Source organism: Pseudorca crassidens, chromosome 11 (genome assembly GCF_039906515.1).
Source record: "Pseudorca crassidens isolate mPseCra1 chromosome 11, mPseCra1.hap1, whole genome shotgun sequence".
NCBI lineage: Eukaryota > Metazoa > Chordata > Mammalia > Artiodactyla > Delphinidae > Pseudorca > Pseudorca crassidens.
The window spans coordinates 58792867-59049271 of NC_090306.1; the positions used below are offsets into that span (position 1 = coordinate 58792867).

Below are 256405 nucleotides of genomic sequence, written 5' to 3' on the forward strand. Positions count from 1 at the left end.
GCTCTCCCTGTTATAAATCTAATTCACAGCTGCACAGTCTCAAAAACTTAGAATTTCTCATTCTGTCAGAACTTTTTCAACATCTGTAATTAAAACTGGCCTGTGCACACAGACTCACACTTAAGTAATGAGAGGGAACCGTTGTAGGAGCTTAAATCTGTCTCTAGAATTTGCCCAGAACCCCTCCATCCACCCCCTGCCTACCTTGATGGGTACTTTTTGCTCTTTTTTTCTCCCATGGCTGCTTGAAACCTCCTTCACTGGGAGTTAGTGTTTCAGCTTCTCCTCTCAGCCCAGCGCACCTGATCACCTCGGGACTCACTTGCTGGTTTTGACCTCAGCAGCCCTCCACAACATGGCTCTTGGCATCTGTGCCCCGATTTTTCTGGGGTCTTGAGTAGGACCCCACCCCTGCCAAGCTACCTGAGGTCCTACCCCTCCTGTGATGGTTAATTTTATGTGTCAACTTGATTGGGCTAAGGGATGCCCTGATAGATGGTGTGTCCGCAAAGGTGTTTCTGAAATATATTAGCATTTGAAGAAGTGAACACAGTAAAGCAGATTGCCCTCCGCAGTGTGGGTGGTCAGCATCCAATCCATTGAGGGTGCCAAATAGAACAAAAAAGGTAGAGAATGGATAAATTAGCTCTCTCTGCTTGAGCTGAGACATCCATTTTCTGCCCTTGGACATTGGTACTCCTGCTTCTTAGGCTTTTGAACTCAGATCAGGACTCACACCACTAACTCCCTAATTCTTAGGTCTTTGGACTCAGACTGAATTACACCACCAGCATTCCTGTTTCTCAAGCTTGCAGACAGCAGATCATGGGACTTCTCAGCCTTCATCACTTCATGAGCCAGTCCTTATAATAAATCTTTTATGTCTATCTTTCTATCTATACTGTTGGTTCTGTTTCTCTGGGGAGTCTGGATTAGACTCTGAGATTCTCAAACGTGGGTGTTGGGGAAGAAGACATCTTTCTCTACCCTTCTAGGTTCTTTTGGCTGGCCTAAGAATTAAATGGCATGAGACAAATTAACAGGAGAAAATCAAACAAAGTTTAATAAAATGTATACATGAGAGAGACCCAGAAAAAATGAGTAACTCATCAAAATGGCCGAGTTTTACATACCTTCTTCAGCTAAGGACAAAAGAGGATATTGAGGGTGGGGAGAGTCAGTTTGGGAGGTTACCAAGAAAAGCACAGTAAACAAGGGTGAGATTGTGATGCAGATTTAAGTCTTTGCTTTCACCATTGATAAGTTTCTTGAGTACTGGTCACCCTACTCTTCCTGGTACAGTGAAGAGGACATCCTTACAAATGGAGATTTCCCTTTATATATGTAAATATTTCTTACAAAAGGGTAACTCCTATTCAGTTTTCAGAGTGTTTTCCATGTCTGCTGTTCCTCAAAAAATAACCAGCTTAAAATAATTCATATGCCAAAGAGACATATTTTGGGATGACAAATTCTGCTTCCCTACATGGGAGAATTCACTAACACTAATTGATCCCACTGTGATGGGCTTATGTGCTGTGCTAAAGTGGATGGATTTTATTGGGTAGATAATTGGAAGTTGATATTGTTACTAAACTGAACTTGAATCTGCTCACCCACCGCACAGCAAAGCCAATTTACTGACACCAGGTTGTGGTGAAGGAAAGTACAGTGTTTACTGCAGGGTGCCAAACAAGGAGAATGGGCAGTTCATGCTCAAAAGACCAAAATTTCCAGGTGGCTTTCAGGGAAGGGTTTCTAAAGGCAATATTTAGGGTGAGGGTTGTAGCTCACAGACTTTCTTCTGATTGGTTGGTTGTGAGGTAACATGGTGATATTTCAGGAATCTTAATCATAAACCTTCTTGTTCCAACCAGTCTGGGGTCAGCATGTAGTCACCATTCTCTACCTGGGTGGGGGGGTCTTACTTTCTGCATAACAACCCGAAGATATGCATCAGATTGTTATGTATATCCCTTGAGTAGGAACTAAAACTGTTTTACTGCTGAACTTGCTTGTGACTGCTTTTCCTTTGTTTCTACATTTCCTCACTTCCCTAATTAGTAACTGTTTGAGTCTGCTCTTTGGAACTCAAGGGAGTCTTAGGGGACCAAAGCCTTTTTCTACAAAGAAGAAATGGGACACAGGGGCTTTTGTACCCAGAAGGGTCCCACAGGTTTCTGCTTGTTATATATATATAAATACACACACACACACACACACACACACACACACACACACACACACACATTTTTCTGGCTATAGATTTATTTAACATAAAACAATCTCCTCCAACTTTACTGAGGTAGCTGACCATATCCACAACGAAATTCACCTCTAAACTGGAATCTGGTTGCTGACCCGGCCCCAGCCTTGATTTTCTTGTCCACACCAGGGGGCACAGAACTTCTCTGTAGGTGTCTCTGTAGGCATCCCCTCAGGTGAGTCTTGCAGGTCACTCTCTCTCCAGACCCTTGGGCCTTGACCTGCCAGTCTCAAGACAGCTGTGGCTCAGGGGGCAGGTGGAAGTTATCACAGAGATACTGGACACCCTCCTTGGTAAGGTAGCAATAGAAATGTCTTCAGGCAAACTGTTCTTTCACATAGCCTTGTCATTTGAGAGAGTGAATGGCCTTCATAATGTGAAGATTGGGCACATTCTTATCTGCCAGCTCCAGGCTATAGGGGAGTAGAATTTGCCACCCCAAAATATGTCTCTTTGGCATGTTAATTATTTTGAGGTGGTTATTTTCTGAGAAACAGCAGACATGGGAAGGGCTCTGAAAACCTAGTAGGAGTTGCCATTTTGTAAGGGACATCTCCATTTGTAAGGGTTGTAAGGCCAACTGGCCCGAGGCAGGGGAACACAATCAGATTCACAGGTTGCATCAGACAGAAATTCTCCGGACCACCCAGTTCCAGAAACTGCCCTGGAGACATTCCGGACCACCCAGTTCCAGGAACTGACCTAGGGACTTTGAACCCAGCCCAGCCTTCCCGCCTTTTGAGGGGCGGGACTAACGGTCCCCCAGGATACCCGAAAAGACCACCAAATAAGGAATACCCTGCACCCTCCCAGATTCACCACACCCCTTTCCCTTCTTCCCCTATAAAATCTTGCCCAACCCTCGCCCGGGTGCGACTTCTCTGGCCCCTTTCTCTCGGACCAGTGAACCTCGCCCGGGAGCGCTCCCTAATAAAGCTCACTTGAAGCTTTCCCCTGTTTCGTGGTGCAGTTTGTTAAGATCTGACCTTACAAGGGTGTCTCCCTCCTTGCTGGAAGAGGAGGATGACCATGATCCCTGGAAACACTTATCAATGGAGAAGGCAATGACTTAAATCTGCATCACACTCACCCTTGTTTACTTACTTTTCCTGATAACCTTCCATCACTGACTCTCCCCACCCTCAACATCCTCTTTTGTCTTTAGCTGATAGTGGTATTCAAGATGAGGGCTTTGGCCATTTTGGTGAGTTACTCAGTTTTCCTGGGTTTCTCCCATGTATACATGTTACCAAACTTTGATTTTCTCCTGTTAATTTGTCTCATGTCAGTTTAATCCCTAGACCAGTCAAGAGAACCTAGAAGGGTAGAGGAAAATGTCTTCCTCCCCAACAGGGTGTTTAGGTGTGTGGATATCATTCTTGGCCACCATCAGTCCCTCCTTAAAAATGAGTCAAGAGGCAATCTGGTTCTCCTTGGGCATCAAGATCTTGATTCTGTACCCTCCAGGGCTGGAGCTGGAAAACACTCAGGTCTATATTTGAGCAAGATTATTTGGGTAGTGAAACCTAGCAGGACCCTGGGGCTCCTGGGCACAGAAGTCTTTCCGTGTTCCCTGTTTCTTGTTTGTAGGGAATAGACTCTAGCCTCCATGACCTTCCCTGAGTTCCAAAGGGCAGATTTGAACAGTTGCTAATCAGGGAAGGGAGGGGATGCAGAGACAAGGGAGGAGCAGCCAAGAAACAATAAGTGCAGCCTTGAAACAAACAAGTACAGCCTTGGGGCAAGGTCCTGGTTCCCCTTGAAGGGATACACATAACAATATCTTTGAGCTCTTTACAGAACTAAAACCCCCAACAAATGGAAGATGTTAGCATTCTTCATTCCAGAGAAGATCACAGTTTGATAACCTAGAGAAGATTATCAGGAGACCACCTGAGACCAGATTAAAAGAGTGCAGGCCCTGCACACACCCTGATTTTTAATCAGCAACTCCTCTGCCCTTGAACCATTGCTATCAAACTCATCAAATCCTCCCAGGTTGGGACAAACAATTTTTCAGGGTATGAGCCCACTGTGTCCCCCTTTGCCTGCCAAAGCAATAAAGCTATTCTTTTCTACTTCACCCAAAACTCTCTGAGATTTGATTCAGTACTGTTGCACAGAGGCCAAGTTTTCAGCATTAGTAGTACGATGATGGAAAGATTGAAAAGAGAGAATTCTTGTGAGTAAACACCTGATGTTTTAGTTGCCTGCAATCTTAATTATGAGCCAACCATATATTGGGATTCTGTGGCTACCCAACAATCTCACATCAACCTTAGACATTACAGAAATTTAGCATTCATATCAAGAAAGTACAGAACCCTTCTAGACCATGCACTGATCAGATCATGTCTGTGTTACATTTTTCAGTTTCAGCACTCACATTTTATTTTATTTTATTTATTTTTGGCCACTGTGCAGCTTGTGGGATCTTAGTTCCCTGACAAGGGATCGAACCCAGGCCCTACCCATGGGACCACCAGGGAATTCCTGCAGCACCCACATTTTAAAACAGGCAATACTGTAACAAAGATTCTCTCCCTGACCAAACTTAGGCTCCTCTAAGACCTATTTTCAACTAGGTCTTGACCTTGGCCCATGTCTTATCTTCAGCCTACCTAGCCCAGTTGTAGCAAGAATCCTGCTAAGTCAGTTTACTTAGACTCCTTCTACCCTTGATGTTGCCTCCTAGTAATTTTCCATCCACTGACTCCTCACTCAGCTCACTGGCTATAAATCCCCAACTATCTTGGTTGTATTTGGAGATGAGCTGAATCTTTCTCCCCTATTACAGTACTTTGACTGCAATAGACTTTTTTTTTTTTTAATTTTTGTCTGCATTTGGTCTTCGTTGCTGCACATGGGCTTTCTCTAGTTGCGGCGAGCAGGGGCTACTTTTCGATGTGGTTTGGGGGCTTCTCGTTGTGGTGGCTTCTCTTGTTGCAGAGCACAGGATCTAGGCACACGGGCTTCAGTAGTTGTGGGATGTAGGCTCAGTAGTTGTGGCTCATGGGGTCTAGAGCACAGACTCAGTAGCTGTGGCGCACGGGCTTAGTTGCTCTGCGGCATGTGGGATCTTCCTGGACCGGGGATCAAACCCGTGTCCCTGCATTGGCAGGCGGACTCAACCACTGCGCCACCAGGGAAGCCCTCCGATAGTCTTGAATAAAGTCTTCCTTAACATTTTAACAAAGGTACGAATAATTTTTTAAACAATTGACACATTATAAAGTGTCCTGAGAGGATGACCCAAGAACTAAAGGGTCTTGAAATCACATTACTTGGGGTACAGTTAAAGGGTCTAGGGCTTAGTTACCGAGATGTGATTTTAAAAATAGCATAGTTTTTGCTCTGCCTGTATTTCAGTTACTGTGCAGCAGGGGTTCCATCTTGAGCGTCTAAGGACTCAGGAGTGGGGTGTGTCTAGAGGTTTGGTAGGAACTTCTGTCCAGGAAAGGATCAAAGGAAGAACAAAGGAGGCCTCTGGGGGAAGTGAAGTCAGGCAGAGAGAGCCATGTTATCAGCCCAGAGGAAAGCAGGGTCTGGGAGGAAGAAATATTCCTCTACCCTTCTAGATTCTTCTGGTTTAAGAACTAAAATTGACATAAGACAGATTAACAGGAGAAAATGAAACAAAGTTTAATAACATGTATACATGGCAGAAACACAGAAAATCCAAGTAACTTGCTAATATGATCCAAGCTTTTACCTTAAATACCAATCTCAGCTAAAGACAAAAGAGGGGTTGATGGTAGGGAGAGTCAGTTATGGGAGATTACCAGGAAAAGCACAGTAAGACAAGGGTGATTGTGATGCAGGTTAAAGTCTTTGCCTTCTCCACTGATAACTGTTTCTAGAGATTTTATCATCCTCTTCTTCCAGGCACAGAGAGGGAGACACCCTTACAGATGAAGATTTTCTTTACAAATGTAAAAGTTTCCTACAAAAGCAACTCCTACTTGGTTTCCAGAGCTCTTCCCAAGTTTGCTGTTTCTCAGAAAATAACAGCTTAGAACAATTAATATGCCAAAGAGACATGTTTCACAGTGGTAATTTCTGCTCCCCTACAGTGGGGACTGTGTTGTTCGCCATGGTCTCCTCATCAGGACTGTTGAAAGAGTCCTGAGGAGAGGAGAGATGAAAACAGAAACAGTTCTGTTAGCAACTCTATAAGCTGTTGGAGGAGAATGGCTGTTCTACTGTGGTTCCTCCTCACAGATGAAGCCTCACTGTATTCACTCCAGTGAGACATTCATGTGGGGATTCTCATGCTCTTGTCTGGACCTAATCCCAGTAGAAAGATAGATGGTACAGGGAAAGTGTCTAGAAAGCAACTAGACCCAGGAAGAAGGATTGGAGACCTCATCTGGTGTCAATGAAACAAGAGGGAAGGGAGCACAGCACAACCTTTAAAAGAATGACATAGCCATAGGACATGACAAAAACTGGTTAGAACCAACTAGGTCCAAAATGGCAGAAGATTTGACTTCCAGTAGACCTTGAGCCTCATTATATGCTCATTGTAATACGTTAGCATATGATAAATGACACACCCACCAGTGCCATGACAGTTCTAAGGCCAACCATAAAAGGTCAAAAAGTGGACAGTGACCCAATTCCTGGACATCTCTGTCCCTTCCCCCCAAATAGTTGGAATAATCCTCCCACTCACTAGCCTATGCAATTACTCAGCCCATAAAAACTAACCATGACATATTTCAGGCCTCTCACCTTCTGAGATGGCCCACACTCTATCTGTGGAGTATGTTTCTCTCTAAATAAATCCACTTCTTACCTATCACTTTGTCTCTCACTGAATTCTTTCTGCAACAAGACATCAAGAACCTGAGCTTCATTAAGTCCTGAGACCAGGTGTGTGATCTCAATTAAAAGACCGTGGGTTCAAGTCCCAGTCTGAGTTGCATGGTTTTGGTTTCATCAGCTCTACTTTTGCCAGCAAGAGTGGTACTACATGCCAGGATGAGAGGACGCATCGGCCAGCAAAGGTGACACACTGACTTTAATGGAATTTGAGAAGACTTGGGGTCCCTATGATCAGATAGGTTGGGCAGAACCTAAGAAATACAGCTCTAGGACTGTACTTTTGACAATTTTTATCCCCAGACTGGTGTCACCAAGGAAAACATGATTACCTTTGTAAAGATATGGATAATGATTTCTAGGAGCATAGTACCCACCTTCCTAATCCTAAAAGTTCCTACCTAGTGCAGTGCCTGGCATAGACATATAGGGGCTCAGACATTTGTTGATTTCCGAAAACATTACAGGACAGTCATTTATCTTTAAATCCAATTCAACACAATAATAACAACAACAGCAGCTAATGTTTGCCAAGCATCTAGGTGTTTTCTGAGCACTGTCTCATTTAATACTCCAGGCAACCCTGCCTAGTAATTATCAGCTTCATTTGACAGAAGAGAAAACAGTACCCCTGAGAATTGCATAGCTAGGTGGTAAGCTCCTCTGTAATCCTAGTGTGTTTGTGTGCATAGATATATGCAGATGCTCCATAGATAGCGGACCTCAATTGAAAGGGGGAAGCTGAGATTTGGGGCCAAGTCTAACTGACCATGAAGTGTACACAGTTTCCAACACTCTTTTCAAGACTGAAAACATTTTGTGCTTCCTCGGACATGCCAAGTCCTACCTGGTAGAGGAAAGAGGGAGAGAGGTTTCCTTCTCTAGAGGCCCACAGAATGGACCAAAAAGAGAGGAAAATCCATGCACAGTGTCATAGAGGATAACTTTGGCATAATAGAGGCCACGCAGAGTTCTTGTTCATTTACTCAGCACCATCTGTGTGTCAGGTGCTACTTAATGTACTGGGAACACAGCTACATCGCCTGGCTTTGGGTCCAGATCCTTAGTTCTTTATTTTTGCACCTCTGATAAGTGTTTTTAGGATTATTTGATGTGCTTCTGGTCCCTAGACAAGTCAATCTGACTTGCATGCTTCTCACGCATGATTTCCTTACAGTTTGGTGGATCGTTGAGGAACCATGAAAAAATACAAAATGTGAGGATGCTATGTATGATGTATCTTTTTAAAAAATTATTTTTGTAATAAATTGGAAAATGATGAAAGTGAACCATTAAAATGAGCTGTAATCCTATCACTGGCAATGTCTACCATAAATGCCAGTGTCTTCTTATACACACACAATTTTTTCTTTTCTTTTTTTTAAATAAAACTGGGATTGCTGTCTCATAACTTTTTCTTTCTTGTTTTTAAATAAAAATAGCTTCCCCCCACCTATAAACAAAATCCGTGCATATTGTATGGAGACCAGAAACCATAGCAATGTATAATAAGGAAATATTCCTGTTTTGTCTGTGAGTCTAAAGGGACAGTTCTAAAGGACTGCCTTATTTTGTAGGGTTGAGGGAGGGAAGAAGGAATGAAAGAGAAAACTTCATTTCTCTTTTTACTCACAACACTTATGACATCAAACCAGTGGGTTTTCCACACCAAGCTGTTCTCCAATTCTCTGCAGATACCAACTGGTGTCTTATAATTCAAATCAATTCTGACACTATCTGCCTGGAGGTAGCATGAGAACCCACAGGGTAAGGGCTCAGTCCCAGAAGATGTCCCCAGTTCAGATGCCGATCCCAAGCAGTAGGTCCATAGGTTACCCACAACTCATGTCCTACTTGGCAACAAACTGGAGGTGTCCATGACTCTTTCCTCGGGTTCAATAATTTGCTAAAACAGCTTACAGAACTCGGGGAAACATATTTATTACTTTATTCTAAAAGATACAACTCACATAAAGAACAAAATCTTACTGTATAGCACAGGGAATTCCCCGGTGGTCCAGTGGTTAAGACTCAGTGCTTTCGCTGCCGAGGGCAGGGGTTCAATCCCTGGTCGGGGAACTAAGATCCCACAAGCTGTGTGGTGTGCCCCACCCCCCAAAAACGGGGCTGTTGTGAGCTGGATGTTCTAAGCAGGACTAAGGAGGACAATTTAGTTGTGTCCCCTGCATTAAGCAGCACACAGTAGGTGCTCAGTAAACAGTGAAGAAAAATGTAGAGGTGGGACATAAAAGTCAAGGTGGTTGGCAAAGTTGACGTTAACTTTACAAGTCAATATCTTGTAATAAACTATAATGGAAAAGAATCTGTGAAAGAACTGAATCACTTTGCTGTATACCTGAAAGTAAAAAAAGCATTGTAAATCAACTATTAAAAAAATAAAAAAGATACAACCCAGGAACCTCCAAATGGAAGAGCTGCACAAGGCAAGGTGTGTAGGAAGGGGCAGAGAGCTTCCAAGCCTTCTCCAGGCATGCCACCCTCCCAGCATGTGGATGGGTTCACCAACCTGGATGCTCTCCAAATCCCTTTGGAGGCACGATTAGGTAGGCACGATTGACTAAATCATTGGCCACTAGTGATTAACTCAATCTCCAGCTCCTCTCCCCTCCCTCAAGCTGGGGAGGTGGGGCTGAAAGTTCCAACCCTCTAATCACATGGTGGGTTTCCCTGGCAAAAAGCCCCCATCCTTAGGGACTTTTCAAAAATCACTTCATTCACATAAACTTTTTTCTGGTTGGAAGGGGCTTGTTATGAATAACAAAATATACTCCTTCCACCTTTATTGTTCTAGAGCTATTTCAGAAACTAGGGACAAAAACTAAATACTATAACAAAAGATGTTCCTTTCAGCTCTTATCACTTAGGAAATTGCAAGGATTTTAGGAGCTCTGTACCAGAAACTGGGGAGGAAGACCAAATATATATTTCTTATTATATCACAATATCACAAGGACACAGTTGGAGGAAGACATCTTTTGGGATGTGCACAGCTGGAGCGCTAGTTCAGGAAGGACTTCCTTCCTCTCAGGGTGTGTGCAGCATCCTGGTAATCCTTGGACCAGAAAGAGGAACTTGGTGGGCAGTCCAGTCAGGACACTACTTATAAACAGAAAAAGTGGAAAAGGCAGCCAGGAGGAGAGGTGAGACTGACAGGCTTCAGATGGCAGTGTGAAAATTAATGAATAGAAACTTCATTTAAAATGGAGTTGGAAGACCAGAAAGGGGAGATCTCACGCTCTAGCATTTGACCCCAATTGCAGACCCAGCAGGAAAAGATATTCCTTGCAACTCCAACAGGAAGAAGGGTACTATTTTACTCCCCAGCAGGAGGAAGGAAGAATTTCTCCTTGCCTGGCAACAGCTCAATCAATGAGAAATTATCACAACTTAGCAAATGAAAAGCTACTGCATGTTGAACTCTCAGTTTCCTCTGATGGATTCTTTGTTATAACAGCTCCTCCCAAGTATCCTTTCTCCTCACTATTATATCCTGGTGAAAGGAGGACATATTGGTAAAGAATCTGTATTAGTTCCCTATTGCTGCTGTAACAAACTACCACAAACTTAGTGACTTAAAATAACACATATTTACTATCTTCTGAAGGTCTGAGGTCTGAAAAGGGGTAAAATAAAGGGGCTGCATTCATTCTGGAAGCTCTAGGAGCAAATACACTTATTTGCCTTTTCCAGCTTCTAGAGGCCACCTGTGTTCCTTGGCTTGCAGCCCTTTACCATGTCTCCAAAGCCAGCAGTGTAGCCTCTTCAAATTTCTTTCTCTCTCACCTTTGATTTAGCTCAAAATAGTCAAATAGACATATAAACAAACATAAAAAAACGAACACATGTCTACAGATCTTTATAATCCAATAATCCCTTTACAGAAATTACTAAATAGTCAGACCATAAATCGAATTCCCAGTCATTGCTCTCACCAGTGGGGAAACACTAATTGGCCATAAACAAATCAGAACACAAAATTAGTAGAGATACAATTAAAATTAGAAAAACAGAGAGTAAGCGAAGTTCAACCAGCTCTGTCAGGTGAATCCATTGGGCATCTCATGAAGACCTTCAAAACTGTTAAGAGGATAATTTTCAAAATGGTAAAATCCTGACTTTCACTCAGATATCAAATGAATACATGGTAAAGATTTTATTTAACTCATTATTTACTGATGGAACCGGGCAGATGTTACAACCGGTTCAAAAGGAGAATCCAGAGAATAGACATATGTATGGATCAGGAATACTGAAATGAACTTACAAGTGTATACAAAACTGACTTTTTCATAGTGGGGTAGTGCTGCTTCTCCACCAGATAGAATTTATTTGCATGCCTATAGTCAAGAATTATTTACATTGCTATTGCTTTGCTACAACATACAGAGTTGTAAAATAGCCTAGTCACAGTCTTGGAGACTCCTGCATTCCGCTGAAAAACTATCCAGTAGTCTTTTTTGCTTATCTCAAAGTCTTCAATGTTTCCTTATAGTCTTATTGACTCAGTTCTTCAACACCAGCACATTTTTACAAAATGAGAGACATGTTAAATGTGCAGGCTACAGAGTCACACCACCTGGATCTAATGCTGGGGTCCACCGTTTTAGCTGTGTGGCCTTGGGAAAGTGACTAAGCCAGCCATCAGCAAACAGTGGCTTAATGGTCAAATCCAACCAACTGCCTGTTTTTGTACAGCCCTTGAGCTCAGAATGGCTTTTATATTTTTAAGTGATTAAAAAATCCAAAGAAGAATAATAGTTCATGACACATGAAAATTATAAAAAATTTAAATTTTGCTGCCCATAAAAGAAGTTTTATTAAAATACCACTATATTCATTTGTTTACATATTGTCTACCCCTGCTTTCACATTTTAAAAAGAAAACCACAGGCCCAAAATGGAGTCACTTATGCTAGGCCACACATTAACCCACACTTTAATACCTAATCTAAGTGAAGCTTTGACTTCCCCCAGAAATGTAGTCTTAACCAGGTCTGTCAGGAATTTGCTGGTCAGCACCAATAAGGTAAACTTTCTCATGGTATCCCTCTCTATCCCCCAAAGGAAGATGAGCTAACTCAACTACTAAGACTCTTTTTTTCCCAAAGGGAAGATAACCTAACCTGAAATAATTCTTTTTTCTGTTTATGACTTCCTTGTCCTGCCATTAAAAATCCTTCCTTTTCCATAGCCCTTTGGAGGTCCCCTTTACTTGCTAGGTGGAATGCTGCCTGATTCATGAATATTCAACAAAGCCATTTAGATCTTTAAAGTTTACTTGGTTTAGTTTTTAAAACAGATTTGGTGGCACCAATGGGATTTGAAGTGAACTTCTGATGACATTTGGGGACAAAAAACCCCACAAGCATGGTACCCATGAACCCCGCTTTTTTTTTTTTTGCGGTACGCGGGCCTCTCACTGTTGTGGCCTCTCCCGTTGCGGAGCAACAGGCTCCGGACGCGCAGGCTCAGCGGCCATGGCTCACGGGCACAGCCGCTCCGCGGTATGTGAGATCTTCCCGGACCGGGACACGAACTCGGGTCCCTTGCATCGGCAGGCGGACTCTCAACCGCTGCGCCACCAGGGAAGCCCCCCATGAACCCCTTTTTGAGTTCACTATCCTTCTCACCATTTCCAAAGGCTGTGGGTAAGTTTCTCTTGATTCTGAACTCTGCTCTCTTTGTGTGGAGCTCCCAATCTAATTGGCTTTCCAGCCCATTCCCTATTTGTCTAGAATCACTAGTTTCACGATGGGAGCTGTTGGTAGTTTGAGCCACAATTCCCCATTTGCTTGGAAACCCCCAGCCCTTGGTTCTGTTCCCAGATTCCACTTTGGGAACTGCTGGCAGTTTGGTCTGCTGTTCCCCATTTGTTTAGAATCCTTCCCCAGATTCCACTTTGGGAACCGCTGGTGGCAGCTGCGATTCCCCATTTATCTGAAATCAGTCTGCAGCTTTCATTTGAGGTCTGCTTGTTCGATCCTTTCTTCCAGTCCCAAGTTCCACATTGGGAATTGGTGGCGGTGCGCACAGAGCCTTTTTCTTGGCCAAGCTGCAGTAATTTGTTACTGCTGGAGTGTTAAAGTGCACATATTTGTTTGTCTCGTTTTGTGTAGATAAAGGCCAGCTAAAAGAGGTTGGATCTTTAGTTTCTAAAGAACCAAGCGTGATAGCTTCCAGCACACCTGCTTATTTTATGTCCAAGAACTATAATCCTGGAAACTGTAAATATCTACAAAAATATTACTAAAACAACCTAGAGTTACAATGGCCATTATGTGGAATGTTCCAATTAGACAAAATAATTCCTTTAGGAAGTGCATTTGAAAGTAAGGCTTCCTGAATTAAACAGAATGGGATACCTATTTTAATTGGGATGCAGAAACTTCCAAAAGCCTTCACATTCCAAAATACCTTCATTAAAAGACTCGTTATAAAAGGCTAATAAAAAATTAAAAATACAAGAAGTACCTAAAGCAAAAGACAATAGGACTGACGTGACACTGCTCCCCTCTATCCTTCTTTACCTCACGTTTTACTGATTCTCTGTGTGGTGTCCTTCCACTTTGAAGAGACTACTAAACAGTTACTTTTTCTCTTTTTTAAGAAGATGTTGGGGGCAGGAGTTTATTAATTAATTAATTATTTTTTGCTGTGTTGGGCCTTCGTTTCTGTGCGAGGGCTTTCTCTAGTTGTGGCAAGTGGGGGCCACTCTTCATCATGGTGTGCGGGCCTCTCACTATGGCGGCCTCTCTTTTTGCGGAGCACAGGCTCCAGACGCGCAGGCTCAGTAGTTGTGGCTCACGGGCCTAGTTGCTCCGTGGCATGTGGGATCTTCCCAGACCAGGGCTCGAACCCGTGTCCCCTGCATTGGCAGGCAGATTCTCAACCACTGCGCCACCAGGGAAGCCCCCCTAAACGGTTACTTTTTAACATAAGAATACCTGAGTTTGCAGACAACCTCCTCAGGTATCTTTCACCCCTTTGTCAAAGACTGACATAGTTAAGAAATTTCCTAAACTATGGAGGACTCCCCCAATTTTGGGGGAAAACTTTAGAGTTATTATTGGGGCCTATGATCCCGGGGTGCCAGAACTTTATTAACTTGTGCACGTGTTCATAGGACCTGGTGAAGACCAAAAATGGATGCAGGAAGCAAAATAGCAAAGCCCTGTGAATAATATTCGAGATCTTTGACCAGAAGAAGCTCCCAAAATAGCAACTGACCTTTTATAAGCCATTCCTAGAGTCTCCCCTGTCTGCACTGATTGGTCAATTATTCAATCATGCAAACAAAAGAAAGTTGAATCTTTGGCAGATTTTAAGGCCCACTAAGAAGCCCTCTTCCTGTGGCATTCTAGGTTCCAGATAAGTAGGGTCACCCAACATGCTCTAGCTACCCTATTTGTAAATGGTTATCTCCTGAGATTAGTGGATTGATAAAAAGGCAGAAAATAGGATGGGGGGCGGGGTGAGGCAACAACCTGAGTTCATGACCACAGCTGAGCATTTTTAAAGGATCTTAGAGTAAGACCACAAGCAAAAATCTGCCAACCTGCTGGCCTTACAGCTATAACAACTCCAAGACCAGAGACCTAAAATAATACCTCTCAGCCTCTCATATTACACCCTCCTAGGGGTCCACCACCAAAATGCTGGCCTAAGGACCTTTGTCTCATTTGAAATCAACTGAGACACTGGAAAAAAGATTGTCCTCCAAGGTCCTATGCAAATTCTTCAACTCGAGTGCCCCTATGTCTACTCCCAAGGGAGGGCCCTTATGGCTTGTTCCCAGAGTTGACAGGACTCCAAGGGATTCTCCAGTAAACTATTATCAGTAATTTCCTTAAATGACTGAGGGGAAACTGAAATTAAAATTAATGAGAAACCTTGTCAAATTCTAGTTGATATCGGAGCTACTCTTTCTACCTTAAACCATTCTACTTTAAACCATTCTCATAGGCCAACAAATCCCTCAGAGGTTTCCATAGTGGGGGTAGCTAATAAAGTTCAGAGAGAATTTCTATCTCAACCAGTATAAATGACTCCAGAATCTTTTACTGAAAAGCATTCTTTTTTTGCTATTTGACACAACTCCAGTCAATCTATTAGGCAGAGATCTTATTTCTAGATTAAAAGGACTAATACGTTTTGCTTCCAATGGAGACCTCACTTTAGAATTTCTTGACCAACCTGAACCTGATCTTCCATGTTCATGCAATCTGTTCATGATACAGAAGAGGAAGAATTCCAACAAAAGTCCCCTAAATTAATCGAGATGTCCAAAAATCTGTGGGCAATTTCTAGTGCTGACATTGGGAGAATAACAAGTGCAGAGCCTATAAAGATACAGGTAGATATTACTAAACATCTTCCTAAATTACCTCAATACCCACTGAATCCTGAGGCGATATAGGGCCTCACACTCATATCAGAAGATGTAATTACCCAAAGGTTAGTCATTCCCTGTACCAGCCCCTGCTACACACAGAACCTGCCAGTTTGAAAACGTAATGGATGGGGATGGTGATTTGTCTAGGAGTTAAGAGCTATTAACAAGATAGTTTTCCCAGTTTCTCAATTGTCTCAAACCCAAATACCCTTTTGTCACAAGTCCCACCAGACTCAAAATGGTTTACTGTTGTAGACCTTTGTTCAGCATTTTGCAGCATTCATAGACCCCAATAACCAACAACTATTTTCCTTTATTTGGAACAATTGTTACCGAACGGAACTCAGGTCCACTTGCTCGTGAGCAGCAAAGCCAAGCTACTAACACCAGGTTGTGGTGAAGGAAAGCACAGCGCTTACTGCAGGCAACAAGCAAAGAGAACAGGTGGCTCATTCTCAAAAGACTCAACTCCCCAGTAGCTTTCAGGGGAGGGTTTTTAAAGGCAGCATTTGGGGTGAGGGTTGCAGCTCATGGACTTTCTTCTGATTGGTTAGTGGTGAGGTAACAGGATGATGTTTTGGGAATCTTAATCATCAACCTTCTGTTTCCAACCAGTCTGGGGTCTACGTGCTTGTGGTCAGCATGAGTCACCATCCTCCACCTGGGCGGGCGTCTTAGTTTCTACAGAACAACTCAGAGGTATGCATCCGATTAGTATATAATTGGATATAGTAATCCGATTGGTATATGGATTGAGGAACTAGGACTCTGTTTTCACTGAACTCTTGCCTAGGCTATCATTACTTTTCTTGTTAGACTGCTTTTCCTTTGTTTCTGCATTTCCTCACTTCCTTAATTAGTAACTGCTTGAGTCTGCTCTTTGGAACTCAGGGAAGGCCTAGGAGACTAAAGCCTTTTTCTACAAATAAGAACCAGGGGACATGAAGGGGCTTTTGTACCTGGGAAGTGTCTGACTAATTTTCGATCCCCCTTTTCTCTGATACTCCTCAATCCTGAGGGAAACAGGGGCAGGACAAGAAAGGCAATAAAGTACCATAAAAAAGAATGAAATAATGCCGTTTGCAGCAACATGGATGGACCTAGAGATTATCATATTAAGTGAAGTAAGTCACAGAGAAAGACAAACATCATATGATATCGCTTATATGTGGAGTCTAAAAAAATGATACAAATGAACTTATGTACAAATCAGAATAGACCCACAGAAATAGAAAACAAACTTATGGTTACCAAAGGGGAAAGGGGAGGGGGAGGGATAAATTAGGAGTTTGGGATTAACATATACACACTACCCTATATAAAATAATCAACAAGGACCTACTATATAGCATAGGGAACTATACTCAATATTTTGTAATAACCTAAAGGGAAAAGAATCTGAAAAAGAATAGATATGGATATGGAGAGATATTATATATCTCTCCATATCCATATCTATTCTTTTTATATATCCATATATATATAACTGATTCACTTTGCTGTATTTTTAAAAAAAAGAAAGGGAACAAAGTAACTCAGCAGGGTAACTCGAAGTCGGGGACTCAGTTTCACAGTCAGTAATATACTTGGACAGTCGTGCCTCAGGGGTTCACTGAGGCCCCTTCTTATTTCTCCCAAGTACTCTCCCAAGTTCTCCCCCAAGATGTAATCTCCCTTCAGTTCCCTGGAAATCAATCCTTTTACGATATGTAGATGACCTTTTATGTGCTCATTTACCAAAGAGGCATCCATAAAAGATTAGCCGAAAAGGGACATAAATTCACTAAGGAAAAATTACAATTATCTCTAGATACCACTCATTATCTAGGTCATAACCTAAGCACTGAAGAAATCCAGCTATCTCGAAAAAGGTTTAAGCTAATTTAAGAATTTCCTAGATCTGCAACTATGCGAGAGTTTCATGGATTAATAAGCTTGGCTGGTTATTGCAGGCTATGGGTTTCGAATTCTTCTCTGTTAGTTTCCCCACTCTAGGAACTTACTAAACTTTCAGTCCTTGAACCCCTTCTTTGGGAAGATAAACATGAGCAGGCTTTTATAAGACAAACAAACTCTGCAAGAACCACTGCCCTAGGGCTGCCTAATGATTCAAAACATTTCACCTCGTTTTGTGCATGAGAGAGAAGCAGGCTCTGGAAATGCTCATGCAAGGACACGGTAATAAACACAGACCTGTTGCCTATTGTAGCAGGCAACTCGATTCAGTTGCTCCTGCCTGTTAGTGGAAGTTTGTGGAAGCCTCAGCCGACCTAACCCTAGGAAATAATGTTTATTTACAATCTCCTCATGTAGTCCAGAGTTGTCTTAACTCTGAACTGACACAACATTTCTCTGCAAGCAGGCTAACATCCTATGAGATTCTTCTGCTTCCACCTCCTAATCTCCATCTTAAATGTTGCAACATTTTTAATCCTGCTACTTTACTTCTTCTACCCGATGAAGGTGAGCCCCATGACTATGAGATAAGAATATCTCATTTTGTAACACTGTGTCCTGATTTATAAGGTACCCCTTTTAACCAATCCTGAGTTAATCCTGTTTGTTGACGGGTTATACTGTAGAAATGGCAATGGAAATTTCCAAGCTGTTTATGCTATTACAACCCAACATGAATGACTTGAAAGAGAAAACCTCCCACAAACTAAATCAGCTCAATTAGCAGATGCCCTTATCAGATCACAGCAGTTATCTGGGGACAAACTGTTAACATTTACACTTACTGCTGGTATGTCTTGAAGTCATCCATGATTTGGGGATATTATGGAAACAGAAGAGTTTTCCTACAGCTGCTGGGACCCCAATCCACAGTGGGCAACAAGTATTATAGATGATCTTCTTACTGCTATTTTCTTCCCTTCTGAAATTGCTGTCTTCAAAATTGAGGCTCACACTAAAAGGACTGAACCTGAGTGAGTATCAGGGGAATGCCCTAGCTGACTTTCATGTGAGGGCAGCAGCAACAAAGTCTATAAAAATTATGGCTCTTGTGAATGAAGTCCATTCTGCCTCTGCAGAATGACCCCTTGTTGCCAGATTTTTGTCATCCTGATGTCCTTGTAACATGGCAACAGTCTGCTCCTGAATCAGAGAAATTAAGATAGGCAAACAATGGTTGTAGATTAAACGAACAGTCAGGGCTATGGGAAACCCAAGACAGCCACTTGGTTCTTCCCGACTGCCTGGCAAACCCCATTTTTCAGCTTTTGCATTCCTTCACCCATCCTAGTGCATTTAAAATGACTCAATCTATGAACAGACATTGGTGGGGAGACTTTGATAAAACTGCAAAAATAGTAATGTCTGACGTGCCAGGTCCATAATCCTGAAAATACTATTTAGGCCTCAGACCTCCTCCCTCTGGACCCTTTGAACACCTGTAGCTGGACTTTATTTGATTGCCACTTAACATGTGTGATCAATATGTTGTTATTGTATAGATGTTTTCCAGATGGGTTGAAACCTTCCTTTGCCACAAGGCTGATGCCCTTACGGTGGCAAAGAAACTATTAGAAAATGTGTTTTCCACCTGGGATAGACATTCCCTTATCTCCAGTGATTGAGGCACCCAGTTCACAGGACAAATCATACAAGCCTTAATGAAAACCTGTAAACTTCTTGGAATTACACTGTCTCTATCACATTTAATCATCGGGCAAGGTCAAGAGAAAACTACTGGACTCCCTTGGCCTAAGGTAATGCCTCTGGCTTTGCTGACTCTATGCAGTACTCCCTTTGGAAAACAAAAGTCATATCTCCACCTGAGACAGTCACCAGTAGAACAGTGTCCATTAGTACGCAACTTTCTGCTGATCCCTTGAGCTGATCCCATGATCCCTTGAGCTGATCCCATGAGACATACAAGCATGTCTCATGCTTGTATGACCAGCTACTGTAAGTCTTATGCTAAAGTCTATCATCAACAGGTTGAAGAAGTTTTCCCAGATCTCAATTCTGTTGGTCACAGTCTGGAGCCTGGTGACTGGGTATTCTGGAAACATCATCAGAAGAAGACAGGCCTCAAGCCCCATTAGAAGGGACCTTACCAAATGCTCTGACCACTGACACTGCTACAAAACTAGAAGGCATGGAGCCTTGGGTACACATTTCTCTCATGGCTAAAAACGTCTCCACCTGACACCTGGTCCTGAGACCAGACACTGGAGACCTCCAAATCAAATTGACGAGAAAGAGGATAGCTCATTTCGAAGTAGACTGCTTCTACCTAAGATGCTGGATTGAGACTTCATACTTTAACTAAACATGAAACCCTTCCTCCTTCTTTTTCTTCTCTTTACTCTGGGGTTGGCCTGGAAAGGTAACACCCTTATCCGTATCTCCCAGGTTTCATAGCTAAGGGGGGTAAACTTCCAGATGGCTGGATTTGTCATCAAAGATTTTGATCTATCCATGATGCCAGAGATTTCCTGATCCTCCCTGTGACCAATTTCTCTTCTATTCCCAATGTCACTGCAAACTACAGTCAACCCTCCCAGCCCACCCCAAAGTCTCCTACAGAGTTCAACTTTTATGGCCAGGACTTGTGCCTTGTTTTTTCCTGTCTCTGATCATACCTGTATGTACTCAATTAGACACAATTACCTACGTAAATCTTAGTACATCTGCACCTCTACATTCCCATGATTATCTGGATCAGATTTGGCCCCATCCACTAGGAGATCTCAATCCCTGAGAATGAATCCATTAAAAGTACCTCCTTAATGAAAATGACTGTGCCCCAACGGGGTTTGTCTTTTTCTGTGCTGGTTATCATTCTTCTTGCGCCAAGAATGCCTAGATGGCTGGCACACAGCCGGGCAATGCCTCAGGTTATCCAACAGTGCCTCTACATTTTCACAAGCAAACTGAGAGCTCATTGGTTGATTCCCCTGGATCTACATCATTGAGTTAGAAAGGACCTAGCAGGATTTACAATAGCCAGGTCATGGAAGCAACCTAAATGCCCATCAACAGGCGAATGGATAAAGAAGATGTGGTACATATATACAATAGAATATTACCCAGCCATAAAAAGGAACGAAATTGGGTCATTTGTAGAGGCATGGATGCATCTAGAGACTGTCATACAGAGAGTGAAGTAAGTCAGAAAGAGAAAAACAAATATCATATATTAATGCATATATGTGGAACCTAGAAAAATGGTACAAATGAACCGGTTTGCAAGGCAGAAATAGAGACACAGATGTAGAGAACACACGTATGGATACCAAGCGGGGAAAAGGGGGCAGGGGTGGTGGTGGGATGAATTGGGAGATTGGGAGTGACGTATATACACTAATATGTATAAAATGGATAACTAATAAGAACCTGTTGTATAAAAAAAATAAATAAAATTCAAAAATTCAAAAAAAAAGAAAGGACCTAGCAGGAAGCACTTATGACTCAGGATCTTCCTCCTTTGGCAGGGCCATACTTACCTAGCTAGGAGTAAATACAAATGAGGACATGATCAGAAGTTTCTCCTTAACTCTCGAAAATATTGCAGATTCCATCATTAAGACAATAGCTGCCCAACAAAGATCCTTAGACTCTCTGGCCAAAGTTGCTCTCGGCAATAGGATAACCCTTGATTATCTTTTAGCTAAGCGAGGAGTCTATGCTGTGATCAATGCCACCCGTGCACTTTTGGGAAAGTTGAAACTCAATTACACAAGATCACTGAGCAAGCCGCTTGGCTTAAAAAGGTGACTCCTTCAACGGCCCTTTTCTTTGACTTACTTGATTTTGATTGGTTTGCGTGTCCAGACATTGGGAATTATCGTGCTTATTAGAATCATTATAATCTCCCCGGTGTGTTGTATTTTCTCAAAAGCTTTAAATACAAGTCCGTAGGCACTAACCACCAAGCAAATGATCTCCGTAAGATTGGACCAGCAGAAAGGAAAGGAAGAGGATGACTGACTGAAAATTGTGAGCCTGAAGCTGTGACCTTTGTATGTCACAGGGATTAAGCAAAAATGTCATAATTTATGGATACCACACAAAGGAACAACAAAAACTGAAAATTTCAGAGCAGTAGATAAGCGTAGTGCTAATGTCTTAAATTTTGATCACCTCTTTCAGTTAAGCTGAGAGGGAATTGTTTAAAAAAAAAAAATAAAAGTCACAGACCCAATATGGAGTCACTTATGCTAGGCCATACCACCAAATCGGGGCTTAATACCTAACCTATGAAGCTTCAACCTCCCCTAGACATGTAGTCTTAACTGGTCAGCCAGGAATTTTCTGGTCATCACCAATGAGGTAATCTGTCACATGGGTCCTCTGCATCCTCCAAAGGAAGATGAGGTAACCCACCTAATAAGACAATTTTTTCCCAAAAGGGAAATGACCTAATCTGAAATAATCCTTTTTTTCTATTTATGACTTTCTTGTCTTGTCTTTCAGTAGCCCTTTGGAGCACTTGCTAGATGGGATATTGCCCAAATCGTGAATTGTTCAGTGAAGCCAATTAGACCCGTAAGATGTACTCAGTTGAATTTTGTTTTTTTAACACACACTACAATACAGAGTTGAGTAGTTGGGTTGCCAACCTCTGTGTCCTTCTGTACTAAACTTTTCTAAGCCTTGGTTTGCTTGTCTGTAAAATGAGGATAAAAATGGCACCTATATCATAGTTGTGGTGAAAATTCATTGAGATAATGCATGGAAACTTACTATGGTGCCTGTCATAGAGTAAACTCTCAGTAAGTCTTAGCTAATCAGAATCCTTGCTCGAAATTGTGTATGCTGAGAAGTTGTTATAGACGCTGGGATACAAATGCTCCCCTTTTCATTTGGGGTCACTAAATTAGGATGTTATAAGTCTAGAATTGTCTACAGTCATACCTCTCTCCCTGCTTCCTCCATTAAAAACAAAAACAAACTAATATAGCTTACATTTATTGAGCACATTTTATGTGTCAGACACCGTGGTGAGTTCCTTACATATATTATCTCATTTAATCTTTACAACAACTTGATAAGGTAAATATTATTATTGTCCCCATTTTACAGATATGGAAACTGAGACTCAAAATAGTTAAGTAACTTATTTTAGGTTAAGGTGTGGAGTCACATTCAAGCCTTGGCAGTCTTACTGAGAGCCATCAACCTATCCTGCCCTCCTGCAGGAAGGATACCTAACCACAGTAGAGGGAATGAGGCCACTTTACCTGAAGAGGGCAGACTCATGAGATAGAGGAAAGGAAGAGAGCCCCGCTGAGAGCCTACCTCTGTTGGCCAGACATTCTGTTCTGTTTTGTTTGACTTAAACTAATTTGAGTTCATTTTCTGCTGTCAGAGATGGAAATAGACTGAGGAAAATAAAAGATGAAAAAGACATGAGCATTTTCTTCCAATAGCCCAGAAGGTGTAGGGAGAGATAGACAAACAAACAAACAAAATCACAATGCACTGGGGGCTAAGGCATGTTTTGAATACTATGAGGGCACAAAGGGAGGGGATTTTTAACAGCATCAATTCAGGAAATCCTCGCTGTGTGCCTTCCACATGTCAGGCACTGAGCTGGATGCCCTCTGGTCGATTTCTTTACAGTTCAAGCATGATGCAAATCATTGGATTCGGCTTTTGGGTCTTTTATCTGTACCTTTTCTGTGTTGGCTATAGAATACCTATGTGTTCTGGATAACATCCATGATTGGTCCATCTGTGATGTGGCATTTCTTTACAGTTTTATGATGATTGTACTGTGCCAATGATGCTGCAGCGAGGCCCACAAACAGACTAGGGAAAGCACTTGTTAAAATATAAAAGTGTAATTTAAAAAAAAGTCACAGGTGTCTTTCCACTAATCAAATTATACACTTGCTCAGATTTAAAACACAAACTTATTAAAAGAGGGCCCCAATTATATCTCCCTTTCACAATGCAGGTAGCTCTTTAGTCACAATTATCTGTTGTTACAAAATTGCCCACACAAATAATTGCGCTCACAATTGTGTAATTGTAGGCTGAAAATGCAGGGCAAGCAGTTAATTATTTCTCAGATGTCTGATACTGCTTGTCACTAGCTGGTTGTGGCACAAGTAATTGCATAGGTTGCTCTTTGCCTAAGTGACACCGTCCACTGGGCGTGAACTTCAAGAGCAAAACCCTCTTCTTACCTCTGCCACAGTATGCTTTTCTCTGAAGAGACCTTTTATTTTCCCTATCGACCTTACATGTGGCACTAGCTTACTGACTTTCTGTGCCTTGCTTCTTCATCTGTTCTAATTTCTTCAAGAATCATCTTGTCAACTTTTAGGATGTGTATGTGCTTTTTACTTTAATTCCATTTTAAATTACTTTCTTCATTTCGCTCTCTCAACTTTTCTCATGTGGAGTAGGACTGGAAAATTTTCCTTTTTATGGGAGAGGTGAACATGGACAGAAGTATTACGTCTCAATAGGACCAGTGTGTTCAAATTAGGAAGAAAAAGTGGAAATCTCTAATAATAGAGAGACATATCCTGTAGGAAAAGAAACAGGGGTCTGAAAATCATGCACATTCCTGAAGCAGAGTTCGAGTAAGGAGTTCTGTTTCTGTGGTGATGTCACTATTACTCACCCACATGACTGTGTGGGAAAATGGAGAGCGGGCATAAATAACAGTAAAACCAGCATCCTAATTTGAGCACTTTGTTTTATCAAGAGTGTAATCATCAACTGGAAGAAAAGGGAGCAGCTCTGAATGAGGTGATTTACTCAGCATCTAAGTGGAAAAACTGAGATTAAAATTCTGAATTATTACCTCTAGGTCTAGAGCATTCCCTCTTTCCCTATATGCTCACCTCCATCACCTCCAAGGTGTAATTTCCATGATAAAAAATCACTTCCATGATAAACAATCTTATCTTCTGAATTACTCTCAGGATTTCTGCTCTACAAAGTTAAAGTCCTGAAACTTAATTTTCTTTCTTCTCAGAAACATCTCTTTTTCTTTCAGTTGCAATGAAATCAAAGTGTCTGGGAGTGAAGTTCCTACAATTATGTGTACTATTTTAATTATGGTTTCTCACTCAGAGTCTTATTTTTTGCATCTAAATTTTGCATCTATTCCTTTGATAATCTCTATTATATCCCCTTATGATTTATAAATTTCATTAAATCAGTTTTAGAGATATTGGAAGGTTATGGGCAATAAAAGTTGGTAGAAAAGACATGATTAGAATTAAGATTTTCTCAGAAAACACTACTCTATCTTTTGAGGAAATATTACTGAGTATAATATAATTGTCTTTACTGAATATATCAGTCAGGGTTCTAGGTTGCAGACAACAGAGGTTACTCTAACTGTTGAAGTAGGAAGAGATTTATTAAAGGAACATCAGGCAACTCACAGATTCTCCAAAGTGAACAGAGAACTAGGATTTGATGCTACACAGTCAGGAACAAAGAGGCCAGAAAAAGCACAGTCAGAAAAATGCCCTGACATACCACAGAACCTTTCCAGTGGGACATCACTTGCAGCCACCTTCAGCCATTCAGCACTGATGATATAAACAATCAGATGCCAGAACCCTCCAACAACCTCAGTGGAAGAACTGGATGACCCACTACTTTACTTACCAGGGAATTTGATCTCCCCACATGTGGCTGCCTCTTGTGAGTCACTTCCACATGCAAATCTGTATGCATAAATCTGATTTGTGGAAACTGGGTCACTTGCCTACCACCTAGCTGTGAGAGAGTCTGAGAAATACATCTTACAGCTCTTTATCCTCTATCTATAGCAGAGGTTGGCAAACATTTTCTTTAAAGAGCCAGATAGTAAATATTTGCAGGATTTGCAGGAATATGGACTCTGTCACAACTATTCAACGTTGCAGCTATAATGCAAAAGCAGCCATAGATGATACAGAAACAAATGAGCCAGGATATATTGCAATAAAACATTCTTTATGGACACTGAAATTTGAATCTCATAAAATCTTCACATGTCACAAAATACTTTTCTTTTGATTTTTTTCCAAACATTTAAAAATATGAATTGCCCAGAAAGGAACACTTACATATATGATCGACTTTTTTCAATAAGGTTACCAAGACCATTTGATGGGGAAAGGATAGTCTTTTCAACAAATTGTGCTGGAAGAAAGATATCCATATGCAAAGGAATGAAGCTGGACCCTTAACTTACACTGCATACAAAAATTAACTCAAAATGGATAAAAACTTTAAACATAAGAACTAAAACCATAAAGCTCTTAGAAGAAAACATAACGGAAAGTCTTCAAGCATTGGGTTTGGCAATGATTTTCTTGGATATGACACCAAAAGTACAAGCAACAAAAGTAAAAATAGATGAATTGAACTTCATCAAAATTAAGAATGATTGTGCAAAAGGACATTGTGAATAGAGTAAAAGGGCAACCCACAGAATAGTAGAAAACTTTACAAATCACGTATATCATAAGAGATTAATACCCAGAGTATATAAAGAATTCCTAAAACTCAAGAGCAAACAACCCAATTCAAAAATGGACACAGGTTGTGAAAAGACATTTCTCCAAAGAAAATATATAAATAGCCAATAAGCACATCACTAGCCATTGGGGAAATACAAATCAAAACCACAATGAGCGATCATCTCATACCTATTAGGATGGCTACTATAAAAAACAAAAACAAAAAACGGAAAATAATAAGTGCTGGTGAGAATGTGGAGAGGTTAGAACACTTGTGCATTGCGGAGAAAGGAAAACAGTACAGCTGCTATGGAAAATGGTATGGCAGTTCCTCAAAAAGTTAAAAATAGAACTAATTTATGACCCAGCAATCCTACTTTTGGGTATATACTCAAAAGAATTAAAAGCAGGGTCTAGAACAGATATTTGTACATCCATATCTATAGCAGTATTATTCACAACAGCCAAAAGGTGGGAGCAACCCAAGTGTCCATTGACAGATGAATGGATAAGCAAAATGTAGTATACACAGACAATGAAATATTATTCAGCCTTAAAAAGGAAGGAAATTCTGAGAAATGCAACAACATGGATGAACCTCAAGGACTTTATTCTAAGTCAGTCACAAAGAATAAAAACTGTATAATTCCACTTATATGAGATATTGTACTATTGTGATTTATAATAAAAATATATATATATATATTTGGTCTTCATCTTCATTTCTGGCACAGAGCTCCTAAAACCCTTGGAATTTCCTAAGTGATGAGAATTATCAAGGTATTTTTGTTATGTTAATGAGGTTACTTCTGGAACACACCTAAGGAGGGGGTAATTGTTGCCAGGAGAACCTATCACGTAATTAGAGGTTGGAACTTTTAGTCTTGCCTCCCTGACCTCTGGGAAAGGGAGAAGGGCTGGAGGTTGAATCAATTGTCAGTGGCCAGTGATTTAATCAATCGTGCGTATGCAGTGAAGCCTCCATAAAAACCCAAAAGAACTGGATTCAGAGAGCTTCCAGGTTGGTGAACACATGGAGATTCGGGCAGACTGGTGCACTTGGAGAGGGCATAGAAACTCCTGCCCTTTCCCCATATCTTGCCCTATGCACCTCTTCCATCAGGCTGTTCCTGAGTTATATATTCTTTTATAATAAACCAGTAATCTACTAAATCAAGTGTTTCTCTGAGTTCCGAGCCACTCTAGCAAATTACTCGAAACCAAAAAGGAGTCTTTGGAACCTCCCATCTATAGCTGGTCGGTCAGAAGCACAACAGATGATGGCCTGAGCTTGCAACTGGTGTCTGAAGGAGGTTGTCAGACTTGTAGAACTGAACACTTACCCTGGGGGATCTGATGCTATCTCCATGCAGATGGTGTCAGAATTGCGTTGAACTGTAGGACCCCCAACTGAGGTCTGAGAATTGCTTGGATGTGTGTGGAACAACCACACACACAGTGGAATTGGGGATCAGACCACTTTAGGAACATAGAGTAGTCAAATTCATAGAGATGGAACATAGAGTGGTGGTTGCCAGGGGTTGGGGGAAGATGGGAATGGGGAGTTATTGTTGAATAGGTACGATGTTTCCATTTTTTAAGATGAAAAGAGCTCTGAAGGTGAAGGATGGTGATGGTTGCACAACATGTGAATGTACTTAATGCCACTGAAATGTATGCTTAAAAATGGTTAAAATGGTAAATTTTATGTTATGTAGATCTTACCACAATTTATAAGTGTGAAAACCATTCCTAGCTCACAGGCTGTAGAAAAACAGGCAGAAGTGAAACTGAGCAGAACCCTATGGGGCCCTCCTTGTACAAGCCCCTTCATGTCCCCTGCTTCTTGTTTGTAGAAAAAGCTTTAGTGTCCTAGGCCTTCCCTGAGTTCCAAAGAGCAGACTCGAGCACTTGATTAGAGTAGAGAGATAATGCAGAAACAAAGGAAAGCAGCCAAGCAAGAAAATTAACAGTAGGTTGAACAATAGTTCAACAATGAAACAGAGTCACAGGACTCCTAGTTCCTCCTCAAGGGCTATACATAACAATCCGACAAGCATCCTTGAGTCATTTTTCAGAAACCAGGACCCCCCACTGAATGGAAACTGCTGACCACTAACACGTAGACCCCAGACTGGTTGGAACCAGAAGACTGTTGATTTGAGATTCCCCAGACATCACCCTGTGACCTCACCACCAACCAATCAGAACCACAAGCTGATTATGCACCCTGCAACCCTCACCCCTAATGTTGCCTTTAAAAACCCTTGCCTAAAAGCCATCAGGGAGCTTGAGTCTTTTGAGCACGCACTGCCAGTTCTCCTTGCTTGGTGCCTAGGAAATAAACACTGTACTTTCTTTCACCAGAATCCAGTGTCAGTAGATTGGCTTTGCTGTGCGATGGGTGAATGAACCCGAGTTCAGTTTGGGGACAGTAGGCTAAATTTGACCTGTAGGCTGTATGTGGCTTGCCAACTACTGTTCTGTAGTATAAGAAGATCAGCTAGCCAAGCACTCAAATGAGTGTGCAGACTCATCGTATCTACCACAATGGGTAAAGGAATATGCTTCCTACTAGTCTGTTATATTTATTTGCTCTTCTGGAAATTACAATTTCCCTGCACTTTAAATTTTAAGAACTTCAACTTCCCAGTCCTCAACCTTTCTCTATATTCTTATCTATGATCCTGTTTCCTTTCACCCCAGGCAGAATATCCTTTTGTAAGACTCACCCTAGGTCTTTTTCTCTTGATTCCATCTCCTCCCATCCTTCTCTTAGATTCTTGCTTCATTAATCTTCTCTTCCTCTCCAATGCCTTCTTTCTCTTAGCAACAAATCTGCCCTACTTCCTTGAACAGAAAAGAGCTTTCATTCAACCTTGCATGCCCCTCAAGCTACTATTTATCGCTTTCATTCTCTAACACTAATTTCTAAAAGCATAGCTTCCACTAGAGTTACTAAGCTAAACTAAAGAGAGAAATATCTTCCCTTCATTCTTTAATTTACTGCGGACTGATTTCCTGTGAACTGAAACATCTTTCTAAGGTATTTCCTGACTATGAATCAAACAGACTCTCCTTAGTACTCCCCCATTCGACTTTTCTGCTGCATCCAGTGTATTACATGCTGCTTCTCAGATCCCTTTCAAATCCATCCACATTTACTGGGCACGTACCACGTGCCAGGCGTGGTGGTGGGTGCTGGGACACATTCTCCACCCTCTCTGTATCTCCATATTTCCAAGGTTCCCCTGAGGCCCGTCTGTTCTTGCTCTCTATTCCTTCCCCAGGTAATTTATGACTCCCTTGGTGTTGAGAGCTTACTCTACACCAAGCCTAGTTCTAAGTGCTTTACATGTATGAGCTCATTTGATCCTCAAAACCATCCCATGAAATAGGGGCTATTAACACCCCCATTTTACAGATGAGAAAATCGAGGTACAGAAAGATAGCCCACAGTTCTACAGCTAGTAATTTGCTGATCAGGGATTCAAATCAGGAAGTCTGAATGTAGGGCTTGCCCTCTTTACCCTTGACTGCCTCTCCCTCAGCTTCAAATATCCCCTCCACGCTGACTGCCAAACCCATAGCTCCAGCTTTGACATATCTCCTGGCTAGGTCATCCCCTAACATTGGTGGGGCCCTGACAAAAGAACAAAATTGAGGCCCACGTTCCAAATGCCTGAAACTTTTAAAGTTATAAACGAAGCTATCGACTGTTGAATAAATGCATTCTATCAACCTGCTTTGACAAATACCCCTTCTTCACAATCTGTCAAATTTTGAATTCTTGGGCTCTATGGAGTTCAGGCTAGAACGTGGTGGCACTGAGTGAGCCGGCTCTTAGCCCCTGGCCTACCCGCTTCGTTTCCTTACCATACTGTGCACACACAGCCTGCACATGCTAGCTCTGCCCATAACCCCCCAAACACTCAGGGTCTAGGGCTTCACCCACTGGCAGCTCCGTTCACCCTCAGCTATGTGTTCCCAGGGAAGAAGCTTGCTTGGGTCCTGGACACAGGCTCAGGGCCTGTGGGGCTGGGATTCTTTGGGTCCTAGGACTGTGCAGTCTGGGTAAGCAGGTTGCCTCTGAGCCATGGATCCCTTATGCCAGACCGGCTCTCTAAAGCAGCCTTGCTCAATCTGTCGAGAAGGATCTAACCCCCTTTTTTCCACTTCCAATCTGTTACAGATCAATACTTCTTTTAATACAATGAAAGTAAGTTACTAGAGAATAAAACAAAAAGGAAGCAGACTCAAGGATACAGAGAACAAGTTAGTTACCAGTGGGAAAAGGGAAGGGGGAGGGGCAATACTGGGGTAGGAGGAGAAAAAGGGTTATTACCGGAATTACATGAAATCATGTGTGTGAAACTGCTGAAAACTGTAAAGCACTATAGAATTTAAAGAATCTTTCATTCAATTAAAAAAATGAATTACTAGAAAAGTGAGATAAAAATACACACAATAGGGCTTCCCTGGTGGCGCAGTGGTTGAGAGTCCGCCTGCCGATGCACGGGACACGGGCTCGTGCCCCTGTCCGGGAAGATCCCACATGCTGCGGAGCGGCTGGGCCCGTGAGCCATGGCCGCTGAGCCTGCGCGTCCGGAGCCTGTGCTCCGCAACGGGAGAGGCCGCAGCAGTGAGAGACCCGCGTACCGCAAAAAAAAAAAAAAAAAAAAAAAAATACACACAATATTCGAGTGTACATTTTTTATTATTAGCTTCATTTATTTATAGATTCTTAGACATAAAATTATATTTCAATAAATATAATCAGAACAAATGTAGAAGATGGGAAAAAGTATAAAAATTGAGCATATTGTTCTTGAAAGTGTGTGTATAAATGATTGCCCTAGGCAATCACTACTACTTTTATAACTCTTGGTTATTCCATGGTCATAAACAAAAATTTATGAATGAAATGATTCCCCCTGTTAGATGCTATATGCCCACTTTAAGTAGCACCACTAATATAAACATTTAAGGGTTTTAATAAAACAAGTGAGCTTGCTTACTAACTCTGCAGTCTTGTTGGGTTGATGATCACACGCCACTTGTAGGGAACAAGGTACATCTAACGGGTTTCCACGCTTTGTTTTAATAATACTCAGAGTAGGGAACCTAGTCTCACAGGGTTATTTGGACAAAACAGAAGAAGATATTTCAGAGTAACTTGATCAAACTTAGGTTTCTCATTTAAAGTTTTTATACAAAATAGAGCAAAATTCATCCTTAGTCCTCCATCAATAGCCAGTTCTAATGACTTATCCTCTGAAATCATAATGAAATTTAAATTATCTTCCTATGAAAGATTTTAGATCCACACATTTTCTACTTAGTTCAGCTGACTTTTGTAGTGAAACTTTTGAAGGAAGCAGTACATTGATTTACATTCTGGCACCAGTTCCTTAAACGGGTAACTAACCCAGAATGCTTTCCAGTCATCGCAGCTGTGCCATCAGAATATAATCCTACACAAAAGCCTAACCCAGACACATATATGGACAATGTAATCCTTTATAGTTTTATACAGTTCACAGTTGTGTTTATTAGGCATGAAGTGAGAAAACAGAAGGACTATTTCTTCCTATCATGGTCATGTTTAAATCATACTTACACTAAAGGATGGCCATTTTAATAGTGCTTGTGCATTCATCTAGTTTCAATGAAAGATACTTTGCTAGTTTCACTTTTTTTTTTTCTGTGAATTAGCCTTCCATATCATTAATCAGTTCCCAAATATGCTGAACTATAGTTTCACTGGAAGATGGCCTTTGAGCTACCTCCTTTGCCCCCATATCACCCAACATTTCTAAGGCAACGTCTTTGTTAGACTTGCATTCATGTCTTGGCAGCTGTATGTATGCCTGGTCTTAGCAACCCCAAACACTACTTTATAAGAAGACTGCAAAGCTGCTTATATGTGAAATAGTTAACATCATCCTCTATTTTTTAATGTAATACTCTTTCTTTCAAATAATTCTCTTTTCACTTATTGCTTACATTTGATATGCAAAAGCCACCTACGTTTTGATGGTTTCATTGCTTCATTAGTCAGTACATTTCTACAGATAATATACAGTAGTTTTAGGACTTCATCATCAATTATGGCTACAAACTGAGCTCAGTAACAAGGGCTCATATTTCTGAGTAAAACTGGTATGAATTCTTTTGGTATTCATTCTTTCAGAATCACTTCTATTGTTATCATTCGGTTTACTAGTACTAACATTTTGAAATGTGTCTTTTCTTGAAAAAGAAGTCTGTAAAACTTGTTTCTTAGGGACTTCCTTGGTGGTCCAGTGGTTAAGAATCTGCCTTCCAATGCAGGGGATGTGGGTTAGATCCCTGGTTGGGGAACTAAGATCCCACATGCTGCGGGGCAACTAAGCCCTCCCACCGCAACTAGAGAGAAGCCTGCATGGGATGTAGAACCCACACACCACAACAAAGACCCAATGCAGCCAAAAATAAATAAATGTAAAAAAAAAAAAAAAAAACCCAAAAAACTTGTTCCCTAATCAGTAAATTAGGGTTAAAAAATAAATGATATAAAGTTTACTTCCTTAGAATTAATATGTTAAAGTGCCCATACTCCCCAAAGCAATCTACAGATTTAATGTGATTCCTATCAAGTTACCCATGACATTTTCTCCAGAATTAGAACAAATAATCCTAAAATTTATATGGAACATAAAAGACACAGAAGTGTCAAAGCAATTCTGAAGAAAAAGAACAAAGCAGGAGGCATAACCCTCCCAAACTTCAGACAATACTACAAAACTACAGTAATCAAAACAGCATGGTATTGGCACAAAAACAGACATATGGATCAATGGAGCAGAATAGAGAACCAGAGATAAACCCACACACCTATGGTCAATTAATCTTTAAAAAGGGAGGCAAGAATATACAATGGGAGAAAGATAGTCTCTTCAGCAAGTGGTGTAGGGAAAGTTGGACAGCTGCATGTAAATCAATGAAGTTAGAACATACTCTCTCACCATAAACAAAAATAAACTCAAAATGGCTTAAAGACTTAAACATAAGACATGACACCATAAAACTCCTAGAAGAGATAATAGTCAAAACATTCTCTAACATAAATCATAGCAATGTTTTCTTAGGTCTGTTTTCCAAGGCAATAGAAATAAAAGCAAACATAAACAAATGGGACCTAATCAAACTTACAAGCTTTTGCACAGCAAAGGAAACCAAAACAAACAAACAAACCCAAAATGAAAAGACAACCTACAGATTGGAAGAAAATATTTGCAAACACTGTGACCTACAGGGCTTAATTTCCAAAATATACAAACAGCTCATACAACTCAACAACAAAAAAACAAACAACCCAATTGAAAAATGGGCAGAAGACCTAAATAGACACTTCTCCAAAGAAGACGTACAAATGGCCAAGAGACACATGAAAAGATGCTCAGCATTGCTAATTATTAGAAAAATGCAAATCAAAACTGCAGTGAAGTACCACCTCACAAGAGTGAGAATGGCCACATTAAAAACTCTACAAATAACAAATGCTGGAGAGGATGTGGAAAAAAGGGAACCCTCCTACCCTGTTGGTGGGAATGTAAGTTGGTACAGCCACTGTGGAAAACAGTATGGAGGTTCCTCAGAAAACTAAAAATAGAATTACCATATGATCCAGCAATCCCATTCATGGGCATACATCCAAACAAAACTCTAATCCAAAAAGATATATGCACCCCAATGTTCATAGCAGCACTACTTACAATAGCCAAGATATGGAAACAAATTAAATGTCCATCAACAGATGAATGGATAAAGAAGATGCGGTACATATATAAAATGGAATACTACTCAGCCATAAAAAGAAAAAATAATGCCAATTGTAGCAACATGGATGCAACTAGAGATTGTCATACTAAGTGAAGTAAGTCAGAAAGAGAAAGACAAATACCGTATGATATCACTTATATGTGGAATCTAAAATACGACACAAATGAAACTATCTACGAAACAGAAACAGACTCACAGACATAGAGAACAGGCTTGTGGTTGCCAAAGGGCAGGGGGTTAGGGAAGGGATGGAGTGGGAAGTTGGGGTCAGCAGACATAAGCTATTATATATGGAATGGATAAACAACAAGGTCCTACTCTATAGCACAGAGAACTATTCAGTATCCTATGATAAATCATAATGGAAAAGAATATTAAGAAAAAAAGGTATATATATGTATAACTGAATCACTATGCTGTACAGCAGAAATTAACACAACATTGTAAATCAACTATAATTAAATTTTAAAAAAGTTTATATCCTTACTTTAGCTGTTGGGTTAAAAATATACTTTTTAATTTTAAAATATTTAAATATATTATAGCATATTATTATGTATTATGTATTTATATAAATAAAACAGATTTGATTAAAATGAAAATGATAAAAATAACATAAAAATAAAGAAATGCTTTCATTTACTTATATTTTACTCACTTTTGGGTTATAGGTGACTAATCTTAAAATATCATATGTTGAAACTAGTGAATATAACAAAAAAGAAGCAGACTCAACTGAGATAGAAAGCAAACTAGTGGTTACCAGTGGGGAGAGGGAAGAGGGGAGGGGCAATAAAGGGGTAGGGGAGTAAGTGGAACAAAGAATTAGGTATAGAAGTGAGAGAGTGGCATGGACATATATACACTACCAAATGTAAAATAGATAGCTAGTGGGAAGCAGCCGCATAGCACAGAGAGATCAGCTCCGTGCTCTGTGACCACCTAGAGGGGTGGGATAGGGAGGGTGGGAGGGAGACGCAAGAGGGAGGAGATATGGGAATATATGTATACGTATAGCTGATTCACTTTGTTATACAGCAGAAACTAACACAACATTGTAAAGCAATTATACTCCAATAAAGACGTTAAAAAAATGTATTGGGGGCTTCCCTGGTGGCACAATGGTTGAGAGTCTGCCTGCCGATGCAGGGGACAGGGGTTCGTGCCCCGGTCCGGGAAGATCCCACATGCCGCGGAGCGGCTGGGCCCGGGAGCCATGGCCGCTGAGCCTGCACGTCCGAAGCCTGTGCTCCGCAACGGGAGAGGCCACAACAGTGAGAGGCCTGCGTACCACCAAAAAAAAAAAACAAACAAAACTGTAGTTAGGTATAAAATAAGCTATAAGGATATACTCTACAACCTGGGGAATATAGCCAATATTTTATAATAACTATAAATGGAGTATAACCCTTAAAAATGGTAAATCACTATATTGTACACCTGTAACTTACACAATATTTTACAACTATACTTCAATAAAAATTTTTTTAAAATATATGTTGAAAAGTGGTCCTGCTGTCCTTGATGTCTGCAGTCTACACCACATGTGACTCACCACTCAATTTCAAACTGGTCTATACCCTGTTTAATGATATGATGCACCGATATCACATTGGTTCAGAAGTTTCTAAATGCTTTCTCTCAATTTCCGTACTTATCCCATGTGGCCCAGTAGCAGTTTGTGGACTGACTAGTCCCTGGACCACCACATGAATAGCCCTGCTCTGAAACACAGGCCCAGGACAGGCCCCCTCTTGCCTGGATCTCAGGGGTGCACTACTCCTGAATTAAAAGCTTGAATTTTTAGCTGTCTCCTGAATATATTTGTATGGGTAATGATAATAGTAAAGTATTATTAAGCTATCATTAAAACTACCTAGTATGGAAAACTTAGCATGTGCCAGGAATATGATAGTAAGGAAGAGGTTTCTAGCTTCACCGACTTTAAATTCTAGTGAGAGAAATGGATATTTAATTCTCACATCTCTTTGAACGGTTGTCTTATCCTCATTTTACAGATAAGGAAATTGAAGCTTATAGAGGTTAGTTAATATGTCCAAGGTCTCGGAGCTAATGAGAGGTTCATCAGGGACTCAGAACCATGTCTTACTGGCCATGGGTTTGATGTGCAGTGTCGCTGGCAGTAGCCTCCATGTCTCCAGTCTCTTACTTCCTGAGGCTCCACCCAGCTAAGAGTTTATTCCTAAAACATGAGTCATGGTAAATTATCTCCCTTCTTAGTAAACTTGTACTTCATAAAATGGATCATAATATAAAGACGAGCTCTCACCAAGTAGTCACTGTGATCTGGTAGCATTTTCTATTTGGAAAGTTGACCATAAATGTCTCCTTTAGAAAAAAACAAAACAAAACAAAAACCAAGCACTTATTTGACAAGCATCTATCTCAGAGCTGTAGTTTCTACTTGTAGAAAGTTGTGCAAATGTGGTGCATAAGAAGTTAAGTGATACAAGAGTATGACCACCAGTACTTTTCCTGCTGTGGTATGAGCATGCATGATAAAATTATACCAGTTTAGTGTCATCCTCATCAATTTGTATTCTGATTATAATTTCATCTGATTGATTTAACTACTACTGAATGCAACATTAAACATTAATCTAGAGCGATGACGTAATGTAGCAGAGACTGGCTAGTTGTTCACCGTGCTCCTTCTGTTTTCCTCCTGGGTCCAGCAGATGCTCTTTCAAGGAGGTGAGGCCATGCGGCTAAGTTCTATCCAATAGGAAGCAGGCAGAAATCAGGATGCCCGCTTCTAGGTGTAGCCCATAATACCTTTCCCAGAATTCTCCATGCTCTCTTCCTGCCCCCTTCTGCTGGCCAGAACACAGAGGATTCAACCAAGGACTCTGGATGTAAGAAACTCGGGTCCTCGAGTGACAGTGAGGAAGAGAAACCCAACCCCGCCCCAACCTACACTGGACTATGCTGTGACACGATTGCAGATTAAACTTATACTGTATTAAGCTACTGATTGTTCTGGGTAAAAATAGTAACGAACCTGCATAAATAAGTAGATGAATAAAATGAATGGGTACATTAAATACATAAAATGTGCACTTGCTAATGAAATCAGTCTGTGGCGAAAAAACAGAACTTCTGTACTCTAAACAGTGACCTGGATTTTCTAATAACAGCCTAGAGGACTTTCCTGTTTAGATTTAGCCAGGCTCAGGTAACAGGTTTATAAATTTATGCGGCTAAATATTTAGCAGTGTTGACAAAAATGTGTTTCTGGTAATAGATTGTGCATTAGAATTAAACATTGTTTCTTCCTTACTCTTTAGTTCCATGTTTACAGTTCTGATAGATGATACACCTTGGTTAAGTGGTCTTAATTAGTGACCATTTAACTAGCGTTTCAGTCATTTCCTTTATCTGTAATTGCGTTATGTCCCCAAAACTATTTGGGCTTAGACCATCTCCATAAAATTGTATTTAATTCCACAGTTTCACTGATATGGCTTTTTGTTTCACTATTTTCAGTCCTCTAAAAGTTTTCTTTTTGTCTTTGCTTTTTGTTATTAGCACGATTTTATTTGTGACCAATAGAATGACCCTCAAGATGAGTCGAATTAAATTAAATGACATTTATATCTTAGGAGAACCAAAGAAATGCATAGTTATAATTTTAGTGGAGTTACAGACTTCTGATCATTGAGGGAAGAATTAGGTTAAGATACGATTTAAACTCAGGAACAGGCTCTAACACCCGCTCTTTTTGAAAGTTATGGAACCATGTTACGACCACTATTAGGGTGCAGACTCCATGTGACCCACAGGTTTAAGAAAAAGAATAAGTCCTGTGATCTGGAAAGAAGTTTTCTTGGGGCAATAGGAAAGGTCAGTGCACTAGGACAAAACACCACTGTGGTTTGAGCTGACATAATTATTTCCTCATTGGAAATGATAAAGTAAATAAAACCCAAATTATTTATACTCTAATGTTTAGAATAATCTGTATATATTTGGTATTTTAAGTATTACTTGGAGACTTTAAGAATTTGGTATATTAAGATATCTGGCAAGTTGTGATTCCAATTTAGAAAAAGTTAATTGACTTAATTGATTTAGACCTCAGAGGGATAAGATAAATTTTCTTGGATTATAAGCAATAATTGGAAAATTAAAAGAACTTAATTTTAATCATTTTTGTAAATTTAATTTAGTAGACATATAAGAATTAAATAAGATAGGATAATGTTTGTTTGATAACCAGTTAAAGCACAAAAATTAAATATATTTAAATTATAGATACAATTTTAAATGCTTAATATATTATTTAATTAAGTTGTATAAACTCTATTAAAAGTGATACTATTAAAAGTGATTATTGAGCTCTTCTGGATTTGTAAATGCAATAAGATTTATAAGTTGAAATCTTAAGAAAGAACAAACCTTTTTAGATTGTAATTCAAAATTTAAAGGAAAACAGAAAAGGCCGTGAACAATCTTTTCAGGGCATGAAAGTCACCTCTAAGAATACTGTAAAACTGCCCTGAACATTTTTCTTTTTTTCTATTGTCATGCAGCTGCCCTTGGCACCAATATCTTCTTTTTCTTCTCCTAGTATGAAAATACTATGCCTTTTAAAATTAAATGCAAAGGTGATACTAAGTAATAATTTGTAAAATGTTTTGTAAATTGAAAATGAAATTTTGCTTTTTTCTAAAATCTCTTGTGTGGTCATTTACTGGTCTTATGGACGTTTGCCTATACACATGCAGAAGCCGCCTTCTCATGCCATAAAGGTAACAGCAGTAGCAGTGATCCACGAAAATAGCACTAAAAGTGCATAGCATCCACTCTTCTGCATGAGAGGGGCAGAAGAACAATAAACATGTGGATGACTGATTCTTTTTAATCCTTGGATCCTTGAGGTTGTTTTGTCCTTGAGATAATGGTGTTTAATCTCTTTTATAAACTTTGCAAGTGACAGAAGATCATCTTTCCTAATCCAAGCGTCCTTGACATTGAAATGTCTAATGTGAGGTTTCTGAGTCCATCTGGAGAAGTGAGGCTCTAACAGGTCTCTGCAAGCCCTCAAGATTCCAACAACCCTCTGAGAGGATAGCCTGGGGCTCCCTTCTTCAGCTGGAGCCGCTTCACTTCTATTTCTTTTACATACTGGGAGTCTGGTCAGATTTCATTTGGAGAGTGGCTTCCACCGCTTTGCGGGTTTTGAAAATCGCTAGGCTACAGTGTGCTTTTTCCATAAGCAGTGGGAGCACTGTGTAAATGAGCACACATTATCCTAAAGATGGCAAGGCCCAGCAGGAAAAATATAAGTTGCACAAGGAGATGGTTGTGGGACCGTTGATCTGTTTTTCTAAAAAGTGAAGAACTTCACAAACACTGACTTGGGGAGGTTACTAGACCTTTAGCCAAACTGTGGGGCAACCACCTTACCGTTAACTTATTTCATTTGGAAATGGGATGGTTTTTGTTTGCTTGTTTAATTTAAGACTCTCCCATGCTTCTAATTCAGAAATCTCTCATTTTACTTGGCACTGAGGATGCACTCTACGACCGTGAACCTGTGGGTTAGTAGAGGTTACTAACGTGGCAGAACAAGTCTTTTCATGCCTTCTGTTCTAGGACTCAGCTACTCCTGAGGCTAAAAGCTTTTAAAAATTTAACTCAAGACTGGTAAGGAGCCAGAAACTCAGAATAAGATACTGGCAAACTACTAGCAGGAGGTTTTTGTTTTGCTTGTGTTCTTACAGTGCAAAAGTTCTGGTTGCTTTTTAGATATCTTATTCTGTGGCCCTGCAGTCAGATGACCATGGGGGTCTCTGATACCATCCTGCTCTACCCTCAAAGGTATGAAGGACCTCCCACCCCCCCTACCCCGCACTGCACCTTACCCATAGGTGGAGCCTGTAATGACTGAGAGTGACCTGCAGCTCAAGCCGGAAGTTGGATATAAAAGGAGGCAAGGCAGGGAGTGAAATAGAAAAGGTTAAAGATGACTAAGGGCAGGTGTTTAGTGGGGAAGAAGACATAATGGAGAGGGTCATGGGGTACTATGTGGTGATCTGAGTCATGGGACATTCCTAGACCTCTAGGACCATGACCCTGTTCTTGTGGCTAAGAATTTCCAGAACCCCCTCCTCCTTAACTGGAACAAGGTTTGACCCTTCAGCAAGGAATTGCGTGAACGTTCTTCAGGATTCCAAGTGTGCGCTTGACTTACTGCTTAACAGTCAAATGGTATTTTGGGGGGAATTTGAACCATTATCTTAAGATCTGGCAGAAATGCAGGCATGATTCCGCTCTCTGGACTCTTATTTCATTTTTTTAAAAATCACAACAACATGGATGTTTAGGGACACTAAGAGTCCAGCTGAAAGGATTTTATGGTCTCTTATTTTCCTTTTGAAATTCGAGGCTAAGAAATATTCAACTCTTACCCCCACTGCTTGCAGCCCTGGCCTGATAATGGGACTTTTCACTTGACTAAATTGATCTGGGCTTTAAGCTGACACCACCCTCTAGAGCAGCGTGCTCCAAGAGAACTTTCTGTAATGATGGAAATATTGCATATTTGCACTCTCCCATATGGTAGCCACTAGACACATATGGCTATTGGACACTAGAAATGTGGCTAGTGCAACTAAGGAACTGAATTTTTAATTTTGTTCAACCAACTTAAGTGTAAATGTAAATGCCTTGTGTTCTAGTAGTCAATGTCTAGATTCCTAGCAGACAAGACAGGGAGAACTCATGCATTACAGGTGAGCCCAGTGGGCCTGGTGGGCTACAATTCCTAAGGGGGAGGTATTCTGAACATTTTAATACTTTCTTTAAGGGAATAAATTACAGGCCCTTAGCGACAGTCACACATAATTTTCCTATCTCATTTGGGACACTGAAAGGCAAGTTTCAACATAACTCTAATAGAAATGTCAAACAGCAAGCAGGCATTATCTCTAAGAAGACTTTGAACAACTTGGAGACTGTCTCTGGGAAGGGGCACCCAGAGAACTTAATGCTTTGCTTAAGAACCACACTAATAGTCCAGTCTCTTATTTCTACCTGCTTCCTATGAGAAGGAAACATTGTCACCTGGTGATATCCTATGTTTCAGAACCTGTAGGGGAGAATTTCCTGAGGTCCTCTATCAAAACTGCCTCTCGCTGTAATGTTGAGAACTGCTGCTGGAGAAAACGATAACCTTCTCTGGCTAGGAGAGCACTCCATTAGCATCCAGTCATTGGACAGTATAACTGTGATTTCTGAGCACAGAATTTATCGGTCATCTCTTATGTGTCAAGTACAAGAATTATCTCCTATAATCTTTACAATAACGAGATAAATACCATTATCCTCCAACTATAACTGAGGAAACTGAGGTTTAGAAAGGTTGATTAACTTGCCCAAGGTTAAAGTGAGCGGTACAGCAGGCAGGTAAAGCCATGTACATCTGAGGTCACTGCCCATGCTCAAATTGCCTGCTAATAATCATCTTCCTGGTATATATGTAGTTGGAAAACATGGCCTTTCTGCTGCACTTCTTTCTTTTTTACATCTTTGAGTATAATTGCTTTACAGTGTTATGTTAGTTTCTGCTGTATAACAAAGTGAATCAGCTATACATATACATACATCCCCATATCTCCTCCCTCTTGCATCTCCCTCCCACCCTCCCTATCCCACCCCTCTAGGTGGTCGCAAAGCACCGAGCTGATCTCCCTGTGCTACGCAGCTGCTTCCCACTAGCTATCTATTTTACATTTGGTAGTGTATATATGTCCATGAGGCACTTATTTCTTACTTTGTTCATGAACTCTTATTTCCTTCCCCTTTTCCTAAGTAAGTGTCATGGGAAATGAAGCATAAAGCATCTGAACAGCCAGGAAAAGGCAATATCCAGGGTTCAATTCCAGAATATCTGCCCCTTCCAGACCCACACTCCCTCAAGTAGGCCGTGCTTGCTCGGCTTATGGGCCTCCGCCATCCAGCTTCCCAGACCCCGAAGAGAGCCTCCATTCCATCACTGAGCACCTGTACCGAGCCGACGGTGGGTAGCTGCTGTCAGCACCCGTATCCATTGCTTGGTATTCGTTCCAAACGGCACCTCACTTCTGGCAAAACCCATACCGCCTGACCATATGTCTGGGTGTCTTGATGGGAAACATATTTTTTTAAACGAAGACGTGAGCAGCGTTTTGTTTTCTTTCATTAGCTGTCTTATGTTGCAGTCATAGCAGGTGGCATAATGGTGGCATCTAGTTCAAAAATAATGCTGTTGTCTTTTTTTCTCTTTGAGGTTGTTGTGTATTTACCTTGATGGTGACTTGCTAAGGAGGGTATTGTTGAAAAACAAAGACCTTCAAGTCAGGCAGACATGGCTCTGAATTCCAGCTTTATCATTCACTCATTCAAAAATACTCATGAAGGCTCCACTATGTGCCAGGAACTGTTTTAAGTGCTGGGATAAAGCAGTGAATAAAACAAGGATCCCTGCCCTCACAGAGCTTATGTTCAAGGGGTATGAGATAGACGTTAAAGAAGATAAATGAGAAGAAAACACAGTATGTTAGCCGGTAAAAAGTGCTAAGGAGACAAAGCAGGGGAGGGGGTAGAAAATGTTAAAACTAACTAGTGGTGGGTGGGGGAGGGATGGATTGGGAGTTTGGGATTAGCAAATGCAATCTATTATATACATGTATGACTGAATCACTTTGCTGTACACCAGAAACTAACAGTGTAAATCAACCATACGTCAATAAAATAAATTTTTAAAAAACTGGCTAGTCAGGTAAGGTCTATCTGAGAAAATGTCATTTGAGATGAGATTTGAAGGAGGTGAAGCATTGGACGTGCATGCATTAGTTTATGTGATATTAGGTAAAAGTTACCTAAACTTCTAGGTACTTGATTTTCTCAACTCTGAAATGGGAACAAAAGCCACCCTGCTGATTTGTTCTGAGAATCTGGCCCAGGCATTGAATAGGAGCATGACAACAGCTATTATTACTGTGTTCATCATCACCATCACCAGTAAGAGCAGCACGGCCATTATAAATAGCTGCTTGCTGGAACTGGAGATAGGTTATTTATACATTTATTATCCCCAAATAACCCTGTTAAGGAAACTCAGGTAATAGCTTAACTCTGAAGACTGAATGAAGTACTCTAGCCTTGGAAGAAGGTCATGTGGCTTAAATATTTCTATCAATGGAGGCTTGGCAGGAAACAAAAGCCCCCTTAAAGTGGGTAATTTGAGGGCAAGAGAGCCCGGGAATTGCATTGGGCCAGCCTCCCAGGGAACATAGCAGGTGGAGAAGGGTGAGGGGGGAGCGGGAGAGGCCACAGAAGATCCCCAGGATAAGACTGAAGGGAAAGTTAATCCTAATTCCCAGGTTCCACTGGGAGCCACGTGGTCACTATCCTCCTCTGTACTGAGAGAGAGCAACCTGAGTTCCTTCCGTCTTCAGATGTCCCTTTAGTCACATTTGTTGTTCTCCTCCTACTTCTTGTAAAGTCCAAGATTTGGTTGGGGATTTTGAAAGAAAACCAAATTAAATTGAAAATAAAACCCAGTTGTGTGTAAAGCTGGAGACCATAAGGCAACCCAGCCAATCTCTACCCAGGGTGTGGCACTGCTGACAAGGATGAAACACTCAGCTAGTCACTCACCAACATGAAAAAGGCCAAACCAGAGGGGTACTGACCAAGAGCACAGCAGTGTCACCATTTTATCTTTTAAATGAACTTTAAGCTATGACATTAAGTAGGAAAGTCAGATATGAAACCATATACATAATACAATGTCAGCCACGTAAAAAATATGCATATGCATTGAAACAAGACTAAGAAGAAAGAAACTATTTCCACTATCTTTGAACTATAGATTATGGTGATTTTTTCCTTGACCTTTTCCATATTTTTCTAAGTTTCATTAATGAACATGTATTCCTTTTAAAAGAAAAAGAAATCAATGAGTTACTTTTTTAAGGAAAAACTGGTTCCTATGATTCATATCTCTGTTTAAAACTACAGTAATAGTTATAACTTTCATTTTTGGAAAACTTTAATCTGGGACCATTTAAAAAAGACTCACTAGACTGATTATTTTCCATTTTTAAGAAAATTATTTTACAGATAATTTTTAAAAAGAGAATGCTAGACAACTTAAAGGATATTGGCTTACTTTCGATTCATGCTTAAATCTAACATTAAAGGTATGCTTTGAGAGCTTCCATCCATGGGTGTCAAATTCATTCTCATCAACTATGAAAATTCTTAGACTGGAAATAGATAATTATAAAACATTAAATATAATTTAATTAATTAACAATCATTTTCTTATATTGCATTAACCACAAAGTGGATCCAGATAGATCACTGGTTCAATTTTTTTTCTTCATTTCAGACTAAGGCTAATTCTGTTCGGGTCAACAAACTGTTTCTGAGCACACGGCAATGTGCCTGGCACCAGGTTAGGTGCTGGGGATACAGAGAAGAATGAGACAAGCCGCTTGCCCTTAAAGAGACGTAGCAGCAGAGACAGACATGCGAGGAGATGATTTCAATCCAGTACGGTAAGTGCAAATAAAGCTAACCGTAGGTGGCTGGGAAAGCCCAAACAAGGGGCTTAAAGGAAGAGCTACTCAATTTGAAACCCCCAAAATGAAAAACCTACTTGCCACTGAGCTGGCTGACTCTTTCATAACGGGAACTCTTTGTTTTTGATTTTTTTACTGGGCTGATCAGGATGGAGGCCACTGCAACCAGGCTTGTGGTGATGAGTGACATCTCAGCAGGCTTGATTCTGCTCAGCTGTCCCCACCTGCCATTACTCTCTGATAAGTGGGGACAGCCACATACATCAAAAAATGGAAGCAATGATTCACTGAGGCCAGATGTTGTTCAAGACAACATCTGTTATGTGGATCCGTGCTCTGCCTGCTAAGGGGATCACGTTCTCGTGAGTTGCCAAGAAGTTGCAAGTTGCCTTTGGTAGTGGAACGGAGAAGGTAGACAGCAAAGGATAAGACTATCCTAAAGAATCTGGGTTACATTTTGGAAAATGTGGAATACTCTGGATGGCGGACTGTTTTGGTGCAGGCTGAGGAACCACTGCAGGTGATGAGCAAGAGCTGGTGCATGGGATGCAGGTGGAGCTGGTACTCAGGTGGGACGTACTGGTTCAGCCACAAGGCAGATCATAGTGGGATCTGCTCTACTTGGTGGGAGCTTGTGCGTACCAGTTATTACGTATTTTTACTATCATCCCTTCAGGGAAGATTTATGTACCCTGAATGTGAGGGGACAGATAACTTTTTCAGTTTTCTCTTAAAAAGGTTTGTGTTTAGGCAGTGAGGCATAAATTCTTATCATAATGGAATAATGTCATAATTTTTAGTCCAGATATGACTTACTTTTGTGGCTTAATATGACTCAGTTTAGATTTGGGATATATGATTGTACTAGAATAGTTCAACATGTAGACCATCTTTTTTCAAATAGTCTTCTGGAAAATTTTGGTAAAGTTTACCTGGATTGTATAACTTAATTTTAATGTTTCTGACACAATTAAATCATTCTCCCTAAACCTGTAAATTCTTTTAAAAACTTTAATCTTTTATAATTATATGAAGCTTGCCTTAAGAGGCCTTTTATCATTGCTTGTAATTAGAGTCCCTAAATATTTTAAAAGCTTCTTTGTCGGGTAAAATGGAAAGTCAGGATTCCAAGCCTATGAAAACTCTGCCATGCTGTCCAGCTGTCCCGGCCACTCTTTTAGCTAAAATCCTAAAAGCTGTCCGCGATCTGGAGGAGATCTAGAACAACTGGGGCGCAAGTGCCGTGGAAATCACAGATTGGCCACACCTGACTCTAGTTTCATCCTGTCACAATTACTCTAAACCATCTATTTCAGCCCAAGGCTAAAGTCTCAGCTGACTTACCACAGACGCAAACCGTCCCAAGTTAATAAGTGAGAAATTTTCGGGCCCCTGGGGTAGTATTTTCTACTTAGGAGTGAAAACGGCTTTTTATATGCCACCTCTGCCTTGCCTTTTCCCCCTCCTCATTCCTCTCTCCCTGGAACAAAGATTTAGACCACCAGGATTGCAATACTAGTTAAAATATCAATACTGATAAGAAACTTAATTAGCAGAAGGAAAAATGTAGTAGCAAAGATGAAAGGAAAGAACTCCATGCTTTGGAAATGTTTAGGTAATAGCTAATATTTGTAAAACCATCTACAGTTCACTCAGCTGTTTGACGTACATAACCACCTTATTTAATCCTTGCACCAGTCCTGACAGGTGGTTGCTTGTCTCATCTTTACAGGTGGGGTGAAATTGAGCAGGTAAATCCAGCCAATGGAAGTCGTTTGTCCTCTCAGACCCAGCTCCCTTGATGACACACTTTATGTGGAACCACAACTGCCTCATGGACCATGGGCATCATGAGGAAGCTGACGCAGCTTCAGCCAAAGGAGGAAAGTCTGACCAGACAGGTAGAGCATGGAATGTGCTGTGAAGAGGTGGGAGAGCGTGTGGGCTGATGGGGTCTGGAAATGCTCACCATCACTGAAGTCTGTGTCCTGGCAGCTGACACACAGAACACTCATTAACCAGTACCCTTATTAGGGTTAAGCATGGTGATGCATTCTGTGACTAGTATTAGTCGGAAGCCACTGATACTATGGGCCCTGAAGGGACAAGAGGAGGAGCAGTTATCAGACCCTAGTGAGAGCTGTGGCTGGCAGATTGGGGCCACCTAACAGGGCCTCTGATTCGGGTACTGGCATTCATGAAACCATACCCTGTACTTTAAACACCCAAGGCCCATAAGGTAGAAACAAAACAGAAACAAAATGATACATCAAGAACACCAAGCTTGTTTTGCAGAGTTCCAGGGAAACCACAGACATGGAAACAACTTGCTGGCAGCCCGACAGAAGCAGGCAGATTGAGGGGCTAGGACAACTGATAGTTAACCTTAGACACCACAGGTCGAATTATCCATCCCATGTTACATACGGACCCTCTTCAGATTTGCACATGCTACCCATGAAGAGGCATGAAGAACAGTCACACCTCTGCAGAGAACTCTTGAAACTTACAAATTACTTTCCAGCAATCACTTTCCAGCCCATCTCTCTCTTCCAACATAAAAATCCCACTCAACAGCTGATGGGGAGACAAATCTGAGTATTGCCTCCTGTCTCCTTGCTTGGCTACCCTGCAATAAAGCCTTTTTCTCTCTGCAAAACACCTTTGCCTTGGCATTTGGTCTTTCTGTTGTGCAGCAGGCAACGAGCCCACTTGCCCAGTTACGTTAGATAGAGAAAGTAGTAGCTATAGCTGAACCACAGAAGAAGCCTGGGGGACAAATAATCTGACACCCTCTCCTTGCCAAAGCCTAACCAGAAGTCAGAGGGCACAAGAACTCAGGTGGAGCCATCTCTAGAGGTCAGCTTCCCATGGCACACAGCAGCGTGGCATGAGTGGAAAGTGGACCTGAGAGCAGACAGGAGAAATGGACAATATCTAAGACAGAGGCCGTTTTAAGACTCACGTCATATTATCCTGCCCTTGAAGACTCCATTTCCTGGTGGGGACTTGAAAGAGGTGTGTGGGACTTCATGATTCTTCTCTCTTCTTTTCCTCACTAAACCCCCTTCCTTATCTCAAACAATTGACTCCCTGGAAATTGCTAGATGCTTTGGGAGTTGGGACAAAAAAGTAGATGCAAATTGCTAGTAGTCCAGTAGAAGAAATACACATTATGATGATATTGTAGACTGGCATTCAAATCCACCCCACTTATTTTCAAGTGTGCCTTTTTATACTACAAAGCCTGGAAAGTTAAACAAATAAAAGCAAAAGCAAAAACTGCATTTCCCAGATTCTATTGCTGCTACACTCTGGATGTGAACCTAACCTATGTTCTTAGGTTCAACCACGCATATGCACTTGAGGGAAATTAAGAAAACACAAGCAAACTAGAAGCCATAACATCTTCTCCTTCTGCTCTTTCTGCCCGTGACCAGGTCACTGAGTTTTCGGTTGTGGGTGTTCAGAGATGGAGTTCATGGCATCTATTCTGCTGGTGCAGATTGCAGCCAAAATGGTGTGTTTCTGGGGCTGGCATAACCACCAGATTGTGGTGGCTTCCCAATCATGGTGGCTTCCTGATCATGGCAGTGGTGATATAATTGAATAGTCAGTGGTTTTTTGATCACAGAGGAGGCAGCAGCAAACTTAGTGGCTTGGCTCTGCTGTGTGGTTCAGTCTAAATTCTTTTTCTTTCATCCTCCCAACAATTTGGCAAGTCACTTAATATCCTACAAAAGACTTCTTCCTACTTAAACTACATTCTGTCTTTGCAATTAAACTGTGATTGCTATAGAAATAAACTAAAATGCAAAGTAGAAGGGGGTAAGCCCTGCTAGAGATATAGATTAGGTACTATGCAAATCTTGAAATAACTAGATATTAGGCGTATGTTATAGGAGATATAGAGAAAAATTCCCCTTCATGGAATCTGAGACCTCTTGACAGTCTCACGTAATGAGTTTTCCTTTTCCAGGGAAGCAGATGGGATTAACAGACACTGTGACTATTGTCTATTGTATTTAAGAAAGCACACAAGTCTGTGTATCTATTCCCGGAGATGGGCTCCAAGTCTGTAATGAGGAAAGAGAAATACTACATTTGCAAATCTCCTGGCAATACTTCCTTTTAATTTTAGAAATCCTACTTGCTTGCTTTTTAAGTTTCCGTTAAAAAATTAATGAAAAATGTGTCTATCAGCAACTTCAGTAATGCTGTAGAAATTCAGTTTCTTCCCTGAGGAAAACAATAAAAGGAATCAGGGCATTTCATTGTCTACCTCTGTTGCCGTTACCTATTGTTGCATGAAAAACTACCCCCAAACTTAGTGACTTAAAGTAACAATCATTCCATTACATATCATGATTATATTGGTCATAAATTTGAACTGGGCTCAGCTAGGTGATTTTTCTGTTCAAATCACATTGATGGAGGTGACTTGGTAATATTCGGCTGGTGGAATGATTGGTTTAGAGGGTACAAAACGGCACCTGGTAGGGATAACTGGAGGGCTGAGCTGTCTACTGGAGCACCTATACTTGGCTCAAAGTAGTCAAAATTCTTACATAGTGGCTTAGGGCTCCAAGAGCAGTTTTCCAGTGAATAAGGGGAAGCTGCATGGCCTTTAATGGTCTAGCCTCAGAAGTTACACAGCAACAGTTCTGTCATACTTTATCGCTCAAAGTAGTCACATACCCACCCATATTCAAAGACTGGGGACCGATATGCCACTTTTAGATGGGGGAAATGTCAAAACATTTGCAGCAATGCTTTAGAAACGTCCCAGTGCCCGTACACCACACGCCTTTACCTGTGTCTGGGTAAAGCCCCTATTGCTAAGTGAGCCATGACAGGAACGGTTTAGCCACTTGAAGAAGCTCACCTTTAAGTCAAGGACTAGAAGCAAAACAGGTATGGGTGCTCTTAACATCATGCTTAATAGGGAATTAAGAGTGACATTTTTTGGCCAGCTTCTTGATGTCTTGCAATTTTCATTGCATTAAGAAAGAGAAGAATCTCACTTTTCATAGTCCTTGGGACAGCATGTAACAAAACAGAAACTTGGTCACACGAGAGTAAAGTGGATGTAGTGATGAGTTGAGGGTATGTTCCCAAGATCAAGACCAAAACCCAGGTCCTATAACTAGGCCGTAATTTCAAAGCAAATTGAGACTCAGTACCCCTTTGATTCTGTGTTACCTGAGTAAGATTATCTTCATTCCCTCCTGGGTAACTGTGGTTGGTCTCAGAACCCAACCAGGCTAAGCCTGGAGCTGAGTGTTAAGTTATGGGTCAGGAAAGGGGGTCGTTCAGCAAGCTGTTGATTCTCAATAACTAACGCTGATGAACATGCATTGGTTGAGTAGCTATTTTGTGCCGGGCATTGTTGGGCCCAAGGCAGATGTAGAAAATGAGATATTGTCTTTGCCCTGCAAGAGCTCAAGTCTAATGAAGGAGACAGATGAGTAAACAAAAAACCACAATACCATGTGATAAAAGAGTATAATTTAATTAAGTGCTAACTGTTTTAGGAGCACAAAGGAGGGAGTGACCGGTTTTAAAGGTGACCTCTGAGATCAGATTTTCTAGGTTGAGAAGGTAGGAAGAGCCCCTTGGATAGAAGAAACACCCTGTCAGCAGTGTGGGCTGTTATTTACAGGGAATGGTGGGTAGTCCTGTGAGATTGGAGTGTAGATCCTAGAGATGCGGGGGGAGGGCAGCGGGACATAAAGCTGGAAGGAGAGTTCTGGCTGGATTGTCAAGGTCTTTGTGTTTCAGGCTAAGGAGTTGGAGGTTTTACCCATAGAAAATAGTAGAGGATGCGAAAGGGTAGAAAATGTGGAAAGACACAAATGCTATGCTAGCTGTCTTTAATCAGGGAAGCCAAAATTTGTTCCACTCCTCAGAGTTTTGTCATCTTTGATATTTTGGCAAATCTCCACTAGAACCAGACTCCAAATGCAAATTTTAGACTTTCTCTTGTGTTTCTATGTTTTGTTTTTAAGTGTAAAATTTTATAGTGCTGCTTTGTTCCATCGATTTAAGACAAGATTACCTACCAAAAATCATCTGAAAGGCAAAGAGCATGGCTTAGCCAGTTTCCCTGTCATGTCCTTCACTTCAAAGTAAAGGGTAGGTCAACAAACACACAAAATGCTTTTTGTTCTGGGCAGAAGAATTAATGGTCAGCTTTGTGTGTGTTGATGGAATTGTTTTTTCTACATGTGGTACAAACCATCTCCCAGAGGCAAATTATTTAAATCACCTCTTGAAACCACACGTACATATTTATGCAGCCAGAAGTGGGAGGTGTAGGTGGCAGGGGATTACAGGTGACTCAGTATGTCTGGCATCTGGATCAGAAATTTCTCTCAACTGATGGCAGAGTTTTTGTCTCCATAATAGGCGTAGCACGTGAACTGCCGCCAAATCATCATGTGTGCTGTGTGCCGTGTGAGGCAATTACAGATCTGTTTTGAGGTGAGTCAACCTGTAAGATGATGCAAGTTTTTAAATTTTTTCCAGCTCATTTAGCTAGGATGGCCTCCAGGACTTGTTCTCCTGTTAGCTTCTTAGATGTCCGACTCCTGGTTAGTTATAGTAAGTCTATCTTGGAGTTTAGATCTTCCCAATATTGACATAAACCACTGCATGCTTTGAAATTTTTAAGTAGTTCAACCACATGCGTAGCAAGATACCCAATGAGGGAGAACATTAATTTTCCTTCCCCACCCCGTTTAAGTGAAACTGCCATGCAGATGTAAACAATGGGCACTATTTTAATGAATATTGTGTCTTTCTAGCTGGGGCTATATTCAGTTGCCTTGCACAGGTCTTCTTTTTCTGGGGAAGCTCTACCTGCTTGGCCCCTATTAGTAAGGGACTCAGATATTGCTGGGAACAAATGGACAAACTGGCATAAGGGCCAAGAAAATTCAAAAGATAGGGATAGGAACACCAATCCCCTTGCCTTAATGTTAGTATTACACCTCTATGGGGGCTTCCCTGGTGGCGCAGTGGTTGAGAGACCGCCTGCCGATGCAGGGGACACGGGTTCGTGCCCCGGTCCGGGAAGATCCCACATGCCGCGGAGTGCCTGGGCCCGTGAGCCATGGCCGCTGAGCCTGTGCGTCCGGAGCCTGTGCTCCACAATGGGAGAGACCACAACAGTGAGAGGCCCGTGTACCGCAAAAAAAAAAAAAAAAAATTACACCTCTATGGGATTAAACTGGTCACATTTCAAGGCCACCAAGCAGGAGGGCACTCAACCCTAAAGAGAAGCTTACCAGTGGAGAGGGCAGATGATCTAGTGGTTCAGTTTTTCCCCAGGGCTTGGATTGTCATGGGAGAAAGTTCCACCTGTGGCTGAGGTTGGAGACCCTCCTCTCCCAGCCACTCTGTCACTGTTGGTGGCCTTGGGGAAATGACAGAGAATGTGTGCAAGCTGAAAGAGTTATGTAACTAAAAGCTATAATATGGAAATCAGGCCCGTTCTTCATTTTGCATTCATCTCCCGGCTCCCTTCAAAGAAACTACTACCTATGCCTTTATCATCAAAGCAGAGGCTCTGGGCATAGTACTGGACCACTTCTTTTTCTTGGGGGTGGGGGGATGCGGGCTTTATTATTTATTTATCTACCTACCTACCTACCTATGTCTTTATTTATTTTTCAGTACTCTTACAAAGATCTTTATCATATATGTTCTTAAACACTTCTCTACATGCATTACAGAGTGGCCATCACACTGGACCACCTCTTTTTGTAGGAACCTCAGCAATAGCCGTAGAGAATGTGGAACTCCAGTGCACCAAGCAGATTCTCTGTGAGGCAACAGAATAGGTATGAGACTGAATAACCCCTGGGGGCTTTTGGCTTATAAAGGAAAAACTCTACAAGGAAAGAAATCATTCCTGTAATAGGTGAGGCTTTGAGTTATTAATCTGAAGAATACACTTTTTTTTTTGCAGTATGCGGGCCTCTCACTGTTGTGGCCTCTCCCGTTGCGGAGCACAGGCTCCGGACGTGCAGGCTCAGCGGCCATGGCTCACGGGCCCAGCCGCTCCCCGGCATGTGGGATCTTCCCGGACCGGGGCACGAACCCGTGTCCCCTGCATCGGCAGGTGGTCTCTCAACCACTGCGCCACCAGGGAAGCCCCCTGAAGAGTACACTCTTATGATGGTGATAGCAAGATGCATTGGTTATTATATAAACTACTTAAAACAAACCATAAGAAACATTGTAGGATTCATGTTCCAGAGAGCGCTGTTCTCAGCTCTGAATTCCTCCTTAGTGAGAATCTGCCTGCATAACTTTCATCCTTTCCCTTTCTCCTCCATGAAGTATTGGGTGTGGTGAGGGAGAAAAAGGGAAAAGTCTATGAATACATGTGTTATTAATTTTTTTCCTATTACATTTATCCAAACTAATAAAGAATAATAATAAATGACCTTTATGATGCCTTGTGTTAAAAAGAAAAAAAAAGAAAGAAACATTGTAGGATTCAAATGAAGTGAGATTATTGGAACAAAGATTGTGAAACTCCATGTTCTTGAGGGCAGAGGTCTTAAGCATGGATTCTTTCTAAGGTGTTGAACAGTTCAAATTCAGGAGTTGTATGGATGGTCTGTTCTCTAAGGATTGTATATTTTTATATATTATCCTTTACCTCTTAGACTAATCAGTGGATTTTCCCTGCTGGTGGGCCAAGGGGAGGAAGATGGCTTTCAACAGGGTGATTACCTCATATATACTTAACAACCTCATGGAGATCAAAGGGACTAAATTTATCTCAAATATTTATTAATGTGTTAAATCCAACTGAGATGCTCAAATCCACTTCTTTTTCTTCATGTAAGTGAAAGGATGTCTAATAATAAACACTAGAATTTATTTAGCACTTACTATATGTCCAGCACTATGCTCAGGACTTTTCATGGGCTATCTCACTTAGTCCTTTGTTAGATTTGACTTTCTAGACATAAAAAGTTAGTCCCCTAATAGATCAGTTGTTGTCAATTTTTTTAAAAAGTGAAACAATAACAAAAAAATCCACCAGTCTCCTGAATTATAGAAAGGTCTTTACAAATGCAACAGGATTTTAAAATGGAACTATTTCAGACTCATTTTTTGGCTGAGGTCCCATAATTATGGGTACCAAATACTCCCCCATTTTGAAGTGAGACTCCAGCCTAGTTATGCAGGACTTGCAAAGGAGTTGCCCCAGAATTGGGTGTTGATGTGGCCAGAAACCTGGAAATTAGAAGGATTCTTTCAGAAAGAGGATTTAAGTGTGAGTCCCACAGCCCCCCTCTCCCCTCACTGGGAGGTATTGACAGAGAGGGGCTTCACGGAGAGATTGATGTTTGGGGCACATAATGGACCAGGGTCTGTTTCCCACTTGAGGAATATTGAGGGCAATAGGTTCACCCAGGTAGCACCTGGAAGTAGAATAGGGGCTATTGTGTAAGTAGTGATTGTATTCCTGGGACAGAGGGTCCTAGTGGACCACGAGGAAGAGCCAGAGAGCGGCTGTGTTACATTCTGCCATGAAGTGCTGAAGAGACACTGCTTAGCAGAGAGATCCTGAAGATATACTATCCACAGCTACAGGCCAAGTGAAGAGTCCTATGTAGCCAGCTGGCAAGTACAGTGCCCATAGCTAGAAACCACACATGAGAGATCCCTGGTGATTGGGGGTGGAGGTGGGTCTCTGAAGAACCCGTGAAAGTACTCACAAGAGAGCCAGCTTTAAATACCATTCAAGGCTGACAAAACCCAGCCTCGTATGGGTGCCATTCAAGTAAATATTCCCTGACCCATCTCCTGTTTCCCCACTGGCAGAGTTGACTAATGGGCAAGGTGGAGTCACAGAGAGTAAGGAGGGAAGCCACCTACCAGCCCCCTTTCCATGGATCTTCCTGCCTGCAGCAGGTCTAGCTGGGGGGAAGGAGAGCCTTTAGATTTAATTGATGCTTGGAGGGTTTTGTTTGTCTGTTGACTGACTTGCTTTAAGCACAATGACCTAGTACAGTAATACTAACTTAACAAACAGAGGCTGTTTTTGATGGAAATGAAGAGTACTATTAATTAAGAATAACCAGGAAAGTTATACATCCTGTCCTAGATTTTATCCAAGGGGTAAGGTAAGCTAACCCACAGGTTTGCAGGGGCAGTAATAATAATCTTTAGTTTATTAGAGTGGGTAAGTCCCCCCTTTTTACCCAATAGTTACACACATAATAGGTATTGATATTTACAACTAAAGTCTATAATAGTTTGTTTCTTTCAGGTTGCAAGGAGGAGGCCTGCTGAGATACCCTTAGGTAACTGGACTTATTGTAACAGTATACGTAGAATTGAGGAAGCCCATGGAACTATCTGAGCAGGCATATACTCATTTAAAACTGCAACATTAGAATGTAGCACAGGCTCAAGGAATCAGAAATAGTGGCTTCTAATTGTTTGGGACAGAGTGGTAACTCCAGATATCCCAGGCACCGTGTCTCGCTCTAGGATTGACTGTCTGGCACTCTTCTCTTCTCTGTGGGCATCTTGCGTCTGATAGGCTACGTGTGCTACCATTCAATTATGGGGCACCCCAGTGGGCATTGTTTCCTAGGCACTTTACCTAACCTTCCCTTGCTCAAGAACTAACCCTTTGTCCAAACATTTGGGACTAGAGTAGAGAATTCTGCGGCACAGGCATGGCAGATACATGAAGACAGAACTGCTTGTAAGTCACTTCATGAGATGCGGTCTGCGAGCATAGCGGGTTTCATTGACTATCTGATGGAGTTTCTCACTAGACACCTTCTCCCCTTAACCAAATTCCCACAAACAGTAGTTGGATGGCAAAACAATTATTCTTTTGTACACTTTCCTAATTGTTTTTTTTTAATGCTGTCGTGTGTGCTACCATTTCTGTGCACCAATTTTTTTTTTTTTTTTTTTTTGCAGTACGCGGGCCTCTCACTGTTGCGGCCTCTCACGTTGAGGAGCACAGGCTCCGGACGCGCAGGCTCAGCAGCCATGGCTCACAGGCCCAGCCGCTCTGCGGCATGTGGGATCTTCCCGGACCAGGGCATGAACCCGTGTCCCCTGCATCGGCAGGCGGACTCTCAACCACTGCGCCACCAGGGAAGCCCTGTGCCCCAATTTTTATCAATAAACATTTATTGAGCATCAATTATATACGTCATTATTACCCTAGAATCTTTTTCTTTGAGATTCTTTGTTCTTTTTCTCTCGCCTTTCCTTTGTATAAGGTCCTGCAAACAAAACTGGGACTGCAGATGCCTTCAATATTCCTGGCCACATAATTCCAAAAACCTTTTGTTCTGGTGCGTTCAGGGCCGGAGTGTGTCTCTATCTCTTTCCCACAATACTTCCTGGATCTTTTCTGCTGCAGAACTCTTTATGAGCCTTCATCTTTGATTTGCCATATAAAGTTCTTTATAGGAGGGCTATAATTTTGTTCTAATCCTCATTAGTCACCTGTAGAATCCAGTGTTTTATTTTATTGCTTGATGGTTGAATTCTTTTGAATTACTAAAATAGCTCCTTTCATTTTAGCTGTTTCCATTTACTCAGGCATCTATAGATTCAGACAGTATCTGACATCTTTAGATTCAGAACAATTATGAGTTTTTCTTATTGAAAAGATCCTTCAAATACTTCAGGATAATAATTTCCAAATTCTAATTTAAAAGCATACCTAGTCAACTGCCTTCATTTTTTTATATGTAGGGAAATTACATGTAAGGAATTGGAAAAGATATCTGATTTTTTTCAACAAACATTTGTAGAAAGCCTTGCATGTGTCAGGCCTCTATCCTGTCCTAGGATTAAGTGATTATAATCGTGTCATTGCCTTTCTCAAAAACTTTCAGTGCTGAGCCAATATCTAAAAAATTAAACATCCCAACTGGATATTCAAGGCCCAAATACCAGGCTCCAAACTGCTCTTCCAGATTTTCCCCCAGCATTATTGAGATATAATTGACATATAACATTGTGTAAGTTTAAGGTGTACAATGCGATATTTGATACACTTATGTATTGTGAAATGATACCACAGTAAGCTTAGTTAACGCCTTCCTCACGTCACATAATTACCACTTCTTTCATTTTTTTTTTCTTTTTGGTGAGAATATTTGAGTTCTACTCTCTAAGCAACATTTATGTAATACAATGTTGTTAACTATAGTTACCGGGCTATACATTAGATCTCCAGAACTCTGATTGGTGGGGACTGGATCACATGATTGCACCCAGGATCACATGACAGGCCATGGCTGCAAGGGATGCTGGGAAACCAGTGTGTGGTTTCCACGTTGGGACGGTGAGACTCACAGTGAGGAAAATGTCCACATAGTTAGGGAGTACACAAAGACAGTCAGAGAATGCAAGATGTCCGGGGCAGCTTCTTCCGGAGCCTGAACACTGGCCAACCAGACCCACGGGGCCCTCTCTCTGCACCTCATCATGCACAGTTCCCTCCTCAGCCCAGCCACACCAGTGCCTTCTGTCCTCTCACACACCAGACCCACTCCCACCTCAGGATCTGGAACATTCTCCTCCCACTTCTCCAGCCAGGCTTCAGCCTAAATGCAACCCCCTAAGGTGACACCTCCCACCCCCAGTCTTTCTACCACCCCCAAACCCAAGACCCAAAGCACCGAGAACCCTACAAAGATGATTCACCACTGCCCTTACCCTGCCTAAATACAATACACGATTATAAACTTCTTTCCAGGTTCAGCAGGGCAACTATTCACTTACCCAGATGCCGTGACTCCAGTGGATCCCAGCCGTGGGTGCTCCAAGGCATCTTCCACAGACACAGGGCTCCTCCCTGAAGGAATATTCTGGGGTACAACTGACCACTTTGTTGGATATATCTGTGGCGTGTAAGCCACTGTGTGGGCTGTCTGTGCAGCTCCTTCAGAGAGTCTTTCTCTCACAGCCTGGCCAGAGTTCTCCTGGACCTCAGCATTTAAAAAGCATCAGGGCTTCCCTGGTGGCGCAGTGGTTAAGAATCCGCCTGCCAATGCAGGAGACACATGCAGGAGACACGGGTTCGATCCCTGGTCCAGGAAGATCCCACATGCCGTGGAGCAACTAAGCCCGTGCACCACAACTACTGAGCCTGCGCTCTAGAGCCCGCGGGCCACAACTACTGAGCCTGTGTGCCTAGAGCCCGTGCTCTGCAACAAGAGAAGCCACCGTAATGAGAAGCCCATGCACAGCAAAGAGTAGCTCGCGCTCGCCGCAACTGGAGAAAGCCCACGCACAGCAACGAAGACCCAACGTAACCAAAAATAAATAAAATTTTAAAAATAAACAAGTAAAAACATCAGATGTCGATAGTACAACGCTGAATTTTACAGGCATTTTTAAAGGGCCTGACCCTCGACCAACTTGGATGCTGGTAGCAATGCCGATGCCAAGTGTGGGGAGGACACCCCAGGACTGAGATATCTGCCTGTCTCTCTTGGCTTAGACACCTTCTGGGTGAACTCTGAGGAGAGGCCTGCAGAAAGGTGAAGAAAGTGCCGTTCCACATTTTCGCAGTGAATCATTTCCCCACACTCAAGAACTGAGCCCAGCTCTTCAGGGAAGGGAGGTAGATACCAGCCCCCTTGAATGCGTACAGCCCCTCAGCTGCAGTGTGTTGTCTGAGTACCCGTGGTGCTCACAGGATGGGCACTTGGGACGCCAGTGCCATAGCCTCTCTCAGGAACAGTAGAGCCATCCCCTGAAGTCTCCTGGGTGAACTGGCCACGGTCTAGCCGGTCTGTCCCTAGTAAGGGCACTGTGGCTCTGGCAGGACGTATCCAGTGGGCATGGAGGCCTCCCTTCCTGTGTGTGAGAGGAGTGGACTAGACGTGAAGAGTGTGGAGAATGGAACCTGGGGCGCAGGGAACACCTGGGGCAGTGCCCACGGCCAAGGGGCTCCCCAGCGCTCCCTGCATTTATCCACTCCACTGCTTGCTCCCTCACTGGGGATGTTTAAAGTGGGCCGTGTCTCAGGAACATGGAGGGTGGAACAGGTTGGGGTGGTGAGAGAGAAGAGTGAGCCCACAGTCTCACCCAGGTGAATGGAAAGTAAGATTGGCATCAGGTGGGAGCACAGGCAATGGAAGCCAGGGAGGGAGGAAAGGGAGGTGAGGGCAGAGCTGTCAGGATGATGGAGTCAGAGGTCAACCAGTGTTGAGCTTGAGGGGGGTGAGCATCAAAGCATAAAAGAAAAATCTTGGGCTTTCCTGGTGGCACAGTAGTTAAGAATCTGCCTGCCAATGCAGGGGACACAGGTTCGAGCCCTGGTCCTGGAAGATCCCACATGCCGCAGAGCAACTAAGCCCGTGCACCGCAACTACTGAGCCTGTGTTCTAGAGCCCGTGAGCCACAACTACTGAAGCCCGTGCGCCTAGAGCCCGTGCTTCACAACAAGAGAAGGCACAGCAATGAGAAGCCTGCACGCAGCAACGAAGACCCAACGCAGCCAAAAAAAAAAAAAAAAAAAAAAAACTCAGCTCCCAAAAGTGAGGCTTTCTTTCTCTTTTCTGCCTATGAGTTTCATACTGATTGGTTGATCAACTGAATAAAGTTAGGTAAAGTGGGGAATCATGATAAAAATAAGACCCATAACTTTCGAAAATATTATTTCAACATAAAGCATGTAAATATACAATTGTTTGCTAATACTTTGAATACAGATTTGACAACTGAGATTCACTTATTTTCCATTACGTCTACCATAGCCATAGTATAGTTCTTAGAAGTTATAGTTTCAGGGGTTTGGGGTGGTTGTTTCTTGTTTGTTTTTCAATAAAACAACTAAACCTACAATCAATTTCAGTACAAAATCCTTCAGGGTTTTTACCCAGTTCTCTACAGTTGCTTCAACCACACTTGTTTAGAAAGAACTATTTTTTAACATCTCTATTACGTGAACCTCAGGCTTTCAAGTCAAGTTTCATAGAAAGAACAACCCTATTTTGCCCTCATGTCTCATTGACTTATGATGATTTATTAAAGCAGCAAAATTCAATAACAGGTACAAATAGCATGAGCAGGTTTGGGCACAGACATGCTGATTCCTGGCACCCCACTCCCAGCAGAGCAGATGTGGCTGGGACAGGAGAGTGGCCGACCCAGCACGTGGTCAGCACATGCAGAGGGAACAGGAAGTCAAAGCGGGGAGTTCACTATGAGGGTACTGATCAAAGATCCTTCTTCTAAGTTATGATATGGTACACAGTGGGATCCTGGCTCACACTTATCTAAGTATTAGATCCAGATATGTACACTCAGCACCAGGGAGAGGGAGAAGGAGGGGGAGAGGGAGAACTATTTAAACTATTTGCATAATTCCTGTTAAGGAGTCCAAGCCCAAATGTAGAGGAGTGGGGTGGGGGGCAGGATGGGGATCCGCTGTCCCCTCATCTGTCTTCCAGGTGTAACCATCTGGAAAAAAAAAGCGGAGCAGTGTTCCCCCACCACACAGCCCTCCTTGGCAACTACCATTCTACTCTCTCTATGAGCTCAGCTTTTTTAGATTCCACATGGAAGTGATACATTATTTGTCTTATTGTTCTCTAACTTATTCCACTTAGCATAATGCCTTCAAGGTCTTTCCATGTTGTGACAAACAGCAAGAGGCAGGATTTTCTTCTTTCTCATGGCTGAATAATAATTCCACTATATACATATAGTCTCACATCTTCTCCTCTATCCATTCATCTGTTGACAAATATTTGTTTGTTTCCATCTTTGCTATCGTGAACAATGCTGCAATGAACATGGTGAGTGCAGGTATCTCTTTGAGATGCTGTTCTCATTCCCTATGGATATATACCCAGAAATGGGAATTGCTGGATCATATGGTGGTTCTATTTTTAGTTTTTTGAGGAACAAGCATACTGTTTTCCATAATGGCTGTACCATTTTACATGCCCATCAACAGTGTATACATATTCCCTTTTCTCCCTATCTTCCCCAACACTTGTTATCTCGTTTTTTTGACAAGTGTCATTCTAACAGGAATGAGGTGATATCTCATTGCGACTTTGATGAGCATCTTTTCATATACCCATTAGCCATTTGTATGTCCTCTTCGGAAAACTGTCTATTTGGTTCCTGTGCCCATTTACTAATTGGATTGTTTGGGGGTTATTTTACTATTGAGTTGCATGAATCCCTTATATATTTTGGATATTTACTCCTTATCAGATACATGGTTTGCAAATATTTTCTCCAATGCTCTAGGTTCCTTATTCATTTTGTTGTGCAGAAGACTTTTTCTTTTTTTTACTCATTGTGTGCAGAAACCTTTCAGTCTGACATAGTTCCATTCATTTTTATTTGCTTTTGTTGCTTGGGCTTTTGGTGTCATATCCAAAAAAGTTATTTCCAAGACCAATGTCGAGGAGCTTTTTCTCCATGTTTTCTTCCAGGAATTTTATGTTTTCAGGCCTTTTGCTTAAGTCTTTAATCCATTTTTAGTTAATTTTTGTGAATGGTATAAGACAGGGGTACAATTTTGTCCTTCTTGTGGTTATCTAGATTTCCCAGCATTTACTGAAGAGACTATCCTTTTCCCATGAGTAGCCTTGGACCCTCTGTCACATACTAGTTGACTGTCCATGGGAGGGTTCATTTCTGAGCTCTAAATTCTGCTCCATCTGTCTATATGTCTATTTTTAGACATATAGTCTAAAACACTACATAAAAAGTACATGTCAGTACTTAACTGTTTAATTATAGTTTTGTACAGTCTGAAATCAGAAAGTGTGATGCCTCCAGCTTTATTCTTTTCCCTCAAGATGACTTTGGCATCTCTTGTAGTTCCGTATGAATTTTAAGATTGTTTCTCCTATTTCTGTGAAAAAATGTCGTAGAAATTTTGATAGGGATTGCATTGAATCTATATGTGGCTTTGGGTAGTAGGGACATTTTAACAATATTAATTTTTCTGATGAATGAACATGGAATATATCTTATTTGTTTGCTTCAATTTCTTTCATCAGTGTCTTAAAGTTTTCAATGTACAGATTTTTCACCTCCTTGGTTAAATTTATTCGTAAGTATTTTATTGTTTTGGTGCAATATGAGTGGGATCATTTTCTTGATTTCTTTGTCAAATATTTCATTTTTAGCATATAGAAAAAACTTATTTCTGTCTGTTGATTCTGTATTCTGTAGCTTTATTGAATTTGTTGATTAGTTCTAACAGTTTTTTTTCTGGAGTCTATAGGAATATATATATATTCATATACATAGACATACATATATGATAACATCATCTGCAGAGAGAGACAATTTTACTTTATCTTTTTCAATTTATTTATTTATTTATTATTATTATTTCTTTTTAACTTACATTCACCAGTTTATTGTAAAAAGATGATAAAGGATACAGATGAACACCCTGATAGAAGAGATATGTAGGGCAAAGTATGTGAGAAGAGGTGTGGAGCTTCCATGCCCTCTCCGGGTGCACCGCTCTCCTCAGATGTCCATGTGTTTAACAACCCAGAAGCTCTCAGAAGCCTATCTTCTTGGGCTTCTATGGAGGTTTCATTACATAGGCATGATTGATTAAATCATTGGCCATTGGTGACAGATTCAATCTCCAGTCCCTCTTCCCCCGTGAGGGTGGGTGTTGGAACGGAAGGTTCCAACCCTCCAATCACATGGTTGGTTCTCCTGGCAAAGCCCCCATCCTTAGGTGTGGTCCAAAGTCACCTCATTAACATAACAAGAGACTCCTTTGTCTCTTCAGCACCTAGGAAATTCCAAAGGTTTTATTTTTATTTTTTCTAATTTATTTAGTTTTTCACTATCAAATTTTTTTTAATTAGTCATCCGTTTTATACACATCAGTGTATACATGTCAATCCCAATCTCCCAGTTCATCACACCAATGCCCACACCCTGCCGCTTTCCTGCCTCGGTGTCCATATGTTTTTTCTCTACTTCTGTGTCTCAATTTCTGCTCGGCAAACCAGTTTATCTGTACCATTTCTAGGTTCCACATATATGCGTTAATATATGATATTTGTTTTTCTCTTTCTGACTTACTTCACTCTGTATGACAGTCTCTAGATCCATCCATGTCTCTACAAATGACCCAATTTCATTCCTTTTTATGGCTGAGTAATATTCCACTGTATATATGTACCACATCTTCTTTATCCATTCGTCTGTTGATGGGCATTTAGGTTGCTTCCATGACCTGGCTATTGTAAATAGTGCTGCAATGAACACTGGGGTGCGTGTGCCTTTTTGAATTACGGTTTCCTCTGGGTATATGCCCAGTAGTGGGATTGCTGGGTCATATGTTAATTCTATTTTTAGTTCTTTAAGGAACCTCCATACTATTCTCCATAATGGCTGTATCAGTTTACATTCCCACCAACAGTGCAAGAGGGTTCCCTTTTCTCCACACCATCTCCAGCATTTGTTGTTTGTAGAATTTCTGATGATGCCCATTCTAACTGGTGTGAGGTGATACCTCATTGTAGTTTTGATTTGCATTTCTCTAATAATTAGTGATGTTGAGCAGCTTTTCATGTGCTTCTTGGCCATCTCTATGTCTTCTGTGGAGAAATATCTATTTAGGTCTTCTGCCCATTTTTGGATTGGGTTGTTTGTTTTTTTACTATTGAGCTGCATGAGCTGTTTATATATTTTGGAGGTTAATCCTTTGTCTGATGATTCATTTGCAAATATTTTCTCCCATTCTAAGGGTTGTCTTTTTGTCTTGTTTATGGTTTCCTTTGCTGTGCAAAAGCTTTTAAGTTTCATTAGGTCCCATTTGTTTATTTTTGTTTTTATTTCCATTACTCTAGGAGGTGGATCAAATAAGATCTTGCTGTGATTTATGTCTAAGAGTGTTCTTCTTATGTTTTCCTCTAAGAGTTTTATAGTGCCTGGTCTTACATTTACGTCTCTAATGCATTTTGAGTTTATTTTTGTGTATGGTGTTAGGGAGTGTTCTAATTTCATTCTTTTACATGTAGCTGTCCAGTTTTCCCATCACCACTTATTGAAGAGACTGTCTTTTCTCCATTGTATATCCTTGCCTCCTTTGTCATAGATTAGTTGACCATAGGTGCATGGGTTTATCTCTGGGCTTTCTATCCTGTTCCATTGATCTATATTTCTGTTTTTGTGCCAGTACCATATTGTCTTGATTACTGTAGCTTTGTAGTATAGTCTGAAGTCAGGGAGTCTGATTCCTCCAGCTCCCTTTTTTTCCCTCAAGACTGCTTTGGCTATTCGGGTCCTTTGTGTTTCCATACAAATTTTAAGACATTTTGTTCTAGCTCTGTAAAAAATGCCATTGGTAATTTTATAGGGATTGCATTGAATCTGTAGATTGTTTTGAGTAGTATATTTCACAATATTGATTCTTCCAATCCAAGAACATGGTATGTCTCTCCATCTGTTTGTATCATCTTTAATTTCTTTCATCAGTGTCATAGTTTTCTGTATACAGGTCTTTTGTCTCCCTAGGTAGGTTTATTCCTAGGTATTTTATTCTTTTTGTCTCAATGGTAAATGGGAGAGTTTCCTTAATTTCTCTTACAGATTTTTCATCATTAGTGTATAGGAATGCAAGAGATTTCTGTGCATTAATTCTGTATCCTGCAGCATTACCAAATTCATTGATTAGCTCTAGTAGTTTTCTGGTAGCATCTTTAGGATTCTCTGTGTATAGTATCATGTCACCTGCAAACAGTGACAGTTTTACTTCTTCTTTTCTGATTTGGATTCCTTTTATTTCTTTTTCTTCTCTGATTGCTGTGGCCAGGACTTCCAAAACTATTTTGAATAATAGTGGTGAGAGTGGACATCCTTGTCTTGTTCCTGATCTTAGAGGAAATGCTTTCAGTTTTTCACCATTGAGAATGATGTTTGCTGTGGGTTTGTCATATATGGCCTTTATTATGTTGAAGTAGGTTCCCTCTATGCCCACTTTCTGGAGAGTTTTTATCATAAATGGGTATTGAATTTGTCAAAATTTAAATGCCTTTTATTTTTCTTACCTAATTGCTCTGGCTAAAATTTCTGGTACTATGTTGAATAGGAGTGGTAGGAGTGGGCACCCTTGTCTTGTTTCTGATCTTAGAGGAAAAGCTTTCAATCTTGCTCTGTTGAGTATTATTTTAGCTGTGGGCTTGTAATATATGGATTCTATTATGTTGAGGTAGTTGCCTTCTCTGCTCAATTGTTTGAGCATTTTTATCATGAAAGGATCTTGTATTTTCTCAAATGCTTTTTCAGCATCAATTGATTATGTGATTTTTATCTTTTATTCTATTAATGTGGTATATCACAGTTACTGATTTGCATATATTTACCACCCTTGAATCCCAGGGATAAACTCCACTTAATCATGTTATGTGACCCTTATAATACGCTGTTGAATTCAGTTTGCTAATATTGTTTGAGAACTTTTACATCTGTATTCATCAGGGATATTGGCCTGTAGTTTTCTTTTCTTGCAGTGTTCTTCTCTGGCTTTGGTATCAGGGTAATGCTGGCCTCATAAAATGACCTTGAGAGTGTTCCCTCCTCTTCAGATTTTTGGAAGAGTTTGTCTATTTCTCCCTTTGGATCTGTTAGTAGTTGCTTAATATATTTAGGTGCTCTGATGTTGCTTCCTTATATATATATATTTATGATTTTTTTAATGAATTGACCTCTTCATCATTATATAATGACCTTGTCTCTTGTTACAGAGTTTGAGTAAATGTTTATTTTGTTTGATATAAGTAGAGCTATTTCTGCTCCCTTTGGTTTCTACATGCATGGAATACATTTTCCCATTCCTTCATTTTGAGCCTATGTGTTGAAGAGTCTTAGTAGGCAGCATTTAAATGGGTCTTGTTTTTTATTCATTCATCTACTCTATGCCTTTTGATTGGAGAATTTAATCCATTTACATTTAGAGTGATTATTGATAGGTAAGAATTTACTAATTTCATCTTATTGTTTTCTGGCTTTTTTGTAGTTCCTTTGTTCCTTTCCTCTTCTCTTTTTTCTGCCTCCATTTGTGAATTAATGAGTTTCTGTACTGGTTGCTTTGATCACTTTATCTTTTGTGTATCTACTGTAACAACTAGTACTTGTAGCAACTCTGTCATTGCTCTACCCAGATCCTTTTGGATCCCTTTTATGGGTTCTGTATACTTCTAGTTCGGCTTCTGCATATCTTTACTACTAAATGACCTGCAACTGTAACTCACTTTGCGAACTGCCCTTGGCTACCAGAGCTGTTTACCCATACACAGTAAAGTGTCTAAGTGCCTAGGAGTTTGTATTTGCCTGGGTGACCAATGGATGATTGATATGGGCTTATGAAAGACCAACTACTGGCCTCCAGTTAGGATGAACTCTGGAGTATAAATTACACTCTTGAGCTGCTTTCCTGCAGGATCAAGCAGGACTTTACCTGCAATTGCACTTTTCTTAGATTCTTCCCTTCCCTGTCCTGCTTCTCTTATCCACTTCATGGCCTTCTTGTGGTGACACTTTCTCAGTACATCACTTGCACATGAATCATCACCTCAGAGTCTATTTCTGGGGAAACTGAACTAAAACCTGTGTTATGTGGAAGGCAACAGAAGGCTAAGCAAGATTTAATCATTGGTCACAACGACCAGAATCACATGGAAATTCTCACCTATGGAGAGTTTGCTTTCCAGGAGGTTCTTTTTGGCTCAAAATCAGAAACATCCAAAGTTCAAAGTGCATGGCCTACATAACTGTACATGCTAAGGACTAAGGTTTTTTTAAGTTTAACATTAATGTAGTATTACATTTCGTTTCATCTGCTGGCTTATTGATTGTCTAAATCCTCAGGTATGAAAGGTGTTTGAGAATACCTGCCACCATGGAGAGTGCCTATCACTTGTTTACTGAGTAACATTTGATTCTGTTTACTTTCCCAAAGTGAAAAAGTCTATCACTGCAGCAAAGGCAGTGTTTGAAGAGCAAAATGTATATGGAAAATATTGGAGACAATTGGCCATTATTTCCTATTTGCCAGCTTCCATGTTCAGAGGCTGGGTGACTAACATTGCCCAATCATAAAGAGATGGGGAAAGGGGGCAGAGAGGGCTGCACTCAAAGGTGCGATGCTCTTTCTGAGTGGTCCCTCTTATGTGATCCTTTGGCACTTAGCACTCACACAATTGCTGTTTAAGTACCCACTTCCCTCTCTTAAGACTATGAGACCTCAGAGGGCAAAAATGTGTATGTTTTATTCATGGCTATATTCCCAGAACCTGGCATTAAGTAAGTGCTCAATAAATATATCCTGACCATACATGGGAGCCCTGTGAATATGAGTTTAGGTCTCTGGAGGGTGATTATGTTAGGTTCAACTTCTCGGGGCTAAATACAGATTAAAGGATTCTGGAGTTTAGGCTGTTCCCACTTCCGGCACAATGGTCACGTACCACAGAAACTGGCTGCTCCAGTTCACTCTTGTGCTGTTTTCACCTGTTCTTCCAGACAAGTGCTGGTAAGAAGCCTCAGGGAGAACCTGAGGGAGGTACAATTTCTTCAGACCTGAGAAGTTTAGGGGAAAACTCATCAGCCAGCCTTAGAGTTTCTTAGCTTAAAAAAAAAAAAGTTCTGAAATCACTGTTCTGAAAACTACAAGATTTTGAATGGTAGGCTAGTTTAGCAGTCTTGTTTTAATAGAGATTAGCCACTGGTCAGGAGAAAGGAGACCAGACTTTGGAAGGAGAAGAGAGAGTTCTAGGAAGTTGTCTCTTCCTTTGATTCATCTTTGCCCTCCAACTGTCCATAAAGTAATTTTATCAAATGTCACTTGAGTTAGATGCCTCTGAGAGCCAGATTTTCTTCTCTCTATGCCCATGACCATGTTTGTGATTCAACCACATTGTTGTGGGGTAGACCAGAAGGACCTGTTTCTTTCTCTGGTACCCAAGGAGGGTTCACAGAACCCTAATGGCAGCTGTCAAAAATAGCAATTCTCCATCAGAGTCAAGTATTTGGAAAATGATGCCAAGAGCAAAAGAAGAAAACTAGAGCTGTCTGTTTTCATTTATGTTTCAAGATAATGGTCTGTGAAAGCTTTGTGAAAAATATTTACTATTTTTAGTATTCTCCCTTACTCCATCTCATACCTTGAAAGTTTAAGCAATCTTTGGCTGACACAGAGTAATTAGAAGCAGTCTGTTTCCTCCACTGCCCAGTTTTCCCAGATGTTGGGAGAGTGGAATGTTGGCTGAAGTGAAGACTGGGCAATATTTTATATTTTAATTTATTGCTACAGAATTGATACATTATTTAACAGGTTCTATAAGTGAATTCTATTCTCTGATTTCTTTTCCAAATGCCTTGAACAGAGCCATAAAATTTTAATCATTCTGTGTTTCTTAGAACTGCTGCCCACCAAACTTCCTTAATATGCTTAATCATTTGTCCAATAACATATAGAGAAAAGCCTGTATTCCTGAGCCAAATTTTGGAGAGAAGCCTGCTTTTAGATTTAGTTTTTTAGTTTGTTTACATTTGGCACCAGAACCACAAAAAATTTACATGAGCCAGTGCTCAAAAAACACTGCCATAAACTTGTCACTAGAAACTGCTTTTGGCCCTAGATTGCCAAGAGGAAAGAAGCCAAACATAGATTTCCTGTTGAGGTCCTTGAGCAATATTATTTTCTGCCAAATGCACATTTTGGGGATTAGCTTTTTTAAACAATAGCCATCAGCTAGAGAATGTTGGGTGTATTTTAAAACAACTGAATATAACAAAGTTATCAGTGAACTTGTCTGTTACCACACTTCATCAGTCCTTGATCCAATAAATATTTATTGAGCACCTATTATCTGCCAGGAACTACATGCTGATTTGAGACAAATTTAAGATAAATTTGAGTTTACTGTTACCTTCCAAACAGTAATTACAGAAACATAAACAAACACTAGGTTTCAAGATAATCACCTCTTTATATTTTTATTCCAATAGTTCTCAAGTTGACTGGTTCTATTAGGAAAAAAAAGATTTTGATTAAGAATTATGCAAAGTCAAGCCTTTCATTTTTAATATTTATATTCTTAAATTTTCTTCCTCAATAATCAATGAAATAGAAAAGAGATGAAAATAAGGAAGTAAGAAGATCTGATAACATACAGCTCTCTGCATTATACACATTCTAAAGAAATTTTACTCAATAGGATATTTTCTGACAGGAAAATAGCAAAACTTCTATAACATAGCAGGGTAGCCTCAAGGGTGGTGGCCATTTAAGAATTGTGAATATCAATATCAATCTCACTTTATATCCTCAAACGTATTCACATCACTCAAGCAGGCATTTCATTTTTGGATAAGGACTTAATGTCCATAAAAACATACATGGGTTCTTATCCCCTCTGTGTTGTAATTCAGTCTGTGGTGCAATGAATACAAGTTTTTTTTCTCCCTCTAAAATATCTATTAAGCATCACAAATATGCATTGTTGTCATCTCATTCAGGAATATTGAGTTAACCCCATCTTTCGCTTTCAGTTTGTTTTTTAGAAGCACAAATGAAGTCATTTAAACTAGGTGTAAAGTAAGAATTTACATAAAAACACTTAAAATTTGTCCACTAACAGTTGAGTAGCCCTGTATTAAAGCACTGTTTGGTGCTGCATTTAATAAAGGTGAATAGGACATTGATTCTGCCTTCCAGGAACTTGCTGTCCAGTGGGGCTGACAAACTCATATAAGAATAACACAATGTACTAAGCAGGTTTGTACAGGGAAGAGAGAATTACCTATGCTTAGGATAGAGGGAAGGAAGGAGGTTAACACACAGGAAGTGACTTCTGGTTCTGGGAAGTTGAGTAAGTCTTAGAAAGATTAGATGAGAGGGAGGTAAAGAAGAAAATCAAGAAGTCATCATAGAAAATATAGATGTGTTTATGTAAAGTTAACTGTGATAATTGTCTGCATTTTTGGATGAGAAATGGGAGTCACTGAGGTTAAGTGACCGGCCAAAGGTCAAAATGCCAGCCTCTGGTGGAGTCAGCCCAAGAATTCCCATCTGTTGGCACATTGCACTGAAGTGATATTTCTCATCAGGACACTCACAGCCATTCGGGCAGAGCCACCTCGACTCCCATGGTTGGGTAACCTCCATGAAGCAGGCCAAGAAAATTTCCAAGGGGTCAGGCCACTGGCAGCTTCCAGGATTGTACTTTGCTGCTGTTCCCAATCACTACTCATGCCATCACACCCGGAAACCAGGCTACTCCAAAGGTATTAGGGCATCTGTCCACTCATCCTTCCCCTTACACCCATCCCCAAGTCCAGCCAGTGGGAAAGAATGAATATCTGTGACCATTATGGGACCCTTTGAGGGAGGAAAATGTGCTTGGCAAGGCAGTATAGCATGAAGCACGTAGGATATGGAATCAGCTTAATGGATTTGATTCTAGGTTCTATTTTCAGGGCAGTAGCTAGCCCATACTATGCCCTTGTTTATACTAGGAAAGGGTGCCCCCTCTGCGTAGGCACTGCCTTGCTGGTGTGTGGCTTACCAAGTGGGTCACAAGGCTAGGTGCAGTGAATGACTTACTCAGCTGTATGTGGGTGCCCCATCCTCCTTTACTATTGGGTGACTTGAGCAAGTTACTTAGCCTTTCAGAGTCTTGATTTCCCCACCTATAAAATAGGCAAAATAATAGTACTTACATCAAAAGTTGTTAGGAAGTTAAATGAGATACAGCTTGTAAACCACCTGGCATGTCCCACAGTCCACAGGCATTAAATAAAATGGTAGTCGTTATTATTAGCTGTTTAAGTTGTGACTTGGCTTTATGAAACAAGAAAAGCCTACCGTTTTTCCTACTCTCTTGAGAAGCTTGATTTGCCTAGAAATGTATTTGGTAAATGGAGGACAGTTATGAAAAGGGGGAGCAAGATTCATAATAGATTATCATTTTAATATAAATATTATTGTTATCATTCTTTCTGGGCACCACCTGCATTTGGCAGATCTGATATGGATTTTCTAATTAAACATTTAGTTCAAGAGAGGGTAATTTATAAGTCCACACCCTGACACACCTACGCCTCTGGAGAATACTTCTCATTCTGTTGGATATCTTGGGCATTGGGACAGACAACCTCATTCAAGTTGTTATTCAGTGAATTCTTGTTCTATGCCTGTGTGGCAGAGTGAGTGATACAAGTGAGTAATTCAGGGGCCAGCACTGAGGAATGTCTCATTTACATAGGCATGGAAATCAGCTTCCTAGGCTAGGCTGAAGAAAGAAAAAAGAGCTGTCGAGCAGTTCCTAGGACAGGTAAGGTCCCAGTACGTCCAGTCAGCAGCTCTGATGTCCACCCCTAGGACCAGATATACATACCATCTTCCTTTATTTAATCACATTTGTTGGAAGAGGACATTTGTAATTTAGCCCTGGGAGCTTAAAAAAAATTCCTGATAACTAATAAATATACTAGTGGTGCTTGTGTGTATCTTACAGTCACTGGAGGGCAGGGATGAATTCTCAGCTTACCTACAAGTAGAACACTTGCCTTTTCTAGACGAACTCGCATTACCTTGCAGGGAGTACATCTTTCATAAGTTAGCATAACTGCTTTGAAAGGAAGTCTGCAATTCTTAAATAACTCAGTGGTTCTCTTTGCTTGGAGTTTTCCTTTCAACCTTTTTTAAGGGATATTTAAAATCAAGTATTTACATTGATTTTAAAACAAACAACTATAAAAATATCACTCAAGAACGCACTTAAGGTTTTGAAATGGGGAGCCCATTTTACTCACAAAACAAAGCAACAATAACAACAAAACCAGCACAATAAAACCTTAACAGAAAGGGGACAATTAAAGACTCAGTGACTCAGTGTTCAAGTGATGGAAAATCAGGTTCTTTCTAATCATTATGGCCCCTTGCTTCCTGTTTCTCAGAATCGAATGAGATGGGAATGAGTCAGGGGATGAGGACGATAACCTGCACGTATTTGTTTGTGGCAGGACACCCTACCTGAGTCTAGAAACTCTTCAGGCTTAACTGTCCACAGGCTGCTGACTTCTACTTGTGGAAGTGAATGCTTGAGAGCATTTATTTCTTTGAGAGGAAGAAGAGACGAATTTTGTGTCTGGCTTGGGTGGGAGGCGGGGGAGGGTTCCTTTGGTTCCCCCCACCCCTCACCCAACACTCACACAGGTCCCACTGGCCAGAGGGGTTGGTCTAGAGCCAGAAACCAAAGGATGTGATTTCCAAGCATGTGGCTCTAGGACCCCAGATGACAAGCACAGCATGGCACTGGTGACAGAGTCAATCTTCCACCTTCACTTTGCTTCAAATCTCAACCCAGCTTTTGCATCCAGACTCAGGGCAGCCTTATGCTAAGCACATTATGCTTAAGAAGCACGTGCACTAAGCAGGCATTATGCTAAGTGAAACAAATCAGACAGAGAAAGACAAATACTGTATGCTCTCGCCTATATGTAGAATCTTAAAAAGCTGAACTCATAGAAACAGTAGAATATTGGTTACCAGAGGCTGGGGGTGAGGGAAATGGGGAGATGTTGGTCAACATTTACAGACTTCCAGTTATAATATGGATAAGGTCTGGGGATCTAATATGTTACATGGTTATTATAATTAATAACAGTTTATTATATACTTGAAAGTTACTAAGGGAGTATATCTTAAATGTTCTCACCACAAAAAAGAAATGGTTTCTGCTTCAGAGGCAAGGAGCCTGACCAGCAGCAGCAGCGTTTGTTTGGCCGAGAGTGGGTTTCCAGGACTCGTCGGGAGCCAAGATGCCATTCCTCACCACGGACCCCTGTGACAGCAGCTGCCCTTTCCATGTAAACTGTGCACTTCAGACAGTGAAGTTTAGACACCTCCTCATCCCCACTGCATACCTCCGCCACACTTTTAAAGTTTTTTTTGACAAACCAGCTGCTTGCGGGATCTTGGTTCCCAGGCTGGAGGTTGCACCCAAGCTCCTGTGGTGGGAGCTCCAAGTGCAAACTGCTGGACTAAGAGAGAACCTCACACCCCAGGGAATATCAGTCGGAGTGAGGCCTCCTGGAGGTCCTCATCTCAGCACCAAGACCCAGCTCTATCCAACTGCCTGCCAACTTCAGTGCTGGACATCTCAGGCCAAACAACCAGTAAGACAGGAATACAGCACCACCCATCAAAAACCAACAAACAAAAAGAAATGACAAAAAAAATATGTTATAGACAAAGGAGTAAGGTAAAAACCTACAAGACTAAAAAATTAGGACGACATAGGCAACCCACTTAAAAAAGAATTCATAGTAATGATAGTAAAGATGATCCAAAATCTTAGAAATAGAATGCAGAAAATACAAGAAATGTTTAACAAGGAACTAGAAGAACTGAAGAGCAAACAAACAATGATGAACAACACAGTGAATGAAATTAAAAATTCTCTACAAGGAATCAATAGCAGAATAACTGAGGCAGAAGATCGGATAGGTGACCTGGAAGATAAAATAGTGGAAATAACTAACACAGAGCAAAATAAGACAAAAGAATGAAAAGAATTGAGGATAGTTTCAGAGACTTCTGGGACAATATTAAACACAGCAAAATTCAAATTATAGGGGTCCCAGAAGAAGAAGAGAAAAAGAAAGAGTCTGAGAAAATATTTGAAGAGTTTATAGTCGAAAACTTCCCTAACAGGGGAAAGGAAATAGTCAATCAAGTCCAGGAAGCACAGAGAGTCCTATACAGGATAAATCCAAGGAGAAACACACCAAGACACATATTAATCGAACAATCAAAAATTAAATACAAAGAAAAAATATTAAAAGCATCAAGGGAAAAGCAACAAATAACATACCAGGGACTCCCCATAAGGTTAACAGCTGATCTTTCAGCAGAAACTCTGCAAGGCAGAAGGGAGTGGCAGGACATATTTAAAGTGATGAAAGGGAAAAACCTACAACAAAGATTACACTACTCAGCAAGGATTTCACATTCAATGGAGAAATTTAAACGTTTACACATAAGCAAAAATTAAGAGATTTCAGCACCACCAAACCAGCCTTACAACACATGCTAAGGGAACTTCTCTAGGCAGGAAACACAAGAGAAGGAAAAGACCTACAATAACAAGTCCAAAACAATTAAGAAAATGGTAATAGGAGCCTACATATTGATAATTACCTTAAATGTAAATGGATTAAATGCTCCAAACAAAGACATAGACTGGCTGAATGGACACAAGAACAAGACCTGTACATATGCTGTCTAAAAGAGACCCACTTCAGACCTAGGGACACATACAGACTGAAAGTGAGGGGATGGAAAAAGATATTCCATGCAAATGGAAATCAAAAGAAAGCTGGAGTAGCAATTATCATATCAGACAAAATAGAGTTTAAAATAAAGACTATTACAAGAGGCAAAGAAGTACACTGCATAATGATCAAGGGATCAATCCAGGAAGAAGAAATAATAATTGTAAGTATTTATGCACCCAAAATAGGAGCACCTCAATACATAAGGCAAATGCTAACAGCCATAAAAGGGGAATTCGACAGTAATACAATCATAGTAGGGGACTTTAACACCCCACTTTCACCAATGGACAGATCATCCAAAATGAAAATAAATAAGGAAACACAAGCGTTAAATGACACATTAAACAAGATGGACTTATTGATATTTATAGGACATTCCATCCAAAAACAACAGAATACACTTTCTTCTCAAATGCTCATGGAACATTCTCCAGGATAGACCATATCTTTGGTCACAAATCAAGCCTTGGTAAATTTAAGAAAATTGAAATCGTATCAAGTATCTTTTCCGACAACAACACTATGAGACTAGATATCAATTACAGGAAAAAAAAACTGTAAAAAAAATACAAACACTTGGAGACTAAACAATACACTACTAAATAACCAAGAGATCACTGAGGAAATCAAAGAGGAAATCAAAAAATAGCTAGAAACAAATGACAGTGAAAACATGATGACCCAAAACTGATGGAATGCAGCAAAAGCAGTTCTAAGAGGGAAGTTTATAGCAAAACAATCCTACCTTAAGAAATAAGAAAAATCTCAAATAAACAACTTAACCTTATACCTAAAGCAATTAGAGAAAGAACAACAAAGAAAATGATTAGCAGAAGCAAAGAAAGATAGTGCAAGGAAAGAAATTAGCAGAAGGAAGGAAATCATAAAGATCAGATGAGAAATAAATCAAAAAGAAATGAAGGAAATAACAGCAAAGATTAATAAAACTAAAAGCTGGTTCTTTGAGAAGATAAACAAAATCATAAACCATTAGCCAGAATCATCAAGAAAAATAGGGGGAAGACTCAAATCAATAGAATTAGAAATGAAAAAGAGTAACAACTGACATTGCAGAAATACAAAGGATCATGAGAGATTACTACAAGCAACTCTATGCCAACAAAATGGACAACCTGGAAGAAATGGACAAATTCTTAGAAAAACACAAACTTCTGAGTCTGAACCAGGAAGAAATAGAACATATAAACATGTCAGTCACAAGCACTGAAAATGAAACTGTGATTAAAAATCTTCCAACAAACAAAAGCCCAGGACCAGATGGCTTCACAGGCAAATTCTATCAAACTTTTAGAGAAGAGCTAACACCTATCCTTCTCAAACTCTTCCAAAATATAGCAGAGGGAAGAACACTCCCAAACTCATTCTATGAGGCCACCATCACCCTGATACCAAAACCAGACAAAGATGTCACAAAAAAAGAAAACTACAGACCAATATCACTGATGAACATAGATGCAAAACTCCTCAACAAAATATTAGCAAACAGAATCCAACAGCACATTAAAAGGATCATACACCATGATCAAGTGGGATTTATCTCAGGGATGCAAGGATTCTTCAATATACGCAAATCAATCAATGTGATACACCATATTAACAAATTGAAGGAGAAAAACCATATGATCATCTCAATAGATGCAGAAAAAGCTTTTGACAAAACTCAACACCCATTTATAATAAAAACTCTCCAGAAAGCAGGCATAGAGGGAACTTACTTCAACATAATAAGGCCATATATTACAAACCCACAGCCAACATCATTCTCAATGGTGAAAAACAGAAATCATTTGCTCTAAGATCAGGAACAAGACAAGGTTGCCCACTCTCACCACTATTATTCAACATAGTTTTGGAAGTTTTAGCCACAGCAATCAGAGAAGAAAAAGAAATAAAAGGAATCCAAATCAGAAAAGAAGAAGTAAAGCTGTCACTGTTTGCAGGTGACATGATACTATATATAGAGAATCCTAAAGATGCTACCAGAAAACTACTAGAGCTAACCAATGAATTTGGTAGAGTAGCAGGATACAAAGTTAATGCACTGAAGTCTCTTGCATTCCTCTACACTAATGATGAAAAATCTGAAAGAGAAATTAAGATAACACTCACACTTACCATTGCAACAATAAGAATAAAATACCTAGGAATAAATCTACCTAAGGAGAGAAAAGACCTGTATGCAGAAAACTATAAGACACTGATGAAAGAAATTAAAGATGATACAAACAGATGGAGAGTTATACCATATTCTTAGATTGGAAGAATCAACATTGTGAAAATGACTATACTACCCAAAGCAATCTACAGATTCAATACAATCCCTATCAAACTACCAATGGCGGGCTTCCCTGGTGGCGCAGTTGTTGAGAGTCTGCCTGCCAATGCAGGGGACACAGGTTCATGCCCCGGTCTGGGAAGATCCCACATGGCACGGAGCGGCTGGGCCCATGAGCCATGGCTGCTAAGCCTGTGTGTCCAGAGCCTGTGCTCCGCAATGGGAGAGGCCACAACAGTGAGAGGCCCGCGTACCACAAAAAAAACCCCACAAATGGCATTTTTCACAGAACTAGAACAAAAAATTGCACAATTTATATGGAAACACAAAAGACCCCGAATAGCAAAAGCAATCTTGAGAAAGAAAAACAGAGCTGGAGGAATCAGGCTCCCGGACTTCAGACTATACTACAAAGCTACAATAATCAAGACAGTATGGTACTGGCACAAAAACAGAAACATACATCAATGGAACAGGATAGAAAGCCCAGAGATAAACCCACACACATATGGTCACCTTATTTTTGATAAAGGAGACAAGAATATACAATGGAGAAAAAACAGCCTCTTTAATAAGTGGTGCTGGGAAAACTAGACAGCTACATGTAAAAGAATGAAATTAGAACACTTCCTAACATCATACACAAAAATAAACTCAAAATGGATTAAAGACTTAGATGTAAGGCCAGACACTATCAAACTCTTAGAGGAAAACATAGGAAGAACACTGTTTGACATAAATCACAGCAAGATCTTTTTTGACCCACCTCCTAGAGAAATGGAAATAAAAACAAAAATAAACAAATGGGACCTAATGAAACTTAAAAGCTTTTGCACAGCAAAGGAAACCACAGAAAAGACAAAAAGACAACCCTCAGAATGGGGGAAAATAGTTGCAAATGAAGCAACTGACAAAGGATTAATCTCCAAAGTATACAAGCAGCTCATGCAGCTCAATATCAAAAAAACAAACAACCCAATCCAAAAATGGGCAGAAGACCTAAACAGACATTTCTCCAAAGAAGAGATTGCCAACAAACACATGAAAAGATGCTCAACATCACTAATTATTAGAGAAACGTAAATCAAAACTACAATGAGGTATCACCTCACACCAGTCAGAATGGCCGTCATCGAAAAATCTACAAATAATAAATGCTGCAGAGGGTGTGGAGAAAAGGGAACCCTCTTGCACTCTTGGTGGGAATGTCAATTGATACTGCCACTATGGAGAACAGTATGGAGGTTCCTTATAAACCTAAAAATAGAACTACCATACGACCCAGCAATCACACTACTGGGCATATACCCTGAGAAAACCATAATTCAAAAAGAGTCACGTACCACAATGCTAATTGCAGCACTACTTACAATAGCCAGGACATAGAAGCAGCCTAAGTGTCCATTGACAGATGAATGGATAAAGAAGATGTGGCACATATATACAATGGAATATTACTCAGCCATATAAAGAAATGAAACTGAGTTATTTGCAGTGAGGTGGATGGACCTAGAGTCTGTCATAAGGAGTGAAGGAAGTCAGAAAGTGAAAAACAAATACCGCATGCTAACACATATATATGGAATCTATAAAAAAAATGGTTTTGATGAACCTAGGGGCAGGACAGGAATAAAGACACAGACGTAGAGAATGGACTTGAGGATATGGGGAGGGGGAAGGGAAAGCTGGGACGAAGTGGAGAGAAACATTGACATTCATACACTACCAAATGTAAAATAGATAGCTAGTGGGAAGCAGCCACATAGCACAGGGAGATCAGCTCGGTGCTTTGCAACCACCTAGAGGGGTGGGATAGGGAGGGTGGGAGGGAGACGCAAGAGGGAGGAGATATGGGGATATATGTATACATATAGCTGATTCACCTTGTTATACAGCAGAAACTAACACAACATTGTAAAGCAATTATACTCCAATAAAGATGTTAAAAAAAAAAAAGAAATGGTAATTATGTGAGGTGATAGAGGTGTGATGGCGGTAATCACTTTATAAGTATATCAAATCAACATGTTGTACATCTTACACAATGTTATATGTCAATTATATCTCAATAAAGCTAGAAAAGAAATAAAACGGGAACCCCTGAAAATCAGAACGTAGGCTATCTCACTAAATTGTTTGGTGGTTCATCTCTGCTTATCTATCAAAATTGCTTGGGAAACATGTTCAAATGGCAGAAGCCCAAGCTCAATCCTATTCCTATAGAATCAGAATCTTTGGGGGTAGACCTCTGTTTAAAGTTTTTTCCCAAGTGATTCTGATGTGTACCAACCTTAAGAATCAGTCAGTGCACGAAACTCGCCGTTGTAGTTAAACCTCAGGGAAACAGAGGCCTATGCAGAAAGCAGGATAATGCCCTCTAGTGGCCAAAGGAGCCATTCTCCATTCTGTTGGGCCCTGGGCCCGTGGCAGAATTAGAGAGATGGAAAGACCATTATAGTCCACTAATTCCACCAATATGTCCCTGAAACTTAAACCATAAGACCCATAATGGCAGGAACCTCTTATTCTTATCTTGCACATGACGGTGCCTAGTATAGAACTTGGTGCAAGCCCTAAAATCAAGGCTTAACATCATATACTACCTTGACACGGGTGGTAGAATCAGGAGGGCCTCAAATGGCCTAATTACAATTTCCTACCCTATTCTGCTCTCGTGGATAAGGTCTCCTAGCCAGACAACCCTCCTTACCAAAGGCACCAGGCACAGTTCTGGCTTATCCCTGACTAGGGTGTTCCCTGCCAGCCCATGGAATCATTCAGATGAGCCAATCACAGTATCCTTCAGGAACCAGAGGGCAGCTCACCCTCTTGAGACCACAAAGCCTGCCTTCACAGCACCTGGTTGTTTCCTCTATTCCTGAGTGAAACCCCTACGTGGCCCTGCCTGCTCTGTGGTGTCCTAGCCCGGGCTGTGACTATATGTGACTAATAACCTGCTCTCAAGCTCCTGTGTCCAGTGATGGGTATTGTGTGGTTGGCCATCTCCATACTCCTAAGGCGAGAATCCCTCCCTCATCAATGGGGTAAAGAGGAGGCAATCAAAACACCCATAAATGATGTTCAGTAAATATTTGTAAAATGAATAAAGGAATGAGATCAAAGTGCTCTTGATGGGTTTAGATATCTTCATTTTATTGATTTATTGCCTATTTGCATAAACTCTGAAAGTGAACATAGGCACAAATGAACAGTTCAGTGAATGTATTTATAGAATGTTAGGGCTGGAAGAGAATTTAGGAATCCTCAGGATTAATCCTCTCATTTTATGTCTGAATGAACTATTGCCCAGGCAAGATCATGAATTCCTCAAGGAAAGGGACTATGTTTTATTTATATTTATATCCCCTCAGCTTGGAACAGAATTGGTGTACAGTTCATGTTTGATCAGTAAGTAAATGAATATACAGTGATTAAGGGAATTTCCTTGGAGCACGTGCTAGTTAATGGCACTGAAAGGACTCAATTCTGGGATTCGATTTAACAGATATTTTATCAAATGTCTTGTATGAGATACAGTATCTGGTCAGGTGCCCTGGGGGTGAAGGCAGGACTTGAAGTGGGGCTATAAAGATGAGAAAGACACAGTCCCTGCCGTCAAAGGGCATAAACTCTTATAATGGTGCTGTCCAATATGGTAGCTGCTAGCCACATGTGGTTATTTAAATTTAAATTAATTAAAATTGAAAATTCAGTTCCTGTCATACTAGCTATGTTTCAAGTGTTTAATAGCTACATAGTGGTTAATGGCTACCATACTGGATTGCACATATATAGAATATTTTGATTAATGCAGAAAGTTCTGTTGGATAGCACTACTACAGAAAGAAAGATGTAATTAAAACTGAAACCATAATATGAAGCAGAAGGTGATAAGAGAGGTAAAAATTAATTGTCATGGGACCAGAGTGGGTGCATTCAGGATCATCTTCCACTAGATTCTAAATCTTCTGAGGACAGGGACTCTTTGACTCCTGGCAGCTAAAATAGTGCCTGACTCATAGAAGAGGCTCAACCCTTGTTTAATGAATGAAGATAAACTACCCACAAAGGTAATGGCTTTTTTCCCCTAACATTTCAAAAATAAGAAAGTATACAAAATGTCAATGTATCCACAGCCCAACACTGTAAAATGTCAACATTTTGGTTTATTTGTTTTAGAGCTTGTATTTGTTTTAGGAAATGAAGTACAGATTTATTTCAAGCTCCTGTATTGTCTACCCAGTTTCTCTGTGTACCCTGAATTTGGTGTTTGCCAATCCCATTCACGTTTTTATACTATATATTGATATATATGATTATAAACAGCACAGATGATTGTTTTGCATGCTTTTACAAGTAATATAAATAGTATCATACTGTACATATCCTTCTGCAACTTGCTTTTTATAACATTATATTTTATAGATGTATCCATGTTGAAACATGCAGAGCTAATGAGTTCATTAATTGTTGTATTCTATTGTGTTAAATACCCCACAATTTATTCTACTTTCTGTGGAAATTTATCCTGTTTCCAATTTTTACAATTACCAATAACACTGTAATGAACATTCTTATAAGTGTTTTCTTACATAAAAATTCATTATTCCTAGAAGTAATTTTGCTAGGTCTGAGGTTATGTATATTTTTAACTATTCTAAATATTGACAAGTTGATTTCCAAGGGAATTGACCAATTTATATTTCCATCAGCATTGCATGAATGTTCTCATTGTTCTACATCCTTGTCAACACTCAGTACTGTCAGGCTTTTATTCTTTGCCAATCTGATAAGGTGAAATCCTGCAGTGTACTGTTTCCTAGGAAGACATACAAACAAGGTAAAAATGCCTACCCTATTATAATCCTGGCATTGGGGTATGAGAAGAATACCAGAGTTATTGGCTTTTCATGTTGTGATGAGAAAACTGGCACTAAGACCAAGCCATGACTGAACTTCAGGATAAGCCTAGTCCTGCAGGAAGATTATAAGACAGTTTTACCATCCTATACCTTTTGCCACTGCTAGGCATAAAGGCCAGGAAACTTTTAAATAAGATTTGGAAATCAGTACGTGTGCAACATGTTTTCAGTATGTTATATTTTCTTCCTAACATAAACAGAATTTATTTTGTCATGTATCTCATTAAATGCATCCCAGCCTTCCTTGACTGCCACTTCTCTTAAGCCAGTTTCTGGTAGAAGAAATTACTGGAAAGTGAGGAGCTGTGTAAAATAGATATCTATTGGTGGGAAATCTTAGCAACCTGAAGGATTGTCAGTTTAAGAAGAGGTGAGATAATGAGTGTAGACCATACCTGGAAATATTTGCTCATGGCTAATTCATATAGATCCTTTAAATGCATAAAGCACAGAAAATAATCCCATAATTTAGGAACACATTACTATTTCATTTTGTAGAGATTTTCCAGTATGACTCTAGCTAATACCTAAGGAACTAAAATGAACCTGTTTAGAAAGGCTTTAGAGCCGGGGGCAGTGGGAAACACCCATGGCTCCATTTCCCCAAAGTGGTTGTTTGATGGAAATAAAGTATTTCTCAGCAACCTTTCATTATGGTTGGCATACTCATGGGAAATTTGAGATAATGCTGATTCTACCTCTGTGAAAACCCTCCCAGCATAATAACTTGAATTTTTTTTGTGTGTGGTACAGGGGCCTCTCACTGTGTGGCCTCTCCCGTTGTGGAGCACAGGCTCCAGACGTGCAGGCTCAGCGGCCATGGCTCATGGGCCCAGCCGCTCCGCGGCATGTGGGATCTTCCCAGAACGGGGCATGAACCTGTGTCCCCTGCATCGGCAGGCGGACTCTCAACCACTGCGCCACCAGGGAAGCCCTAACTTGAATTTAAGTGATACAAGATCTGAGAATTTTTTTCTTACTTCATAATATGACCTAAAGAGTTGTGACAGAGAAAGGGGATCAGACTCTGAGAAGCTAACTTAGATCAGCAGAAAAATATGATATGAAAGCTTGGATGAACCAACTGTGTTCCATTTACCAACTGGAATCCAACACTTGGCTTTCCTTTTCAAAAAGGAAGATTTGTGTCACCTATGGTGTTCTTTCCTAAAACCTATTCATGGACGGCAGCATGTAGAAAAATTTTATCTTCTTAAAATAATCCACCATGCTCATTCAAAAAAGCTGGCTGTCAATTCCCTCCATGATTTTTAGAAGTTGCAGTGAAAAACCTGCTCCACAGTAGAACAGATGACTGTGAAAAGCTAATGGACATTTTTCTTAGGAGATAAAGAGAAAAATTTATCTAAACTATAGCTCCTTTGGAGGAGCATACAACCTAGGCGTTACATGTACAAATTAAAGGCTAAAATGTAGTCTTAAAATTAAGAGTTTAAACTTTAGTTAGACTTATATAGGTTAAATTTTTTTTGGTCCTGCCATGGGATAATTTTATTTATCCTCTCTGTACCCTTATTTCATCATCTGTATAACGGGGAAAAATTGTTCTGAGAACTAAATGAAATTCCTGATTTAACAACCATTTATTAAGTTCCTTCTACTTGCCAGGCATTTGTCCTAGCTGCTGAGAATAGAGGGATAAATAGAGCAATGTCCCTGTCCTCTCAAGCTTTCATTCCTTTGGGGAAAAGGCCCACTGTAACAAATAAATGAACGAGATCACTGTAATTGCCCCGAAAGGGCACTACTTTAAAGGAGAAGCCCTCTCTGAGAAGGGGACACTTGAGCTGAGGTGTGAATGATAAGGAGCCAGTTCTGTGAAGAGTGTGGGGTGGCGGGGGAGTGGGGAAGGTTCAGGCAGAGAGAAGGGCAAGAGCAAGGCCTGAGGTTGGATCCAGCTTGGCAGGTTCAAAAAGAAAGGCCAGTGTGGCTGGAGTGATAGAAGACCAAGAGAGAGGCAACCCAGACCACGGCGAGGAGTTTGGGTTTAGTCTACATGCAGCTACTAGAGTGTTTGTGTTTGAAAAGACCACTCAGGTTGCTGTGAGAATATACATTTCAGGAAGCCAGGAGTCAGCAATACCAGGATGACCGCTGCACTCATCTACCCTTGACAATGCTGGTTTGGGTTAAAGGGTGGCAGTGTCTAGATGGAGAGAAGCAAGCAGATTTAGGAGACATTCTGGAGGTAGAACTTTCAGGATGTGGATACAAGGAACAGAAAGAGGAAACAGTGATCACTCCTAGGCTTTTGGCTTGATCAACCAGGCAGACGGCTGTGATAGTTATGAGATTATTTCTTGTCTTTAGCTCCAAACTTCCCCTTCTCTACTCTGCTTTATGACACTGGGGGCTGGAACTCTGGAAATCACTTTTCTGCTTGGCCAGTTGGCTCTACACTGGGCCCCGACAATTGCAGGTGCTCGGGGAGATGCAAGGCTGAGGAGGAAGAAGGGACTTGCTGCTCCCCTCTGCTTCCTGTTTCTGAATGAGTCATCCTAACAAAGCTTCTTCCACCAGCTGCAGCTCTTCCTTCCAGTAGCAGTGGTTGAATCCAGGTCACAGTTTTTCCAGCTCTTGCAGAACTAACTTCACTGTACCCTCCTTGGAGAGACAGCAACACCAGCCAAGTAGAGCCCCTTCTCAGAAGTCAGACTTTCCGCTCTGCAGGGCGCCCCCTCCTTTACATTTCTAAATGTTAATAATTCCAGGCTCTTCCCTCTGTTTTCAGCCCTCAGGGCCATAGCTATTTCCTGCAGTTGCTATCTCCACCATACCTTCGAGTCCTCTTTTTATCCTTTCAGTTAGCAACCTTTTTTTTTTTTTTTTTGCGGTACGCAGGCCTCCCACTGTTGTGGCCTCTCCCGTTGCGGAGCACAGGCTCCGGACGCGCAGGCTCAGCGGCCATGGCTCACGGGCCCAGCCGCTCCGCGGCATGTGGGATCCTCCTGGACCGGGGCACGAACCCACGTCCCCTGCATCGGCAGGTGGACTCTCAACCACTGCGCCACCAGGGAAGCCCCAGTTAGCAACCTTATACTAACTTTCTAGTTAACAATTTTATACCTAGTTAATTCTCTGTTCAAATAGCAGATGTGATTTTTGTCTTCTGATGGGACCTTGAGTGATCATTTGGGGTGTCACTGAGATTAGGAAGACGGGGGAAGGAAGAGTTGGGAGAGTAAGGGTGAGGAATCCAAAATTCTGCCTTGGTCATAACACTTTGAGATGCCTGCTAGGTGTCACAGCAGACATGCGGACATGGAGGGCCATTAGACAATCTGAAGCTGAGGAAAAATGTCCCATCTGGAGATATAACTTTGGGAAGTATCAGCAAATAGATGATAGATAAATTCACCTAGGGAGAGACCATAGATAGACAGAGAAAAGGGCCTAGGATCAAGCCCTGAGATGCAACATTTAGAGATGAAGGTGAGACAGTGCAGCCAGTGAACAGGAGAAAAATCAGAAGTGTGTGGGATCTTGAAAGATGCAAGAGTTCAGTTTTGCAGGAAAGAGTAGATTACTGAATTCTACTGAAAGATGGAGGAGAATGGGGAAAGAGCAGTGACCACTGGATTTAGCACTGTGGAGCCTGACCTTGTCAAACACCACACTGTGGAATGGGGCGGCTGGAGGCTAGCCTGGCGTGAGTTGAAGTGTTCAAGGGACTTGAGGATTGAAGCCAGGATTTGGGAAGTAAGGAAGTTACTGACAATAATGTACGCAGTGTTGCTGGCATAATGCCGGCAAATAGTAAATGCTCATAAGATATTAGCCACTATTAGTGTTTAAAAAATTATTTTTAAATATGCACTATAGTCCTGCATCTATTAGGTTCCATGAAACAGTGAGATAATTGGTCAGATGCCAATTAAATACTGAATAAACAAATAATGCAGTTATTTCAAGCCACAATTTAGAAGGAAAATTGAACATGTTCGTAAGATATTGTTAAGGAAAGTGGGTGACAAAGAAGGATTAAAAAATAACCTGAGGGCTTCCCTGGTGGCGCAGTGGTTGAGAGTCCGCCTGCCCATGCAGGGGACACGGGTTCGTGCCCCAGCCCGGGAAGATCCCACATGCCGCGGAGCGGCTGGGCCCGTGAGCCATGGCCGCTGAGCCTGCGTGTCTGGAGCCTGTGCTCCGCAACGGGAGAGGCCACAACAGTGAGAGGCCCGCATACCGGAAAAAAAAAAAAGAAGAAAAGAACCTGAGTGCCATCAAGAAGGCCTGTAGTGACTCCTCCACACCCAGCCCCCTCTTGCTGCTCATCTGAGCTGATCGTGTTTCCAGACCCCACACACCACTGGTTGTTCAAGGATAGACAGGCCTCAGCCAATTTTGGCTCATGAGACATGAGGAGAGCCTTCTTGGGATCTTCTGGAAAGAAGCTACATATAATCAATCTCTCTGACCCTGGCTGGCTATGAACAGAGGAGCACAGCAAATTGCTGCTGCAGCCATGAGCAAGGGAAAAACCACTCAAAGAATGAAGCCAACTTTGTGTCGAGTAGCATATAAAAACAGAGAGGACCTGGCGCCTCCATGACATCATCAACCATCTGGACTATAGGTTAGGGGAGTCAAAATTCAGTCATTTCAAGTTGAGATTCTATTACACACACACTTACACAGGGTAGGGGTAGACGCAAATATTCAATGAATATTCCCTATTATTATTTAGTAAAGAATTACAAATAATATATTTTTTAATAGGAGCAATCCCTGTACAGTATGAGTGCCTTTAAATGTCTATACATCCATACAGAAAAAACTGGAAGGCTATATCAAAATATTAACTATGGTAACCTCTGATACCTCCAGATTGCGAGGAGGGGAGAGGATGTCTGGGACAAGAGGAGAAGGTAGGAAAGAGTCCTTTCAGAGAAAAGGAGGGGAAATAGGATTGCCACGTACAACTGAGGGCCCCTTTGAAGTCAAACTTACGGAATTCTAATAGTTCCCCTCTGGATTTAAAATCACTGTGGGAATTCCCTGGTGGTCCAGTAGTTAGGACTCTGCTACTGAGGGCCCGGGTTCAGTCCCTGGTCGGGGAACTAAGACCCCACAAGCCACATGGCGTGGCCATAAATAAATAAATAAATGACCAAGATCACTGGGCTTTCCAATTTCTTGGGTTTACTTTAAAAAAAAAAGTCGTTGTGGAAACAAACCCTAAAAAGTAGTCTGAGCTAGAATGTTTGGGTAAAATTCTTCTGCTGAACTAAAAACAAGACAAAGGGAAATATCTGAATTTAGGTGGTAAAGAAGCAAATGCCAAAGAATATGCAGGAAAATGTGGGAAATGGCCAAATTTACAGTTCTCTTCTAATATGTAGATAACTCCATGAAGTTCAGTGTCAAACCACTGGCCACTCAAGAGTGTCAGCAATAGCACCAGTGGTAGGTTCTTAGAGTGCTGTTTGTCAGACTTGGGGGTTTTTTGCTTGGTTTTGTTTTTTTGTTTTTATTTTTGGCTGTATTGGGTCTTCGTTGCTCTGTGCGGGCTTTCTCTAGTTACAGAGAGCGAGGGCTACTCTTTGTTGCAGTGTGCGGGCTTCTCATTGTGGTGGCTTCTCTTGTTGCGGAGCATGGGCTCTAGGCACACAGGCTTCAGTAGTTGTGGCACGCAGGCTCAGTAGTCGTGGCGCATGGGTCTAGTTGCTCGCCGGCATTTGGGATCTTCCTGGACCAGGGATCAAACCCGTGTCCCCTGCATCGGCAGGCAGATTCTTAACCACTGCACCACCAGGGAAGCCCCAGACTTGTTTTTAACTACAACTGCCAGTGGTGTGCCGGAGCCAGTTTATGTGGGCTCATGAGAGTTGATTATTATATTTTCAGAAACTTTGTAAGCTGGTTATTAAACAGAGTCATTATTTTAAATTATATTAGAGAGGAGCTTCAAGATGGCGGAAGAGTAAGACGTGATCACCTTCCTCCCCACAAATACATCAGAAATACATCTACACGTGGAACAACTCCTACAGAACACCTACTGAACGCTGGCAGAAGACCTCAGACCTCCCAAAACGCAAGAAACCCCCCACGTAACTGGGTAGGGCAAAAGAAAAAAGAAAAAACAGAGACAAAAGAATAGGGACGGGACCTACACCTCTGGGAGGGAGCTGTGAAGGAGGAAAGGTTTCCACACACTAGGAAGCCCCTTCGCGGGCAGAGACTGCGGGTGGCGGAGGGGGAAGCTTCGGGGCTGCAGAGGAGAGCACAGCAACAGGGGTGCGGAGAGCAAAGCGGAGAGATTCCCGCACAGAGGATCAGGGCCGACCAGCACTCACCAGCCCAAGAGGCTTGTCTGCTCACCCGCCGGGGCGGGCGGGGGCTGGGAGCTGAGGCTCGGGCTTCCGTCAGAGCACAGGGAGAGGACTGGGGTTGGCGGCGTGAACAAAGCCTGCAGGGGGTTAGTGCACCACGGCTGGCCGAGAGGGAGTCCGGGAAAAAGTCTGGACCTGCCGAAGAGGCAAGAGACTTTTTCTTCCCTCTTTGTTTCCTGGTGCGCGAGGAGAGGGGATTAAGAGTGCCTGTTAAAGGAGCTCCAGAGACGGGCGCGAGCCGCGGCTATCAGCGCGGACCCCAGAGACGGGCATGAGACGCTAAGGCGGCTGCAGCCACCAAGAAGCCTGTGTGTGAGCACAGGTCACTGTCCACACCTCCCTTCCCAGGAGGCTGTGCAGCCCGCCACTGCCAGGGTCCCGGGATCCAGGGACAACTTCCCCGGGAGAATGCACGGCGTGCCTCAGGCTGGTGCAACATCACACCGGCCTCTGCCGGAGGCTCGCCCCGCACTCCGTGCCCCTCCCTCCGCCCGGCCTGAGTGAGCCAGAGCCCCCGAATCAGCGGCTCCTTTAACCCCGTCCTGTCTGAGCGAAGAACAGACGCCCTCAGGCGACCTACACGCAGAGGCGGGTCCAAATCTAAAGCTGAACCCCTGGAGCTGTACGAACAAAGAAGAGAAAGGGACGTTTCTCACAGCAGCCTCAGGAGCAGCAGATTAAAGCTCTACAATCAACTTGATATGCCCTGCATCTGTGGAATACATGAATAAACAATGAATTATCCCAAATTCAGGAGGTGGACTTTGAGAGCAACGATATATATATTTTTTCCCCTTTTTCTCTTTTTGTGAGTGTGTATGTGTATGCTTCTGTGTGTGATTTTGTCTGTATAGCTTTGCTTTTACCATTTGTCCTAGGGTTCTGTCTGTCCGTTTTTTGTGTTTTCTCGGATCTTTTTTGTATAGTTTTTAGCACTTGTTACCATTGGTGGATTTGTTTTTTGGTTTGGTTGCTCTCTTCTTTTTTTATTACTTAAAAATTTTTAATAATTATTTTTTATTTTAATAACTTATTTTATTTTACTTTATTTTATTTTATCTTCTCTCTCTCTCTCTCCTTCTCTCTCTCTCCCTCTCTTTTCTCCCCTTTATTCTGAGCCATGTGGATAACAGGGGCTTGGTGCTCCAGTCAGGCATCAGGGCTGTGCCTCTGAGGTAGGAGAGCCAAGTTCAGGACACTGGTCCACAAGAGGCCTCCCAGCTCCACATAATATCAAATGGTGAAAATCTCCCAGAGATCTCCATCTCAATGCCAAGACCCAGCTCCACTCAACGACCAGCAAGCTACAGTGCTGGACACCCTATGCCAAACAACCAGCAAGACAGGAACACAACCCCACCCATTAGCAGAGAGGCTGCCTAAAATCATAAAAAGGCCACAGACACCCCAAAACACACCACCAGACATGGACCTGCCCACCAGAAAGACAAGACCCAGCCTCATCCACCAGAACACAGGCACCAGTCCCCTCCACCAGGAAGCCTACACAACCCACTGAACCAACCTTACTCACTGGGGACAGACACCAAAAACAACGGGAACTATGAACCTGCAGCCGGCAAAAAGGAGACCCTAAACACAATAAGTTAAGCAAAATGAGAAGACAGAGAAACACACAGCAGATGAAGGAGCAAGATAAAAACCTACCAGACCTAACAAATGAAGAGGAAATAGGCAGTCTACCTGAAAAACAATCAAGAATAATGATAGTAAAGATGATCCAAAATCTTGGAAATAGAATGGAGAAAATACAAGTTTAACAAGGACATAGAAGAACTAAAGAGCAAACAAACAGTGATGAACAACACAATAAATGAAATTAAAAATTCTCTAGAAGGAATCAATAGCAGAATAACTGAGGCAGAAGAACGGATAAGTGACCTGGAAGATAAAATAGTGGAAATAACTACTGCAGAGCAGAATAAAGAAAAAAGAATGAAAAGAACTGAGGACAGTCTCAGAGACCTCTGGGACAACATTAAACGCACCAACATTCGAATTATAGGGGTCCCAGAAGGAGAAGAGAACAACAAAGGGACTGAGAAAATATTTGAAGAGATTATAGTTGAAAACTTCCCTAATATGGGAAAGGAAATAGTTAATCAAGTCCAGAAAGCAGAGAGAGTCCCATACATGATAAATCCAAGGAGAAACATGCCAAGACACATATTAATCAAACTATCAAAAATTAAATACAAAGAAAAAATAATAAAAGCAGCAAGGGAAAAACAACAAATAACACACAAGGGAATCTGCATAAGGTTAACAGCTGATCTTTCAGCAGAAACTCTGCAAGCCAGAAGGGAGTGGCAGGACATATTTAAAGTGATGAAGGAGAAAAACCTGCAACCAAGATTACTCTACCCAGCAAGGATCTCATTCAGATTTGATGGAGAAATTAAAACCTTTACAGACAAGCAAAAGCTAAGAGAATTCAGCACCACCAAACCAGCTTTACAACAAATGTTAAAGGAACTTCTCTAGGCAGGAAACACAAGAGAAGGAAAAGACCTACAATAACAAACCCAAAACAATTAAGAAAATGGTAATAGGAACCTACATATCAATAATTACCTTATATGTAAATGGATTAAATGCTCCAACCAAAAGACACAGACTGGCTGAATGGATACAAAGATAAGACCCATTTATATGCTGTCTACAAGAGATCCACTTCAGACCTAGGGACACATACAGACCAAAAGTGAGGGGATGGAAAAAGATGTTCCATGCAAATGGAAATCAAAAAAAAGCTGGAATAGCAATTCTCATATCAGATAAAATATACTTTAAAACAAAGACTAATACAGAGACAAAGAAGGGCTCTACATAATGATCAAGGGATCAATCCAAGGAGGAGATATAACAATTGTAAATATTTATGCACCCGACATAGGAGCACCTCAATAAATAAGGCAAATGCTAACAGCCATTAAAGGGGAAATGGACAGTAACACAATCATAGCAGGGAACTTTAACACCCCACTTTCACCAATGGACAGATCATCGAAAATGAAAATAAATAAGGAAACACAAGCTTTAAATGACACATTAAACAAGATGGACTTAATTGATATTTATAGGACATTCCATCCATAAAAACCAGAATACATTTTCTTCTCAAGTGCTCATGGAACATTCTCCAAGATAGATCAATCTTGGATTAAAAATCAAGCCTTGGTAAATTTAATAAAATTGAAATTGTATCTAGTATCTTCTCTGACCACAATGCTGTGAGACTATATATCAATTACAGGAAAAAAAACTGTAAAAAATACAAACACATGGAGGCTAAACAATACACTACTAAATAACCAAGAGATCACTGAAGAAATCAAAGAGGAAATCAAAAAACACCTAGAAACAAATGACAATGAAAACACGACGACCCAAAACCTATGGGATGCAGCAAAAGTAGTTCTGAGAGGGAGGTATATAGCAATACAATCCTACCTCGAGAAACAAGAAAAATCTCAAATAAACAACCTAACCTTAAACCTAAAGCAATTAAAGAAGAACAAAAAAACCCCAAAGTTAACAGAAGGAAAGAAATCATAAAGATCAGATTAGAAATAAATGAAAAAGAAATGAAGGAAACAATAGCAAAGATCACTAAAACTAAAATGTGGTTCTTTGAGAAGATAAACAAAATTGATAAACCATTATCCAGACTCATGAAGAAAAAAAGGGAGAAGACTCAAATCAACAGAATTAGAAATGAAAAAGGAGAAGTAAAAACTGACACTGCAGAAATACAAAGGATCATGAGAGATTACTACAAGCAAGTATATGCCAATAAAATGGACAACCTGGAAGAAATGAACAAAGTCTTAGAAATGCACAACCTTCTTAGACTGAACCAGAAAGAAACAGAAAATATGAACAGACCAATCACTAGCACTGAAATTGAAACTGTGATTTAAAATCTTCCAACAAACAAAAGCCCAGGACCAGGTGGATTCACAGGCAAATTCTATCAAACTTCTAGAGAAGAGCTAACACCTGTCCTTCTCAAACTCTTCCAAAATACAGCAGAGGGAGGAACACTCCCAAACTCATTCTACGAGGCCACCATCACCCTGATACCAAAACCAGACAAAGATGTCACAGAAAAAGAAAACTACAGGCCAATATCACTGATGACATAGATGCAAAACTCCTCAACAAAATACTAGCAAACAGAATCCAACAACACATTAAAAGGGTCATACACCATGATCAAGTGGGGTTTATCCCAGGAATGCAAGGATTCTTCAATATATGCAAATCAATCAATGTGATACACCATATTAACAAATTGAAGGAGAAAATCCATATGATCATCTCAATAGATGCAGAGAAAGCTTTTGACAAAATTCAACACCCATCTATGATAAAAACCCTCCAGAAAGGAGGCATAGAGGGAACTTTCCTCAACATAATAAAGGCCATATATGACAAACCCACAGCCAACACCATCCTCAATGGTGAAAAACTGAAACCATTTCCACTAAGCTCAGGAACAAGACAAGGTTGCCCACTCTCACCACTATTATTCAACATAGTTTTGGAAGTTTTAGTCACAGCAATCAGAGAAGAAAAAGAAATAAAAGGAATCCAAATCAGAAAAGAAGAAGTAAAGCTGTCACTGTTTGCAGGTGACATGATACTATACATAGAGAATCCTAAAGATGCTACCATAAAACTACTAGAGCTAATCAATGAATCTGGTAAAGTAGCAGGATACAAAATTAATAATGCACAGAAATCTCTTGCATTCCTAAACACTAGTGATGAAATATCTTAAAGTGAAATTAAGGAAACAGTCCCATTTACCACTGCAACAGAAAGAATAAAGTATCTAGTAATAAACCTACCTAAGGAGACAAAAGACTGGTAGGCAGAAAATTATTAGACACCGATAAAAGAAATTAAAGGTGATAAAAATAGATGGAGAGATATACCATGTTCTTGGATTGGAAGAATCAACATTGTGAAAATGACTATACTACACAAAGCAATCTACAGATTCAATGCAATCCCTATCAAACTACCACTGGCATTTTTCACAGAACTAGAACAAAAAATTTCACAATTTATATGGAAACACAAAAGACCCTGAATAGCCAAAGCAATCTTGAGGAAGAAAAATGGAGCTGGAGGAATCAGGCTCCCAGACTTCAGACTATACTACAAAGCTACAGTAATCAAGACAGTATGGTACTGGCACAAAAACAGAAATATAGATCAATGGACCAGGCTAGAAAGCCCAGAGATAAACCCATACACATATGGTCACCTTATCTTTGATAAAGGAGGCAAGAATATACAATGGAGAAAAGACAGCCTCTTCAATAAGTGGTGCTGGGAAAACAGGACAGCTACATGTAAAAGAATGAAATTAGAACACTCCCTAACCCATACACAAAAATAAACTCAAAATGGATTAAAGACCTAAATGTAAGGCCAGACACTATCAAACTCTTAGAGGAAAACATAGGCAGAACACTCTATGACATAAATCCCAGCAAGATCCTTTTTGACCCACCTCCTAGAGAAATGGAAATAAAAATAAACAAATGGGACCTAATGAAACTTCAAAGCTTTTTCACAGCAAAGGAAACCATAAACAAGACCAAAAGACAATCCTCAGAATGGGAGAAAATATTTGCAAATGAAGCAACTGACAAAGGATTAATCTCCAAAATTTACAAGCAGCTCAATATTAAAAAAACAAACAACCCAATCCAAAAATGGGCAGAAGACCTAAATAGACATTTCTCCAAGGAAGATATACAGATTGCCAACAAACACATGAAAGAATACTCAACATCACTAATCATTAGATAAATGCAAATCAAAACTACAGTGAGGTATCACCTCACACCAGTCAGAACGGCCATCATCAAAAAATCTACAACAATAAATGCTGGAGAGAGTGTGGAGAAAAGGGAACCCTCTTGCACTGTTGGTGGGAATGTCAATTGATACAGCCACTATGGAGAACAGTATGGAGGTTCCTTAAAAAACTACAAATAGAACTACCATATGACCCAGCAATCCCACTACTGGGCATATACCCTGAGAAAACCATAATTCAAAAAGAGTCATGTACCAAAATGTTCATTGCAGCTCTATTTACGATAGCTAGCACATGGAAGCAACCTAAGTGTCCATCAACAGATGAATGGATAAAGAAGATGTGGCACATATATACAATGGAATATTACTCAGCCATAAAAAGAAACGAAGTTGAGTTATTTGTAGTGAGGTGATGGACCTAAAGTCTGTCATACAGAGTGAAGTAAGTCAGAAAGAGTAAAACAAATACTGTATGCTAACACATATATATGGAATCTAAAAAAAAAAAAAAGATCACGAAGAACCTAGGGGCAAGACGGGAATAAAGACATACACCTACTAGAGAATGGACTTGAGGACACGGGGAGGGGGAAGGGTAAGCTGGGACGAAGTGAGAGCGTGGCATGGACATATATACACTACCAAATATAAAACTGATACCTAGTGGGAAGCAGCCACATAGCACAGGGAGATCAGCTTGGTGCTTTGTGACCACCTACAAGGGTGGGATGGGGGGGTGGGAGGGAAGGAGACACAAGAGGGAAGAGATATGGGGGCATATGTATATGTATAGCTGATTCACTTTGTTATAAAGCAGAAACTAACACACCATTGTAAAGCAATTATACTCCAATAAAGATGTTTAAAAAAAAAAAGATTAAAAAGAGTGATACCAGCCAGTGTCATGGGCATGTGAGAAGCAGGCCTTCTTATACCTGGTGGGTGGGAAAGTCAATTGGAAAATATCCATCAGAACATTAGATGTATCAAATCATCGATTTCACTTGTAGGAATTTACCGTGCAAATGTGCCCATACAATCGTGCAAAAATGTATAGACTTTGTATCATTGTCTAAGATCGCAAAAAACTTGGAAATTACCTTCATGCCCATTCATGGGGACCGGTTAAATACATGATGGATGGGCCACCCACATAGTGCCATCCCAGGGAACCTTCAAGTCACTGAGGTGAGTCCTTGCATGCAAATAGAGAAATATGCCAGCACTAAATAATTAAATTTAAAAAGCTATGTGCAAAATAAAAAAATTATATAAATATGTAGTTAAATAAATTCTATTATAAACAAAGGCAATAAATACTCAAGACTCATCACTTTCTAATTGTTTTACTACATTTTACTATTCTCTCTGCCCATGAGGTTATGTCTCCAGCATGTGTGTGGTAGAAATACCATATAATGATGTGCTAAGTACTTCTTTCTCACTCTGTGTCTTGTGATGTCACTGTGGTGGATTGAGATAGCCATGGTGGGAATACTTACACCACTGAAATTGGCAAACACTGTAAATCATGGCTTGATTTATTGTTTTGTTGACAGTCTACTTATGAAAGTGATAGAGAAAACATTCATTAGGCAGATTAAATTTTAAAGTGTCTGCAGCTGCTACATTGTGAGTAGCACCAAAAATATTGAAGAAATATTTTACAAGTATTTTAAAATTATGATCTGATTTAATAAAGATTTACTCATGCGATCAATGAACTAGTGAAGTTCTGACATACCTTCCTAGTTTCAGTTTCATCTTATTAATGTAAATGAAAATATCAATTAACATTCATGGTAGAAGACACTCATTCGTCAGTAATGTGAGTGACTTCTTTGCTGAATCAGATAGAAATCAAGCATTTATTCATAGCTGATTTTGTCTAATCAGAGTTAAATTGCAACAGTAGGTTGACTGTGGATACAAAAGTTAGGCAAAACTCAATGAAAGCATTCTGTGAAAATCAGCTGGCTACATGAAATTCACAATAAGGAGTATGTATATTATTATTTGTAAATTGCAATTGATACACACTTTATATCAGTAATTTATAATAGATTTATGAACATACACACACACACAGGTTTTCCCAGAGAGCCAGCTGTTAAACATTTATCACACCACCACCAAAACACAGACACATAAATAACTTAAACGAAAATTTCATAAAATTATACTTATACTTACTATATATGATGCCCTCTGATATTTTGTATTCTACTATTTCATTAAAAAATAAATCCATGTTGCAACACTGTAAATTGATTTCATGACCCACTAAAGGTTTCTGAACAGCAGTTTTCCAAGGTTTTAAAGGTTTTTGATTGCAAGTGCTGAAGTTGCGTTTGTTTTTGTTTTTTTTTGCGGTACGCGGGCCTCTCACTGTTGTGGCCTCTCCCGTTGCGGAGCACGGGCTCCAGACGCGCAGGCTCAGCGGCCATGGCTCACGGGCCCAGCCGCTCCGCGGCATGTGGATCTTCCCGGACCGGGGCACAAACCCGTGTTCCCTGCATTGGCAGGCGGACTCTCAACCACTGTGCCACCAGGGAAGCCCTGAAGTTACTTTTTGAAAAGATGTTCATAAGGATGGCAATCAAGTGTCCTTTTTATATTCAGAGTTCAACAACAACAACAAAAACTCAAAAACTATGAAGCAGAAAATTAAAAAACAAAAACAAAAACACATCAAGGCAGAATTGGAAATCTGAAAGCCTACCTTTTACAATGCCTACTCTAAAGACAAATTATATAACTTTGTAATGGCACTAATAGCAGATCCCTCTATTTCAGCTTTTCATATGAAAGGCTTTTTCTATAGTTAAAAGTTGTCAACTTGGGGCTTCCCTGGTGGCGCATTGGTTGAGAGTCCGCCTGCCGATGCAGGGCACACGAGTTCGTGCCCTGGTCTGGGAAGATCCCACATGCCACGGAGCGGCTGGGCCCGTGAGTCATGGCCATTGAGCCTGCGCGTCCGGAGCCTGTGCTCTGCAACGGGGAGAGGCCACGATGCCCACATACTGCAAAAAAAAAAAAAAAAAAAAAGTTGTCAACTCTAATAATACTTACTTCTCCATTATTTATATCCATGGGGGTGAACATTATCGTGGATAATTTTTAAAACGCTGTCCTTCTGCCCAAGTAGGTCAGGGACATTGCTGGCATACTCACTATGTCTGTATTCGGTAAAAGAGAATTCAACATTTATAGAAAATGACAGTTGGAATGAGTTCACCTGACCATACTGCTAAAAATACAACATGTTTATTTTCCATGGATCATAAAAGGGATGAAGTGAACCAACTTTTGCAGTTCACCTACATCAAGTAGACATTCTGTCATTAAATTCAAGTGCAGTGCCTCTGAAAGTGGGCTCACCGAGAGATTTTGACAAGACCTTGGGAGAGAATAAAATTCAGCTTTTCACAGCTGGTAAGTGGCTTTTCTGACAATGTTAACAAGAAGGACCTTTCAGGATTCTTATCACTCTAACAACCAAATGGAAAAGCTGGGTTCGAACACAGATGACTCACTTTTCAGATTGTCCAGGGTAATGGGACAATGCTGACTAAATAGTGAAGACCCATATTGAAGGAAGAGAAGGCAGAATTTCTGAGTTTTTCCTAAATTCCACCTGGAAACCTTGGTAACAACAAGCAAAACCTAACCTTTTGGTGGGATGGAATCATTTGAGAATCTAATGAAAAAAAAAAAATGTGAATTCTCCTGAAATGCTCCTTACCCAATAAATTCTGCCTGCAATTTCAGGAGATCCACAGACCCTCCTGATGCCCATTCTCAGGATAAAAACCTCTGCTTTCAGAGATGACCTTCCTGGTAGAGAATCTAGAAAGAAGAATGGCAAATAAGATAGACCCTTCTGATCCTTCAAAGAACCCTAAATCAAAGAAAATACATCTTGTGAGTGCTGAGTGATCCTGAATTAGCTCTGTCAATGACACCTGTGCACACAGATCACAATTCAATGTCCAGAGCATCAGCTGAGGACAACTGGATATTCTGGGCTGCCTCAAACTATTGGAAATAAGTAGTATACATGTAAATTAAAAATAATGGTAGGGCTTCCCTGGTGGCGCATTGGTTGAGAGTCCGCCTGCCGATGCAGGGGACACGGGTTCGTGCCCCGGTCCAGGAGGATCCCACATGCCGCGGAGCGGCTGGGCCCGTGAGCCATGGCCGCTGAGCCTGCGCGTCCGGAGCCTGTGCTCCACGACGGGAGAGGCCACAACAGTGAGAGGCCCACGTACAGCAAAAAAAAAAAAAAAAAAAAAAAAATGGCAATAGTACTCATGCCTCTCTATGGCTTCACTCATAGGCAAAGCTCATCTAAGACTTCTGGGAGAGAACAGCTGGGAGAAAGTTTGCTATAGAAACCCGGGTAGAGAGAAGAGATGATGGGATTTCCCTCACATTTAGACAGGAAGCAGGAAGCCTTCAAGCTCTCCACTGCCTCTCCCAGAAATCTATCGGTGCCCCAGTCTCTGATATGAACAGCTGACACTTCCAACACTTTACATAAAGTATTAGACAAACACAACTTTGAGACAAACCCTCAGACGACTGGCTTTGAAGCCCCTCCCATATATGCGTATTGGGACTGCCATTGTTACATATTGTAAGCCAAATCCACAACCCTCCGCCATTGGCCTGCGACTTCTCCTGAATACAGGGCATTCTCTACTACCCCTGCCCTCAAAGGAAGAGCTGCAATGAGGCAAGCCAGTGCCCAACTCCCAGCTTCCAGCTAACAAATTCATTCCCAGAGGAAAGAATTGACACAGAGTAAAACACTTTTTCCAGTAGAAACCATTGAGACCTCTCTGGCTCTCTTCACAGAACTCAGAAGAATCTAAACTAACAAGGCTTTCATTCTGGGACCCCAGACCTGCTTAATAAACAAGTCACCTCAATTGGAAAAGGAAGCACAGAAGAGCTGAGAAATGAGAAAATACCCTACAGAAAAGCTACCATCATTATTCTTTGTTTCTGACCTACTGATGCATGGTGGCTCCCATTGTCTCTGGTTTGTCTGAATGCTGTAACATGAAATAACCATTGGGCACTGGGTGAGCTTGACATCTCAAAAACGAAGATCTTTTAGACTTCTAAATAAGTTGCCCTACTGGTTGTAAACCACAGACTACGGTGTGTGATGGCCATCTTCCCTCTCGCTTATTATTTGAAGTGTCAATTTTTGCTTCCCGTCCATGGGCCTCAAGAAAGGTAGGAACATGTGGTAAGTGGATATACCTGGGAAACACTAAGAATAAATGCTAGTTGAAAAATAGATGCCTTTTATCGTGAATTCCTATCTCTGAGGCTCTGCAAGAATATGAAACTCCATGAAACTTTGTTATCCTATAAATAAATCAGCTCTTTACATTTCCAAACAAATTTACCCATAAAAATGGACAGTTTTATGAACATTTTTAATGGTTTTCTTATACCTTCTATCTTTGGGTTTCATTGTAAATGTTAAAGTTCAGTCAATACATTGGAATATGGACAAGGAAATGAAATGGTATCTGGGATTTGCTTTAAAACGCTGCAGAAAAGGAAAGTGTGGATAACTAAAACAAGATTGACAAAGATTGACGGGAGAGGCTACAACAGTGAGAGGCCCGCGTACCGCAAAAAAAAAAAAAAAAAGTAATACAAATGAATCTATTTACAAAACAGAAACAGACTCACAGATATAGGAAAAAAAATTATGATTACCAAAGGAGGAAGGGAGAGGGGAGAGATAAATTAGGGGTATGGGATTAACAGATAAAAAGTACTATATATAAAATAGATAAGCAACAAGGATTGACTATATAGCACAGGAATATATACAAGATATTCAATATCTTGTAACAACCTGCAATGGAAGATAATCTGAAATATATATATATAATCTGAAATATATATATGTGTATATATATATATATATATATAAAAAGCTGAATCACTTTGCCATACACCTGAAACTAACACAATATTGTAAATCAACTATACTTCAATATAAGTAAATAAACAAACAATCAAACCCTCCTTAAACAAACTGGAAGGTACACAAAGTTCATCTAACAAATCTTGCTGGTGAATTTTGGTTAAAATGAAAAACAGATTGTGTGTTTCTCACAAAACATGTCTTGATTTAAATAAATGAAGGTGTCAATGTAAATGGCTCTCAAAACTCTCCGTAGTCAAACTGTGAAAAGGACGCAGAGTAGAGGAGGGGAAATAAAAGAGGTGTGCAGAGTATGGGGTGGTCTGGTCTAGCTCTCCTACGAGAAAAGTGATGCCACAGGAAAGGGTGTTAGGAGATACAACTGATGGGAGAGAATCATTAGCAAAGTTCAGCTTAAAAGTAGGAAGGGTGCCTCAGAGAAAGGACACAGAGGAAATGAGCGAGAAGGCAGAGAGGGTGCAGGGAGTGGCAAACACAAGGCTATCAAAAACAGAGAAGCGAAAACCTTCAACTTCCTCTCAAAGAGATTTCACACAAGCTTCTGCCTGATCCCATTTCAGACATTAAAACAATCCCCACTCTGTGGTGGCTTCCAGTCCTGGGAATGGAACCCAGCACCTTGTCAACTCATATAAGGAAGGTATTATGGAGTTGAGACGAATCCCTCAGAAAGCAGTTCACTCCTTCATTCTCATGGAGCTTAGATAGAGGGGCTCAAGAAGCTTAGTTATTTAACCTGTACTGAGAAACAGGATCCAGATGCTTTGGAGATTAATTAAAAGGGCCCACCCTAAGGTTCACAAAGAAAAGCTAAATCTTGCCAGGGCCTGGAAACTCATAACAAGCGCCTGTCCAGGACATGACATGGCACGGAGGAAGGACCCAGCAGAGGTGGAATGTGAGGGGAGATTATGTACCTCTGGGTGCGCTTAGCTATTGCACAAACTTAGCTCCTTAGGAAAAGGCACTGAAGATGAAGAAGAGTCCTACTGGCCTCCAGGACCCCTTGATTACCTCCTTGCACAAAGCATTCTCCTGTCAAAAACCAGAGGAAGAGAAATGTAGAGATGCCAGTATAGTTCTAGCCAAGACAGGCTCTGAGCTAACTAACATGCCAACTAACTAACGCACCTGCATGCCATGTTGCCAAACACCAAAATACTACTCCCTGCCCAGTCCACTCCTCCAGACAAGACTCAAGGGACAGTTCTACTATTATCTGTTCATTTGCTTTCATCAAGCCAAAATGTTTAGAAGCAGTATTTAGAAGAGCATTGTGGTGTCAGATTGGTATATTTGAGTACTGCAAGGGAAAGGACCAAAATGGTTCTGGTAGCATTCTCTATGGCCCTGGAGAAATCCTACCAAGGTCTTTCTGTATGAAGAGAACAAAATGGATACTTTTTAAAATTTAAGTATAACTTACGTAGAGTAAAAAACAGTTTTAAGGTGTTCAGTCCAATTAATTTTTACAGAAGTCTACACTCAGATCGAGATATAGAATATTTCTGTCACCCCATGAGGTTTCCTCATGCCCTCATCAGTCAACAATCCCTCAAAAGTTACTATTAATCTGACATCTATAATCAATTCTTGAACCTCATATAAATAGAATCATGCACTATGTACTTATAGCATGTACTCTTTTGTCTTAGGCTTCTTTTAATCAAATCTATAACTATGGGCTTCATCCATGTTGCATGTAGCAGAAGTTCATTCCTTTTTATTGCTGTGTAGTATTCCATTTTATAAAATCTCAGTTTATTTATCCATTGTACTGTGGTTAACAGTTGGATTGTTTTATAGTTTGGGGTTATTAAAAATAAAGCTTCTATGGGGAAGCGACTCTCCAGCGTCACAGCTGGAAAGTGGGTCACTGTGTGAGACACTTCTGCACTTCCCTAGTTCCCTTGCTGGTCCTTGAGCCCACAGGTCACCTGCCCCAGCCAACAGCAAACTCTCCACAGCTTGCAGTGGGAGAAATTTCATCAAAGTCTTAGTTGAGTCAGTGGGTGAGTAGAAATGCCGTCAGTCAGCTTATGTGGGGTCTGAGGCTTATACAATTGGGGGAGTCTTCTTTAATAAAAGGAATATAAAATTTCAAATTATAATTAGGTATAAAAGAGAATATATATTTGAGAGAAAGAATGAGAAGGGAAATTATAATAAATAACAAATATTATAAAGTAACAAACATCACAAAATCCAGAATAATAAACATTTTAATTAATTAATTGCCTGACACACCTCTATAATATTTTTGATTGTCTCTTTGTGGGAGACAGAATAATGGCCCCCGAAGATATTCACATCCTAATTCCTGGAATATGTGAATATGTTTCCTTAAATGGCAAAAGGGTCTTTGCAGATATGATTAAGGGTACAAGATGGGGAGATTACCCAGAATTGCCCAAGTGAGCTCAATCTAATCACAGGAATCCTTAAAAATCAGAGAAACTTTCCTGGGTTTGGTCAGAGAAACAGATGTGATGTTGGAAAGAAGTCAGATGCTACATTGTTGGCTTTGAAGCTGGAAGAAGTTGGTCCCATGAGCCAAAGAATGCAAGTGGCAGCTAGAAGCTGGAAAAAGTAAGGAAGCTGAATTTCCCCTAGAGCCTACTGGAGGAACTAGCCTGGCAACACTTTGATTTTAATGCAGTGATACTGATTTTGGACTCTGGACATCCAAAGCTGTAAGATAATAAATTTTGTATTGTGTAAGCCACCAAGTTTATGGTATTATTACTGCAGCAATAGAAAATGTACTATACTCCTCATATAACAATGATTTCGTAATGTCATTTTTCATATAAATAACAGAAAGATAGAAGGAGAAGGAGAAAGAGAGGGAGGGGGTGGGGAGGAGTGGGGGAAGGGAAATGAAATTTTTTTCCATTGGTTGTCAAATAACCCTTTATTAAAAAATTTTTTTTGGTAGTTCTTAACTAGCTGGGCATTCCACCACACCACTGTTGATGTCATCTATTGATATGATGTCATGAGAGTGCCGGCCAGCAACATTTCAGCCCACAGACTGGGCAGTCCCCAAGAGGAGGGGGACGGGGGTAGGGAGAGGAGGCGGTAGGGAGAAGAGGAGGAGAAGGGGTAGAAGGAGAAGAAAGCTTCTATAAACGTTCTTGCACATGTCTTTCAGCAGATATAGACACTCATTTTTCTTGGGTATATACCTAGGAATGAAATTGCTGGATCATAGGGTAGGTTTATATGTAACCAAAGAGTTTTTCAAAGTTGTACCATTCTACACTCCCACCAGCAACGTATGAGGGTTCCCATTTTCTCCACACTCTCACCCTCACTTAGAATTGTCAATCCTTTTCATTTAGCCATTCTACTGGGTGTGAAATTATATTCAAGGTGGCTTTAATATGCATTTCCCTGAAGTCTAATGATGTTGAGTATGTATACATTTGTGTATGGGTACAGCAGTCACTTTGGAGTCATTTCCAAATGAGAATAATTTTAAAAGACCATTGCAAGAGAGTGACTATGAAACTAAATACTATCACCCATGCTTACCACCCTCTGCTTTTCCTCTCCTACATTACATTGTCTCCTTTCTATTTTGTTCAATAAATATTTGCCAGTGTCTGGATAGTTTGTGTCAGAATTTCAGTGGACAAGCCAGGACTTTCTCACTTCCTCTCTCCCCTCTAGAGTTCTCCTCAGAGCTGAAACAGTAAGTGAAAATTAAGGCATGAGAGTGTAATGGATAGCTTTTGGAAATTCTGCCGCACCAAATCCCTCTTCTCTGAGAAGGATTCCCAATGGTAAAGTCAAGTTTGTATAATGTAACCCTGCCCCTGCCACTGGCTTCAGTTGATTGGATAAGAGGGGACACCTGATCCAGAGGGAGGCCATTCACTGGTTGGCATGAGCCTAAAAGCTTTTCTATGCCCAGCATTTTTAGTTTGGGTATTGTGTTGCTAATCAGTTTACCAGGGACCTTGGAACTGAGAGAACAGGCAAAGAAAGAGAGAGGCCCAGTGCACAGAGAAGCAGAGAAAGCTAGTGTAGAGAGTGAGTGAGAGGAATAAAACTGAGATGTGCAGAAACTAGAAAAAACCCACACAAATCCCAATATAGAGTAGCGGCTGTGGTCCTTGATTTCTGGTTCCATCCCTGTGAACCCTCATCAGACTTCCTGCCTTAGGTGCTGGGAGATACCTTAATCGCTATTCAAGTGAATTTCCCATTTTTGGTGAAGCTAGTTTGAATGTATTTTTGTTACGTGTCCACAGAAGTCATGGAATAAAGGAATTCATGTCCAGCTCCTGAAAGGAGGCTAACCCCATGTGGCCTGTACCTGCTCCATCCAAGCACTCTCCATCCAGGCTGTTTCTGCAAATGCTAAAAATTTTTATACCAAATCCAGCAAATATTGGCAAGAGAATCAAATTGGGGAGGTTCTAAAATTAAGAGACCATGGGATCTCCTGTTTAATTTTAGTCTCAGTTGCCTTTTTCCTTTTCCTGCTTTCTTCTCTGATCATGGCCAATGTTATCTTCTTTCTACTTTACTTTGTGCCTTCTTTTATCCCCTTGCTTCAACCTCGTGCCTTTTGAAAACATGCTGTTTTCAGAACAAGGACAGTCATAAAGTAAAAGCATGTTGGTTTGGGGATGATGTTCTTTAAACCCTGAGGTGCTGTACTTTTGTATGAGATTTAGGGACACACACACACACACACACACACACACACACACACACTACTGACTAAAGAAAAACAGTGCCTGGGATGAGGTTTATAAATTGTGGTGATCAAGGACAAGGCAGGCTTATGTGGGTCCAGACCAGTTTTCAGAGCTGTCTGCATTCCAGCATGATAGAGATTCCATAGACTTGCAAACTCAAAAAGACTGGAGGATCAAACCTCTTTGCTAAATAAAAGGAAGAATCCATTGATTAAAAGAGCAGGAAATGAAAATTAAAAAAATAGAATAATAACTTCAAATGTTAAGAAAAGTGCCCTTTCAAACTATGTAACTAGTTTTGCAATCTAGCTGTGACGCAGGTATTTATTTAGAAGACATCATAGTACTGTATTATATGAAGTCATTAATATTTTCTGCAATGGTTCCCCCTCAACATTTATAAAATGTAAAAATATCAAATACAAAATTGCTCTGAGAAACAGCATGAAAGATTAATGAAGAGACAGCTTCCCAAAAGGTGTGTGATGTGCTCAAAGACAGATGAGAAGAAAACACGAATTAAAGAAAAAAAAAAGCACGATGAAAATATTGCTGATAAACAGAAGCAGCATGGTCTGTTTTTCTCACATGTATCATATTTGCTTCCATAATTCATTTTTAATCCCTGCATGTACATAATGCTTTATGATTAGAACATTCTTTTATGCAAGGTGTAAAAAGGAGGAGAGGAAAAAGATAGCTAGAGGGCATAGCCTCACAGTTAGCCTGAGGAAAGCCTTGGAAAGTTCTAGCAACCACTAGAAGCAACCTTTTAATGGTTGAACTCAGTGAGCTCCTACTAAGGCACATTGTTTACCATGACAATTACATTGCAACCTGATCCTGTGGTTTCTACTGGGAAATTCCATCCTGTCTTTCTAAGCTTTATTTTCTTTTAAAATTACAAAAGTGAAACAAGAAAAATTGCTTTTCTCACGTACTCCTTTTAATCCTTAACCTACTTAGCTTTGTGTCCTTCAAATGGCAAAGAGAATTAATAATATTGTAGGGTGTAAAAACCCAGGGCTGGGTTTTATATAAAGGGGAGGTATTAGTTCCAGGCTGAAGTCTCTTGCCTGATGCCAAAAGTGTACGCTATTCTCCCCAGACAGGATGGTGCTGGATGCTGTGTTAGCCAGGTTATAAACACAGGGGTCTCCACTGAGATTATCCCAAAGACATGCCCAAGTATGTGACTGAGGAGGACAACTTTGTAATTGTGTAAACGGGCCTTAAACTTTGTGTGTGCCTTTGCAATATTTTTCGAAGTAATTTTCAAACTCAGGTTTTTAATATTATTACCCTTCTTAAGTAAGGCAACTTTATGTACCCAGGGGGGAACAACCTCCACAGAGTGATTTGAAATACCCTACCAGGCTTCACTTGCAGAAAAGGACGTGGTTGCCTAGCATCCTGCATCTGGCACAGCCCTTGCTTCCTCTTTCCCAGAAATTCCATGCCAGAGTCTCTTCACTGGGTCAGCTAGCAGAGGACATCAGTCACTGCTGATAAGAATTTACTGAACATCCCACGACTTGGCCAGTCTTTAGATCTTAACTTAAATATAACTTTCTTAGAAACACATTCCCTGACACTCCAGATTAGTTTATGCATTATCATGTTGGTGATTGTACTGTTAGGATTACTTGATTAAGGTCAGTTTCCAACCTCCCCACTCCCAGCTCTAAGCCCCCAGAACAGTGTTTATTTTGATTATCAAAGTATTCTCAATAACCAGCACATAACCCAATCCTTTCTAGGTATTTAATAAATACCTATTGAGTGGCTGGTTCAATGAATGAATGAAATATATACATACTATATAATGGTCTGCAATTAAATTTTTTTTTCTGTTGGCATGGCTCCAGGCCCAATCCCTGAACACTCTGTCTTTGGAATCTCATCCATAATCATAATTTTGAATACCATCTTCTGTATATAGGTGTTGACTCCAAAGTTCACATCTCTCACTCCAATTTCTCTCCCAACTCTAAATTCATATCATCACCTCCTTAGTAGACAACATATCTTTTTAGTTTTCCAATAAGCATCTAAAAATATGCCTAAAGCAAAACTTTTGATTCCCATGAATTATCAAAACTACTTTTCTGAATTTCAACATTAAATGAATAAGCGATAATATTAGGAAATTATTGTTCACTTCTTACGGATGATAACAGCATTATGGTTGTTAAAAAAATGATGTGAAGTAGGGACTCCCCTGGTGGTGCAGTGGTTAAGAATACACCTGCCAATGCAGGGGACACATTGGTTCTTACAGGTTCGAGCCCTGGTCCGGGAAGATCCAACATGCTGCGGAGTAACTAAGCCCGTGTGCCACAGCTACTGAACCTGTGCTCTAAAGCCCGCGAGCCACAACTACTGAAGCCTGCTCGCCTAGAGCCAGTGCTCTGCAACAAGAGAAGTCACTTCAATTAGAAGCCAGTGCACCACAACTAAGAGTAGCCCCCGCTTGCTGCAACTAGAGAAAGCACGTGTGCAGCAACAAAGACCCAACGCAGCCAAAAATAAAATAAATAAATTTTTTAAAATGATGTGAAGTAAATAAGAGGAATTTTAAAAAATGTTTATCAAGTACTTACTACCCTGTAGGCACTGAGCTAGGCTCTAGGAAATCTCATAAATGATTCGACTGGGCTGGTGTTGCCCTAGGCTCTGCCCTCTGTCCTCTTCTCATCGCCTCACTCTCTCTGGGCACTTTACAGAGGCTTTAATTACCACCTTTGAGTGTGAGGATCACAAAAATCCTATTTCTGATCCCAAAGACACCTCTTCTCAGATTATAGCCACTTTATTATCCCAGAATAAGACCAATAGGGAATGTCACAATTTAGTAAACTCAATATCTGGAGGCAATCCAATGGACTCCAGCTATGTCCTGGGAGCGTCTGCCTTGGGAATTTCAAGACCAGGATTTAAGGGAAATCTTCCAGCTTCCTGGGGACCAGTTTATGGGGAATCTTATAGCCTAGAATAAAGAGTATGTTAACACCCCAATTATATCTCATATTTATATAGGAGATTATAGTTTTTTTTCTTAAAGTGCTCTTACATTATCACCATGGTACAGATAAGAAAACTAGGGTTCAAGGAAGCTAGCTAACTTGCCCAACTTCTAGGGCTAATATTAATATATGGTAGAATTCTAACTATATCCCAACTCACCATCATCCCTCCTCTGCAACAGGGCATCAAGTAGAGACATGACACTCTAGGAAACAATGAGCCCTGAAGTCTTTAGAGTAAGTGGATAGCAAGATGAAAGAGGTATTTAAGGAAGATTAATATGGCTGTGATATGCAGGATGGATGGAGGAAGAACTGAGGTTGGGAGACCGTGTAGAAACCACTGTGTGAGTGGTGATGAGGCCCTGGTTTAGAAAGATGAAGTAGAAATACAGAGGCATTGGGGTTTGATGCTAAATGAAGTTAGATCATGAAAGAAAAGGCTGATTTTAAAATGTCTTTAAAGCTTCAAACCATGGCCGTTAGAAGCAGAGAACTGGGAATGGGAGGAGTACTGGAGGAAGCTGACGACTTTGATTTTGACATTGGGAAATGAGAGTGTGAGACCTATGAGTATATCTGAATTCTTACCTTTGTGTGGGGACTGGGTAAGAAATAACCCCAACTAGAGAGGTGGTCCAGGAAGAAAGATGAGAATGTCTTTTATGGAGGCTGTGGTGATGGGGCCAGGAGGGCAGGAACTATAATTTAACCCATGGGGTGTATATCTAAAATTTGAGTTGTGGTTAAAAAGTAAGAAGAGGCAGGAGCAGAGAAGGATATAGAAGCGTGGAGCAAAATAGGGGTCAGTGAAGGTAGACAGCAGTGGTTTGGAGGCAGGAAACAGAAGGAGATTTATGCAATCTTTGAAAGCAGGTCCAACAGCTGGCATTTTGCATCCATTTGGAGTGAGACAAGCTAGGACCATAGAAAGGAGCCAGTTTGGAATGGACAAAGGGTGGATGCCCTTTAGGGAGCGGGGGCAAGGGGACTAGAACTAGAGTGAGAAGTGGAGCTGGGACTTCCCTGATGGTCCAGTGGCTAAGACTCCATGCTCCCAATACAGGGGGCCCAGCTTTGGTCCCTGGTCAGGGAACTAGATCCTGCATGCTGCAACTAAAGATACTGCATGCCACAACTAAAGATTCCTCATGCTGCAACAAAGATCCCACATGCCGCAACTAAGACCCGGAGCAGCCAAATAAATAGATTAAAAAAATAATAAAGTGTATTTAATTTTTTTTTTTTTTTTTTTGGCGGTACGCGAGCCTCTCACTGTTGTGGCCTCTCCCGTTGCGGAGCACAGGCTCCAGACACGCAGGCTCAGCGGCCATGGTTCACGGGCCCAGCCGCACCATGGCATGTGGGATCTTCCTGGACCGGGGCACAAACCCGTGTCCCCTGCATTGGCAGGTGGACTCTCAACCACTGCACCACCAGGGAAGCCCTATTTAAAATTTTTTATTTATTTATTTTTAATAAACTTATTTATTTATTTATTTTTGGCTGCATTGGGTCTCCATTGCTGCATGCAGGCTTTCTCTAGTTGCGTCGAGCAGGGGCTACTCTTCATTGTGGTGAGCAAGTTTCTCATTGTGGTGGCATCCCTTGTTGAGGAGCATGGGCTCTAGAGCACAGGCTCAGTAGTTGTGGCGCACGGGCTTAGTTGCTCCGCGGCATGTGGGATCTTCCCGGATCAGGGCTCAAACCCATGTCCCCTGCATTGGCAGGCAGATTCTTAACCACTGTGCCACCAGGGAAGTTCTGAAAACTACTTTTAATTTTGCTTTCTTCGTAGTACGGTCCAGGCCCGGTAACAGTCTGTGGCCTAGAGGTTGGGGACCCCTGCCTCAGGCGACATTTTTAGTGTTTTTCTTTCCTTCCTTTCCTTCCTTCCTTGACTCCTTCTCAGGAAGAGCCATATATCATATCATGGGCCCTAGTCAGGACAAAAGTGCCTTCTACAAGTTACATGAGGATCCCTGCTGTTCTCCAGCTCAATCCTCATTCTGGGTTCTTGCACACATATGGGATGAGAGAGGGCTTGAGAAACGGGATCTTTTTGAGAAGATATTTCAAACTTCCGGATGCACATTTTTCCAGAGTCCTGTCCTCAGAATATGGGGTAGGGAAGGGGCCATTATGGTTCACTTCTTTAAAAAGCTTTGTGGCTTATCTCTCTCCTTGGGCAGTATCTGGTGTGTGTACAGACACAGCTTACACCCAGTCCCAGACTGACATGGTGATAGGAATGTTAAAAGAATCCTATGGGAAGGAACTGGCTTGCTCTTTGGTGTACTAGTTAGTGTTCACCAGAGAAAGGAAACCAATAGGATCAATAGCTAGATAGATACACAGGAAAATAGGGAGATTGAGAAAAGTTTATTTTAAAGAATCCGTTCATGCAGTTGTGAGGCTGACAAGTCCAAAGTGTGTCAGGCAGACGAGCAGGCTGGGAACTCAGGCAAGGCATCTATGCTGCCTGAGGCACCATTTCTTCTTCAATAAACCTCAGCCTTTGCTCTTAAGGTGTTCGACGGATCACATGAGGCCCCTCCACATTATGGAGGGTAATCTGCTTTACTTAAAGTCTACTCATTGTTAAATGTTAATCACATCTACAAAATATCTTCACAGCAACACATAGACTAATATTTGACTAAACGACTAGGTATCATAGCCTAGTGAAATCAACACATGTAATTATCCGTCACACCGCATTCTCAGTAACGATCCCTCCAGAAGCTGTGACTTACCTTCCTGAGTCAAGGAGAATGAGATATTGCCCTTTCCAGAATGCACAGAGGAAAAAACCAGCCATGACAACATCTAGCCAGCAAAGAGGCATAGAAGGAGACAGTGGAAGATCTCAAGAAAGACTTCATTTGGGCTAGGCCTGGAGCTTACCCATCACTTCCTACCACATTCCATTGACCATACCTCATAGCATTGAACCTGGGGAACATAGTTTAGCAGTGCTATGGAAAAGTGAGAAATAAGTTTGTGGCCAGTGTCTGCCACAGAGTCAAAATTTCTAGCTTCAGGGACTCATTGGATGGTAGTTCTGTTAACCAAGATAAGCACACAGAAGAGAAGATGTGATGGAAAGATACTAAACCCAGTTTTTAGCATGTAGAGTCTTCAATGCCTGTGGAACATTCAGGCAAATATGTTCTTCTGGCAGCCCGAAATGAAGGTCTGGAGATCAGGGAAGAGGTTGGCACTGGAGATCAAGATTTGGAGAGTCTTTGGCTTCTGGGTATTATAACAAGAAAGTGAGAGAGAAGAAAGAGGATGAATCTTTAAAGAGACAAGTAAAGAAAAAGGAGCTGGTGAAAGAGTGTTTTAGGTTGAGAAGAAAGCAAAAAGGACAGGATCTCAAATGTTAAGGGAAGAGAGGGTTTCAAAAAAGGGAGTGGTCAATAGTGTCGTATGCATAGCAAAGTGAAGAGAATTTGGAAAATATTATTTGCATTTAGTTATTATTTTTTGTCTTCTACATTCAAAAATCCTCTCTCAGATTGTTTTCCTTTTGGAAAAGGAGATCAAACAGTTTACTGTAAGATATGAACATCTGGGTTCAAGATGGTAGATTAAGCACAAGTATTTATCTTCTTTCTCACCTAACATACCATTAAAATGGCAGCAAAGGAATAAACAAAAGCATATAAATCCACAACAGAGAGAATAGGAGAGTCTTCAAAACTATTTCTAGAAAACAGAGAGTGGAGAGAGGACTGTTGATACAGAGCAAAGGAAGCCAAAACTAATACAGCCTGCCTGAATCCAGAAGAGGCTCCCAGCTGGGTGAAGCAAAGGAAAAGAAGAGTGGGACAGAGGACAGGGGCCTAAAACAGGAAGTGTGAATAAAAGACAGACAGTGGAAGAGGAAAATGTGAGTATAAAAGGTGAGTCTAAAGGAGGAGGAGGCGGAGAATTCATTTCTATTTCTTTTTATTTATTTATTTATTCATTTTTGGCTGCATTGGGTGTTTGTTGCTGCACGCAGGCTTTCTCTAGTTGCAGCGAGTGGGGGCTTCTCCTTGCAGTGGCTTCTCTTGTTGCAGAGCATGGGCTCTAGGCACTCAGGCTTCAGTAGTTGTGACACACGGGCTCAGTAGTTGTGGCTCACATGCTCTAGAGCACAGGCTCAGTAGTTGTAGCGCACGGGCCTAGTTGCTTCGTGGCATGTGGGATCCTCCCAGACCAGGGCTTGAACCCATGTCCCCTGCATTGGCAGGCAGATTCTTAACCACTACGCCACCAGGGAAGCCCCAAGAGAATTCATTTCTAATTGAAGCTCCTGAGTGTCTCCTGAATGTACAGGAGCTCTGACCACAGATCTCAAGAACAGAAGTACAATGGGCAGCACTGCTGAGTTAGGCCAGGAGCACTACTTCCCTGGGTTTTATAATGCACATGCTGTTTGTTGTTTTTCAGCTTAAAACCAACCCATAGATCAATCATGGAAAATTGATTATGGTGACACAATAAAATGTAACGATATCAGTCTCGGCAAGAAAAAATTTGATGGAGGTCTGCTGTGGAAGAGGGGACATGCTCAATTACCTTATCACTGTCTTTCAAAACAGAAATTTGAGAGGCACAGTCTACGTTGACGGAAAAAAGAGTGTAGGTTGAGTTGGTGGTTTGAAGGTACAGGTGTGAGCGGTGGAGGTAGTGGTACTATAGCTGTGTCTGGAGGGGAAGCAGGTACGCAGGGTAGTGAGAAGAAGTTAAATCCTCACCCATCATAACAGGAAGTTAACGCACAATGTTACAAGTTGTTAAATCAAGAAATATTTTTTTACAGAAATAAAAGTAACTGTTAGGAGAATTTAAAGCGCAAGTTTTCCAAGTGGTTTTCAAGACATGGGACCAAGAGAAAGGAGTATTAAGAAGGATGAAAGCTGCTTTTATGTCTTCTATGTTATTTGATCTTTTCAACCACATGTGAAATTGGTTGAATGTTTTCATATATAAAAATATCTACACTGATATGGGAAGATCTCCAAGTAAAGTTTTAAAAAGTACGTCTCCGAATGATATATTCATTACCTTATCATTTAAATAACAAGGAACACAACACAAAATAGTTCCTTGTGTTCTGTGGATACATATCCTCATATGCAAATCCACAGAAAAAGGTTTAGAGGATTTCTACTGAGCTAATAGAAATGTTTCCCTCTAGCAGGAGGATAGAGTTGGGATAAAGGAGTGGGTGGTCCCAGAGGGGCAGGATCTCAGGGGCTTCCCTGCATAACTGGGTCTTCTCTGGTGGTGCAGTGGTTATGAATCCGCCTGCCAATGGGTTCGAGCCCTGGTCTGGGAAGATTCCACATGTCGTGGAGCAACTAAGCCCATGCACCACAACTACTGAGCCTGTGCTCTAGAGCCCGCACACCACAACTACTGAGCCCATTGCCGCAACTACTGAAGACTGTGTGCCTAGAGCCTGTGCTCCACAACAAGAGAAGCCACCTCAAGGACAAGCCTGCGCACCGCAACAAAGAGTAGCCCCTGCTCGCCACAACTAGAGAAAGCCCCCGCACAGCAAGGAAGACCCAACACAGCCAAAAATAAAATAAATAAATAAATAACGCTGCATAACCCATGTGTGAAAAGTCAGCGTGTATATCATTGTATAGCACAGGGAACGCTACTCAATACTCTGTAAGGGCCTCTATGGGAAAAGAATCTAAAAAAGAGTGGCTATATGTATAACAGATTCACTTTGCTGTACACCTGCAACTAACACAACATTGTAAATCAACTATACCCCAATAAAAAATTTTTTAAAAGTCAGTGTGAATTTGTGCAACACTGTGGTCCTGATCAAGGGATGCTTAGCCTTCTCTGCACTGTTTCGTTTTGTTTTTTAACAACAAAAGCATATTGCTTTTGCAATAAAAATAAACTTTAAAAAATGATGGCTGACTGTCATTCAATGTGTTCTCTCTCCCATGAGCATTTTATTTTCATTAGGGGACAAGACCTTAACTCCAAAGAATGAATCTCTAATGAAGCTGTTCAGAGATCAGAGTAGGTTAAAGGAGAAACCATGTGGATCAGGAGGGATTCCCAGGGTTCTGGAAGCTTCCCCATAAGGGCAGTTGTCAGTTCCACATGTGAATGACTGTGTGGTCAATAAGCTTTCCTGATGTCTGATGCTTTCCATAAATTAAGTTAGGCAGTTCCTCTGATGCAGGAGGTCCAGCTCCATAATAGAATCCTTGCGACTTCCTGATTCCTTAATGATTCAAAATAAACAAACAAAATAATGGCAAATCCATCATATCCCAGTTCCCCCAGATACCCTCTCTGGTTATCTGACTTTGTGGGTCATCTTCTAAAGAAGTTCCCTGGGCAGCCTCTTTTGAAGTTAGGAGGGAGCATATTGTTTGGATATGAGTTGAGGGGAGGTGCTGGGAAGACGAAAGAGAAAAATGTAGTAAGCAATTAATTATATTCTTGGTTTAGCCCCCTCTATAGAAGCCACAGTCAAAAGCAAATGTCTCTGTTCCAGTTTTTACCATGAAGAGTACCAAATCTCTGGAGAGGACCTACATCGCTTAGATTTACAAAACATTAAAGAAACAAGCTTGTGAGTTTGGGTCATAAGTCACAGTGGTCACTTCAAGATGTAATTCTTAAAATCCCCATCTCTCAGCATTAGCCACAGTCGAGACTTGCTACAATCCAGATTCAAAAGAAATGTATTCTGACAATTCTATGACAAATATACTCTATATTTCGCTGCACTGGAAATTAAGGCAGAAAAAAATTGTGATTATATTTTTAAAAAGGAATCCTTATCTTTTGAAGCATTATACTGAAATTTGAATGTATTAAATGATCTGCTATCTAGAGTTTGCTTTTAAGCAATCCAGTTTGTGGGAGAGGGTGGCAATGGAAGTAAAAATGAAACAAGCTTGTCCATGAGCAGATAATTGTTGAAGTTGAAAGATGGGTACATGGAGGTTAATTATTCTATTCTTTTTACTTGTGTATGTATATATATATATATATATATACACACACACACATATATATGTATGTACATATATACATATATATGTATATATATATGAAATTTTCTATAATAAATTTTTTTTTAAAAAAACTAAAAAAAGAAAAGAAAGAGAGAAAAAAGAAATTAAGACAGGCTCCCACAGCAGGGCTTTAAAGAAATAGGAGCCTTAAGCATACACAGACCAAATGGAGTTGGAGGGGGACATTGTTTAACACAAGCTGTCTTCATTTTACAAAGAGATTGGTATGATCACAGGATATTACAGAATAATAGGACTAGAAGATATTTCAAGTCTTTTTCACAGCTAAGGAAACTGAAGCTCAGGCTGAAGAACTCGTTAAAATTACGTAGTTATTTCCGAGGACATACTCGGAGCATTGACAGTGTAAAGGCAGGAAAAACGTCCTTCTACCCTCTTAGGTTTTATAGCAGGGACTAAGGATTAAACCAACATAAGACAGATTAACAGGAGAAAAGCGTACACATTTTGTTGAACATTTTTACGTGTATGCAGTCATTTCAGAACAAAAATAAAGACACGAAGAAGGCCAAAATCTCATTAGGCCAAAAAGCTTGTATACCATTTTATGTGAAGAACTATAAATTTTGAGAATTTGACAAGACAAAGGGGCTTGAGCTGGGAGGCAGTAAATTGTGAGACAGTGACTAGGAAACATATGGGGGAAACTAATGGAAGATCAGGGTTATTTTAGTAGGTTTGTTTGTACAGGTCCTTTTAGGCACTGACTCCCAGTCTCTGGTGATAAGAATGTTCTTCTCTTCCTGGTGCATGGAGGGCATCTTTCTCATGGGAAATTTTATGACCGGCTTTTAGGTAGAAAGGGGGAGGTCATAGAGGCCTTCCTGCATCTGCCGTTTCTCAGATGCTTTCGGCTCAGAATAGTCATCAATACGCCAACGGGCATATTTTGGGTGACATGTTCTGAAGCCCCTCTTCAATGGCAAATCTTCATTGATTTATTTATTCAGTCAATAAATGCAAATAGAGCATTTACCGTGTATCCAGTACTGTGCTAGACTCTCAATAAATGCAAGCGTAAGTGTCCATGCAGGCATTCCTAATTCATCCCCACACTTTTTTCTGTCTTAAAACTCTATTCAATACAGTGTTCCAGGCTGTCTTTGGAAATGAATCCTATTTGTGGTCCCCAGACATAGGTGTTTGCTTTAAATTGTTCTCCTCTAGGGCTTCCCTGGCGGTGCAGTGGTTAAGAATCCGCCTGCCAATGCAGAGGACACGGGTTCGAGCCCTGGTCCGGGAAGATCCCACATGCTGTGGAGCAACTAAACCTGTGCGCCACAACTACTGAGCCTGCGCTCTAGAGCCCGTAAGCCACAGCCACTGAGCCCATGTGCCACAACTACTGAAGCCCGTGAGCCTAGAGCCCCTGCTCCGCAACAAGGGAAGCCACCGCAATGAGAAGCCCACACACCGCAACAAAGAGTAGCCCTCACTCGCCGCAACTAAAGAAAGCCTGCACGCAGCAACGAAGACCCAACACGGCTAAAAATAAAATAATTAATTTAAAAAAATATTTTTAAATTATTCTCCTCGAATTTGTTTAAAATGAAGTAAAAATTGTTGGACCAGGCACCTTAAATATTCCAAGGGAAGTACATCCACAATGACCCACAGCACAGATGTAGCTCTTATGGGGCTGCTGGTGCTCACGTTCATGGTCCAACTGCCATGAGTGGACAGGGTGGCACCTCTTTATAGAACCATCTCAGAAGTCACAGTGTTTGCTCTCACATTTACTTCTCTAAGACCCCACAGCTCAGTTGGCCAGGGTGAAGGTGTGCCCACACCCCAGTTCAAAACTCTGTCCCCCTGAACCCAGACGACGGCAACTCAGCTTGCCCATTAACATGGTTGTCTGGGTCATTACAAGGTTCCCTGCTCAGCTTATAGAATCAGAAATCAGGTGAGCAAAGAATCAGTGTGGGCAATCAAGCATTAAAGCAGCTTACAACTCAGACACAGAAAAGTGGCTCAGGAGGAAGTAGGGAAGGAGTGTCCAGAATTAATGACCATTTTATGGTGAACTTGCTACCAAATGTGGCACTATCCCAATAGTCTGCTTGTTACCTTGGCTATGGGAATATCCCTGAGGCCTCTTTCAAGCATTCAGTCATTCAACAAACACTGTCTGACTACTTATGATATGTCAGCCCCTCTTCTAAGCCCTGGAGGAAACGATATAAGAAAGTCCATGCCCTTGGGAAACCTGCAGTCTGAAATCTGGATAGAGACACAATAAATAAAATCACACAGAATAGGGTTTCAGACGATTAGAGAAGTAAGCCTGAAACTAGAAATTTTCAACCAAAGAAACCGTATTGGAGACCAGGATAGGCTACATAATTTGCAGAGCTCAGTGCAAAATAAAAATGCTGAGTTCCTTATTTAAAAGTTGTTAAGAATTTCAAGACAGCAGCAACAGAGCATTAAACCAACACGGGCCTTTCTAAATGAAGGATCCTGTGTAACTATACAGATTGCATGCTCATCTGATTGGCCCTGTTGCAGATTCTGGTCTCAGAAAGATAAGGACCAGCCCTGAGAATACCCAGCTCAATATTTATGAAAGGATAAGTGGTCAGATAATTCAGAATAACCCTTTTGCTTTTCCTGCACTGAGGATAACTATTACTATGAGACTGAGCAGCATGGTGATCCGGCAGGCAGAGATTCTGTGTGTCTCAATCCTATTTCTATAGCACATTTCTATAGCACATCTATAGATGTGGTGGGTCCTCACCCACATCTGCCTGCACACCTCCTCAGGATGCACAGACAAGCATTTCCAAGACAGCTGACTCTGTGTCTGGCTTTGGAGACTTGTTAGCTAGCTGAGATCAGTCTTTAGTGATAATTGAGTGCAGACACCCCGGGTTCTGATGCAGGTGCACCCATTTGGAGGGGGAGAAATAGGTATTTGAGAGGCAGTAAATTATCGTTCTGGCACCTGATACGCACTGTACAAATAAACAATACCAGCTGGTTCCTGAAAATGCATGACTTGGTCCACTGGGAAGCCAAGAGCAGAAAATGTTCTCGAATATGGTAACACCTCTAACAAGAGTGAAGAGTGCTTAATTAAAGAAGTAATTAGCTTTTTACACAAGAAGGAACAAACGGATGAAAGTATACACAACACACATAGATATCAATAACTTTTAAGTTAAGAGCTTGGAGTTTGAAAGGGAATGGTATTTGCTGGTTTGTAGGGAGAAACTCAATGTTCCCCACCTTCTTACCCACCCCAATGGGGGTAGAGAGTTTTCTGTGGGTGAAAGTCAAGGACATAATTGGGCCATGGTGCGAAGGGGTGGAACTTTTGATATAATCAACAAAGGTTAAAAACTCTGCCTTGCCCCATCATTAAAAAGTCTAGGGATGGGACTTCCCTGGTAGTCCAGTGGTTAAGACTCTGCGCTCCCAATGCAGGGGGCCCAGGTTCGATCCCTGGTCAGGGAATTAGATCCCGCATGCCACAACTAAAGATCCTGCATGGCACAACTAAAAATCCCGCATGCCACAACAAAGATCCCGCACACGGCAACGAAGATCCTGCATGCCACAACTGAGACCCAGCACAGCCAAATAAATAAATAAATATTTTTTAAAGTCTACAAATAATAAATGCTACAGAGGGTGTGAAGAAAAGGGAACCCTCCTACACTGTTGGTGGGAATGTAAATTGGTACAGCCACTGTGGAAAACAGTATGGAGGTTCCTTAAAAAACTAAAAATAGAGCTACCATACGATCCAGCAATCCCTGGGCATACATCCAGAGAAAATTCTAATTAGAAAAGATACATGCACTGCAATGGTCATAGCAGCACTATTTACATTTGGGAAGCAACCCAAATGTCCATCAACAGATGAATGGATAAAGAAGATGCAATATAGGGACTTCCCTCGTGGTCCAGTGGTTGAGAATCCGCCTTCCAATGCAGGGAACGTGAGTTCGATCCCTGGTCAGGGAACTAAGATCCCACATGTTGTGGGGCAACTAAGCCCGCGCACCACAACTAGAAAGAAGTCCACATGCCACAACTAGAGAGGAGCCTGCACACCACAACTAAGACCCAACGCAGCCAAATAAATAAATATTTTGCAGTAACATGGATGGACCTAAAGATTATCAAACTAAGTAAGTCAGACAAAGACAAATATCATGTGATATCACTTATATGTGAAATCTAAAATATGATATAAATGAACTTATTTACAAAACAGAAACAGACTCACAGAAAACAAACTTATGGTTACGAAAGGGAAAAGGGGGTGGGGGAGAGATAAATTAGGAGTTTGGGATCAGCAGAGACAAACTACTATATCTATAAACAACAAGGTTCTACTGTGTAGCACAGGGAACTATATTCAATATCTTGTAATAAACCATAATGGAAAAGGATATGGAAAACAAAACAAAAAACTCTGCCTTGCCACTGGCTGGTCTCTTGGATTTCTATCTCTTTTTATTGTTGTCTCTCTTGGACTCTTCTTATCTTTGCTGCTGGTGTGGTAAAAGAGACTTGGGATCGACCATTTGCTTGGGAGGGATGCCCATCCTGGTGAGGACCAGAGGGTGGGTGGCCAAGGCCAGCTCTGCTCCAGTTCCCCTAGAGAAATGCTCTCTTTCCTTTGTTCTTTCCTTTGGGGGTGCTCTTCCGGCCTCCCCTCCTGATGGACGTGGTAATATCTAAAAGTCAGTATGCAGGGGGTAGGCCTAGTGGAAAGAAACTAAACATGCTTTTGTTCTAGGTCTTTGCCAGAGGTATAGAAGGACAGCCTTGACCCACATGTGGTTGAGCCCAGCTAACAGGGCTAAAGGGTTTGAGGTCATAAATCTGACATTTGCATAGAAGGTCCCTTCCACATAGCTCCTTCATGATTCTCTGATTTAGCTCTCACGTGGAGCAAATCCAAGATTTCTAGCACTTTATGACTTATCTTAATTCAATTAAATCCAATGAGCACTTACGAGCCTAATATGGGTAAGACTCTCTCAAAATCAGAAACAAATTTTTATTATAGCTTGTGAAGAAACGAGTTTATTTTGACATGTTTATGACAGTTATTGATGACTTGGCATTGCACGCGATGTGGTCCGCACAAAGTTGGTCCCAGTCCTTTAAAAAGCAAATGTTTAGGGCTTCCCTCGTGGCACAGTGGTTAAGAATCTGCCTGCCAATGCTGGGGACACAGCTTCAAGCCCTGGTCTGGGAAGATCCCACATGCCGCGGAGCAACTAAGCCCGTGTGCCACAACTACTGAGCCTGTGCTCTAGGGCCCACAAGCCACAACTACTGAGCCCACGTGCCACAGCTACTGAAGCCCATGTGCCTAGAGCCCATGCTCCGCAACAAGAGAAGCCACCACAATGAGATGCCCTCGCATCGCAATGAAGAGTAGCCCCCGCTCGCCGCAACTAGAGAAAGCCGGCGCGCAGCAACAAAGACACAAAGCAGCCAAAATAAATAAATTTTCAAAAAGCAAACGTTTAATTTTGGAATGACTAAGACCACCAGTGGCAGGCAGTCTGTGTGAAAACTGGCCAGCTAAGTTGAAGGGGAGTCAAAAAGCTTTTAATTAAAACTGCTGAACAAAGTTCCCTCTCTGGCCTTCCTAGCCCTCACTCAAGGCCCTGCCTTCCTCTTCCCTGTGATTCTCAGCAATGGCCCGTGGTATGTGCACAGCGTGCTACCCATGGAGGCCACAGATCCTGTTAGGCATTTTTATTCCTATTCAGTTCAGTCTTCTCCCAGGACCTGACCTCTAACTATTTACATTGTACACTTTGAAAGTCTTGATCTATTGCCAAAACTTAAAATAATCCTCTACACTGTTAACCTTTTCACTCACTACCTCCTCTCCTTCCTGGCTGCAACTGAAAACTTGGATTTCCCTGGAGGACTCTTGTGTCTTGCAGCCCTCACAAGTGGAGACAGCTCATCTGTGCACACATGCTCTATCTGATGGCCAGAGGTAGTTTCTCCTGGCTTTAGGCTTCTGCCACATTGCTCTTGCACATTTTTTCAAAAGCCTTCCCTTTGAAAAAATTCATATCAATCAACTTCCCAGCTCTATTGGTTTCCTATGACTGCTGTAACAAACTACCACAAACTAAGGGGCATAAAACATCACAAATTTATTGTCTTAGCATAAACAGAACTCCAAAATGGATTTCACCGGGCTGAATCAAGGTGTCAGCAGGTCTGCATTCCCTCTGGAGGCTCCAGGAGAGAATCTATTCCCTTGCCTTTTCCACCTTCTATTGGCTGCTTGCATTTCTTGGTTTGTGACCCCTTCCTCCATCTTCAAAGCTGGCAATCGCATCACTCAAACCTCTGCTTCCACAGTCTTCACATCTCTTCTGCTGACCCCAGCCTCCTTTTTCTCTTTTAAGGACACTTGCAATTACACTGATCCTATCTGGATAATTCACGATGCTCTCCCCATCTCAAAATCCTTAACTTAATCACATCTGCAAAATCCCTTTTGCTATGTAAGGTAACAGATTTATAGGTTCTGAGGATGAGGACATGGACATGTTATTCCCCTTCTCTCCACCCCTATACTTCCCACCCCCAGAAAGCCCAGGCATTCCCCTAGTCCCCTTATATCAGCTCCTCTAATGCAGAGATCTCTGTCTTCAACCCTCCCATCGTCCTCAATGATGTCTAGCCTTGATCTCTTGGTTCCTCGATCTCTTTGTGCCCTTCACCTTATCCCTCTAGGTCTCTTTTTTTTGGCAACCCTGGGCCTTGTCATCACTCGTATTTGTACCTCCTCAAGCGCTTCAGAAATCCTACTCAGGGGCTTCCCTGGTGGCGCAGGGGTTGAGAATCCGTCTGCCAATGCAGGGGACATGGGTTCGATCCCTGGTCCGGGATGATCCCACATGCCGTGGAGCAACTAAGCCCGTGCACCACAACTACTGAGCCTGCGCTCTATAGCCCACAAGCCACACTTACTGAAGCCCGCGTGCTACAACTACTGAAGCCCACATGCCTAGAGCCCGTGCTCTGCAACAAGAGAAGCCACCGCAATGAGAAGCCCACGCACCGCAACAAAGAGTAGCCCCCACTCGCCGCAACTAGAGAAAGCCTGCGCGCAGCAACAAAGACCCAATGCAGCCAAAAATAAATAAATAAAATAAATATTTTTTTTAAAAAAAGAAACAAATCCTACTCAGACCAAGGTCTCCACTTCTTCCCTCTAGACGTGCTCTTTGACTTCACTGAGACCTGAGTCTCCAAATTCTGATCTGTAAACAACCCACTCTCTAGTTAATCTCTTCCGTGACATGTTTGTCAAGAACTCCATTTCCTGTGCCTCTTTGGCATCTTTTCCATCCTTCCTTAGTGACCCAGGCCCTGGCAGAATCTGACCATGAGGGTTTCAGAGTCATGTGGGAAAGAATCCTATCGCTACACTGCCTGGTGTCCCTACAAGCTGGTCCATCCAAGATGCTCCACAGGGCTTTCTCTTGCCTCTGGTGAGCTCCCTCTCACAGGCTCCATGTTGAAAATTCCAAACACAGACTTCTCCTCAAACCTCCCACACAATCTCCACATCCCTCACCCTTGGCATGGGATGTGTTCTCAGAATCCAAAGAGAAAATAGAGGCCACACAAGTCAGAGCCTCCTGCCTTTGCTGATCCACCGAAAATGCATCTCTTCTCCCCTCTTTTGGTTAGAGGGAAAGGGGTCCTTCTTCTTTCAAAGGCCAAGCCCTCTCCCGTGTGCTAAATCCCCTCTCCATCAATTTCCTCCTCTGTTAGACAAACTTAGTCTTCCTCCAATCACTCTTCTTCTTCATAAACACATTCATATTTTTCTAGTCTAAACATCATCCTTCCCTTCACACTCGCCTACCCTCAAGAGACGCGTCAAATCTCTCTTTCCCTACAAAGTTGGTACAGGGATAAACTGCAGAACATCACCGAGCCTGAAAAAAGCTTACTCCTTCAGTATGAAATGAGGTGAACTCAGCCTCCTCTAGAATGATCCAAAAGTAGGAAAGGATATAGGTTTGGGGCCTAAACCTTATACAGGATAGTAGTGGGGTTGTCCTTGCAAAAAGAACACAAAATTAGGTACAAACATACAAGGCCTCGGAAGGGACAGGTAAAAGTAATGGGTCTTGAAGCTCAAATCTTATAAGTTTCACAGCAGATCTGCCCCTGCCCAGGGGACAGTGTGGAGCCACTCCAGTCATTGAGAATGTCACTGAGAAAGCACACATCTAGCAACTGCATTATGCTCTTTGAGAAAAGTGCTTCCCAGAGGTTAGTAAGCATATCATCGCTAGTATTCAAGATTTGGGGGGAATAACAGATAATCAATTTTTTTTGTCAAAGCTACGTCTTTAGCTTTACAGTTGCCTTCTATTTGTGGCAAGGGATACTGGCTTTCCATTTATGCTCATAACGTAACATTTTCTTTTAAAATAAATCTGTTTTCTTAATTTTTAAGTAAGTTAATTTTTTGAAATTAAGCTAAAGATAGTACACACTGGAGGCACATGGATATGGCAAATATTATGAAAATGGTATGAGAATGATCATGTTTGGGAAACACTGAAGCCAAAGAAATGGGATGGTTTCTCTAAGAGAAAAATCCAGAGAAAGAAAATCTGTCAGTATGATTCTACTGCTGCTCAAAGGAGACAAGAACCACAACCAGTAAACACGAGCACCTGTTGGTACGTCCCTGGTGGAGATGGATGCACTAGGTATGACAGATTGAGGACACCAGTCATATTACCTAGATGAGTCCTCTCACTCTGCGTTCACGCTTCCTGGTAACATTTTGATTATAATTAGGCTTTGCCAGCAAGCCATAGCGCTCTCATCTGTAAACTATGAACATCTGGATTTCTCAGTAGTCTATTACTCAGTACCAATTAATCAATCAACATTCGGTTTTCAAACATAAGCTCTCATGGACTTGGAGCCCTGTGTTGGCAAACTCTGCTTCTGAGCCTGCCAGACCGAGGACTGGAGATAAGTTGGTCAAGGTGATGTCACCTGTATACTTGTGTAGGTGGCCAGCCCCCACAGCTTCTTCCTCCGGTGGCAACTGACCTGCTGCACGGCTTTTACATCAAACCGCTGCCTCATTTGCTCCTCAGCATTTACAGTCAGCCTCTGGCCCTGATGTTCACCTAGTCTGCCCTCAGGATGTACATCCATGGGCTTCTTATCTGATCTGGGCTTCGATTTAGAGCGCATCTTCATTGGCCTCTTTTTGAATGCTTTTGAGCCTTCAATGTCCATCATCTACTTTCATGGTTCGCTGTCAAATATTTTAAAAACTATTTCCTTAGAGTCACAGATGTAGAAAACAAACTTATGGTCACCAGGGGGGACAAGGGGGGGAGGGATAAATTGGGAGACTTGGATTGACATATACATACTACTATATATAAAATAGATAACTAATAAGGCCCTACTGTATAGCACAGGGAAAACTCTACTCAATACTCTGTAATGACCTATATGGGAAAAGAATCTAAAAGGAGTGGATATATGTATATGTATAACAGATTAATTTTGCTATATACCTGAAACTAACACAATATTATAAATCAAATATACTCCAATAAAAAAATTTTTAAATAAAATAAATTTAAAAAATTAAGACTATTTCCCGCCCAGACCCCACTTTTGCTTGCCCCTTAAACATGGATATCTCCAAGGCAAAGAGCAGGGGACTGGGGTCAGACCACTTGAGCCACTTGAGTTCTAATCTACTTATCAATTATGTGAATTTAAGCAAATCACTCTAAATCTCTCTAAACTCAGATTATTCTTCTGAAAAACAATAATAACAATAGTAGCTTCTAAATAAAATTTGCTGTCAGCTTTTTTTTTTTTTTTTTTGGTGGCTGGTGGGATCTTAGTTCCCTGACCAGGGATTGAACCCAGGCCCATGCCAGTGAAAGCACCGAGTCCTAATACTGGACGACCAGGGGACTCCCTGCTGTCAGCTTCAAATGAGATAATCCATGTAAAGTGTAGTGCTTGGTGTGTGATGAACACTCAGGAAGTGACAGACACCTTTTTCTCAGCCACATCCACGGCTTCCAGCCTTGAGCTTTCTCCCAAGCACCAAACTGATATTTTAACTACCTGCTAAGTTCTTTTCCATTCTAATTGATCTTCCACAATACTATAGAGTTTTATCTTTCTTTTAAAAATAATCTATGTCATCACTTGTCCAGTTACCATGTGATCAACTCCAGGCCTTTCACATCCTGGCTACAGCTCACCTCCTCACTCCCCTGCCACCACACGGAGGGACATCGTACCTCCTGCACCGAGGCTGCAACAAATACTTTGCTCTCTCTCAAGTGTCCTGCGCTCGTCTGAGACTTCTGTTCCCTCAGCCTACACACTCTCCTGGCAAACTCCCACCCAGCTTCAGGGCTCTGCTCAAACTTCCCTTCCACTGTGACACCTCCTCTGGATGAGGACTATCAATTTCCTATGACAGTGCTGATCATGTTGCACTGACACTATCTGGGTCTGTCTCCTTCACTTGACTGTGAGCCCCCCGAGGGCGAGCATCTTACTGCTTGCATATTGTTTTCCTAGCTCCATACCTGTCATAGTAGAAACAGGAGGTAGGTGGGCACTGAGAAGGCGGCCAGCAGCAGCTACCACTGGTGGAGGAATTGCCAAGCTCCACACACTAGGCTTAGCATCCTACAGCTATTGCTTCATTCAGTCCACCTTTATAATCAATCCTTCTTCCATCTTCTGTAACATTTGCCTGAGAAATCTCCATCTCTGGTAGTATTAGCTTGCTGGGGCTGCCGCAACAAAATTCCACAGACTTGGGGGCTTGAGCACCAGAAATTTTATTTTCCTCAGAGTTCTGGAGACCAGAAGTCCATGATCAAAGTGCCGTCAGGGTTGATGTCTGGTGAGAGCTCTACTTCTGGTTTGCAGACAGCCACCTTCTCCCTGTATCCTCAAACGGCCTTTCTTCTGTGCACACGTGGAAACTGAGAGCTTTCTGGTCTCTCTTCCTCCTCTTATGAGGACAGCAGCTCTATGGGATTAAAGCCCCACCCTTATGACCTTATTTAACGTGTATTACCTCCTTATAGGTTCTGTCTCCAAATACAGTTACCTTGGGGGTAAGGGCTTCAACATATAAACTTGGGAAGGACACAGTTCAGTCCATAATACTGGTTAAATCAAACTTACTCCCTACTCATGCTTATAGCCAAGCAGTCACACAGGTGAAGAAAAACCATACAACAATGCCAGTTAGGGACTTCCCTGGTGGCACAGTGGTTAAGAATCCACCTGCCAATGCAGGGGACATGGGTTCGAGCCCTGGTCTCGGAAGATCCCACATGCCACGGAGCAACTAAGCCCGTGTGTCATAGCTACTGAGCCTGCGCTCTAGAGCCCGTGAGCCACAACTACTGAACCCATGTGCCACAACTACTGAAGCCCACGTGCCTAGAGCCTGTGCTCCGCAACAAGAGAAGCCACTGCAATGAGAAGCCCACGCACCACAACGAAGAGTAGCCCCTACTCACCACAACTAGAGAAAGCCCACGTGCAACAACGAAGACCCAACACAGCCAAAAATAAATAAATTCAATTAATTTTTTAAAAATGCCAGTTAGTTTCACTTTAAATTCAGAATCTCATACCTAGAGTGAGTCCCTCTGACAAGTCTACACACATTCCTTGTCCATCCACTCACCTACTCCCTAAGAGGACTATTTCATACCTTCTCCTCTGTCTTCAAATCCAACATGTCCTCCTGTCTCCTCACCCTCCTAACCCTGCTTCCCATTTCACTGAGAAAATCAAGGATTCATCTCCCCACCTTTCTGCATCTGTTCCTGTAGGCCTGCCTTTCCTCCTACAACACTGGGTGAATCATCCTGAATGTGAAGGACCAGGATGCCACACTGAGACCAACCTCTCAGTTGTGCATGGATTTCATCTCCCTCAGGAGCTCTGCAAGAATCCTGTTTCCTACCACATCAATGTCTCCCTTTCTATTTAATAACTTCCTTCAGCAGAAAATTTGAAGCATATGACATAGACACAATATCTCCCAGCTGAAGACAACAGTATGGAAAACAACAGAAACCTTCCTAGAGCCCACCTTTTCTGGCTGCTGCTTCATTTTGCTTTGTAGAAAAATTTCTTGAAAGAATGATGATGGGACTTTCTGTCTCCCCTTCTTCACCACCCATTCTCTCTGGAACCCACACCAATGAGGTGGCCATCTCCCCACTTTCCCAGAAGCATTTTCCTTGAGGTCACCAATGGCCTCCCAGTTGCTAAACCAAAGAGCAGTTCTCAGTCCTCATCTTACTCAACCTATGAGCAGCCATTGAATTGACAGGGTTTATCACTCCCTCCTTCTTGAAATGCTGTCACCCTTGATTTACAGGACAACTTGCTCCTCTGCTCTTAGTGGACCCCATCTTCAGACTCATTTGCTGGATCTCCCCTCTTTCATTCCTCTATTGTGTGAAGCCTCAGGGCTCTGACCTCAGACCTCTTTCTTCTCTACAGTCACTCGCTAGATGCCAGGATCTTTGCATTAACTATCATCTTTATCCTAAAGACTCACCAGTTTACAGCTCTAGCCCAGACACCTCTCTCCTAAACTCCTTTTGTATGTTCAACAGATCCCTCCAAATCAACATATCCAGAACAGAACTTTTAATTTTCTTTCCCAAAATTGTCCTTCCTTTAGTGCTCCCCATTGTAATAAATTGCATCATGATTCACATAGTTTTTCAGGCCCCAAAACTTGACATCATTCTTGACTCCTTAACATCTCATATCCAATCTACCAGCAAGTCATGTAGAGTCGAACTAGGAAACAGATCAAAGATTTACCGGTTCCTATCCTCTCTCCTGCTGCCAACTGGGTCTTTGCCATGAGGACTTCTCTCTTGAATTATTGCAACAGACTCTTACTATACAACTTGTCTCCCTACTTCCATTCTTCCATCATTACCTTCTATTCTTCACACAGCAGCCAGGGTGAGCCTTTAAAAAGTAATCAGATCTTATCACTCCCCTGCTTAACACATTCTGATGGCTCTCAACACACAGAATAAGACCTAAAGCCCTTACAAGGCCTGGTTCTTTAGCATCTGACAGTGCCCTTCTTCTCTGACCCTATTGTCTGTCACTTCTCCTCCTCTCTTGCTGTGCTCCAAAACACTGACATGTTCAAGGAAGAGCAAAAAGGTCAAATACATGTTTGCCTCAGGGACTTTGCACTTGCTGTTTCCTCTGCCAGGAACCCTCTTTCCCCAGATAACCACATAGTTTTTCCCTTACTTCATCAGGTCTCTGCTCAAATATCACCTCCTTAGAGAAATTTTCTTTGAACAGCCTCAATCCAGTCTAAATAACATACTCCATCACTCTCTGTCTCTTTAACTTGCTTTATATTTCCTCACAGCACAGATCTTGATTTGACATGCTATTTTATACCTATTTATGTTCTAGATTATTGTTTCTCATGTCAGAATGTGAGTTCCCGAAAGGCAGACGCTGTGGGTTTTGTTCACTGCTGTATTCCTGGCACCTAGGACAGGCTGGCACATAGTGAGCGCTTATATTGGTTTACAAGGGCTGCCTTAACAAAGGACCACACACTGGTGGTTTAAACAACAGAAAATGATTTTTCTCCCAGTTCTGGAGACCAGAAGTCCAAAATTAAGGTATCTACAGGGTTGGTTCCTCCTGAAGGCCATGTGGGAGGAATCTGTTCCAGGCTGTCTCCTTGGCTTATAGATGGCCATCTTCCCCCTATGTCTCTTCAGATTGTCTTCCCTCAATATGTATCTCTGTGCCCAAATTTCCCCTTTTTAGAAGGAAACCAGTTGTATTAGGTTAGTTCCCACCCTAATGACTTCATTTTAACTTGATTACCTCTCTAAAGATCCTATCTCAAAATAAGGTCACATTCTGAGATATTGAGGAATGTATTTCATAGCATTTCAACATATGAATTTGGGGAGGACATAATTCAATACATAAAGTGCTTAATAAATTTTTGTTAAATTAATGAATGCATGAAGACTGACTGACTGGATAAATGAATCCTCAAAAACAGTTCTTTATATACTAAGGATATTAATCCTTGCCACTCAGTACAACGTTTAATTCTTTTCCCCAATTTATTGTTCATCTTTTAACTTTTGATGTTCCACTAGAACATGGTTTATTATACAAATCCAATCACATTCTCAAAAGCATACTAACTCCACATATTCCAAGGGTGATATAACTCATTCATCCTAAGAGATGGCTAGTGTCAGCTTTATCAAGGGGTTCCATGCTGCATATTGTTGACAAGAGCCCTTGGACCCCTGTGTGAATTAATCAGAAGTGAGTTTTTATCCTGCAGCAACACGAATATATGCTAGGAGATAAAGCACAGAGAGAAAAGATAAAGAAGCAAGGTGAAAAATGCAGATGAGTCTTTTGTTTATTAATCCTTGGATATAATGGTGAAAAGGCTACTAGATGTGTGAACTAAGTTAGTTAGAAAATAATCAAATACCATCAACTTTCTCCTGTTGAACATTCCTCCTCCCTTTATTAGATTCTAAAGCATATGCAGGGCTTCCCTGGTGGTCCAGGGGTTAAGACCCTGCACTTCCACTGCAGGGGGCATGGGATCGATCCCTTGTTGGGGAATTAAGATCCTGCATGCCGCAGGACAGTGGCAAAAAAAATAAATAAGTAAATAAATTAATTAATTAAATAAAGCATAAGAAAAACAAGGTGAAAGTCAATCATTTAAGATGCTCCTGGGGAAAAAGGCAAATAACAAGCATATGGATGAGATATGGATTAAAGAAGCATTAATCTGCATTTTTAGGGAACTTTTGATTACATAAAGAATTACTTAAACTTGTAAGTAGACAAGACAGTCAGTAGCTGAATACAGGACTCATGATGTTTAACCAATGCTCACAACGCAGCAAAACATCACCTTGCTACATGAACAACCCACTGCAAAGAAGAACTTACATAAACGGAGTTCAGTTCCACAGTAAATTAAACTTTAGAGCCAAGCTAATCTGACACATTTAATAATGTGCATCATTATGGTGGTGCTTGAAAATTAAGAGTAAATGGGAAATGGTTCACTTAGTGATTTTAATTAGCACCTTACAATCTAATCAAAATATCTAGGTTTGGCTGGGAAGGAGGTGAGATGAAACATGGGTGACCAGTATCCTGAGCTGGGTTCCTTCTGAGGAGACTTTGAATTTCAGGACCCTGATATCCATGGCGATAGACATCTTCCTTGGTCCAGTGGGGCACCCAGCGGCCTCCCAGCAGTGTGGACACTGGTGTCTGGGCTTTACTTGGCTGTTCCCTCAGTCAGAATGTCTCCACTCCTCCTCTACATCTAGGTAAGCCCTCAGATCTCATAGGTAATGCTTCAGATTTCATCTAAGTTGTCATCTAGAGGCATATACTCATTTAATCCTCATGACGCTCTCATGAGAAAGATGTACTGACACTCTGGATCAGGATTGAGCTTCTAACACATGTAGTCAGGATGGGAACCTGGTGACAGTGGAATCAGCCAGAGCAGGAGAAGCTGAGACACAGGTGTAATAGAGGAAGTCCAGACAGAGTGTTATCTGGAGTTTTAGGTGGCAGGAGGTGGTCTAAGATGGCAGAGTGTTAGCTGGAGAGGTCCAGGGTAAGAAGTCCTGACAGGTGGACAGAAGAGTGATGGAGATCTGCATCGTATGTAGATCTAGGCAGCCTGAGTCCCAAAGGCCTCCCCCCAAGACTGTTAGGACACCAGCCTCTGGAAGGGTATGGGAGGACATGGGGTCTCAAGTTAGAAACCAAGGTAGAGATCCAGTTATTGGAAAATGAAGTACAAGCTCAGTGAAGCCTCAAGCAAGACTGACCAGATGCTATACAGCCTGGTCTGAAAACTTGGAACTCCTTAATTCTCCCTTGACAAAGAGGACTTCCTGCACTTGAGACAAGGTTAAGGTAGCACCTGTGTGAGTACTGGGGGGGCAGGGGGGGGCGGGGGCTACAAAAGTACTAGAGGGCTACATTTCATTTGTCCAACTCCTTGTTCTTGTCATTTTGATAAAGGATAGAATAGATTTCCATATCATGGAGATGCATTATATGTGTTTGACCTTCCACTTTAAATAACATTCTTTTTCTTTTATCCCAATCTTACACCTTTCACTAAGCTTAATAATTTACTGTGAGAGAGACCTTGAGAGTCAATGCTCAGGAGGTAAGTTACCCCAGGGAAGTCGCCTAGATAGACTGAGTTTGTTTGGCAGTATTTGCACTAATTCTCCAGCCACCCCTTTGAATTTTGCCTTCAGTGCATTGCCTTCTCTGTTTTAGAGGAGACTAGATTTCTAGAAATCCCAAAGAATAGGCGAAACTGTGTTTTCTCCAGCCTAAAATGGTTTGGCCTGTTTCATCCCTCTTCAATATTTTTTTTTTTAACATCTTTATTGGGGTATAATTACTTTACAATGGTGTGTTAGTTTCTGCTTTATAACAAAGTGAATCAGTTATACATATGTTCCCATATCTCTTCCCTCTTGCGTCCCCTCTTCAATATTTTAAGTTTTGCTACTTGTTTCATTTTATGAAAGTAGGGTATGTGGTGTGGTTGTTAACAGTAACAAAGTACAGGCCAAACAACATCAGAATACGATGGCCTAAAAAAAGACCGAAGCGATGCGTATTTCAGGCAGCTATACCACAAAGTAAAAGCCTAATTTTTGGTGTGATTAAACTTAAGTTAAAGTGAAAGAATAGGGACTTACCTGGTGGTCCAGTGGTTAAGATTCTGCTATCCTAATGCTGGGGGCCCAGGTTCAACCCCTGGTCAAGGAACTAGCTCCCACATACATACCGCAACTAAGAGTCTGCATGCCACAACTAAGACCCGGCGCAGCCAAATAAATAATTTTTTTTAATGGAAGAATAATTTGAAAATTAAAAAAACAAAAAAACTATCAGAAAAGTGTTTCTTGGGAATGAAACAAGGGATATGGGAGGGGCCATCTTTATGCATTTTTGAAGCAGCCTCTGGCCTTGAAGGTGATATTAACAGTCTTAATAAAGTTGTTGAATGCACAAGGCAGAAGAGACCGAGTTCATACTTCGGGTTCCTAAAGGAGGCAGCCCCACGTAGCTGGGTTGACAGGTGTTTAGGGATAGCAATGGATCTTGCACTTCAACCGCCTATCATTTTCCGAGTAGCAGAGACTCTCCTACTCATGACCCTCCCGTAATTCCACAACACACAGACACCACTTTTTAAGCCAACATTTGAGTGCTTACTCTGTGCCAGACACTGCTCTAAGCACCTTACAGTAACGCATGTAACCCTCTCTACAACCTTGTGAGGTAGATACATTTTGAAGATGGGGAATTCAAAGCAGAGAGAAGTTAATTTGCCTAAGGTCCCAGAGAGAAGCATGCCACTGAGTTGGGAATCAACTCCAGACACTCTGGCTCCAGAGCAGAGAGCTTAACTGCATTTAAGTCTCTTTCCATTTAAAAAAAAAAAACATGAGGTATAGAAAAGGGTCAAAGACTTCTAGACCAAACTTAGAGCAGAGCTTGGGGAAAGAGGGAAAGACGGGAGTGCTTTTCCCCTAATGCAGTCCCCCGTTACCAAATGGGGAGAATTGAAAACACATCCCTCCAACCCCCCCACTCCCAATTCCCCTCTTCTCGTTCTTTTTTCCAATCGCACTTCTCAACTTCTAACCATACAATATATTTACCTTGTTTATGAGTGCTGTCTGTCTCTGCCCCACCCACTAAGATGTAAACACATAAAGAGTGTGTACCTTGGTCTGCTTTGTAGCTTAGGTATCCAAAGTGTCTAGAATAGTACCTGACCCACGGTAGGCACTCGGGATTTGTTAAATAAATGAATATAATACCTGCTACCCACCCACCCAATGAGATATCTGGGAAGATTAAAATCTTCAGATTTATAACACTTCAAAATTATGTTTCATGACTGGTTAAAGTATTAAGAGGTAAAGGAGACTCCGTCGGATGTAACCCAGTGCAGTGTGAATGTTATTGCTGTTTTTTTTTTTTTAACATCTTTATTGGGGTATAATTGCTTTATAATGGTGTGTTAGTTTCTGCTTTATAACAAAGTGAATCAGTCATACATAAACATATGTTCCCATATGTCTTCCCTCTTGCGTCTCCCTCCCTCCCACCCTCCCTATCCCACCCCTCCAGGCTGTCACAAAGCACCGAGCCAATATCCCTGTGCCATGCGGCTGCTTCCCACTAGCTATCTACCTTACTATATTTGTTAGTGTGTATATGCCCATGACTCTCTCTCGCCCTGTTATTGCTGTTTTTAACATCCAAGGAATCACTCAGTGTTAGAGCTGCACTGAAACCGAGGTGATACCCTTCTTGCCCAAGGGGATTATCATGTAAGACAAATAAGACCAGACAAAAAGGCACCACAGGAATGAGACAGCAGGAAGTGGGAAAAGGGAGGTTATTGGTTTCAATTTTCTTTTTCTTCCCAGGCTTATTGTTTCACTCTTTCCCCCTACTTTCTGTCTTTCTTTCTTTCTTTCTTTCTTTTTAAATATCCCTTTTGATCCACTTTGTTAAATCATGCACTCAGACACTTCATTCTAGTGAAGTCTTTACTTGCATAATTTTAGAAGATTGCTCCAGGATTAGCTAAAGCACCCTGTGGTGTAACTGAGTCATCCTCTGTGTGTGTGGAATAAGGGATCCCTCCATGAAATCCGACCTTAATGATATCAGAGGATGTGAGGTAACGCCATGGAGCCCAGGCTCCTGGTCCTGCAGCAGGAGGCCCTGCTCTTCACCGCTGCCCACCCCGCCCCCCCAGGCCCCTGTTGATCGCCTGATTCGAGACCCTCCCTGCAAGTTGAGGTCTCCACCTTTTCACCTGGTCCTACCTGTGGATGGGGCTGACAGGGAAGCAGAGGATTCTGCAGGGAGGATGTGAGGGCTGCTATCGAAGAGTGTTTCTTGTGATTCTGCAACCTGCCCAAGGACCTGTGCTCACTCACAATGACACTTGGGATCGGGCACCCTCAGGGCACATGGTGTCACACAGGCTTAGCCACCGTAGATAAATGGCTCCATGAAGATTCAGAATTACCCCGAAGGTGAACGAGAGAGAGAGGGCCTCACACTATCTTTATAAATAATACTAAGCAAAAAGTCAAGGGAGCTCATGAGGTGACCAGAATGTAATAACCACTTTACATTTATAAACTCACATGTATTTCAATTCGATCCTCACAACAAGCCTACGAGGAAAGTGCTATTATCCTTACTTAAGGCGAGGAAAACTGAGGGGTTAAAAACGTGTCCAGGGTCACAGAGCCAGAGAGCAGCAGCGGCAGGACTTGGACCCAGGCTGTAGGCCGCAGAGTCTCCTTTCTCGACCACGACTCAACTTTGCATTAAAAAATGCACATTGAGGGCTTCCCTGGTGGCGCAGTGGTTGAGAGTCCGCCTGCCGATGCAGGGGACACGGGTTCGTGCCCCGGTCCAGGAAGATCCCACATGCCGCGGAGCGGCTGGGCCCGTGAGCCATGGCCGCTGAGCCTGCGCGTCTGGAGCCTGTGCTCCGCAACGGGAGAGGCCACAGCTGTGAGAGGCCCGCGTACCACAAAAAAAAAAAAAAAAAATGCAGACTGATAATGAAAAATACCTGCCAAATAGAGTCCCGAGTACTTACAGATTCTCTTGTTAAATCCCCACAAAAACCCTATGAGGTAATCCCAGTCCAACCCTGAAAGAAACATCAGATAAACCTAGACTGAGGAACATTCTACAGTATACCCTACTCCTCAAGACTGTCAAGGTCATGGAAAACAAGGGAAGATGGAGAAACTGTCACAGACCAGAGGAGACTGGGGGCAAGACAACAAAGTGCAACATGGCTTTTCCTGGATTGGATCCTGGAACGTGATGAGGCCATCAATGGAAAAACTGGGCAAATCAAAATAAAGCCTGGAGTTTCATTAATAGTAATTTACCAACATCCATTTGTTAGTTTTGACAGATGTTCCATAATGTAAGATAATGTAAGAAGTAAACGATGGAGAAAACTGGGCGAGAAGTCTAAGGGAAAACTCCATAATGTCTTTGCAACTTTTCTGTAAATCTAAAATTCCTCTAAAATAAAAAGTTTATTAAGGAAAAATCCCTATGAGGTAGATGCTATGACTCTATTTTACAGAGAACTTCAACTTAGAGAAGATACCTTGCCCATAGTATCACAGCTGTAGGAGGATTCATCCCAATAGGCCCCTAGAATGATTTAAACAGGATTCCATGTGATTTACTTAATCTCTTAGAACTTTTTTGTGGTATCCTAGGGGCACCGTAGTCTGATGATCCCGGAGAGGGCCTGGCCTGGCTGTGTCCCTTTTCTCTTCCCCTTAACCCAGTAGTTGTATCGTGCATTTATCGAATGCTTACACGCTTTACTTTCTTTAATCCTCAAAACAACCCTATGAAGTATGACTACATTTTATAGACAAGGAAAATAAAGCTTAGGGCAGTTCAGGAACTTGCCCAAGATCACACAGCAACTAATCAGAACTGCTTGAACCCAAGTCTGTCTAAAACCAAAATGTTGGCATGATCACTAACTACTCACTCCACCCTGCTTCTCCATGCGGTTTTCTTTGTTTATTTTGGCCTTAACTAGAGCAATAATTATGAAATACAGATAAGAAATGTCTGTTACATTGATAGAAACTTTCTTAAGCCACTTCACATAAGCTATGGCTGTCATCAGGAAACTAGTAACATTATACTCAAAGAAACTATTCCTAGCATGTCTGCAAGTTATATTTGCCACTTTACTAACAGAGCTGAGGTTTTGTTTCATTATCTTACTGTAAGAGTCAGTATAGCTCTGGTGCAATGAGCTGGAGGCTCTTCTACCCTATGCATCATAAACACCAATCGTCAAAGAAAATATATTGTTTTCATTCGTTACTGAAACAAGCAGAAAGTATATAACTTTGTTTCCAAGTTCCAGGATGAGTTTATAAAATATACAGTTGAAATACAATCTTGTAACTTTATTAGCCCTGTGTTTTGAGAAGGAAAATTCTTTGTTGTTCCACAACGCTTCTTAAAGTCGTGGTGCTCAGGCCCCATATAATCGTAGGCTTTTTTTCCTTTCCTTAAACACATTTGTGTTCTCTCCTCTGTTAAATTATTTCTAGGCAAAATGAGCCTTCTAGAAAGTAACTTCTTTTGCTTTTCAAATTCTAATTTCTAAGGAAACTACTGAGAGAACTGTGTTTGCTTCCACATAACAGGAAACTGCAAGGTTGCAGCCATGCCATTTCTTTGCCCTTGAAGTGAAGGAAGACCTAGTGTTTCTTTCTCCAGCCACCAGGGGAGACAAACCAGTTACGTTCTTGGTCAAGAGGCAGTAAAGAGAACAAAGCGGTAACCTTCGACCTTCTCTCCCTCAGGTCTGACAGCTTGTCCCAGTACTGGGCCCACAAAGACATCTTCCATTTGGGAGCTCAGCTGGGGCCGAGGATAAGGGAGCTGTTTCACTTGGCCACCAGGTGAGCAGCAAAAGGAAAGAGGCAGAAATATGCCTTGAGTTCACTGTCAAACACCAGGCCTTACACCAAAATAGTTCAAGTTCTCCTTTCTTTGCAAGAAAGGTTATTTTTCAGTTGTTCTTATTGATAATAATACTGGAAGTTGCTAACAGGTATAAAATTCCCACAAACGTGCCAGACGTTGCACTACATGGTTTTCCTCAGGTGACCTAATTTAATCCCGAGTCAAGGACTACTAGCTTCATTTTACAGGTGAAGAAATAAATATAAGGCAATGATTTTGAAACTATGTCCCTTAAAGCTCCCTCGGGGGAGGAGGCGGGAACTGAGAAGGGACAGGAGCCTGCTGAGTGAGAGGCCAGCCTCCAGATTCCCTTTCCTAATTGAACCAAGCAGTTCTGCTTTATCTATTTTGCCTATTAGGCATAAATGGAAACTGTCCTTTAAAGAGTTTCAAGGTATGACAGTTTTTTGTTGGTTTGGTTTTTTTTGCGGTACGCGGGCCTCTCACTGTTGTAGCCTCTCCCGTTGCGGAGCACAGGCTCCGGACGCGCAGGCTCAGTGGCCAAGAGAGGCATGTGGGATCTTCCCGGACTGGGGCACGGAACGCATGTCCCCTGCATCGGCAGGCGGACTCTCAACCACTGCGCCACCAAGGAAGCCCCAAGGTATGACAGTTTTATGGGCCAACTTGGCTAGGCTGTAGTTAATCAAATACTAATCTAGGTGTGGCTCTGAAAGTATTTTGTAGATGTGATTAACATCTATAATTGGGTGGCCTTAAGTGGATTACCTTCAGTAATGTGGGTGGGCCTCATGCAACCCGTTGAAAGGCCTTAAGAGCAAAAACTGAGATTTCCTGGAGAAGAAATTCTGCCTCAAGGCTGCAGCATTAATTCCTGCCTGAGTTCCCAGCCTGTCTGTCCTACAGACTTTGGGCTTGCCGGCCCCCACAATCGCATGGGCCAATTCCTTAAAATAAATATCACTCTCTCAATACATGTGTATACAAGCATACCTCAGGGGTACCGCGGTTTCCGTTCCAAACCGCTGCAGTCAAGTGAATATCGCAAGAAAGCAAGTCACGCAATTTTTTCGGTTTCCTAGTGCATATAAAAGTTATGTTTACATTATACTGTAGTCTACTAAGTGTGCAATAGCATTATGTCTAAGAATATGTACATACCTAATCTAAAAATACTTTATTGCTAAAAAATGCTAACCATCATCTGAGCCTTCAATGAGTTTTAATCCTTTTGCGGGAGGAGGGCTTAAAATATTGTGAGAAATACCAAAATGCAACAGAGACAGGAAGTGAGCAAATCCTGTAGGAAAAATGGTGCCAACAGACTTGCTCAACGCAGGGTTGCCACAAACCTTCAATTTGTAAAAAAGGCAGTATCTGTGAATCTCAATAAAACAAACTGTAATAAAACAAGGTATGACTGGATATGTGTATATATCTCAATCTTGTTGGTTCTGAAACCGAGTAAGGCCCTGTGGGGCTGCCGGGCACAGAGGCCCTTCTGTCATCGTTCCCCCGGCCCCAGTTCATATAGGCAAGACTCCAGCCTCCATGACCTTCCCTGAGTTCCAAAGGGCAGATTAGAACCGTTGCTAAACAAGGGAGGAGCAGTCAAGAAACCACCTGAGGCGAGATTAAAGGGACCAGAGAAACTCATCAAGATTAGGAGACCGACCACCTGAGACGTGAGCCGTGCTCACAAGACCCTAAACTCGTCAGAGACCTCACTTTGAACCATTGTTATAAAACCCCGCTTCAGATCCTCCCGGGTTGGGACACACAGTTTTTTGGAGGCAGGAGCCTGCCGTGTCCCCCTTTGCCTGACAAGGTAATAAAGCTCTCGTTTTCTACTTCACTCAAAACTGTCTCCGAGATTTGATTTGGCACCAGTGTACAGAGAGGCCAAGCTTTCAGCACCAGTTCTGTCTGGAAAACCCTGACACACATGGCTTAAACAGAAGTTCTCTAGCCTTGCTGCTCACAGGGTGGTCCGCAGGCCCCAGCATCAACCTCAGCTGGGAGCTTGTTAGAAATACACACTCTCAGGCCACACACCAGATCTACTCAGTCAGAAACTGCATTTCAGTAACATCCCCAGATGATCCCTAAGCACGTTAAAAACAGGAGGGTTTAGTAGAATGCAAAGGTAGTGAACCACAATGCATCTTACCTGAATAAAATTCTCCAACATTTCAGCCTTGAGGGAGGTCCACTCTGGAACTTCTGAAAAAGAATAAAAACATCAGCTTTCCCCCTTTGAACCAGATGCCCACTCGCTGCCTTGTGTCAATGTCATCAACCCAATGAACTTGCCTTTAAGCCTCCAGGCCACCAAAGTGGTCATAAGCCCAGAAGTAGGCCTATTTGTTTCTATCAGATACCTCCTCAGCTCTTACTGCATTTACACCCCATTTCTCAACTTCTTCAAGAAAAATCAAGCATTTCTTTATTTTTAACCAGTAGGAAAATAAATCCAAGGCTGAGAAAAATGTTAACTGATATTCAATTTCTTCTAAAAGAAGCTGCAAAATAACCATCTAAAAGACGAAAGATCTCTTGCAGGCTCAACTTCAGATGAGATGCATAAGATTCAATAAGATTTGGAGATTTCTTTTCTTTGACTAAATTTCTGCCTGCCTCTTACCAAGCTTTGCACTCATTTACCATGTGCTGCTGAAAAGAGAGAAGACTGAGGTTTTGTTAACTGTTCCTACCTAGCCTATTTGTCAACGCAGGGATCCAACACACCTGACAATCACTTTGTCATTCTCTGCAGCTGTTTTACATTATCTGCATGTAAACAAATCGCTGCTTGCCCTGGATAGTATAACTCAGAATTATTTAAATCATTCCCCACTTCTGCTAGAACCATTTCATACTTCATTTAGTATTCTAAACAGACTTACAGGATGCCATTTCACATCCCAAGAGTCAAAATGAATGACTTAATCCGGCAGGAGACAGTGAACACCTTCATCCCCAGGCATCATAGCAATTCTTCGTAGAAATTAGCACACCCATGATATTCCCTCTGGTGGGCAAAGGCCATCCTGCCTTGTCTTTTGTGTCCTCCCACTTGAGGTTCTGTGGGTTCCAGGAGAATAGGAGAAAAACCAAACCTAACCTAAGTTGAATGCTGAGTTCCCGTGGTTGGACCATCTTCCCTCAGTATCCTGGTAGCCAGATAGCAGCCCTATAACTCCATTTTAGGGTTCCCTAAATATTAATGGTTCTCAACTGCAGAGAGAGTATACAGCAACATTGCACCAGATGCTGCTTTTTTTTTTTTTTTTTTTTTGCGGTACGCGGGCCTCTCTCTCTTGTGGCCTCTCCCGTTGCGGAGCACAGGCTCCAGACGCACAGGCTCAGCGACCATGGCTCACGGGCCCAGCCGCTCCATGGCATGTGGTATCTTCCCGGACCAGGGCACGAACCTGTGCTCCCTGAATCGGCAGGCAGACTCTCAACCACCGCGCCACCAGGGAAGCCCCCAGATGCTTTTTGAAATTGCAGCCACACCTGGAGATTTTGGTTCCGTTGACCTGGGTTGGGCACAGAAATGGTGGGAAACTCTCCACAGGTGGTTCTGATAAAGCCCTCACCTTGGCTGGGTCCCCAACTTTATATAAAGGTGCCGCCTTGACTACTACCGTTTCCACACCTAATGCCCATGGAGGGGGCGGGAAGACTCCTCATGCCAATGAGTAATTCTTCGACGGGGGTGTCCTACAATTCAACTCAATTCTGATACTATCTACCTGGAGAGAGCGTCAGGTCCCACAGGGTAAGGGCTCCGCCCTACAAGACTGCACTCCACCCCCAAGGCCAGATGCCAGTCAAAAGTCCTGTTTGTTACCTGCATTACTGACTCACTGGCTATAAATTACAGTCCTACAACCCCCTTCCCATGTTCAATTAATTTGCTAGAGCAGCTCACAGAACTCAGAGAAATGTTTTACTTACCATATTACCAGTTTATTATAAAAGAATATAACTCAGGGGCTTCCCTGGTGGCACAGTGGTTGGGAGTCTGCCTGCCGATGCAGGGGACACGGGTTCGTGCCCCGGTCCGGGAGGATCCCACATGCCGCGGAGCAGCTGGGCCCGTGAGCCATGGCCGCTGGGCCTGCGCGTCCGGAGCCTGTGCTCCGCAACGGGGGAGGCCGCGACGGTGAGAGGCCCGCGTACCGCAAAAAAAAAAAAAAAAAAAAGAATATAACTCAGGAACAGCCAGACGGAAGAGAAGCACAGGGCAAAGTATGTGGGAAGGGGCTCAAAGCTCACACTCTGAGCAATGCCACTCTCCCCACAACTCCACGCATTCACCAACCCAGCAGCTCTCCAAACCTTCTCCTTTTGGGTTTTTATGGAGGCTTCATTACACAGGCATAATTGATTAAATCTTTGACCACTGGAGATTGATTCAACCTGCAGTGCCTCTCCCCTTCCTGTGGAAGTCAGGGAGGTCAGAGGAGGGACTGAAATTTCCAACCCTCTAATCAGATGCTTGGTTCTCCTGGCAAACAGCCCCCATCCTCAGATGGGTTCCAAAAGTCACCACATTAGCATAAGCCCAATTGTGGTGGAACGGGGCTTGTGATAAGTAACACCCAAGCCACCTTTATGGCTCTGAAGCAATTTCAGGAACTGAGGCCAGGATGCCAAATAGTAAAACAAAAGATGTTCCCATTGCTCAGGAGATTCTAGGAGTTTTGGGAGCTGTGAGACAGGAACCATGGACAAGGACCAAATATATATTTCTTATAAATCACAGTATTGCAGCTACACATTAGAATCATTTGAGGTGGAGGTAAGGGGATGTTAAAAAATATTAATGTCTGTAGAAAACAAAGGGTAAGCTGTGACAAAGCGAGAGAGAGGCATGGACATATATACACTACTAAATGTAAGGTAGATAGCTAGTGGGAAGCAGCCGCATAGCACAGGGAGATCAGCTCGGTGCTTTGTGCCCGCCTGGAAGGGTGGGATAGGGAGGGTGGGAGGGAGGGAGACGCAAGAGAGAAGAGATATGGGAACATATGTATATGTATAACTGATTCACTTTGTTATAAAGCAGAAACTAACACACCATTGTAAAGCAATTATACTCCAATAAAGATGTAAAAAAAAATTAATGTCTGTAGAAAACAAACTTATGGTAACCAAAGGGGAAAGGGGGTGGAGGAGGGATAAATTAGGAGTTTGGGATTAGCAGAGACAAACTACCGTATATAAAATAGATAAACAACAAGGTCCTACTGTATAGCACAGGTATTCAACACCCTGTGATAAACCATAATGGAAAAGAATATAAAAAAGAATACGTTTATAACTGAATCACTTTGTGGTACACCAGAAACTAACACAACATTGTAAATCAAGTATACTTCAATAAAATATTAATGTATGGATTGCACCTCAGATCAACTAAATCGATGCTCTGGGAGTGAGCCCTGGCAGACATAGTTTTTAAAGCTTCCAGGTGATTCCAATGTGCAACCACAGTTGAAAACCATCAAGTCAGGAATTCTTTACATCAGGACTTCTCAAACTTTAACATGTGAACACTTCACCTGGAGATCTTGATACAAGGCAGACTCTGACTCAGCAGGTCTGCGGGTGGAACCCGAGATTCTGCACTTCTAGTAAACTTCCAGGTGATGTTAATGGTTCATGGGTCACACTCTGAGTAGAAAGGCATTTCTCATACTGTGTTCCACAGCCCCAGTGTTAATAAATTTTAGTTAACTAAGGCTGCGAGATAAATACAGGAAACCCAGTTTATTTTAATTTCAGATAAGCAACAAATAACTTTAGCGCTAATTAGGATGTCCCAGATACTGAATCCTTATACTAAAAAACTGTCCATTGTTGATCTGAAATTACTAAAATTTAACTGGACATCCTATTTGCTTTGTTTTTGCTAAATATGGCAACAGATTTCTTGCTGTTTCTGCTTTGTTTTGATGGCAAAGTGTGGCTTAGGCAAAAGTGATGGATGTTGAGAAGCTGATTTTACTTTATGTCTGTGGTCCTTTATCTTTTTAGGACGTGGATGCCTGAGAATATAATGAGTATGGACCCTCTCTCCAGGAAGAAAGCACAAATACGTACACATACTCAATATTGTGCACATAGTTTCCAGGGTTTGTGGTCCCTGCCTGAAGCCCATCCTTGGACCCTCAAGTGACCCATGGACCCTGGGTGAGAAAGCCATGTCTTCCTCTTGCTCAGCAAAAGAAAATCTTTCCCAATCACCTATGTTTCCCAGAAAGATATTCTGTGGGTCACTAGCTTCACAAAATATTTATAGATTTTGCATGAAAAACATGATTTATGGGAAAATATGGAAAAATGCTGGATTAAACAAAGTTAAGCAGGTTTCTCTGTTGCAGGATCTTGCAAGCGTTCAATATGCTATATGTTTGGGACTCTCCCAAAAAGAGATAGTGTCCAGTATTTCCCAAAAGTATTTGGTCAGGTACCTTATTTCTTGCAGGATATTTCCTAGGATTAGTATTATCTAAAATAAAATACTCTTGGGACTTCCCTCATGGCACAGCGGCCAATGCAGGGGACACGGGTTCAAGCCCTGGTCCAGGAAGATGCCACGGAGCAATTAAGCCTGTGTGCCACAACAACTGAACCAGTGCTCTAGAGCCCACAAGCCACAACTACAGAGCCCACACGCCACAACTACTAAAGCCAATGCACCACAACTACTGAGCCCATGTGCTGCAACTACTGAAGCCCGCGCGCCTAGAGCCCGTGCTCTGCAACAAGAGAAGCCACTGCAGTGAGAAGCCCCTGCTCGCCGCAACTAGAGAAAGCCCACACACAGCAACGAAGACCCAATGCAGCCAAAAAAAAAATGAAATAAAATACTCTTTGAGTAATGCTGCCTAAATCAATCTGCTTCCTTGTTTTTCTTCTTAGCATGAAAAAAATAAACCCTCATTATGGATAATTTGGTAGGTACAGGAAAATATAATGAGAAAATGTTACAATCTTATGCTCCAGAGATAACCACTGTTAACATTTTAGCCTATTTCCTTCAAAACCATGAAGCTGATGGCTCAGGAAATAAGTTTTCATGAGGAAAATAGGATTTTTGAACATGAGAAGGAAGTCTTAATGGGCTGGAAGAGAAAGAGTGGAGTAGGAAAGGATTTAACTATTTGAATGGTAATGGAATAAGTAGGAGGGATCAGGAGATAATTTTCCAACTTAGCTCTCTTACTGTAGCTGAGACCTTATATAATTTCTAGGTGTCTATTCCAGTTGCTACATTTCTGATAAACACACTGCTGAGATCTGGCCCAGTGAGCACAGCAATGACTCCATAACTTCAGCTTCTACTCTGTCATGATTTCTTGCATTTTCCACTTCATCTGCTCTTGAAGGCTAACAGTATTGCTAGTTGTGGCAGTTGCATGTTTCGCTATAACCACTGAAAAAGAATCATATTCTCCACCAGCCACAAAGTCATAATATCACATCTGTGAAAGGATCTCAATCTAAAATGGAACTGGAGGATATGAAATGGAGAATCTCATGCATTCGCCCTCAGAAGAACTGAACTTAAGAACCGAAAGCCTGATCTACAGAAGGCCGAGACTCACCTCCTGACCAATGAACACCTGCCAAGAATCTATCCCCATCCTCAAGCCAGTCAACTTACGACTGTAACTGGACCTCCCTCTTTGTATTCCTTTCCCTTAAGTACAGCCCACCCCAAACTCTCAACAGATTCACCTGAGCTTCCTACAACATGCATTTCCCATTGCCATTTTTTCTGCTATTCCCGAATAAACACAATTTCTGGTCATTTGAGCTTGCCTCAGTTTACCTCTTTATTTAGGTTGACACATCCTTTCATCATCAATGTAAAAAAAATAGCTACTATCCTTACAACCCTTAATATTTAGCACTAAAACTCAGCCCTTTCTCATAGCTTATAGCCCTGGAATGTAACAGCCACCCTGGGAAGGGCAAGAATGTTGGTGGGCGTTATTGTCTTTTTAATTTTGAACAGATATAAAGTGACTTACTCCAGCTAGTGAGTGGCAGAGTTTGAATCAGAGCTAACATCTTTGACTGCACCTTCTGTGCTGTTGCATAAAGCAGCCAAGAGGACAAATTATGGGCAATGTTTGATTTTAAAGACTTGTTAATAGCTTTATGTTTTCATGGGAGACAGAAGAAAATATTTTTTGAGTTTAATAAGTATAGGCATTCTTTAAGCAAGGAATTTATTATTTTAAAAATCTCATCTCTCATTCTTCTGCTGCATTCTAGGCCCCACTGCCTGAGTGTTTCAAAATAAATAGTGTGTTCTTAATGCTGGGAACACAAACTTGAACTAAATCCTGAAACGTTCACTCCATAGATCTTTAGTGGGTGCTTCTCTGGCTTCTACAAGAGACAGATCCAGGTATGCTGACTGTTCCGTGCTGTTAACCACTCTGCTATGGAGACTCTCCAGTCATTCTTTTGAGGCAAATCCTGAACAGAGTGAATTTTTTTTCTGACAGTTTTTCCATCTTGAAAAATAGTTTTAAGGAGCTATCTCCAATGAGCCATGCAAAATATTCATCCCGTCAGTCAATAGATATTTACTGAACATCTCCTGCTGCCAAGGAGCTGGGGCACAGTGGGAAATAAGACAGAGAGGATGCCCGTACTTAAGGACATGCTACAGAAAACAAATAAACAAGATAATTTCAGATGATATATGCTGTGAAAAAAATAAAACAGGGCAATATGATGAGATAGAGTGACCAGGAGGCTGCTTTATTTCAGGTGATCAGGGAAAGCCCTCGGAGGAGCGGTCTTTGAGCTGAAGATCTTAAACTTCCGTAAAGCTCATGGATGCCCCGGCTTGTTTCCAATTAACACTCAATCCAAATGTTTCTACTTCATGCAGTTTCATTGCTTTGGTTGAATATTTCCAAAGATTTGATATTTTCTCCTTTCGGCAAGGTTGCTTTGTGAACAGTTCCATATTAATCTGATGCCTGAAAGACAGGGTGCTAAGATTTATTTTGATGTGAACTAGTTGTCCACTCCCCTTTTTCTTCTCAGTGTGTCTGTATCAGCTCCATCAACAAGTTGGCCTTAAAAACATGCTTACTCTTAGCGCATGAGACTGGGTGTGTATGGTTTCCTTGCCTGGTGAGAAGGAGAGCAGGCATTCAGAGAAGGGCATGTTATTCTTCCTCTCTCTGCCCCTTTGCAGGCTTGCACAGTGGGAAAAAAATCTGTCTTTGGACTTCCCTGGTGGCACAGTGGTTAAGAATGTGTCTGCAAATGCAGGGGACACGGGTTCGAGCCCTGGTCCGGGAAGATCCCACATCACGCGGAGTAACTAAACCCATGCGCCACAACTACTGAGCTTGCGCTCTGGAGCCCGCGAGCCACGACTACTGAAGCCTGCGCACCTAGAGCCTGTGCTCCGCAACAAGAGAAACCACAATTGCCACAACTAGAGAAAGCCCCCACACAGCAACAAAGACCCAATGCAGCCAAAAAAAACTGTCTCCACTCCAACCCAACTCATTGTGCTGCCTTGAGCGTCCCCTCCAGCAGCCTAGGAAATACATAGCCCAGAGCCCACCGTAGGAGGCTGGGAAATGAGCAACTTTTGAGTGTGTTTTTCTTTCTTCCCTCCGGAAGATAGGAAACATGTATATTATAATCATCTGGGAAGCCTTTTCGAACTACATCCCTTCCATCATCACTAGGCGTGTGAACGGGGAGGGAGGAGGACACTGAGAAGACTTCCAGGTGAACCTCATGAATCCCAGACGACTGTGCTCTTCTTAACACAATGCATGAAGAAGGTATGAATCAAGTCTGAAGTGTAACTATGGATGGACCGTGATGAGTTAATTATCTTTTATTCAAAAGACAACTATTGGGCTTCCCTGGTGGCGCAGTGGTTGAGAGTCCACCTGCCGATGCAAGGGACACGGGTTCGTGCCCCGGTCCGGGAAGATCCCACATGCCACGGAGCGGCTAGGCCCATGAGCCATGGCCGCTAAGCCTGCGTGTCTGGAGCCTGTGCTCCACAAGGGGAGAGGCCACAACAGTGAGAGGCCGGCATACCGCAAAAAAAAAACAAAAAAACTATTGAGTCAGAATACTATACTCAGCAGTAGGGAATAGAAAGATAAATAAAATATGATTTCTACCTACAAGGGGCTCACAATTTAGTAGGCAGGGCAGATTTAAAAACAGAGAAGTTATAATGAAGTGAAATAAGTGATTATATAAAGACTTAGGTTCCACTGAGTATCATATTTCCTTAAAATGCAGTAAGATCTAAATGATTATCTAAGGTTATGAGACTATTTAATAAATGCTTTATTTAAAGTTATAATGAATAACTTTAAGGATCCTCCAAAAATGTTTCAAATCCTCAGGAGTTCTCCACAAATGTTTCTTTTAAGGAGCTAGGTATATATTTGTCAAGGCTCAGTTTAGCAAATGTAGAAACATCTTCATTGCTAGACAAGGCGAAATGACGTGGGGAAATCTTCCAAACAGAAAACATCCATTGTAGACACATGTTTGCCACCATAACTGAATTTCCATCCTTTACCAAGTTTCATGAATGGCCATTGATGTACGACATATGAACAGGCACAGAAAACCCCAAATGAATTTTATAGGAAAGTCAGCCCTGTAAATTTCAGCATTGACAAGTACCTTAGAAATCATCTTTGATCAATACGCTCCTTTTACCAACAACACATCTGAAGCCCAGAGAGTTGAAGTGACTTACTCAGGGTCACACAGCTAGTTAGTGGCAGAGGCAGAAAGTCTGCTGTCTCCTGATTTCTCTAGTGCTATTTTGCAGCTGCATCTCTGAATTAGCTGGAGGTATTTCTGTAGGAGGAAATAGATATCAAAAAATCCTTCTCAGCCCACACATAGAATAAGATCTAATCAAGAACAACAGACTGTTTAAAAAGAGAAAAGTGACAGGCTAAAAGAGATGTAATAGAAGTCTTTGGCACCATGCCGTATTTTCCCTGCATCACCCCTCACCCCGCCAACACACACACATTCCATGACCCTTGGCTTCAAGGGTACCCTTACAGGCTGGGTATGCTTCCTCAGGATGGATGTGCTATTAGTATCAGTCCAGGCTGGTCTGGGAGGGTCACTGAGTCCTTATTCATGGTTGCTTTTTCTATGTGGGAAGTTGTAACTTGAACCTGATCGATGTCACTACAAAAAAACCTGCCTCCAACTTGTTTAAGGCTTAACACACCAAGAAACACACACACACACACTCTCCTGTGTGGGCCAGTTTCTCATGAATCCTCCTCCCCTAACTGATACTGGCTCAACAGTCCATGTGGCCAGGTCTTGCTCACCAATGCCAAATTAGCCCCGATAGATCTCACATTCCAAACTAAACATTAAGTATCTCTTTTTCTTCTCCTTCTACTCAGGATAACATAATCATAAACAATTCTCTGTAAAATACCCCACAGGCTGACATCTGTTTTCCTTTCCTCACCTCCCAAAAGGTGATCATAAACAGAGCTTCAAGAAATTTCTTCTACAGCTGTTTCCATTACACCACTGCTTCTCCAGTTTCAGTCCTTCAGGTGTTTCCTACCATCTGTTTATATTTGTGTTACCTAAGAAATAAATCCTCTTAATTGAAAAACAAACAATATGTGATGGCAAAGTCCTAGGCATGACAAAAAATCTCACCAAATTAATCCTGTTCACAAAGATCTTCGAAAAATGGCTTCAACCTCGACCATTCTGCTTATATTATAGAGCCATCTGGAAACAGCCACTAACGTTAAAGGATTTGCATTCCCTTTTTTCAAGCGTCCATGATGAAAACAGAATTCTCTGCATTTGCTCAACAAAAGGGGTCTTTCTAAGGAAAGTGTCTTTAAAAATCCAGGCAAAAGAAATCCTTTCTACTCATGAAAGGGATTTGTGATTCTGGAGATGTGCCTGATAGTTCCACAAACCATAGCTCAGTTACTGAGAAAGAAAAATGAAAGTCAACCTGTCACATGCAACTCAGGCCTCTGGGAAATGCTGACCAACGGGAGGCAATAATGCAAGCTGGTCAGAGAGCAGTGTATCAACGTCATAACACCATGACTGCATTGTTGCCTATGGGGCAAGCTCATAAACCAGTGAAAACGCTGGTTTTGGATTCACACCGATCTGGATCTCAATCCAGGTCCACCAGTTATAGTCTTGTGAGCAAGAAATTTTTTTTCTAATGATAAAATAGGGTTAATTATATTTCCTTCTTCATAGGGTCACAGTTAGGATTAACTGAGATGATTCAGGTAAAATGCCTAGCCCTGACCCTGACAAATAGCCGGTGTGCAATAAACATTGGTTAATAAGTAAATGAGTTGACCTGGCAGCAGAAGTAGTGGGGAAGCAGGCCAGTGGGCTACCTTTGGAGATGAATGAAAGTAATCCTTCTGCTAGGGGAAACTAAGCCAGAATTCATGCCCCAGATATGTAAAAAAGCAGGACATGCCTCACTCATCCAATACGGCCAAAAATGTTCGTGACTAATTTTGAGTTGCTCAATCAATTACAGACTTAAGGGATAGTTGAGCATCCTTTTTTTCTCTTGCCAAATCATGATTTGCAAAATCCTATTTGGTAAGAGAAATGTTGCAAAGCTCTTTATTTTTAAAGACAATTATTTCAATAGCAAAAAGTAGATTACATGGATAACTTCCAAGGTTTCAGGTCAAAGCCTTCCATGTCTCTAACAGCCTAGAGTACGTGGTAAAAGGAAGGTACTTGGGCTTTGGTGCCAAGTAGACCTGAGGGTAAGCCTGGGCTCCACCTCCTGCTGTACGTAACCTGGTCAAGGTCCATCATCTCTCTTTCATCTGTGCACAGAGGGATGGTGAAACCTACCTTACAGTGTGGTTGTGAGAACTAAATGAGAGTATTATATGTGAAAGTGTCGCATGGTAGATAATGAATAAATGGGAGTACCTCTACCTTTCTTTTCCAAATCACCCAGAGAGCAACCTGAGTCTCTCTGAATCCCTCCAGGAGAGCTCTTTCTTAGGGAATTGTAGCTGTGGATGAGGTTTTGCCATGTATGTATGTTCTCTATGAGACCTATTACTTAAACAGCCCCTTGAGAATTTTTTTTTAGGAGGAAGGGGGACGAGAGAAGGAGTCAATGGCAGAAACCTATAGGTTGGAATTTTGGCACTGCTTAACTGGCTGCTCAGAGGATATCATCCTACCCTACATCCATCCAGCCACCTGCTGATTCCACAAATTTACTGAGCACCATTTCTGTGTGAGCACTGCACTTAGGGTTAGGGAGACAACAGTGAGGAACCAATGACCCCTGCCCTTAAGAGTTCACAGTCCAGGGAATTCCCCGGCAATCCAGTGGTTAGGACTCCACACTTTCACCCCCCAGGGCTCGGGTTCAATCCCTGGTTGGGGAACCAAGATCCCACGAGCCGTGCGGCATGGCCAAAAATAAAACAAACAAGCAAAGAGTTCACAGTCCACTGGGAGAGACAGAGAAAGAGAAGCACACTTCTCAATCAAAACACAGTCTAATGTGATCAGCATCAAGGGGGGTTGGGGGGAAGTACAAAATGCCGTGGGCATGGCAAGAGCAAGACACATGCTTCCTGGGGAGGCTATTAACTGGAGACTACTTTCAATTTATTCAGTGAGGAGTAGGGAAAAATGGATTTTAAATCCATTTTTTTAAAGAATAATATAATAAACACTGGTTCGTCCATTACACCACCTAAGAAATAAAACACTACAGAGAAATAGGGAAATGAGTGAAGGTGGTCAAAAGTTACAAACTTCCAGTTACAAGATGAGTAAGTCCTGGGGATGTAATGTACAGCATGGCGACAATAGTTAACAATACTATCTTGAAAATTGCTGAGAGTAGAGCTTAAAAGTTCTCTCATTATAAGAAAAGAAAATGTAACTCTGTGAGGTGATAGATGTTAACTAAACTTACTGTGGTGATCATTTCACAATATATACATATATCAAATCATTATGCTGTACACCTTAAACTATACAATGTTATGCGTCAACCATATCTCAATAAAACTAGGAAAAAACCCACTACAAATACGGTTGAAACCTCCCATGTTTTCCTTCCTCTCCCATTCATATCTTTACACTTTTACCACATAGGTGTGTATGTATGTCATGTAGTTTATACAATTTTTTAGAGAAATAAATATTCTACTAAAAAAACATTGTTTAAGGACATTTAATTCACTTCTACTAGCTGAACATCAAAGCAAATCAAAGTTCTGAAAATTTTTGCAAAGATTTTTATTTTTCATTTTTTTATAATTATTCCCCAAGTTTGCCTTTGGGTTTCTGAACCCCACACATTCTTGGGAGCAATATTGACTTTTTTGTGTGTCTGTGTGTGTGATACGCGGGCCACTCACTGTTGTGGCCTCTCCCGTTGTGGAGCACAGGCTCCGGACGCGCAGGCTCAGCGGCCATGGCTCACGGGCCCAGCCGCTCCGCGGCATGTGGGATCTTCCCGGACCGGGGCACGAACTCGTATTCCCTGTATTGGCAGGCGGTCTCTCAACCACTGCGCCACTAGGGAAGCCCAATATTGACATTTTAAAAAATTTAGAAAATAGAAAAAGACATCACCCATTCACTGTAAATATCACTATACTCTAAGAATTCAGTTTCAGAATTTCTGCTGCCTTGACAGCACATGCATACCGTAAAAATACTCAACAACGAAAAGGTCTGCGCTAAAGAGGACAGTTACCTAACTTTTTTAAAATGTTCCACTCAAGAGTACTGGTTGCTACAGTAAGCATGGGACCAATCTCCTCAGGTATGTAAGGCGTTGGGTTTGCAGTGGCATTTGAGTACACTCAGGGGTGGGCACCCTGGGAAGCTTGACAAGCAGAGCACATAAGGAGGGCACCCTACCTGGATGTAGGTTTAGGGATATTTTCCCATACTGTTGGATAAAAAAGTAATGGATTGGTAGAAATTACTCCTCCCCACTTCTGTTGGTCTGGTAAAGACACTATTTCAGGCATAATGAGAGGAGAATCAGAGTGAAAAAGAACATGGCATATCTGAGACAATAAATGGCATTTACTGTTGCTGGGGCATAGAATTTGAGGTGGGAAGTGACAACATATAAGCTAGAGAAGCCAAGAAACACAGAAGAACCTCTATTAGAATGTCCTACACTACAGAATACATTTATGGAAAATAAATTAAATGGAGCATGCAAAAGTGCTCAGTGGACAGAAGTAATAAATTAATGTAGAATTTAAATGTATTAAAACTCTCAGCATAAGCCACAGGGCCTGTACACAAGAGACATGGTAAACTGTCCTCCGAGCACTTGGGAATAAATGTTCACCTGGAGATGTAAACACATTACATTAACTGCTCAGAGGTATGCAGTCAGCTCAGAGAGACAAAATGCTTCTGAGGCCAGCAAGACTTGACCCAAGGGAGAACATTAAGAGATCTAAACAACTGTGAACACAATGCAAAAAGTAGAGGCAGTCCTTGACGTTCCTGTGTCTGTTACACAAACGACACTTTTACATTTCACAAAGACACTCAAGCCACCATTTCACTCACCGAATGTGCCCTTTCCCCACCTCTGCTGAGCAGTGGACACTTGGAACTGCCACAAGGTGGCACTGCCTGCCAGCCAATAGTTCAGTTCATCAATGTCACCCTTGCTCTACCCATTACAGAAAATCATTTATGTGTTTTATAGCCTTTGTCCTTAATACCTTATAAAATGAGCAAAAGTTGGAAGTCGCCATAAAGGAGAATATACTGACAAGAAGGATCAAGTGTCTAGTCCCTCTCATAGTTCCATTTCCTCTGTAAAATAATAGATTGTCATTCTTATGTATAATTTTCAATCTCTTGCAGAGTTTCCGTAGGATCAGTCAGCATCCCTGGCTACAACCAACTGACAAGATCACTTGCGGTTGCCCGCAAGGTCAGACTCTGGACCGTGGGAAGCCCATCAGGCAGCTATTACTTTGTCAGTCTCTTGGTAGATTTCTGGTTTCTCCTATTTGCATGACTCTCATTTTTATTCACTGTATGCTTTTCCATTTGAATTTCTTCCAAAGAATCGAAACCACATGGATGTACAGAGTGAAGCATTTTGAGGTCCTTTGTGCCTCACTCACGGGGGATCAAGCAGGAGAGTGGCTGTCAAGTTAGTGGGGACCCCAGGGTTGACTAGGACAGGTGTGGGCAATGAATCCAAGAGAGGGCTGTTGACTAGGAGCCAAAAGTCAGGATCAGAAAGATTCAAAGCAAGCAGCAAGGTCAAGGAACTGGAGGATCTGAAATGAAAGGTGAAGACAAAACTGGGGAATGGAACAGAGACAGGCATGGAGAGGAAGCAGAGGATAATATTCCACCAATGCAGTGGGATTTTGCACCTTACCTGGGTGAGCTGGCAGGTGTTTGGAGCATGTATCAAGAGGGGTTGAAGTTCTAGGATCAAGACAGACTATTAAATTCCTGACTCATCAAGTTCTCATTGGTTGATTGGGGAGGGGGGGACATTGTGCAAAAGCTGGGAACTAATGTAGAGCCTCTATCATGAGGCTAGGTTGAGGTAGGAAATTGATGGATGTCACTGCTCCTTTATTCTTGCAGGCTTGGAAGAGCCGGCTGACTTTTATTCTCCCCAAGCATATAGGCATGTGCCCTTCTCAGGTTTCCAGCCATGTAAAGGGTACAGCTGCCAGTATCATTGAGGAGCAGGTCAAATTTGAAAGGCTGACTGAGAAACAATGAAAGGAAAACTGTTGTGAGTTATTGGTTTAGTCGGAATAATACACTCCCTCTTCTTGGGATTACAGCACCACCCCCCGTTTCTTTGGGGAAATGCTCTTCCCAGACTCTATGGGGTTTTGTGGGGCCGCCAACCCCAGTCCTCTGCAGAACACCCAGCTGCTTACAAGGGTGGGCATGACCAAGAATGCACCTATCATAGTTCTCAGCCCCTGGCTAAATCACTGGCCCAAGGAATGGGCATGTGATTCAAGATAGACCAGAGTCCTTCCCTGGAATTTGTTGGAGTTCAAGGAAGATCTTTCTTTTTCCTTAGATGGAAAATTATAAGAATGTGACCCTAGAATGGCTGGCAGTCACATCTCCTATGGGATGCAGGGCCAAGATCCCGCTTCAGTCAAGGACTTGGCCCAGCTGTTGGGAGTATTGTTGGCCCACAGCTTTTGGCTGTCAGCCTTCAGGGACTGCCTCAGCTACAGAGAGCTTCCTCACCCAAAGTCACCCCTGCGCTGAGCCGCCCACATGCAAAGACTGATGGATGCAGCAGCCAGGCCATCTCCATCCAACTCGGGACAACTCTGAAGAGCTATTCTAACTCCACAGTTCCTGATGGGGTCAGCCCAGGCCAGCGCTGGGCCTGCATCACAGCTCAATTTTCCCTCTGCCCAGTCCTGCAACCAGCTTTTCCCTTCCACAGGTGTTAATCCTGAGGGTACTCCTCAGTAAACATCCTGAGGGGCTTCCCTGGTCGCGCAGTGGTCGAGAATCTGCCTGCCAATGCAGGGGACACGGGTTTGAGCCCTGGTCTAGGAAGATCCCTCATGCCACGGAGCAACTAGGCCCGTGAGCCATAACTACTGAGCCTGTGCATCTGGAGCCTGTGCTCCGCAACAAGAGAGGTCGCGATAGTGAGAGGCTCGCGCACCGCGATGAAGAGTGGCCCCTGCTTGCCACACTAGAGAAAGCCCTCGCACAGAAACGAAGACCCAACACAGGCAAAAATAAATAAATAAATAAATAAATAAATTTTAAAAAAAGAATCCACCTGCCAATGCAGGGGACATGGGTTTGAGCCCTGGTCCGGGAAGATCCCACATGCCACAGAGTAACTAAGCCCACGTGCACCACAACTACTGAGCCTGCACTCTAGAGCCCGCGAGCCACAACTACTGAGCCCGCGTGCCACAGCTACTGAAGCCAGCGCGCCTAGAGCCCATGCTCCGCAACAAGAGAAGCCACTGCAGTGAGAAGCCTGCGCACCGCAGCAAAGAGTAGCCCCTGCTCACCGCAACTAGAGGGAGCCCGTGTGCAGCAGCGAAGACCCAACACAGCCAAAAATTTTTAAAAATTAATTAAATAAATAAAAACATCCTGAACGTTAAATTCTATGTCGGGGTCTTCTTTCCAGCCTGCAACACCCACCGCAAAGAGGAACCTGAAAGAATGAAGCCAACACACAAAGAGAATATGAATTAGAGAGGGAGAGACAGAGAACAAGAGAACCGGCTGTGTGCAATCACCCAGGAGCCTGCTCCAATCCTGGCATCCTGTGGTTTGATTGTATGAGCCAATTAATCCACATTTGAGACGTTTTGTTTCAGAGCTGGTTTGAGCTGGCTTTCTGATATTTGTGTCCTAGTGAATACAGAAACCACCTGAACAAAGTGCATGGAATGTTTGTGTTTTTTTTAATATTTGTTAAACACAGATGATGTGTGGAGGCTACTTGTGTGATACTGTGTCATTTATTAACCTCTCTGTGCCTTGATTTTTTGCATCTATAAAACGGATACCATGACTTATTTCATTGTACTGTTGTGAGGATTAACTGAATTAATTCAGTTAGAACAGTATTGTACTGGGCACATAACTTATCATAAGTTGGTGCAAGAGGAGCCATTCTCTTCCTTCATTTAAAAATCAATGAGGTACTTCCCCAGTGGTCCAGTGGCTAAGACTCCAGCATTTCCAATGCAGGGGGCCCAGGTTCAAACCCTGGTTGGGGAACTAAGATCCCACATGCCGCAGCACAGCCCAAAAAAAAAAAAAAAAAAAAATCAATGTTACCAGCTTGTGCCAATCTTGATCCGTGACGCTTATGTAAATTCCTTTTGTTGCTTTGTATGTTGATGGCACCATGGTATAGGACACTAAAGATTATTTAATCTGGCTTGCAAACTGCAATGCATATGGGAGCAAGCCAGTAGCCCAAACGAAGGAAGCAGGGAGTGGTGAGGACCGAGGCAAAATGGAAAGCATATACTTTGTCGAAAGTGGGCAGCGGCTCAAGCACAGCTGATGGTTACCATATGCAAATGAAGGCGTGTCACTGCCAAATTTTTAATTTTGGGGGGAAATTTTTTAAAACTGTACTTTTATCTAAATTCTTATATTTTTGCAATATTGGCCATTTAAACAATACAGTGAAGGCCAAACAAAACATATCTGTCAGCCACTGGCTTGAGGCTTCCATTGTATAATATTTATTGAGTGGTACATATGTAGTGGATTTTTTTTCTTATTTTAAAAACAAAATTTATTATCTTTGGCTGCGTTGGGTCTTCCTTGCTGCACACGGGCTTTCTCTAGTTGCAGCGAGCAGGGGCTACTCTTCGTTGCAGTGAGTGCGCTTTTCATTGCGGTGGCTTCTCTTGTTGCGGAGCATGGGCTCTAGGCATGTGGGCTTCAGTAATTGTGGCACGTGGGCTCAGTAGTTGTGGCTCGCGGGCTCTAAAGTGCAGGCTCAGTAGTTGTGGTGCACGGGCTTAGTTGCTCCGCGGCATGTGGGATCTTCCCACACCAGGGATCAAACCTGCGTCCCCTGCATTGGCAGGCAGATTCTTAACCACTGCGCCACCAGGGAAGTCCCTTAAAATATTTTAATCAAAATAATACCTGAGCATGGGTTTTACAAAATAGTATAGAAGCGCTTAAAATTAAAATCAGCAATCTTCTGTCCCCGTTCTCTCAGGCCCCACTCCAAGAGAAGTTATATTTTCCTAAAGAATATCACTGACTCTTGATTTATAATCCCTTTTAGACATTATATTTTTAATTCATATCATGATACATGAAGAATGAACTCATTTACAATTAATTATATTTTTTAGACTCAACCATGGGTATCTTCAGCTTTCCCCTAGTCATCCAATTTCTTTTAACACTATTGAGAGCTGAATAAGTCAGGATTCAGCCAAAAACCATGACAATTATTTGATCAGAAGGAATTCAATATAAAGGATTGTTTATGTGTAAAATTAACTGAAAAAGGCAAAAAGAAAACTCTAACAGAGTTTCTGAAGCACGACACTGTTGACATTTTGGACCGAATAATTTTTTGCAGAGGGGCTGTCGGTGAATTGCAGAATGTTTAGCAGCATCCCTGGCCTCTCTTCATTAGATGCCAATAGCACCCCCCGACATACATCCTCTGAACTGTGACAATCAAAAATCTCCCCCCCCAAAAAAAAAAAAAAAAAAAAATCTCCCCAGACCTCTGCTGGTGCTGCTGTCTGAGGGAGCACTATGAAGCTGGGGCTGCAGGTGTTTGTTAGAAAAACTGCAAACTGGATTCCACTGCTTCCAGAAAATGACCTGCAGCTGCGGCGGTGAAGCTTGGTGGGAATGAGGCTCTCTGGAACAGGAGGGACCCTGCGAGTCACTTTTCCTCCTCCAGCCTTTCAGCCTCCCTCTAGTGCCCCCTGAAGGCAGAGCCTAGCAGCGAGCCAGCCGGCAAAGCAGAAATGTGGTTTGCAGGGTCCCAGCCCTAGGGTCACAGAAGGTCTATCACCTTCTGATAGAGAAGATGGTTTGGAGCTGAAAGAGCTGGCACAAGCGCCAAGCTCTGTACTAAATCTCTCATGTATTATCCTGTGTGATTCTCAGACTTCTTGTGCTTACTAATCACTGGGGATCTGAGATGAAATTGGAAAAGCCAAGAATAAAGAAAGGTCATGGTAAGCGGTTTGAATTTATTCCTAAGGAAAATAGAGAGCTATTGAAGGGTTTAAGCAAAGGAGGTACACATTTATAGACAATATATTGGATGATTTTTCCTGGTGGCTAATCTTATCCATTATGGATTGATTCTTCCGGTTTTGCTCTCAGTATAACCTGATTTCCAGTCCAGGGGACATTTCCCTTAAACCCCTCCAGGACTATTATCCCAGTCGGAGTTAGGGGCTCGCTCCAGTGGGTGCTCAGAGCTTCCTTACGGGCCTTTTTGCCTCTGTCGTTGTTGTTTGAATATCTGTTTCTCCCACTAGACTGTTAATGCCTCGACAGGAATTGTGTTTTATTGATTTTTGGCTGCCCGCAGTCTAATGTAATGTGCTCCTTAAAGGCTTAATGGAAGGGTAAACGAGCAGGAAGGCAAGAAGAAATCAACATATAAATGTACTTGTTAGCCTACACCTCCTAGACGCACAATTTCTCAGGTGACAAATACACATAAAAATTATGGGATGTGACCAATGTTACACTTAATTTAGCTCCTTGAAAGATGTGTCCACCCACTGACATACTCCAGGACGCACACAGAAGTAATTCTGGGTTACAGAGTAAGACTCTGAATTACTTGTTCAATTCCTGGACTCATTCCTCCTCTATTTCTGATTCTTCCCACCTGCAGAGTCTCAATCTAGGGCTCCCTAGTCGGGTGGAAGAGTTGATTTCTCCAGCCTCCCACCTTGACTTTCTTTCATTTCTTCCTCACAGCTCAGCAATTCTTAACACCCTCAGGACCTGAACCCTAGCACCTCCCTTTCCCGTTTCCACCAGAAACAGCCAGTAGGTTGAGGTGTCACAGTGAAAAGAGTGTAGCTCTGAAATTAAACAGACTAGAGTCAATCACACCTTACCACTGTGACTTTGGGAAAGTCATTCAACTTTACTAGTTTTCGGTATCCTCTTCTCTAAAGTGGTTAATAATGTCTACCTTATGGGGTTGTTAAGAAAATTAGATCACGTTACATGTAAACTTCCAAGCATCATGTCTGGTGTCTTAGGTAGGTTCCTGGCAACTGACTGAGAGGGAGATTTGCATGCAGAGGTTTTATCAGGGAATGCCCTTAGGGTCAACGTCATGGGGAAGGAAGAGATGGGAATGGGCGGAGAGGAAAGGACTGTAAAGCAGTCACAGTAAGACCTAAAGCTAGGAAGGTCCTTCAGACTAGCTCTGCCCTGCCCCCATCCCCCCTTGTAAGCCAAGGCATTGAATGCTGACTTTCCCCAGGGGGAGAAACTTCTGTAACCTTGGATGAGCTGAGGGTCCTCAACTGAGGGCAATTCCCAGAGAGCAACTCGGCTGAGAGCTGTCAGCGGGCGACACTTCCCAGCAGTTGCGAGAACGAGGCTCAGATCCGAGGCGGGCATCTCGGCAGTACATCAGAGACACTGACGAATGGTGTGGTAGGATACAAAAATATATTTCGTTCTTTGTCCCTGGTTTGGGGGCACAGAGCTCCTTTAAGAGCTTTTAAGCCTTGGAATTTCCTGAGTGATAGGAGTATCTTTTATTATTCCTAACAAGCCCCTTTGATCACGCCTGAGTTTATGCTAATCTGGTGACTTAGGGCGGGGCCCCTAGATGACTTAGATGGAACTGGTTTCAGGAAGACCAAGTAGAGCTGGAACTTTGAGCCCTACCCACCAACTCTGGGAAGGAAGAGCAAGGTGAGGGGCTGGCGGAAGGTGAGGGAGATTGAGCTCTGTAAAAACTCTTGCATGAGATTCAGAGAGCTTCTGGGTTTGGAACAACATTGACGTGCCGGGAGGCTGGCATGCCTGGAGAGGGCATAGAAGCTCTGTGTCCTCACACACACCCCAGCCACCCACCCCCATATGCATCTCTTCCACTTGGCTGTTCCTGAGCTCCATCCTTCATAATAAAGTGGTAAACGTAAACAAAGCATGTTCCCGAGTTCTGCAAGCCGTCCAGCAAACTATGGAATCGAGGAAGAAGGTCCTGAGAACCTCTGATTTATAGCCAGTTGGTCAGATGTACAGATGGCTCAGGGCTTACACCTGGTGTTTGAAGTGGGTGTAGTCTTGTGCGACTGAGCCCTTAACCTGTGAGGTCTGCACTAACTCTGAGTAGTATCAGTATTGAATTGTAGGACACCCCATTGAGGTAGGAGAATTCATTGTGTCAAAATCACCCCAGGTGGGTACTTGATATATGTAGTAGTTCTATAAATTGAAAGAAAAATAACAATACTAACACGTAGTGGACATTTGCTAAGTATTTACTGAATGATATAATAAATGCTCACTCTGGGTACAAAAATCTTGACTACACTTGTTAGTTGCCTCTACCCAATTGGGGGTTTTTTGTTTGTTTTTGTTTTTGCCACACCACGCAGCATGCAGGATCTTAGTTCTGGGACCAGGGATTGAACACCTTGCCCCCTGCAGTGGAAGCAAGGAGTCTTAACCACTGGAGCGCCAGGAAAGTCCAATTCTACCCACTTTTGATATACCTTTAACTGTACCTGAGTGGGATTAACTCACGACCTGATGAAAATATCAAAATGATGTGAAAGCATTCCAATCTAAAATGGAACCAGGGGCTTCCCTGGTGGCGCAGTGGTTGAGAGTCCGCCTGCCGATGCAGGGGACACGGGTTCATGCCCCGGTCCGGGAGGATCCCACACGCCGCGGAGCGGCTGGGCCCGTGAGCCATGGCCGCTGAGCCTGCGCGTCCGGAGCCTGTGCTCCACAACGGGAGAGGCCACAACAGTGAGAGGCCCGCGTACCGCAAAAATAAATAAATAAAATGGAACCAGAGGCTACAAAATGGAGAATCTCACACACACGCCCTCAGAAGAACCAAACTTAAAGAATTTAGTGACTGATTTCCCCATAAATGCCTGATTTACAGAAGACCAAGACTTACCTCTCGACCAATGAACACCTTCCAAAAGTTTCTCCCCATCTTCAAACCAGTCAACTTACTGCTTGGACTCTGGCTGGACCTCCCCTCTGCAGTCCTTGCCCTTAAATACAGCCCACTCCAAACTATAATCAGACTCACCTGCAGCTTGTTACAGTGAGCGTTTCCTGAATTGCAATTCCTCTGCTATTGCAGAATAAATGCAATTTCTGGTAGGTTGAACTTGCCCCTTTGTGTAGGTAGACTGAACCCTCACAATGGAATAAGAGCTATATTTTATAAATATGAGCTAACTTTAAAATGTGTGTGTGTTTTTTGTTGCAACTGTAAATAACCTGACTCAGGAGGCATTGGGGAGATAGTTCCGTGGGGCTGGGAAGGGAGATAGCAAGCAAACCAAGGAGCATGGTTAACTCAGCTCTACACCTGAGGCCTATAAGCAGCAAAAGGAAACTTTCTCAGTCCTTATGTAGCGTGGATCCTCTTCTCTGCTCAGCTCAGCTGGGTGCCATCTATTCACGCCCCTAGGCCTCACTCTCTCCTGGTCGGCTTCTGAACAGCCATCTCCAGCAACAGGGATTATATACACACAGAAGGGGATTCTCAGTGTCTGCCTGTGATTTCTCAGAGCTCAGCCCTCAAGGGCATCGTCCCATGTCTTCCTGCAAAAGCCAGTTGCTGCTGCTGTTATACAAAAGGCACAACCCCTCTTGCTTGCCTGTGAGCTCTGCCTGTGCTGGGCTGCAGAGATGCTGCAGGGCTTTACATCCATCTGGACCTTTGGCCAGCAGGGTAGACCTTACCGGCGGCACATGACCTGCAAATGCTCCTATTTAACCTAGACTCAGTCAGTGGGATCAATTCAATAAGTTAGGGAACAAGAGATACAGGAAATACAGCACAGTGCCAAGGGCCTGGATCGGGCAGGATATTAGGGATGAGTGGCAGATTACATCTGCATGTTCTTCATGTTTCTCCAGCATCACTGTGGAACCTGAGACTAGGAACAGAGACCAAGAATGTTGTGGATGGACTAGTGTTGGTGTGGCTCATTGGGCATGTCAAAAGGGCAAGGGACATTCAGAATCCACATGAGTGAGAAATTCCAAATTGAAAGACTGACCATGTTATCCAACTGAATAAAGACATTAATGTAGCCAGGAAAATGTCAACATCCCAGGTGAAAGACGAACGTTTGACTAATTGGAGGTCCTAGGGAATAGGGGATATAGTATCTGGAAGATAAATTTCAATATAAAATAATCACATATAAAATAGTAATAATTTCATATATATATAGCATAAAAACATGCTATTAAATCTCCTCTCTAAAGAAAAACCTTCTCTACCCCACTTTCCCTCTAGCTGACATCCCAAAAGAACAGTCTTCAAAAGATCTGTCTACAGGCTGTCTCCAACTCCTCACCTGATATTTTCTGGCAATCACTCCAATCAGCCTCCACTCTCATCACTCTGATGAGTGTCAAGGGCACCAATGACCTCCACATGGCTTAAATCAATGGCAGTTACCCTATCAGCAGGCTTTAACATCTTTGATCATTCCCTCCTCCTGGAAATGCTTTCCTCATTTGGTTTCAAAGACTCCATACTTACCTGGTTTTGCTTTTATCTCTCTGGCTCCTCCTTAGTCTTTTGCTGGTCCCATTTTTCTTCTCAACATCTTACTATTACAGTGTCCTAGAGCTCAGTCTGGCCTCGTCTCAGTCCCCTGGTTGTCTCACCTATTCTTGTGGCTCTAAATACCATCCATTTGCCCTATGACCCCTGACTTTATACCTCCAGCCTAAACTCCCCGCAAGCTCTGGACTTGTATCTCCAACTGTCTTCTCTTTCCCTACGTATTTCTTTTTTCTTTCTTTTTTTTTTTTCTTTTTGGCCACACCACACGGTATGCGGGATCTTAGTTCCCCGACCAGGGATCGAACCTGTGCCCCCTGCAGTGGAAGCTCGGAGTTTTAACCACTGAACCACCAGGGAATTCCCCTATGTCTTTCTTCCTTTTTTTTTATTAACTAAAAAAGTTTAATTTCAAACATATGCCCTTCTTAAAGAATTCATCTTCAAATATTTTACCACATATATATGAAACACACATACATATATTTTTCTTCTACACTGATTTTTTTTTAACATCTTTATTGGAGTATAATTGCTTTACAATGTGTTAGTTTCTGCTGTATAACAAAGTGAATCAGCTATGTGTATACATATATCCCTATAACCCCTCCCTCTTGCATCTCCCTCCCACCCTCCCTATCTCACCCCTCTAGGTGGTCACAAAGCACGGAGCTATTCTCCCCGTGTGATGATTTTTTTAAATTTTATTTATTTATTTATTATTTTTGGCTGCGTTGGGTTTTCGTTGTTGCACGTGGACTTTCTCTAGTTGCAGTGAGCGGTGGCTTCTCTTGTTGCAGAGCACGGGTTCTAGGTGCTCGGGCTTCAGTAGTTGTGGCATGTGGGCTCAGTAGTTGTGGCTTGGGGGCTCCAGAGTGCAGGTTCAGTAGTTGTGGCACACGGGCTTAGTTGCTCTGTGGCATGTGGGATCTTCCTGGACCAGGGCTTGAACCCATATCCCCTGCATTGGCAGGCAGATTCTTAACCACTGTGCCACCAGGGAAGTCCCCCCCACCCCCCCGTCATGTATTTCTAATAGATAGCTCAAACTTTATTCTGCTCTCTCATTTCGTCCCATCTCCACCACCAAACCCCCTCCATCCAGTTTTCCCCTTCCCAAATGATGGCAATTACATTATTCCAGTTGCTTAGGCCCCAAACCTTGTAGTCATCTTTAACTCCTCTCTTTCTTTCATACCCCATATCCAATCCATCAGGAAATCCCATTGTATCTATGTACTTTCAAAATATATCCAGAATCTGAACACTTTTCCCCACTTCCATTACTAACCCGCAGTGACCATAATTTTCCCCCTTAGTAACAATTAAGGAGGCTATTGCCTCCTAACTGGTCATGTCACCCTTCTGCTCAAAATCTTTTAGTAGCTGCCTATTTCTCCCAGAATAAAGGCCAAAAATACTTTCAGTGACCTACAAAGCCCTATATGGTCCTGCCTTCTGTTTCTACTCTGATCTCTTCTGTTATTATTCTCCCCTTTACTCCAGTTCTCTTGCTGTTCCTTGAACATGACAAGCATGCCTCTACCTCAGGGCCTTTGCACTGGTATTTCCTCTGCCTGGAATGTTCTTCCCTAAATGCCTGCATGGCTCACCCCTCAACTTTTCTGAGTTTGTTCAAATGTCATCTTCTCTATGAGACCTTCTCTGACAACCCAATTTAAAACTGCCATGCCACACTCTCACTGTCCCACACACCCCCAATCCCCCTGCCCTACTTTATTTTCTCTTTATAGTCCTTATCATATTTGAACACATCAGATACCATAAGTTATTTATATTGTTTGTCTACCCTATTTTGTTCACTGAATCCCAGTACCTACAGCAAGGTCTGGCACATACTAGGGTTTAATCAGTATTGTTGAATGAATGAAAACTAATTATACAATTATACTTAACTATTAAATTTTAATACAATTATTTTTACAGAGCCCATAATTCTAATATGTTTATGACATAGCTTAAAACTAATCATCGTTATTAGCGACAACTAATTATTTCCATTAACTGATTATCACTTCACTGAAGATTATATAATGCTCTTCAGCAGACTCCAAAGTACCTGTCCTTTCTAAACTTGCACAGGGGAAACTCGCTATCTGTACCCAAACATTGCCTGGATTTTAAATCACAATAACCAGCCTCTGTGACTCAAACACTGAAATAATATGGTCGTACACAGGGTCCTGGGATCAGGTTGCCATGGTAACCTCTGCTCTCATCTTCTCTGAGTTTAATTGTTCAATTCTAAAATTACATGCTCTTGAGTTCAGCATGCTTCAACTCTGCCAGGCCTCAGCCAGCAGGAAATTAAGTGACATTGTTATTATTCATCATAATTATTTGCTAATGATAATTTATATTTAGATTTTAAGAGAATAGAGAAAAAGTAAGGTATTTAAAAGGGCTTTTCAATCCACCTAATGCTGTTTTAAGTATTGGTACTGGCTTTGCATGTTGTGGGAACACTATCTTTACTTTCTCAGCCCCCCAAATGTACTCTCCTGCCCCACAATATACCTCTACCTTTCAGTCATGTTCGTGTTCCAATGTAAGATAACTGAACTTGCTTCCTTGGTCTCAAGTCCCTTAGGAGATTCAACCAAAGAAAAAAGGTGTTGGAGAATATATGATTGATATAGTGTAAGTTGTGGGAAGAAAAGACCTAGTCATTAAAAAGAAAATGAGCTAACAAAACATTCTCCGATTTCTTGATTATTTGAGAAAAGTAAGATAATCACCACTTAAAAAATAATAAATCTGTAGTAGCTCAGGTAATTAAAATAAATGGCGACTCTCTTTGTATAACCCTTTCTATTTTCAGAAACATAATTACCTTTATAACTAGGTTAATTTTCTTAATAATGGAATAAATTTATCTCGTTTTCTGGTTGTATCTGTATTTTTCAGAACAAAGAGGGCTACTGGCTCCACACTTAAACCTTAACTCTAAGGCTTAACAGATCCTGGAAGCCTGGATCAAGCCAGTGATAGTGGACATTAGCAGGGAAGGAATGCAGACTTGAAAGGTATTGATGAGATGGAATCCATTCATGACTGAATACAAGGGTGGAGAGGAAGGAAAAATTAGGTTGATTCTCAGATTTCCGACATGAGTGAGTGGGCAGAGTAGTGGCTTGGAGCGGCCAACCATTGAGTTAGGGATCTAACCCGGGAAGGATGGTGCAAGAAGATGGAGATCTCCCTTGGGGCATGTGGCCAGCTGGGTGGAGGTCAGTATTGTATGAGCAGGTCAGATGAGAGGCCTGAATTGCAACTGGAGATTTGGCAGTGAGCTAGGCCCACCACAGAGGCTGGTCCAGGTTCAAGGATTGGTGAGAATGACGACTGGGGACTCAGCAAAGGCTACTTTTTACTCTGTTTTACTTCCAAACAAACCCTGCAAAAGATATACACCAACTGAGGTTACCTGGACGTGTGAATGGACATGGGCCCCTAGGTCCCAGTTCTGATCTCAACAGTCCCTAGATATGAGGAATCTGTAGATCAGGAGAAGCAGAATAGTGGGGCTCAGTCTGCTGTCTTTTATTCTATTTTAGGCAGGGCTTGGGGTTGGGGATGGTGAAGAGAGGGGAAAACAGGTCAGCATTCAAATGTCCAACTTGTCCCCATACAAGGAATCTCCCGCTGCATTCTAACAACAGACTTCTGCATTTTATTTCTTGCCGTACCATTGGCCTATTGGAGGTTTCCTTATATCAGGCTTCCCCCAGGGAGTTATTAGCATACAGATAGTAATTCAGGCTTTGGGCTTGGCTGAAATCCCATAGGAAGAGTAGGTAGAGTGAGCAAAGAAAGGGCCAGAGGTGGAACCCTGGGAAACCCCACCATCTAAGACCAGAAAGAGGAAATACAAAGGGAATTAGGAAGAGTTTTCAGAGAAATAAGAAGAAAAATATGGGGAGGAAATGGTGTTCTGGAAGTCGAGAAACAAAGGTTTCAAGTAGGGAAGAGTGTTCCACTGGGCCAAATGCTACATAGAGCAGCTAAATAGGGGCTGAAGAGTCTGGTGAGCCTGGCAGTTAGAAGGTGACCTTGGCCAAGCCAAGTATTATTCCTTTAAGCCAGAGAGCAATGCTTGACTGAGAGGTGAGGATAGGAATCTGTGTTGAGCTGCCTGGGGGTGGATAGGGGATTGCGGGTTGTGGGGCGGTGGTCACAGAATTCAAGAACTTTTCTCAGTTCAAAAATACAATTTAAGGGCTTCCCTGGTGGCACAGTGGTTAAGAATCTGCCTGCCAATGCAGGGGACGCGGGTTCAAGCCCTGGTCCGGGAAGATCCCACATCACGCGGAGCAACTAAGCCCGTGCGCCACAACTACTGAGCCTGTGCGTGCAGAGCTCGTGCTCCGCAACAAGAGAAGCCACCGCAATGAGAAACCTGCGCACCGCAACAGAGTACGCCCCACTCGCTGCAACTAGAGAAAGCCTGCGTGCAGCAACGAAGACCCAACGCAGCCAAATAAATTTTTTTTTTAATTAAAAAAAAAAAGAACTCACTAAAGAATACCAGGGACACCTGAAGAACATTCCACAGCCTGTAAATTAAGGGACAGTTTGTCTTTATCTTCCTATAGCCACTTACTTTTTTCATTTAAGACATTTGTCTGAGTTGCATCATTTGGTACTAAACCTTATAAATTAAAAAAGAAATTACAAAGACATTTGAAATAAAGCTTTTAGAATTGTTCGCGAAGGGACAAAAGTATAAAAATTCATTTTTTGCATGCACATCTAGACATGAGAATTCTAAAGTACATTTTTAAAAGGCAAAAAGTATTTTCTGAGACCCTAATTGCATAGAGTGTATTTTTAATGTGGAATTGAAGCAGAAACAGGATTTTATAATTTCTAACTGGCTCAAGAGAAATTACTTCCAAAATGAAAGGTTTTCTCATTAGGTGCAAATTCTGGTTTCTTGACTTAAAATCAAGGATGTGGATCAATGAAGCAAACCGAATAGGATACCGGGGCAATTCCTTTAATCAATAGAACACAATAATAGAACAAAGAGCGGGTAGGCACTAAGTTACCAATTCCTTAAAATACTGTTAGTAGGATACAGTACATACAGGAAAGCGTTCCCCCAATACCACAGATGTCCTCACTCACGAAAAGCTATCATACTGACTGAAGCAAGTGACGAAATGGAGTGTCTTTCTTCTGCTACAGTCCGCAGTCTGGGTGAGAACGCGGATGATATTTTGCACCTGGCACGCGGGATGTCATTTGACCTGTAGTTGCACATCCCGCCACTGGCACTTCCTTCTGAGCCTGCTTCTTTGCTCTGTCCAAAGCCTTTCCCAAGACAGGAACCTCCAGATTGCTTGCTTTCTGCCTGCTCTGCCACTGTGTCTGCCACCAGCCTCTCTGCAATGTGCCTGAGCTCCCGCCTGGCTTCCCGAGCAGCTCCATCAGCATGCTGGCCGCGACAAGAGCCCACAGAGACCAGCAGAAGACAATCACAATGGCAAGGCTTGGAATGCAGATGTTTGGCATGCACCTCTAGGTGACATCCATCATAATCCAGTCTCCAAGCTGGATACGACTGAAGAATGCATGAGTAACACAAATGCTGCTGTTACTTAGAGTGAGCCAGGCAGAAGCAGGACAGAAGTCCCAGGCAAACACCTCAGTAATTATTCATCTGTTACCTGATTGTTCTTACACAGAAGAAAAGTAGCTCCTTGGTGTGAAAGGGGACACCTGGACATAATGCTAGTCTGAATCTTGGGTCTTCCATTGACCAACTGTGTGATCTTAGGCAAGGTATAATTTCTTCATTTGTACCTAATTTCAGGGTTGCTGGGAGAGTTTGATGAGGCCCCTCCAGAGCTGAGGCAAGAGGTGCTTATGCCCTCCCAGACCACCTTTCAGGAGCTATGGGTCAAACTGCTCTAATCCCACCCTTCCCCAGTTCTCATAACTGGCCTCTTGACCGGTTCACAAGCCTCAAGTCTCCAGTTCTCACAACTGAACCTAGTACCTGGAGTAGTCCTGAGCTAACTCAACACATATTTAGGTTCCTATTATGTTGTAGGCACTGAGCAAAATGGGTCCATTTCCTGCATATATAGAATTTACAAGTCAGATTAGAGAAACAAACATTAATCAAATAATGATACTAATGAAGGAATAACAAGCTGGGGAAAGTGTTGTGAAAAAGCAGCACAGTATGTTCTCAGAGTCAATATCAGGGAGACCAGGGTTTCAGGGAAGGATTTCCCACGGAAATGACCCATAAGCAGAGAGCTGAAGGATGAGAAGGAATTAGCTAGATGAAGGGAAGTCTGGGGAGGAAGCGGCAAAGAGTGTGGCATGAGGAACTGAATGAAGCCCAAGTAGCTGGCTTGGCTTGAAGTCCATGTTTGGAAATTGGGCTATTTCCTAAGAACAATGGGAAATCACTGAAGGGCTATAAGCAGGGTGAGATTTGCATTTAAAAAACTCCACTGGTTACTATGTGAATAATATATTGGACAGATGAAAGAGTAGAAGTGGGGAGACTAATCTGGAGGCTCTTGCCATGATCTAGGTAAGAGCTGCTAATGGCCCGGCCTAGAGTGTGACAGTGCACAGCACAGGGCTGAACAAGGCAGGCTGGGCCTCTGCCTTCATGGAGCTTCTGGAGAAGATGTTAAACTAGTGTTCACAGCTGAGCACTGAGTCCTATGAGTGCACGGAGCAGAGGTTCTAGAATACCCTGCTGCTACTCTCTCCCTTCCTGAGCCTGGAGCCTGGCCTTGAGACAGTCCTTCCAAGAATAAGCCCTGCTCCTTGAACCCCAAGTTGATGGCTCATTTATAAGTCAGTTAGATGGTGACTTCTTGCCTGGATTTCTGACCCTTTTTAAATTTTATCTATTTGAAAAAGTGGGTACCTGCTAAGCATCAATCAGGTTCCAATCTCTGTATCTTAGTTCTCTCTTTTCCAACCCCAAGCCCAGACTAGAGCCCTCTGAACACCCAAGCTTGTCAATCAGGACATCAACCATCAGTGAGTTCACCCCCAGCACCTGACCCACCCCAGTGAGGGTTTCTGTGCCAAATGCTAGACTTTCTCCAGGTTAGACCCTTACTGAATCCCACTGGTTCCCAAGATACAGGAGCAACTCTCCTCTAGCTATTATTGAAAAGACACTTTCATTGAAAGCCCTTAGTTCCAGCACTAGAAACTTCTGGAACATAGGGGAATTATACATCCTCATCTTGATATATTAATGACCAGTTTTGCTGAATTATTTTTATCATGGTGAAACTGTTATAAGAGCTTTGTTAATGTACATAAAGGCAGAGAAGAGATATTGCTTTTGAAAAGCACTCATGCAAAATATTTGATATTCTTTTTTGAAATAGGTCACTTTCTGAAAAAACAAATCATTGTGGCTTTCATTTTAGGTTTCAGAATGTGAAAAGAGGACTTCCCTGGTGGCACAATGGTTAAGAATCCACCTGCCATAGTAGGGGACACAGGTTTGAGCCCTGGCCCAAACGATCCCACATGCCAAGGAACAACTGAGCCCGTGCACCACAACTACTGAGCCTGCACTCTAGAGCCCACAAGCCACAACTACTGAGCCCGAGTGCCAAAACTACTAAAGCCCACACTCCTAGAGCCCGTGCTCCCCAACAAGAGAAGCTACCACAATGAGAAGCCCACACACCGCAATGAAGAGTAGCCCCCCCGCCTCAACTAGAGAAAGCCCGCGTGTGACAAAGACCCAACACAGCCAAAAATCAATTAATTAATTTAACAAAATAGAAAAAATATTTTTAAAAAAAGAATGTGAAAAGAAAAGGAGATCCTGACAAAAACCCTGAACTCACGAAAATTAACTATCAAGGAATGAAAACAGAATTTTAGAATAAGTGATTAATTATGACTTTTCCACACATACAATTCCATGCAGTAGAGTGCATAATGAAAACAACTGTGCATGTTTAGTAGTATTGCTACTGTAGTATTGCTTATTGTTTAGTAGTACTAAACAATAAGCAATTGTTTACTGTAGTATTGTTTAGTAGTAGTATTGCTACTAAACTGTGCATGTTTAGTAGTATTGCTGAATGATAATTTGCATTGACGGTGTCCTCAAATCAACCAATTCAAGCAAACTTAATAATGAGAAGCTTCAAGAGGAAAATAAGAGTCTGGCTCAGTTAGAATAATGATTAATTCACAACTGCAATACACACCTTGGAAGGTTTCATTAGAGAAGCTGGCTGGATGTGCAGCATGATGTAATCAGCCTGTTTATGTCTGAGTTGAACTGCATCAGTGATGTGGGGCATGGGGTACCGCCTCTATTCTTTTTTTTTTTAACATCTTTATTGGAGTATAATTGCTTTACAATGGTGTGTTAGTGTCTGCTTTATAACAAAGTGAATCAGCTATACATATACATATATCCCCACATCCCCTCCCTCTTGCGTCTCCCTCCCACCCTCCCTATCCCACCCCTCTAGGTGGTCACAGAGCACTGAGCTGATCTCCTTGTGCTATGCGGCTGCTTCCCACTAGCTATCGGTTGAGTGGCGTGGACATATATACAGTACCGCCTCTATTCTTAAAGAAAGAAAAGACTTAGGTCTTCCAGAACTGAGGTTTATAATAATTGGTTTTTATAAGAGAATTTAAAAGAAATTCTTTTCCAGAAATAGGATCCCTTCCTCCGCCCTCAAATACACACTTGACCATCCCTCCCTCTTTTGATTTCTTTAGGAAACTGACACAAGATACATGGGAATTAAAAACTATAACTTCTGTTGTACTTCTGGCTCTCCTTCTGATCTTTGGTATGATTGCAGAGCAGCTCAACAACTGAATTAAAATTTGGCTTTTATTTGGTGCTCAAAAGCCACGAATGTGCAGATGTTACTGAAATGACTGGTGTGTGACCCACGGTTTTTCCACATTAGGCACGAATACAGGACTGTCCTTTGGTTTGTGATTACAGCAGCTATTCATAGGACTCCCCTGCAGTTTGCCTCTAGGAGTCAATAAGGAGAGCAGCTACCAGTCTGATTGCCTTCTCTGTCCTCGGTCACATTGCCTGCCACACACTGAATTGGAACCTGTCCTCAAGACAGACATCAAAGTGGCTGACAGTTACTTAGACATTCACAGCAACTAAATTAAATCACTGCCAGGCAAGGTAATCAACTTCTCAGTAACCAGCTGCCGCAGTGGCAAAATCCAGTGAATGACCAGCTTAGGGTTGATTTGGGGGAATGGCATTGGCAGCAGCCTCCTGGTTCTGGGAGGGACACTGTGGGCTGGTGGAATAAAGAGTTACTATGGAATCAGACCGAACTGGGTTGCAATTTTTACTGAGCCTCCTACCAGCTGGATGGTCTTGGACTGTTTCTTAATCTTCTTGAGCTTGAATTTCCTTATCTGCAAAATGGAGAGACAGTTAAACCTACTTTGTAGATTGTTGCAATAATCTGAGATAATATGTATAAAATCCTATCCTAGAGCCTGACACATGGTAAAAGGTAGCTGAGACTCCCCCTCCAATCCATCCTCCTGTTGCTGTCAGATGGTTCCTTCCTCAAATACAATTTTTACTTCATCTTCTTTTGGTAGTCCAAACATATCTGCCTGGTCCAGTCACTCTCATGCAAATGATTCTTGCTTATCCTAGCTTGGGTTTCCTCCCTGGCCTGGAAAGTCCTCCCTTTTTACCTCTGTCCATCCAAATTCTTCCCATGTTTGCATTTGGTTGGTTGGTTTGTTGGTTGGTTGGGTTTTTTAAACCCAGCCAAGCCCACTTCCTTCTTTAGAGGAAGACTTACTCATTGATCTCCCTCTCTGATTGTAAGGGCACCTACAGGTAGTTTGCACCTCACATGCCATACCAGAACTTCTTATGTGCTAATCTCCTCACCAACAGATAGTAAGTTCCCTGATGCAAGGAGAGTATCACAAACTATATCTGAGTCTACCATGGTTCTCAGTAAAATTTTGACCATGTAATAGACTCTCATATGTTTCTCTTTATGGACTCACTCATATAGCATTCTTTTTTTTAAAATTTATTTATTTAATTAATTTATTTAATTTATTTATTTTTGGCTGCGTTGGGTCTTCATTGCTGTGCACGGGCTTTCTCTAGTTGTGGAGATCGGGGGCTACTCTTCTTTGCGGTGTGCGGTCTTCCCCTTGTGGTGGCTTCTCTTGTTGCAGAGCACGGGCTCTAGGCACGCGGGCTTCAGTAGTTGTGGCATGCAGGCTCAGTAGTTGTGGCGCACGGGCTCAGTTGTTCCGCCGCATGTGGGATCTTCCCGGACCAGGGCTCGAACCCGTGCCCCCTGCATTGGCAGGCAGATCCTTAACCACTGCACCACCAGGAAAGCCCCCTCATATAGCATTCTTATCTTCCTGTTGATTTTACTTAATTAGTAAGTACTTGTAATAGTCATGCTTTCGTTGGAGCCAAAATACAACTTTCAATGAAACAGAAGTAGAATCACTTTTAAAATCAACTGCAACTGCAGTTTCTATCTGTTCCTGATAAAAATTAGATTTGTGAGGCTAACAGTATTCCAATAGCTTTTTTGTTCCATCTTTTTTCCTCCAGCAGAAGCACCATAAAGCCATCCAAGGCCTAAAATAAATGAATGAATGGATGAAAGAAGTGGAGGGAATTCCAAGAAAGAATTCAGAGCTTCTTGCCTACAAATGCTTGGGACATTTGCTTAACTGCACAGATAAGCTTTTAGAAAGGGCTGGCAGTAAATCTTCTGCTAGGGTTCCCTTACTGTTTTAAAGGGATAAGATATTTCTATAGCAATTATTTTCAATCTAGTTTATGGCATTCTAAAGCATCTCCAAAATCTCCAAAGCAAATTAATTCTCATTTACTTTATGGTTTAAGCATAAGTGTAGCCCACAGAGTACATTTAGGAAAAAAGGCAATGATTGAAGGGTCTCAAAGTCAAACAGCCCCTTTGTTTGATTCTAAGAACACTGAGGATTATAGCTGTATATTGACTGAATAAAGGTGTGCTATATGGTGCAAAAGAGGGCCCCAAGCAAGAGAGAGTGCCAGACTGAAGTCAGAGTTTTCAGAGGGGTGAGCTGAGAGCTACAACATCTGTGGCTGACCGAAGTAAAGAGTAGGTGAGGGTTCCTCAGTTGTAGAGAAGAGATTTGGTTGGAGAGCACAGTTATCTGTGGTCAATAATTATCAAGTGGAATCCCAGGAATCCAAGAGTGCAAGAAAGAGTGCCATCACTGGAGAAGTGGGTGATGGGACTCTGTGGTGAGTGACACCTAGAGCAGTGACTCTCAGTTCTGGCTGTACTTCGAACCACCTGGGGAGAGTTGAAAACAAAAATCATATCAGGCCATCACCCCCATAGATTCTGATTTAATTGGTCTGCGGTGGAGCCTGAGCACTGTATGTGTGTGTGTGTGTGTGTGTGTGTATGTTTCGCTCTGTCTTAAAGTTTCTCAGGGGAACAGACTTGAGGACACAGGGAGGGGGAAGGGTAAGCTGGGACGAAGTGAGAGGGTGGCATGGACATATATACACTACCAAATGTAAAATAGATAGCTAGTGGGAAGCAGCTGCATGCACAGGGAGATCAGCTCGGTGCTTTGTGACCACCTAGAGGGGTGGGATAGGGAGGGTGGGAGGGAGGCTCAAGAGGGAGGGGCTATGGGGATATATGTATACGTATAGCTGATTCACTTTGTTGTATAGCAGAAACTAACACAACATTGTAAAGCAATTATACTCCAATAAAGATATTAAAAAAAAAAACATAAAGTTTCTCAGGGGATTTTACTGGGTAACCAGCACTGAGAACCACTGGTCTAGGTTAGTTGCAACGTGCTTAGTTTTCATGGCTAGGTGCATTTAACTGCACCTAGCGAGGGTCATCCCTTCTCTGGACCAATCCCATTCCCATACAGTTACTTTAGCTAAATAAGTTAATATGTAAGTGCTGTTGATTCCACTCTGACCTAAGCTGAGTACCACCCGTGGACCTGGGCAAGCAGGACTCTGAAGCTGGGTCCCACATTTCCTCTTTCTCTGCAGCACCATCTTCAAAATTTTCTAGTCCCCTTCTGGTGTTTGGGATCCACATCTGGACCGGTACCTGCATGGGTCCTGGTCCCCATTTCTCTTCTTTGGGGCACTTTCCAACACTGTAGCCCCCAATACTCCCTACTCAAGTGGAGGGGTCGACAAGATCCCCAAAGACCTCTGGACTCTGTGCCTTTAGAAGAGTTATCCCAGGAGCCTGTGGATGGCTCCAGTTCCAGGAGGATGGACTGGTGAACAGATTGCTCCACTAGCCACCAGGCACCTTTCTTCCCTTGCAATCACGTGAAATTGAGCCACTGGATGACATTGACACACTGATTTGGGGTGACCCAAATTGTTTATATAGACAGGAACCATATACCCAGGGCTAGTCCTGCCCAAAAGAATCTTAACTCATTCCCTTGAAATAAATCCTTGCATCTGCCCTGGTTCCCTATACTTTCTCCATTCCCCAACTTCCGCCAAACCAAATCTCTTCTGGTACCTCATTCTCCACAGGGTCTGGATTTCTTGCCTCTAAATCCCAGTGTTCTCATGATTGAGGTGCTAATATCAGCTGATGACTCTCTTGAATGCCTCCCATATATAAAGATCTTCCAGGTACTGGTGATTTAAGTCCCATTGATTACCTGTGTCGAGTCCTAGGTACCCAGGATCCTAGATTCAGTATAAATAATTGGTTAATGATACCTCCATACTTCTTTCTCCCCTCACTCCTTCCACCTCCATCTCCCATGTAAGCTGATGTCCCAAATTCAGTCTTAAATACATGTTCCCCTGCTGTTGTTCCCCTGCTCAGGCTTGCAGGCTTAACCGTGAATCTGACATTCCAGTCCTGGGATCTGCTTACATTCTTCAGTCTGCACTGATTGTCCCTAACAAGGACCAGTAATCATGATAGGTGCTGTAAAATTCTTGTTACGGTAGAAACACGCATCAGAGTGTAGACTGTCCTAGGTTTGCAGATGTAGGTAGTCGAGGAACTAAGGCTGATTTAAAAATTAAATAACTGATATTTACTGAAGTTATGGCTCAATATAATAACAATTGCAGCTAATATTTATCAGGCATTTACTCAAAAATTATTTCCAACACTAAAAAGCTTAGTATTTACTGAATGTTTACCATATTCCAAGTACAGCAACCCTATGAGTTGAGCATTTTATCATTATCCCTATTTTTCAGTTAGGAAACTAAGACACAGAGAGGCTAAGTAACTTGCCCATGGTCACACAACTAGTCAATAGTAGAGCTAACAAAAGAAATCAGGTCTGTCTGAATCAAACCCTGTCTGTTAGCCATCTCACAACACTGCCTCCCGAAGAGTTTTATCTAAAAAGGCAACTTTCTTTTCTAACGTTCATGCCAAATAAATTCTGAGTATTTGATGGATGGTGTTATCCTTTTGTATTTAAATATGCAAACCCATAGGGCCAGCAAGGATTCTCAATCAAAAGTCTAGCAATACGTGCAGAAAAAGTGAGAATGAATTGTACATTGAACTAAGAAAATTTCTGATGGACACTATTCCTTTTATTATTACAGAGAGACATCTAAAATATATATTAATCATCTATTATTTATTTTAAATATTAAATTCATTTGTGTGTCAGATGTTTTATTCCTCTAAACTAATACCTTTTCAGAATGAGGCTCTCTGCTTCTATCCAAGCAGGCTTAGTTCTGGTAAAGAAGTTCAAGAATGATGTTCAAGAAGAGGCATATTCCCACCTTCCTGCTCCCCTTACACCCACTCCCCCACATTACCCTCCCACCTCAACTTGGAATTAATCAAAATGTATCTAAATTCTAAGATCAAGTAGCAGTGGAAAAAGTGACCTACTTTCCACGTCTGAAAGCCTGACATCTATTTTTTAATCCATGTTAGGACTTGTGGTCTAAGGCCGACTCCCTCCATGATTTATTTATGTAATTTAAGGATTCATGAGAATTCCCATTACTGAGTAGTCAGTTAGGAGTTTGTTTGTTTGTTTCAATCTAAGGATTCAATCTGGAACCCTTAATCAGACTGAAGGAGAAGAGTTTCACTAAAGAAGAACACTCTGTGGTAGATGATATCACTTGTTTAGTAACATGAATCAGCACAAGAATTGCTTTGGGCATAATTCAGATAACAAGCAAATGAGCAGTTTTCCTCATATGGGAGCTGAATATCCACAAAACCATAATCTTCTCATGGCTGATACCTGATGGTTAAGCAAAGTGTTTACTATGTAGCTTGATTATTTTTAAATAAGAAATATGCTGGGGTTTTTTTTCAAGTCATTTTTGATTGATCTATCATTTGAGAAGTACGATTTTATATACTTCTGGGCTTCTGGCCAGCACTTTGATGGGCTGACAATAATTCAAATCTGACTTTGGCATGGTTTCTAAGCAAGACTTTCCTTGCTCTAAAAGCCAATGCACTGTGTATGTTACTGCCCTCTACTGGCTGGAGAAAGAAGTGCTGGAATTGGGCGGAATTGCTCACGTGCAAGGCACTTCATACGGGTTACCTTCCAGAGCAGTCTGATTCTAAGAGTGGACAATAAGATTAATTGACACCAGCCACACAGTCTGGCGATGTGTGAAGACCCCGCAAATATTTCGAGGAATGAACCCATAGCAAAATACCTGCAGATGCATTTTTTCATCTCACAAAAACCTCCTAAACGTGCAAATAAGCAGTGGAAGCTAAACTCCACAGATCACCACACAGCTTCTCCTTCATATAATTAAAGTAGGTGTGAGGTTTTTCTACCACCGTATTATTTCACCTGCCTACTACTCTTCCTCACTTTCCGAGGTTAAAAGAAATGTTTGGTAACAATTCATCTTTCATAGTGGAATGCCACTAAATATTTTTTAATGATGATAAAAACAGAAACAGAGGAGATAATATAGAGGTAACAATCAGGAAAATACAGGCGGAAATAGCTTAAAGTGGTTACCCAATGGGAATGGGGCTGGAAATGGGGTGAGAAGGGAGACAGGAGACTTTTACTTTGATTTTATTTTTATTTACATTTTTTAGTGATTTAATTTATTTATTTTTACTTTGATTTTAGACTCTTGTATTTAATTTTTTTTACCTGTGTATGTATTAATTTATCATTATCTTTCTAAACTTTCAAGTCTTTCATAAATAGTGTAGTTCAGAGACATCGGAAGAGTCATTCTGTGCCTAGGGAGTGATAAGATGTCGTGGTGGGTAAATTAGTTAGGGTAGAATAACTGCTATAAAAAATTAATCCCCAAGTGTATAATGACCCAAACACCATAGAAGTTTACTTCTGTCTTTCAGAGCAAGGTAGTTCCAGGTGGCTGAGGTAGGGCTGCAAGAATGGGGGGGGGGGGGGAAGAGAGGCTGGGTTACATTCGAGGACCCAGGTTGGCAGAGGCTCCCTGTCTTCAGCATGTGGTTTCCAAGGTCACCTGAGAATCAACATGGAGCCAGCAGAAGGGAAAAGGACATGGAGAAGTACGCATGTGAGGGTTTTTAGCGGCCATTACTTCTGCTCACATTCCATTGGTTGGAACTCTGTCAGTTGGCCATCCCCAACTGCAAGGGAGGCTGGGAAATATGGACCAGCAGAATACCCAGGAAGAAGAGGACCACGTGGGGTTTTGGTTAGCAGATAGCAGTCTGTCACAAAAGATTACCATACATACTTCTAGGGTCCCTGCTTTTGGGGACTCATAATCAGGTCTAAGGATACTAGGATAAAACCCAAAGACAGGATGTAGAAGGTGGTTTGTGGCACATCCCCTCAGCCCACCTCTGAATTCAGCTCAAGCTGAATGGTTCCCATGCTCACTGCCTACGTCCCACATAGAGCCCCTGTAACTCCCATCTGTTCTGCCTCTGAGGTTTTTCTGAAACCACAAGAGTTCCCTCAGCCTGTGCGGGACAGTCCAAAAGGATAGGGGAATTAATACCCTGGGGACAAACCTTACCAATGGTGGACAGAGCAGGCGGATTCTAAGGCACCTCCTAGTTGGGTTTTCATAACATTTCCAGTGGAGCTGAGCCCTAGCCACCTGCAGTGGTAACCAGCCCAATAATGTACCACTTACTGACTTTTTCCTCCTGCCCTGTGTCACCCTCTGCTTGCCCTCTCCTTCTTCCTCAGGTCACCTTCCAAATGAACCACCTGAACTCAAGTCAACTCAGAGTCCCAGGCTCTGCTTTGGGGAAGAATGACCCAAATTAAGACAGGAGAGGAGTTAAATGCTTGCCCTCAGCTTCTCAAGAAAGCGAACTGCAGGAATTTAGGAACCCACTCTGAGGAAGGATTTGTTCCCTATTTTGGAATCCTAGGCTAGAATCTGCAGAAGTTATTGCTGGTGCAACTTGGAAGTGTACTAAACAGATACCTGGCTTAACTCCCAAACAGTTGATAACATTCTCTAACAGAGGGGATTGTACACTTGAAAGAATAGGGCCCCTTGGGGACTACAAGAACCACATAGTCAAGGTGATTTGTTTGCAAGGAACAGAAAGCCTTTCAGGGTGGCTTAAGGAAAGAGTTTTAGCATGAGAATACAGGGGATTTCCAAGGCACTCGAGTGCAATAAGCATAGTCAGGCCATATGGTAACTGGGAATCATTGGACAGCTATTCTCTGTCTTTCTCTGTCTATCTAGGACAACGTGTTCTCTCAACTCTGCTCTAGGTCCACTCTGGTCTTTGAAGTCTGGCTTCTGGGCAAGGCTCTTAGTTTCTGCTCCTCCTTAGAATTATACTTCATGTGGCTTTCCATCAAAAAATGCACCAACTGTGGCTCATGTGGTCACTATGTAACCATAATTTAGTGCCTACCTCTTCAACTGGAGCTTAGTGTATGTGGGGTTTGGGGAGATGGAAGACAAACTAGAAAGGGAAGATGGATGTGGCAGGAAAATTGAGATGGATTTTTTTTTGATGTGGACACTTCGGGGTAGAGTGACCTCAGCAGAAGAGAGATCACTTTAGTTTATTAAAGGCCAAAGCAAGTTAGAATGGTAGCTGGAGAAGGTCTAAGTGTCTAAGACTTAAGGATTAAGGCAGAATTAAGGCTGGAGATGGATGAAGAAAGGAACAGAGGTGAGTTATGGCCCATGTGGTAGACAGCAGTGATGCCATGCTACAAAATCTATGTATCTGTGGCTACAACTAATAGAAAGCCCAAGTCTGGCTTAAACAATAAGAATATCTAATTACATCACATAAGAAACCTGGAGATAGGCTGTTCCAGAATTGGTTAATAAAGGAGCTCAAAGATGTCAGGACTCTGGGTTGGCTTCTCTGTCATTCTGTGGGTATTACCCTAAGGGTCAGAACATGACTGCTGCAACACCAAATATCACGTGCTCCTATATGCAAGGCAGGGAGTTTTTCTTCGTAACTGTCCCTTTCATCAAGAATCAACATCTTCCCCAGATGTTCACAGCATACTTCCCTTCAGCTTCCATTGCTCAGAACAGGGTCACATACCTAATCTTTAATCAATTACTTGCAAAGGGAAATTCCACTATAGCAGGCACCTTATCTGTCTTATTCATTGTTGTATTCTCAGAACTGAGAATATGTTTGGCACATAGTAAGCACTTAATAGATATTTGCTGAATGACTGAAAAGGACATAGAATTACCATGATTGGCTTGGATCAATCTGTGACTCATCCCCTGAGGCAGGGGCCAGACCTCATCTTCCCTAAGCATATTGTTTCCCCATAACCATACCCCATTCAGCCTTGACCATGCATGAAAATTATTCCAAGGGGGGTCATCAAACTAAATGAAAAAGTAAAACAATAAAACTTTTAGAAGAAAACATGGAAAATATGTTAATGGCTATGATTATGTTTTTTAATTGAGGTATAGTTGATGTACAATATTATATAAGTTTCAGGTGTACAACATAGTGATTCACAATTTTTAAAGGTTATACTCCATTTACAGTTATTATAAAATATTGACTATGTTCCCTGTGCTATATAATATATCCTTGTAGCTTATTTATTTTATACATAGTAGCTTGTATCTCTTAATCCTCTACCACTATCTTGTCCCTCCCTTCTTTCCTCTGCCCACTGTTATCCACTAGTTTGTTCTCTATGTCCGTGAGTCTGTGTCTTTTTTGCTATATTTACAAGTTTCTTTTATATTTTAGATTACACATATATGTAGTATCATACAGTATTTGTCTTTCTCTGTCTGACTTATTTTGCTTAGCATAATACCCTCCAAGTTTATCCATGTTGTTGCAAATGGCAAAATTTCATTCTTTTTTATGGCTGAGTAGTATTCCACTGTAAAATATATATATATATATATATATATATATATATATATATATATATATATATACCACATCTTCTTTATCCATTCTTCTATTGATGGAAACATGCTTCCATATTTTTTTTTTTGCTACACTTCCATATTTTGGCAGCTGTAAATAATGCTGCTATGAACACTGGGGTGCATGCATCTTTTTGAATTAGTGTTTTTTTTTTTTTAGGATATAACCCAGGAGAGGAATTGCTGGATCATACGGTAGTTCTATTTTTAGTTTTCTGAGAAATCTCCATGCTGTTTTGCATGTGATGATCTTTTAATGTCTCATCTTGACTAGACTACAGTCCCCAGTCATTCAATCAGATACTAACCTAAGTGTTACAGTAAAGGCATTTTGTAGATGTGATTACAGTTCATAATCAGTTGATCTTAAGTAAGGGAGATGTCCTAGATGATCTGGGTGGACCTGATTCAATCAGTGGAAGGCCTTAAGAGCAGAGCTGAGGCTTCCCAGATGAAGAAGAAATTCTGCCTGTGGACATCAGCTCCAGTCCATGCCAGGAGTTCCATCCTATGCTTCCTGATAGCCTTCCCTATGGACTTTGAATTTGCCTAGTAGGCTCCCATTTCACATACGAAAATTTCTTGCAATAAATCTCTTAATATATAAATCTACTGGTTCTACTTATCTGGTTGAAACTTGACTGATACCATTGCATTGGGGTAAACAAAGATTTTTTAACCAAGACTCAAAAAGCACTACTATAAAAGAAAAAACTTGATAATTTGGACTTCATTAAAATTCTTTCAGGAATTCCCCAAAAGTACCATTAACATAATAAAAAGACAAATCACACTGGGAAAAGATATTTACAATACATATTTCTGTCAAAATATTCATGTTCAGAATATGTAAATAACTCCTACAAATCAATAAGGAAAAAATAAACAACCCAACTAAAAGTGGACATGAGATTTGAACAGGCTTTTGCAAAATAAGATATCCAAACATCCAATAAGTGTATGAAAAGATGCTCAGCATCATTACTCGTTAGGGAAATGTAATTTAAAACCACAGTGAAGGGCTTCCCTGGTGGCACAGTGGTTGAGAATCTGCCTGCTAATGCAGGGGACACGGGTTCGAGCCCCAGTCTGGGAAGATCCCATATGCCGCGGAGCAACTAGGCCCGTGAGCCACAACTACTGAGCCTGCGCATCTGGAACCTGTGCTCCGCAACAAGAGAGGCCACGATAGTGAGAGGCCTGTGCACCACGATGAAGAGTGACCCCCGCTTGCCACAACTAGAGAAAGCCCTCGCACAGGAGCGAAGACCCAACACAGCAAAAATAAATTAATTAATTAATAAACTCCTACCCCCAACGTTTAAAAAAAAAAAAAAAAAAACCACAGTGAAATACCACTAGACACCAACCATAATGGCTAAAATTAAACGGATCAATAGTGCTAAATGATGGCAAGGATGTGGAAGAACTGGGATTCTTATACATTGCTGATGTAAAACAGTATAACCACTTTGTAAACCAGAAATCTGGCAGTTTCTGCTAAAACTATATATATCCAACCGCTTGACAGCAATTCCAGTTCTAGGAATTTACTGAAGAGAAGTGAGTATATATGTCCACAAAGGACATGCATAAGGAAGTTCATCCCAGCTTTATTCGTATTAGCCAAAGCAGAAACAACTCAATGCCCATCAACAGAAGAATAGGTAAATAAATTGAGGTATATTCATAAAACAGAATATATTTTACTTAGCAATAAAAAGGAACAAACCATTGGTACCTGCAAGAACATGATGAATCACATAGATACTGAGTGAGAGAAGCCAAGTTTAAAAGGTACATATGAGTCCACTTATACAAAGTTCAAGAATTGGCAAAACTAATCAATGATGATAGAAGTTAGAATAGTGACTACCCACCCTTCCTCTCCATGGAATTGGGATGCAGACTTGGAAGAAGCAAGAGGGAATCTTTTGAGGTGCTGGAAATTTTCTAGATCTTGATCTGTGTGGTAATGATACAAGTATATACAGATACAACAATTCATTGAGCTATACTCTTAGAATTGGTGCCTTTGGTGTTTAGGTATTATCCCTCTATAAAAGTAAAAAAACAAAACAAAACACTGGGGGGTTCTATTCCTAAGGACTGTTGGGTACAATGAACAGTAGCTGTCACAGCCACTCCAGGGGGTCTGAGAACAGAGGTTCCTGCTCTCCCTACACTACCTGAGTGCATTTCCCACTGGGTCTCTGAAGGAGAAGAACCTGAGGAGCACCTTCTCAGGACATCCACCTGAGAGGCTGGTGGAATTTGGAGTCCTGGGAGTTAAGAATTCTAGTTAATACTCCTCTAAGCTTTACTTGGCTTGGTGCAATGGTGTATAAAAGGAACATGAAGGATCAGACAGGATCTCCTTCAATTTAAACCTTTTGCCTAAAATTTGACTTAGTGAATGTTGTAGGGAGGCCTGGGTTTTTACTGCCTGAACCAATAATAAAGATAGATCTGGAGATGTAATAATTTACAGTAAGCATAAATAAGCACAAATCTCAGTTGACAACTGGGAGGTCACCCTTTCTTCCTGTTAGTATCATTTTAAAACTACATTGAAATTTGCTGTTCCTGAAGTCTTCACTGGTACCTAGGAATATCGCCTCATGTATTTCATTTGGTTAGAAGGCTTACGTTAAATAAAGCAGCAGGTGAAGACCTTCTGCTATCAAAGTTATTCAAAGCCTGTTCAAATGACATCCTCTCAAATATAGACCCATCTGTTTATTAAATGGTCCATTTAAACCTGATGCTTATTTCTTCCTTAAGATACGTCAGACTGAGGATTTCTGGATCAATATTTTATACAAGTTTCAAGCATAGATACTCCACTATTACCTAACAGAAAAAATTACCAAGAATAATATAATAGACTGTTAGTAGCCTCCCATTCTTGGAATTAAATGGGCACAACTTAAAAACTTAAATACAGTAAATGAATTATAGAGTTGGTTTTTCCTATTTGCCTTTTGACTTACCTTTCCTCTGCCTTTAATCCTGAACTAGAATAATTCTACTACGTTAAGCTTCCTGAGCACAGTACTAACTCCCAGCTCTTGGTTCTTATACAAAAGCTGCATTTTAACATCTTAGCAAGAGTCAGTATCTGTTTTCTGACAGATCTGTCTCCTGGCAAACCAGATAACTACATTGAAGGGTCTAAAGCAGGACTGTGTTCTGCTACCTCCCACACCTTCTTATCAACTGCTCTTTGAATGACAGAAAACCCTTGGATGACCTGGGTACATTCCCCTCTGCTGGAGACATGAATTAGAAATGGCTTCAAAGTTGCTCAGAACTGGACTTTTCATGGACGCATTACGCCCTTTTTTTCTACGTCTGTGGTGAGTGATTAGTAAAAGCCTCTTTGAAAATCTTCCATGCTAAGTCACCTCGTCCATACTCTATGATGAAAAAAAAAAAAGAAAAGAAACTTCAGGGACTTGAATTTGTTCATTTATTGAAGGACCAGAATAGGTTCTTAAGAATGTTCTTGTCATAGATACTCCTTTGGTGGACCTTTGAAATGAGGAGGGTGTGACAGATTGTATTTTACAAAAATGGCTGCAACAATATTTTAGGTCCCACATGCTCTTCTAAACTCTACCACTTCCCCATTAATACCTCCTGGAGTCTATATCCTTTCCTCCTGAAACTGGGCAGACCTTTGTACACGTCTCAATGGATGGAATGTGGTAGAAGTGACAGTATATGACTTCCAAGGCTAGGTCAAAAAGGTAATATGACTTCTACCTGACTTTCTCTCTCTCTCTCTCCCTCTCATTCTGAGCCACCATGTAAGAAGTCCAGTTATCCTAAAGCCTTGCTGCTGGACAGACTACATGCAGAGACTACATAGAGATAGACTTGCCCAAGGAGCCCAGCTGTTCCAGCTCCCAGCTGACTGAATCTTCTCAACCTGGTACCGGATGTGTGAGTGAGCAGACCTTCAGGTGATTCCAGCCCCAGTCACTGTCTGCAACTGCATGAGAAAAGCAGAGCGAGAACTGCCTAGTTAAACCCATTCAACCCCTATAACTATGACAGATACTAATAATAACCATTGTTGTTTTAAGCCACTAAGTTTTGGGGTAGTTCGCTAGGCAGTGATAGATAACAAAAAAAGAGAACTAGACATCTATTCTGAAGAATGGTTTGGTTAGGTGTCTCAATTTTCATAAAAGCTGGTAAAAATCTCTTTGGATAACTATAGTATGTGTTGCCATCCTAAATGAACAACATAGAACAATCACCCTTCGGGCTCTGAGAGAAGATATAAACTCCAATGATCTGCTCCCAACCCTTGTAAGAGATCTAGTTCAGAGAGGTGATCTTAATGGAGAATTGTTTGAAGGACTTGCACTCCTCTGGATTTTCTAGATGTATTCTTTGATTTAGCTAAAATTTTAGAAAGTTTTGATCTCAAACCATATTTCCCTGGTCTTCCATAAAACTGCTTTCAATGAGTTACACTACGGACCATGCACCAGGTTTAGAAGCACCCTATTAAGACACAGCTTTAGAAACACCTTATTGAGGGAATTCCCTGGCAGTACAGTGGTTAGGACGCTGTGCTTCCAATGCAGGCGGCACGGGTTTGATTCCTGGTGGAACTAGATCCCCCATGCCACGTGGCACGGCCAAAAACAAACAAAAAAAACCCTTATTGAATTTCTTGTAAAAATATCATTAAGGACACTGTTTACCACATTACTCAATGTCCCAGATATAAAACTCCACACCAGAAATTTATTTTAGAGCTAAGTTCCAATAAAAGCTTGAACAACTAGAACATTTTGCCTTTGTAGTCAAGAAAAATCACAACTGGCCTTCATTTTTCAGCAGAAAACTCAAATCCTTATCTGTGGCTCAGCTTAGATAATTATATAAAATCCTATTGCTTATATAACTCATTCCACTCCACTGACTTGTTTTTGCTTAATATATGTTCTTAATGATCCTGACTTTATTATTTATATTTTCTAATGGATCATATGTATTCTTGTAAGCTTTTGGAATCCCTTGTGGAAGAGGACAGAACAGAAATAAAGTGAGAGGAAAATGAATACATAAGTAAATTATTCTTCTGAGACCTCACCCAATTAGAGGCCTCCCACAGGTCTGATTTAATGATTTACTCATTTACCTCACAAACATGGATTAAACATCTACTATGAGCCAGGCATTGTATTAGGGAGGGTAGGGGCTGAAAACATTAACACACACACACACACACACACACACACACACACACACACACAGAGTCCTTGCCTTCAGGGGAATAGAATGCCTGAGGGTGGCCCAGAAGTTTGGGGCCTAAGAGCAGTAGGCAGCAAATGCAATGAGTGACCTCTTTGAGGTCCCGTAGTCAACATAAAGGCAGATCTCCTAATCTTTTCCACAAATAGGCCCAGGGATGGGGGTGGGAGTGGGGGCTGAAGGTAGATCTTAGATGAATATGCACTTTAGGTTCCTGGCCAGGAGCATCCAGAGGCTACCATCTCAAAAACTCTTTCTAGTTCTGGAGAAGTTTTCTGCTAAACTTGCCCTCAGACCTGGATTGCCACGTCTATGCTGACCAATTCCTTTGTCCCCTGCAAGACTAACACTTGTAACTCTGGTTTGTCACACCACTGCCACTTCTACTTCTTTACTGATTTTTTGACTCCCACTCTGGTCCTCTGCCATTTTCATTTGTACTGGTTGGGTCAACTTTTACACCTGACTCACAGGATACACTTGTAAACTCTCAGCTTCTCCTGCCAAGGGTGACAACAATCTTAATCTTCCTTACCAACCTTAAAACGTCACGTTCTGATCCACTTCATTATCTCTTTTTTCTTTCTTTTTTTTTCTTTTGCTTATGAGTAGAAGCCCCTTTCTTTCTCTTTCTCTCTCTTTCCTTCCTCCCTCCCTTCTTCCTTTCTTTCTTTCTCTCTCTCTTCCTTCCTTCCTTTCTTTCTTTCTTTCTTTCTTCCTTCCTTCCTTCCTTCCTTTCTTTCTTCCTTCCTTCCTTCCTTTCTTTCTTTCTTTCTTTCTTTCTTTCTTTCTTTCTTTCTTTCGTCCTTTTTTCCATTATGGTTTACCCCAGGATATTGAATATAGTTCCCTGTGCTATACAGTAGAACTTTGTTGTTTATCCATTCTATATATAATAGTTTGCATATGCTAATCCCAAACTCCCAATCCTTCCCTCCCCCACCCACCTCCCCCTTGGCAACCACAAGCCTGTTCTCTATGTCTCCCACTTCATTATTTCTCACAGCATTTCCAATGAATATTTCTACTCTGTTTTCTGGTCTCTGTTTTTCTTTGGTCTTTGTCTTTGCCAGCAGGGGGCTCTGTACTCTTGTCTCCAAGAGTTCCCTCTACCACTTGAGATATTTTGCTGTCTTCTAAGAGAGCTGACTCTCCCTACTCTAATATTGTCAAATGTGGTTACTAATCCAGTTATCCTAGTATCTACATTCCAAAGAAGATGCTTGATTGGCTAATGCAAATGTTCATAAATACTTCATAATTAAATTATAAATCCCTTTTGGCTTCTCCAAATGCTGGATTCTAGGTACTTAAAACAAAAATGAAAATAAGCCTGTCCTCTGTAGGCCCTTGTCTATGCAGTTTTAAGAAACTTTAGTACTCTGAGCTAAATTTAAATAGATATGAATTGCTTTTTTGAAATATTCATATGCTGTCTTCCATTTACCTAATAAGAGATATGTGACCTCAGCTAATTTCCCTGACAAATCACTGTCAAAAAGTGTGAGTACTCTACCTGGAAAATAGTCCTCATGGCTACCATTTTTTTCTCAATGGTGCATAAAAAGGAATAGAAATTCCCCTTTCTGCATATAGGAAAATCACTGAGGGGGTGACTTTAGTAATTGTCCACATCACTGAGCGCTCTTTGTTTAATGATTACTTGAAGTGTCGGTGCTGCAGAATGAAACCACATTCAGGTAATGATGGCCCCATGAATTCAATGCAGCCTTGAAGGCTGAGGTCATCCTGCATCAATATGGTACATTTCATCTCCTGTTCTAGCCCTCCATCAATACCATCCACCCTCCCTCCCCCCAACATTTTGTCAAAGAAATATCCGCCTCTAACTACTGCTGTGTTGGCTGCTGTTTTGAAGGATATGGTTCAAAAAGATATATTTTTGTATCCTACTGTCCACTTGGTTGGGTGTATTAGGTAAGTCTTAGAGCAATACTCCATGCTGTGCTTCTACAGAGAAGAACTAGGTCTATCCCATAACCAAAGCAGATATTATACACAACTCACGCCTTTCACTACCCAGAACACTTTCTTTCACAGCAGCTGGTTCCACATTTGCTATTTACCCATACATTTTTTTTTTTTTTTTTTGCGGTACGTGGGCCTCTCACTGTTGTGGCCTCTCTCGTTGCGGAGCATAGGCTCCAGACGCGCAGGCTCAGCGGCCATGGCTCACGGGCCCAGCCGCTCCGCAGCATGTGGGATCCTCCTGGACCGGGGCACGAACCTGCGTCCCCTGCATCGGCAGGCGGACTCTCAACCACTGCGCCACCAGGGAAGCCCTACCCATACCTTTAAGTACCACCATTACCCCCATCAACTGGCCAGTACCTGCAGAAGGTATAAGCCACTAGAGAAAGCCTGCAGGAAATCCTCCTATCTGCCAGAAAGCAATCCATGTTTATTGTTACTGAACATCAAGGAACTATATTGAGTGGAGGCCATCGAATTGTTATTTTTCTTATGCAAACATATTACCGACCCATGCTAAAACTGAGATGACCAGCACTGATGTCCCTCCAGGTCTTGAAAAACATTAACCTCATGGCCTATTCTATCAGTCAGAACACTTTGCATTACAAGTGACAGAAAATCCAATTTAAAATGATTTAAACAACAAATTTGTAAACCGTAACTCAAAAGATCCAGAGCGAGGGCTGGCTTTAAGAAGCTTTAACCTGCAGCACAAATTGTATCATTAAGGACTGGGTTTCCTCTCTCTCTGCACTCAGTGTTGACTTCATCCTCAGTCTCCACAACAAGGCCCTCAGTAGTTCTAGAATCTTCTCGAGATAACAAAATGGCTGCAGCACATTCCATCACACCACACCATCCAGGCAGATGCAAGTAGTTCTTCAAGAACTGAGAGGGTTTCTTAGAAGTCCCAGTAAACATTCCTTGGGTCTCATCAGCTGTGGCTAAGATATATGACCATCCCTGAACAACTAAGTAGTACCTAGGAAATAAGATTGGAACTTTCTACCCTGAAGAAAATCAGGATATGGAATGGATTTGGGGTAGTGAAAATAATGTCTGTGCAAGTTTCCTACCCATGTGCATTTATCTTTCACAACTCCCCATGCTACGTGACACCAGGTAAAGAAACCTTTGCTCATCTAAACTGATATAATTTTTCTCTTTTCAAATCAGTGGGCCACCTTCCCTGGGTTATCTCGTCTACTGCCAAGGCTTTAAATACCATCCATGAGGATACCTCTCAAAGCAGTACCTTCAGGCCAGAACTTTCTCCCGAATGTTAAAGAGATATGCCCAACTGCCTACTAGATAACTACATTTTTTTTTACTCAAAAGCATTTGAAACTCTTCTTTAAAAAAAAAAAAATCCTTGTCTTTTAGAGATACATGCTAAAATATCTATAGAAGAAATGATATGATATCTGGAATTTGCTTCAAAATATGTCAGTGGAAAGAGGGGGAGGTGTGGGTTTAGCTTAAATCAGATAGATGAAGTGGTAGCTGTTGAAGTTAAAGTTGAGTATGCATGAAATTATCATACTATCCTTTCTACTTTGTGTATGTTTGACACTTTTCATAAGAAATTTTAAAGGCACCTCAAACTCAACATGTATATGAAAGTTAAGATATGGTTTCAGCCACACAAATAAAGACTTAAAATAATAGTGGCTTTACAGGAGAAAAGGTATTTCTCTTTCATGTAAGTCTGGTAAATCACTCCACAGTGTCAGGGGCCCAGGTTCCTTCTATCTTATTGCATCCCTAGCCCTATGGTGTTCTCTTGGCCTTCATGGTCCCAGATGTGATATCGTATCACATTTCAACCAACAAGAAAGAAAAGAGGAAGGGAATATGCCACTCTTTTTAAGAGTGCAACCCAGAGTCATGAACATCACTCCCACTCAGATCCCATTTCCCTGGACTTAATTATGTGAATAATTTAGCTGTAAGCACGGCAAGGAAGTACACTGTCTTCCGCGGTAGCCACGTGCCAAACTCAAGACTTCTGATACTAAGAAAGAAGAGAAGACATGTAGAAGGACAACTAACAGCCTCCAGCCCATTCTGCCCCTCTAGTCACCCAAATATCCATGTGCACCCTTCTTCCTACACATTTATTTCCTCCCTGGGGGAAGAAACCACCAAAGTCCCATCCAGTTTCTGCATCCAGCTCAAAGTTCACAATCTCTGTTTAATTCTCAGTCCTATTTAGAGCATCCATGTATAATTCCTCATGGTCTGTTAGCCTATAAACTAAAAGAAAGTCACCTGACTCCAATCATCCTGTTATAAATTGTAGAGCACAAATAAGATTGCTCCATATATATTTTTCTCCCCTCCCTTTTAAACCATCTATTTGAAAAGAGGTGAATGGGAAAGACACAGCAGCCTCTGGTTCATCGCAATCATCAAATCCTGCAGATCAGTAATTGCAAAGACTCCCTTCACTGGTACTGGAGTGAGTCTCTAGGTTATCCTATATGGCAGTTGCTATTATTGTTGCTTGGGGGTGGACAGGTGGGGTAAGTGGGAACCTCTCTGCTGAATCCTTGCCCTTTTCTCTCCATGACCCCAAATTTTGTCCTGTGGGCGGTTCTTCCTGTCCATTCTTCTCAGTGGCCACATCTGAAGTAGGCTTTGTAGAGTGTGCTCCACTCGGGGCTGGCTGCTTAGTTTTCAAAAGGGATTTCTGTGCTGCAGACTTGGGAGTTGTTGGGCAAGTAACCACACAGCAAATGTTTCCGCTAGATATTTTTTAAGGCTGAATACTGATCTTTTATCAAAAAGGCATGGAAACAGATTACCTCCTAAAGCCTCCAAAAAGGAACACAGTCCTGCCAACACTTTGATTTTAGCCCAGCAAGACCCATTTCGTCTTCTGACCTCCAGAACTCTAATTTTGGAGCTTACCTTTAATTTTTTGAGTAACATATTTAACAAATATAACAATTTAACATATAATTTTTTTCAACCTATATCTGAAGTTATTCGATAGTTCTATCATAGTCCAGAACAGAACCTTAGCACAAGCTATTTCTATCTATTCTAGCATTATTATCACGTTGGCTTTTACATACATGTTTACTGCCTCATGGTTGCCATACGGTTGCCATAACTCCATTTGGTACCAAGTTTACATTCAAGGCAGAAAAAAGGAGGGGGGGAGGTGAAGAGAAACTTTATATCTATCCCATTTATTTATTTATTTATTTTTATCCTATCTCTTAAGAAAGCAAAACTTTTCTCATAAGCTACTAGCAGAATTCCAACTAGCTTGCATTGGCCAGAACCAAGTCCCTAGTTGCAAAGGAAGCTAGGAAAACTAAGGCAACACAGTATTTGCTAGTAGATCAGGATTCCATTCCCACTTTACAAAACTTGATAATGGTTTATAAGAGGGAACCAAATGCATCCCTTCTAATTATGATCTGGAGCAAGTCACTTTCCTCTGTTGTAAAACTAGCACATTATATTAGATCATCTTTGTTGGTGATGAAGGCCTGGGACAAAATAATAATAGAAGAATGGAAAGTATTTGAGAACTAGTTAAAGAAAAATTTAACAGTTTTGAGACTGAATGAGCTCAGGCTTTTCAACAGTTTTTTTTTTTTCATTTCTTTCAACATTACCTAGTAAACACCTATATCTCAGTTCTAATTTCTTTTACTTGGTTATTCAAAGATTTATGTGGGATCATCACTGCTCTACCACCAACCTGTTTAGAATTAGGTTTTCTCTTCTATTAAAAAAAAGGGGAACTTGGATTCATAGGTCCTTCTTAGCTCTGAAATTTCTTGATTCTTTTTTAACAAGCCAATTCAGCCATCATTCATTTAATGCCTTTTATAACTAAGGCATTCTTCAAGATGCTGTGGGAATATAGAGATGAGTAAAATGTGTTCCTTGACCCCAGGGAATTCACAGTATAATAGGTGTGACATTTGGGTTTATCATCATCATCATCATTATCATCAACATCAGGCCTGCTTTTCTTCAGGCCTGCTTGCTTCCAAACATTGTTGTAGCCTAGTACAGAGATCGTTTGTAACTTTACCCTAGGTATTTCCTTTCCTGGCTCCATGTAATTGGGATTGTTTCTTTTCTTTTTTTTTCTTTTATTTATTTTACTTTTGGCTGCGTTGGGTTTTCATTGCTGCACACGGGCTTCTCTCTGGTTGCAGCGAGCGGGGGCTACTCTTTGTTGCCGTGTGCAGGCTTCTCATTGCCGTGGCTTCTCTTGTTGTGGAGCACGGGCTCTAGGCGCACGGGCTTCTGTAGTTGTGGCGCACGGCATGTGGGATCTTCCCGGACCAGGGCTCGAACCCATGTCCCCTGCATTGGCGGGAGGATTCTTAACCACTGCGCCACCAGGGAAGCCCTGGGATTGTTTCTTGAAGAAGGGAGACAGCATACAGAAAAAAGATTGAATGGCAGGATTAGCTTCCTTTTGGAAGGATCCATGAAAATGAGGTGGAGCTGGAGACACACTAGCTTGCTAGTCAGAACTCCATAATAGCTTCCCTAGCTCCTGAGATCAAACATTTCTTTTTGACTTGAGTGAAGAAGAGGCATTAAAAAAAAAAAGAAAGAAACTAGTACAAGTGCTCACTATTGAAGAATTAAATCACTGAACTGGCCATGTGGAAGGCTTAACCAGATTTGACTAATAAACTTTAATCTCATTACTCTTGGGCTAGAATTTAGAACAATAAAGGTTGTAAAGTAAGCTTGGCCCAGAAAGATCCCTTCTAGCTTTTTGATCCCACAAGTGAATATACATGGTAGGTAACATTTACTCATTTCTATACATTCTATTCTACTTATTCTTCTTTGACCCTCCAGATCCACTTTCTACCCTTTTCCACCCTGCTCTCTACCTCAGTAGGTGACCTTTATGGACCGTATCAGTGGTACCTCTTCCACCTTTCCAGTTGGGTTCATCCAACAGGAGGCCCTACCAGGAGATGTAAGGTCAAGAGCGGAGAAATATCAGGTATTTACTTTCCAGGTTCTCTCCACTGTGTGCCTCTACTGAATTGAAGGCTACAGCCTAGGCAAGGGGTCTTCTCTTACAGTTACAGATTTCTCTGAGTTTTAGTAACTGATTGCTCTCTTTGTCCCTTCAACCTTGCCTTACAGTGCTTCATCACCCTTTATTAGTTTCTCTTAACCCTGCCCACACGCTCGTAAATCACTGCTCTATTAAATTCTCTCTTTTCATATACAAATCAATTTTCACTGCAAAGTAAAGGAGCTGTTACAGTGGAGGATTACTGGACTGAATGTCAGTATTATGACATAGTATGAGTGTGTTTCGTGTTTGGTAATTGCAATCATTGTTGCTTTTGTTGTGGACATCCATTTACAATGCTTGGTGTCAGTTTATCTCTTGTAAAAATAAAATACAGTGTGTGTGTGAAAAAAAAAATCTCTTTTCCGCATTGTGTAGCATCTCTTTCTTGCTGCGTTCTGACTGGCACATCTTCCCAGAGAATTCCAAAAGAGTATCACTGCTTCTAAGGACCACTAGTTCCCTCACATCCCACACACCACACATACTATAATTTTTGTTATAAATTTATTTATTTTATTTACTTTGGGCTGCGTTGAGTCTTTGTTGCTGCACGGGCTTTCTCTAGTTGCAGCGCGTGGGGGCTACTCTTCGTTGCTGTGCGCGGGCTTCTCATTGCGGTGGCTTCTCTTGTTGCAGAGCACGGGCTCTAGGCACGCGGGCTCAGTAGTTGTGGCTCACGGGCTCTAGAGCGCAGGCCCAGTAGTTGTGGAGCACGGGCTTAGTTGCTCTGCGGCATGTGGGATCTTCCTGGACCAGGGCTTGAACCCATGTTCCCTGCATTGGCAGGCGGATTCTTAACCACTGCGCCATCAGGGAAGCCCATACTTTCTAATTTGAGCTGATGCTTATAAAGCATTTGTCTCAGGGGCTGGCACGTATTACTATATGCTCAATAATTGTTGGCTCTTTCCCATTTCTCTTGTCCTCATCCTAACACTCTATTTGAGGTAGATAGTATTATCCCTATTTTTTTCAACAGGTCCTATTGAGTTTAAGTAACTGTTGCCCAAAATGTCACACTTGGGTCTCAAATAACAGTGTTGAGTCTCAAGCCTAGATCTGTCACATTGCATGTTACCATGCCACTTCTTACTACATCATGATGGAGTTTTATTCATATTTGTAACCCTCATTACTACCTACTACAGTGGCCCCCACATAGTAGTTGCATTAAAAATATGTGTTAAAGGAATTCCCTGGCAGTCCAGTGGTTAGGACTCTGTGCTTTCACTGCTGAGGGCCCAGGTTCAATCCCTGGTCAGATCCCACAAGCCACGCAGCTAAAAAATTTATATATATGTGTGTTGATTAATGGAATGAATAAATTATGTCATCACTTATACATTTATTTAGTTGCTGTATAAGTTGTAGGAAAAAATAAACAGTATGATTATTAATTTTGAGCCCCATTAGCTCCATAAAAATTGATTTTTGATATTAAAATAATACTTCCACTCATATTAATGTTATTGTGTTTTGCTGAAGTCCAGTCCTTCACATGGACTTTATATTTCCATTTCACCTCCAGTAATTTCCAGAAAGAAATCGCAAAGATTTGTTTGCAAAGACAAATACATTTTACAAAGCACAAAATAAGGCCACTTGTAACAAACAACACACTTTAAAGTCATGGCGAGAACTGTTTATTTTTTAAAATATATTTTCACACAAATGTTGAAAAATAGCCTATGGCAAACTACAGTGTAGCCTTCAGATGGTTTTATTTTTTAATCAGGTGTGTGTCATTAGGATTATAATTTTCTAAATTCCAAACTCCATCCTGAGTCCAAATGAATAGCTATACTGCACAATAAAGTCTTAATTCTATGGTTTTTATTTTTTAAACTAAAGTTTAAATTTTTCTTGATTATACAGTTAATAAATATATATTATAGCAACAATGAAAACAGAAGTGTATAAATAAATAAGAAACTAAAAATACTCAGATCTCCACTGCCCAAAAATGATATTAACATTTGGATGTCTTTGTAGCCAGTATTTTGTCTATACATACTTGAGATGAACTTTTTATTTTGGCCAGTATCTGATCATCCTGGCAGTGTGTACATGATCCTTTGCTTAATGTTCCAGCCCTGGACTTTGAATCTTGAGGGAATGTACAAAAAAACAACACAGAATAGGTACGAGGTGGCTTCAGCTCAGTAAAAAGTGTGTCAGTCTAGCAAGGATCAACGGTTAAGGGTGGAGTTCAGCCAAGTGACAGCAATTATCTAGTGGCAACAATGCTGGTGAAAGCTTCCTAGGCAGTTTCTCTCTGCAACATGATCCTGACTCTACTTTGCCTCCTTTGGTTCTTCTGCCTGTTTTCTAAATTCAGTTCTCAAGCCTTTTAGTCAATTTTGTGTGTTCACTGATACCTCACAGTATATTTTCTTACTTTCAGTGTCAACTTGAGTCCTCTTTCTTTTACTCGCAGCTGAGTACATCCTAAATGATATATTAGGGTGAATTCACCAATGTTAGACCACTGTTGACCTATAAAAACTGCAATTTTAGGTGGTTCAGTCTAACAGAATTTGGTTAACAGGAAGTGCAGTGCTTTAAATATGAAACTGACTGATTCAAGGAGGGAATGCCTCACTTTTCTGGACTTTAATAGGTCTTTCTTATTTAGCCATCACAAAATAGTTGGTTTAACCGTTGTCTCTGAAGTGGAGTATACAAATCTGTTCATTGGGATATAGAAAGATATTAGATCATGTACTGTTATAATTTTTATTTAAAAAATTGAAAACTTCTCCTGAACTAATATTTAATATGCGAATTGACACTAGTGTCCTCACTCAATTCATATGTCAAATGGCTTTATGTCACTAACGTATGTAGAAGGTATGAATCAAGGTTTCCTGGGGCCCAATATGTCTATATTTGGGGAACTTTCTTAAAGAAAAAGAACAAAATGATTATGAAAACAAAATAAGGTATGAAAGCAAATTGTTATTTAGAAGAAGAAAAGAAAAAGGAATTTCAAGTTCATGTGATTTTCTCAAAAAGAGGAAAAAATGTATGGTGAGTTGATAATTTTATATGCCTCATTATTTAGTGTATTCCTGTCAGTAGAGACTTTCATTTTGACTAGCCATTAATGAGAACCAGATCTTCCACTTAAAATTTTGCATGTCTCTTTAGATTAATTTTCTAAAGAATAGTATATAATTCCATACCTTTCAAACTTTGTTTCTCCTCCACTACCCACATACCTCCAGAGCCTAGCACGGTTGGACACTCCCAGATCACAGTATGACATCTGGCCTTGTGTCTTCGTACCACAGAAGTTGGGTGAGTTGGCACAGTAGCAATAAAAATATTTCTAGAGGGCTTCCCTGGTGGAGCAGTGGTTGAGAGTCCGCATAACGATGCAGGGGATGCGTGTTCGTGCCCCGGTCCGGGAGGATCCCACGTGCCGCGGAGCGGCTGGGCCCGTGAGCCATGGCCGCTGGGCCTGCGCGTTCGGAGCCTGTGCTCCGCAACGGGAGAGGCCACAGCAGTGAGAGGCCCGCGTACCGCAAAAAAAAAAAAAAAAAACAAAAATTTCTAGAAAGCATTCCTATATCAGGATGGCTAGCAATAACTTACACATAAATATTTTCTTTTAACCCCAAACTAAATGTACCCCATCATTCAATTTCCACTTAGACTCAATAAGATGCCCACTGCCATTCCAACCCCCATCCAGCATGAGGGGGCATTGTATAACAGAGGAAAGTGGAGTGGAAAGGAATAGTGGTCTCAAATTGTGGAAAGGGCCCATGAAAGTGAGGAACTTTGAATCATTAACTCCTTTTGCTTCCTACATAATCCCTCCTACTGGGGGCAATTCTGAGGAAAGAGGGGAATTTCCTCCTCAACACAGAGGATTCTAAAAAGATTCCCTCACACAGGCACTTAATACATTTCACTTGCAGTGTATTTCAATACGTGGCAGTTTATGAGAGCCCAGTTATACAGACTTACAGATTATATTCTCTAGCTTTAACCAAAGTAACCATAATGAAATGTCCAATCGTCTTAAAAACAATCCTGAGAAACCATGGTTCACAGTTAATACTAATAATGAAAGTACAAGTGAAAGCAGGAAAATGGCAGAACCAACATTATCTACTTCCAATACGAACCCTTGTCAGGAACATATAGATGAAAACAATGATGATGCAATCAGATTTGACAAGCGTAAACCCCAAAATTTCAAGAAGATTTGAAATACGGATTAACATCCACTAATGATAATACTAGGCCATTATGATTAGCAAGACATTTTACTTTTTTTTTTTTTTTTGCGGTACGCAGGCCTCTCGCTGTTGTGACCTCTCCCGTTGCGGACTCTCAACCACTGTGCCACCAGGGAAGCCCAGCAAGACATTTTAAAATTTTATTTATTTCATCCTCTAAAATTGTATATTTGTATATATGCTCATGGTATAAAAATGTTAATATAAAATGTCTCAATGAAATAATATTTACATTTTCATATACTATGGCTGTATGTTTTTAAATGTTATACTGATAGGGGTAAGTATTTTTAAAAGTTTGGGGACCACAGCACTAAACTATGGCCTGTAGTATGTTAGAACCAAAATCATGTTCCTGCAGAGGTTATGGCATTGACTTATTTGGAGTAAGTCAGAATGATAGCATGTGTTAAATATTTATGGATTTGGATTTTCCTTCCCCAACCATCGGGCTTTTGTCTATGTGTTGTCATTCAATAGGTGGAATGTGTTAGACAACCTTTGGGGTGTCCGCTTAGTTCAAAGCAACCATCTTTCACTGACAATTCTCCATGCTTTCCTAACTCACACGAGTAGAATTTCCAAGCCAAGTTGTTACTCTGTGACCTTACTGCCTTAGACAAACTTGATTGGACTAGGAGTAGACTTCTATTAAAACTGAGCTAATCAGTTGCTTTCTCCTTAGATTTTGTAATCAAAACTAAGACAGGTGGCCATGTTCTTGAATAATGGTTATTTGAACTCTGGAGCTGAGGTTGCCATTGTTGCAAGGCCATGTACATGGAAAAGGAGAGCAAGTTCCTCTATACAGAGAAAAAGCAAATGTACAATAGGGAACCTTAGAACATTACTTACCTCCCTTCCAATCTCTTTGCTACTCTTCTTAAATATTTTAATTTATATTATTTATACTATTGGATTGATGTGATTGTGGAAAGGGGGCCATAGCCAAAGCATGTAGGCAGCCTATAGGCGACGGATAAAACAAGAAAAGGGATTCTCCTCTAGAGCCTCCTAGAATCCAGCCCTGCCAACACCTTGACTTTAGCCCAGTGAGATCCATTTTAGACTTCTGATCTCCAAAACTGTAAGATAATAAATTTGTATTGCTTCAAGTCACTCAATTTATGGTAGTTCGTTACAGCAGCAATAGGAAACTAATGCAGGTGAGCTAGAAGGAAACTCCTCTGCAATATTTCATATACTATTGTCAAATTTCTCCCAAGGCACCTTGAACCTTCAATTCTATGTAGATCTGAACAACAGAATTTCAGAACTGAGAGGGACCTTCATGGAGGACTTGAGGAAAAGGACTTGTCTAAGGTTACTTGACTAGTCAATTGTAAAGCCAGGACAAGAACCCGAGTCTCCTGTCTTTCATCTATGTACATTAACAGCTGTAAGATGTCTAACAAAGAGACTGTTATGCAGAAAGTACTCAATAAGCAAAAAAGTTCGTCATTGTTGTCATAATTATTATGCATTTTCCTTTGTAACCCACTACAGTGTTTCATTTTGTGGCCAAATAAGGATGTACCCTGCAACAACATTTTAAAATCATCAGAAAGTTGGGGAAGTGCGAGGTACAAACTATTGGGTGTAAGATAGGCTCAAGGATGTATTGTACAACACAGGGAATATAGCTAATATTTTGTAATAACGGTAAATGGAAAGTAACCTTTAAAAACTGTATATGGGAATTCCCTGGTGGTCCAGTGTGTAGGACTCATGCTTTCATTGCCAAGGGCATGGGTTCAATCCTTGGTCTGGGAACTAAGATCCCACAAGTTGTGTGGCATGGCCATAAAAACAAAAATTAAAATGAAAAGCTATAAAAATTACTTTTAAAAATAAAATAAAATAATCAAAAAGCTAACCAGGAAGTGAGTAAGGAATTACCTGGCCAAGAAGCAGAAGGGGATAGTGTCTACACATTCAGAGTGCTTTTGTCCTGGGGGGCATTTTTAGATTCAAAAGAGATGGCTGAGAGTTTTAACTCCACTTTTGACATCTAGGGGAACAAAATATGGAGTCTAGGACCTGTCAAAAGTATAATTCTGAACCTGTCAAAAGTGGTGATTTTGGTAAACCATATTTTGGGCTGGTCTTCACAAGGACAGTACCCTGAGAAGTAAGGGCAAACCAAACTAAAGCAATCTCCCAAAGATTCCCAATCATCTGGGTTTGTTGGTATCACCAGGTGCATGCCAGAAGAAAATGAAAATCCTCTATGAAAAAAAATCATCATATGTCCCACATTATTTCTTCAAGTGATTCAGTTATGATATCCAGAGAGATAAAACCTAAGATCGACAGTTTTGGCAAAAAAAAAAAAAAGATGTCATTAAAATGATCCTAACAGATTTTAAAAAGAATGAAATAGAAATTTTAGAACCTAAAATTAAAAAAAAAAGCTAAAAAACAAAATTAACAGCTCAACAGATGAATCTAACACTATAGGAGAGAGAATTAGTAATCCAGAAAATAAACCAGAATAAAAGCTATTCAAAATGAAGCATGGGGGGCTTCCTTGGTGGCACAGTGTTTAAGAGTCCGCCTGCCGATGCAGGGGACACGGGTTTGTGCCCCGGTCCGGGAAGATCCCACATGCCGCGGAGCGGCTAGGCCCGTGAGCCACGGCCGCTGAGCCTGCGCGTCCGGAGCCTGTGCTCCGCAACGGGAGAAGTCACAACAGCGAGAGGCCTGCGTACCGCAAAAAAAAAAAAAAAAAAAAAGCATGCGGGAGATAAAGGCATGGAAAATTAAAAAGACAAGGTAAGAGAAATAGTGGATAGAAAAGATCTAACAAACATTTCATTGGAATTATAGGAGAGAAGAAAGAGTGGGGCAGAAGCAATATTTGAAGAGATAGTGTCTGAGAATTTTCCAGAACTCATGAAAGGCACCAATCAATATATGCAAGAGGCCCAATGAATTCCAAGCATCATAAATAAAAAGAAATCCACTTCCAATAACTTTAAATCTCATATTTAAAGCATTTGTTATAATAAATCCCACTTACTCATTCATTAAAAAAAGAAAGAAAGGAAGAAAGAAATACACTTCCAGACATACACAGTAAAAGAGCAGAAAACCAAAGTGTAAGAGAAAAAAATCTTAAAAGCAGCCAGAGGGGGAAATCTCCAATGACCTTCAAAAAAACAGTCATGCTAACAGCTGACTTTTCACAGGTAGCAATAGAAGTCAGAATCTTGGAGTGATTTTTAAGCGTACTGAAAGAACAAAAACTGCTTTTACCCCACTTCTCTTCTGACTCTTGCCTTGCTCTTTCACTTATAGTACTCTTGTGATTCCTTTGGACCCACCAGGAAATCCAGGATAATCTCCCTATCTCAAGATTCCTAACTTAATCATATCTGCAAAGTCTGTTTTAGAATGTAAGGTAACATATTCACAGATTCCAGGGATTGGGATGTAGAACTCTATGATGGGCCATTATTGCACCTACCACATTACCAATCTAAAAAATGCTCTTGCCCTTTATCATGAGTGGCTCTTTTTTTCTATGAAGCCCCATAGGAAAAAGGAAATCAGTGTTTCCAAGAAGCAGAAGCAGATAGGCATTTTTCATACTATGTCATTTAAACCACTATCAACCTTCAACCTTGGTGAGGTAAATATTATTACCCCAATTTTAAAGATTCTGAAATTGAACATGAGAGAGGATAGGTAACTTGAAGGAGGTCATCTAGCTGGTAAAGTGTCTGACTAGAAATTTGTATCCAGATCACCAGACTGGTCTCTAAGACTCCAACCAAGCTTTTCTACCATATTAAGCACAGTTATCACTTGGCTTATCATTGTATGAATAATTTCTGGGCAGTATGTATCTTATGAAACACACTCTAACTTGGTGGGTTTTAAAAAAGGTGAAAAAGAAATAAAGAATGGGAGAAGGTTTCAAACTGGAGAGACACCTTTGAATAAAGTGTGGTAGTCCCCACTTACCTGAGGGGATATGTTCCAAGACCCCAGTGGATGCCTGAAACTGCAGATAGTACTGACCCCTATGTATACAATGTTTTTTCCTGGACTAATAGGTATTAACACACATATGTGGAATTTAGAGAAATGGTATAGATAAACCTATTTACAAAGCGGAAATATACACAGACGCAGAGAACAAACGTACGGACACCAAGTGGGGAGGGGTGGTTGGATGGATTGGGAGATTCGGATTGACGTATGTACACTACTATGTGTGAAGTAGATGGCTGGTGAGTGCCTACTGTACAGCACAGGGGGAAAAAAGGTACAATCTGTCTGCAGGACATATATTAAGTTAACCTTAAAAATGCATTCCAATATACTTTAGATGCAGACAAATACTGTTTGATTCCACTTATACGAGGTACCTAGAATAGTCAAATTCATAGAGTCAGAAACTGCATTGGTAGATGCCAGGGGGTAGGGGCGTGGGGAGGGGGAATGGGGAGTTAGTGTTTAAAGGGGACAGAGTTTCAGTTTAGGAAGGTGAAAAATTCGGGAGATGGATGATGGTGAGAATTGTACAACAATTTGAGTGCTACTGAACTGTACAGTTAAATATGGTTAAAATGGTATGTTTTATATTATGTGACTTTTACCACAATAAAAAAACATTAAAAAAAAAGTGCTAGACAAAAAGATGATTCTTTTCCAGGGCTGGTTGGAGTGGGATGGCTAAAGATTCCTTCACACTACTAAGAACGGTAGCAACTTAAAACTTAGAAATTGCCTATTTCCAGAATTTTCCATTTAATATTTTTGGATTGCAGTTGACCCCAGGTAACTAAAAACCTCTTTAATGGAGGACTGCTATATTGGTGGCAAAAGCTTTCTTTATTAACCACGTGACTCCGGTTAAACCACTTTGGTTCTTTTTTTATTTTATTTATTTATTATTGTTATTATTTTGCGGTACGCGGGCCTCTCACTGTTGTGGCCTCTCCCTTTGCGGAGCACAGGCTCTGGACACGCAGGCTCAGCGGCCATGGCTCACGTGTCTAGTCGCTCCGCGGCATGTGGGACTTTCCCAGACCGGGGCACGAACCCGTGTCCCCTGCATCGGCAGGCGGACTCTCAACCACTGCGCCACCAGGGAAGCCCGGTTCTTTTTTTAAAAATAAATTTATTTATTTGATTTATTTCTTTTTGGCTGCGTTGGGTCTTCGTTGCTGTGCACGGGTTTTCTCTAGTTGCGAAGGGCAGGTCTACTTTTTGTCGCGGTACTCGGGCTTCTTGCGGTGGCGGAGCACAGACTCTAGGCACACTGGCCTCAGTAGTTGTGGCACACGGGCTCAGTAGTTGCGGCTCACAGGCTCTAGAGCGCAGGCTCAGTAGTTGTGGCGCACGGGCGTAATTGCTCCGCAGCATGTGGGATTTTCCCGGACCAGGGCTCCAACCCAGCTCCCCTGCATTGGCAGGCGGATACCCAACCACCATGCCACTAGGAAAAACCGATTCTTTAGGTCTCTGTTCCCTTTCTCAACTGTAAAAGATGTTTGGATTTAATGACACCTTTTCCAGTTTTCTGACATTCTATGAGTCTAAGAGTGAAGCCCTTGCCTGAAGATACCTCCACCTTATAGGGTGGGTCCGAGGGGGACCGCATTCAAGTTAGAGGCATTTAAACTATCCCAGGGAAAACCAACTGCAGCTCAAAGGAGGAAACAAATGAAGAGAGATGAAAGGTTGGGGGTGGGGGGAGGTGGGACGCAGAGGAGAGGAAAGAAGAAGATGCCAATGATACAGATGGAAAGATAAACAGCATGCAAATGACACAAGTAGCATGCAAATAACTAAAGATTATCATCAACGGGTAACTAGCGTTTACAAGGCAAACGAAATTCTGCTGGTCTCTGAGGTTGCAGGGGTGAGACATCCTCTCTGGGCGCTCACAGAAAGCGGAGCTACACTTTGTATTTCATCGTGACATAAAACTTCCACCTCTCTAAAAGCCCTGGCTGTGAGAAATGTAAGAAAAACCGAGAAATGAAAATATCACAAAACGCTTGAGTCTACCAGGGACAACGTGAAACCACAGTCTCTGGAAATGACTGGGACCACCCCCGCCCCTCCCCGCCCCGCCCCCCAAGCCTAATCCAGACACACAAAAGAAACCGCTTGTGCCCTCCGAGGTGCAGTTTTGATTCTCCGCCTGCGGAACTGGCGGCAGCGGAGCAGACGCACGCCCCCTGCCGCCCCCGCCTCAGCCCTCGGAAGTGACGCAGCGCGCCCCGCCCCCGCCGCTAGATCCGCTGCTGCTGCCGCGGCGGGCGGACCTGCAGGAGGTAGCGGCGGCGGCGGCCGAGGCCGAGGGAAGATGGCGGACGGTGTGGACCACATAGACATTTACGCGGATGTGGGCGAAGAGTTCAACCAGGTACGTGAGGGCCCTGGGCCCACGCCGCCGAAGTAGGCGGTGCTGCGGCCGGGATGCGGACCCGGGGCCCACCGTGGGCCGCGAGCCGCCGCGGCTGCAGCCCGTGCGCCCTTGGCGCCTGTGGGCCGCACCGCCCGACCCAGGCGCGGCGCCCCCTCACCCCTCGTTCTAGCACGTCGTCTTGCGGGCGGCAGGCGCCGCCACCCGCCGCGGGTCCCCGAGCGCGGACGCGGGCCGCCGTGCAGCCGCCGCCGACCCCTCCCTCTCCGCTGCCTCGCTCCCCATTGTTGGCGGCGGCCGGCGGGCGCTTCCCGCCGTGTTAGGCCTGGGCGGAGGGGCGGCTTGTGCGCGGGGGGAGAACGGGCCGCCCCTGCGCCCCCTCCCCGGCCGCCGGGGCGAGGAGGAAGCCTGGCGGGGCGCGCGCCGGCCGCCGTCTCGCCCCCGGCCCTGCCGCTCGGGCTCCGATTCTTCCGGTCGCTCCATTTTGTCTCTGTCGGCGCACGGTCGCCTCATGGAAGGCCGCATTCACGGCCCTTTGTATCCCGCGCGCTCTGCTTCCTGCGCTCTCCTGCTCGTGTTTGCGACAGGTTTCGGCGTGGCGCCTTCTTCCTCCTCCCCTTACACTCCGGGAAGGCGGCTTCGTGGCGGGCAAGTTTGCAACAAGTCCTTTGACTTTCGGACCCATGGCTCGTGTTTAAAAAGTCGGTTCGCTGCCTCCCTGCCTCGGTGGCCCAGGGCTTGTAGTGCCTTTGAGGCCCAGTCGTTCGTGCTTGGCCTTTGTGATGAAAATACCTGTGAAGATAGGTGGCCCGGGCGAAAAGGAGACTTGGACGCCCTAGGGCTGGATGGAACAAAAAAAGGCGGTAGCTCACCGAGAGATAAGAGGTGTGATGAAAGAATCTCACCCGAAATTCACGTCGTGTTGGTTTTAAAATAAAGGATTGTAGCTGTGACCCGATTTCCGAAAACAAAATGTTTACTGTCCTCCGAGGGGTTTTGAAAGGCTGGAGAAAGTGAGAATGCAAGGTTTTTCCGGTATCTCACTGGCCACAGTAGCCTAGAAGGACTAGCTGTGGAGCTATGATGTCTGATGTTGGGCATCCTTGCGAAGGGTTGTTACTAGAGTAGTGACGTTTAAGCTGTAAGCCTACTGCTCACATCTCTACTCCCTTTTATGTAGTAACACATTTAAAAAATTAAATTGTGCGTAATTGCAGTGCACCTAATCGCTTTATCTCTTATATTTTCCAGGTCCATATGAGAAGCTTAGTAAAATTCTGGTTAATGTGTTTTTGTGGGTTTTTCCCCCTTCCATTAAGGATCTTATTTCTGACTAGGGGCTAAAGATTTTATTTTAAATAGGGAAAGCTAGAAATCTTTTCTGGTTTTTTTGAGGGATGATTGTGCCCCTGGTTTAAATATTAGAAAAAAAATGCAATTAGCTTTAAATGTTTCCTACTCCGTTAAAGACTGAATATTTAAATGTAACCCACTGTAATCAAACATTAAGTTTAAAAATTTTTCTTTTTTGTTGTGTTTATATTTTGGATATATGATGCCTGAGTTGTGTCAATGACAGTTTAGAAAATTACCTTGAGTGCTAAACAGAGTCAGATTCTAATCCTTTTTTAAGGTCAGTAGACAAAGACTTCTCAGGAAATTTCTTTTCCTTTTATTTATCAAATAAGTGTAACATTCCATCGAAAAGGGGTCCATATCTGGAAGTAAAGGAAGAGTTAAATGTTCAAGACAGTCTTCATTAGCTTTCTTACAAGAAAATATATGTGCTTTGTCTTTCTACCCACAATAAAGGAAGAATTGGGCTACAATTTTAGAAGTTGAGCTTTCTTCAGAACCTTTTAATTAAATATTTTTTAGGCTTTTGCCTGTTTAATTTGGAATGGGCATTTCTCTAACCTGTATAGCTGGATGTAGTGATACTTGCTTATCCCTGTGCAGCAACTAGTGCTGACTGAGCAGGAGGTAAGAAGAGGTTAAAATTCTGTGACCCTGATGAGGAACTGCTTTAAAGGGTTCTTTTAAAAATGTAACTTTTTGTTGATTTGTACATATAGTATTATATTTCACACATAGTTGCATGATTATTACTAGAAAGATATTTATACTTTTCAATCGGTTAATGGGATTAAAGAGACTTTGTTTTTGTTATTATTTTGCATATCACTGGCCTTTGTAATGTTTGCTGTGGTAATTCCTGTTTAAAATATGGCCACATAAGGATAGTTGGTGGGTTTTAAGGTTCATCCTTCATTTTTAATAATGTTACTATCATTGAAATATTTATCTGAAATTTTATCAGAATTAGAGGCAACTACAAAATTATTATTGATTGTTTTATTTTGCACTCTTACTTTGCACTGACATTACTTCTGCTGGTTGCTGTAGTAAACTATGACTTTTTTTTGGCTGTGTTGGGTCTTCGTTGCTGCACACAGGCTTTCTCTAGTTACGGTGAGCGTGGCTTCTCTTGTTGCGGAGCACAGGCTCTAGAGCGCAGGCTCAGTAGTTGCGGCACTCTAGAGCGCAGTCTCGGTAGTTGTGGCGCACGGGCTTAGCTGCTCCGCGGCATGTGGGATCTTCCTGGACCAGGGCTTGATCCCGTGTCCCCTGCACTGGCAGGAGGATTCTTAGCCACTGCGCCACCAGGGAAGTCCCAACTATGACTCTTTATGTTGTTGTAGTTGAGTAAAATGTTTTGCTAAGTATAACGGGTTATGACTTTGGCTTCTAAACTGCTGTAAACATTTGAAAAAAATCTTTGTTCTTCAATGTGAGCTGTAGTTTTAATTGCACAGTATGCTTTGAAATTCTTTGTGATACATGTATTTTTCATTTTTTTAAATTTTAAATGGTCATACTTTTATGATGCTTTTTTTTCCATGTGTGTTTTGGTAAAGAACAGTATAATAAACCTATTTCAAAATATGAGATATTCTGCTGTCTTAGAAGAAACTTTCATTTGGATATGGTGTGAGAAAAAGTTAGTGAAACTATAGAATAGTTCCTTTCTTCACCAGATGAATTAAGAATGGAGAATGAAGAATGAAATTGGAGAAAGGGAGAAGGCACAAGGGACTCAACTATTCCTTATAGCTGCTCTTTTAGTTCTTAAGTTGAAGGTCTTTGCATGTAACCAACCAAATTGAGAACAGTTGCTCCAGTGGAAGAATTTGAACTTCCAAACCTCTACCTTGGATTTGGAGTTGAGAAGAAAGTGGGTGGTTTCAGCCTCTATAGTGTGTATCAATTCAGTTTGAACTGGGATTTGTACTTGAAAGTAGTAGTTACTAGCCTAATATTTAATAATTATAGATTTTTATTTTGACCAAAACTAAATTAAATTTTTTAACTCAATTGTTTAATATATCTTGAGTATTTGTTATATGCCAACAAGGAAGGATACAAAGTTTAGATAGTCTGTCCTTAGAGTACGATGTAGTGGGATTGGGAGACACATACATAAATATAACACTGACAGGTCATGTGTTATAGAAACCACTCCTTTATGTGTATCTTTATCTGTAGAATTTTTGTTGGCAGAGGAGAGGAAAGTCAGATTCTATGAACTTCAGGAAAGCTTATGCTGGGTGCGTTGAAATAGTGTGTATTTTGCTTGTTTGGGGAGCAGAAGCTCTTAATGTGGCATTTAGTTATTGATGTACCTGGTGGTAGGTCACTGATAGCAGTGCTCACTTAGTAATCTGACCATCCAGCTTTAAAATGAAAATGTATATAGGTAGTGGGAAAAAATTCATTTGGAAGCTAGAGACCTAGACATGCTTATAACTCTACTTGTCTTTATATCATGAGTCGTTATAGTTTATATTTAGTTATTGTGTATCTACTATAGCCAATGTCTAGCTAATTTTGGAAAATAAGTTTATTAGGCAAATATCAGTGAAATCTTATTTCTGATAAATTTATGTTGAATAGAGAACCCTCTAAGATAAGGCTTGTAAGGTGGAAACTGAGGTAGGTAGAGATTGATTCAGAAACTTGGATAGAAGAAATGTTTAGGGGAGCTGGAACTCTTCTTACTCAGTTTTATTATTTATGAGTAGTTCATTCAGTTGCCCACTTTGTGGTTTATGTGGCATATTTTTAGTACCAAGTTGGCTTCCTTACCATTAGTTGAGCTTTTTACAGGGATTACAAACTAATTTTAATATCTACTTGAAACATAGACAAAATCAGAAAGTGAAGTATTTTAAAAAGATAAATATGTATTAGATTATTTGCTGTTGGATTTTATGTGGTGGTATATTATATTCTCTTCCATGGTATAGAATACATTTTGTAAATGCAAAATAAAACGTTTCCCCCTGCTATATTTCTCTAAATGGAAATGACTATTAAATTTCCTTTTTTTTTTTTTTTTTTACTGCGAAGACTTTGAACAAGTGGCCTTTGCTGTGCCATTAGTGGTAGTATCATAGAATGCAGGAGTGGTATTAATACAATTTTAGGACCACCAAAAGCAGTCTTGGGCCTATCAGGGAGAGTGAAAATATAGTACAACTATACCACAGTCATCCCAATAATGGTATACAGTATATCTGTGACATGAAAATTTTATGGGAGGTGATTAGGGAAAGTATGTCTAAAAAATAATTCTTTGGAGGGAGGGGTTAATGATAATGAAAAAAAGGTTGAGAAACACTGCTTTTAAAAGGAGCTGATTGAATTTTGGTTATTTTACTATCCATCTTAATTTAAGTGTTTTCTCTGACTGGGCAACAGCTACTCATATATCATGAGGAACATAATCTTGAAGTGTACAATCTTGAAAGGATACCTTGCCTTTAAAATGATTATAGTAATTAGAATGTAGGGAATGAAATAACTTAGTGGATTTTTTAACAAACCCTAAGAGCTGTTGCCTACTGGAATTTATATATAATGTACAGCTCTATTGGTGATTAGCTGCTATGAAAAGTAGATAGTTACAATTGGGCAGTATTTGGTATCTAAAATAATTAGAGGCGTAATGTTGATTATTTTTTGTTGTTTTTGAATGCCATTAAAATTTCCTAATGGTAATAATCAAAAAGACTACATAGTAGAACTTGACACTGTGGGCTATCTCTCTTTGACAAAGTTTGTCCAATAGACTTTCAGAGCTCACCTTCTTTATTTGTGACCCATGATATACATTTTCCATAATTTCTGAATGTGCACGTTTTCCCCCTTTTTAGAGTGGGAACAGAAAGTAGGATGTGTTCTGTGTGTGTATATATATATATATATACATTTTTTTTTCCTTAATCTGGAGGATAGGTGTGATATGCTAAAGCTGAAAAGGAAGATTACTGATACTACAGAAGAGTATGTGTTTTGAGTTGCATTTTAGTAATGGTGGCAAATGTATTCAGATTCATTAATATTTTTTCACCAAGTCCAAATGCATACCATTGGGGCTAGAAGTACAGGCTGTGGCCTTGGAACTGAGCGAAGCTAACTAGTCCACATGGAGATCAAACCCCAGGACCATGGTCTCAATTAGCATCATACTTCAACCAATTGGAAGCAGTCCAGCTACCAGACAAAATGGCTGATCCTAAATATTGGTAGAATCATATCAGTATGGAAAATTGGTTGGTGTCAACATAGGAATTCGTGGATGGACAAAAATAGTAAGTCATGGTGATTCACCAGGTTAGTGTAGCTGCAATTATGCTTGTAAATGATGTCTACTTATGTGAACATTTTCCTAGATTTACAACTAATGAAAAATCATGTTGTGTTAACCTGTTTCATGAAAGTGTAAATCTAAATACTTTTATTTTAGTGCTGCTATTAATAACCCTTGCATTCTCTTTTACTCTCCCTCAGACCATATAGTGTGATTATAGTCTCTGCTGAGGAGGATGGAAACACAACTCCTTTTGAATAATAGTAATAATAATTCTACTTGATGTACAGAACTGGATTGCCAAAGAGTCTAAAGTGCCCACTACCCCTTGCGGGAAGGTTTTTAGTATCTTAAGTGTGTGGAATCACTGCTGCAGCCATGCCACCTGAAGCTTCAGCTACACTGAAACTTCATAACAAAACTCACCCTTCTTTTTTCTAATTTTTGCTATCACTGCGATTTGATCATGTTGCTTGGTTTTTGAAAACTCAGTTCTCAAAGGTTATTTTGGTATTGTTGTACAAACAAAATTATGGCATTATTCAGTGACTTGTGGTCTTAGTTTCTGCCCATTGCTAATGATGGTTTTGTTCTCTGACTTACCTTGAGATTTTTGTTCCTTGTTAAATGTTACAGACATTCAACGTGGTTAACAGTGTTATGTAGAGATTCTGTTACATAATCAGTAAATTGGATAACTTCGTTATGCAGAAGGTTACCTGAATGACTTTACAAATTTCAGGTCCCTTTGGCTATGCGTTATAAGTGGTATTTCCCCTTCTAGATTTTTTTCTTCTTTTTCTGTTTCTTTTTTAAAAAATCTTTTTCTGGCTCCCTTCTGAATAACAAAACAACAGCCATGTTCCCTTGGGGCCTATAATAAAAATATTTTGTTGATCTGTTCACAGTCATCACAAATATCTTCTCTGTGTCATTCTTTATCCATATAATAGTCCCTAAAACTATTAGCTTTTCCTTATGTGCCATTTGTATTCATCCTTAGTGAATTGTATTAATGGAGATGATATGAGTTATGTCTGAACTCTAAGTTTATTATTTCCTAAGTGTAATTGCCTCTCTTCCCTTATTATCTCAAATATTCTACCTCATAAGAATAAAATAGTTCACATCCATCTAGGTACTTGGCGGTGGAAAGGGAGGAAGATAAAAATAGAACTTTTCCTCTGATACTGGCTAGTCAAGCCTGTGGCCCAGTAACTGTTACCAAAGGCAATTTAAATGGTGTTCAGTGTTCTGCCAGTACCTGCATTTCATTTTTCTTGTGCTTATTTACAGATTGAACCCTATTTTTCCATTTTTCTCCTGTTCACATATTTGCTTTTTTTTCGTTTACCTCTTACTTGCATATCACTTGGGCATGTAAGTGGCATCTACTAGCATTGCTTTAATTCTGCTGCTGACAATGGCAAAGCTTTACTAGATCCTTGTTCGTATCCCTTTTCTCTTGGCTATGTAGATATCTTTTGCCAATTGACTAAGAAGTCAGGTAAGCATTAACTCTTTGTTGATGGAGAATAATGAAACTATTAATAGATACTAATTTGGATAGTTTAACCTGTGTTTTATTTATTGTTTCTCTTTCCCCTGTTCATTTGTTGTGACATACGGAATCATTTACATACCCACATTTCTTTATCCCTTTCCTATGGCTTAGCTCACTATGCTTTCTCTAAAACTAATAGCTTTCAGAGTTGGGAAGCAAGATACTGAATACCAAAGAAAACAATAGTTGTATTTTTCTGTTAAATATTAAAATATTTGTAATGGCTCTGATTTTTGTGATATTTTTGTGTCAAAAAAATGTAAGCCCATCTATTTGTATTCATGTGTTGTTACTTTTAGAGTATTTTATTTCCATGGAAAGTTTTTTATTATTACTTTATTTTGTCTACATGTTATTCTATTCCTAGAGGAATGTTATTTCCTGTATTATAATAAATATCGGTGGGAAAATAGGATTGATTGTATAGAAATTCGCTTTATAGGCACTGTTCAAGAAGAATACGTCTGTGGCATAAAGTGAAAAGATTTGTACTGAGATCTTTGGCTGTTTCTGTCTTCTACCAAATGTTTAAAACAAAATAGTTGAATGAATTTGCATTCAAATCTGTTTAGTAGTAGTCTGACTATTGTATAATCTAGAGCATTATTTCTGTATCTCAGGAAGCTGAATATGGTGGGCATGATCAGATAGATTTGTATGATGATGTCATCTCTCCATCTGCAAATAATGGAGATGCCCCAGAAGATCGGGATTACATGGATACTCTCCCACCAACTGTTGGTGATGATGTGGGTAAAGGAGCAGCACCAAATGTTGTCTATACATATACTGGAAAGAGAATTGCATTATATATTGGAAATCTAACATGGGTAAGTGACTTAACATATGAATAAAAGCATAGGTGATTGATTTCAAACTGCTTCAGTAGTTGGTTTTCTCCAGTTTTATAAAATAAGAATTTGAAGTTACTAGATTGGTTCTACATGCTTGCTTATGCAACGAGGAGGGAAATACAAGTACCTTTAAAATGTCGTAAATTCCAAATCTTCTAGTTCTGAATTTTGTAGACATTCAACTTGTTTTGGTAGAGATTCCAGTTAAATATAGTTTGATTTTATCTTCAAATCAATTCTTTTTATTTTACTACTCCTACACTTCAGCTATCCCAGTTTTACAAAGAAAAATGCTCACATAAAGGTCTCAAACCGAGATTCAGAAGTGCAGGAGAGAAACACAGTACAACTCCTGGTTTTAAGAGTTTTCATTATCTAAATCATACTACAGACGTGTTGAGTTTCATTTTTGCTCATAAATTTGAAATCTGATTTATGGAAATGCTGCTATGTACATTGTATTTTAATTTGGGTTATTTATGAGACTGTAGGATTATTATTGGTTGGGAGTTTCATTAGCTGGATGTTCAGTGTTATCTATATTTTATTAGTATTAAATCTTAAATATTTACTAAAATAGTTCTATAGAATTTTTGCATCTCTACTTAGAAACATTTGTTACACATAATTGAAAATTTTTTAGTTGTCTAGAAATGAAAACTTGTTACTGTTCCATTTCCTTAATAGCATTTTATTTTTAAATGTTTACATTTTAAAAAAACAATTGATCTATCTCCCACTACCCAGTCTGAAGAAATTTTTTTTTTTAAGTTTTTTGGGGTTTTTTTTTTTTTGATATGGACCATTTTTAAAGTCTTTATTGAATTTGTTACAGTATTGCTTCTGTTTTATGTTTTGGTTTTTTGGCTCTGAGGCATGTGGGATCTTAGTTCTCCAACCAGGGATTGAACCCACACCGCCTGCATTGGAAGGCAAAGTTTTAACCACTGGACCGCCAGGGAAGCCCCTGAGCAATTTTTAAATATTGGAGACAGTAGCAATGTAGTTATGAAGAGTATGGTTGCTAAGTAAGCCTCTGAATCTTAGTTTTTACATATGTTAGTTTTATAACCTTGGAAAAGCTCTTTAACCTCTCTATAACCTCTCTATCCCATGTGTAAAATGGGAGTGATATAGGACTTTTATGTTTTAAGAATTAAATAGTTGATATAAAGTACATGGTAGGTACTCAATATATGTTAGGTGTTTTGTTTTGTTTTGTTTTGTTTTTTTCCATCTTGCATTGAAACATAAGATGGAGTTTATTTCCCCAAATAATTTCCTTTAAGGAAAAGAAGTGACAAGTGACATTGGTTTTATTGAAAATTTAAAGTTGTAGCAGTTGAAAGCTGGAAGAGACCAAAAACTCATTAAGAGTTAAAAAAAAAAAAAAATCTATGTTCTCTCTAAGGGTATGTAGCTTCTAATTTCCAAAACTCTTATCAAGGGATAAAATTATATCCTCAGGTGCTTTTGTGCTATTTAAAAATTGAAGGCTGACTGGCAGTAATTGTACTTAATTTGCACTGAGCATTTTGTCTTGTTTATCCTGAGTTTACCCTTAAAAAATAAATGGAAACAATAAAAATCTTGGATATGTTTTGATGGTTAATGAGGGGGAAATATCTTGCAGTGGACAACAGATGAAGACTTAACTGAAGCAGTTCATTCTTTGGGCGTAAATGATATTTTGGAGATAAAATTTTTTGAAAATCGGGCAAATGGCCAGTCAAAGGGGTAAGAATTTTGTTTTAATTCTTTTTTTTCCCTAATGGAAGTTAGTAGCTAGTGATTACAATTTTGGGGGTAACTTTCCTTGAAGTTAATGCTAACTACACATGTGTAGGATGTTTTATTTCTACATTGTCAGGAGGTTCTTGGACAAAGATTCATACTCATTTCATGTATCCTGTGATCTACCTCACTAAAACTAGTGGAGCTGGGAGTGTAGATAGATTAGGTCTCTTTTCCAGTTTTCCTGAATTTTCTCCATCTGTGGTTGAAATGATTTTTGAAATAACAGTTTGAAGAAGCATTGCTATCCCTGTAATTAAGGGATAGTGGAAGATGGGCAACTGAAGAATAATGTAACATGGATGTTTTGCTTTATTTTTTTAAACTATTAAACTACACAAATGAGGTAGGATCATTACGGGATCATTATAAAATACAGATGTCGAAACGTAAGAAAATAAAAAGCCACAATCTCATCATCCATAGATGATCGCTCTTGATATTTTAGTGAACATACTTTCAGGTTTTTAAATTTTTACTGCAAAAACAATAGGATTACAACTCAGGTTTTATAATGTATTTGATACACGGAGTAAAACAAATATTTAACACTAAACATCTTCCCTAATGTATTAAGTTCTTTCCATCATACCTTGTATGCTACTGTAATTTATTTTACCATTCTAATTTTTGGTTATTTGGGTTTCCAGTTTTTGCCTATTATAAATAATGTTGTGGCAGGCTTCGTTTTATATAAATCTTTAGGTTCAGATTTTTGACTTTTTAAAAGGTAATTTGCTAGATGCAGAATAATAAAGTAAAAAATATGCTTAATGTACTTACTTTATATTGTTTAATATGCCAGTTTTCAGTAACTAGGAATATTTTCAAAATACGTACAGAGTCTGACTGCTTTTCATGAACTTCACTTCTACTACCTGATCCGAGCCACTGTTCTCTCTTACTTGAACTTCTGTAATAGCCTCCTACGTGGTGTTCCTGCCTTCCCTCTGATTCTCTACAGTCTATATACATGACACATAGCAGAAGTTGAAAAAAAGTGACATCAATATTTGCCTGCTCAGAATCTTCTAATGGTTATCTATTTTATTCAGAGTAAAACCCAGACTCTTCACTGTGGCCTACAAGGCACTAAGACCAGTTTCCCCACTACCTCTCTGACCTCATCTCCTACTACTCTTTGCCTTCCCTATGCTGCTTCAGCCACATTAGTCTCTGATGTTCCTCAAACACATTGCTACTTAAGACCTTTACACTGTTTCTTCTTTTTGGTTTATTTTTTCCCAAAATGTCAACATTTGGGATCTTTCACTTCATTCAGGATTTTGCTTGAGTTCCCTTCCCTGGCCACCCTATGCAAGACCTTCTGCCCCCATCACTGTTTCCTTTTTTTAGTTTTTCTTATGATGTATTTTACTCGTTTATTGTCTTGTCTCCTACTAGGTTTAGATTGTAACCTCCATAAGAGCTTGGCTCACTGTTGTATCCCTAACCCTAGAATGGTGCCTGGGATATAGGAGGTGGTGCTCAGTAAATGTTTGTTAAATTAGTGAATTAATTAAATTATTTCTAAATGTTGTGACCCAAGATAATCTTGAATCAGACGGCAGACTTTTTTGACCAAGGATCTAGTTTTTTTTTTTTTTTTTGCGGTACGCGGGCCTCTCACTGTGTGGCCTCTCCCGTTGCGGAGCACAGGCTCCGGATGCGCAGGCTCAGCGGCCATGGCCCACAGGCCCAGCTGCTCCGCGGCATGTGGGATCTTCCCAGACCGGGGCACGAACCCGTGTCCCCTGCATCGGCAGGCGGACTCTCAACCACTGCACCACCAGGAACCCCAAGGATCTAGTTTTTTTTTTTTTTTTTTTTTGCGGTACGCAGACCTCTCACTGTTGTGGCCTATCCCGTTGCAGAGCACAGGCTCAGCAGCCATGGCTCACGGGCCCAGCCACTCCGCAGCATGTGGGATCTTCCCGGACCGGGGCACGAACCCATGTCCCCTGCATCTGCAGGCGGACTCTCAACCACTGTGCCACCAGGGAAGCCCCAAGGATCTAGTTTTTTAAAAAATATTTATTTATTAATTTTGGCTGTGCTGGGTCTTAGTTGTGACATGTGGGATCTTCGTTGCCGCATGCGGACTCAGTTGCAGTAGGCAGGCTTCTTAGTTGCGACATGGAGGCTTCTTAGTTGCGGCGTGCGTGTGGGCTCTAGTTCCCCCACTAGGGATCGAACCTGGGTCCCCTGCATTGGGAGCACGGAGTCTTATTCAGTGGGCCACCGGGGAAGTCCCAAAGGACAATTTTGAATACCAGGGAGAAAAGGCTCCTAAGAGTCCTTCTGAGAATAATTTAGAATATTGTATAACTGTGAGTTGACGCTCATTCATTTTTTTTTTCTATTTTAACTTTATTTTTCCTAGTGAGATATAATTCACATACTATAAAATTCATCATTATAAAGTCTTCAAATCAGTGGGTTTTAGTTTATTTATGAAGTTATACAACCATTACCACTGTCTAATTCCAGAATATTTAATCACCCCCAAAGGAAATCGCATATGCATTAGCAATCTGTCTCTGGATTTGCCTGTTCTGAAATGGTATCATAAAGAATGTGGTCCCATGTGACTAGCGTCTTACACTTAGCATAATGTTTTCAGGGTTCATCATGTTGTAGCATGTGTCAGTACTTAATTTCTTTTTATAGCTAAATAATATTCCACCATGTGGATACACCACATTTTAAAAATCCCATCCATCATTTGGTGGACATTTGGGTTGTTTCCATTTTTGCTATTATGAATAAGACCCCTATGAATATTCATATACCAGTTTTTGCATGAGCATATTTTTTCTTTTTTTTTTTAAGGAAATTGTTTCTTTCATCTAAATAGGTTACACTGATATTATATCTCCTACCACTGCTACTACTTGATTAAATAGCTTGAATTTGGGGCTGTTTTATAAAATGTTAATTTTGAAAAATAATTTTGTATTTTTAAACACTAGATAGATTATCATAAGCAAAGTGAGCTACTCATACTTTGAGAAGCACATGGAGATGAGATCTGACTGTGGAAACTGTACTAAGCATCCCATTTCTTCTTCATTCTAAGGTGCAAATTCTCTGGGAGCCAACAATAGGTTAAATTGCACTATTAACTTTTTTTGTCTTGTTTGGGGGGAAGTTTATTATTGGTCCAATACATTATACCTGATTTATTTATGTTAATTGTGTAAACAGGGAACTCTGTAATAATACTGATAAATAATAACATCAGCATAGCATGTGAAAAAAAAGATAGGTTACACTGTAGTCCCCATATGATTTGGCACTGTTCCAGAACCACCCTTTCATATAGACAGACAAATATTTAGTGAAAGAAGTTAAATTTATAAATATTTATAGTTTCCATTTTTTTCTTATAAATTATGCCCCTGTGAATATTCATGTACCAATTTATGTGAACATGTATTTGCAATTCTGTTAGGTACACGTATACACGAGGAGATTTATTTTTCTGCCATGAGGCTTGCAGGATCTCAGTTCTCCAACCAGCGATTGAACCTGGGCCACGGCAATGAAAGCGCCAAGTCCTAACCACTAGACAGACCACCAGGGAACTCCCAGGAGAGAAGATTTATTGGATTGTATTTTTAACTCTGTATTTAACCTTTTAAGGAGCTGCCGGGATGTTTGTCAAAGTGGTTGCACTACTTTACATTTTCCATCAGTGTATGTGGGTTCTAGTTTTCTCCACATCCTCACCAGCACTTGTTAATTGTCTTTTTGGTTAGTGAATGTGAAATGGTATCATTGTGGTTTTAATTTACATTTCCCTGTTGGCTAATGATATTGAGCATCTTTTCATGGTGACATTATTCATGATAATGAAAAAAGTGGAAACAACCCAAATGTCTGTCAATTTTTGGGAAATGTGGTATATCCATATAATGAAATATTATTCAGCCATGAAAAGGAATTAAGGACTGACACATGCTACAACATGCATAAACCTTGAAAACATTACACTTAGTGGAAAAAGCCAATCACAAAAGACCACATACTGTATAATTCCATTTATATGAAGTGTCCAGAATAGGCAAATCTGTAGGGACAGAATGTGGATTAGTGATTCATTAGGGTTGGAGGATGGGAAGAAATGGAGTGACAGCTAACAGTTATGGGGAGTTTTTTGAGTGATGAAAATTGTTTTTAAAATTGATTGTGGTGATGTTTGTAAAATTCTGAATATGCTAAAAAAAATAAACCACTGAATTCTATACACTTAAAGTGAGTAGGTAGTGTGATGTGTTGTTATAAAAAAAAGTTAAAGATCAAAGTGTGAGCTTTGTATATTTCTAAGAAATATTTTCCGTTTTCTTAGGTAAAATTAAATTCAGACCATTTCCTTTTTAATAAGAGTAATAACAGTTAATCCCTCCTCACTTTCTACCCACACCCCTTTAAACATCTTTTAGGTTTGCCCTTGTTGGTGTTGGATCTGAAGCATCCTCAAAAAAGTTAATGGATCTGTTGCCTAAAAGAGAACTTCATGGTCAGAATCCTGTTGTAACTCCATGCAATAAACAGTTCCTGAGTCAATTTGAAATGCAGTCCAGGAAAAGTAAGCAACCCCTCAAAGGCTTTTATTAAAAGTTGTACATTTTAACTAATCTTGCTAGCATTTGTTAGATGTTATATTGGAGAAGTCATCTTAATATTTATAGTTAGTATTTAGTTCATTGGAGAATCCATTTTAGAAAGTCCATGCTTTGAATTTGATTTAAATTACCGATTATGACTGGTCCCGTGTACTGGGAACCTACTCCCGTTTTTCTCTAGATGTCACAGACCCAGCATTATACAACACTGTGCAAGTTCTGTAGCCCTGTCATTCCCATCGTAAAAAAAGGAAGAAACTACATTCTAATCCTTAGATTGAAGGAAAGTTATGTGGGTGTCTGTTATGGTGGGGGAGGAACCATTGATAATCAGAAAGTATTTGTTGATTTTCTGCTTAGCACCAAGACCTTTCACTACTTAGTAAAGTGGCTATAGAGAAGATTTGCCATTATACACTTACAAATGTTATCACTTAAAGAGATAAATGGATGATCAGGCAATTAACAGAAATTCAAGTGGTTGTTTCAATGTTCTAGCACTTAACACTCAACTGACGAATGTTACAAAATTTAAATGATTTATACTTACTGACATTTAGATTTCTGTTGGAGAATTTTGGTCTTGGCCGCTGCAGAGTACTGGTTTTTTGAAAGTAACTCATGTTTGCTTATTGGAAATGCATTTAAGCCTGGATCTTTTGAGGCTTCAAAAGAGCTTAAATAGATATGAATGTTTTCCTAAACTGGTACTTCTCATGTAGTTTGGACAGGCCCAAGGCATCTGCAAGTTAGTATATAGTGTAAATGAACTTTGAAATAGAGTTGTTTCTAATATCTAACAGTGGTTATGTATCAGCTATTTTAATAAATGCTATTTATGAGTATTTGGATATTTGCAGCTACACAGTCAGGACAAATGTCTGGGGAAGGTAAAGCTGGTCCTCCGGGAGGCAGTTCACGTGCAGCCTTTCCACAAGGTGGTAGAGGACGGGCCCGTTTTCCAGGGGCTGTTCCTGGTGGGGACAGATTTCCTGGGCCAGCAGGACCAGGAGGGCCACCTCCACCTTTTCCAGGTAAAATTTTTCTTAAATTACCATGGATAAAATGTGTCTACCTAATACCTCTTTTCCTTTTCTCTCTTTTTCAAGTAATGCATTATTAATGTGACTTACTCTCCTTGTTATGCTATTTTTGGAATCCAGGAAATTTGATCAAGCATCTTGTTAAAGGAACTCGGCCTTTGTTCCTGGAAACTAGGATTCCATGGCATATGGGGCACAGCATAGAGGAAATACCCATTTTTGGCCTAAAAGGTCTTTATTTTTCTCCAAACTTGCTTGACTTATATATAGAATATTTACATCCGTCTTATTTTCTTACCTCTTAAAAAATCCTTTCAAGACCATTTTTCCTTGTTTCACTTTCTAGCTTGGCATCAGAGTAGACTATAAGGTGGGTGATTTCACTGTAAGAAGTGTGTGTACGCTGAAAGGTGGAAACTATCTCTAAGCAATGTAATCTATTAAAGTTTTTGTTTCAGTAGTTTTTCTTAAGCATAAATTGAGCTAGCTAAATGTGTAAGGATAAACTTCACCTTTGTAATTGTTAGTGTAGCATTTACCATATGGGTTGCATTTAAAGAGAAAGAGTCTTGGTCTATGAGTTACGCTTTAAAAGTATAATTTTGGCGTGAAGATAAACTGCCTTATTGAAGTGTTTTTCTCTCTCTCTCTCTCTCTCTCTCTCTCCCCTTTATTCTATAGCTGGACAGACTCCACCACGTCCACCCTTAGGTCCTCCAGGCCCACCCGGTCCACCAGGTCCTCCACCTCCTGGTCAGGTTCTGCCTCCTCCTTTAGCTGGGCCTCCTAATCGAGGAGATCGCCCTCCACCACCAGTTCTTTTTCCTGGACAACCTTTTGGGCAGCCTCCATTGGGTCCGCTTCCTCCTGGGCCTCCACCTCCAGTTCCAGGCTACGGCCCCCCTCCTGGTCCACCACCTCCACAACAGGGACCACCTCCACCTCCAGGCCCCTTTCCACCTCGCCCACCTGGCCCTCTTGGGCCACCCCTTACACTCGCTCCTCCTCCGCATCTTCCTGGACCACCTCCAGGTGCCCCACCACCAGCTCCACATGTGAACCCCGCTTTCTTTCCTCCACCAACTAACAGCGGCATGCCTACATCAGATAGCCGGGGTCCACCACCAACGGATCCATATGGCCGGCCTCCACCATATGATAGGGGTGACTATGGGCCTCCTGGAAGGTAAGTTAGTATGTATCTATAAAAGTAGACTTGGTGTATTTGATCTGCAAAAGGTATTTTTCTCTGTCAGTGAAGTTTTAAAAAAATCATGACCTTTTCCCCAGGTACATAATTTTTTGTATTGTTTTCTCTTAGAAGAAGCAGTGTGATATGGTGAAAAACATACTGAACGGGGTTGGGAATAATCCAGCTCTGCCACTTATACAGCCATGTGATTTTAGGGCAAGTCACTTTGTTTTCATCATTTTTAAGTTAAAAGAGGTTAATAAAGATAATTTAAGCGAGCAAATGGGATCCTTAAGCTATTTTCAAGGTTTTAAAGTCAATCTCATTTACCATTGATGACATTACATAGAATGCTAAAGTTTCTTCATTGGTTTAGGAATTAGGTCAGTTTATTAGATAGGTACTATTGATTATCTCATGCTTATCAGGAGTCCTGAGTAGCAGAATTACTAACTTTTAATTAAAATGGGAACATTAAATAATTTACAAGCATATTTGGGTAGACAAAGACTTGTAAAATACAGACTTTATGGAAATTAAAATGGTTAATGGCAATCCTTAGAAAAAAGCTGCATGGAAGTCACGGTGGAACTAAGTGATCCCTAAGCCCCCTTTCAAAATACTTTTAAAGCTATCCATACTCAAATCATAATCTAGAGATTAATCTCTAAGAACTACTTGAATTTGCCCCGTTCAGTTTCTTTTGAGTTTATCATTTGATTTTATATTCTTTAACTATCACTGTTGAATGACTTTGTATTTTGTTTTGTCTGACAGTGTTCTGCAGGGATGGATTTGAGCATCTGCCTAATTCCATACAGTTGCACAGGGCCAGGGAAATAAATTTGATGTTGTAAACAAAGTCTCCTGACAGTTACTTACCATAGAGCTTGTGTCTTTATGTGACTGCCAAAATTGCTTCGTTTTCTTTTGAAAAACGTTATAACTAGGAAGGTAGCACAACTTTTCTCCTGTTCAGCTTAATTTCAGTGAGCAACTACCTATTAAGTGTCCACTCAGTGTATAGGGGTGGGTTAGGTGGTTTGGTTTGACAGTTTAAAATTTGAATCTCATGTCTTTTTTCTAACATAATAGAATTTCTACAGTGTCAGTTTTTCTTAAAATATATTTGTGTATATATTTTTAGTTATTATTGAGTAATTTTTAATTGAAAATTGGAGAAAACTGATTATCTTGCGTGGGTTTTTTTTTTTTAGGGGATCAGATGGGTATGAGTCACAGAAATTAATTGAAATCATACATGGATTTTGAACAACTTGTGATTTGGTTGGGCTGTTTATAAAGTTTTGGGAATAACAATAATACCTTATAAACATGAAGAAGGTTATATTAGCTGTTTCCTCATTTCATTAGAATGAACTGCTACTGCTTACCTCAGTTCAACATCCTACCTAATAACTAATAACTAAGATGGCAAAAAGTTTACCTTTTCCTATACTGCACATGCAGTCACAATTTTTAAAGTTGTCCAGCAGCTTTAGAAAATCTTGGGATTTTACTGTTTTTTTCCAACAAATATTTACAGGTACTGAGTGCCTTTTATTTGCCAGATATCCTTCTAGGGATTCAGTGGCAAACAAGATAAGTCTAAAGTCTTCTCCCTCCTGAAATTTTATTAGTCCAACAGACATTTATTATCCTTCTCTTATGAATTGGGCCTTGCGCCTAGAGGATCCAAATATAAATGAAACCAAATTCCATCCCTTGATAGTGTAGGGTTGTATTTTTTGCAGTCAGGATTTTTTGTTTAGATATACATATGTGTCGGGACATCAGAACAATTTATTATATCTGTTTTTGTATGACTCTGAAAAATAGTATATTATACTTATGTAAATACATAATTTCTGGCCTCCAGAAAGATGAGGTTTCTAAGTTGCTACTTTATTTCAGCTGAAAGATAAGGGAATTTTGCTTAGACCTTCTCTTCGTAGGAAAAAGATCACATTTCAATCTGAAAAAGTAACTATTAGCTCTAAGGCACTTGTCAAAAGCAATTATTTGAATTGCTTTACACTATTGTGACTAATTTAGAAAATCTTTTGAGTATGATTTAAGGTTTATTTCGATTTTACAGGGAAATGGATACTGCAAGAACACCATTGAGTGAAGCTGAGTTTGAAGAAATCATGAATAGAAATAGGGCAATCTCAAGCAGTGCTATTTCAAGAGCTGTGTCTGATGCCAGTGCTGGTTTGTATATTTATTTCTGTATTAACATTTCTTATTTATGTTATTAGGAATGACCTAAAAAGTACAGTCTTGAAGATGGGTCATCTACATGTAGTAGTTATTTTTATATTTACAAATCATTACCTATACTTTATTTAAAAGGCATTGAAGGGAACTGTATGTCACAGTGTAGTGGAAAAACTCCTCTAATTTAAAAATTTTAGGTGTAAATTTAAATATTAGCCCTGACATTTAATGGCTCAGGGACCTTAAGGCAGCTCATTTATTCTCATATTTACTAAATGATTATGTGTTTCACACAGCTATAATAGTAACAAGTGGTGTTAACTTCATGTACATTAAAGCCTTTCAGAATGGTGAAACGCTGAGAAAAATTAAGACATCTTCTGTAGTGATTTTAAAGTGCATTCCTTTTGTAAAATGGTTGCCCCAAATGGTTTGGTGGTATTTTGAAAACAAAATTTATTTGACTTCGACCCCTCTCCTTCCACTCACAGGTGATTATGGGAGTGCTATTGAGACATTGGTAACTGCAATTTCTTTAATTAAACAATCCAAAGTATCTGCTGATGATCGTTGCAAAGTTCTTATTAGCTCTTTGCAAGATTGCCTTCATGGAATTGAATCCAAGTCTTATGGTTCTGGATCAAGGTAAAACTTTCCTGTCTCATGTCTGTTTAAAACTACTGCTTTGCAAATAGAAAAAATACTGTGTTTGGGACTTTATAGGACTTTGATTTTACTTATTACTGTTTACTTAGCAGCTAATGTGATCTTGTTATTGTTTTTGTTTAAACCCTAAATCAAATGTTAGGTGTTTGCTTGCTTAAAACCCTTCGTGGCTTCCAGTTATTCTTAGAATAAGACTGTAAATATTGAAGTGCTGTGTGATATAGTTCTATCTATCTTTTCAGCCTCACTGTGTACCTCTCCTCTGGCTCACTGTTCTCTCGCCACATTGGTCTCCCTTTTCTTCTTGACACATCAAGCACTTGCCCACCTCACTGTTTTGTTTGGGTTTGTTTTTTGCGGTACGCGGGCCTCTCACTGTTGTGGCCTCTCCCGTTTTGGAGCACAGGCTGCGGACGCGCAGGCTCAGTGGCCATGGCTCACGGGCCCAGCCGCTCCGCGGCATGTGGGATCTTCCCGGACTGGGGCACAAACCCATGTCCCCTGTATCGGCAGGCAGACTCAACCACTGCGCCACCAGGGAAGCCGCACCTCACTGTTTTTGTACTTGGTATTTATGCCCACCTTGCTGTTTTTGTACTTCGTATTTCTTCTGCTGGGAGTCCTTTTCCCTGGCTCTAATAGCTGGCTCCTTATCCTTCATGCCTCAACTCAATCTAACTTGCTAAGAGGGGTCTTCTCTCAGGTTATTCTGTCATGTTCATTCTGTTTATTTTTCATAATACTTACTACAGTCTATTCTTATTTGTTACTAATGCACATTTTTTTTCACTAGAACACATCGAAAGATGGAAAGGACCTTACCTGTCTTGTTCGCTACAATATTTGTAATGATGAAACAGTGCTTGGTACAGATTGGGTGCTAAATAAATATTTCTTGAACAAAGGAGTTAATAATCTATTTCTTAGTATTTTTATTTTGATTAGGCAGTTCCTTTTTTTGGCATTACTGCTAACCTTGAAATTTTACATATTTTCAAAAGGTAGATCTTTAACCTTGACATGATACTTTCAGGTCTTTAGTGTACTTTATCTAGTGGTAGAGTTGTCTTCATTAAGTTAGGAAAAGAGAGCCTGTCTTTGTCATAGTCCACAACTTTATGATTATTACCTTTTTGACCCAGTATAAAGATGTTTGGACCTGAACACATTTGTTACAGCTGAAGACCGTATCTTATATAGTCTTCTTTTAACTATTTAAGTCCAGAATAATAACTTCTACTTTAATCACAGGCTTAGCACTTAATGTTTGCTAAGTTGAGCTGTCTGGTGCAGAAATACAAAATAGAGATTAAACTAATAGCCAGCTGTTATTTCCTTGTTGTGAATTTCAGAATTTAGAATAGTAGGATTTCTAAGATACATACTCTGGTTAAAGTACCTGTTTTTTGTTGTTGTTTTTAAAGGCAGTTCATGAAACATTTCTCTTTATTAAATAAAAATGAGAATAGTATCTCAGTCTTTTCTGGTGGTCATGTTTACTAAGTTTCTTCTCTGCTTCCCACCATGCCCCTCAGCACCACCACCCCCCCCAAGCATACCTACGAATATATTTCATTAGGAAGTTTCTTAGTGGGGTAACACTCATGATGAACCATATTTTGGCTAGTTTTAAATGTAAAATTGATATTTACATATAGGTTTAGGTAACATGTATTAATGGGTGGTAGTTTTATGTATTTAAGTCTCATTATATATTGAGTGATTTCATGAATTTTGTGTCTAAAAAACTACCTTCTGTATGTTCTTTAGCTTGAAACACAAGTCCTTTGAAATTTTCTCTCCTTTACCTTTCTGCTTTTCATTCAGTAAATACTACATGTCTGTTTTAGGCTGCTAGTTATAATAGATGTAATAGATGATATGGTGTATTGCCATGGTGTGTCTGGTTCCCAATTTTTATTTATTTGGCTGCGCCGGGTCTTAGTTGCGGCACATGCGATTTTTAGTTGTGGCATTCGGGATCTAGTTCCCTGACCAGGGATCAAACCCAAGACCCCCCTGCATTGGGAGCGAGGAGTCTTAACCGTTGGACCACCAGGGAAGTCCCGGGTGAATGTTTTTAAAAATGGGGTTTCTAGTTCATGCTTGTACGTGAGTAAATCATTATTGGCAGTTCAGGATATTTTAGTTTAAATTAGATTTATAAGTTATTTTTTGCCATAGGTATTTTTAAACACCAAAATATTGAATATCTTTTTAAGCTATCTAATTATGGAGAGCATTAATCCAGTAATTTCTTTTAGAAGACGTGAACGATCAAGAGAAAGGGATCATAGTAGATCGCGAGAAAAGAGTCGGCGTCATAAATCCCGCAGTAGAGATCGTCATGATGATTATTACAGAGAGAGAAGCAGAGAACGAGAGAGACACCGGGACCGGGACCGGGACCGCGATCGAGAGCGCGACCGAGAGCGCGAGTATCGTCATCGTTAGAAGGTGGGTATTCCTTGTTCCTGTTGTATTTAACATATGTATTATTAATAGTAATTATAACTCCGAGGCTATTGTTTATGCAGTATATACCCACATTTTACATGGTTCAACTACTTGTTCTGAATTTAATCTTCTGGAAACATCTGAGATAAATGACAGGTGAGTAATAACAGGTAAACATTTTGACCTCTTATCCTTAAATATTGTGTTGCTTGCTTGAGCTACAGCTTTTAGGTTTCAGGTTGTTAATGGTCCTAAGAAATAATCAAGAGGACTCATTGTCTACTTCTAAAAATCTAAAAATTGGAATTCTCTTAATCACATACAGTTTTCATGTGATTTAAAATATAAAATATAGGGAGTTAATTCATACTATATATAGTATGCTTGGACTTCAAAAAATAAAGTTTCTTTCCTTGAACTAACTTTATTTATCCCTAAAAATTTTAAAGAAAATCTGACAGTATAATAGTTTATAATACAGGAAGAATATAGGAGAGTGGTTTCTCAGCATTGAGAAAAACTTTTTTTTTTTTTTTAGAAAAGACACTTTTCCTGCCATCTGGGTTTTGTTTTTAAAAGAAAAGAAACAGTATTCTTTAATTTGCAAAGAAGATAAGAAAGTTACTCAATTAAAATGGATTCAGGGTATTCCATATAGAGAATTATAAATTGTACCAAATCATACATCCCAGGTTAGAATAACCTTGAAATAATTTTCTTTGATGTTTCATTCATAAACCATAATCATTGTGTCTTTTTTTTCTGTATTTTAAAACTATTGTGTACATTTTTCATAAAGCGGGAAGAGTTGTCTGTTTATACTTCATTTTCACGTGTAATTTTATTTTTATATTTGTGAACAGCGTTTATTCATGTGAAAAGTGGGGAGAGGGCACTATAAGGCTTGTGCATGTGACACAAAGGTTATTCTGTAAACAGATTTTTTTTTCTTCATATGTTGGTGGCATATCCAAAATAAATTAGGCTAAAACAAACCCCTTATTGGTAATTACTCTTTACATGATTATTTTCCATAAAATAAAATTGGGAAATATTGAAAATTCAATTATGGTAATTGCTAGTATTTAAATTGTTATGGGCAAAATCAAAGAATTGTATGTAATTCTGTGACAAAATAACAGTTTCTTTAGATATATTTTAGCAAACGAGATCCTTTTTAAGTAATATTACTTAGAAAATAAGCATGTAAGTCTTATTTTTATGGTACACAAATAACCTATTACATTATACAGTTTTAAGGGCTTTTTGAAGTAAAAAGGCAAGTTTTAATACTTTTCCATGCATTTTGAATATATATCAAAACCTTAATTTTAAAATAGTTCTCCATGTACTGTATTATAGAACTTAACATAAATAATTCTCAAAACATTATTTTAATATGAGGCAAAACTTTTTATTTTTAAAACTAAGCTTATTGAAATTGATACTGTTTTTGGATGTAAGAACTGAATGTTGTATCATGTAAGACTAAATACTAAATTTTAAAGATGTAGCCCTCTGCCTCTCCCACTCCCGCCCACCCCACCCCCCAGTTATAGATCTGATCCCATCTTATGAAAAAATTCTCAGTGCCCATCAGTGCTTAAGGTGAATTGTGGCCAACTTAGGGAAATGTTTAACGTATATCAGCCATTTCATTTAAAGTAAGGTACAGGTCCTTCAATTTATATTTTTATTTAGACTCTGTCAGTTATCAACAAGCTTCTAGTTACTGAAGTCACGATAATGGAACTTGCATACATTTTCAGTCATCTCCAAGATTGGATATGCCCATCAAGGGCATTCTGAGCCAGTTTATACCCAAAGTTAATTAACAAGTCTTCTTAATGGTTTTAGCATAGTTAAGTAAACTCCTTCTGAAAGGTCCATTGTTAATTTTAAATACTTTGAATTAACATTACATTCCGGTAATGGGTACACCTAACTATATCATGGTTTGAGTTTCATTACGTTCAGACATTAACTATGAATTCCTAACTTGCAAACTATTGTTGACATTTTTTCTTAATCACTGATGTGTACCATACCAAAATTCCCATGTTTTGTTTGTGCATTAATCAGAATTGAGTTGTAATATTGTTATGTGCCTTCATCCAAGCAAAATTTTACATAAGCATTTCCAGTGCAAAAAATTCTGTTATCCTGGAATATTGTACCTTTGCTATACCAAACAATATTTATTGTGAACATAGATGTGAATAAATGGGTAGGGACTGGGATTAAATATATCTGAGTGAAAAACTTTTTTGAGCAAATAAAAAATATCTGCACATTTAATAACCATCATAATGAGGTCTATTGACCTTTTTTAGAAGTTTTAAAATATGAGTCCTTTTGAACTTTCATGTAAATCTTAAATGGACTGAATGGAATAAGAGTAACTTGGAAGCTAAAGTGAATGTCAGTAGTAAGTCTGTATGCAAATAAAACAATAATGTAATCTATTATTAAAGTGATGATGAATGGCTAAAAGGGCAAGTTCTTAATTTAACTGGAAACTTAAATGATGTTGGCAAGCTGTTAATGTCTGTCCCATCTTAATTTTTTTGTGTGTTTGAACTGTTGGTAATGTTAATTGCATTCTCTCATTTAAAAAATGTATTAGTTTTTCTAAAAGCATTGAATATCTAAGTTCAAATATATAGTATTTTAATGGGAATATCGGTATTGTAAATTTCAACATGTAAATATATTGTGCTTCATATTCTGTAATTTCTGCCTCTATTCTCAGACCACTCTGAGCAAAACAAAAGTAGTTCAGTGTTTTAAGATTATATGCTTTTACAGAAATAATTTTGTTTTCATAGTTGTTTTCTTTTGTGTTCCTCTTATTACTTGCTGGGAACAACCCTACTCAGTGATTTCTGTTAACAGTTCCACTTTTCTTTGTATACTGAAGAGTAATGAACTGAAATTATTTTTTTAAATACTCTATTCATGCTTTTCCTCTCTCTGACACATGATGTTTACATTCTCAAATCATTATCCATTCCTTTGATTAGATTTTAAGCATCATATACGGGCTATAGGTTAAGTAACTATTACTTTCCTTTGCTTTATGATTACTTTTCTCCTTTCACAAATACCATGATCTTAGATTTTGTTGTCATTGCACAAGATTTAGGGTGTTTTGCATTCCTTATTCAATTTATAGCTTTGCATTAATTTGGCAGGGGGAAGCCAAAAGAATCAAAAGTTCTTGCGTAAATGTTAAGATGCTTTTATCTCCTCAAGAGTTAATGTTAACTTCGAGTCTTATGTGAAAATTAAATTCTTCTAATCATCTGATGAATGATACGGGTGGTAATGAGATTTAAAAATTATTTCTGCAACTCTTAAGTCATCTGAGATCTGACTAATACTGTCCAGCCCTGTGTTTATTGTTTCCCCATATATCCTAACCGCTTCATCTGGATATGCCAGCTTTCATTATTTTCACTCTAATTTTCCTTGCTTTTAGTATTATTTGCAAAACCTGCCTGACTACACAGTTATGTTAATTAAAGTGAGAAGAGGGTAAAAAGTGATCCTAGAATGGATGTATAGTGTGTGTTTTGCTCACTGTGGTTTAAGAATATGGTTTTGTTTACAAATGATTAATGTTCCCTGTTTAAAAAATAAAAATCAGTGCCAATGTGAGTCACCTTGATCTCTCACCTTCATCTCAGTGTGAAATTTACTACCATTGTTCTAGTTTGTAAATTAGATTGTTTTGAATAAATAATGATTTGAATGAATAGTTAGCATTGTTTAAAGGAAATCTAATAACCAAAAAAGGAGTAAGGGTGTCATATATGCTGTCCAAATTTACTACTTTGCCTTGGTGGTAGCATGTTTTAACTCTCACAGTGAAATCTAAATCACACAGCAGCTTATTTTGAAATGTCCATTTTGTCAAATTTTTTGGGCAAAGCTGGGTATTCTTTAACTGTGAAGTTTATTTCTACTATTTAGTGAACTGCCTAGAGCAACAATCCTGTATATGTTTTATAGTGTAATGAAATGCGTTAGTTAAAATGAGGTAAGTACTATCTGCAGACATGCAAAGATGAAAGTACGAAATGTTTTGGTAGTAAGGGAGTTTTTTGTAAACATCTACAACAAACAGGATTTTGTAATATGTTCTAGTCAATGCAAGAAGGAATTTTGATTTTAAAGAGTTCACTTGTATTTAGATACTTCTAGTTCTTTTGCCCACTTCATCTCCTTTCCTCTCATTAAGAAAAAAGTGAATTTTATTATACTGCATTAATAAAAGTATATCTCTAAAATTATATTAGAATCCTTCTTATTCAGTGTATTAATGTGAAAACCTGTAAAAGATCCATATCTAATATATATTTGAATCTTCTACCTGAAAGGTGAATTAACTGATACCAGTAAATTTGCTTGGATAAGTTTTCTAATAGAAACACTCGTAATTTGAGTTGTTAGTATTGACTTGATCTTGCATTATCTCAAAATGCAGGTGCTTCTCTGTATTGAAATTTTAACTTAGTGCTCACTTTATATACTTCATTAAAGAGCCATAGATTCCATCTGTCTTAGTTTTTTTAACAACTGCTTACATAGATCTTCCTTCTATAACTGATAGCTAAAGCAAGAAATTGTGTGGCTTTGACATTACAGATTTGACCACATGGTATTCTGAAAACATGACCGTTGAATGTATTCGTCACTTTAAGCTTCTTTTTGATATCTGTGTTTATGTAGATTTCTACTTAGAAACTTGAGACTATAATATGGAATTGGGTTATTGGAAATGGGTTGTATTGCCTTCAAATTTGCTTTTTCTTTTTTTTTTTGAGATTGTAAAATTTTGTATTTCCAAATGGATAAATGTAAAATGTTTAGAAATAGAAATAAAAGCTGTCAGATTATCCCCCAGATTTTGTCTGTATGGTGAAAATTAGAGACTTATTAATAGTAAAGATCTATCTATGAGACAAAAGATAAGTGCATTCATCCTAAAGATATGTGTTGTAATTTCACAATAGGATTCTCTACCTAAAAAATAGTAAAAATTCTCCATTGGAGTGATACAAAATTGCAGAGTATGCCATGTTTTTTGGAAGGGTTGGGTATTTTTGTTTTGCTCACTGTGACTTAATTTTTCCCTCTTATTTAAATCCCTTCCAGCATGATAAAATAACTAGGGAGATAAACATCTTTTTGCAATAAGATTTATGAATTTCCCATTAATCTATTTTTTCAGATTAGAACATATGCCTTGTCTCTCTTTAATACTTCAATACCAGTTTTTTTACGTATATTGCAAAGTAGTAAAGATAAAATGTGTGAAGCTACCTTTCTAGATTTTTTCCATGAAATAATTCCACCAAAAGCTTTATCAGCATAAGATAAAATACATGAAAGGTAACATTAGAAATGGCTTAAGTATCTATTTGAAAAATATGGGCAAATTAAAAACTATTAAAAGTCCAGGATTATAACATCTGCTTTTTCATTTTGTAGTTGTAAAATTTAAGTTTTTACTGCTAGGCAATGTGAATGCATATGTGTACTGATGCTGTTAAGATGCTTACACCCTAATTGAGGAGGAAAGGACATAGAAGAAGATTTATAGTTGTGACAGAATATTAATTACTCTTAATTGTAGAGCAAAAAGTATTTTTCAGTTACTTTTATGGAATACTATCACTAAACATTGTGCCCTTTTGCCTTTTACATCATATTATTGAAACACTCTCTTGGAATTTATATTTTAAATATCTGGTGTTTCAAGTGATCACTTATATCCACGTTACTTGAATGTTTCTTTTGTGAACCTCTACCTGAAGTTTGCATATTTATGTACTCCTGAAACTTTAGGTTATCTCATTTATTGGGGTTTTATTTCTTTATGTGAGTTTTCAATGAAATTTATCATTGTAGATTCCCATTTAGCTTGTTTCAGCTTAGTTTATATATTTACATCAGATATTTCAGTGTAGGTGGAATAGAGGGACAGTAATGTTATAAATTTGTATATGTCTAAAGATTTGTACGTGGATGTCATATTTATTTAAATGTGCATACTGAGCTTATATTTATAAATTTTGTAACATGGAGGACCGTTTGATTTATAACATTTGCAGAAGTTCCTGTATGTCAAATAAATACAACTAATCTGTAAAATAATTTTTTGCATTTATATTCAGTTCTCATTTAATTGTTTATGAGTTATATAGAATTTATGTGGGTGAATGATAATATTTACATTAAAATCATCCAAGTGTTTTTCCATTTATTTTTGTAGTACGCATACTTTAGAAAATGACTTATAAATGTTTCCATCTTCACAGAAACAGTAGCTGCTACATTTTCATTTCCGTTTCAGTCATTAAATTTATAAGGCAATAATATTTAAGAAGAATGAAATCAGAATGTCTCAGTTTTAATCACATACATTTGGGAGCCTTTCTCCATCACAAAGGCAGCTACTGTTTCAGTTAATTCTTATTTTGTGTTAGAATACATAACAGTGAAGTAGATGCACGACTTGTGTATGTATAGTTAAGCCAGCATTTTTCTGTGTATTATGGGGAATAGCAAAATCTACATCATAAATTTTGACACATTACAGCTGAAGGAAGAGGAACACCTTCCAAGACAAAACAGTCTTCATGGGGGAAAAATGACGCTTGTCCAGCAGTTTGCTTCTTGTGATTGAACTGAACCTGTAAGGATTCATGGATAAAATGAACAGGAATAGATCTGAATAAAGCAAATCTGCATAAATGGTAACCAGTAGCTCTACTTTTATTTTTTATGTTGCTTACCTGTTTTATTTGAAGGAAACCTGTGTGATTTAAAAAGTTATAGCTTTTGCAACTTTATTACTGGTTATATACATTTGGCCATTATAATGTGCAAGCAATTGGAAAAAAACGTCAAGTAAATGCTTGTTTTATAGTAGTTTGTTCTTGTTAAAAATGTTCATACGATAATGTCTGTAAACAGCACCACTTTGATTACAATAGATGTAGTGTTGTAATAAACTGTTTAATGGGGCTGATGTGTAAAGCTGTTCAAGTTATTTGATGTTTACACCTCAGGGAAAGTCTTGTGTTCAGCAATATCTAAAGATAATGTTACTACGACATTTATACTGTCCTTTAAAAAAACATTGCAATAGCATTTTTGGATATGCATCAATCTAATCTTGCGTTCAGTGAATTAAACATACTAATTAAGTGTCTCTTGCCCTTGATTTTGATATTAGAATAGGTGATTACATGGGTATTTAATATTTCTATATTCTGCTTTTCTAGCTGTTTTTACCTAGTTAAGCTTGTGACTTTGCTGAATGGTATGTAAACTTGTAAAAACTGAAATTTCACAACATAACAACCCAGTCATTGTGTTAGGGGTCAACAAAGATTTTGTGGTTTTAACATTTTAGTAAAAACCCACACGTGATTTGCTACAGTAATGCAGCTTAATTACAACACAGGTGTACTGAAACGCTTAATTGTAAACTGCTAGCATTGAAGAAATATTTTGACAGTTCTGATTTGATGTGGCAGTTATTAGCTATTTTATATTGATAGTGCTTATGGTTTATTGTTGAAGCCATGGGCAACGTAAATATAGGCAGCCGTGCAGCAGACAAATGTGAGTAAAGAAAGCCTTAGTTTTATTTTCCAGTTACAGGAAATAGATTTCTGAAGGGTGTGATGTTTATTAACATTGGGTTGTATTCTCCTATATGTGCAATAGGAGATTATAGGTGTACCGATCTCCATAGTTTAAGGAGTTCTGTGTATTCATGCAACCTATTAATTCATGCTAAAGTTAACCTAATCAAAGATTTTCTTCAAACCTGCCTTGCATATAAGCCCACATTAAAAGCACCTGGCTAGCATGTGTTCTTAATTGTAAAATTAGCATAGGCAGAGTGTCAATTTGATTAGACATTTTTATAGAAAGTTCATTCTGAATCATTACTTCAGAAATTTGAGTTAAAATCCTTAAGCAAGTTAATATGTTTTTTAATGTTTTTAAAATCTGATTATCTTTGAGAGATCTTCTGATAATACACTTCCTTTTTTTTCTTTTTTTAAACGTATAGCCAAATTTTAGGATGTTGCTTGTTTAGGCACCCTAAATATTATGTAAGTGCAACCTTAGAGGCCCTCCAGAGAACTGCAGTTCTTTACTTTCATGTTGTCCACCATCATACCAGTTCTTGCAGAATTAGCTGTTTTAAATTATCCATATTATTGCCAGCTTTATTTTTAAAACATTTTGTGGTTAGAGTATTTGTGCATGGAATCATTGGTGTTTGTCAGAACTGTTTGCTCTCAGAAATGATTTTTTAAGTGTTCTATCTTGTTGAAAATGCAGTTGCCTTTTTAACATTTGAGAGTTGTATCAAAATCAGTTTTCTTGCTTTGTGTATAGATGTTGTTAGTTTTATTTCTTAGATTTTTTTTGTATTACAATGCTATAATGCGAAGAAGTATGGACATAAATATATTACAAGGGAATTAGTTAATAGTAAGCTTAAAAGGTAAGTAAATGTCCATAAGGATACAATTTTCTCTGAATAATTTAAAAATGGGATCATAAAAATCTTAACTGTGCTTGAACTTGAAATGAAAACTGGAAATTTTGTACTAATTAAATCCTTCATTTACCTTTTCAATTTTTTTTTTTTTTTTTAATCAGTGGAACCCTTTAATTGCTCATACTATATCACTCTTCTCCCTACTTGGCTGATCTCATTACGTGACTTTTGTTGCAGACAATGTGAGTGTACTAGAATTGTTTGCTGCTAGTGTATTATAAATGTTATCAGAAGGGAATAACTTTTTGATTTGACCAGTTTTTGCCAAGTCTTTCTCTGATACATGAATATATAGCAATGAAGGTGAAAATGCAAGCTATGTTTTATTCTTCATATCCCTTTTTTTTTTAATGGGCTGATGTTATTTGAAAATTTTTTTAAATCTTTAAAAACAATCCAAAGAGATAAGTCTCTACATAGACACCAAAAAAAGAGTCCCAGAGATCTTTTCATTTCTTCTTAATAATAATTATAGTGGATATGAAAACAAAACTGAATTTAATTTTAAACCATAGCACTTGTTAGTGCTATGCCATCACATTCCTTTCAGCCAGTAAAGTTATGAATGAGTGATGCAGCACCTGAATGGTATTGCTTTTGAAGCAGTACTTTGAATTGAATGTGCTGCTTTTGGTTAATGGACATAGGTTTTGGAAAGGATATTCCAGTATAAATTTATAAGTGTTTATTTTGTCAATTTTTATAAGCAAGATTCGGAGTAAGTTACAGTGGCTAATGATCATAGTTTAGCCCATTTACTTAGAATATTCTTAAGCAGTTAACTACAATTTGGAGTTCACAAAAAACTTATAGATTGTAGCTTAAGGTATTACTTTCAGTTAATTCTCCTGTGGAGAATATTGCTTTGTTTTCTACTAGTTTAAGGTCAGTTCTTAAAATAAACATGGAGATTTTAATGAATGTTGTATAACATTTTATAGTGAGGGGGAAAATTTGTTGGAAGGGTAAAGACTTTCTTTCCCTTATGTATTTAAATGTGCCAATAACCTAAATACATACTGTTTTATACAATGAGATGCTACTACAAGACTTTCTGTTGGCGCGCTCTGACATTTTGGTTTTCATACCTGAATGATCATTGCGTTTTCTGTATCTTGTAAGATGGCTTCACTTTTGTGTTTTAAGCTTCAGCTTGTTATTTTAAGAGGAAGTTTATGTTCTGTTTCTTTACTGAGAATACAGTATTGAGATCCTAGCTGTTTTACAGATAACTGCCTTTTAAATTTTATTCATTAAGTTCATTTGCATCCCATAGCCATCTGTAATATTTCCCATAATTGTATGTACTTTAAGTGCACGCTTACCCATTGTACACATTAGACATTTTTGTGCTAAAATATATTAAGTGGGATTTTTGTAGCAAAGTATTTTTCTGTTTTTACAGTGTGTGTGTGTGTTGTTTTTTACGTTAACCTTCAGTTTAAACACTGGTGTATTTTATTTTTTAGCAACTTGACTCTTAGAAGCCTTAGACTAATTTTTTAATAAATATTCAACCAAAAATTATAAATTTATTAAGATGTGGCCTTACATATAGCATTCCTTATGTTTGTAATGTGAGATTTTTGATTTAGAGAACTCAAAAGATTCAGGATTAAAGTATCTTATTGTAAGTTGAAATAGAAAATGTGTTAAAATGTCTAGGCTTCTGGGAGGAAGTTCTTATACTCTTCTTTCTTGGTATTAGAAAGAAGCAATATGAATTTCTATGAATATTCAAAATATTCAGGCAGTTGTATCTTGTTCAGATTGATTTAGGTTTGTCTTAACCAATTTCTTTAAAATTTCAGGTTGTTGGCATTCACTCTGAGTATGCAGCTACCATGGTTTTTGTATGGGACATATAAACACTTGGTTAGGTATAGACAGATGTTAATGTCTTAAAGACTTCCTGCTATATTAATTAGCATATTGTAATGGAAGTTTTTTAAAATGTTAGGTGGAGTTTAATTGAAGTCACACAAATCTTGAAATGGTATCTGCAGATAATAAATACTACGGAGAGTTTTTCCTGTGGGAGTATCCTAAAACTCCGCCATGGGTGTAAATGTTTTACATTAATTTCATAATTGGATAGACCCTGCATTTAGTGAAAACATTTCATTTTGAAGATGTGTTCTTTTTGTCTCATTGTTACTGCGTAACACTTCTCAGCATTCTTTCTGTAAGTTAAATTATTTTAAAATGGTGAATTCGTGTTTATTTTTTTACTTTGAAAATTGTAGTACTCAGGTGGTATTTAATGGGAAAGGATCCTTTGGGGTAAATCATAATGTATTCTAAGGAATGCATCTATAACATTGACTTTAGCCTTAAAGAAAGGTCTATTATTCCTTCTTCCTCTTCATTCCATGGTATATTAGCAAAGTAGTTTACAGCCTTGTACAGCCTTACAAAGTTGTTTTACAATTTTTAATCGAAAGCCCTTAACAAAAAACTGTATCATATTACCAGTATACATGCATTACTGAACCATGGTTTGTAAATAATTTGACTAATACCAGAAGGCCAAAGAAAGTCTTAAAATTTTAGCTATTGACTCTATGGTGACTTCACAATAAGATTTCTGTGCAAAAGGTAAGGTGATATTTGATCAAATAAACATCTTTTTGGTGTCCCTGAGAAGTAGACTTCCATATTCGCTTCTATTAAAAAGCTTATCCCATTTTATTAAAATGTTTGTAATTGCAATTTTGTGTTTAATGTTTACTTTCTGTCTTTTCTTTCTTTAGCATTTAGGTGACTGTTCAGCAGTTTGCTATATGGCCATTGTTGGCCTTTAAACTGCACTAGTAATGAGCATGGTATTTATCTTGTATTGAAAATAAAACACAGTTTTTATAATACTTTGCAGTTTGTCTTGTTTGTTTGATTTATAATTTTTTAACCATTGTGTATGGTGTGAATAATTCATATCTAATTGCAATATGCAGTATAACAGAAATTGTACTGTTTGTATTTTATCTTTAAGCCAGCCTCCTAGATACTGGTCATTTTCTTTTGTATTGGCCTTTTGATGGTCTTTAAAGCAGATGATATGTGACTAAATTAGGATTTAGAAACCTAAAAGATTTCTAGGCTGCTTTATTTTTAAGTCTAAGATTCAGAAAATGTTTGTCTAATTTTAGAGGATTATTAACCTTACTAGACTTTAATCAAGTAAAAATGTTTCTAGGTTGCAGCGAAAATATTTCATACTAGCTTTGAAGTAATAGAGTACTTTTTAAACAGTAACAAATTATGATTTCAATAAAGATATGTGTGCCAGGTGTTAAATCAGATTTCTCTTCTGTAGGATTCAGTCTATGTTGAAGGTAGCAATTCTGAACAATTGAAATAACGATATAATAAATAAATGACCATTACTAGGATCTCTTTCTGCGACCCCATTAAAATTGTGCTTGAGGTTTTATTAGTTTCCCTAATATTCTTTTTTACATGTTTACATTTTAAAGAGGATTGTGTTCATTGATCCTCACTTGCATTGAGTTAATTGAGTCTCTTGAAGAGTATTTGAAAGAAAAGATTATTGGGAACATCTTTTAATCAGGTGCTACACAAAACTTAATAGGAGTCAGTCAAGGCCTGATTTAGTGAAAGAGGGAGCTTTTTAATAAAGGATTTGTAAGGGAATTCCTTGGCGGTCCAATGCTTAAGACTCGGAACTTCCACTGCAGGGGCACAGGTTCGATCCCTGGGCAGGGAACTAAGATCCCTGCAAGCTATGTGGTGCGACCAAATAATAATAATAATAAAGGATTCGTAGACAGAATTTTCCCAGTCTTCTAGTTTTAATTCCAAAAGTAAATGATATTAGAAATAGTTTCCAATGCTGTCTTGTCTTGTATCTTTGTTTCTCTTTTATATTTCACTAACAGTTCTTGAATTTTCATGTTATATCAATTCCAGTCAGTTGCTATTTTCAGTGTTAGATAAGGAATACATGTATATTTTTTACAAACCTTTCAAAAAACCTATGACTTATAGGAAAACTTGAGAAAATAGTTTACTTCCTTAAGTTACACCGAGTCCTGAAGAAGGAATAAGATTTAACTTGGGGAAAAGGGAAGGGGAATACCTTCTAGGCAAAGGGAGGTTTGCACAAAAGACCTTTTGGTATGAGGGAGCATATTAGGAAGAATACTGATTTGACTGAAGTAGGGAGTGAAGAACATGGCCTGTGTGTGGGACTCAAGAAACAGACAAGGACCAAGACTGCAGGGCTTGTAAATCACACTAAAGATTGTCCCAGGAATGATGTGGCATCACTGAAGTGTGTGTAGTGTCAAAGCATTTCTGAAAGCTTGGCTGCACGTTAAATCAGGTAAAGAATAGATGAGGTAAACCAGTGAAACTATTGCAAGAGTCTTTGACTAGAGAGAGAGTGGGAATAATAGTGGTGGAGAAAAGTTGATTTGGTGAAAGACTTGAGACAAAAATGGTAATAACTGAAAGTTTGGAAGGATGATGTTTAGAGCTTAGTGGTAGGTATGTCATTGCCTGAGATGGGAAACACTGGAAAAAGATAGACACTGAATTTAATGCCTTTGAGATCCAAGAAATAGCAAGTAGTCATGTATTCATTAGTTATGGTTTTGGAGTTTAGAAGACATGTGGATTAAAGCCATAACTTTGTAGTAACAATTAAAATAGAGAAGAAACTAAATAATGGGGAGAGTCTTCATCATTTTTCAATTTAATGGCTGTCAACCCAGCTGCAGAATAGAATCACCCATGCCCTCATTGTTTTTTGGGGGGTGGGGGGAGTGCCATCAGGATTCATTACATGTTTGATTTTTTATATTCCGCATATAAATGATATCATAGGGTACTTGTCTGGCTTATTTTACTTAGCATATGCTCAAGGTCCATCCATGAGCATTTTTAAAAAATTGCTGTTGTACCTATTATCTCGATAGAGTTTCTTACCCTGTCGAATACGCAAGGTGGTTTTCTCCTTTTACAAGTGGGCCAACAGGCTCTGAGGGGTTATGGCTAGCAGAATGGTGAGTTGAAGTTAGAGTAGGTTTATGACTGCAAATCCACACAGCTTGTGTGCTGAATGGTTATCAAACTAAGACTGCTGTTAAGTGCTAAATTAAAAAGCTTTATTGATAACTGTAAGCATTTAGGAGTATATTACTTTAAAATGTTCAGTTCTGGGACTTCCCTGGCCGGCCAGTGCTTGGGACTGTGCTGTTCCAATGCCGGGGGCGGGGCAGGGGGGAGGAGGGGGGAGGTGCAGGGTTTAGATCCCTGGTCAGGGAGCTAAGATCCCACATGCCGTGCAGTGCGGCCAAACAAAACAAAACAAAAAATGTTCATTTCCACAAATACTGAACATACCTGTTCTGTAAAATATACTGTGCTGTATAGGACGGACCATAGCAACTCAGTTGTATCTCGTTATTTTTATTTTAAAAAATTTCATATTAATAGTTGTACAGGTTCTACTGACATAATTCCTGTAGCTGTCCTATTAGATACAAGATCAATGAGTAACATTTGTGGAAATGTTAATTTAACATTGTGGGAAAATTTGGCATTGACTCAGGAATTGGGCCGCACCCCATTGCAGTATAGAAACTCGAGTATCACTGTGTACCACTTTAGTTCTTTTTCCCTTGAAACTGGTAAGTCATTTTACATTACTCTTTCTTCAGCTTTTCCCAAGTAAGGGAGAAAATGGAAACAAAATGCTGGAATCTAACTAAGCATCTAACTTAGCCTAAGAACATGCTCACTTTATTAGAAAGTGATTTGCAGACTGAAGACTGGAGCTAATTGTTATTTGCTGAATTTAGTGATGACTGGCTTTTCACAGTTAATAATAGTGTATCCATTGTAAACATTTGTTGAAATCATTTTTATGCATCTCAGAAATTGTTTCAGGATGGCTGGCAGCCAACATGCTGTGTATATCTACACACCGGGAAACTGCCTACCTATAAACTTCTGTGGTAATCAGTTTTATGTTGTCCTTGGCTTTCTAAATGATCTGAGTATGTAGATGAACACTAAAGGGAGGAGGGAGATAAATGGCACAACTCCTCACCCCTGGGTGAGATGACCTGAAGGTACCTTTTACCAGTTGTTTCACATGCTTACGTGAATGTTGAGGATGGAACATGCCCTCTTATTAGAAGTTGATCAGTTCAACATAAATAGGCAGATAAAATGGGGTCATAAATGAAGATTTTTAATTTAAAATTTTATTATTCCTTACATCCTTCTTAGTCTTCTGTTTCTCTTCCCTAACCTTTGAATTGTGGGGTACTCCAGGAGGCTTAGCCTCCCTGCATTCCTTGGTCCTCTTTTCCTGTCTCATGGCTCTAAGTATTAATATGCTGTCAGTTTCTAAATTTATATTTCCGATTCAGACCTTTTTCTCAAACTGGAGATTTAAGTGTCTACTGACATCTCTACTTGAATATCAAACAGGCATCCCAAACATAACATGCCAAGGTTGAATTCTTTCATCCTCACCCATTCCCCACCACCTGCTCAGCCCGCAGTCGTCCTTAACAGCTAACATCAACATCATTTCAAATGCTTAGGGTCAAAACCTGAAATTATTGACTCTTCTCACACCCCATATCCAGTACATCAGGAAATCTTGTCCACCACAGAAAATACCTAGAATCTGACAGCCCATTACTGCTTGCACTGCGCTCATTCTTTGCCTGTATTCCTGCAGTGATTCCTAACAGCTCTCTGTGCTTTCCACTCCTGCCTCCCTGCAGTTTGTTCTTAGCACAGCTGTCAGAGCTTCTGTCGTTTCTGTTCAGAATCCTGCTATGGCTCCCCATTTGTACTAGAGTAAAACTCCAGTCCTTAGAAGGTTCCTCCATAATTTGGCTCCTATTACTTGTCTAACCAGACCTCCCAGTACCTTTCCCCATGTTCGCTGCATTCCAGCCATTCTCGCCTCCTTTTTTGGCCATGCCACATGGCTTGTGAGATCTTAGTTCCCCCACCAGGGGTTGAACCTGGGCCCTCGGCAGTGAGAACTCAAGAGTTCTAACCACTGAACAGCCAGGGAATTCCCCTGGCCTTTTTCAAACAGTCCAGGCATATTCCTCTCTCTTAGCCTTTGTATGGGCCGTTTTCCTTGCTTGGAATGCTTTGGATATCTGCATGACAGTATCATTTTAATGAGATTTATTTTCACCTTTCTATTGAAGAATGGAACCCAATATCTCCCTTAGTTCTGCTTTATTTTTCTATGTGTTACCTAACATAATATATGTTGTTACCTAGCACAAGATGTTATCTTTGTTGTCTGTTTGACTATCAGGCACATGAAAGCGTGTATCTTGTAAGTGCCTACATAAGGGTATGGCACATAGATGTTCAGTAAATAATGAATGAATGTCCTTAAGGTTTAGGTCTACCACGTTATCCTGTTAGCTTATGCTTATTGGTAGTACAGTTGTAAGAGCTAATTCAGCATCTTTCAAATTGTATATAACAAAAATTGCCATTTAAACCATTTTAAATATACATTTTAGTGGCATTAAGTACATTCACAATGTGCAGCCATTACCACTATACATTTCTGAACATCCTAAACAAATTCTGTACCCACTAAACAGTAACTCCCCATTCCTGTCCCACTTCTAGCCCCTCTAGCCTGGCAACCTCTACCGTACTTTCTATGAATTTGTGTGTCCTAGGTACATTATATGAGTAAAATTACACAATATTTGGTCCTATGTGCTGGCTTATTTCGCTTAGTGTAATGTTTTCAAAATGCACATTGTAGCATGTGTTAGAATTTCATTACTTTTAAGAGTGAATATTCCATTGTATGTATATACCACATTTTGTTTATCAATTTGTCAGTGGACATTTGGGTGGTTTCCACCTTTTGGCTGTGGTGAATAATGCTGCTGTGAACATTGGTGTACAAGTATCTGTTTGAGTCTCTTCTTGAAATTCTTTTAGATATATACCTAGGAGTGGAATTGTTGGATCATACGGTAATTCTATATTTAACTTTTTGAGGAACCCTGAAGCTTTTCCACAACAGCTATACCATTTTATATTTCCACAAGCCATGCATGAGAATTTAAGTTTCTCCACATTTTTACTAAACCTATTTTCCATTTTTCTTCTAGTAGCCATCTTGTTGGGTGTGAGGTATGACATTGTGAACTGTGATTTTTATTAATTTTTTTTCCTGGAGTTCCATCAGTTTTCGCCTCATGTAGTTTGATATTCTGTTGTTAGGCACATACACATTAAGAACTATGTCTTCGGGCTTCCCTGGTGGCGCAGTGGTTGAGAGTCCGCCTGCCGATGCAGGGGACGCGGGTTCGTGCCCCGGTCCGGGAAGATCCCACATGCCGCGGAGCGGCTGGGCCTGTGAGCCATGGCCGCTGGGCCTGCGCGTCCGGAGCCTGTGCTCCGCAACGGGAGAGGCCACAACATTGAGAGGCCCGCGTACCACAAAAAAAAAAAAAAAAGAATTACGTCTTCTTGGAGAATGGACCTCTTCCTCATTGTGTAATGTCCCTCTTTATCAACTGATTTTTAAAGTGGCTCATCTTTAGCCAGTTTTTCCAAAGCACTTAACGTACTTTACATTGAACCAGTTGTGTTTGCACTCACATTTTATTGGTTTACATAATGTTAAGTCATGAAATCACAGGAAAAAATACTATCGATATAGTTTAGGAACACACGCACTGAATCTTATGTAATGTAATTAGTAAGCAGACGTTCTTGGACATGAATTTTGTGTTAAGTCAGTTTTATAGAGAGACTGTACAGGTAGGTTATGTGGAGGGCATTGGGTACTCAGGTTATCTCACTAGACTTTTGACTTGTATAAAGGATACAAAGGATGAAACTCCTTTTTAAAGGATGAAAATCCTTACAAGTAAATCTAAATGCACATCTTTTCCAAAAAGTTTCTTTTGGTGCTTGATTCAATAAGTATGAACAATTGAGGTTTTTGACACATGAAGTTGCCCTCTGATTGACCTTCACCACAGCTGTATGTGAAAATGCGTATTTCTCCACATCCTTTTCAATGATGGGTGCTTTAAAAATTATCGATTTTAGAGGTGAAAATTGATATATTAAAATATTGTGATTTTTTTTTTACAAAGGCTTAATATTTTAAAATATTAGTGTGCTGCCATCTAGTGATAACTATGTAAGAAAAAAGGGTAAGTTGTAATTTAGTAAGTTCATTTTATAATTGAGGAAACAGATAAGTGTATGCGTTCGGACCCAAAGTAATAACTAATTAAGGACAAACTCAAGAACGGAAAAATTCAAGCCAGGCTCTTATCCAAGAAAGATCTGAAGGATTCTTTTCTAATCATTGTCCCTATTAAGTCACAGCAATATAGTCCAACCAAAAGATCAAAATAATAATGATAATATTCCGATGAAGTCAGTTAATAAAACCTTTTTTATTTCCATCGTTATACTGAAAATATTTCTAAATTTGCTCAGTGCACGTAATAAGGGTCATTTGAAGGGAAGGAATTTTGTATTTATATATAGGTTATATGGAGAATATATTTAACATTTCTTTGAAAAGTATAGTATTCTAATGTCATTCTGAATAGAATTCTGTGGTAGGTATAAGAGTGTGGGCTTAATTTTACTTAGCTATATAATACTTCTTTTGTTTTTAACCTTAGGTGAAAAAGCCTATCTTTTTTTAGCGTTTGAGTGGCCACTCTGCTAAAATTGGCATTCAGGAAGGGGACATAAGCCAAGGAATATTTTTTTGCCCTTCGGGAGTCAGGAAATAAAGTAATTTATACTCAGTGAATACTCAAAATGACTGCCATGTGCAAAATACCATGAATACACAAAGAAAGAAAACGATGTGCTGTCTGGAAGAAAGCCATTGAAGAGACTAATATATGTTGGCCACTTTCCCAGGTGGTATTTTTAATGTAAGCATCAAATCAATTCCATTGGAGTTCCTCATTTTACAGGTGAGGAAACAAATTTAGGAAGATTCAATAGCAGAGCAGTAATCCACTTTAGGGTCAGAAGAGCAAATCTAGAGAATGTGACAGTGGGATTTACTGGTCATTAGTTACAGAAGATAGGAGATGGTATGAAAGATTCTACAGATAAATTATTAGAATCAAAAGGTTAGAAAGCTTTGTGGACACAACATCAATATAGAAACTAGATATAAAGTAGCTAGTTTTAAATCTAATAAAAGATGTGCAAGCCCTTTAGGAGAAAGTTTTAAACCTCTAATGGAAGGCGTTCATATAGACCCAAATCAATGGACATACCATGTTCATGAATAGGAAGATTTAATGTAAATATGGCTATTCCCTCCAAGTTAACTTAGCATCAGTGCAAATCCAATTAAAATTCCAAGAGGTTTGTCAGGTCTTACTGGATATGACAGTCTCTATCTAAACTTTATGCGGAGTTAAAAGCAAATGATAACGAAGAGAGGGAAGAGTTGCTCTTGTCACATACCAAGGCCTGTAATAAGATAGTGCACACTTTGTACACGAATAAATAAGTAGGCCATGAAACAATATAGAGGGACCAGAAACCACATATATATGAAAGCTAGATTTTATGCTAAGATGGAAATGCTGTGGATTATACTGAAATAGAAAAATGGGATCTACCTAATGTTATACGTAAATATCAATTCTAGGTGTATTAAATGTGGATTTAATGGGAGAGGCAAAGCTAGTCTATTAAGAAGAAAATATAGGAAATAATTTTATGAACTTGGATTAGAGAAGGATTTCTTAAGATACAAGTACAAATCATAAAAGGAAAGATTGATAAATGTGAATAAATTAAGAACTGTTCATTAAAAGACACCACAAAGTGAAAAGAGAAGCCCCAAACTGGGGAAAGACACTTGGAACACATAAAACTGACAAAGGATTAATATCAAGAATATATAATAAGCTACAGACCTATAAGAGAATGACAGAAACCCAGTAGAAAAATGGGCAACAGACATGAACTGATATTTCACACAATATTCCATAAATATATGAAATGATACCCAACTTCATTAGTAATCTAGGAAATGCATATTGAAATCACAGGTACCATTTCACACCTACTAGATTGGCCCCCCCCCCAAAAAAAAGTTTAATCAGTTCTAAGTATTGGCTAGGAGATGGTGCAATGAAGAATACTGCTGGAAAGGGTCTGAATTGTTAAAACCACTTTGGAAAACAGTTTAGCATTGCTTTGTAAAGTAAAGGTGCATGTATACACCAGGGAAACTTGTGTCTTTGTACTTGGAGGCATTTACAAGAATGTATATAGCAACATTATTTCCAACAGCAAAAAAACTGGAAATGGCTCAGATGCCCACCAACAATAGAGTAGATAAATAGCAGGGCATCCATAATAATGAAATACTACATAGGCTGGAAAGACAAGAACTCTAGCTACACACAACACCATAAATGAGTCTTACAATTATATTGACTGGAAGAAGCAAGTCACAGAATTCACACCGTATTATTCTATTTATATAAAGTTCCAAGACAGGCAAAATTTTGAGTGTGTATTAGAGATTCCTATGTAAAGAAAACAATAGAAAAGTTCAAGGAAGTCACGAACAACATTTAGCATAATAGTTCCGGAGGCAGGGAGGTAGAGGAATACAGTCAAGGGAGCGTGCCACAGGAGGCTCCTAAGGTGGCATAATGTATTTGTTAATCGGAATGGTTGGTACTCATGTGTTTTTACTCTTTGAACTGTAAATATACATTTTAGATATATTTAATACACAATAAAATAGCAGTGATAGAAATAGCCTTTTGTTGTGTTAAGTGCAACTGAGTTCTAGATCAAGCTATCATCATACCTAGATAATGCTACTAACGAGTATTTAAGATAATACTTAAGGTATTTTTCCAAAAACATTACAAATGCTACTCTAAAACAGTTGATTTCCTATTTATATCTGAAAATTTATTTGAGCACGAGTTGACTTGAAGTAGGAGATAGCACAATCCATTGAGGGCATGGCGATAGCCTCCTGCTCTATTCCCAACATGAAAGAAAGATGTGTAGTTTGGAAAAACTACCATTGCTTTGTTGTGTTTTATTTCAAATAACATCAATGTAAAGCATAAGGTTTATATTAGAAGTGAGCTTATGACACTACTTGCTCTCAAAACAGCCTTAAAATTAGTCTTAACACCATACTGGTTAAAGGAAGCTACGTGCCTGGTCACCAGTGTCCCAGCGTACTAGAGTGGGTGTTGGGATAAGTGCAATTGCCAACAATGGTCAGTAACAAGATAAACATTCTGAAACTTTGAGTTGCATGTCAGGCTGCACACGAGTATATTTTGTGTATTCATTGTCTTAGATGGGATGCAGTGGTCAGTACAATCATTTTACTTGGATGTAGACTGAAGAGTCGTCCTCCCTCGTCGAGCAGACTGTTCTGGAGTTCTATGCCTCCTAGAGCCACTCTGGGTGAGCCTTTGCTCTTAGTAGTATACATGTGCCAAACCATCTCTGTCCTCCTTACGGTGATGTGGTGCCTCCTTTTTTTTCAAAAACTGTTTTGAAAAACAGCTGCTTGTGCTAACGGCTCCCAAATCTTGGAATGATGACCTCAGTTGGAGTCCGCTTCTTGAAGAAATTAGCTAAGATGGAGATTACCAGAAAGAGTCGTCTTAGGACAGAATGGACCCTAGCATAGTGTTGGAAGCAACTACCACTAGGTGGCAGGCCAAGATGGGTTAGGGAAGCTATCGATATGTGGGTGGCAGTGAAGTGTCTTCCAATATTTGAAAGGCCTTAATTACCAATGGGTTCTGTGTATTCATTCTTTCAGGAATTACTGAGTTGCTTACTAGATGCCAGGCACTGTTCTAAGGGCCAGATTGGAAAAAAAAATTCCTTCATCTCAAGATTAGTGAAGAAATGAAAAGGTAATTTTTCTCTGAAGCAGTGGATATATTTTCATCAATTTGGGGGGCTCCCAATCTTCTATGACTGAGTTATTTTTGGATATTATGGAGCTAACTTGGCTGAAGAACATATAGCTCATGAACTTCACTTTTTGAGTGCTTTTTTGTGCATGCTTTTAAGGGTTAGCCCCAAAAGAGGTGGTGCTGCAGTATTCAGGATGTCTTGGAAGAGGGGTTTATGTGAAGTCATATATGGTGTTCAAACCAGGACATTGTATAGTTAGCATCTCTCTCCAGGTAGGAGAGATTCATTCATTTAACAAATGTGCTGACCACAGATCTAGGAGCTAGAAATGCAGCACTGAGTGGAACAGACAACATCCCTCTTCTCTTGGAGCTTATTTTTAATGAGGAAAGATAGACAATGGTCAAATATACCAATTGGTGTTAAAGTTATTAAGTGAAATAAGGCAGGATATTTTTATACAGGTTCATCAGGGAAGGCCCTTTTTTATAAGGTACAGTTTGAACAGAGATCCAAAGATAGTGAAGGAGTCAGCTATGTAGATATCAAGGAGAAGACCATTCTAGCAGAGGGAATGGTAAGTGGAGATGCCCTAAAGGGTAAGTGAAGCAGCAAAGGATGGTAGGATGAGGGAAGAGGAGAATGGTCAGAAATGAGTTTAGGGAAGTGTTTGGGGGCATGATTGTGTAGGGCTTTATAAGGAATGGTAAAGATTTTCGCTTTTACTCATGGTGTGACAGGAAACTTGGAAAGATATGAGTAGAGGAGTGATATAATCCTAAGTTTTATCACAGGTTGCTATCTGAAGAAGAGGCTGTTAGGGAGCAGTTGTGGTAGCAGGTAGACCAACTGGAATGATTTTGCATTAGTGTAGGTTTGAAATTAAAGTGTTTTTTTTTTTATTTAAGATTTTTCTTTTTTTTGATGTGGACCATTTTTTTAAAGTCTTTATTGAATTTGTTACAATATTGCTTCTGTTTTATGTTTTGGTTTTTTGGCTGCAAGGCATGTGGGAATCTTAGCTCCCCGACCAGGGATCAGACCTGCACCCCCTGCAATGGAAGGCGAAGTCTTAACCACTGGACCACCCGGGGAGTCCCTAAAGTGGTTTTGATTAAGGTAATAGCAGTGGAGAAGCAGTGAGACTGAGTATATTTTAAAGCCAGCTACATTTGTTGATGGACAAAAGGTGAATGTGAGAGAAAGAAATCAAGGCTATCTCTATAGTTTTTGACCTAAGAAATAAAAAAATGAGATAAAGAAGACTGGAGGGTGGGGTAGAAACATTTTCTGGTGGGAGCAGGAATAAAAAGTTTCATGTTGGGTATGTTGAGTTTGAGAGAACGATTAGACTACCAAGTGGAGATATCAAGTAGTCATTTGGATGTACATATCTGGAATTCAGAGACAATTTCATGGCTAAAGATATGACTGTGCAAGGTATCAGTGTCTAAATACTATTTAAAGCAGTGGGACCAGATGAGGTCACTGAGAGAATGATAGATAAAGAAAAAAATGTCAGCAGCCTGAACCATAGAGGACTCCTATGCCTAGAAATAGGGAAAATAGAATGATACAACCAAAAAGACAGAGGCGGCAGCCTGTAAGAGAACCGGGGAAGAGAGAGAGGAGAGAAAGAAGCCGGGGGGGGGGGGGGGGGGGGGGGGGGGGAAGGAAGAAAGGAGGGAGGGAGAGAAAATGAGGGGGGTTTCAGAAGACAAGTTTCACAAAAGAGGGAGTGATGTGTGTCATGTGCTGAGGGTTTCGATAAAATGAAGACTGAATTGACCTTTTGGTTTGGTATCTGGAATTCATTGGTGACTTTGAGTGGAATGATTTTAATGGAGTGGTGAGGATAAAAGGAGTGAATTCAGGAGGGAATGGGAGGAGAGAAAGGAGATAGTTTTTAAAAGTATTGTATTGTTGTAAAGAGCAAAGAAATGGGAAAGTAGCTGGAAGGAGATGTTATTATTAATCAGTGGATGTCTGGGGTCTGACACAAACCGAGTGTCATGATGAATATTCAGGAATGGCCAAGTCACATTTGAAAGGCCATTCCACTTGTTGCCTTATATAAAGTTGAAGCTCCCAGGGAGCACACATTTTTACAAAATACCCACCCTCCAGTAAGCTACTAACTGGTCAGGGAAAAGTGAGAGTATATAAAAGTCTGGAACAGTGACCTCATTAAGGCCTCCACAGTCCTAACAATGGAGCTTCCCATTTTTTCTAACAATGCAAGTACTTGACAAGGACACAAACGCACAATAACTCAATAGCTTTATATATTGCAGTCACACTTATACTATGGAGAAGTTCATTTGCCTCCATGTACGAATATACTCATTATATATATATATTTATTTATCCAGGATAATTTGTGAGTTAGCATATGGAATTAGGACCCAGTCCTTTTTTGGGAAATCATGTAAGCAATTCTAGTAACAGAATTCTTTTGTAAAAGTAGAGAATAATAGTGGGCAATGAACTTGATGACAGTTTAGATCCAAAGTTCTTCTACCTTCTAGAAACCAGCCAGAGCAACAAGGGGGCAGGGGAGACACCCTCTGTGTTTGTTTCCTAGTGCTGCTGTAACAATGCACCACAAAAACCATAAATGTATTGACTCACAGTTCTGAGGCCTAGAATTTGGAAATTTAGTTGTAGACAGGGCTATGTTCCCTCTGAAAACTGTATTCAATCCTCGTCTCCTCCTAAAACTATAAAACTCCTAGATGAAAACATAGGAAAAAACTTGATGACATTGGATTGGGCAATGATTTCTTGAATATGACACCAAAAGCACAGGCAACAAAAGCAAACAGATTAGTGGGATCACATCAAACCTAAAAACGTCTACATGTTAAAGAAAATAAACAACAGTGAAAAGGTAACTATGGAATGGGAGAAAATTGTAAATCATATTTCTGATAAGGCTTAATATTTAGGGTATACAAAGAACTCTTAACAGCTCAACAACAAAACAACCCAATTAAAGAATGGGCAAAGGACATGAATAGACATTTCTTCAAAGAATGGCCAACAAGCATATGAAAAGATGCTCAACATCAGTAATCACTAGAGAAATTCAAATTAAGCCAACAATGAGATACCACCTCATACCCACTAAGATGGCCACTATCAAAAAAAAAAAACCCAAAACAAAAAATAAGTGTTGGTGAGGATGTGGAGAAATTGGAATCCTTGTGTACCTTCAGTAGGAATATAAAATGGTGCACCCACCCACTGTGGAAATCAGCATGAAATTTCCTTAAAAAACTGAAAATAGAACTACCATGTGATCTGGCAACCCCTCTTCTAAGTATATATCCAAAAATATTGAAAGGCAGGATTTTGAGGAAATATTCACACACCCATGTTCACTGCGGCATTATTCACAGTATCCAAGAGTGGAAGCAGCCCAAATGTCCATCAACAGATGAATGAAGTGTGTTTCATTCATACAATGGAATATTATTCAGTCTTAAAAAAAGAAGGAAATCCTGTCACATGCTACAACATGGATGAACCTTAAGAACATTATGCTGCGTTAAATAAGCCAGTCGCGAAAGGACAAATACTGTATTATTCCACTATCATGAAACATCTAGTTTAGTCCCCAGTCAAAATTATGATTCCAAATTTCCTATTAAAATCATGGAAACAAATTTGAATGGTGGCTGCCAGGGGCTTGGGGGAGAGAAAAATGGAGAGTTGTTTTTTGGTGGATATAGAGTTTTACTTTTTCATGAAGAAGTTCTAGAGACTTATTACACAACAATGAATGTTGTGAATACAGTTAACTCTACTGAACTATACACTTAAAAATGGTTAAAAGGTTAGGGGCTTCCCTGGTGGCGCAGTGGTTGAGAGTCCGCCTGCCAGTGCAGGGGACACGGGTTCGTGCCCCGGTCCGGGAATATCCCACATGCCGTGGAGCAGCTGGGCCCATGAGCCACGGCCACTGAGCCTGCGCCTCCGGAGCCTGTGCTCCACGACGGGAGAGGCCACAAGAGTGAGAGGCCCACCTACCGCAAAAAAAAAAGGTTAAGAGGTTAAATTTTATATTATGTATTTTACCACCATTTTTTAAATTGCAAAAAAGTGATAATAAAAGATTTTACCATATAAAAATAAGTGTGAGCTTATACAGATATAAACAAATAAATTGAAGTTATGGGTGAATTGACAAGGAATGGGAAATTTGCACAGTTTCAAATATCTCCACACAAAGTACTTACTAATTATAAAGGGGAAAACATTAATTTTACAGTGGAGGTACCTTGTAGACACACCTTAATTGAAGTGATCAAAGTGATTATCATCAGTAATGGGACAAATGGAAACCATGTGCTATCTAATAGGATGCATTGAAAAGAACACAGCCTAGTATCTGCAATATTCCTGCCAAAGATACACAATCTGAATCTCGTCATGAGGAAAAATCAGACAAACCGAAATTGAGGGACATTTATACAAAGTAAATTACTATGATTTCAAAATTGTCAGGGTCATAAAAGTCAAGAAAAGAATGTAAGGAACTGTTCTAGCCTAAAAGGACCATAGAGACATGACAAAATCAATGTGTGATGGTAAACTGGATTCTTTTGCCCTAAAACACATTATTGGGATGATTATCAACACTTGAATAGGGTCTGAGTTGGTAGTAAAGTATAAGTGTCAATTCTTTGATTTTGATTGTGGTTATGTAGGAGAATGTCCTTGGTTGTAAGAATACACCTAACATAATGGGTATCAGTTCAGCAATTTATTCTCAAATGATTCAGGGAAAACAGTTCTTTATGATATTATCTCAACTTTCCTATAATCTTATGATTGTTTAAAAATTTTAATGGTTTATTTGAACTTTATCAACTTTTAGGAAAAAACATGTTGCACCTTCTTTATTGTGAGTTTTCTCTCCAAATCTTTGAAAATTTGTTTTAGAGTCCTTAGTATGTTTTTGAACCCGTATTGCAAAGTTTGAACAGCTTTATTATGGACAGATCTTCTAAGTTGGCATGTATGTTTAAAAATACTTCATCTGCCAGATGAACCTGAAAAGAACACAAATAATAGTTGCAAAATGTTGAATCCAAGTCAACACAGCCTGATAGTGAGGAAGTGACATTTTCTCCAATGAATTTAAAGAAACTAGACAGAGCACGTATTGTGTACTTGTTCACATTTTAAAAGAATGCTTTGTTCACATCTTTCATTACAGCTTTGTTATCATACAGCTGACCAGAAATGTCATTCACAAACCAATTCAAATCATCCAAAACTTGCTTCACTTTCTTGAATAAAGTCATAGCTAGTTTATAGTTGACAAGAAAGTTAAAAATCATTCATAAGGTTTTCTGTAATAACCATATTACACAAAAATCAATAATTGGTCAGGGTTGTCATATCTGAAATAAAATCTCCAATAATGGACTATTACTTGCTGTTTGATTTATTTACCAGCTAATTTTATACATATTTTCCCATTTTAAAACTAACTTTTTTTTTTTTTGCGTTACGCGGGCCTCTCACTGTTGTGGCCTCTCCCGTTGTGAAGCACAGGCTCTGGACGCGCAGGCTCAGCGGCCAATTAATTTTTAATAAAGTGTTTTGGATAAATGTTAAATGAGCTTTTCTCATTTTAGTATTTTCCCAAATGCTCATGGATTAAAAGCAGCAATTATTTTGATGATTCCTATGAAATATTTGTTATTTAAGAATGACACTGTTCATTCTGACCTCTGAAAAGAAATTCTCTCTTTTGCTTTAAAATTTTAAGATCCACAACTATTAGCACTTCAGAATAACACTTAACGTTCTTGTCTGCGTTTAAGACTTTGGTCTAGTGCATTTTTATTTGATTTATGTGAAAGAAGAAGAAAACATAAGACATGAAAACAAATGTAATGTGGTATCCTGTGTTGGGCCGTGGCACAGAAAAAGGACATTAGTGGAAAAACTAGAGGGATCTAAATAAAGCCTAGAATTTAGTTAATAGTAATTTACTAATGTCAGCATCTTAACGTAACTCTAGTTCATTTGTCAAATCTAAGAAATTAACATTGGGGAAACTCAGTGATGGAATTATCTGTATGACTTTTGCAACTTTTCTGTAAATATAAAAAATGTTTTAAAGGCACAAAGGCAACGTAGTGGAGAAAGGATAGCCTTTTAACAAGTGGTACTGGGACAAGTAGACATCCATATGCAAAAAAATGAACTTGAATCCATACCTCACATTACATATGGGAAATAACTCAAGGTGGATTGTAGACCTAAATGAAGAACCTATAGAACTTCTAGAAGAAAAATAAGAGAAAATCTTGTGACCTGTATGTTAGGCAAAGATTTCTTAGATACAACACCAAAAGCACGATCAAGAAAAGAACAAATAAATAAATTGAACTTCAACATAATTTATAAAACTTGTACTTTTAAAAAGACACTGCTAAGATAATGAAAAGACTGGGAGAAAATCTTTGTAAAGCACATATTTGATGAAGGAACAAGAGGAATCTTTTGGAGGTGAAGAATATGATCATTCTCTTGACTGTGGTGATGGCCTCACGGGGACATGCATATATAAAAACTTATCAAATTGTATACTTTTAAAATGTGCAGTTTATTTTATGTTACTTATACCTCAGTAAAGTTGGTTTTTTTCTTAAAGAAAAGGAACCAAGGAGAAATTCAGATAAAAACTAATAGAATATGAAACAAAAATTATTTTTTAAATGAGCATATAAACGAATAAAAATTACCCTGACATTGAGTAGCAAATTTTTTTTTTTTTTTTTTTTTTTTTGCGGTGCGCGGGCCTCTCCCTGTTGTGGCCTCTCCCGTTGCGGAGCACAGGCTCCGGACACGCAGGCTCAGCGGCCATGGCTCACGGGCCCAGCCGCTCCGCGGCATGTGGGATCTTCCCAGACTGGGGCACGAACCCTTGTCCCCTGCATCGGCAGGCGGACTCTCAACCACTGCGCCACCAGGGAAGCCCCTGAGTAGCAAATTTTAACATATTTTCAGATCATCCAAAAGCAGTAATTCATAAGGGAAAATTTTAATAAAAGTAGTAGACTTATGGACTGTCTGATAATACAATTAAAGAAGAGGAGTGAATTATAAGAACACAATAGGAACTTCTAAAATTTCTTGCTGATTTGACACAAAATAGTGACATCTACAAAGATAACACAAAATTCATGTCACTATGACAAGGATATTGGTGAAAAACTGGTTATTGAGTATTTAAAATTAGTCATTGCACAAGAAAAGTTTGAAATGCCCTGAAATCTGACAGCTCATTTATGGAAAAAAAACTTCATAGCAGTTGTGTCAAATTTGATCACCACCCTAAACATTTACTTGAAAATAGCTTTACTTTGTGATGCTGGAACTTTTAAAAATATAATAGCAAAAAATAAATTTTGATCAGCCACTCTAGAACAAAGACTGAATTCTCTTTCCACTTCCCATAGGATATATTACATAATCGCGTCATATAAAAAGGTAGTCACATAATATACACTATGAAATTCTAAGGAAGGAAGTATTATGAAAATTTTCATAATACTAAAATTTTCATAATAAAGTGAAATGCATCAATCATGTTTGCATAAGCCTTAAGGATTTTGAGTGGCTTTCTCTCCCACTTTAATTGTGAAATACTTCACTAGTACAACATTTTTCATTGCCTCATTTATTATACAACTGTTCCTTTTAATGAGGATGCAGTATTTACCAGAAGCTGAAACAACCACCCTTATCCCCCTTTTATATAGTGAAAATAACCACTTGGTCGTATGATTCCTTCCTTCGAGGGCCAGTCAGTTAGGATAGGTCAGGTTATGCCACAGTAACAACAACAACAAAAAAATCCTGAAATCTCAGTGGCTTAAAAACAGATTTTTTTCCTTATTCATATTACATGTCCATGCTGGATCACTCATTCTCATTCAGGAACTCAAGTTGAATGAACACTCCATCTTTATCATCTACAAAAATTTACAATGGTGGCAAGTCAAAGGGAGTGTGGTGGTGTCTCACACTGGCAATTAAATGTCACTCTCATGTTTCATTAAAGTAAGTTACATGGTATATTAGTTTCCTGTTGCTGCTGTAACAAGTTACCACAAATTTACTCACCCCGGCCTAGAACAACACACTTCTATTATCTCCAGTTCTAGAGGTCAGAAGTCCAAGATGGGTCTCACTTAGCTAAAATCAAGGTGTCAATAGGGCTGCATCTCTTCTGGAAGTTCCAGGGGAGAGTTTGCTTTTGGTTTGTTGTTGTTGTTGTTTTTCCTTTTCCAGCTTCCACAGGCTCCACCTTATTCCTTGGCTCATGGTCCCTTTTTATCTTCAAAGGCAGTAATGGCCAGTTGAGTCTTTCTGACGTTGCATCACTCTGACACTGACTCTTTTGCCTCCGTCTTCCATATTTAAGGACCCTTTAGGCCCATCCAGATCATCCACAATAATCTCCTTATTTTAAGATCACCTTATTAGCAACTTTAATTCCCTGTGCAACCTTAATTCTCCCTTACCGTGTATCATAACATATTTACATGTTCTGGGAATTAAGACATGGGACATCTTTGGGGACCCATCATTCTGCCTACCTATGTCTAAATTCAAGGTCCATCCCTCCACCTTCTTATTGCAATGCCAGATGTGTTGGCATAGTGGATAATAAGATAATATTTCTGGAAGTCATTTCTACACTAGGTCAACTAGCAGTAATTTTGCTGTATGTGAAAGTGACTGCCATCCACATAACCCAAACTAAAAGTGTCTCTTTAGTCTACTTTTCCTTAACCATTTCCCCAAAATGTTTACAGCCAGATTCTGTCTTTTCGCTTCCCCACACATCACACAAAAGGAGAAGTAAAGGAGGGGAATTTGGAGTGGAAAGAAACAGCAAGGTCAGCTGTTGAAGTTAACACATCTCAATTTTGGAATTTTTACAAACACATATGACCACGTAAATATGTTAATAGGGCCCCTCTTGGGGCCTTATGAAGAGCCCATGCAAGTGGGGGCCCCAAAACTTAAGCTTCATTAGCTTCATGGTAAATCTGCCTAATAATATAGCACAAGGTATAAATTTAAAAAGTACAAAAAGATAATGTAAGGTGAAGTTTCCTCCAAACATGTCCTTCAGCCACCAGTTATCTTCCTTGGAGACAATAAATATATTCTGTCTCCTATGTCCTGCCTGAAATATTATGCATAGATAAGCATTTTGTGCTGAAATATTTGGTAACCTCCCTCCCTCTTTTCTGACACAGTTAGCCTGTTATATACAATGTTCTGTACCCTGCTTTTTCTCTTAGACACCTTTATTGAGATATAGTTCACATACCATACAATTCACCCATTTAAAGTGTACAATTCAATGGTTTTTAATATATTCACAGAAATGTATATCATCACCAACGTTGATTTCAGAACATTTTCATCACCTCAAAAAGAAACCAGGTACCCTTGAGCTATCACCCACCTGACCCTTAACCCCAGCATAAGGCAACCAGTAATCTACCTTCTGTCTCTATTTTCCTGGTCTGGGCATTTTATATGAATGGAATCACATAATATGTGGTCCTTTGTGACTGGCTTCTTTCACTTAGCATAATTTTTCAAAGTTTGTCCTGTATCAGTACTTGTACTAATCAGCACGTGTATCAGAATTTAGTAATTTGTGTCTTCTCTCTCTTATTTGGTTAGCCTAGTAGAGGTTTATCAATTTAATTATTTTTTCAAAGAACTAGATTTTGGCTTTGTTGATTTTCTCTATTTTCCTGTTTTTAATTTCATTGATTTCTGCTCTAAGTTGTATTATTTTCCTCTGCTTTAGGCTTGAATTGCTCTTCTTTTTCTAGTTTCCTAAGGTAGAAGCTTAGGGTTTTTTATATTACATCTTCTTCTCTACCAATATATGTATTTAATGCTATAAATTCCTCTGTAAGCACTGTTTTCACTGCATCCCATACACTTTGATAAGCTCTATTTTTATTTTCATTTAGTTTAAACAATTTTTTCATTTCTCTTGAGACTTCTTCTTTGACCCAAGTATTATTTAGAAGTGTGATGCTTCAACTTCATTTTTGAAAGATATTTTTCTGTGTATAGAATACTAGGTTGACAGTTTTTGCTTTTCAGTACTTTAAAGATGTTACTCCAATGACTTCATTGTATTATTTCTGACAAGAATTCTGATGTCACCCTTTGTTTCTCCATATGTAACAAGTCTTTGTTCTTTGACTCCTTAAAAAAAAAAAAACAGCTCTATTGAGATAAAATTATTTTCATCACCCATTAATAGTCACTTCTCATTTCTTCCCAATGCTCCTAGCACTAGGCAGTCACTAATCTACTTTCTGTCTCTATAGGATTGCCTGTCTGGACAACTCTGTACAACATACAAATAGAAGT

General features: G+C 40.4%; 1 protein-coding gene, 1 non-coding gene and 1 pseudogene across 8 annotated transcripts; 2 read left to right on the plus strand and 1 right to left on the minus strand.

Moving 5' to 3' along the window:
* Nucleotides 1–2297: 2297 nt before the first annotated feature.
* On the minus strand, nucleotides 2298–123204 carry LOC137202924 (small ribosomal subunit protein eS10-like; annotated as a pseudogene).
* Nucleotides 117318–117390, plus strand: TRNAG-CCC (transfer RNA glycine (anticodon CCC)). The gene has a single exon. It is a non-coding gene; the product is annotated as a tRNA-Gly (tRNA).
* A 79001-nt stretch (nucleotides 123205–202205) lies between the features above and the next one.
* On the plus strand, nucleotides 202206–235896 carry CPSF6 (cleavage and polyadenylation specific factor 6). Of its 7 annotated transcripts, XR_010932483.1 has the most exons (12): nucleotides 202206–202365; nucleotides 210203–210412; nucleotides 212070–212173; nucleotides 216676–216821; nucleotides 217719–217892; nucleotides 218022–218132; nucleotides 218583–219087; nucleotides 221192–221307; nucleotides 221805–221958; nucleotides 224244–224436; nucleotides 224517–224592; nucleotides 224975–229344. XR_010932483.1 is itself a non-coding variant. In XM_067697288.1 (11 exons), exons 1-10 carry the CDS (start codon nucleotides 202306–202308, stop codon nucleotides 224431–224433), a joined length of 1770 nt encoding a protein of 589 aa, XP_067553389.1. In that variant the 5' UTR covers nucleotides 202206–202305; the 3' UTR covers nucleotides 224434–224436; nucleotides 231044–235896. The 7 variants fall into 7 exon arrangements, 6 of the variants coding, with proteins under 6 accessions (XP_067553389.1, XP_067553392.1, XP_067553391.1 ...); XM_067697288.1 differs by lacking the exons at nucleotides 224517–224592; nucleotides 224975–229344 and adding an exon at nucleotides 231044–235896; XM_067697291.1 differs by lacking the exons at nucleotides 224517–224592; nucleotides 224975–229344 and adding an exon at nucleotides 231044–235896 and having other exon boundaries at nucleotides 224247–224436.
* The last annotated feature ends 20509 nt before the right edge of the window (nucleotides 235897–256405 follow it).

Coding starts and splice junctions, on each gene's coding strand:
- CPSF6 (XM_067697288.1), top strand. CDS start 202,306: ATGGCGGACGGTGTGGACCACATAGACATTTACGCGGATGTGGGCGAA. Junction 202,366..210,202: donor TGGGCGAAGAGTTCAACCAG/GTACGTGAGGGC, acceptor TCTGTATCTCAG/GAAGCTGAATATGGTGGGCA. Junction 221,959..224,243: donor TCTTATGGTTCTGGATCAAG/GTAAAACTTTCC, acceptor AATTTCTTTTAG/AAGACGTGAACGATCAAGAG.